Source organism: Mustela putorius, unplaced genomic scaffold (genome assembly GCF_011764305.1).
Source record: "Mustela putorius furo isolate JIRA1106 unplaced genomic scaffold, ASM1176430v1.1 tig00003846_pilon_pilon_pilon, whole genome shotgun sequence".
In the NCBI taxonomy this organism is placed as follows: Eukaryota; Metazoa; Chordata; class Mammalia; order Carnivora; family Mustelidae; genus Mustela; species Mustela putorius.
In genome coordinates this window covers 10,497,036-10,785,393 of record NW_025421999.1, presented here as the reverse complement: position 1 = coordinate 10,785,393, position 288,358 = coordinate 10,497,036, and the positions used below count along the sequence as shown (strand labels likewise).

At 35.0% G+C, this 288,358-nt stretch overlaps 2 pseudogenes; one reads left to right on the top strand and one right to left on the bottom strand.

The window, feature by feature from the left end:
- The first annotated feature begins 25,407 nt into the window (after positions 1 to 25,407).
- On the top strand, positions 25,408 to 25,570 carry LOC123387197 (annotated as a pseudogene).
- Positions 25,571 to 55,088: 29,518 nt separating this feature from the next.
- LOC101692037 lies at positions 55,089 to 251,774 on the bottom strand (annotated as a pseudogene).
- Between the last annotated feature and the right edge of the window lie 36,584 nt (positions 251,775 to 288,358).

Genomic DNA, 288,358 nt, shown 5'->3' with positions numbered 1-288,358 from the left:
CTCAGGTTTATCATATCTAGCTCTATAGCACATAGAGAGTCTCTTCTTTGCTCCTTGCTAAGTATTTTCATCTGGGATTCTTGCCCTATTTATTTGTTGTAAAATCTTAGAAATATTTATCTTATGGAATACCATCATTTTCCCTGATAGCACAGTTCTTATACTTGACAGATAAACTATTGACTTAAGAAACATTTTGTTTTTCCAGAGAATATAAAACTCATAAAACAATCAGAAAATTTCACTTTAAGGAAATTCTACACAAATGTAACGTCTTCCATTCTGTGCAAACACATATGGAGTTTGGTTTCTATAGTTACTTGTTGTTAGTCCTGTGCTCTTTGGTTCTGTGCAGAGCTGAACAAGAGATCAACAAGCCTATAGTTGTCATTATAATGAGGCAGAAACTGAAATAGTTCCTTTCGTTGATGGCCATATAGCAGTTTAGAGGACATACTATTTTAAGGTAATGATTACTAACAATGAAAATACAGAAAGGGAAATTAGAGAATCGATTCCATTTACTATAGCACCAAGAACCATAAGATACCTGGGAATAAACCTAACCAAAGAGGTAAAGGATCTGTACTCGAGGAACTACAGAACACTCATGAAAGAAATTGAAGAAGACACAAATAGATGGAAGACCATTCCATGCTCTTGGATCGGAAGAATAAACGTTAAAATGTCTATACTGCCTAGAGTAATATATACTTTTAATGCCATTCCGATCAAAATTCCACTGGTATTCTTCAAAGAGCTGGAGCAAATAATCCAGAAATCTGTATGGAATCAGAAGAGACCCCGAATCGCTAAGGAAATGTTGAAAACAAAAGTAAAACATTACCTGATTTCAAGCTTTATTACACGTTACCTGATTTCAAGCTTTATTACAAAGCTGTGATCACCAAGACAGCATGATACTGGCATAAAAACAGACACATAGACCCGTGGAGCAGAGTAGAGAGTCCAGATATGGACCCTCAACTCTATGGTCAATTAATCTTTGACAAAACAGGAAAAAATATATAGTGGAAAAAAGACAAGTCTCTTCAATAAATGGTGCTGGGAAAACTGGACAGCTATAAGTAGAAGAATGAAACTCGACCATTCTCTTACACCGTACACAAAGATAAACTCAAAATGGATAAAAGACCTCAACGTGAGACAGGAATCCATCAGAATCCTAGAGGAGAACATAGGCAGTAATCGATATCAGCCACAACAACTTCTTTCAAGATATGTCTCCAAAGGCAAAGGAAACAAAAGCGAAAATGAACTTTTGGGACTTCATCAAGATCAAAAGCTTCTGCACAGCAAAGGAAACAGTCAAGAAAACAAAGAGGCAACCCACGGAATGGGAGAAGATATTTGCAAATGACAGTACAGACAAAAGGTTGATATCCAGGATCTATAATGAACTCCTCAAACTCAACACACATGAAACAGGCAAAAATATCAAAAAATGGGCAGAAGATATGAACAGACACTTCTCCAATCAAGACATACAAATGGCTATCAGACACATGAAAAAATGTTCATCCTCACTAGCCCTCAGGGAGATTCAAATTAAAACCACATTGAGATATCACCTTACACCAGTTAGAATGGCCAAAATTAACAAAACAGGAAACAACATGTGTTGGAGAGGATGTGGAGAAAGGGGTACCCTCTTACACTGTTGGTGGGAATGCAAGTTGGTGCAGCCTCTTTGGAGAACGGTGTGGAGATTCCTCAAGAAATTAAAAATAGAGCTTCCCTATGACCCTGCAATTGCACTCCTGGGTATTTACTCCAAAGATACAGATGGCATGAAAAGAAGGGCCATCTGTACCCCAATGTTTATAGCAGCAATGGCCAAGGTCGCCAAACTATGGAAAGAACCAAGATGCCCTTCAACGGACGAATGGATAAGGAAGATGTGGTCCATATACACTATGGAGTATTATGCCTCCATCAGAAAGGATGAATACCCAACTTTTGTAGCAACATGGACGGGAGTGGAAGAGATTATGCTGAGTGAAATAAGTCAAGCAGAGAGAGTTGATTATCATATGGTTTCACTTATTTGTGGAGCATAACAAATATCATGGAGGACAAGGGGTGTTAGAGAGGAGAAGGGAGTTGGGGTATATTGGAAGGGGAGGTGAATCATGAGAGACTGTGGACTCTGAAAAACAATCTGAGGGGTTTGAAGTGGTGGGGGGGGTGGGAGGTTGGGGTACCAGGTGGTGGGTATTATAGAGGGCACGGATTGCATGGAGCACTGGGTGTGGTGGAAAAATAATGAATACTGTTTTTCTTAAATAAATTGAAAAAATTAAAAAAAAATAAAATATCAGGGGGGCTTTTTCCTGCTTAACACTAACTGCTTATTTGGTAATGTCATAGGAACAAAAATGAAAAGAAAGACTGAAAAACATAACTATATTGATTTTCTGTTTATTCAAGGTGTATAACTAAAAGAATGTATTCATAAAATTGAGGTTTTCAAAAAGCATGGAATACTTTAATTTTAGAGCTTATGTGTGTGCATGCATGTGCGTGTATATTAAAAGATTATTTAGGTTTACAAATATGTATTTTGACCTAAGGTATTTTCAGCAAATAAAAACAAAATTGAACCTCTTTGGAAGAAAAAGCTGTTCTCAGAATTCTATAATTAGGAATAGCTCGATCCATTTTTTTTCCCTCTGATCCATTTTATTTATGGAAATTACTTAATTTTTTGGTGAAACAGTTCTATAATACAGATTTGGAATGGTGTTCCAAAAAATCAAGCTATCCCTTGAAAGTTATGTTTTAGTTGTATGTATGTTTTGTGTATAAAATTAAAATAGTTTGATATATCTTTAGTTTAATTTGACATCTGAATAGTAATCATGATGTGGTTATCACCTTCAAATTACCTATGAAAATGCTGAAGTTATACAGAAAAAGAGCTGAGGGAACTGATGGTGGAAGTCTTTGATAATGAACCATTGATAGGTAACCTATATATGATACACTTCAAGTAATCCAGCAGCAATACTTACCACCCAATGGAGAGTAGAAACATATTGTATTCTTTCATTATTATCTTCTGACTTTAGAGACAGGATCTGTGTCAAGCAAAAACAAACAAACAAACAAACAAAAAAAACCCAAAAAACAAAAAACAAACCAAAAGAAACAAAACCTGAGTACTTTCTCTCTGCTTCAAAAATGTGGCTTTTGGAAAAGGGTGGAGTAGTCTTTTTCCTCTCACATCTTCTAGGCCCACAAATCTCCACAAGTAAGCTATGATGGATAAGGGCAAAACTGGAAACTAGGGCAAAACTGCCCTAGAGCAGGTGCCCTGATGTGGGACCCAAATTCAGGAGATCTAAGAAATTGGATAGGAAAAAGTAAATCTTTATTTTCATTAATCTGTAGTGGAAATTCAGCATTCCTTTTATGTTTGCATGTAGGCAATAAACCACAGTTATATTAGCATGACTTGTGACTTTCTCCCCCATAGAGGTTATTAATATTTTAATATTGTGTTTCAGTGGCTTCAGGTATCTTAAAATATTTTTTATTCTTATTAATACTTTGAATTCATGGTAGTTATAAAACCTAATAGATCTGCTCTTAATGACTAATGAAGCATATATATTGAAGTATAATGTATATTTTATTTTTAAAGTAGATTGCTCTCTGTATTTCAATAGAATTTATTTCCTTGGGATTTTGTTTATTTTTTAAGGGTTTCCTCATGTTTTACTATGCTGCTAAATTTTTACATGGCACAAAAAGTAAAGAAGGTCTGCTCTATGGAGAATATTTGTTGAAAATTGCTGATAGAAGTGAGACTTCTGTATATAAACCTGCTCTTCAACCCTCAGTCCTATTTAGGATTTAGCCAACATGCAAGCCTTAAGCATTGCCAAAGCAAACCAACACTAAATCTCTTGGTAAGCACTAACTCTAGGTAACTCTTATCAAGCTTAATAATGAGAAGAGTAAAAACAATGTAGAACAAAGGAAAGAAAATACCAAAATGAAGATTCAGAAAAAGACAATGTCTTTGATATGGAAAACCATCGGGATTGAATAGGGTCAGATAAAAAGGGAGAAGCTAAAGAAGTAGCCGAAGAAACAAAATATCTAGTATCTGAATTAACTTTCATCCAAAAAATTAAAGAACAGGATTTCCAAAGAATAGATCTATTTAATGATCTAGAAGATAGACTGTAGATACTTTCCTACATAGCAGGGGTGAGGAAAATAAAAAGGAATGACAGAGAATAGAATCACAGCTATTTCAGCAGGAGAAGAAAACAATAATAATTAGACTGTTACTGAAGACATTAAATTATTGTTGGAGAAGTATTTCTTCAGAAAAAAAAATTATACTCAGAATGAAGTAGGCTTCTGGAAAAACTTTATCACCTACTTCAGATAAAACTTAAAAAAACCAAAAGCAAACAAACAAAAAAACAAACCTTGGGCACCTGGGTGGCTCAGTCAGTTAAGTGCTGGTTAAGTGTTTGCCTTTAGCTGAGGTCATGATCTCAGGGTCCTGGAATGCAGCCAGGCATTGGGCTCCATGCGCAATGGGGAACTTCCTCCTCCCTCTCCTTCTGCCTGCTGCTCTCAGTCTCTGTCAAATAAATAAATAAAATCTTAAAAAAGAAAAAAAAAAACTGCTGCAGCTGCTCTATTAAAAAAAAAAAAGTAACCTCTACTTCAGAAAAAAAAAGTCAACTGTACACAAGGGGGAAAAAATCTCAAAGAACACTTATAAAAAGAAGAAAAAAGAAACAGACTGACTATATAGCTGTAGTTTAATCCCCAAACTGTAACACTAAATAATCAGAAGTCAGGGGAGAATGTTTATGGAAACTTGAGATGATTTTTATCCAGATAAATTTCCTTAGAAATAGAATAAGTATTCAAATACACAAGAGATTCATTTACAGGTTACTTTGAAAGGTGTTTAAAAGATTTCAGTATAAATTTCAGTAATATTTCAACAAATTATGAAATAATTCCAATTCAGACTTCCATAATTAGAGAATTCAGGTATAGAGATGTGACAATTATTAGAAATTAAGTTTGTATCATTGTTCAAGAGAATATATGAAGTATAAAACTAATTGCAATGACCTTGATGTAAATTATATTACATTAGAAAATGTTGTAATGTAGGAATGAGCAGGGGAAAATTAGAGTGTTAAATTCCTTAACATATAAAAGTGTTGGCACTTTTATTTTGATTCTGATACTCTTTAGTGTTTTAGATTTTTAATCTCTAGGTTTGTTAATAAAGTTAAATTTATTAGAACTTTCTACAGTAAGGGATAATATCGCAAAGACTTACTATTATTTCAACGTGGAAATCTAAGGTGGGAGATTATTATAGACTTTGAATATAGGATCAAATGACTTAATGCAGAGTTTTCACAGTGGGAATCTGATGGAGATAGGGCTAAATTCATAATATCAGAGTTTAGGAGTGGACACAACAAAGCAGGGGTCTTGAACTGAGTCTTGACAGAGAAGCAAAATGTTTGTCCAGATGACGAGATTATGTCTCTGATAAATTGATCATGGGCATTTCCTAAAGTTATATAGTGGTTTATAGCCTTATCTTTCAAGGACCAACTTTTTTGGGAACAAATGATTAAATCATGTGACATAGTTTGTCTTTAGGCTTATGGTTAAAAAAGTAAGCAGCCATAAAATTAATACCACTGTGATGTGGAATATATAATTAAAATAGAATAATATGTATGTATATCAAAACATATATATGTTAAAGTATTAAAATACACTTAGAAACTTAAATGCTTAAACTGTTTACAAGACTCTCAGCTTTAGTAAAGGTAATAAAATAAAATTCCAGTATATACTGTTTACAGTATACATATACAGTATACAGTATACATTTTTGCTAATAAGCAAAAAAAAAATGGAAATGCAAATAAAAAAATCATTGTTCATTTAAGGCTCAATTTTCATCAAATTTAAAATCCTGGAAGGGAAAAGAAAGAAATTTTAAATAGAAAGTAAACATAGGCCTTAATGATAAGATGACATGCTTTAATAGTAAATAGCAGAGAAAAACAATATATACAGAAATAACTTGTAGGAATCTGAAGAAAAATAATCAAGAAGACAGTTTTAATATTACAAATTTGAGCCTTTATCAGAAAAAGCAGACATAAATTTATAAGTAGGTTTATAGATAATTATGAATTACCTATTAAAAAGTTTATTTAAGGGGCGCCTGGGTGGCTCAGTGGGTTAAGCCACTGCCTTTGGCTCAGGTCATGATCTCAGGGTGCTGGGATCGAGTCCCGCATTGGGCTCTCTGCTCAGCAGGGAGCCTGCTTCCTCCTCTCTCTCTCTCTCTCTGCCTGCCTCTCTGCCTACTTGTGATCTTTCTCTGTCAAATAAAAAATTAAAAAAAAATCTAAAAAAAAAAGTTTATTTAAATCTATTAAAAGTTTAATTATTGTGGAAACAGAGAAAGTTGAGTATCCATTTAATAAGATCTCAAGTAAACCCTATAGATACAAAAAGTCAAATTATACCAGAAATGTTACCTGATTTGTGTGTTGGACGGATAGAAATTATTGTTGGAGATTTAAGCATTATTGATAACAAGGGCAACAAATTACAACAATTCTTAAGTTAAAACCAATACAAAACTCTCCCAAATAATTTTGGAGTGGAAGTAGAAATTAAAACAACTTAAAAACTATTAAATACAATGAGAACACTATGTACCAAAACTTACATGTACGCCAAGGCTATACTTAGAAGAAAGGCAATAACTTTAAAAGCTTTCATTAGAAAGTAAGGAAGAAGGTAAAGTAGCTAAGGAATAGTTCAAGGAGTTAGCCACAAGTGAATAAAAAATAAAACTAGGGAAAGCTAGAGAATGATACAAAAGGAAATTATGAAAATAAAGTAGATGAATGGAAAGATAATTCTTGTAAATTTTTTTCCAGGGGGCATTATATGTTAACTATTTTCCCAAGTACATATCATGGATAATGTAAATTAATCTTCACAACTGTCCTGTGGGGCAGTTATTACAATTTTATAGATTATTATATTATTATTATATCATTTTATAGATGAGAAACCAAAACCTTAAGAGAAATTAAATTTTTTGTGGTGTAATAGTACATAGTTTATAGGTGGTGAAGTTGTAATTTGATCACTTTTATCTCTAATTCCACAAACTTGGCATTATCAACAATACGAATTTATGATCTTATTGTTCAGAAGTTCAGAAATTTAAGCTGGGTCCCATTGGGCTAGCATCAAGATGAGCTGTGTTTCTTCTGGAGGATTTCAGGGACAATTCATTTTCCTGTCTTACCAGCTTCTAGAGGCTGCTCACACCTTGGCACTTGGCCTCCTTCCATCTCCAGAGCCAGCAGTACCTGGCTGAGTCTCAAACAGCGTTACTCTGATAGGGTTCTGCCTCCCTTCCTTATAACGACCCTTCTGATTACATTTAGCCCACCCAAATAATCTAGTATGATATTCCTATTCTGAAGTCAATGAGAAAAAAATAAAGTCAATGAGTTTTATCTGCAACCTTAATTTCCTCTTGGTCATATTACATAATATATTCACAGGTTCTATAGATTAGTGTGTGAACATCTTTGAGAAGTATACCACAATAAGTATACTTAAAATGTTGCTCTTCCAAGTACACTTGACTCTTATACCTAGAGGTTTGGATCATATGGGTCCACTTACATGTCGATTTTTTTTTTTAAAGATTTTAATTATTTGACAGCGAGAGAACACGGCAGGGGGAGCAACAGAGATAGAGGGAGAAGGAGGCTCCCTGATGATTAGGGACATGATGTGGGGCTTGATCCCACTGAAGGTAGTTGCTTAACTGACTGAGCCACTTAGGTGCCCCTACATGTTGATTTTTTTAAAAAATAGTATAACACTATAAATGTATTTTCTCTTTCTTAGGAGTTTTTAAATATTTTTTCTGTATCTTTATTGTGAGAATATAGTATATGATACATACAGCCTACAAAATCTATGTTACTTGCCTATATGCTATTGGTAGGGTTTCTGGTCAACAGTAGGTTATTAGCAGTTAATTATGAGGGAATAAAAAGTTATATGTGGATTTCTAACTACACAGGGAGGTTGGTGCCCTTAACCTTCATGTTTTTCAAGAGCCAACTGTACTGCCTCTTTGAATATCAAATCTACAGTTCTGATGAGAAGAACATAGAAATTAGGAATGACAATATCTTAATATATAAAAATGAGTTTTTGTTATATAAGCAAGTTGCTCAGCAGAAGGCACTCTAACTTGTTTAAGTAAAGAGGCATTTGGTAGGGGATGTATCTTGCTCACAACAATACAACCAAACACTGAATGGGCCCAAAGGAATACTTTATCTCTTTGGTGTAGAAGCTGCCTGATGCCACTGCTGGCTCCAGACCATGCTACTCTGCTTTTTACTCTAGTATATTAGCCTGTTTGGGCTTCTATTACATAATAACACTGACTGGATGGATTAAATAACATAAATTGATTTCTCACATTTCTGGAGGCTGGAGAATGCTAACATGTGTCAGTGTGGTCATGTTCTGGTGTCAGCATGGTTGAGTTTTGGTGAGAATTTCTTCCTTGCTTGCCAAAAGAAACCTCCCTCTTGTGTGTTCAGGGTGTTCAAATGACCAACTTTCCTTTTTGCTGGAGTGTGCATTAGCAAACTTTCTGTTAAAAATTCTTGTAAAAATATGAATCCTGTTAGATTAGGGTTTTAGAATTATGACCTCATTTAACCTTAATTATTTTCCTTAGGGGCCCTGTCTCTAAATACAGCCATACTGGGGGGTTGTGTCATGGCTTCAACATATGAATTTTGGGGGAAGGAGTCAGTCCATAACGTCTAGTAAAATGGGATTTCCATGTCTGACCTGGATTATCATGCAACTAAGTTCTAAACACAAGAATCCTATGGAAGGGCAACTGGGTGGCTCAGTAGGTTAAGCCTCTGCCCTCGGCTCAGGTCATGATCTCAGGGTCCTGGGATCAAGTCCCGCATCGGGCTCTCTGCTTGGCAGGGAGCCTGCTTTCTCCTCTCTCTCTCTCTGCCTGCCTATCTGCCTACTTGTGATCTCTCTCTGTCAAATAAATAAATAAAATCTTTAAAAAAAAAAGAATCCTATGGAAGCTTTCAGTGGCAGAGCTGAAATCTAGTTTAACACCATAGAGACACACATGTGAAGAAATGTAGAGGTTCTGCTTATTTGTTTTTTGGAAGGTGTGATTAATTTGTGGGGAACTATCAACTGTGGGTGGGAAAGATGTTCAAACTATTTTAGACAGTCACAGAAGAGAAAAAGTCTTTAATAGTAAATACAGAAGAACTCTGAAAATAAATGTCTTCTATAAAAATCTTACTAGTTTCAGGGTTTTTTTGTGTGTGAAATAGATGAATCATCAGGAAATTAACAAAGCTAACACTTGATCTTAGCCAAAAGGCCGAGAAGCGATGGGAAATTAACAAAGCTAACAAAGTCAATATGGAAACCCAAGAAAGTTGAAGTAGATGAGAATGTTGCTTTATCACCTGAAAGAGTGATTTGGATTATTTTATGAGTTACTTTTTCCAAATCCTCAAGGAATGGTTAATTTTCAGCTTATTTAAGTGTTTCTGGAACATAGAGAAAGAAGAAAAGCTACCCTGTAATGCTGATAATAGAACCTAACAAAGAGAATATAGAGAAAAAATATCGATCTCAATTATGGATATAGACACAAAAATAGCACGTAAATTATCAGTAAATGACATCCAGCTGTATTTAAACGATCTGACTAGTGGGGTTCATATTATGAATGCAAGAATGAATCAATACTAGGAAATCTATTGATCAGATTCTTCCTATTAACAGATCTAAATGGAAATATATTTAACTATCTCCATGTATAATTTGATTGAATGTAATTACCATTTCTGGCTCAAAGTAAAATACTAGAATTTCTCCTTGACTCAATAAAACTGTATACAATATGTATATATATATATCTTATACTTAAAACCATGCATCATGCTTCATGCGTAATGTTAATCTGTTTAAATGGCTTGTTCATTTATCACAAATTAAAAGTTATGTGTTTTAAAACAAAGCCAGTCTTTTCATTACTTACAGGCTAATTATCTGTGTATCTTTGGGAAACAGAATTTGGAAAACTGAAAGAAGACATGTAGTCTATACAGTGATGAGTATGTCTTTGAGGTCTGATATTCAGCTCAGCTGTTTGCCACCTTGGACAGTTGTTTAACATTGTATAATAGATCAACCTCACTAAATCTTGTTTTGTGTAGGTTAAAATGGACATGGCGTTTGTGCTGATTCTTTGTTTTGAAAGGGTTGAATGAAATTGCACACCTCAAACACTGCACATGAGGTTGGCACAGTGTGAATGTGGTGTTTTTTTATTGCTATTATTGTTGTTGTTTGGATGCATAGAGTAACAAATATAAAGCAGATATTAAAAAATCAGTAGATTTCATGTATGCTGGTAATACCCAGTTTAAACTTTAAAAAAGCAAATTCAACTTCGTTTATGAAAACATAAAAATACATTTATCATATCATCAGAAAAGTAATCCCATAAATTCTGTATTAACAAATGTAGGAAAATAAACTGAAAGAACAGAATAATAACAAAAGATACCTTAATTGACTTGAAAGATTTAATTGACTAAAATGATGACTTATTTTTTTTTACCTATAAGCTTTTAGTTGATGTCCACCAATTTGTGGAGAATTGGGGGGACTAATTGACTTTGGTTGGTTGGTGCTAAGTACATTTGTACTGGCATCACCCCTAACAATTGTTGAAAAATTAAGAAACACAATTCTAGGACCTCCTCATAGTTCATTCCATTGATCCTCTAAGGCTAGGAGAATGTGAATACCTCCTCAAATACAAATCAGTTTCCTGTCGTTCAAATAAATAATAGACAAGTATATCAGAAGGAAGTCCAATACAAATCTCCATACCATTTACTCTGTCATTTTCCTTTAATTTTATATATGTTACTTATTAGATATTTTGTATATTTGAAATTTTGTATATTATAATTGATTCAGTAGTCTGAAGTGAATAAAAATGATGTTTAATCCATTCATCCATTCACTTACACAGTCACATAGCAAATATCTACTGAGTACCTATTCTTTGTCAGGCACTGTACTAGATGATTGGAATGCATTAGTGAAAAAACGGGCTTTCTGTGTTCTATATTCTAGTGGTAATTTCCTTATATTGTAGGTGTATGATTCCTGGGAATTAGGTAGATTAGAAAAATTAATTATAGGGACGCCTGGGTGGCTCAGTGGGTTAAAAGCCTCTGCCTTCAGCTCGGGTCATGATCCCAGGGTCCTGGGATCAAGCCCCGCATCGCATCGGGCTCTTTGCTCAGCAGGGAGCCTGCTTCCTCCTCTCTCTCTGCCTGTCTCTCTGCCTACTTGTGATCTCTCTCTGTTAAATAAATAAAATCTTTAAAAAAAAAAGAAAAATTAATTATAGTGTATCTGGAAATCTCTCATCAGAAGAAATCAATATTACCTTTCCAGTATTATTTGTGTTTGGATATTTTAAATGGCTTCCTCATATGTCTTATCACATAGAGGTATCCCTGTACAACAGAAAATAGTTTAAAAACAGTGCATGACCTGTGTCAAATTTGTCCTAGCAAATTCAACCATAAATCTGTATCTCTAAGACCATTTTTATTATACTAATTATAGGATCTATACATTCTTTTTTATAGTATCCTTTGTTTTTTGACAATCTGTAAATTTTCTCTCTGTATGACAAATTGAATATTCAGTTCAATTTTACAAATATTTTGAATAGGTATGATTGTGTAATAGCTTAAATGACCCCTTTTCTCAGGGACCTTACAGTTGACTGAGTCAGATTGTACAGAAATAATGAAATTTAACATAAATGAGGGAAGAAAACAAAACAAATAAGGGCATCATCATTAAGTTCAGTCTTGAAAAAAATGGGTGAATGTTAATGGGCAGATAGATTGAAGGAAGAAAGGAAAGTCCAGTGTGAAAGAACAGGATAAATTCTTACAGATAAAAAAATAAAAATATATTTGAGCTTTGAAAGTTTTTGAGAGGTTCAAAGTGGCTGGACAATAAGGTATGTGGAAACTGGCAAAAGAGGAGTCTGGAGATGTATAATTGTAAAGACCCTTAAACACTAGGATAAGGAGTTTAAACTTTACCTTATAAATAGTGGAATAAGATAAAAAAAATTTTGAGGCCCAAATTATAACTTGTGCTTTATTTTAATAATGGGGGTTGATATTGTGGAATTAACTTGGAAAAAGTTCTCCTCTTGCTCATGCTTGTGCATGCACCCTCTCTCCTTTCTCCGAAATAAATAAATAAAATCTTTAAAAAAAAAGAAGCTAGTTCAAGAAGGAAAAGATGGGAAAAGATTATTGACATTCAGTACCAAAGAAAATGTTGGATTTCTTTTGCTCCTTTCACTCAAAGACTGAATCAATAGAAAGACATATTGTGAGGGATTACTAAACATGTCACTAAGATCATGTCCAATTATGCTAGTGTACCATGCATAAGTAATCAGTGGTCTGTGTTCTCCAAGGGAAGTACCCAAAGACTTAATTAACCTCTCAAAAAAGCAAATTTTAAATTTATGTGTTTCAAACTTTAATTCATGCAAATCTAATGCACTTTAGTCTTAAAATGTACATTCTGATATAGTAGATATGGAGAGGGACTCAGTGTTCTGTATTTCTAGCAAGTTCCAGGTGATAATGAAGCCATTAGTCTATGAAGCATACTGAGTAAGCAAGGCTCTAGGTTTACAGTGTGAACTTTGGAAGAGAGGAGATGACTTTGGTGATTTAAATTTCCCAGTGAATGTTTTAGAATCCATAGGGAAGAAAGCTTTTGGGGCTTTTTGTATTAAATTACTGGACAGTTTTCATACCTACTTTGATTTGATTCAGATTCTGAACACTGGCCATGTTGCTAGAAATGGCTGATCATGTTGCAGAATATGAAGTCACAGGTCTTTTTCAGTCTCAGTTACCTGAAAATTGAATCTTGAGTTGTGACGAATTCTTAATCTTAGCTCAGCACAGGATGGCCTTAGGTGCCACACATCTCTGGAAGCAGTAAGTACCTCCAGTTCTAATGTTGTGGTGAGATTTTTCAACAGCCCTTTCATTTTTTCTTTTTTGCTTTGAAGTTTCTTTGATCTCTCGGCTACCAGAAGAGAATGGGCAAACTTTCTAGCCTATCAGGAAAATATCTCTCAACCACCTCCACTGCAAATAAAAACAAAAAATAAACTTCAAATACAGAACCTTTTTTTTTCCTTTCTGGTTTTCTTTGCTGAATATTTGATAGTGGGTTCAGTCACAGACTTAGGAAGTAGCTAAAGGTTAACTTCTGTGACATCCCAGTCTTCAAACACCCCTCCTTTATCCATTTCTAGAAATCCATAATTTTAATTTTTTTCCTCTACTTGTTAACAGGCCATTTATTTGATCTTCTGTTCATATGAGGTATACATGATTAGCAGTTGAAGTATTACTTCTCTCTTGAAAAATTTATATAGTGGTTAATATAAACTAAGTTTTAACTGCTAAATTTCAGACATAAAATCAGGAACACTTAATTAATTTAGGGGGTACCTGGTTGGCTCAGTCAGTTAAGTGTCTGCCTTTGGCTCAGGTCATGATCTCAGGGTCCTGGGATGGAGACCTGCATTGGGCTCCCTGCTTAGTGGGGAACCTGCTTCCCCCTCTGCCTCTCCCTGCTGCTTGTGCTTGCTCGTGCTCTCTCTCAAATAAATAAATGAATATCTTTAAAAAAAAAAGAATTAATTTGGTATATACAAGTCCATTTCTGTGGTTCTTAAATCATACATTTCTTTTTGAATAGGTCAGTAAAAGACTGTCAACCAAGACAGTAGCCTGAGAGACTTCTATACACTTGTATGACTTGATGAAGAAAGACATGGTGAGCACCTGACTAATAATCAGAGGGTGGAAGTTGTTTCTGTTAATCCAGGAAAAAGAAATTTGGAGTCCTTAATATGCAGTGTCATTAGGATTATGGGTAACTGTGGAAAATGCAGCAAGAACTAAAAAATTTTAAGGATTTTCAGTATGCATGCAAGTCAGTTTTATATTACCTTCTTTCACTAATTGGTAATATTTCCACTGTTTTTAAATCTCTGAAATTTTATTTAAGCAAAATTAAATCATTTGTACCGTAAGAACTGCCACCTAGCCCACAAATATCCTCAATTGGTAATTACCATTTGCATATCAGTGATATTTCTCTCTTCTGTATCTATCCTGTGCAGAATTCTTTTTTTTTTTTTAAAGATTTTATTTATTTATTTGACAGAGAGAAATCACAAGTAGATGGAGAGGCAGGCAGAGAGAGAGAGAGAGAGAGAGAGAGGGAAGCAGGCTCCCCACTGAGCAGGGAGCCCGATGTGGGACTCGATCTCAGGACTCTGAGATCATGACCTGAGTCGAAGGCAGCGGCTTAACCCACTGAGCCACCCAGGCGCCCCTGTGCAGAATTCTTATGAAGTTATACAATACTGCATTCCCTAACAATATTTTGTTATGATCCCAGATATTATTTTTGTATATATGTTAAGAATCCATTGGCCTTAGATGCCAAATAGGCACTTTCTTCATTGAGTGTTTCTGTTTTGGTTTCTGCCTCTTATCCTGATTTTATTGTTTCTGAATATCAGAATTCTTAAAATTACTGAAAAAATTGGTGCAAGAAAATTCACATATGTAGGAAATTCCATCCATAAATCTTAGGGGAATAGAAAAGATTTCTCCAAAACATATCTTTCTTAGCACAATTTCTTAGCTGTTTAAAAGACAGTATAGTTGTTTAGCATCTAGTAATTTTGAAACACTGGGTATTTTTTCCTTAACATTTATGCATATTAAAACATCTTGACTCATTGAATGTTTTGTGGTTATTCTCTCTCATGTCTCATTGTTCAGCAGCAGCAAATTTTGCTCCCAAAACAGCTTTGAATAACTATCAAGAATTTTCTATCTAGGGGTGCCTGGGTGGCTCAGTGGGTTAAGCCTCTGCCTTCGGCTCAGGTCATGATCTCAGGGTCCTGGGATCGGGCCCCGCATGGGGCTCTCTGCTCAGCGGGGAGCCTGCTTCTCCCTCTCTCTCTGCATGCATCTCTGCCTACTTGTGATCTCTGTCAAATAAATAAATAAAAATCTAAAAAAAAATTTTCTATCTAGAATGTTCATTTATTCAAAAGCAGTGATTGAGTTTTTCCTGTGATGAAGCTCTATACCTTATCTACAGATACAAAGGTGATTTAAAAAAATGCAGACCTTGCACTTGTGGAACTGGTTGATTAATGTGGAAGCCAGTGCTATTGAGCCAGAAGCCAGATGTGGGACTCAGTCCTAGGACCTTGGAATCATGACCTGAGCCCAAGGTAGACGCTTAGCCATTTGAGCCACCCAGGCGCCTTAGGGGAAGCTAATTATCAATCAGTTCACAAAATACAATTTTTTAAAAAAAGATTTTATTTATTTATTTGACACAGAGAGAGATCGAGAGCGAACACAGGCAGAGGGAATGGCGGGCAGAGGGAAAGAGAGAAGCAGGCTCCCCACCGGGCAGAGAACCTTACGTGGGGCTAATCCCAGGACTCTGGGATTATGACCTGAGCCAAAGGTAGATGCTTAACTGACTGAGCCATCCAGGTACCCCTTTTCAAAATAAAATTTTTTAATCATAAATATTGATAGGTAATATGAAGGAAACTCTTATTGTACTATGTGAATATGAAATGGAGAGAGGTATTCATTCATCTTTATAATTAGTGTATAAAAAATTAACATGTATGGTGTTTGAGAATCTAATTTCAATGTTTTTTGAATTAATATAAGCAGTATCACACTAAGAATCAAACTAAATACTGATCCAGATCAGTGAAGTTTGTGATTAAATCTTGTTCTAATATAATTTACTGAAATCTGAATATATGGGTCATAATTTTCCTGGTCTTTAATTCATTTATATTTTCATTTATTCATTTGAATTTTTATGTGAAGTGAAAAATCTTAGCCAATTTAATTAATTCTAAATGATACTTGAAAAATACTATTTTCTAAACTTTACTGGAATCATCTGGTCTATGTAATTGCTACTTTATTTTTGTAGAATTTTATTATTGTAGAAATTATTCCTCTTAGTCTAATGGGGAATTTTAAAAAAACATATAATTTCTCCTAACCTTGAAACAAAATATTTTGTATTATATGCAAGATACTTGGATCCTTGGAAGATGCATGTCTTGGTCTCCTCTTACATTTGGGTTAACAGATCTCCTTTGCTGGCTTCTTTTTCTGGAACTGCTACCTAAATCTGTTGTTTTCCAAGTCTTGACCTCAGCTCCTTCTCATGCAAATGTCTCATTCATTCCTGCTGGGTAATTATCACTAGTAATACAACTCAGTGTCCTTATCTTCTGAACAAGGTGATTTGGTGATTAGACATCTCTAGCTGATTTCCTCCCAGACATATCATGATGAAGAATTTGGTTCTAAAGTTAGATAATCTAGGTTTGAATCCTTTCTTCACAACTTACCAATTGTGCATCATTTGAAGATATTACATAAAATTAACTTGTTTTTTTGTTTCCTTATCTCTAAAATGATACAGTAATGACATAATCATCATTGAGGTTGTTTTGAGGTTTGAATACAATACTATATTAAAATGCCTGAGAAGAAATGAACAGACAGTTCTCCAAAGAAGACATAAAGATGGCCAACAGGGGCGCTTGGGTGGCTCAGTTGGTTAAGCCTCTGCCTTCAGCTCAGGTCATGATCCTGGGGTCCTGGAATCAAGCCCCACATCGGGCTCTCTGCTCAGCAAGGAGCCTGCTTTCCTTCCTCTCTCTCTGCCTGCCTCTCTGCCTACTTGTGATCTCTCTCTGTCAAATAAATAAAAATCTTAAAAAAAAAAAAAGATGGCCAACAGACATGTGAAAAGATGCACAACATCACTCATCATCAGGGAAGTGCAAATCAAAACTACAATGCAATATCATCTCCTCCCTGTCAGAGTAACTAAAATTAAAAAGAAAAGAAACAAGTGTTGGCTAGCATGTGGAGAGAAACGATCCCTCTTGCATTGTTGGTCGGAGTGCAGCCACTGTGGAAAACACTTGGAGGTTCCTCAAAACGTTAAAAATAGAACTACCTTATAATTCAGTAATCCCACTACTAGCTATTCACCCCCAAAATACAAAACCACTATTTCAAAGGGATATATGAATTCTTTATAGTAGCCAAGTTATGGAAGCAAGCCAAGTGTCTATCAATAAATGAACGAATAAAAAGATGTAATATATATGTAGAAGGAAATATTCAGCCATGAAAAGAATGAAATCATGCCATTTACAATGACATTGACAGAGCTAGAGAGTATTATGCTAAGTGATATAAGTTAGAGAAGGACAAATACTGTATGAGTTCACTCATATGTAGCATTTAAGAAACAAAACAAATTGCCAAAGGGGAAAAAAAAAAAGACTGACAAACCAAGAAACAGACTCTAGCTATAGAGAACAAATTGATGGTTACCAAAGGGGAGGTGGGTGGGGGGATGGGTGAAAGAGGTGATGGGAATTAAGGAGTGCACTTGTCATTATTAATACTGGGTGATGTATGGGATTGTTGAATCACTGTATTATATTCCTTAATCTAGTATAATACTAAATATTGATTATACTGGAATTAAAATAAAATGTAAAAAAAATGCACCTTTTCAAAAGAAAAGTGCCAGACACTAATGTAAATGTTCTATATATTATGAAAGGAGTTGGTTTTCCAAACTACAGAGATGATGAATTAATTATTACATAACATTTTTATTTGATTTATTAGATTCCTACATGTTCTTCCTTTCTCTGTATAAATAACTTTATATCTGGTTATGGATGCTATTAATTGTTCCACTGAAGGTCAAGGCAATACTACATTATTTAAAATTTAATGCGCTTCTCAGATGTTTTAAGATAAGATGGTAAATTTAGTACTTAAATTTAAATCTATATGCTAATATTGGATAGCATTAAAAAATACCAAAACAGAGATATATATAGCTAGCCTCAAATATGAGGCAGATCTCCACAGAGCAGAATGTGAATAGTTGTGAGCAGAGCTGATTTTGTGGGCCTGCTGGCCTCTGGGTTAATAAATGAGAGGTGGAAGCCAGAAATTACCTCCAATTAGTAAAAGAGCATTAGAAATTATTTTCAAATGGTGTATTTAATTGTTTGAAAACAGAGATTAAGGTCTGGTATCCTATTCATAAGATATGGCTGAAAAAAAACTCTCTAAGTTCGTCTTGGGTTTTGCTGATCTCCAAGAGCCCAAAGTAACTTACACACAGGAGTAAACCCATATTCTTTTTTTAAATTGAAGTATAATTAACACACAGTATTATATTAGTTGGAAGTGTACAATACATTGATGTAACAATTATTTACTTAGTGCTCACCAGGATAAGTGTAGTCACCATCTGATAGGGTCAGCTACAGGCATCATTAAAGAGCTAGACAAAGGAAGTTCACACACAGAAAGTAAGGAAGAGAGAGGAAAAGCATATGCAATGTTAATAACAACATATGCATATTAATGATGATAAATCTTCCATCTAATATGAGCCTAGAATAAAATTTTAAACCACATTTAATACCTTGGTAAAGAAGACAAAATAATTTATCCTGAATGAAAACAATTTTCTACAATATTCTGATAAACATTTGAAATAAGTGTGTTGTGGATGTTCAACAAGTGAAATTAATACTTCTTTGGAAACGAAATAAGAATTATATTCTTGAAAAGTATATCCTAAGCACCTCCAATAGTATATGCTACATAGAAAGCACTCAGTAAATATTTCATGAGTAAATGAATAAAAATATGGAACGTTGTCAGTTATGAAGACAAGTTTAAAGAGTGGAAAGAAAATATTAGCAAGTAAAACAGCAGTGTTTATAAAGTAGTATAAAGTATTAGCAAACTGAATTTATATATATATATATATATATATATATATATATAATGTTTTAATCAAATATAGTTTATTCTGATAGTTAGGTTGAACACCCCAAAATCTATTATTGCAGTGTATATTTAGTTGACAACATTTTAGTTGACATTGCTCTAATTTTTGTCTCTTAAGAATTGTTGATTCTGGAAATTTCATATAAATGGAATTTTAAAATTCCTGATCTTTTCTGTTTGGGTTTTTTTCACTTATTGTAATGTTTTTGAGGTTCATCAACACTGTAGTGTATGTATATATATCATCACTTCATTCCCTTTTGGTACAAGATAGTATTCCATTCAATGAATATGTTTTAGTTATCCATTTATAAGTTCATAGACATTTCTGTTGTTTTCACTTGTTTTTGTTGCTATTTTGAAGGCTGAATAGAATGTTCATGTACAAGTTTTTGTAGGTTGTGTGTTTTCATTTCTTTTGGTTGTACATTTAGGTCTGGAATCCCTGGGTCATATGTTAACAATTTGTTAAACATTTTGAGCAACTTCCAAACTGTTTTACAAAGCAGCTGTACGTTTATATTCCCATCAGCGACATATCAGAATTCCTGTTTCTTGACATTTTTGTTAATATTTGCCACCTGTCTTTTTATTTATAGGCATTAAGTGACTGTGAAGAAGTATTTCATTTGGGTTAGATTTGCCTTTTCTAAGTGATTAATCATGTTAAACATCTTTTCATGTGGTTAGTGATCACTTGTGTCCCTTCTTTGAAGAAATTGTTTATTCAGATCATCTGTCCCATTTTTAAATTGGATTTTTTTTATTGTTGAGTCATAGGAGTTCTTTATATATTCTGGATACAGGTTCCTTATCATATACATGATTTGTAAATATTTGATCTCATTCTTTTTTTTTCTTTTTATATAAATTTTTAAAAATTTATTTATTTTCAGCATAACAGTATCATTATTTTTTCACCACACCCAGTGTTCCATACAGTCCGTGCCCTCTATAATACCCACCACCCGGTACCCCGACCTCCCACCCCCCGCCACTTCAAACCCCTCAGATTGTTTTTCAGAGTCCACAGTCTCTCATGATTCACCTCCCCTTCCATGCTTTTTGTTATGCTCCACAAATAAGTGAAACCATATGATAATTGACTCTCTCTGCTTGACTTATTTCACTCAGCACAATCTCTTCCAGTCTCGTCCATGTTGCTGCAAAAGTGGGGTATTCATCCTTTCACATATACTCCATAGTGTATATGGACCACATCTTCCTTATCCATTCATCCGTTGAAGGGCATCTTGGTTCTTTCCATAGTTTGGCGACCGTGGCCATTGCTGCTATAAACATTGGAGTACAGATGGCCCTTCTTTTCACGACATCTGTATCTTTGGGGTAAATACCCAGGGGTGCAATGGCAGGGTCATAGGGAAGTTCTATTTTTAATTTCTTGAGGAATCTCCACACTGTTCTCCAAAGAGGCTGCACCAACTTGCATTCCCACCAACAGTGTAAGAGGGTTCCCCTTTCTCCACAACCTCTCCAACACATGTTGTTTCCTGTCTTGCTAATTTTGGCCATTCTAACTGGTGTAAGGTGATATCTCAATGTAGTTTTAATTTGAATCTCCCTGATGGCTAGTGATGATGAACATTTTTTCATGTGTCTGATAGCCATTTGTATGTCTTGATTGGAGAAGTGTCTGTCCATATCTTCTGCCCATTTTTTTATATGATTGTCTGTTTTGTGTGTGTTGAGTTTGAGGAGTTCTTTATAGATCTTGGATATCAGCCCTTTGTCTATACTGTCATTTATGAATATCTTCTCCCATTCCGTGGGCAAGTTGCCTCTTTGTTTTGTTGATGTTTCCTTTGCTGTGCAGAAGCTTTTGATCTTGATGAAGTCCCAAAAGTTCATTTTCACTTTTGTTTCCTTTGCCTTTGGAGACATATCTTGAAAGAAGTTGCTGTGGCTGATATTGAAGTGATTACTGCCTATGTTCTCCTCTAGGATTCTGAATGATTCCTGTCTCACATTGAGGTCTTTTATCCATTTTGAGATTATCTTTGTGTACGGTGTAAGAGAATGGTCGAGTTTCATTCTTCTACATATAGCTGTCCAGTTTTCCCAGCACCATTTATTGAAGAGACTGTCTTTTTTCCACTGTATATTTTTTCCTGTTTTGTCGAAGATTATTTGACCATAGAGTTGAGGGTTCATGTTCTTAGTGTTTTTATTTTTAATTTTTTAAATTTTTTTTATTTTTTTTAAAGATTTTTTCTTTATTTATCTGACAGAGATCACAAGTAGGCAGAAAGGCAGGCAGAGAGAGAGGAGGAAGCAGGCTCCCTGCAGAGCAGAGAGCCCGATGTGGGGCTCGATCCCAGGACCCTGGGATCATGACCTGAGCCGAAGGCAGAGGCTTAACCCACTGAGCCACCCAGGTGCCCCTCTTAGTGTTTTTAAAGCACAAAAGTTTTTATTTTGATGAGGCCTAGTTTATCCTTTTTTTTTTTTTCCCTCTTATAACCTGAGCTTTTAGTGTCAACTGTAAGAATGCTTTACCTAGGGACACCTATGTCAGTTAAGCATCTACCTTTGGCTCAGGTCATGATCCTAGGATCTAGGTTCTTGGGATTGAGTCCCGCATCATGTTGCCTGCTCAGCAGGGAGTCTGCTTCTCCTTCTGCCTGCTGATACTCGTGCTTGTGTTCTCTCTTGCGTTCTTTCTGGCAAATAAAATAAATAAAATCATTTTCTTTTTTTTAAAAAGAATGCTTTGCCTAATCCAAGATCACAAGGATTTAAACCTGCATTTTCTCCTAAGAATATTCTAATTTTGGTTTTTATATTTATGTCTATGATCCATTTTAGACCATATATATATACATATATATATATTTAGACCATATATTTTATTTATTTATATTTTATATTTTATTTATTATTTATATTTATATTTTATTTATTTATATATTTTAGACCATATATATATATGTGTATATATATATATAACTGTATAGATAGAACTGAGGTTTTAAGTGAAAAAATGACTCACAATGAATTGTTTTGGCATCCTTGTTGAAAATCAGCATACAAATTTATTTCTGGGCTCTTATGTCTCTTTCAGTATTCTAAAATGTACAACACTGTCTTGATTACTGGAGCTTTGTAGTAAGCTTTGAAATTGGAGTAATGAGTCCTACATATTATAGTGTATTTCACACTATATAATACATATTCTCATTACCATCATTCATTTTCTTTGTTTGTTTTTTCATTTTAAGGATTCTTTTACTTTCTCCTATATCATCTATTTACAGTTGTTATTGCTGTGATTGTATATAGATGTGTTTTATTTTATTAATCTTTAATCAGTGAAAAAATTCTGTTATTTTTGAATTAAATTAATAGGCTTGAAATATATATATATATATATTTAAAGATATTATTTATTTATTTGACAGAGAGAGATCACAAGTAGGCAGAGAGGCAGGCAGTGAGAGAGAGGAGGAAGCAGGCTCCCCACTAAGCAGAGTCCGATGTGGGGCTCAATCCCAGGACCCTGGGATCATGACCTGAGCTGAAGGCAGAGGCTTAACCTACTCAGCCACCCAGGCGCCCCGCTTGAAATAATATTTTTAAGTCAAGGTGTCATTACCATACAATGTTAAGTTTCAGATGTACAGTACACTGATTGGACAATTATATACATTGCTTGGTACTCTCCACAGTAAGGGTAGTTGCCATCTATCACCATACAATCTTATTACAATCCTATTGACTATATTCTCTATGCTATACTTTTTATCTTTGTGAATTACTTACTTTATAACTGAAAGTTTATACCTTATTCCTTTATTTATTTCAACTATCCCTCCAGCCACCTTTCTTCTGGAAACCACCAGTTTGTTCTGTGTATTTAAGAGTCTCTTTGTTTGTTTGTTCATTTGTTTTGTTTTAGATTCCACATACAAGCCTATGGAATTTGTCTTTCTGTGTCTGACTTATTTCACTTACTATGATACCGTCTATCTAAGTCCATCCATGTTGTTGCAAATAATAAGTTTTCATTCTTTTTTAATGCTTATATCTACCATATATTTTTCACCCATTTATCTATCAGTGGACACTTAGTTTGCTTTCATATCTTGGCTATTGTAAATAAGACTGCGATAAACTTGGGTGCATCTTTTTGAATTGGTGTTTTCATTATCTTTAGGTAAATAACCAGTGGTGGAATTACTTGATCTTGTGGGATTTCTATTTTTAATTGTTTGAGGAACCTCCATATTGTTTTCTGTAGTGACTGCACTGATTCACATTACAATAAGCAGTGCATGAGCATTCCTTTTTCTCCATGTTCTTGCCAATACCCGTTATTTCTTGTCTTTTTGATACTTGCTATTCTGACTGGTGTGAGATGCTGTATCATTTTTTTGATTTGCATTTCCCTAATGAAGAGTGATGCTAAGCATCTTTTTTATGCATCTGTTGGCTGTCTTGATGTCTTTGGAAAAATGTCTGTTCAGGTCCTCTTCCCCTTTTTAAATTGGATAGTTTATTTGGGGTTGAGTTGTATAAGTTCTTTATATTTTAGATATTATGTACTTAATATATACTTAATGAATATATCATTTACGAATGTCATCTCCCATTGATTAGGCTGCCTTTTTGTTTTGTTTTGTTTTGTTTTGTTTTAAGGATTTTGTTTATTTTTTCAACAGAGTTCACAAGTAGGCAGAGAGGCAGGCAGAGAGAGAGGGGAGGAAGCAGGCTCCCCGCCAACGAGAGAGCCCCATGTGGGGCTCGATCCCAGGACCCTGGGATCATGACCTGAGCCGAAGGCAGAGGCTTTAACCCTTGGAGCCACCCGGGGGCCCCTGCCTTTTTGTTTCGTTGATGGTTTTCTTTTCTGTACATATTTAAAACTTAGAAATATTTAAAGTTTGAGTTTTCTAGAACAGTCAAGCAATATAGAGAATATTACAAATACTTATGTTACTACCATTCAGAATAGACATGTTATTATTTTGTTATTTTTAGCCTCAAACTTTTGATAAAAGAAATAAAAATTTGTCTCAAGGTTATAGTCCTCTTTGGATCTTTCCCATAAGAAATAAAGAGGCAAACCATAACCTGTGTATTTGCTTTCTCTTTCTGTCTTACTCTTTCTATCTCCATGTCTTTCCCTCCCTTCTCTCTCTCTCTCCCCCCCATAATTATCTGTCTACCTATGTACTTATCTCTTTGATCTTTCTACAGAACCGCTGTTAATGAATTTGAAGTTTCTTTTTCAAGTACCCATTTAAAAATATTTTAATATTTGTCACCTATTCATTAACTCATTAAATACACATTTACTCATTAAATATATATTGAATACCCAACATACACCAGGCATTATTGTAACTGCCAGGGAAAATAGTAAAAAATATAGGAGAAATTCCTTCTTCCATTGTTAGTAAGAAAGGTGGTAAACATGATTTTAGGAATAACTAATAGTATGTGAAGTAAAGCAATTAAGGGAATAAAAAGTGATGAGATGTGTGTTTGTGAGAGGTATTATTTTGATAAGTTGGTCAAGGAAGGTAGCTATGAGCAGGTCATGTATGAGCAAATATTTGAATAGCATGAGTAATGAGAAAAATCAAGAAAATTTAGAGGAAGAGCATCTTAAGCTGACATTTCTCTTGACTTTATAGGATAGCCACCAGTATTTTGAACTATTGATTTTATGCATATTTCTGCTGAACTGACTTTAGTTAATAGACATGGTGATGGTGGCTTCTCCTCTTTCACTCTTCAAGTTCTTGCCACTACCCTTCGTTGTGGGGAGAGTTACAGAAAATTGAAAAGGACAGCATGTTTGAGTTTTATCACCTTTGCTCCACTTTCTCTGAGGATGAATACCAGGGAATCTTTCCTGATTTTGCCATTGACCTATGACGCTTGCACGTGCTTCAAGAAAGGAGATATTGTTGGAGTTTTTAAGGATTATGTAAATTATTTTTAGGTCATAATGCTTAAGAATAGTGTATCTTGTCTGACATTTTGGCTGGTATATGTAGTAATTGGTATTTTTCTTGATTTGGGCTGTATTCCTTCCATTTGTAGATATTCATGCTGTTTTAATTGCAGATATTAAATTATATAATTAAAGATCAAGTTTTTTAAATTTATTTTTTAATTTTATTGATTTTTTTTGAGGATGCTAAAAAAGAAATGGGTAAATATTTTTAAAAAATTTTTGTTTGACTTCCCTTTATTATAATTTTCCAATATAATCACTTCTTGGCCTTTTGGCTAAGATCAAGTGTAATTTTCCAATATAGTTAACATACAATGTTACATTAGTTTCAGGTATACAGTATCATGATTTGGCACTTCCATACATTATCCAGTGTTTATCACAGCAAGTGCCCTCCTTAATCTTGAGACATCACCTATTTCATCCATCCCCCCCATTCCATTCCCCTCTGGTAACCATCAGTTTGTTCTCTATAGCTAAGTGTCTCTTTCTTGGTTTGTCTCTCTCTTTTTTCTTTCCTTGGGTTTTTTTTTTTTCCCTTAATTTACACATATGAATGAAATCATATGGTATTTGTCTTTTTCTGACTGACTTATTCAATTTAGAATTACATTCTCTAGTTCTATCCATGTCATTGCAGGGTGGAAAAGATTTTGACAGCTTTTATAGAAAGTCAAAATACAGTTTTTAGATTTTCTTACATATAAATTTTACCTCAGCACTAATTTATCTTAGCATGGTCTGTTAAATATAACTGACAATTTCAAATAATTTAAAAAATTAAAGTGGTGGAACTATTTTTACTTTTCATTTTTTAATCCACAGTATTTATCTTACAGATTAAAATGTAGATGGTTTATTTAGATTTACCTATGTAGATTAATATCTTTGATACCTTTCATATAAGGCTATTACCATTTATATATGTATGTATATCATTGTATGTTGAAATTTTACACATAATTAAAATTGCTATTAGTAGCTTTTTTCCTTCGTTTGGGTTTTATTTTTAAACTAAACTTGTTATTCTTTAAAACTAATATAAATATAGAGGTTTTTAAATCACTTGTTCTTTAACTACTAAGATTTTAATAATGTTTGTGGTCATCAGAATTTTAAACTGGCTCCCATGACTTTCACCTTTTGGTGTTACTTTCATGATTATGTTACCATCCTATATGGCAAAAGGGAAATGTACTCTCTAAAAGCTGAGAGCCACTCCTAGTTGACAGCCACCAAGGAAACAGGTACTCCAGTCCTACAACCACGTATAACAGCATTCTGCCGACAACCTGAATGAGCCTGGAAGTGGATTTTTCCCCAGAGTTTCTAGATAAGATCTAGCCAGCTGACACTTTGATTTTGGCCTCTCATACCCTGAGGTCAAAATTCTGACCTTTACAACAGTGAAATAATAAATGGTTTTTAAAGTGCCATGTTTGTTATGTAACAATAGAAAATGAATATATTTAAACATTAATAATTATAAAAATATTGTTTTTTTAACTAATGAAAATGCTCTAAATGATTTAGTATCCTTTTAAATACCTATTTTGGTTTTACATCATAGGGAGTGAAAGTACTTTTTTTTTTTTTTTTTTAAGAGCCTCTGTAAAGGGCCTTGGATATACAAGGAGACATGTGAGGCAGTTTCTGTAAACTTAAGTTCTTAAACCATATTTCTAGGCTTAGGTCCAATACAAATGTATCTGATACTATAGTGAGCCTTGACAAGTAAGTCACTCTCATGTAAGAAATAAATTTTTCCCACTGTGAAAAATTAAATCTTGTAGAGCAACATGAACTGTTTAGTACTATTTCCTCTCCTTTAATACAGTATTAATGTTTTGAAAGACTTTGACTCATTTTACATGTGGGATCAGTTTACCACTGGCTTAATATAAATCAGAGTTGTAAATAACTTGCAGTGTTATACCTAAAGAGTTCTGAAATTCTTTACACTTTTCAACTTTCAACTTTATTTTAAAAAAGTCTGAAAGTACTATGCCAATAAAATTTATTTACTTAGATGATATCAAAGGAGATGTCTTTTCTTCATGTTAAATATGTATGTGCATATATTATATGTGTATATAATCTCTCTATATATCATATATATGTGTATATAATCTATTGTAGATGTCAAAGTACAGTTGATCCTTGAACAACATGGGGGCTAGGGGCACTGATGTCCCCACATAGTCAAAATCTGCATATAACTTTTGACTCTCCCTAAACTTAACTACTAATAGCCTGCTGTTGACTGGAAGCCTTATTGATAACATCAACATGCTATATGTATGCTATATGTATTATATACTGTATTCTTACAATAAAGTGAGCTAGAGAAAATAAAATATTGAGAAAATATAAGGGAAATACATTAATAGTACTGTATTGTAAAAAATCCTCATATAAGTGGACTCACACAGTTCAAACCCATGTTGTTCAAGGGTCAACTGTAATCTTAATTTCATAGACATCTTTGGCTATGGGTAACACTTATGTTAATAAGTTATATTATTCATAACTTTTTTCACTGAATGTCAAGTAAGTGCCACGACCTGTGCTGTGATTTTATGTATATACTGAATAATTATGGTCTATACCTGTCAGGAGTTACTTAGAAACAAATGAAAACCATAAATGTGATAAATTTTATAAAAAATATGGCAGAGTAATAAAGAACTTTGATTTGCTGCATAAGGGAATAAATAGTCATAGAGGGGATACTAAAAGGATTTTATTTTTGCTGTATTTGTTAAATGCTTCAGGCAGTGCTTTTCTGAATTCCATCTTCATTATAAACAGCTATTTAATTTTTAATACTGTCCAGTAAAAACTGAAACAAGTATATTACTCATTTATTTTTCTGTACTTTGTAATTTTTAAAATAGTGAAAATAAAAGCACTTGATTTATAGTATTGTAGAAATATTGGGTGCCTGGGTGGCTCATTCAGTTAAGCATCTGCCTTTGTTTCAGGTCATGTTCCCAGGGTCTTGGGATCCAGTCCCGTGTGAGTCTCCTTGCTCAGTGGGAGTCTGTTTCTCCCTCTACCCTTACCCCCTGCTTGTGCTTTCTCTCTTTCTCACACTCTCAAATAAATAACTAAAATCTTAAAAAATTAAGGAATTAATTTTTCCAATATGTCAATTATACTTTTATTATCATGAGCCAGAAAGTTTCAAAGATTTTTAATACATATAATTTATCTCAGTAGGGGATTTTTAACAACAAAAGGAGAGCTATTCAAGATTTGTTAGTGTGATCTTTTAACCTTTGATATTTGATTACATAGCTTATGCCATAATAAAAAATTTTATAATCACTATAGGTCACATAAGAAGAAAAAATTGTGACATATGATGGAAGTTAAATGTACAGAGAAACTTTGATTTTTTCAGTAAATATGGTTAGTTAGAAAAGTTAGTTTGTCTTAAGATATTACCTGGGAATTAAATAATTGTGGATAAAGAGTGAAGGGTGGGGTTACAGTCAAAAGATCAAAGTGGGGGTTGCCTGGGTGACTCAGTGGGTTAAGCCACTGCCTTCGGCGCAGGTCGCGATCTCAGGGTCCTGGGATCCTCAGGGTCCTGGGATCGAGTTCCACATCGGGCTCTCTGCAGAGCAGAGAGCCTGCTTCCTCCTCTCTCTCTCTCCCTCTGCCTGCCTCTCTGCCTCCTTGTGATCTTTCTTTGTCAGATAAATAAATTCTTAAAAAAAAAAAAAAGATCAAAGTGAATCCTAAGCCAGACATAAACTAACTTTATCTTTTTTTGTTTATTTATATACTTTTACCTTGGATAAGATATTTGAGTTCCCTTGGAACTTTCTTGAACTCTCACTGTTTAAGCAGCAATGAAGATGTTTTTCTGTCATCCTTTTGGGAGATTCAATATGAGTAATACATGTGAGATTTCATTTTATGCTGTAAGGTACACCAGAGTAGCAGATGTAATACTATGGTTATTTGTAATAATGCAATCAAATAAAAATAGGTAATTGTTCTGGGATTGGGAGGGAGACAAACCATAAGTGACTCTTAATCTCACAAAACAAACTGAGGGTTTCTGGGGGGAGGGGGTTTGGGAGAAGGGGGTGGGATTATGGACATTGGGGAGGGTATGTGCTTTGGTGAGTGCTGTGAAGTGTGTAAACCTGGTGATTCACAGACCTGTACCCCTGGGGATAAAAATATATGTTTATAAAAAATAAAAAAAAATAGGTAATTGTCACTGCTTAAGAGCAAAGACTCATGATGTATCTCAACTCTCCAAGGATTATCAATCGTCATTCTTCACACATTTACGTGGAGGCTGAGGATGATGTGAAGTCAGTATTATAAAGGACATATGCATGGCAGAGCTTGCAGGATTGAAGATGCACAGAGCAATAAAGTGTGGGATAAAATAAGTGGAGAACAGTATGGGCAGATGGCACATAATCAAGAGTCTTATTGATGCCGCATCTCTTTCTCCAATAAAAGATTCCGTAGAAAGGATTTTGTTATACTTTTGTGTTAGACATGTTTTAAGCCTTTTTATACAATAATGTAGCAAGAACTTTTTAATATACATTCTTGGTTGAATGATAATACATTCTTAGACAAAGTAATCAGATTACATTGTTAGCAGTTTTCAAGACAGGGAGGCAGGGTTGAATTCGCAAGGGCTAGCTCTGTGTAAATGGTCAATCTGTTTCCATGGTTACCAGGCTGGCTGAGTAAACTGTAAATTTGTAGGTGTTGGTTTGTGCCCTCTTATCTTAAAGAATCTGAAGAAGATTGTTTCTATAAATATGGTTTCCATCTCTGGCTAAATATGGGTCTGAGGATAAAATTAGGAAGGAGACAGCTTTTAAACTGTATAAATAGCAATTCATAAAGATATATTCCTTGCATCTTCTACCATGTTTTTAGTATTAAACATGATGATATTTGTGGTTTCTACTATTCTAATTATAAGGAAATACACTTTATCACACCTTTTCTGAAGGCATCCATTTTTATGATTTTCTTGGCCACAGGTGCTGATGTAGTTCTCAGTAATGCAGAAGGCTGTCTTTTTAAATATAATTTATCACCTTCTTTTCAGGACTATTACAGCAGCCGATTTTAGCAGACACAAAGAAGATTTTAAAATATGATACAGAAGAGATATTTTCAAATTTAAAATAAGGTTTAGGAACTTATAAGAAACATAAATGAACATATTTGGGTCTTATTTAAAAGAATGAAGTGTTTTCATTTCTTACACAAGAAATTGCATCGCTGTTTTTTAAAATTTTAATTTTATTGTATTTACACTTTTTCCTATAAAGTAATATTTGTAATTTTATTTCTTTTAATTAAAATAACAACCTTGTCTTATTTTTTCTTAATTATGAAATCATTGAACTGTGTTTTTTCTTTCCATTTGCTTTGATTCTATTCAGTATTACACTGCAATTTTTCTTTCTTCCCTCCCTCCCCCACTCCCCTGCAGAGTTGAGTTGATTGCAGAGCTCCTGTTGATTTCAAAGGAAATTCCATACCCCCCAAAACCTCTCTGGCTGTATGTATGTGCACATAGTTAAGTGATAAAGTGCCTGAGAATTACTTACAGCATGTGCAAGATGAAGATTAGAATAATAATTTCATCATTATCATGATTATTGCTATTTAATATTTATATAGCACCTTTCTCTGAGAAGCTCAGGAAACTTTATGAATTTTAAATAATCCAATGAGCTCTAATCTTAACTACACCCCTATGTGCTGGGTAAGGCACAAAATTAATAATGGATTTGAGTGACATATATTGCTAGGGAAATCTATTTCTACTGCTCTTTAGGCTTCTTCTGTTATTGGAAAATGGCATTATATATTTGCCTGGAAATTTGGATTGCTATCTCATTATTTTAATGCTGGGGGTCTATTTGCTATTTATTTTGGAATAACTCCAAGTGACAGCTTATTCAAAAGTAAAGAAATACACTGATACGTAAGTTCAAAGACAATTTTAATTTATACTTAGCATTAATCATAAACACAACTTAATCTTTGCTGAAAAAAATAAGATTTACTGCTTTTTATCTTGTACAGATAATGCCAGTTTAACACTCAGTGCCTCAACTTACATATATCTGATAAATTTTCCTGCTCCTTTAAGGTTAATAAAACTGGGTTCAGTATTCTGTCTTTGGGTCAGTTTTACATATGAGAGTGAATTTTAAATAATTACAATGAGTTATTTCACACTATTCTAAAATTATAACAAAATGCAAACATCCTAAATTTCATGAATCTAATGGAGTCATTAAAAAGATTAATTTTATCAGTAATACTTTACCAAAAGCTTTCATTTCTTAGGTTTTTGAAGTATAATTTTAGCTCTCCTGGATTTAGATGCGTATTTTAGATATTTTTTTCTTATATAATATACTACTGATTTTTGCTAAGACTCTTATCTTTGTATACCTCTTTTTCCATTAAGTGGTAATAATATGAGACCTTGAAAAAATTTGTCCAGAATAGGCTAAATTATATCTTGGAATATTGAAGTAATACATATAATTAAATAAATAGTAATAATATAGTTGTAATATGATCAAGAGTACAGTTTTGCAAGTGATTCAGGAATATATGGAGAAACATTACTGGTTACTTAATTTAATAATCATAAAACTCTAAATGTATGCTACTTAACTGTTTCACATATAAGGGAGTTGAAATTGAAGAAAGGTAAGTAATTTGAGCAAGCTCATACAGCTGGTATGTGGTTGAAGAAATCTCTTCTCAAACCCTGTGCCTTAAAGCCCAAGGCCTTCCTTGTCAAGTAGGCCAATAATGAGATAGATTTTGACGCACAGGAACATATCTTGAAGGCTCCTCAGTAACCCCAGCATGTGAACACTAAGACAATGTGTTCATAGGAACTACTATTTTATGGCTTACAGTCATTGCTCTCTTTGGCCTTATTAAATATTTTCCTCCTGTATCCACTCTCACAGTGGGGTTTATTTATAAACCATTTTACATTTTATATAAATAAATTAGGTATGCAGGGATTTCCAATATGAATAAATAAATACAATTCCAGATACTCTGACTACTACTACAGCCTCATCGTGTGGTGGTTTTGGCTTATCTTACTTTCCTATCTGCCATGCATATTTTTTCAAATCATATGCACAGCAAAACTGCAGATAACTGCATGACATAGACATTCAGAACCACTATAAGGTACAAACAGTAAGTCCACTGTTGCTAAGTGGTTCCTGGAGTTATCTGTTTATTATGTTTTTAGGCCTTGCTCTTTGCTTAATTCTTAGAGGAAACACCCTATAGTAAATATGGCTGCCACATTAATTTTGTATCACTGGGGAGCCTAGATAGCCATGGGGGGAAATTCTGGAGAAGTCATTTGGATATTGTACTCTGGTAGTTCTAACATGAATTTTATTTACAGAAGTGAAATACATATATTAAAACATATATTTAATTTAATAATATTTTATTCATAATTGTTGTTTTTACATTCTTTAGTAAAATTGGTTTGTGCTTTCCTTTTCCATATCTTTCTTAACTATGGTAATTTAATACTTAGAGTATAAAGAATAAGGATCAAATTAGAATTGCTAAGGGACTATAGGTCTGTCTGAATACTGTTCTTTACTCATCATCCTTACTGGTCTTTCTCAGAAGCACAGCACTGCCTCAACAAGTTCATGCCATTTCCAGAGAAATCCCAACTGGTTACTAGTGAGTCGGGTAGGTAAATACCTGACCATTTCATCTTGATGCAGACTTGCTCCCAGACTGACTACTCATCAGGTTAAAAATGTGCTAGGCCTGCATCATATTTTGACTTCTCCTCCTGTTTATGCCTGCTTTATCCTCCTCCTTTTCAGATATTGGTCTCTAATAAATGCACTGTAGTTCAAACTCTGTCTCAGCATCTGCCTCAGAAAAACCCCTCCTATGAATGCTATCCTTGCATTACCTATCCTATTTACTTGTTCATGGCTCACAGTGTTAGTGTATTGAGCAATGTGGAGGAGAAAAGAACATATTTAGAAATTTTCTTTTGGTCTTTCTCTCCACTCTGGGCTGCCATTTCCCAGCAAAGGGACATTAAAAAAATTTAATAAATAAAAATTTTTTTAAAAGTTGACTATCAGTTTCTTAGATCCAACAGTTTCCTTGATTCTGTCACTTCACTAGGATTGGGTTTAGGAGAGAGCCAGTGATCGGCATTGCTTCCCATCTTGCAGATGGGAAACTCTCTGCGATATGAAAAAACTGATTAAGTGCTGCATATCTTTCAGCAGTTATTAGATGCCAGTAGGCTTCATATATTTTGCACTTAAATCATAAATATAGTAAGGGCTTTTCAGATCATGCTGTTGAGATAAATTAAAAAAAGACCTTTTTTAGATTGTAAGATTTGAATTGAATGAATTTTCTACAATATTTGTCCCCACCAAAAAAGTAGCCTTAATACTTATTTCTCTAAAGAAGAAGGTTTAGTAGAGAATCTGTTTTGAAGCAGTTAAAATTTAATTGGATAATTTGAACTAAACTCATTTGAGGTTGACATTTTATGTTTCCTTGTCATTCTTATCAGTGCAATTTTACTGTAATAGCTGACTGTGACATCAAATATATAATTATAAGACTGCCAAATAAATACTTCATAATATTGAAGGTACTCTGTTTAAGAATATACTTTTTAGGGGCGCCTGGGTGGCTCAGTGGGTTAAGCCGCTGCCTTCAGCTCAGGTCATGATCTCAGGGTGCTGGGATCGAGTGCCACATCGGGCTCTCTGCTCAGCAGGGTGCCTGCTTCCCTCTGTCTCTCTCTGCCTGCCTCTCCATCTACTTGTGATTTCTCTCTGTCAAATAAATAAATAAATAAAATCTAAAAAAAAAAAAAGAATATACTTTTTAGTAAAACTCTAAGTGTGTCATTAACCTCAGTCTACCACTCTGGATTTTCAGTGTCAAATATGCAATTACTTGATAAAGGTCTATGAGGAAACTAAACTTGGATAAAACTTTGTTAGCAATCCCTAAGGTGTAGCAGTAAGGAAACAATAAAAACTTTGCCCCGTAGACATTTATGTGAGTAAATATTATAGAGCCAGCTCCTGGGAGCAGGGCTGAGTGATAACACCAGGTGTTCCATTTAAATGAGATGGGCATGCCAGTTAACTATTATTAGGAGTCATTCAAATGCACTGAACTAAGTCTCCGTCTTGCTGATTATTCCAATTAAGCAGGCATGCCATTTAGTAGGGTAATGAATAAGTGGAACTCTCTTAATTGGGACACTCAATTTCTTGGTCCATTCCGCTCAGCAAATTGTAGGGTAGGAGTTTATTTTTTTCTTTCCTCACTATACAAGTTTTCCCAGTATGGATTCTTGGACCTTAATAATTAATTGTTTGAAAGTGATTTCTTTATTCTTGTGGTGCCAGTTTCAGCTTGACCACTGAGAATATATATTTGAACAGTTCTAAACAGGGACCCATTCTTAAAGTTCCTCAGTACCGGGTGGTAAGCCAATATCTGAGAACTTATTTCACACATACATTCTTGTATAGAAATTGTTAGTTATGGTTTTGTCTAGGTGATAAGATTATAGATCATTTTTATTTTCCTTTTGTGAATTTTTATATTTAAAACAATGAACATTTACCAATTTCTAATAAGGAAAAAGTAAATGTGATTTTTAAAAAATGGATCTTTTTTATTTGGCACATTTAAGTAACAACACTAACAATGAGTGTTTAAGAATCAAGAACTGATAGTATAATTACTTAAAAGAAACAGCACAGAATCAGAAGCAGAAGAACTAGATTTCCTTCTTCCATATATGTTTAGCTATCATTAGTACGGACTTTTTGTTTTCTTTCACATTTCCTTCAGCAGAAGTGCCTGTTACCCATCTGTTTCTCTTACAATAAACGTAGATAATAGACACAGAATATCTTACAGTTAAAAGCAACCTTAAATTCCAGCAGTCTCACAGCTTTATTTTACAGATGACAGTATTTGAGTTCCAAGAGTTTGTGTTGTAGTGGCAGGGTTATCTCCTGATTTGTAGTCAGGTTCACTTGACTGTAGTCCATTTTATTGCTTAATTTAGGGAATCAGGAACTCTGAACACAGCAGTACTATTTTTGTAATACGACATTACTGCTTTGACAGTGTTAATGTGACCTCTCAATTCATTTCTTGGTTATGAAACCTTAGGTGTGTTATTATCTCCCAGAGGTCACATGCTGACCCAGGTAAAACACTTGAAAATACTTCTTTAACCAAGGCTTAAAATCAGATGACTTTTTTTCTCTCATTCTTACCTATGATAAAGAGTCTGTCCCCTTTATTTTGTCCTCTTTAGTGAAATTATCTTTTTTCCCCCTGGCAGCTCAATAAGAAAAATAATATGACATTGAAGTATGAAATATGAGTCTGAGGATTTAGAAGTAATAGAGGAATGAGTGAGAAGAATTGCTTGTCATTTATCCTGGGTTCTGTGCAGCTGCAAAGACCCAGTCCAACAGATGCAGCTGTTTAGGCCTGCTTTGCTTTGTAATTTTTCCAGCAGCATTTCCTTTAAAAAGTGTCATCGACTATTATGATCATCTATCTTATGTAAAAACAGAGTGCTGTTTAATTTGAACAAAGTTACTCTTCATAACTGTCTTTTCACAATAGTAAAATGAAGTAGAGGGAAGTTTTGTGTTCTTATAACTATAGTCTTGGCCGCAGTTTTACTGGGTGCAGTGTTCTCATTGTAGTTTGGTGGTCCCAGCCATTGTAGACAGATTTTACCAGTCTTCATTTGCATTAATCCATTAGAATTCACCTGGTGTTGAAAGACAGGATAGCTCAATGGATTTTTTTTGTTTTAGCTTGTTTGCTTGCTTGTTTGCCAGAAGTGAAATCTTCCTTTTATCTATTAGGAAGGAGAAAAGGAGCAAGTCACTAACATCTCTAAGCCATTGGTTCCCTCATTTTCTTTTTTCCCAGGCTCACTGGGCTGCGGTGTAGGGTGATGGCCAGGAACTTCTTTAATTCCAAGCCTGTAGAGATTCAAGAGATAGTGGTGCTCAAAAATTGACTTCAAATGTTTGTTTATTATTGGTGAAGTTAGTATGTACTTGAAATGTTTGTTTATTATTGGTGAAGTTAGTATGTACTTGAAATGTTTGTTTATTATTGGTGAAGTTAGTATGTACTTGTCCTTAATATTTTTCTTCTCAACTGAGATCTTGAGCCACTTGAGAAACAATGTGAAAAGTTTAATGCATAGAAGCCAGAAAATTCACCTTTATTTTTATGAAAGTTATGTACTTATGGGCAATTATGAGCCCAAGAAGTAGCAACTTAGCTATATAACAGGGCTGAACCAGAGCAGGCCTCTCTCCAGCCAATCTGGGAGGAGTCTTCTCTAAAATTGGCATGGAGAAGCAGATTGAGATATGTGTTTACTAAAATCCCCTCACCTTGAAGACCAGAAGCAAGCTCTGTTCTAACGTGCGGTTCTCCTTTCAAACTCATAATTAGGTGAAAAATGAGAGAGGGAGTAGAAATAGGCCAGGGTTATTAGAGCTAGTGAAGTTTCTCCCCATGGAGCGAAATATTAAGAATAGGGCATTTCCCGCATCCCAATGCATGTTGAAATGATCTCCGTTAGGATATCCCATCTTAAAAGCAGCACTTCATTATTTTATCTTTATTTATTTTTCAGGGCATTTATATCATGCCCTGTAATAAGCAGATAATACTTATATTCCCTTATTTGTTTTATTTTCTAAAATGAAAGCATAATTGAAGACTTGTGGGGGTGGGGGGAACCTCTTCTTTCCTTTGACTGACTGCCAAGTAGAGCAGTTTGCGCCAGTTGGCAACAGTATCTTATATGCCGTTGTTCCATGCTATAAAGTATGAAGGGACATTCTGATCATGTCCGGAGTTGCAGCAGACATCTGAATCTGATTTATTTATCTTCTTGGGAACTGCAGATGGTCAAGTCTCCCTTTCATTGCCTTTGGGATCAATCCATTTCTTGAGCTGTTGGAACTACTAGCCTGCTCTTCTTGGTACGCCTGTCCCTATTGGCTGAAGAGACTGCTGATTTTCCATCAACATTTGCTTTAAGGTCTTATGGCAGATGTTTGATTGAACTACCTGTCCAAGGTTAAATTCTTGGAGAAAGAAAGACCTGGATAGTAGGTTTGATTATAATGGATGTGCTCATTTATATGACAAGGTAAACTTTTCCTATAGCTTTCCCGTACACTTTTTTCTTATTCTTGAATCATAATAAATAGCCATTTTTTGTAGGTCAAACATAGTCCAGTATTGGCAACTTCATTGTGGTTCAACCTACTATTATCTGAAATCATTCAAACCTCTTAAAATGCTATCACATGCTCTAGAGAACCTTAAGTATTTGTGTGTATATACACAAATATACATGTTCATGTAGTTACATATATATATGTATAACATTTAAGGTATACATTATTACGTGTGTATATGTAACAGTTAAAGTTTTTTAATGTACGTTGGTTCTCGGGATTTTTTTAAAAATTTTTTAATTATTATTATTTTTATTTGACAGACGGAGATCACAAGCAGACAGAGAGGCAGGCAGAGAGAGAGAGGGAAGCAGGCTCCCGGCTGAGCAGAGAGCCCGATGTGGAGCTTGATCCCAGGACCCTGGGATCATGACCTGAGCCGAAGGCACAGGGTTTAACCCACTGAGCCACCCAGGTGCCCTGTAACAGTTAAAGTTTTTAAGAGCAAGTAGATTAGCTTATCCTGAATATATAAAGCAAGTGTGACTTATAAAAAGAAGCTTATAAATTAAATGTTAGTTGTACTGTGGAATCTGAAAGCAAAGCAATGAACTTTCCTACTTTGTCTAGATGTGATGGAATGAGAGTTTAAAAGGCAAAATAATATCTTAATATTGTTATGAAAGTGGACCTGAATATGTAGTCCTCTTGAAAAAATCTGGTGGTTCCTAAATAATCCTTCCACTATACTTTGAGAACCTTGACTTAATAAAATATACTAATAGAGTAGAGCATAATAGGTGTGTGTGTGTGTGTGTGTGTGTGTGTGTGTGTGATGGTATCATATTCTGTATAGATTGGTACTTCTCTGAAGAAGTAAACTTTGAACCAAAAGATAATGGATAAAGAGGAGCCAGCTACGTGGCCACCTTGGCTATCGTTTATAGAACGATACCTTTACCAATTTCAGTCACTTGAAATGACTTCAGTTTTTATTTCATTAAGTGTTTGACAGAACAAGGATTTTATCACATTGCTAGTTTACTATTGTTATTCTGTTCCTGCCTTTGGAGTCTAGGGATGGGAATACTCCCTGCTTCTTTTTCTGCTAACTTTGAGGATTTAAATTGCAAGGTATATTCATAACCATTTTTAACTCAATAAAATGTAATAGTTATTTATATATATGTATAATTAAGCAACTAAAATATTTGCTATCTTTTACTTGTGAATATGGGAAAGGTATAATTTTTTAGAATTAGCTATTTATGTTTATGTCAAATAAGTTGCTGGTACAATCATGGATAGTTATTTCTCTTTAAGAAATTCTCAGGTAGGGGCACCTGGGTGGCTCAGTGGGTTAAAGCCTCTGCCTTTGGCTTGGGTCATGATCCCAGGGTTGTGGGATCGGGCCCCGCATTGGGCTCCCTGCTCAAGCGGGGAGCCTGCTTCCCCCTCTCTCTCTGCTTGCCTCTCTGCCTACTTGTGATCTCTGTCAGATGAATAAAATAAAATCTTAAAAAAAATTCTCAGGTAGAACTTGAATTTATCATTCACATAAGTAGCACACTTTGCAAGTATGTTTTATTCCAGAATATGCCTGAGAAAATATTCCTGGGAACATAATTTTTTTAAATTTTTAATAAAAAAATATTAAAATATTTAAAAATATCAAAACATTAAAATATTAATATAATATTATATAATATACAATATTAATATAAAATTAAAAATATTAATATTAAATACTAATATTAAATATTAATATTAAAATTTAAATATTTAATATTTTTATCCCCAGGGGTACAGGTCTGTGAATCGCCAGGTTTACACACTTCACAACACTCACCATAGAACATACCCTCCCCAATGTCCATAACCCCACCCCCCTTCTTCCAACCCCCCTCCCCTCAGCAACCCTCAGTTTGTTTTGTGAGATTAAGAGTCACTTATGGTTTGTCTCCCTCCCAATCCATCTTGTTTCATTATTCTTCTCCTACCCACTTAAGTCCCCATGTTGCATCACCACTTCCTCATATCAGGGAGATCATATGATAGTTGTCTTTCTCTGATTGACTTATTTCGCTAAGCATGATAACGCTCTAGTTCCATCCACGTTGTAGCAAATGGCAAGATTTCATTTCTTTTGATGGCTGCATAGTATTCCATTGTGTATATATACCACATCGTCTTTATCCATTCATCTGTTGATGGACATTTAGGTTCTTTCCATAGTTTGGCTATTATAGACATTGCTCCTATAAACATTTGGGTGCATGTGCGCCTTCGGATCACTACGTTTGTATCTTTAGGGTAAATACCCAGTAGTGCAATTGGTGGGTCATAGGGTAGTTCTATTTTCAACATTGTGAGGAACCTCCATGCTGTTTTCCAGAGTGGTTGCACCAGCTTGCATTCCCACCAACAGTGTAGGGTTTTCCTTTTCCTGGGAGCATAATTTATCTTAAATTCATGATCTACTTAAATTACTTTTGTTTGGTATCTAGACTCTTTTTATAAGAATTTTTATTGGTGATTTCATTTTTAAAAGTCTATAAAAAACGTATTTAGATGTACTCTTAGTATCAGAATTTGTAAAATTTTAATTCAAAATAACAGAGATATTCCTCAACCTCTCTTTTCCATCTACCTCAATATGTGGCAACCTGTCCTATTAGGGAAGGGTCCTTAGTATTCATATACCTTAATATTGTCATTCATTGAAGCCATCTTATTTAAGTGAGATTTTCTGTCCTCACTAGATATAAAATACAGATAGTCTATACTGCATCTCCCCATGGGGACTTCTCAGGGAATTATTAGATCTCAGGCTGTAAGAATTTGATTAACTGCTTTCCCTGAAAAGTCACCAGAGTTACCTTCTCTGCCAAGCCATCTGTAAAAATTGGGAATGTTGTATGGAAGGACTGGGCAGGATGTGTGAAACCTATAAAAGTGTTAAAATGGTACCTTCTGTGGCCTTTTATTTCTAATATGATCCTTTCTGGTTTTGCTACTTATTTCTTTTTTTATTTTTCTTTTCATCTCTTTTTTTAAAAAAGATTTTATTTATTAGAAAGAGAGAGAGAATGAGCAGGGGGAGGGGCAGAGGGAGAGGAAGAAGCAGACTTCCTGCCGAGCAGGGGGACAGCCACTGTTGCGGCTGGATCCTAGGACTCTGGGATCCTGACCTGAGCCAAAGGCAGACATGCCCAACTTAAGGCCCACTCAGGAGCCCCACTTATGATTCATTTCTTAGTGTTTTCTGAATCATTTCAAAATCTTGGTATATGAGGTGTGACCCAAATACACCTCCTTTAGGAAGGCTTCTTGAATCCTCTTCTTTGCTTCTCTAATACTGCTTTTTAACAACCAGTTAAAGTTCTCCTGAAGATGCATCTTTCAGAGCACTACCTTATTACCTTTTATTTTCATGCCCTGCTCTAACATATCGTGATTGTGTTAGAGTTATTTGTGGTCTCTAAGGTGCTGGGAATAATGGAAAAAGTACATGTCTTGGATTTAGACATTGCTGGATTCAGATCCATTTTGATGTTAGGAATCTTTTGTAATCTCTTTGATCTTTAGTTTCCTTATTTGTAAAATAGAGTAAGTGTATATTTTGTTTGGTACTTACATGAGATTTGTCTATAAAGTATATAAAACATATTGAATGTTCTGTAAATGTTTCATCTGCTTATTTTCCCTCCTTGCCTGGAGGTTGAGATTATTATTCATCATTAATCTCACAGAGTTCCATACCTAATCTATTATTTTGGGTTTCTAGAAAAAAATAATTGAAATTCTGCTGCCTCTTTTTAAGGATTGGAAGCATTATTTCCATTTTTATCAGTGGCTTAATCTAGGAACCATTTGGCTCAAAATATTACAGAATTGAAGAATGAGTGTTATCTAGGGAAAGGAAAGGAGGGGGTGGGTAAAGTCTTGGAGGATAATTCTCCAGTCCTGAAAGAGAAAAAAAATTACACCATGTCTGAGAGAGTTAACCAAGTAGAGTAAGTATAACTTGAGCATAGATGGTCTTCGTAGACATAATAAGGATGTAAGACTTGATCCTCAGAGATATGAGAAGACACTGAAGTATTTTAAATATTGGGTAATATACTCAGATTTATATATTTTAATAATCTGTTAGTTATAGAGTGGAGAAAAGGTGTTTGTAAGAGTGACAATAGAGATGTCAAATGAGGATGCCATGATACTAGTGCAAGAGATATTTTACGTGTGTGTGTGTGTGTATATGCATATATATGTGTGTGTGTATATATATGCATATATATACACACACACATAAATACATATATAGATGTATAAGAATACAACCATAAAGTATCTTAACTTTAATATCAGCTTCTTCTGAGTGGTGTTATGATAAGAGGTTATTTACTTTGACTTAATTTTATATTCTGGTTTTCCTATAATAGTTATTATATGTATAAAAATGAAGTATTATAACTTGATATAACAGATTATACTGGCTTCCATTTATGGAATGAATTTCATGGGGATGAAGGATATGGGCCTAGAGAATATAGTCAATGGTACTGTAATAGTGTGTGGTGACAGATGGTAGCTATACTTGTGGTGAGCATTGTATAATGTACAGAATTGTTGAATGAATGAAAGATTCTTTTGTACAATTTTATTTTATATTTTCATTAATACATACACTAAGGGATGTTGATTTTGATAATTACATAGAATCTTCTTAAGTAGTTGTACAATACTTTAACTATTTCCATGTGCCTTTTTGAGAATTTCTGCCCATTTCAACAATTTCCTGTCTGTTTAGTAGTTTGAGAGTTCTTTATCCCCTCTTGTTTTCCATGTTGTTTCTCAAGTAACATTTATTTTTCCTGGATCAATTTGAATAAAGCTGCATTTGTTTGTATTGTGAACTTTTATTTTGGTTTGATTTGTGTGTGTGTGTGTGTGATGGATTCTGCTTTCTGTCCAATGATACAGTAGTCGAATACTCTTCTCCCATGCACTTTACTACAGTTGAATGTCTGTATACTCTATCCAATTTTAAGGAGTAAATAAAAATCTGGAAGTGCAGCAAACACTACTATAAGTGTTATCTGTTTCACTAAGCACCTGAGTAAGCTTCTTGTTTGGAAAATACACAGACAGTTCCAAACAGGACTAGCCACCTGCACATTGGTTTTACTAATGTATATTCCTAGACCCTACCTAGGTGTTTTTAATTTACTATCTCTGTATAGGACCTAGACATAGGTATTATTCACAGCCTTTGCAGGTGATACCTATATGAACCAGCAGATTTATTTACCACGTATGGGCATTGCCCTAGGCCCTTTAGACACTTTAATTCACTTAATTCTCACAATCCTACAAGTACTGCTATTACCACAGTTACTTCCTACTTTACATGAGGGCAAACTGAGATACTAATTTTCACACAGCCATAAGTGGTGGAGCTTGGCTCTGCACCTAGGCAGGTTGATTCTGGAATGTAGTCTTTTAACCACTGTGATCTCTGCCTCCTAGAATGTGCCTGTCAATATGTATTAGGCCACTGAGAGTTGTATTCTAAGATCTGGAAAGATTTGATGATTTTTGTGGAAAACATTGAAGATGAAAATTATTAGTGAGAGCAGAAGGATAGATTGACTTGGTAGAATAAAGCTCAGAGAAGTAGTATTCTGTCATAACCACAAACAGCTTTTCAGGGATTTAGAAGGTGAGCTTCCCTGTTTTCTTGTATGTACATACATCTGACTTAAGGACTATATGGTGAAGGATGTGGACAGCACCTTCCTATCATTTTTTAAAGCAGTTTCTGTTTCACAGTGTAAAGTCCAGTGCTGTGGACTGAACTGTGTTCCTTCAGAACTTACATGTTGAAGTCCTAAAACCAGTGTGATATGATTGTATATGGAAGTGGGGGGACTTTGGGAAATGATTAGGTTTAAATGAGATCATAGGATTAGTGCTCTTTTTTTTTTTAAGATTTTTATTTATTTATTTGACAGAGATCACAATTAGAGAAGCAGGCAGAGAGAGAGGAGGAAGCAGGCTCCCCAATGAGCAGAGTCTGATGCAGGGCTAGATCCTAGGACCCTGAGTTCATGACCTGAGCCGAAGGCAGAGGCTTTAACCCACTGAGCCACCCAGGCGCCCCAGATTAGTGCTCTTTTAAGAAGACATTCCAGAAAACTTACTCTCTCTGTTTCCACCATGTGGGGAAACAGTGGTCATTGATAGAGGTCATTTATAGTGACCAGGAAGACAGCCCTCATCAGATGCCACACCTTGATCTCAATACTTTCCAGCTTCCAAAACTGAAAATAAAAATTTCTGTTAAGCTACTTAATCCTGCTTAAAACTAACTGCTAATATTACTGCCATTTTCTTGTATCAGTCTTTATGGTTATTTTTCATAATAGATAAATCTGAACCTCCACTAGTATACACTCTTCACATCATATTATTTCTTTTTTGGAAAAAAAAAGAGTACTTTGAAATTACTGTTATTTTCCAAATTTGACTTTTTCATTTTAGGCAGTTTAGGTTATTCATATGATGACAGTCTACTTAACCAAATTGTAGTATGGACTTGAGATCATTTATTTTTGACTCTGGAGAGGAAATGGAAGGAACTGTATGTATCATGTTTGAATTACTTGTGTAATATCCCTAGAAATTAAGGTAATATAATATTTTTAGAAATATTTTTAGAAAAATATATAGGAAAACATTTTCATTGATAAATTCAGATTATTTTGTGGTATTTGCCTGAATACTTAGAATAATTTCAGCATTTATATGCTTCATTTTACTTTTGTAGGTCTAGATTGAAAGATAGGAAAGCTGTTGTTTCTGTTGGGTCTGTTATCAAAGGAACGAGACTGAGACAAAGTGAAAGTTATGCAAAGCCTTATTCTATGCCAAGCATTGGAAGTTAGACTGATCGGCCAGGGGAACGAGGGTAAGACAAAGTGAAAGTTATGTAAAGTTTTATTCTATGCCAAGCATTAGAAGTTAGACTGACCGGCCAGGGCCATCTCCGAAGAGAGTGACCCCCCCTTGGTCTTACAGGTTAGTTTTATAGGGCACAACCGCAGACATCTACATATTTGGCTTTGGCTGATTGGATGTCTCCTACCTGTGTGTTTTAGTAACGGTTATCTGGAACCAATACTAGTAACTGCTGAGGCATTAATTAAACAACAAAATGTCCTTGTTTTAGCAATGGTTACCTGGAACCGGTATCAGTTACTGCTGAGGCATTTATTAACAAAATGTCTACCTAGGCAACATGGAGTCACTATGGCTAAGTAGGCCCAGGCAGGTCCTAGGGGTTTGACAGGTTTTTTTTCTTTTCTTTTCAGCGTAGCAGTATTCATTGTTTTTGCACCACACCCAGTGCTCCATGCAATCTGTGCCCTCTCTAATACCCACCACCTGTTTCCCCCAACCTCCCACCCCCCCTGCCCCTTCAGAACTCTCAGATTGTTTTTCAGAGTCCATAGTCTCTAATGGTTCACCTCCCCTTCCAATTTCCCTCAACTCCCTTCTCTTCTCCATCTCCCTTTGTCCTCCATGCTATTTGTTATGCTCCACAAATAAGTCAAATAATCTTTGACAAAACAGGAAAAAATATACAGTGGAAAAAAGACAGTCTCTTCAATAAATGGTGCTGGGAAAACTGGACAGCTATATGTAGAAGAATGAAACTCGACCATTCTCTTACACCTTACACAAAGATAAACTCAAAATGGATAAAAGACCTCAATGTGAGACAGGAATCCATCAGAATCCTAGAAGAGAACATAGGCAGTAACCTCTTCGATATCAGCCATATCCACTTCTTTCAAGATATGTCTCTAAAGGCAAAGGAAACAAAAGTGAAGATGAACTTTTGGGACTTCATCAAGATCAAAAGCTTCTGTGTAGCAAAGGAAAGAGTCAACAAAACAAAGAGGCAACCCACAGAATGGGAGAAGATATTCGCAAATGACAGTACAGACAAAAGGTTGATATCCGGGATCTATAAAGAACTCCTCAAACTCAACACACACAAAACAGATAATCATATCAAAAAATGGGCAGAAGATATGAACAGACACTTCTCCAATGAAGACATACAAATAGCTATCAGACACATGAAAAAATGTTCATCATCACTAGCTGTCAGGGTTTAACAGGTTTTTAATGTGGAATCGGCCCTAACAGTTTTATCTTGGCTGTCTTCACGAGGTTTTGTGGAATCAGAGCTGTCCTTAATCATATGAAGCCAAAATTTGGAGCCTTGATCTCGTTACTTTCTTGATATACCAGTGTTCTATAGCTTGGAGATTTGCTACTATATTTTAGATTTTTTAAAAAATAAGAGCTTATGACTTCCCTTATTTAATGGAGTAATTGAGAAAAACAGTAAACATATACCTCGCTCGTGGAGAAAAGCAAGATGGCTAGTTAGAAGATAGAATCAGGAGGAGGTGTTCTGAGTACCTGAGAGATTCCATCTATGGTAGGAGAGAAGGCACTTCAGTCTGCAGCAGAGGCTAAGAGCTTATGTCTAATTCTTGTGCTTGAAACATGGGGAGATAGTAGCCTGACCACTGCTGTACCCTAGAGACAAATAATATAAGAATATACCCTCTATTTTTAGAGGGTATATATGCTACTTTATATTTTATTTGAATATTGTATGGGGCATAATGAATAGGTATGTATTTTCAAGAAAATGAGTTAGTATGATTTTATCCCTTTTTTATATATCTCTGTATATTCACACAATTTTTCATTTTCATCTGCTTTTTCTTTCCTTAGAAATCTGGAGAAATACTCCAGAATTTTGCTGACATTGTTGGTTAAATATAATGCAATATCACTTTTTTATTGCTTCTGATGCATGTTAGTGTTTCCAAAATATTACATGGTATGTATTTATTAAAAATTATTTACTGTTTATCAGAAATTCACATATAACTGAGTATCCTGTATTTCGATTTGTTAAATCTGGCAACCCAGAGCAATTAGTTAAATCTTACCAAATATTATAGAATAAAAATGTTTATAATTTTGAGTCAGTATATACATAAGAAAAAATACAGCTGAGAAAATGGAACCGGTAAAAAGGAAAAAAAAATGAGTGATTACATATCATTGTAAGTCCATTTATTTTCGTATCACACTGATCTATTTTAAGATGTAATATGGAGAAAGCTCTATAACTAAGTGGTTGAGTTTAGTCTCTGTGATTGGCACCACTGGTTATATAATTTGCAGGGCCTGCTAAGTGAAAATGCTAGGCTCTTTGTTCAAAAATGGTTAGGATTTTAAAGCCAGAGACAATAGAACTCTCACTCAAGCATTAACCCTTCTGAGTGGGGTCCCCTCTGCACAGGTTTCATGCCTGTGAAGCTGGCTCTGATGGTTAGATCTGGTATATAGGAGATTGATATTACTGCAGATTATACGATTGCCATTTCACATATGAGGTTAAGTAATTAGCCAAACAGAAGTTGACTCAGATTTGAATCTAGGTTATCTGCGACCAGAGTGCTCCTAACAATGAACAGTACTAAATTCTGCAGTTTTGAATCCTGGAAAATACAAAACCAAAGGAGAAAGTGGACCCTAACTTTGGGAGATAAATATTTAGATGGGATTTAAATGCCTGTGAGAATTAAACAGATCAAATAAATGAATAAAACAGATTAGGTATCATTCCAGCAGGATTGGTGGAAATTGTGGCAAACTGGAGCTCATGTACAATGTGCAAATCCATTTAAACCCAAAGTGATAAAGCAAGACCATAGAATGGTCTTGGCCATAGAATGGAGGGAGGCGGTTTGTGATCCTGAGACCTTGGTTAAGATACTGTGAATAATCATATTCATCATCTTTTCTTTATTCTTTCTTTATTCTTTCTTTCTTTCTTTCTTTCTTTCTTTCTTTCTTTCTTTCTTTTAAACTCTACTTTTCCTAAATAACAGTTTTTGAAATGAATGTAGTTGGGCGGGTGGGCGGGGGGGCAGTTAGGGAGCCTTCTGAAGTGTGGCAATAGCAGTTACATTTTGAAAAAAAAAAATGCTTTCCTTCTATTTGAGGAAAAGAAATTTATAGCATCTGCTCCAATGACAGAGTAAAAAGCGTCCTGGTTTGGTGTATTCCAATTGTACAAAGAGCCTTTCTACTTTGATGCTTTTGGCTTTTATCAATTGATTTTCATAAGGGTTAACCAACTAGGTGCTCAAAATTGCCACATACTTTCCTCATACTTCAAACATAAAATCTTTCTGGCACCCAGAGCTAGGATCTGAAAATGCTAAGCATTAAGCAAAATGGATTAGTCTTCAGAAGGGGAGCTTCAGAGTGTTAGTGCCAGAGGGGTTAATGGAAAACAGTGTGTCATATTTGCCATTTCCCCTATATTATCTTGCCGAGAACACCTGCTTAATGAACTAGACATAAATTATCATAGTATAAGCACATTCTTTAATAAAAGACTGGTGGAAGCATTCCTTCTTGTTGAAATAATAAACTCAGAAAAATGATTTTGATGAAGTTTTCTCAAATGCTACATGCAAAAAATGTAAGAAAAAAATTGATTGATGACTCCACTAGATTTTTCTATTTCCTGGGAGTAGTAAAAATCATTTTATAATTTTAAGTGGATTATTTCAACTGGAATTTGAGATTTGGTTTATCAGGGTTGTAGGTGCTTTTGATTTATTAAATTTTTAAGCCTGTAAATGATCCTTTTATGATTTTTCCCCCTCATGTTTTTTTCACTTGTAGTAGTAATTCCTTAGTTTTCCTTTTTCAGTTTTCCCCTTTGAGATACAAATATATATCAAGATAAGGTACATATTGGGTAATTATTACTTTAGTTATTTATATCCAAAGATAAGAATTCTTTAAATATTCAATATATTTAACTTAATGATGCTTGTCATTAAATACAAGTTTTGCTAATTAGGAATATATGGATAAATATTGGTATTAAGTCCACATGTCATGCTGATGCATGATGCTTTTTTATTTTTTTTAAAAAAGATTTTATTTATTTATTAGACACAGAGAGAGAGATCACAAGTAGACAGAGAGGGGGAAGTAGGCCCCATGCTGAGCAGAGAGCCCGACGCGGGACCTGATCCCAGGACCTGATCCCAGGACCTGAGATCATGACCCAAGCCGAAGGCAGAGGTTTAACCCACTGAGCCACCCAGGCACCCCGATGCTTTTTTCTTTTATGTTTTAATATTCTATTAGAATTCTGGAAAATTAGCTAGATGGAATCACTAAACCAAGTGGTATCTCTTTTTAAAAATGTTTTGTATTATGATAATGAAATGAAGTCTGCTCTGAAATAAATATTTCCCTTCTTCAAATCCAAAATATTTCTTCAGAGCATTGTTTATTTTTATTCCATTCATAATTCTGTAGTCCCTCCTAGTTCTTACTGCTTCTTATTCCCCCCTCCATCTTTGGCTAAAAAAATCTTCCATGATGCACACTGGATCATAAGTGGCATTAAAATCATAGGGGAAGACATTCCCAAACACTTTAGCCAAATATTTTCTTTCATTGAGAATTTGCAACTAATAATCTTCACATGAAACATCAAAAATTTATCTAAAATACTTTCTAAAAAACTGCAAAGCGGGGCTCCTAGGTGGCTCAGTCAGTTAAGTGTCAATACTCTTGATTTTGGCTTAGGTCATGATCCCAGGGTCCTGAGATTGAGCCCCATGTCAGGCTGCATTCTCAGCAGGGAGTCTGCCTGAGATTCTCTCTCTTTCTCTCTCTCTCTCTCTCCCTCTGCCCCTCCCCCCACACTCTCTGTATCTCTCTCTCTCAAATAAATAATAAATCTTAAAAAAAGAAACCACAAAGCAATGAAAGGTGATAACAGTTCTTCCCTTTGTTTTGTATTGTGTTGTTTCCAGCAATTTCCCTGTGTTAGAATATTTGATCTTAAGAGCTTTAGTGGCAATGGTACCCTGATTCCAAAGGCTGGCATCAAAATATAGGATACTTCTACATTGACAATTTATCATATAATCACCTAATTTACATTTTTAAATAGCTGGAATTATAATTACAATGAATTAGCAACAATTTTTACTTAGAAAAACTCATTTTTTTGTTGCCCTCTAAAATTGAAGTTTATTGGCAGAAGAGATGTTACTAGGTATTTTTAGATTCAGGATGTAGAGGTTCAAGGGAAACTATATCAGAAAACTGGGTATTATTGTTCTCAGAGGCAAAGGGGTTGAGATTATATTATGTCATCAATGTTATAGAGCCAAACACTTGTGGAGCTACTCTTCAGTGGTTTCAAAATGTCTACAAGAGGTTTAGGGTCCAGATTGGAGCCACTTCTTGGAACGCACTGGGAATAGAAAATATTCTTTGAATTTGATTGAATAACTAATTTTTTTGTGATATAAAGGTGTTTTGTATATAAATTTGTTTATTTTGGTAAATAAATCATAAGCTTACTGTGGATTGTTAAGAAAGTAATAGAGACTTGTTAATAGGTTAAAAATCTTTCCCAATAGCTACCTATTTTGTTACTATTGATAATCATAGAATTGTGTTTCTGAGTCACATCCCTCAAGCCAGGTGATCTCCTTTGTATCAGTGCAAACTATATTTTGTACCCAAATGTTAAAGCAAAATTGTGTCTATACCTTGGTTTTGCTTGCACTTGAAAAAATATTTCATGTAACACATATACAGTCCAATTTTGATAAAATGGATTAGCACATATACAATCCAATTTTAATAAAAGTAGATTCTAGATAACTTAAGATGTCTATAAAGTAACATCTTAAAGCACAGTTTGTTTGTCTTGGGGATATAAGCTAGAAGTTACATAGTTTTATTATCTGTTGGTTTGAAAAGCTATATTCATACAAAGGATATGGATGGGAGGAAGCATATGTCAAGGGAACTCTCAGTTAAACAATTCATTAAATGGGCTTTATATTTAGTACATTGGGTTATGGTGAATGATATTTTGAGAAAATATTTCAAAAAGATATTCTGTGGGGGCTAAAGAAAAAAAATTTAATAAAAAAATTGAAGTATAAATGACTAGTAATTAGTGAATGCTAATATAATCCAATAAGACTTCAGGGGCTGAAAAGTTTTGGCGGTTTAAAAGACAGGCTTCTGGGCGCCTGGGTGGCTCAGTGGGTTAAGCCACTGCCTTCGGCTCAGGTCATGATCTCAAGATCCTGGGATCGAGTCCCACATTGGGCTCTCTGCTCGGCAGGGGGCCTGCTTCCCTTCCTCTCTCTCTGCCTGCCTCTCTGCCTACTTATAATCTCTCTCTGTCAAATAAATAAATAAAATCTTTAAAAATAAATAAATAAATAAAAGACAGGCTTCTGTTTTTTAGTTTGATGGATCTGCTTATCTTTATAAATACCTCCTATTTTTCACGGCTTTTCCATCCTTCTAACCTATGTACAGAGATTTTTGGAGACCTTCCCATTATGGAACATATTGTCATATTTTTAATTAGAAGTTCCAGCTTACAGATTTGAAAAGATTTTACATTTTTTATATTTTTCTTGGGAATTAGTATATGTGTCAAGAAATGCATCCCACAGTGAGAATTACGATTTATTAATTAACACTGGTTATGATACTAGCACTTGCCAAAATATCACAGTAGGAGAGAATATATATGAGAAACATAATTCAAACCCTGTCATTTTATGAATGGAGGGGCTTATATCATGCCATGCATTATAAAATCTAATAAAAATGAAGATTATTATGACCATAATGATTCTTTTTTCTCAATGTATTTTTTTGTTATTTTCAATTACATCTGTTTTAGTTTTTATTTCTTTTTAATTATGTACTAGACACTAAATTTTTAAGTTATAAATTTAATTTTGTTAATTTAAGATTACTAAAATTAATTCTTCAAGGCCCTTTAACTATGCACAAACTTTCTGTGGGAAGTTGAATTTTGATGTTAGAATTTACTCATTAGTAAATTTAAATGTCTTTAAGTAGCTGATGAAATATGATACATAATCCATTTGATTATGTATCATATTCACTATTTGATTTGTTTTACTTAAAAATCCTCCAGAGTTCTTGAAACACTGTATACACTGGAGAGAATGCAAAGGATTCTATTGTCAAGTCAAATATACACACAAAAAAGATCTTATATTCAGGGTATACCTCATTATTAACTATTCATTAGTCAAGGGGAACAGGTGAAGCAAGAAGATGTTAAGCTCCCCCAATATGATTCCTTAGCCCTTTGCTCTCTCACTGGAAGAAATGCTGACTCAGGTTAACAGATGAAGTATATATTGGTATTTCACTTGGGAAGAGCTTTTTAAGTCAGGAAAGATCTTAATTTTATGATCTGTCATAGCCTGAATGCCTTTTCCAAGTTCTTATGTTGAAGCTAGCCCTCAGTATAGCTATATTTGCAGATGGGACCTCATAAGGAAGTAATTAAGTTTGAATGAGGTCAAAATGGTGGGGTCCTAATTCAGTTGGTTTAGTGTCTTTACAAGAAGACACACCAGAGTCTGTTTTCCACTGGATATTTTTTCCTGATTTGTCAAAGTTTATTTGACCATAGAGTTGAGAGTCCATATCTGGACTCTCTACTCTGTTCCATTGGTCTATGTGTCTGTTTTTGTGCCAGTACCATGCTGTCTTGGTGATCACAGCATTGTAGTTAAGTTTGAAATCAGGTAATGTGATGCCCCAGCTTTGTTTTTCTTTTTAACATTTCCTTAGTCATTTGGAGTCTTCTGTTTCCATACAAATATTGATTGTTTGTTCCAGCATTTTGAAAAATGCTGGTGGAATTTTGATCAAGGTGGCATTGAAAGTATAGATTGCTCTGGCATACAGACATTTTAACAATGTTTATTCTTCCAATCCGTGAGCATGGAATGCTTTTCCATCTTTTTGTGTCTTCTTCAGTTTCTTTCATGAGTGTTCTGTAGTTCCTCAAGTACAGATCATTTACCTCTTTGGTTAGGTTTATTCCAAGGTATCTTATGGTATAGAAGAGTGAAACTCAAGCACTCTTACATCATACACAAAGATAAACTCGAAATGGATGAAAGATCTCAATGTGAGGCAGGAATCTTATCAAAATCCTAGAGGAGACCATAGGCAGTAACTTCTTCAACATTGGCCACAGCAACTTCTTTCAAGACGTGTCTCCACAGGCAAAGGAAAAAAAAAAAAAAAAAAGCAAAAATGAACTTGTGGGACTTCATCAAGATAAAAAGTTCTGCACAACAAAGGAAACAGTCAACAAGACAGAGCGGCAACACATGGAATGGGAGAAGATATTCATAAATGACATTACAGAAAAAGGGCTGATATCCAAGATCTATAAAGAACTCCTCAAACTCAACACCCAAAAAGCAGATAGTCATGTCCGAAAATGGGCAGAACGTATGAACAGACACTTCTCCAAAGAAGACTTAGAAATGGCTAACAGACACATGAAAACATATTCATTATCATTAGCCATCAGGGAAATTCATATCCAAATCACATTGAGTTACTGGCTTACACCAATTAGAATGGCAAAGATTAACAAGACAGTTAACAAGTGTTGGAGAGGATGTGGAGAAAGGGGAACCCTCTTACACTGTTGGTGGGAATACAAGCTGGTGCAGCCACTTTGGAAAACAGTGTGGAAATTCCTTAAGAAATTAAAAATAGAGCTACCCTCTGACCCTGCAATTGCACTACTCGGTATTTACCCCAAAGCTACAGATGTAGTGAAATGAAGGGCCATCTGTACCCCAATGTTCATAGAAGCAATATCCACAATTGCAAAACTATGGAAAGAACCAAGATGCCCTTCAACAGACAAATGGATAAAGAAGATGTCATATATACAATGGAATATTATGCAGCCATCAGAAAGGATGAATACCCAACTTTTGTATCTACATGGATGGGACCAGAGGAGATTATGCTGAGTGAAATTGGTTAAACAGAGAAAGTCAATTATATGGTTTCACTTACTTGTGGAGCATAAGAAATAACATGGAGGACATTAAGAGAAGGAAAGAAAAAGTGAATTGGAGTAAATCGGAGGGGGAGATGAAGCATGAGAGACTGTGGACTCTGAGAAACAAGCTAAGGGTTTTGGAGGGAGGGGAGTGGGGGTATGGTTGAGCCTGGTTGTGGGTATTAAGGAGGGTACATATTGCATGGAGCACTGGGTGTGGTGCATAAACAATGAATCTTAGAACACTGAAAAAAAGAAAAGGAAAAAAAAAAGACACCAGAGAACTCTCACTGCATATACACACTGAGGAAAGATATTGTGAGAATCCAGCAAGAAAGAAGCCAACTACACCTTAGGAAGAGACCTCTTAGCAGGGGCTGAATTTGCTGGTACCAATGATCATGGACTTCTGGCCTCCAGATCTGTGAGAAAATAAATTAATATTATTTTAAGCAACTCAGCCTATAGTTTGTTATAGCAGTCCTAGAAGGCTAACACATGCTCATATAGTTATACTGCTTTTGGGACACTTCCTAGGAAGTCATGGCTAATAAATTTATGGATTGCAGTTTTTACCATACCTGTCTTTGAAAACCAGGTATATTCTGATAAAAGGAAGGAAAGGAGTCTGCTGCCAGCAAAAATACTTTGAGTATATTTACAGGGAGATTGTGAGAAGGAACACATGCTTGCTTTCTTTTCTAGGAGTGTCCCCCACTAAAATCTCTTCCCAGATACAGGATAGAATGGATTGAAAATCTTTTGCTTATAATTCTTATTTCACTGTTTACACATTTCTTTTATTCTGTTTAAGATATGTTTGTTATGTGTTTGTTATCAGAACCTATAAAATAATACTTTTTAAAATAGTTGTATAGTTGGCTTATTATATGAAAACATTTAATTTTATAGAATTTTTAACATTGATAGACATCTCAAGTATTTGTTAACAAACTGCAACATGTTTTATATTTAACTATATTTGACAGTTAATTGTTTAAACATATTTCTCTCATCTTCATGGCCCTCTTTGATTTTGGGTTCAGCCATATGACTTGCTTTAGTCAATAGAATGGTCAGAAGTAGCTGTTTGCCAATTCCCAGCCCAGGCCCTGGGAAATCCTGCATGTTTTTGCTTGCTTTCTGGAGCTTCTGTTATCAGCCTGGAAGGAATATGGCCAGACTAACACTCTGGATTCAGGGAAAGAGGATGAGATAATGTGAAGCAAAGCCAGAGTTCTGTTGCTGGATCTAGGCTACATCAGACAAAGACCCTCAGATGTATGAGTAAGCCTCGTCTTAATCAGTAGAGCTGCTCAGGTGAATTCAGTCTAGGCCAGTTAACAAATGGATGAGAGTAAATTATTCTTGTTTCATTAGAAATTTCTTTATTCTTACTTATTTTTATTAAGCACCAGCTTAATAATACATAAAATTCAAATCATCCTTCAATAACCCATTCTTCTCTCCCCCATACAAATTCTTAATAAAGAGCTCTTCAAGTGAAGACATGCTCTCTTCTCTCTTCTGTATAAAACTTTATCAAATAAGGGCAAAGAACTGTGTATATCTTGCTGTAAAATGCTGCCCACACCTGTGGAAAGTATCTGCCCAGGCTCTTTTCACTGTCCAGGTCCTGAAAGTCTCTTTTTCATGAGCTGTCTCTTTATAAAATAAGTCCACCACTTGCTATGTTTATCATTCTGAGGGTCAAAAATGTTGTCACAAATCTCTGTCCAGTTTCTTGTCTCAACTGCTGTAAGTAGACCCTTATCACCTTACCTTCCTGTTTGTTTGCTGGGGTGGGATAGATTGCATGAAGTTTAAAACCAGGCTCTCCAGGAATGGGAAAATTACTGATTCCTAGTGCATACATTTCTTTTTCACCTTGGTTTTTGGAATTGCACTTTTGGAGATTCTTTAGACACTAGAGAATTATATATATCAAGGTTCCATTAGCTTCATTCTTAATCTTATAGTTTTTTAATAAGACATTGGCCTTGAAGTAATAAGATGGCTTCATCCACAATGCCTATATCTTTTGTCTCTCTAGGGATGGGTCCTTTGAACTGACTTCTGATAGGCAACAGTGCCATGTTTCTAATGATTTTGGTGTCAAGGTCCATGAGAGAAGAGTGGTAAGCTGGGATCTTGGTGGTGCCCGGGTTTCAAGCAAGACAAGGAAATTAGGGTTCGAGCCTGGCGCTTCCAGTCTGGTGGCTGGGGCTAAATTTTTCATGTTTTAAGTGACTGAATTTTAGAATAGTTTGTTATAGAGTATTTTGTGGTAGTGGCTACAAAATGTATGCCTAGATGAGGGATATATTTTTAGAACTAAAAATGTTGGGACAATGAATATTTCCTTCATTCAGTACATTATAGATTTCATTCTTTATTGATATTCTTAATATATGTTTCATGATAAAACTAAGTCAGTATGTGTCTCCATTTATAGTTCCCACATTTGGAAATTTATCCAAACATGATACAATCCTGAAAACATTAATCTTACTAGTCTTTTCTTATTTTATTTGTTAATTGCATCTTTCTATATATATTATAGACATGGATATCTTATTTTTACAGAAGCATGGAAGTTCAAGATTATATAGTCTACTGAAGTCAAATATATGAGCTCTGTCTCTACTGAACACTCTTCTTTATAGAAAAGTTCTAGGTGTGTATACCTTCCTGAAAAGAATTTGGTACGTCCTGTGTGCCCCCTTATTGCTATATGGAGCTTTAGGATTCTCTACAGTAGAACACAAAACTTAAATTCTACAAATAGTTAAATTATTAATGATGGTTTTTGGTCAGTGTTAAGTACTCCAGAAGTGAACTACATTTGCTAAACTTCTTACTTTACCCAAGAAAATATCTGTCTTCTCAGATTATTGATGCACATGGCAGTGTACATAATCAGAAATATAGTTGTGTTTTTGATACTTGCCAGAGAGTAAACTGTGGACCTGAGAGCTGCTCAATAGCTATAACCACATTGAAAAGAACTTTATTTGCTTAAGCATAGCTGATCCACCTATATCTCTAGACATTGTAAATACCTGTCAAGAGTTTCAGAGAATTGTGTTTATGTGGATCACACTGGTTTCCTACCTAGTTCCTTGTTACTGAATTGTTTGGTGAGTTGTCATCATCCTATTCTAAGAGATATTAGAAGAAACTTCTCTGTGAAGGTCACCGTACTTATTTTGAGTTGTTGATATTGTTTAGTATATAATAGGGCCCTCTCTTTGAAATCTCATAGTAAATATTTTTTTTCATTCCTACTTGTGCAACCATATTTTTCTGTCTCAAATTTTCACATTTTAAATTCTTTGGGATTGTATGCTAACTGTATTTTTGAAAGCTACTCTGAGACTTATAATTACATAGCAAAGTATAAAATGTGGATGTAAGTAAAAACCTAGTTGAAGTGTGATTAAAGTGAGACAAACATCAGGATGCCCTTTCTATGTGACATTAAATTATGAGACAGAGATGGATTCTTCCACACACTTCATTCCTCTGCATAGCTATTAATTTAACTGCCTATTCTTTTTTGCACTAGGTTAATAAAAACAAATGTGTAGAACTGCTACCTGATTCTCTTTTCCTCTTTGGAATATAAAGGAGAAACTATGGTCCAGAGAACAGTTGTAGTAAATCTAAGTGAACTTAAATCTTTTAAAAGCAAATAATATTGTTTTGTGAGGTTTAAAGGCACAAGATAGAATTAAAGCAAAAAACAATAATGTATAAATGAGGAAGAATAGTAATTGGTGTTCTCATAGGATCAAAGAAGAGAATAAATATACTGGTTAATTTTCAACGTTGATCCGTTATATATGTGTGTTGTAATTTCTAGACTAATCTTAAGAGAATAGAATACGGAGCATACAGTCCAATGTAGTAAAGGGAAAAAAAAATAGATTTTGAGAAAAAATACCTACTCAACCAATGACCAAAAGGCAATAATGGAGAGAAGAAAAAGCAAAGAAGAAATATAATTGAAGTGAGAAATTAGATGGCAGATATAGACCCAAATATATCTGTAATTAAATTAAATGTGAATGGAATAAATGTTCCATGTGAAAGCTTAAAAAAATCTGGCTTCATAAAATATGAATTTTAATTAAATGCTATTTAAAAGATCATATCTAAAGTATCAGAAATGAGAAAATTGAAAGTAAAAAGGTGAAAAATAGGGGCATCTGGGTGGCTCAGTTGGATAAGCATCTGCCTTTGGCTCAGGTCATGATCCGGGGGTCCTGGGATTGAGCCCCACATGGGGTTCCTGCTCAGCAGGGATTCTACTCCCAACCCTTCTGTCCCCTCCCCCATGCTTGCGCGCGCGCTCTCTCTCTCTCTCTCTCTCAAGAAAATAAATAAAATCTTAAAGAAAAAAGGTGAAAATAATACAGTGCTATTTGGTGTGATTATATTAATATGACCCAAAATAAATTTAAAGTAAAAATCATTACTAGACATAAAGAAGGTCATGTTATAAGGAGAAAAAAATAATCAAGAATGTATAAAAAATTTTGACTTATGGATCTTACAACAGCCTCAACAATTTTGATTGACAGAACCAACAATACCTTGTAAAATGTTTTGGAGTCATGGCATCTAAATGAAAATCCATTTTTTATTTATAATATTACATATTGAAACTTCCAGATATTTTCAGAAGTTTATGATAAACATCATTTATCTTATAGTTAGAAAATATGTTGAAAATGGCTATTTAATTTTCAAATGTCTATTATTTATAGATGTCAACCACAAAATTATCTGATAAAGTTTGATTAAAATTATAACCATATTTGTCACAGAGATTTAGTTTGTAGTTTTTCTTTGCTATTGCTGAAATGATTGATCATGTCTTGCTCTGGTGCTCTTAGTCTGAACTAATTCTTTTTATACTGTATTCCTTTTCAGTTTGGTATAAATATTTGTTTTTTCTTATTGTGTTGCATAGAGAAGCATTTGTTTAATAATTAGAGTCTGTGGATTAAGTATTGTGATAATAGATTGAAATTTAGATTTGGCTTTTTATTTTTAAAGCACTTTAGTTTTGGCAGTCTTTGTGATTTGAGGTGAGACCTTCCAGGACTTTGGCAACTGGATTTAGAAAAGGAAGGGACTAGAAGAAAAGATTGGGGGGCGCCTGGGTGGCTCAGTGGTTTGGGCTGCTGCCTTCGGCTCGGGTCATGATCTCAGGGTCCTGGGATCGAGCCCCGCATCGGGCTCCCTGCTCCGCAGGAAGCCTGCTTCCCTCTCTCTCTCTCTCTCTCTCTCTCTCTGCCTACTTGTGATCTCTGTCTGTCAAATAAATAAATAAAATCTTAAAAAAAAAAAAAGAAAAGATTGGTTAAGTCCTTGTTAAGTAACAATAGTAATAATAATGTTAATGCTAACAATAATCATTATAACTTCTGCTACTCTAACTTCTATGGCTCCTCTTAATGCTACTGTATATTGTATTCATTCATGTTTTAAAGATTATTGGTGGGGCACCTGGGTGGCTCAGTGGGTTAAATAAAGCCTCTGCCTTCAGCTCAGGTCATGATCTCAGGGTCCTGAGATTGAGCCCCACATCAGGCTCTCTGCTAAGCAGGGAGCCTGCTTCCTCCTCTCTCACTGCCTGCCTCTCTGCATACTTGTGATCTCTGCCTGTCAAATAAATAAATAAAATATTTAAAAAAAAGTTAAGATTATTGGTTTGCAAACATTTTGAGCATATTCTAGATACTGTGTCCTTACTAGTTATATACATTGAAAATACAAAATTCCTTTGGGTAGACTGTCTCTTGTGGGGCAATTTGTTAAAGGAAACATTGATTTTAATATAATGTTTTGTTATTATTTTCTTTTAATTATTTAAAAAAGATTTATTTATTTATTTGTTAGAGGGAGTGTGTATATGAGAGTGGAGAGGGGTAAGGGAAAAAATATTCAAGCACTCTCCACACTGAGCATGAAGCCTGAAGAAGATGGAGCTCAGTCTCAGGACCCATGAGATCATGACCTAAGCTGAAACCAAGAGTAGGCCACTTAACCAACTGAGCCACCAAGGTCACCTATTTTGTTTTAGAATTTGTGTTTTTGTGCCTTCTTAAAAGAAACTATGTGAGATTTCTTTCTATTTACTTAATACTTATTTTATAAAATTTCTATTTAGTATTTATGTTCTTTAATATAGTCTTGCACTTTTCTATGGGATGTAAATATATAGTCCAGAGTTCTTGTAATTTAAGCTTCTTAGTTTATAAATCTTTTAAATTATGTATTCTTTCCTTCCCCCCCCTAATTTATTGGAACTCCCATTGTTTTAAAATATTGATCCTTGTTATCTGGCAGTCTTGTTGAAGTCTTATATTAATTCTAATTCTTGTCTGTATATTATCTTGTGTTTATTATATAGATGATATCATCTATACATAATAGCACTCTTTACAATTTTTTTCAACTTTACATCTCTTATTGCTTTTTAAATTTTCTTTTTTTTTTAATTTGGATAAGACCTCATTATATAATGTGTTAAAACAATGGCCCTAAGTAATATCTTTGTCTTTTTTAATGGAAATGTTTCTAATAAATCACTGTGAAGGATGAGGTTTTCTGAGGGTTTTGTAAGTCCTAAAACCTTTCTGTTATACCATACTGCCTTAAAATATTGTATCTTTACATTTTTGAGAGAAAATAGACTTAATCATTTATGGTAGGAAAGTCAGTGATGCTCTTTGGAAATATGAGAAAATGTATGAATTCTCTCTACAGGAATAAAATGGACTTTTGACATCAACAGAAGTACTTTGTGTACAATTTTAGGGGCTCATGGGTCTGTTAAATATCCTTTAATGACTCAAAGTTAAGATTCTTTGGAATAAAATAAATTTATTCATTTAAATAATTAAGAAATTGTATGGACTACCCTTTATATGGCGATGACTAAAATGCCTTGGGTGTGTAGAAAAGAGAACACTGAAACCCATGAGCTCTAGATACTCATGATATAAAACATAAATTAATGTAGATGTTAAAATACGGTAAATGAGACTTTTGAGGAGAATATATGAATTCTTAGCTCAGTGACTTCTTTCTTTGAGTGTTTTAGTGAAAGTGCACAATCGAATTTCAGATACTATTTTGTTACAGTTTATAAGTTCCTGATATGAATAAATATTAGGCTGGGCAAATGAGAATGAGTTCATGTAATAATAAATGATTATATTCTATTCAGCCTCTCTACTCCCATTACTTTTTTCTTTTCTAAATTGCGCTATATATCATCATATTACACTGGTACATACTTAAGAGGCTTTATTTTGGTTCAGCCAACATATTGGCACTCAGTTTTTTATTAGCAGTTTTGCAAAAATGTCTGTAGGTCATTTTTCTCAAAAGGAATAAAGAATCCCTTTGGCTTTTTTGGAAGAAGCTTTGCCTTCTAAAACGTTGTTGACAAGTTGAAAATAAATAAATGCATAAAATGCTTTGGTTGAACTGATTGTAGTGATGGACAAGGCACCTTCTCGAGGGAAGTATGGCCGCAGGCTTGCTGCACTGAGGATGGATTTAAAGTCTGGAACTTTATCTTACCTGCAGTGCTTGTTGCCTCTTGGCATGAAGAGCAGATGATTATTTTCACTGGACCTCTCAGCTGCTTCTCAGGCCTCCTGCACATTTTACCAGTTTATATAAACTCAGAGGAGGCCTTCTGCCTGTGGCTGGATTAACCTCAGTTTTTCCTGGATCTTTAAAAGGAAGAAGTCAAATTGGTCCAAGCCTTCTTGGGTGTATTTCTATTCTATTGGTCTTTTAAAATGAAATTGCTTACACCTGTTTCTAGAGAGGTTTCAGGAGGGAATTTTCATGATTAATACATGCAGTGGCTTCCTCACTAACAGCTAATGCTAAAAAATAATACATAGAAATATTCTTTTTTTTTTAAAGATTTTATTTATTTATTTGACAGAGAGAGAGCACAAGTAGGCAAAGAGGCAGGCAGAGAGAGAGAGAGAGGAGGAAGCAGGCTCCCTGCTAAGCAGAGAGCCCAATGCGGGACTCGATCCCAGGACCCTGAGATCATGACCTGAGCCGAAGGCAGCGGCTGAACCCACTGAGCCACCCAGGCACCCAGAAATATTCTTCTAAACTAAGTTTACAATATGTTTTGGGGCAAAACATAAGTAAATTTGCATATGGATTGTGACTATCAGCTCATACTTAAATTTTTATTTGTGTAAGAAGCTAAAAGGTTTGGGGAAAGAACAACTATTATACAATATAATAAAAACACTCAGTACATCTATTACTACAGAAACTTAGGATAGCTCATCAACCGACTAACCATCGTATATGATCTTGGATATAGCTATGTTATATGCCAATCAGTTTCTTACCTAGGATTTGTAAAATTAACTAGCTAAAAGATTTGGGGAAAGAACAACTATCATACAGTATAATAAAAACACTCAGTATATCTATTACTACAGAAACTTAGGACAACTCATCAACTGACTAATCCTCAGTATATGTATGATCTTGGATATAGCTATGTTATATGTCAATCAGTTTCTTACCTAGGATTTGTAAAATTAACCATTAGTTAATTAAATTAAAATGAAATCCATTCCATAGTTTAGTTATGAGTTATTCCTTTAATGTTTAATGTTTACATAAACTGTTGGATCATTAGTTCATGCCCAGTCTTGAACTGATCTAAGACTTGAAGCCTTGATTTTTTGTTTCATCAATATTTAATTGACTGAACTCTTTTCCTCTTACAGTGTGAGTGAGTGTAACATATTCTTTATTGCTAAAGTTATCCGTTGTGCTTGGCGTTTTAATTTACTTTCTTAAACTTTTTAACCAAGGACTATTTCAATTCAATTGAGCATACTTTATCACACTTTTTCAGATGATAACATTTTCTCTTTGAAGTATTTTTTTAAATTTTTATGAAACTTGAGAATATTTTCCATCTAGTTTTAGCTTACTAAACATGACATTGAGGTCATACAAGAATCATTCTCGGTATGAATGATTTCTGTATAAATGTATCATGCTTCTAGATGTCAAAGTAGAAATGATCCAATATGAGTCATCTTCATTTATCTAATTGATCATTGGTATATGTGACTTATTTAGAATTAAGCATATTAATATAAATTATTATATCTTAGAGAATATTTATTACAAATTACCTGTCATAACCACCCTTCCCTCCATCCTCCAAATGTTGTTACTCTTCATTAAGTGGTGGGATGGAGTAAGAAGCATCATGTTGAGCCTGCTGTTTATATAGGAGGGTAGGAAGAGATGAATTTTTGTCATATACTTCTGCATATGCTATTTTTACTATATGTAAATTGACCTGATTTACAATGAATAGTACTGAAGTTATTGATTTCAAATTAACCATTATTCCTAATACAATTTAATTATGATGCTGTGACTTGTAAAAATGTCTTATGACTTCTCAAGTATTTTCTTTTTCTTATTTTATTCTCATCAAGTAGATGATGAGTAAATGATGTTCATATGTATTTATTAAGTAATATGGTGAAGATGAAAAAATAGTTTTTCTGAAACCCATCTAGCCATCTTTCAGTTACATTGTTGTTAAATATATTTTAGAGTTTCACTGAAATTAAGTGAAATCATTACCTGTATTTGGAGCTTAATTTGTTTAAATCAGACATTTCTATACCATCTTTATGTTTTTTAATTTGATTTTATTTTTTCAGTGTCTGTACCATCTTTAACATAGACTTTAGCTGATTAGTACAGAGGATCCATAATTCTTTTTTTTTTTTTAAAGATTTTATTTATTTATTTGACAGAGAGAAATCACAAGTAGAAGGAGAGGCAGGCAGAGAGAGAGAGAGGGAAGCAGTCTCCCTGCCGAACAGATAGCCCGACACGGGACTCGATCCCAGGACCCTGAGACCATGACCCGAGCCGAAGGCAGCGGCCCAACCCACTGAGCCACCCAGGCACCCCAGGATCCATAATTCTTGACAGCAGTGCGGCTCTAACCAAGAGATGTCTTTTGTTTGTCTCATGTACCGTTTTATATTTAAAAATGGGAAATTTATATACAAATCTGGATTCCCAGCTTCTCTTGAAAAGTGAGAATATTGGGTAACAAAGATTTTATGTCTCTTTGTGGAAATCATCAAATAGTGCTAAAGAGTTGCTGTCTCCTTGATAGAAGATACTGTTTTCAGTAATTCAGTCCTTTGTGTCTTCCTGACATTGATGCAGTGTCAGCTGTAGAACTAAGAACAAAATATGATTACACTGTATTACCAGAATTCGTACATGAGACTCACTTTCCTCCTTTGCGTTATAAGCCTGACTACCATAGGCAGTTGATTTGTGACACCTGCTTACATCACTTACTCCTACTTTTGGTTTGTTTATATTGAGTTCTTATTTAAACTTCTGAACATTTGCACATCTCTTCAATAATAGTGTTCCTAGGGGCATCTGGGTGGCTCATTGTGTTAAAGCCTCTGCCTTTGGCTCAGGTCATGATCCCAGGGTCCTGGGATCAAGGCCCACATCGGGCTCTCTGCTAAGCGGGGAGCCTGTTTCCTCCTCTCTCTCTGCCTGCCTCTCTGCCTGATTGTGATCTCTGTCTGTCAAATACATAAATCTTACAAAAAAATCTTAAAAATCTTTAAAAAAACAATAGTGTTCCTTTCTGGAGAATCAGATAGGTCATCTTCATCCTGCAAAATATTTCTTGGGGACTTTTAATCTCAGCTTCACAGTGAAAAGTCTTACATTTATATACCTAGATTTCTTTCTCTTTTTTGGTGTTTAGGCTTCTGTATCTCACTTTCTGTTGCACATCTCCATTTGGGTATAGTGTAGATAGCTCTTATTAAACTGATTTTTTTTCATACAGTTTTCCAGATATGATTTTCCTTCTATATTTCTGAATGCAGAGTATGGTAACATCATACGGTAGCCACTAAAAAATAGAAACACTGAAGTTTTCTGTCTCTCATTCTTTTTCTCAGTTTCTAAGAGCTAAAAAATATGCAGTATTATTTGACCTCTCGAATTGACCATTGACTTAAAAGATACTTATCATCTATGTATGTACTAGAAATGTACAATGAATACAATTAAAATGAGAAAATTATCCTGCTTTCCATATGTTCCTAATTAGACCTATGAATAGGAAAGTACAACTTCATGTGATATGAAAAATGTTAGACTTATGCAGAGGATGTTACAGGACTCAGAAGAGTGCCTTGTAGGGCATACTGAGGGAGACTGGTATGGGAAATAGTGATGTTGCTTTAAATCAATGATGTTTCAGTAGAATTAGTCAATGATGACCTTGGGCAGGGGGAATTCCATGTAAAGAGCATAACCTGATGAAATAGAAGGGATGGTAGATGTAGGAAAATTTATAAGCAGCATGGTTTACTTGAGGATACAAAGATGTGTAGTAGATAAACTGGAGAAACAGGTAGAGATTACATTATGAAAGGCCTTGCATAGGGGCACCGGGTGGCTGAGTTGTTAAGTGTCTGCTTTCAGCCCAGGTCATGATCCCAGGGACTTGGGAGCGAGCCCCACATTGGGCTCCCTCCTCTGATGGAACCCTGTTTCTCCCTCACCCACTTCCCCTGCATGTGTTCCCTCTCTTGCTGTGTAATAAAATAAAATAAAAAAATAAAAATAAAATAAAATAAAAAAGTAATAAAATCTTAAAAAAAGGCATTGAATAAAAATAAAATAATAAATAAATAAATTAATAAATCAAATAAAATTTAAAAAGTAATAAAATCTTAAAAAATAAAGGCCTTGAATAACATAGGAAGAACGTAGTTGATATTCTCAGAAGATCTGAAAAAAACATTTGGGCAAAGGTATAGAGTCAGAGATGCAGTTTAGTAAGAATATGGTTGAGTGTTTTTATTTGGTACAAAGCTTGAATGCACAAGTCCAATTAGGGAGATAAAGCATTAGTTATGAAATCAAAGTGATGTGTAACAAAATGGTTATAATAAAGAAATAGAAGATTTGATCTGATAAATATTTAGAAGGTAAAATATATATTATATAAACATACATTCAAGATATTTTTGGGAAGTTATGACTATGATTTTTTTAATCTCTTGACATGCAAAAATAATTCTCAGTGTATTTTTCCTCTTCATATATCCACTGTTTTATTAATAAAGAAAATACATGTATATATGCATGCATATATAAGAGTGAAAGGAAGTCAGGCATTTCACCAAGAAGCAGAATCCTGCATTTTACATTTAAGAAACATGTTTTCTTTTAGACTGTCATAGGGAAGAATCATTTTACTGTCTCAGTTTACAAATAGCACTTACTTGTGAGAGAGTGGTTCATAAGTCAGAAATGTTCCTAGCAATGACTGTTGCAATTCTTCAGCAATCAACTAACAAGCATATAGATTTGTCAAATGGAATGCTAAAGCACAATTTTAAATTGTGAGGTAGTATTCTTATAAAGCCAGTATGATAAATGGCTTTTACTCATTAGTTTTAGGAAGTTTTATTTTTGTTTTAAAGATTTTATTTATTTGAGAGAGAGAGAAAGCAGAGAGAGAGGGAGAGAACAAGAGCACAAGCTCATGGGAGACTGGGTTGGGGTGCTCTCTGCAGCTGAGCAGAGAGCCCGATGTGGGGCTTGATCCCAGGACCTTGGGATTATGACCTGAAGGTAGATGAGCTGAAGGTAGATGCTTAACTGACTGAGCCACCAAGGAACCCCTAGTTTTGAAGTTTTAGACCTTTAATTAGTTTAATTCTCCCTCTCTAACATATGGGAGGAAGCTCTCTGGATTTACTTTTATAACTTATATTTTACATGTTATACAATAAATCCACATTTACTGCAGAACACTTTTGAAAATATGCATAAGATAATGAGGCAAAAGTAAAGTCTTTTATACTCCCATTACCCAAAACAAATCCTCTTACAATTAGGAATATACAGTTCCATTGTTCATAGATACCCACATATACAAATACACACACACACACACACATATGTATGTATATATGTATAGAAGGAGAGAGACAGAGAGAAAAAGGAAAGAACGACACATTTGTTATCTATAATTTTCTTATTTATAACCACACTACTTGAATATTTTATAGTTTATAAAATCCTGCATTTTTTGTTGAATAGCTGTTTTTAATATTTTACTATTGTCAATAGTATACCAATATATATTCCTGTAGCTAACATTTTTGCTATATTTGTCATTATTTCCCTGGGATTAATTTCTAGTGTAAAGTATAATCATTAAGCAAAACATCTTTTAACCTTTAAAATATATTTTGATACATATTGCCAAATACATCAATTGGTTTATATTTCCAAGTTGCTCTCTTGGAAAATTGCATTGTCACCAACAGTGAGGGAGACTGTTGTTTTCCACAGACACTTCAGATTTTGATACTAGCATAGGAATATTTTCAAAAACATTTAAATTACATTGATTTAAGTAACCTAAGAAGTTAAACACTTATGTTTATTCAGTGTTTAAAATTTCTCTAGTAATAACCTTTATACATTTTTAAAATCAGGGTTTTTGTCTGTTCCTTACAGATTTATATAAAGCCTTAAATTAAAAAGATACCATTACATTTTGTTCAGTTTTCGCTAATCAGTTATTGTCTTTTTTTTTTTTTAAGATTTTATTTTTTTGTCAGAGAGAGGGAGTACAAGTAGGGAGTGTCAGGCAGAGGGAGAAGCAGGCTCCCTTTCCCTCCCCCCACCATGTGCGTGCTTACTTTCTCTCTCTCTCTCAAATAAATAAATAAATAAAATCTTTAAAAAAAAACACTTAAATACTGTTAGGAAAGATCTCAGAAAGATTATATACATTCCCATGTTTATTTTAGCATTTATTCAGGAGAGCCAAAATTTAGACATGCCATTAATGTTCATCTATGGACATTAGTGGATAAAGAAAATGTGGTTTGTACATACAATGGAATGTTATTCAGCCTTAAAAAAAAAAAAAAAGGAATTCTGCCATTTGCAGCAACGTGGGTAAACCTAGAGGATAGTCTACTAAGTGAAATAAGCCATTTCAGAAGGATAGAGAGTGCATGATACCATTTATATGAGGCATCTAAAATAGTTGAACTCAGAGCCAGAGACTAGGATGGTGGTTGCTAGGAGATGGGGGACGAGGATACAGGAAGTTAAAAATCAAAAAGCACCAATTTTCAATTATATAAGATATGACCTAGACATCTAATTTACAAGATTATATTTATAATTAATAATACTATATTGTATGCTTAAAAATTTGCCAAGGGGATAGATATTATATTGTGTTCTTATCACAAAAAATAAAATGGAGGGCAGCAGGAAGCTTTTGAAGGTGATGGATATGTTTATGGCATAGATTGTGGTGATGGTTTTATGGGTATATGCTTATAACTGATCAAGTCATATACATTAAATATGTACAGCTTTTTGTACATCAGTCATACTTCAGCAATATGATTGTAAAAAAGTCTTTCAACCTTATTACTAGATAAGGGCACAGCTGTGTCAATAAGTGACCAAAGACAATGAAATATTCAATAACCAAGATTAACAGACAATAAGCTGGAAAAGTTAGACTTATTGGCCCTGTGTTTCCCTGTTGCAGACTGATTATTTATTTTCAAAAAAAAATTCAAATCAATACTGTGATTTTCTCCACTTTTTGTGTCACTCTGCCTCTCTTTCTTTTATTGCTCTCGAAAGATTTTCTCATTTGAGGGCCCCAAAGATCAGCTCTGATAAGCTATATTGCCTTGGTGTCTTTTCTTGTCACTTTTGACACTGATTGACCCTATCTAGCTCAGGGAAGTGGTAATACACTACTTTAGTCTTACTCTTATCCTTGCTTCTTTTGTGACAAAAGAAAAGATTATGACCCTCTTGATAAAAGTTGAACAAGTGTCTGTGGGCAAAATATGAAAACTAGCAGAAAATGTCTCTCTTCACACATTTTCAAGTTCTTCCTCAAGAGTCATGTGATTAAATGCATGAATTTTATTCTCCAGCACATAGAAACTTCATGGTTGTTAGTCCTCATTGTGTCCTCAGAGATATTTATATATGAATTTCCAGGAAATTTAATCTGGTTCATATGACTAAAGGAATCTGATAAAAATGGACTGTTGCTTCATAATACTAATAACATTAGAATATCAGAGGAATTTAAGAATATATAGAGAATAATTTTTATAGGACACTTAATTGGCCTAGTGTATTTTTTAATAAACTATGTTGTTTGGCAAGTTTTTGAATCACATTACTTTAGAATTCTTTTTATTGATCAGTTGCCAAAATTGAGAGAGCTTATCAAAGTAACGTAGATTTAGGGAGTCCAAGTTGGTCAAGGGGAGAGGCACAATAGACAACCATTATCATGGTAGTTTTAGTACTTTTTGGTCTGCCTTCCTGTCTTTTCCAGTCCTTCCTTTTCTCCATCTTTACTCCATTAGGTCTTTGCCTTTGAGTGACTCAACTGCCCTCCAAGACTCTGGGTCATTGGTGACTGACTGTTTCTGAAATTCAGTTATTAAACGGTTTCATGATTCCTGAGTGACCTGCTTATGGTAACAACAAAGTCATGGTTTCTTGTTGGGAATTCTTTCCTTCATTGACTGAGTTACTTCACTTTCACTGTAAAATATGTTCCAAAAATCTCCGGTTTTTCTCTTCCAAGCATGTGCACACATACATGCACACACACATGCAATGACTTCTATTTAACTTAGCCTCTTATTCTGTGCTTTCCCTTCGGTGATATCTATGAATTTATATTTCTTTTTTGTTTTAAAAGAATAAAGCAGAACTCTCCTTTTCAGAATTATTCACAGTATGTAATTTGAATTCTTTTGATATTTTAAAATTAAATTGGTTTGAAAAGTATAAGAAATGGAAGAAATTTTAACTAGCTCCATCTGTGCATAAAGATGAATGAATATATTAAATTTCAGGAAAAAAATTATCACCATACCTAAGACCTTGAAATAATAATCAAAAAGAGAACTATCTTCAGTTCATTTGAAAAAAAAAAAAAAAGAGAAAGAATTCGCACCAACCCTAAGTTATTTCTGTCATTTAAAGATTGATAAGTTTTAAAACCTGAAAATGTTAATACCATTCAGTTCTTATCAAAGTAAGAATATAGAACAGTTCTTAATTTGATATTGTACTTCTAGAAGTTGGTTGTTCAGTGATTTAGGACTCTGCCATTTGCATATGGATTTCATTTGTTTCTAAGATATCTTTGTTTTGTCAAATGAGTATAAAATTAATTATATTGATTTAATATCATGTCTTATTAGTTACATAATTTGATTTTTCTCTTTTAAATACCATTTCATCTTGACTAAATATTTCTTCTGTTTTGGCATGTATAATGTGAAGCCTTTTTACCAATAAATAATTAATATTATGGAGCTTTAGCTTATAATGTAATAATTTTCTTCATCTAAAATGTGATGAACTGCTCTGCATTCTTCAGCTGTACACATGAGGACAAGGATATGTCAGTTGTTGACCCATTGCCAAAAATGTCCTTGATATGGATGGATCAACCTCTTTCTCTTTCTCTCAAAATCCCTCTCTCTCCCTCTCTCAAGATATCTTATCTTGATTTACTTTGTTGTTGTTTTACATGGTACTTAAAACCTTCTAACATTGTATGTTCTTTACTTATTCATATTTATTTTTATTTACTGCTTTTCCTGGTTTAATTTTTTGGGAGGCAAGGTACAATTATGGAAATTGTTTAAACCTTGCAACTCAATTTATATTAATTTTGTCATCATTAAAATGATATAAATAGCAACAATTTGAGTTGGTTAAACTACTGCCTTCGGCTCAGGTCATGATCCCAGGGTTCTGGGATCGAGTCCCACATTGGTCTCTCTGCTCAGCGGGGAGTCTTTTCTCTCTGCCTCTGTCTGCTACTGTGCTTGCTTGTGCTCTCTCTCTCTGACAAATAAAAAAAATTATTAAAAAAGAAATAGCAAAAGTTTTATGACATCAGAACAACTAAGAATGAAAGCGCAGATGGGAGAGAAAACCTTGTGTAAATTGATACAAAAATCTACTTAAAATCAGCAAAACAAATTAGAATATGGAAATTACTTAGATGAATCAAGCTAGAAAAAAATGAATGGGAGGCAGAGGAACAGAAATTAGCTTGTCTTATAAAATATGTATTTAAGAAAAAAAGATTATGTTGAGCATAATGTATTAGGTATATTCATCATGACTGCCCACAATATTCATAAATGTACTATATCCCAAATTTCTATAAACTATAATGGAGTTATATTTCTATATATTATTATTATTCCTATAAATAATGTTATTATTAAGTTTTTATTATTTATGTTTTTATTATTTATATTTTTATTATTAAGTTTTATTATTAATAAGTTATTATTCCTATAAATAATGGAGCTCAAAGAAGTTTCTTTTTCAAAAACGTACTCTATATAGCCTCTAACTCTAGAAGGAGTGATTTGAAGAGAGAAATATTAAACTATTTTACTGGTATGGACTGTGTTTGATATGTCCAAGAATAACTTCACTAGACAAGTAAAATAGACAGAAAAGACTTTATTCATGAGTTTTGCAATAGAGGATAGAAATTGAACCGAATTGTTCTGTAAGAAAAAATTAGTTTTTAAGCATGCTTGGGTCCAGTAGAAAAGTACTATAGGGGGTACCTGGTTGGTTCAATCATTTGAGCGCCTGCCTTTGGCTCAGCTTGTGATGCCAGGGTTCTGGGATCGAGTCCCAAATCAGGCTCCCTGGTCAGTGGGAAGCCTGTTTCTCCCACTCCCCCTGCTTGTGTTCCCACTCTCGCTGTGTCTCTCTCTGTCAAATAAATAAATAAAATCTTAAAAAAAAAGTACTATAGGGCTTTAGGGAGAAGGCTGGCAGTGTGATTACATGGAGTCTGCTCCTTGTTGGAAGTTAGGCTCCTATCCTCCCAGAGACTGGTTGATAGGGGCTCCATCTTTCTTGAGCTTTACATTTTTAAGGATTGGCTCCCAGGGCCTTGAGAAAGATATTCCGGGTTGTAAAACTGACAAGAGTCTAAGAAGATTTATATCTCAAAGGAGCTGAGAAATAATTTACAGTTTTAAGTTTTCTAAAATAAATATTCTAAGGAAAGAGAGGTCAGGGGCCTATCTTCAGAAGGAAACTTGTTGTTAATCCAGCTCAGAGGAATCAGGCCATCTCAGATAAAAGAAACTGCTCAGATCTTTACAATAATCTATCCTTTTTTTTTTTTTTCTTGTAGTGACAATTGTTTGCAACCCAGAGGAAACCGTTCTTTTGCTCTGGCTCATTATAGAGATGTACAGGTAAGCCTGATTCCAGTGTAAGAATTATATTCAAGGGAATTTTACTTTTTCCTGATATTCAGAGTCATAGCAAATGAGCATGCCTGGTCTGAGTGCTCAAAACATTAAAAATCTTGATATAATTCTGTAACACAAAATACTAACAATGAAGAAAACTATTTATGGTAGAATTTTATGATAGAATCTTACAGTAGAAGAAATACTTATATGAATATTATTTGTTAGATATCAACATTATGTTTGTTATATCTAAATAACGGGGAATTATTAAAAATAGTCAACATAAAAAAAAATACCCGAGGATCTTGTTTACCTTGTGTTCATAGCTGGATATTAGGAATAACTCTGGATACTTCTTCTTCAAGTGAATAAAAACAAACCAATACAGAAATCTGTAATCTAGTATATCCTCAAGTAGGTAAATTTTTCTGTTTATATATGTTAGATCTACCTATTTATACAAGTAGACATTGCCTATATAAAGAAGAGTACCCATATAGTACTGTATATGATATTTTCTGTTACATTATTTAAGAAGGAAGGATCTATTTGAATTCTTTTTTCTCCAAATAAGTTGGACATACATTAATATATAATTTAAAAATCAATATGGATATCTTCTATTAAAATGTTGGGATTGTGGTTACTATATTTAAATTACTATTAAAATTGTGATTTTAATTAAAGCTATCTAATTGTAGTAGAAACACATAGAAACATATATTTCATAGTTTTGCTTGTTGCTGGGAAGTTTGGATTTAGACTTAATGTTTAATCATTAGTCTTAGGGATTGATCTATTGCTTATTTTGTGCCATTGGTTCTAGATAGCCAACGAAAGACAAGCCTCCCCTGGGAAGGTGTTTTAGAATCTCTGTGTTCATGAAATTTTTCATCATATTATTGCATGAGTTTATAAAAATGTTGAGAAAACCGTGTGTTTTATTTATTTAAAAATTTTTTGTGTGTATTTTATTATCTGAAAGTTTAATAACCTTGTTATGTGCATGGCTTTTATTGATTTATCTCAAATTCTTTTAGAAGAACAATTTATATTACATATTCTTTATTCCAATAAGTGTACATTTTCTCCTTGAAAAGTACTATGTAATTAAAAAATAATATAATTTTAGAAATAGGACATGATTATATTCAACAAACATCTATTGAGCACTGTAACATGAAGTATGCTAGAGACAGAAATATGAATGACCAGATTATTTTTCCTCTGGTCAAACTTGGTTGGAGATGAATATTTGAGGGGATCATTTCAGTAGAGTGTTGTACATGAGAAATAGTATTTGCAGAGATGTTAAACCTAATGGACTCTGGAGCCAGACTAATTGAATTTGGATTCTCAGCTTTGTAAGTGACTAGCTGTGTGGTCTTTGGCAAGTTAATTAACCTTTCTGGGTTTCTATTTCATTACACATAAAGGAATGATATTAACTACTTTATATGGTGGTTGTCTGGATTACATAATTAATATAAATTACATGTTTTGCCTAGAGTTTGAGTTATATTGTTAATCAAATATAATTTATCATTCTGATTAGTGGTGCCAGGATTGGTGAGAAAAGTTAGGGATGACTTTCTGGAAAGGTCTCTCGCAGAGATGATTCTGGTTCTTGAAGACTAAAAACTTCTCTAAGTGAGGAAGGGGATTGTAGAGAGAAACCCAGGAATGGAGAGGAATGAGAAGTTGACAAGGATGTGATGTTACAATCTTGAAGTGTTATCAGTTTTATATGATAGAATTTTAAGGTATAATGTGGGGAATGGAATAGGGAACATTAAAGAAATAAGCAGGAAGTTGATCATGAAGGATTTGTATGTTCGTCTAGGGAGATTAAACTTTAACTTGTAAGTGATGGATAAATTAAACGTGCTTTTTTAAAAAAGGGAGTGAGGGACACCTGACTGGCTCAGTGGGAAGGGCACATAACTATTTATTTCAGGGTCCTGAGGTTGAGTCCCATGTTGGGTGTAGAGATTACTTAAAAAAAAAAAAAAGATAAACTTTAAAAAATACAATTAGAGGGGCACCTTGGTGGCTCAGTTGGCTAAGCAGTCAAATATTGATTTTAGCTCAAGTCATGATCTCAGGGTCATGATAATGAGCCTTGTGGCAGGCTCTGTGTTGGGCACGGAGCCTTCTTAAGATTTTGTCTCTCCCTCTGTTCCACCCCCCGACCATGCATGCACTCTCTTTTTCTCTCTCAAAACAATGAAAAAAAAATTTAGAAATAAAAGGGAGTGAATTGCTAGATTGGATTTTGTGTAAGTCTCTCTGGGTACAATAAGTTGAGAGAAATAAGATGGAAGGCAGAAAGCAGGCGATTAAAAATGAGGCTATTAAAAATATCACTCAATAATATAGATTAAGTTACTTGATTGTCATAAAGATTAATTTACAGGTCTTTTACTTTTGAAATAATATTACTTATTTGATCTTTTAAAATTTAAATGAAAGGAAGGTGAACAAACTCTCATAGGAATAGCATAAATGGGAGAAGAAAGTTGACATTCTTACTGCTAATATTTCCCAGAAAAAAAAGTTGACTGTTTATTATATAATCATTACAAATATTTCTATGTGTTTTTGTAAGAAGTTTGTAAACATCCTATGTTATAATTAGACAGATAGATGCAAAATTAATAACATCATTTCTTCCCTTTTCTACCTTGTAATATCAGTAGTCGTAACAGTGGTGGCAGCAGTAGTGTTCTTATAACTTATTTGGTTAGGGGAATTGGATTATATTTGAATTAAATAATAAAGTTAAAAAGCATTTAGTTTCATATGTATTCATTTGAGTAAGCTCTTGCATCAAGCTTTGTTTTTCATTTTACTGTTTACATTTTTCTTTGTGTATTGAATAATATAATATTAGTATAACTGATATAATGTTACCATAATGTAATAATTGTTTGAATTTTAAAATATAAATGTAAATGCCATTCTATAGGAAATATTGATGTTCTTTCTCTTATGTGTAATCTGTGGTACTTAATAAAACCACTATGCATATGTGCATTAGGGATCTAGAATGAGGTATTTAAGAAGTCCATATACTTCTGTAGAGTTAAGTTCTCAATGCTATGTGTATGATTCACACACCACCCTGCTGGGATTGAAAGAGCAGTGTTCTCCTTTTTTACACTTGAAGAAACTGACTCCAGCAGGTTAGATAACTTGCCCAAAGAGCAGCCCTGAAATTTATACCCAGGCTTTTAAATTTCACATCCAATGTTTATGTTCTGTTGTAGCATTGCTCTATCTCATGAGAATAGTGGAAAAAGCACAATTTGAACTGCTTCCCAGTTCCATAGATACCTGAATTTTGAACCAATTACTGAGAATGATAAAATGGTGTTTTGGGTATTTGAGAATTTACTTGGAGCCAAAGGAATCGGTGAACATGTTTCCTGCATCAGAGTTAAGCATACAGAAATGGCTGTAAAAAAAGTAAAACCTAGGCATGACATATGCCTAATTTATTAAGTACATCATTTAATCTCTCCAGGTCTTCCTTCAAACAATTTATCTAGTGAGTTTTAACAATTACCTCACAAAGAAGTCAATATAATTAAATAATAATTATGTACAAAAGGACAGGAATAGTTTTCAGTACATATTAGGCATTTTTTCTTTATTAGTCAACTTTGTAGATCTTTGATGGAGTTCTTGAAAGAATAGTTCCTTGAGAAATTCTTGGCTTTTGACAAGACTGTTTTTCTATGTAAAGTGTGACATAGGGCCAGTAGGGGGCAGCAGAACACCAGTCCCAAATCCAAAATTCTGGTAGCCTCTTGGTTTCACAGTGCAGGTGAGACAAAACCCTGGACTTTCCCAGAGATCCATACTAGTTGGGAAAGGATAGAAGTGCTACATCTGTACTAAATATACTTACACAGCTTACAGGCTTACGTTTGCCAAAGCAGACATCCAAACCAAATATTGGAAAGCCAACTCAAAAAGCAGTGTCAGCTAAGCTACATCCAGTCGCACAGTAAGGTCATAAAAACAGTTAATAAGAGGCAGGAATGAAATTGAAGTTGATGTGATCATATTCTCAGTTCTTGGGAAAAAGATACTTATGGTATTGGAAGAGCTTGTACTTGTTTCTAAATAGGACTCCACTTTGCTTTTTTGAGGACATGGCTATTGCATTGTTCAATATGTCAGAGTTCCACAAACCAGCCTACCTTATACAGGGGCTTTAGGTTTGGAGTGGTCATTGCACTTACTAAAGCATTATCAGTAAAATTAGGTGAGAAGCTGGGAAACTCTGAGGGGAAGCATAGACTCCCAGGTCATTTTATTTTAGATTTTAAAAGGACCAGATTTAATACAGACTAGAGGGTTAACATATACACTTAGTTGTTCAGAAGTTCTTTAGAAATTCTTCAAATTTTGATACAACCTATATAAACATAGCCATTTTAGTTACTGAAAAACTATTTAAGAAAACCTAATAAAATGAGTTCTGTGAAAGTTGTTACACCTAGAAACCAGCAAATTTAAGATTGCTTTGGGTAGTATGCACATCTTAATAATATTAATTCTTTCAGGCCATGAGTAATTGAACTCTTACCACTCCATTAGACCCTAGAGATTTTACTGCTGGTCAGGAGAGTCCAATGTTGTAACAATTTTAATTTACTCTGCTTCTTTTGTGAGTTTCCTAGGATGAATGCTTCTTTATTGACATAATGGAGGCCTTTGCGTTTTTTAAAGATTATTTACTTATTTGAGAGAGAGAGGAAGAAGGAACACGAGCAGGGGGAGGGGCAAAAGAGAGAAGCAGACTTTCTGCAGAGTAGGGAGCTAAACTTGAAGCTCCATCCCAGGCCTCTGGAGTCAAGACTTAAGCTGAAGGCAGATGCTTAACTGACTGAGCTTCCCACGTGTCCCAATGGAGGACTTGAGAGTAATATATGCAATAGGTCTGAATAGAGCAAGGCTAAGGTTGTCAATTTAAACTATGGCAAATATGTAAAAAACATACTTGAGGGATAATGGGTAGAACAGGGAGCTCTAGTATTTAGGTTTAGGGTTGAATCAGATGCTCTAACTCTATTGAATCAAAGTGTATTATATCTTTCAGTTCTCTGGATTTAACAGGACAAAATAGATAATAGAATAAAAATAAGGTAAGAATATAATGGCAGAAATCATGGTATTTGCACTTTAAATACACTTCTTCTTCTGGAAATCTGAGGGTCTTAGTTTAATTTCTGTTATTTGATAATCTGCTTTATTAGATCAAGTGGTAGTTAATTATAGTTCTTTTTCTTAGTGTGACCACATTTATCCACTTCCAGTACTACACAAGCGAAAAGGTTAGACAGATCTTTTTCTAGGGGTCATCAGCTGTCAGACAGGGCTGAGAATTGGAGGCATAAGGTTATCCTCAGAAAAATTTTCTCTCTCCTTAAACTTTCTATACTATGAAAACATTTTCTTCACTTAGGGAAAATTTTTTGAATTATAGCTTTCATAAATATCCCCTCATGTGGGAGTCAGTGACTTGTTAGTGACTAGCATCTCAAGCACCTTGGCATTAGATCTTTCAGCACTAGGAAGGATGTTTAAATTTCAAGTTTTAAGCCATTACACTCCCAGAGTAATGATGACTTGTCCCTTGTTCCCTCCCCTTCAGTCTCAAGTAGCTCTGAGGTCCTTCTGCTGTTAGATTTGAATTTTGTGCCCTCAAAGTTCACATGTTGAAGTCATAACTCCCAGTACCTCAGAATGTGACCTTATTTGGGATAAGGTCTATATAATTAATGAAGATGAGGTCTTTAGGATGGGCCCCAGTCCAGTATGAATAGTTTTCTTATGAAAGTGGAGAATTTGGACACAGGCAGAGAAGCACACAAGGAAACTTCTGTTGGTGTTATGCTGCCACAGCTAAGGAACTACCACAAGCTAGGAGAGACACCTAGAATATTCTTCCCTAGTGTTTTCAGAGGGATGATAACCCTGCTGACACCTTGATCTCAGACTTCTGAGATCTTCATTTGATGACTTCTGGTCTTCAGAACTATGAGAAGACTTCTGTTCTTTAAGTCATTAGTTTGTGGTACTCAGCCCTAACAAACTAATATGAAACAAAAGTACATAGCTTTGCTGAGTACTCTGTTGGTAAAGTGTCTTATTTCTCAGGGTAACATTCTCACCAGGATGATCTCTTTTAAGAAATTGTTCCTTGTCGCTGAAATAGCACCAGAAATAAAACCTTTCAATAATGTATAATTCAATTTCCAATTTTTTCTTCTGACCACTGAGACAGTATTCAACTTTTCAAGATTCCATTTAAGGTTAAATTCAGAAGCTTAATAAATACCTTTGTTTGTGATAATTATAAAAATGTAGTTGAGGAAATATATTCTAACCAGTCAAAAAGAATTACGTGGAGAATGTATCATCACTCTGACAAGTCTAATTGTGGCAAATTGTTTTATAAGCATCCTTACAAACTCTGCTCAATCATTCCAGAAAGTGAGGCCCAATGATAGTAGTAAATCTACCAAAAATCCTGCCATTGTATATTGTTTTCTGCACTTCTGTATTGACTGTTTTATAAACCTCTCTTCTGCATTTCATTTGATGACATCAGAGTTTCATGTCACCAAAGTTATGAAACAGATGGAAAATACAGTTGAATACCATTAACATAATCTTTATTTATAAATATGAAAAATGAAAATAAATGAGAAATTAAAGTCATAAATTCAGTAGAGATAGTTATTTGTAATATTTAGCAGTACATATATGTTTATAAAATACAATATTGAATTATAAAATTTTAACTCATAAAAGGTAACATCCTATCTGAAAAGCATGGACTTTGAGTCCTTACTTAACAAAGTGAATATGAAAAATGGCTTAGTTTATCTCTCAGTGTATCCTTCAGTGTACATAAATATATATATACCTCCTCTCTCCCAATATCCTACCACTTCAATGGCTGATAAGTAACCCAGCTTACTGAGATGGCAACCAACCCATCTGAGATTATAAAAATGCTTCCTAATTGGGTATATTTTCAGTATGGAAAGGTTAGAATTGAAAGTAGAAATGACAAAATAAATTAAACCTAAGGTATTCACACTTTGGTGTTAGGTTTAAGAGTAAGATCTATAATTGGCATTTTAAAGTTTGTAACATTTAAGAGAATTTAACATATTAGAATATCTGAGATTTTATTAGATTAAAATTTACTATTTAAAATGCACAATTGGTTTTAGATTTGTGATATCAGTATAAAAATGTAAAGGAGTTTGGCCAGCATCCTAAACTGTATTGAGGTAATCAAAATAATTTGAATAAAAAGTTATTTTTAAGCACTTGGAAAAGTTTTGCTCATTAAGTCATGTATTTGAAGAATATAAAAATAAAGTAGAACTACTAAATTTTAAGTACGCTGAAATGTGAATTATAATTGGGCTGTAAATAAAACTCTGAGGAGGGTTTAGTTTTAGTTAATCAAAGGAAAAGTGAAGATTATTATCTTTTTTAATAGATTAATAAATGGACTAACACTATTTGTACATTGAAATTATGAGCAAAGTAATTTAACATCTTGAATATTAATTTTAAACCTAAGAAACTGTAAATAGTACTAAGAATAAAACACTCATAAACATCATGACATTCATTTTGACACTATGCTATGGCATGAAATTTTATTATGAAAAGACTGTATGAAACCTGGGTACTCGAGGCTGAGTTCATACCTTTCTGGTGATACCAAATAGTCAATAATTCTGAGAGATGTTATTGTCAGACTCTTGTCATTTTTCTCCTGTGAAAAAGTTTTGAATATCAAAGCACACCCAGTTCCAGCACCTCATTTTTAGCAGCTTTACAGATCTTGTTTTTTTCTTTTTTTGTTTTTTTTACTCTAAATTCTGGGAACACCTGCTGTTTGAAAAGTTATACTTTAAGGCCTTATTGCCCTGTGGCAAGATCTGTATTCTTTAGGCTCCCTAAAGTGTAGTTTTGAAGGAATATACAGTTTTTTTTGAAGTGACATTGTCAAATTCACAAGATTATCTTTTTTTGTGAGACAAGAAAAATTATTTTACTTTTTCATATATTGTCTATGAATAGACATTTGACATTTCTACTAAGGGAACAACAGGAAGTCTATGGTATCAACATAAATTAGAATTTACAAAGCAGTAAGTTCAGACACATTTCTGTTACTTGTGATTCATAAGCTGCCAAAGATGCCACTTAAAGAGTTTAGAAAATAACCTGCACTGAAATTCTGTTATATTTGTGCTTCTTGAATTAACTAATTCTGTGACTAATGTTAAGTTACTTTATCTGCAGTTTTTGCTATAGCTGTAAAATGCATTATTTAGACCAAAAGTCAGCATGGTGTCTTTCTGTATAATCCTTTGTAATCGTTGAAACTTAGGTTTATAAAACTATTTTAACTTGCTATAGATGGTTTCAAAATTTAGCAAGACATGCATCATTTATGTAATGATAGCTTTTTTGTTCCCTGTTTTGTTTTTTGTTTTCCTTCTCCTGCTAACTAAATGTGGGATCTTCTTTGGCCCATCTTTCTGGTGAAGAGGAAAGTTAAGGGAAGAGCTTTGGTTTGGGTCATGGAATAGAAAATACTCTGGCCAAGGATTGGACATTTGACTCTGGTCATGAGACATGTTTTTCATCAAATTAATTAGTTAGCTAGGATTCATTTGGAAAGAAAATGAAAGTTATAATAATCACAATATATTTATAAAGGTTGCTGATGGAAAGTTCTTTATACTTTGTGTTTGCCCAAATGCTACATAGTCATAGATTAAAGAATTACAACAATGGAACTTCTGCAGTCAGAGTCATTATAGCATAGTATGCCAAGAAAAGCATTTTTTATTTTTATTTTTACTTTGTATGTGTGTGTGAGAATTGCACATTTCTTTGTTTTTGTACCCAATATTCTAGTTCAGTGCCTGGTATGAGAGAGTCTTTAAACACTAGGTGAACCAATGAATGAATGAATGAACCACCATTTTCTATTTGTTAACTATTGTTACAGAACAGGTTGCTCCAAAATTTATTGGCTTAAGCCAACCATAGATATTTATTATCTTGGACAGTTTCTGTGGGTCATGAATTTGGAATTGATTTAGTTGGGTGAATTCTAGCTCAGTCTCTTACAAGGTTACAGTTAAGATTTTTGGATCTCTTCTTAGGAGTACTTATGTGTCCTCATGTCATAGAAGCTGTCTTCCTATAGAGCAGATGATCTCAAAGAGTACAAGGCATATGCTATAATATATAGCACTGCCACTCATTTAACTTTGGAAGTCACACACCATCATTTCCATAATATCTGGTAGGTTAAAAAAGCCAGTCCTGGGGCTCCTGGGTGGCTCAGTGGGTTAAAGCCTCTGCCTTTGGCTCAGGTCATGGTCCCTGAGTTCTGGGATCGAGCCCCGCATCGGGCTCTTTGCTCAGCATCCCCCTCTCTGTCTGTTTGTGATCTCTCTCTCTGTCAAAAAAAAAAAAAAAAAAAAAAAGGCAGTCCTACTTTTTATGGGAGAGCATAACACAAGGACATGAATACCAGGAGAAAGGGATTATGGGGGCCATCTTGGTGGCTGTTTAATACATATTAAAGACATTTTATATTAGATGAAAGTTTTCACATTAAGTCATTTAATCAGTTTAGATCTTTCATTTTAGATTGAGGGAACAATGGCACAAAGAAAATTAATTAGCCTATTCATTATGGTTCATAGAGATCAAGAAGTATTTTCTCAATGAACTCTGGAAATATGCAGCAAGCTGAAGAATAATATTAACAAATGTGTATTTATTTACATTTTCCTGACTGTTTTCGAGAATTCTTGCTGTAGAGTCCTATGTATATCCCGATGTAGTATAAAATGTGAAGCTTTCTTTATCAGTCTGAGATTTGCCTAGTTAAAGCCTGAGCTTTCATGGGAAGGAAACAACCTCAGTTGACATCAGTAAATCCCTTTAGTTTTAAGTGCAAGAAGTCAATCACAGAAAAATCACAAAGCATAAAGTAACACATAAAATAACACTGCCACTCTGATCTCTTAGGAAAAATAAGCAGTGAAAGGGAAAGATACTTTCTGAAAACATGCACAACCTTTCCTTGCAAAACAAAAGCCAAAAACAAATTACAGTGGATGTTTACGCTAGAATGGCTGTTACCTTAAGAAAATTCAAAGCAATTTTCCATAAAAATAAGATTGTCACATCTGAAAGTAAGAACAGTCACTAAATTGAGGTCAAAAATGCAGTGGTGTTGGGTGTGGGGAAGACCAAACTCTGAAATTTAAGAAACCACACCATTAAAAATTACATTTCCTGGACTTTGGCTTTTGTTTCTCTTAAAATTTTTTTCCTCTGGATTTTCCTTTTTGACTTTTTTGGGATTTTTAATGAGAATATATATATCCCTTTCTCTTCTGAAACATTTAGCTAGGTGGTACCAGTGATGTATTCTCAATAATTTATAGTAGTAAATTATTCAAAATGACGAAAGCTGCCAAAGATGCCACTTAAAGAGTTTGGAAAATAATCTGCTGTGATATTCTGTGTTATATTTGTGCTTCTTGAATTAACTAATTCTGTGACTAATAGTAAGTTACTTTATCTGCAGTTTTTGCTATAGCTGCAATTGTTTAGCAGTTCTGAGTTTTGTTTGAAGAAATCTTCCATCACAGATGCGAAGGGAGAAAAGAGCTCCTGGCTTTTTTTTTTTTTTTTCCTTTTATGTGCCAGGCACTGTGTGAAATAGTCTACTTTATTGCTCCATTTAATCTCCATAGCAAATTGATGAAGGATAATCTGAGATGCAAAGGGGTTGTATTAGAGGTAGTATTGCTTGTAGGTAGTATTGCTTGTAGGTAAAGCCAGAATTTTGTCTGACTGTGAAATTATTTCTACTACTTTGTACTTCTCTCCCAGGGGAAATACAAGGTTCAAGAAATCTTCCTTTCTAACATCAACTAAAGACAGAAGTAAGGCTGTCAGGTTGTTTTACCAGAAAATGTAGAACTTAACAGAGTTAGAGAACTAGAAGATGGTGACCAAATAACAATACCATATTACTTTAAAAATGAATAAAAATATCAGTTTCTGAATAATTATCTGCTTCAAAAAATAATAAAGATTTTTTTGTAAATAAGTATAATTATATTTTCAATGACATACATGTATGGCAGATCCTAAGTTAATTGCTTTGCTATTCACTTTCTTTTTCCTAATGCTACACAATTTAGTTTGGCATAATTGCATTAACACTATTTGACCAGATTTACCTTCTGGTATTGGACTAGATTTGTGTTTAATTCTGTACCAGTTTCTGTTGACCAGATGACCAGGCATGACTCCTGTCTCTCATCAACCGTCCCCTTAAATGTAGCTTGAACAGTTTCTTGAGCCTTGTAGGAAATTAAGTAACACCCATCATACTACTATGTATCAAGCATTGAAATGACAGTTGCATTAATTTCTTGTGGTAACATGCATAAGGGGAAAAGGTGTTTAAAAAACATTGTTAAAAAATTCTCTATAATTCTCCTTGTCCAATACCCTACTTTGATGAAATAATTGTACATAAACACAAATACCCATTACATCCAGGCCATGCCATGGGATTTGACAACCTGCTTTCAGTTTCTTGCTCCAATGTTTGATAGTCCTGTCATGAAGTTCTTTATTTAGTAGCTTTAAGTTTCAAGGTACTCAAGTCCTCCTAAGCTCTTTTCTATCCTTTGTTTGCTTTCTAGTGATCAATTCACATGTATTTTATCCTTCAGTCTAAGTGATTCATTGTTCAATTAACATTTCTTGCCTTCTATAAATTATTTCTCAATTAGTTTAGTGTAGGGTAATTGGTTTAACCTGTGGCAGCTTCCTCCCATCTGCATTACTGCAGAGACTCACTGTCCGAGAAACTGCTGTACTTGACACCAAATGCATTTCACATGTGCTGCACTTTCTCTTCCAATGACATGCTATTGATGCCAGAGGAAAAGTTATACACTCATTTAAGGGCAGTATGGGGCTATTAGCACAGCATTTTAAGTTCTTCTCAAATTCATTACTATGTAAAACTTCATGAATTTCTATGACTCTGTCATACAGAATTCAGACATCTTTATTACCACCACTACCACGACCATCATCATCATTATAGATCATTGTTGTGTCTGTTGATGATTCTTCTTGTATTTGATAACTTCAGAATATCATCATGGTCTTTTCATGAAATGGTCAATCTAAAAGTGAAAGAAGGAAGCAAAACTTGGCAGAAGTCTTTGATGTCTCTTCAGAATATGCATATATGTATGTACAGCCATAATCTAGATGAAGGAATATGGAAATTAAAAAAAAAAAAAAACCTTAGTATCCCTGTTGTTATGGTTAGAAGTTCATCCTCTTGTTAGAGGGTATGATGTAATGAGATGGAAGAATCAGTCTAAGAGTCAGGAAACCTGATTTTTAGGTCAAATTTGTTACTGCTTACTACAGTGCTTCTCAGTTTTTAAGTGCATTATAAATTATGTGGGAGTCTTGTTAAATTACATTCTCTTTCAGTAATTCTGGGGTAGGGACCAAGATTCTGAATTTCCTACACTAAATTCTTAGGTGATATTGATACTGGTCTACATTTTGTGTAATAAGAACTTGCTTAACTAACTTTGAAGAAGTCTGTCATTTTTTCTGATTTTTTTTTCCATTCATGAAATAAAATAGTTGGACTGACAGGTATGCAAGGGACCTTGTAAATCTTACAGTATTTTGAATTGCATAAGCTTTCTATACCTCTATTATGAAATATTAAACTTTATCCTTTGGTGATTTTGTCATAAATTTACTTAAGAGAATTTGTTCCTTTACTTCTTTCCATGTCCCAGATGAAGTTTAAATCACAGTTAATGAAAGATTTGAAATTAATGAAAGCTTTTCTTTTTTTTTTTTAAACATTTTATTTATTTATTTGACAGAGATCACAAGTAGGCAGAGAGGCAAGCAGAGAGAGAGAGGGAAGCAGGCTCCCTGCCAAGCAGAGAGCCCAATGTGGGGCTTGAACTCAGGACACTGAGGTCATGACCTGAGCCAAAGGCAGAGGCTTTAAGCCACTGAGCCACCCAGGGATCCCAGATTTTCTTCTTATAATTAAACTATAAAGCATAACTACTTCTAACAGAGACATACTAAGAAAATAATTGCATATCTATACAACACATGCTTTATTTGTACATATCATCTTTATTTCTAAGAATGTGGTATATATCTGTGAATACGTATATATACACTTACTGAAAACTGTAAGGATATATATACCCATGCACATAAAAGAGGAAATAAATGAGGGTGGGTAGCAAAGTAGCATAAGAAATCCTGAATTCACTTCTCTCCATGGATATACCAAATCTGCAGCTACATATGTATCATTTCCCTCTGAAAAAGATCTTTATTCGTTGTGTAAATGAAGTCCTCTCCACAACAAAGAAAGATAAAAAGACAAAAGAAGGAAAACTAACTAAATTAACTAAAACTATGATAATTAGTTTGAGATATATAGGATAAAAAGATATAAAAGTGATACCAAAAACATAAAACATGAAGACGGAGTAGATACATAGAGCTTTGGAATGTGTTCATCTTTTAAGTTGCTATCAATTATTAGACTATCATATACATATAGTGTGATATATGTGAACCTCATGGTAACCATGAAGCAAAACCTTAACAAGAAAAGAATTTAAACATAACACTGAAGAAAGTTATGAAACTATCAGAAAGAGAGAAAGGAAAGAAAGAGAGAAACAAAAATAGCCAGAAAATAGTTTACAAAATGATAGTTAAGTATGTACCTATAAATAATTACTTTAAATGTAAATGTTATATATGTACAACATAGGACCACCAATATATATAAAGCAAATATTAATAGACCTCAAAGGAGAAATTAACAGAAATACAATAATAGCAGGAGATTTTAACATCCCATTTTTATCAATGAATAGATCATTCAGACAGAAAATCAGTATAAAGAACATTGGCCTTAAATGACACATTAGATCAGATGGGCTTAATAGGTACATATAGAACATTACATCAAAAATAATCAGAACATATATTCTTCCCGAGTAACTGTGGAATATTCTCTAGAATAGATCATATGTTAGAACACAGAATAAAATCTCAGTAAATTCAAGGAGACTGAAATCATATCATGCATCTTTTCCAGCCACAATGGTATGAAATCAATTTTAAGAAAAAAGTAGAAAAACTACAAATACATGAGCATTAAACAACATGTTACTGAACAACTACTGGTCATAGAAGAAATCAGAAGTGAAATAAAATTCCTAAGGAAAAATGAAAACATAAATATGACAAATCAAAATCTATGAGATTTTAGCAAAAGTGGTTCTAGGAGAGAAATTATAGCAGTGCAGCCTATCTCAAGAAGCATGAGAAATCTCAATTTAACTTTACCTCTAAAGGAACTAGAAAAAGAACAAGCAAAGCCCAAAGTTAATAGAAGGAAGGATGTAATAAAGATCAGAGTGGAATTAAATGAAATAGAGACTAAAAAGACAGTAGAATAGATCAATGAAACTGAGATCTGGTTCTTTGAAAAGATAAACAAAATTGACAAGCCTTTACCTGTAAAAAAGAGGATGGACTCAAATAAAATCAGAAATGAAAAAGGAGACGTTCCAATTGATATCAAGAAAATATAAAGGGTTATAAGAGACTACTATGAACTGTTATATGCCAACAAATTGGACAACCTGGAAGAAATGGGTGGATTTCTAGAAATGTACAATCTTCCAAGAGTGGATTATGAAATAGAAAATCTGAATAGTCTTATTATGAGCAAGGAGATTGAATCAATAATCAGAAACCTCCCAACAAACAAAAGTCTGGGACCAGATGGCTTCATTGGTGGATCTACCAAATTTTCAAAGATTGAATACTATTCTCAAACTCTTCCAAAGAATTGAAGAAGAGGGAAAGATTACAAATTCATATTTTTTTTTAAAAAAGATTGTTATTTATTAGAGAGAGAGAGAACAAGTTGGTGGGAGGGGCAGAAGGAGAAGCTCACTCTCCTCTGAGCAGGGAGCCTGCTGTGGGACTTGATCCCATGATCCTGAGGTCATGACCTGAACTGAAGGCAGATGCTTAGCTAATTGAGCCACCTGGGTGCTCCAATTCTAAACTCATTTTATGGGGCTAGCATTACCCTGGTACCAAAACCAGACAAGGAGACTACAAGAAAATAAAATTATAGGCAATATTCCTGAAATACAGACAAAAAATCTTCAACAAAATACGAGCAAACCACGTCCAACAACATATTGAAAGGATCTTTCACCACGATCCAATGGGATTCATTCCAGGGATACAAGGATGGTTCAACATCAGCAACCTTCAGTGTGATATACCACATTAACAAATGAAAGACAAAAATCATATGATCTTTTCAATAGGTGAAAAAAAGCATTTGACAGAATTCAATGTCCATTTATGATAAAAACTCTAAAGTGGGTAGAGAGGGAACATACCTCTTCATAATCAAGGTCATACATGACAAACCTACAGCTAATATACTCACTGCTGAAAAGCTAAACTCTTTTCCTCTAAGATCAGGAACAAAAGAAGGATGCCCACTCTCCCTGCTTTTATTCAACATAGTATTTGAAGTCCCAGCCATAGCATTTAGACAAGAAAACAAATAAAAGACATAAAAATTGTAAGGGATGTAAAAGTTTTACTGTTTGCAGATGACATGATTCTATGTATAGAAAACTCTAAAGACTCCATCCAAAAACTGTTAGGACTGCTAAATGAACTCAGTGTAGTTGCAGGATATAAAATTAATATACAAAAATCAGTGGTTTCTATACACTAATAGCGAACTGTCAGAAAGACGAATCAAGGAAACCTACTTATAATCACATCAAAAGAATAAAACACTTAAGAATAAATTTAATCAAGAATATCCTTTAGGGGCGCCTGGGTGGCTCAGTGGGTTGAAGCCTCTGCTTTCGGCTCAGGTCATGATCCCAGGGTCTTGGGATGGAGCCCCACATCAGGCTCCTGCACGACGGGGAGCCTGCTTCCTCCTCTCTCTCTGCCTGCCTCTCTGCTTACTTGTGATCTCTGTCTGTCAAATAAATAAACAAAATCTTTTAAAAAAAAGAATATCCTTTAATAAAGGATAAGTAAATTTTATCAAGATCTCTACACTGAGAACTGTAAGAGATTGTTAAAGAAAATTGAAGACACAAATAAGTGGAAAAATATTCTGTGCTCATGGAGTGAGAGAAATTAATATTATTAAAATTCCATATTATCTAAAGCAATCTACAGATTCAGTGCAATCCCTATCAAAATCCCAATGACATTTTTCACAGAACTAGAACAAGTGTTTCTAAAATTTGTATGGAACCACAAAAGACCCTACATAACCAAGAGAGTCTTGAGAAAGAAGACAAAGCTGAAGTTATCATGCTCCCTTATTTCAAACTATACTGCAAAGCTATAGTAATCAAAACAGTATGGTTTTGACATAAAAACAGATGCATAGGTCAATGGAACAGAATAGAAAGCTCTGAAAAAACCCATGCATATATTGTTAATTATGACAAAGGAGGCAAGAATATACAATGGGTAAAGGATAGTCTCTTCAACAGATGATGCTGAGAAAACTGGAAAACCACAGGCAAAAGAATGAATCTGGACTATTATGTTATAGTTTACACAAAGTGAGTTAAAGACTTGAATAAGACCTTAAATATAAGACCTGAAACTATAAAACTCCTAGAAGAAAACATAAGCAGTAAGCTGGTCTTAGTGATTTTTTTTTTTCTCCCCTGTCAAGGGAAGCAAAAGCCAAAACAAGCAAATGGGACTGCATCAAACTAAAAAGCTGTGGCACAGTGAGGGAAACCCATCAACAAAAGGAAAAGGCAGGGGCACCTGGGTGGCTCAGTGGGTTAAAGTCTCTACCTTCCGCTCAGGTCATGATGTCAGGGTTCTGGGATCGAGCCCTGCATCGGGTTCTCTGCTCAGCAGGGAGCCTGCTTCCCTTCCTCTCTCTCTCTGCCTGCCTCTCTGCCTACTTGTGATCTCTGTCAAATAAATAAAATCTTAAAAAAAAAAAAAAGAAGGCGGCAATCTACTGAGTTGAAGATATTTATAAATCATGTATCTGATAAGGGGTTAATATCCAAAATACATAAAGTACTCATACAACTCAGTAACAGCAAAAACAACAACAACAAAAATTTCAATACTTACAAAAGTATTTTTGTCAGTTGCTTCCATGGGATTGAAAAATGGGCAGGCAGTCTCAATAGACATTTTTTCATAAAAAAGACAGACAGAAAAAAATAAAAGACATGCAGATGGCTAACAGACACATGAAAAGATGCTCAACATCACTAAGTATCAGGGAAGTACAAGTCAAACCATAATGAGATATCAAAACTTATACCTGTCAGAATGTTTATTATAAAAAAGAAATAAAGGTGTTGCAAAGGTTGTGGAGAAAAATCCTGTGCACTGTTGGTGGGAATGTAATATGGTGCAACCCTTATGGGAAACAATATGGAAATTTCTGAAAAAATGAAAAATAGAACCTCTTTATGATCCAGTAATTCCACTATTTTGTATCTATCCAAAGAAGACAAAAACACTAATTTGAAAGCATGTATGCCACCCTTATGTTCATTGCAACATTATTTATGATACAGGATATAGAAAGTAAGTGTACACTGGTGGATGAATGGATAAAGAAGATGGGTTATATATATTCAATGGAATACTATTCAGCCATAAAAAGAATGACATCTTGCCATTTGTGACAATGTGGATGGACTTTGAGGGTATTATATGCAGTGAGATAAGATAGAGAAGGACAAATTATGGCATAATTTAACTTACATGTAGAATCTAAAAAACAAAACAAAATCAGACCAGTAGATACAGAGACAGATTGGTGATTTCCAGAGGAGAGGTTATTGGTGGGGGGATGAGGATCAATATGTACAAACTTCCAGTTATAAATAAGTCTTGGGAATGCACTACACAGCATGGGGAATTATAGTTGGGAACATTATGTCAACTATATAAGATAACAGTATCTAGACTTACTGTGGTGACCATTTCACAATGTACACAAATGTCAAATCTTTATGTTGTACACCTGAAATTAATATAATGTTGTATGCCAATTCTAGCCTGACAAAGTTTTAAAAGAATATAAGTAAATATAAATGCATATGAACTTTTGATTTTTATTATTTTTGACATATTTTTATGGAAAGCTTTATAAGTGTAAAAATGCAAATAAACATACATACCAATCACCAAACTTTAAAAATATTAATATTTTTACCAGTTTTTAAAATCTGTACTGTACCCTGCTGCCAACTCATTTTTAAGAGGGTTCGATTATTTTAAAGTAAATGTCAAATATAATTAGTGAGTTTTTCTAAATATAACATTAATACAACCTTTATTACAACATTAGAAATCAAAAAGATTGTTGCTCTTTCAAGACTGCACTTTGTGTGTGTAATTTCTGTAAACAAAATTGCACAAATCCAGTGGTGTGCTGGTAGATGTTTGCCAACTGGCTGTCTGAAAACAACAAAGCAAAAGATAGCACAAATCACTGGCTTGCTGCATTTACAATTTCTCTGGTGTAAATACTTGCACCATGACTAGTTTGAAGTCAGCAATCTGACAGTAAGAATATGGATTTGAAAAGAGGTGTTTCTAACAGTTTTCTTAAGCTAGAATAAGCTGACTCTGGCACACTGTATAAATCTACTTATTTAATTACATGGTTTAGGCACATAAACATATATTTCCCTCTGTAACTCAAATTAATATTTGAGTCCTGGGTCATTTTAAATGTGGAATGGGTAACGTATTTCTGTAAATATTTAATTTATGCAAGCAAGTCATCAAAGTGTTTCTGTCAATTGCCTACATTGGAAGGTATGGAATATGCTAGGAGTGATGATTTCTTAATTTGATTAAACAACAGCATACATCCCTGTCATGGCACCTTGTACCAATGGACACTCAAAAATTTGTTCAATGAGCAAATGAAATGTTGCATTATGTAAATGAAGTTATAAATACATAAAAATATATATCCTCTTTTACATATCATCGAGGCTAGAGAATTTTTTTAAAAAAATAATATTCTTAAACTATATAGGTGATTTAAATTCAAAATTTAAAATGCCTGGGGCCAGTCTGTTCTTAGGCATGAGTCATCTAAAATCAAGAGATGGAAATGCAGGGGGTGCAATGTTAAATAATGCGTGAGTGATGTAATTTTATTGTGGATCTCATTAGTACAATGCTGAGGAGATGGTAATGTTAAAAAAATAAAACTTTCTTTTTTTAGACACCATTTTTCAGCGTCATCACGTTTAAAGAGTCAATTTTCGGACAACCTGATAGGAAATCATATGAAGTTATAATGCAGTACAGACAGTTGCTATTCTTTGGATCAAAAGGAAAATCATGAATCTCATTTTTAATTCAAGCTTTAGTCTCTTTATTTCCCCTCTTTTTAATCTTCTGCCACAAACAATTTCAAATCTCTTCCACCTAATAAAATGTAAATTATCTCTTGGGTTCACAGTTATTAGAGCAGTTTTATTAGCTCTTGCACTGTGTAGCATTCTGGTACGGAACTAGGTTATATAAATAATCATCTTTTTCCTTATCTCCTGGCTTCCATCTATAATTGATGGTTTACATCACCTTATCTTGCAGACAACCATTTCTTCATAAACAAATATGTGAGCTTGTGCAGATGTGCCTGAGTGTCCTAAAAAGCCAATATATCAATTTTGCTGCATTTTAAAGCCTACAATTTCATACCTAACACTTGGCATTGTAACCATGGTATCTGTAGTTAGATGTTAGATCCAGAAACATCAAATAGAAGGATTATTTCTTGAGGCTGTTATATACAGTCAGAACAGTAAAGGGGACAAATTGTGAGAACATGTAAGAAGACTGTGTGTAATATTTTTTCATATTTTAAAAAATATTTACCTTAGGGAATTTGTTATTTGAAATTCTTACCAGAAAATAGTTAGAATCAAGTTAGTGTGTTCTATATATGATCCTTAGTTTTTATAGTTTCTCTTCAAGTAAAAATATATTAACTAGGGGGCACCTGGGTAGCTCAGTCAGCCTTCATCTCAGGTCATGATCCCAGGGTCCTGGAATCGAGTCCCATGTGGGAGTCTCTCTGCTCAGTGGGGAGCCTGCCTCTCTCTCTCCCTCTGCTTCTTTCTCACTCTCTTGCTTGCTCTCTCTTTCAAATAAATAAATAAAATCTTTATATATATATATATATATATATATATATATATATATATATATATAAAAGCTGGATTTTTCTATGTGATGAATAATTGAGCTGTATCTTTCTAGTTTGTAAATTTTGAAACATGTAAGCATAAATATAAAATTTTTGAAATAACTTTTTCTAGATGCTAAAGCATTTTTAAAAATCTTAGTAATTTGATTAGATTCTGTGGTAGACATCTTTTTTTTTTTTTTTTTTTTTTACATTTTTCATGCTCAGATCTATCTGCTTTTTCTTGTAACTCTCCATTCTACCTTTAGGAGTGTTTTCCACTCATTGTGTACAGTTTTGGTGGAAAATTAATCAAGGTGCTGTGCCCACAATCACCAGAAGCCAGAAGAGTTCTTGCAAACTCCTTCAACCAAATATTTCATATTAACTGCTCTACCCTCCTTCCCCACAATTAAACTTGTAAGGTAGACAGTACTATATTCTAATCTTGAGGAATAAGATTTTCTCTCTCAGGAATTATGAATATTACTTTATATAACAGTTTGAAAAAGACACTGACTTGTTGCTGTTCACTCACTTGTTTACTGTCTTTTCCTAGTTGAGGCTTGAATTTTAATTTTTTAGAATAACTGAAAGATCTGTTAATGGATTTGACTAAAATAGATGGCGTTCACTCAAGAGGAGATTTAACTACTTTTTTAGGGAACAGAAAAGAGCTGCCTTGTGATTTAAAATAATTGCTACAACTTCTTTTTCTCTCTTCATTTTTTTAAATGGATGGATATTATAATAGAAAAGATGGTGTTTTTGCATCCTGGATCACAGGTGTCTTATACTGCCGTCTGGGGACAGTATGTGTCTAGAGACCATTATGAAGTAAGGTATCTTGGAGCAATTCCAGGATGCTGTGGAAGTGTGTAGGGTCAGAAGCTAGGACTGCAAGAACTGTATTGAACCAGACTTACTGTCATTAGGTGGTTAACTGAGATCTCATGGGCTCTGTTCTCTGAAACCCTATATGAACTATATGGTTCTGGGAAAAAAGAACACATATTCCTTAAGAGTGATCATATTATTCATTGGAGAGAAAAACATTTTGCTTTTCCTGGTTTGGCTTTGTGAAAAATGCTAAAAGTTCTGCATTCTAAACCTTTCTTCATTCAGACCAAGGACAAGGAATATTCTTGTTTCACCTTGGATAAGTCACTTAACCAGGACCTTAATTTCTTTATGTATAATAAAATCCAGGCTCATTACCCATATAACAATGTGGTTAGTTACCCCATGAGTTAAAGCACTCTGCATTTTCTAGTTAAAATGAAATATGTGATATAATTAAACAATAATACAATGATGATTAATCATTTTTCACAATTTAATTATGCAATGTGTATGATTAATCATTGTAATTTAAAAGGTATAATAAGCAAGCAGAATAATTATGTATAATGGAACATGAGGTGTAGGTTAAAAGGTATATATTAAAATTATTCATAAGTATCCTGGAAAAAATTATTAAATGATATCATTGAATATGCCTTTAATGAAATTAGTCTCAAGGCTTTATATGTAAAAGACAGGCATTTCTTTCCCTTTTGCACCAGGGAAGGGAACTTTCCCTTGTTTTCTGTATCTTCTTTTTCCAGCTGAATGTATATTTTTAAGTGCTCTGCATTTTTTATTCATGTCTGCTAAAAAGGGAACAGAAAGAGATCTGAGATTTTTGGAGGGACAGACAGGGTCAGCTCTCCTGGTAGAATCTTTAATGCTAGTTTTCATTTGAACTAACTATTTAAATACATACAGCTTCCATCATACCAACACCTCATCTTTAATTGCCTGAAGTTTGGGTGAGTTCACCTATGCAATGTCAAGGAAAGGTTACTTTTTTTGGTTTTTTTTTGGTGAATTTATTTCAGCAAAAGGAAGATATTCAATAAGAGGAGGTAAGCCAAAATTCCCTGTGGATCTTGCTGCTTGATACCAAAAGAGGCAATTATTAACTTTTTCCTCTGTAGTGGTAATATAGGAGAAAATATATCTGCTTATTCATTAATGTATTTATTCATTCAGAAAATATATGGGTTGTGACCATGCTTCATATAAACATCTGGTAGACATCAATATCCTGCCTTCCCTAATAGGAGGAGAAGTTCCCAGTGTCCCAAAGTGAAATTTGTACCAAAAATGATGGCCACATTTTCAATTGAGTTTACTGGAAACAAAACAAAACAAAATATTGATAATATGCTGAGCCTAGTTCAGTGAATTAAGTCTATCTTGAGATTTTTAGCCTAGTTCAGGAAATTAACACTTTTAATAAAATCTTTCAATGGGAAAAGGCATTCCAAGTTCTAGACAAATGACTGAATTTAATTTTGGAATACAACTTAGTTGTAAATTAGAGCCTATTTTAAGAGATAGACCACCAGGATCATTATGTTATGGAAGGGATAATAAAAGATGCAAATGATGTTTTTCTGCTTTAATATCCTAGAATCCATGTTAAGTAAATTGAGAGCAGTGTTTGAGTAAATCACTAAAAGAACATACAAAAAACATTTTGAAAAACAAGTGTCATTTGTTATGCCTTTAGGGAATGATTCCTCAATCCCACACTTATAAATAACTCTCAGCAACATCAGCAGGATAAGCATGTCTCTGGAGAAGCACATAAGCAATCTGAGGTGACAGGACCCTAGCTGGGTCTTGCTGTTAGGAGTCATGCCAAAGTGAAGTGTCAGGCAGTGCAGCAGAGGTAAGAATGCTGGGTAAGAACTGCACACACTGTGTCCGCTGAGAGCTGTTAGTATGGTTTCTTGGAGAAGCGGTCATAGGAGTGAGAAAGGAGGAAAGGATAAAGGAACCGAAAAAGTTAAAAGTAGAGCAGAGGTGGTCAAAACAGGTTCCACTGTACACGAAGAGGCACTTGCATTTGGCTGCAGAGAATTTCTTGATCTCTCCATTTATTTCTGCTCACTTTGCCATTGGGATAGTCTTTTAATAAAAACAGAGGACCTTGTGAAGCCATTCTCTTTGTTTGGTGAGGACCCTTGGTGGTCCTAATCATTTTTGACCTATTATGTATCTAGGGAAAGATGGGCCCATCTTTCCCTAGATACATACAAGACATAGATGGGAATTGCTAATTTATTACCATAAACCTTACCTGCTGTGGAAGTCTGGAGCAAATTGCCACCTAAGCAAGCTTCACTCTGCAAGTGAACTTAGCTCAATTTTGAAGGAAGTCTTTTATTTAGACTACAGGGTAAGAGAGTGTATCATGGAGATTAATACTGAGTAACAGTCTCAAGGCATAATATGTAGGCCAATTCTACATGAGCTAGTCATTTTGGTATAGCAAATGAATTCTTCTGGACAAGAAAATGGTATTTCTTGTGTTGGAGTAGAGTTGGCTACTTTTAGCTTCTCCAAATTCCGTTGTCCTCCTAGTCTTAGTGGCTTACCCTCTGCAATTATAAAAGTAGGTTAGCAAGTGAATGGATTTTCATTCATTTATTTATTAATTCATTTAGTTTGGACTATGGTGGTCTGTTTTATGTGTATCATTTTGACTAAGCTAATCCCCATTTATTTGAGCAAACACTAATCTTGGTGTTGCTCTGAAGGCATTTGTAAATGGATTTAAGTTTATAATGAGTTAACAGTAACTAAGACCATCCTAGATAATTTGGTCAGGCCTAATTCAATTAGCTGAAAAGGCGTAAGAGCAGAACTATGGCTTCCCAGAGGATGAAGAAATTCTGCCTCCAGATAGCAGCTTATGCCTGTGCCTGAGAATTCCAGCCTACCCTTCATAATGACCAATTTCAGAATTCCAACTTACCCAGCCAGCTCTACTATCATGTAAGACAATTCCTTGCAATAAATCTTTAATATATATCTCATACTGGTTCTATTCTGTTTTTTTTTGGGGGGGGCACCCTGACTGACATAAGATGCCATAACAAGTAGATTTGAGGGGGAAGGTGTAATGAGAATGTTTTAGTAGGAAATGTTTTAGTTAGGAAGATGTTATATAGACAGGGGGTTAATAGACAATGACTAAATCTAGTGATAGTGCATAGGTGGAGCGTGTATTAGAGATAACCTGACTGAAATGTTGAACTAATTCAGTGAGAAGTTGGAGACTCAGTTTTATAGGACTGGACATAGAGTATGGATTCATGCTGAAATAAGAGACCTGAGGAATCAGAGTAACAATTGAAGGTAAAGTCTATTGAAAAAAATCTGCTGATTGAGAATTTAACATGGAGATGCCAAATTCAAATGCACCCAGGGTAGGGCTCCTGGTAGCAGTTGTTTTGAAGCCAGGTGGAAATGTGATCAAGGCTAGAGCAAATGAGAGGTAGAAAGAGCTACTGAGGATGGATGTTGTTCCAGAAAAGTTCAGATTGGCTTAAAAGAGCCCAGGGCTGGATGAGATTCGAAGTACTAAGACAGCTTAGGATGCCACAGCAATATGTCATAATCGAAATAACATATGGCTCAATTAAGGCAGTGTTGAGAATGAAGAAGAATGGGATAGAGGGAAATGACATTAAAAAAATAAAAAAATCATTTGCAGGAGAATTACAAGAATAGAAGGCAAAGGAAGCAATGTGCTCCCCAAATTATGAAGTGCTTAACATGTGAGACCAAATATGCACAGATACACACCTCTATATGACTCTTAACAGAGCAGTGATCTTCAGTGACTCAAATATTCTAATATCATTTCCCTGCAACAAAACTGAAAACATATTAAGCTTTTGAGCAATGAATTTGGACTGATTTATTTCCTTTTTCATTTTCTTTTTTCTACCTTTTCTCTCTTTTAATTGAGTTTTTAAATTTAATTCCTACATTTTTTTCCTTTATCAGTGATCTGTTTCCAGTTCTACACTGAGCAGTAAGTACTTTAGTATATGACTGTAGTTCAAGATATCATAGTCTGCTTTTATTGTAAATAAAAGTAGATCTTCCAAACATTGAGTGCCAAGCTTTCTTTTTCTCTCAGCTTTTGACAGTCTGAAGTTTAATTTCCTGTATGTGGCCACAGGGTTTTGCCCCTGAAACTATAATGAATTTAATGAGAAAATGAGAATATAGTCATGTTATCACTGGAAAATACATGTAGTTCTCATTTTAAATCAGTTCTTCCAGCTTTTCAAAGAGATATGTTGGAAGTAGACAAATGATGTTCAGTATGGCACAGGTATATGAGTGAGTGCTGCCTCATAAATCAAGAATTCTTACAAAATTACCTTTAACCCCAGTGGTCCTAGGAAGCTACCTCCCTGAATGGATTATTGCACAGTACTTAATTGATCTATGATTTCCAGAAGCCCTCAAGCTTAGCTTAATGGTAAAAGTTTCAGGCCAGCCCAAGTGAGTTAAGCGTTACATTTTAGACCATTGGTAACCTCAGGCATCTTCAGTTGCTCAGAAGTAGCTGCATCTAAATGAATTCACTTGTTAGGGTCTTGGAACAGCTGTCACAGAGGCCAAGAATTGAAATGAACAAACTTGGTAGATTTAAAATAAGAATATGATTTACCAGCAAGGACTGCATAAAAACTGTACCCAGAAAAGAAGAAGAAAACATTTCTTGTGGCCTCCATATTAGTTGCAGTGCTTATTAAAATTAAAGATTAATATAAACCAAACAGAGAAAACATCAGTGATACTCATAAAGATGAAACAGCGCATCTAAAATCCTTTCTCAGAAAATCTCCTTGTTTTAATTTGATGAGCAGAAAATATAATCTTATTTGTTATCAGCATAAACAGTATTTAAATTTGCAGTATGCCAAACTGTATAATTATGTTGACTTATAATCATTAACAGAAAAACATATCATAAAGAATTACTGATGAATAATATATGGGAATAATGAGGAAATTGATCTATTTCTTCATTTTGGAACATAATTAAAATTTATAACTAAAAGTATTATGCTTTGTACTAAGTATTTGGTATATATGAGATTTGACATTTTAAATTAATGGAAGCATGGTTATTTAATAGATAGTATTGGAAAGCTAATTTTCTCAAAAGTAAAATTAATAATTTCCTCATGATATATCAAAAAAATCCCAGATAAATGATAGTTTATTTTAATGGTGCTATAGTATATGTGCTGCCGAAGCGAGGACTTAATGGCATTATAAAATAGGAAGAAATAATGTTCATTTGATCTTGGTTGTGGGAAATCCTTTCAAAATGGCCATGATAATGTTTTAGGATATAATCCTTTTTTTTTTCCTTTCCTGCATTTCATCCTTCTCTTTTTTCGTTTTATGTCTAACTTTGTAAAGGGTCGTTTAGTATTAAATGTTAATGTAAACCATTCTATTTTTCATTTCCTTTGTGTGTTTTTTTAAAATTAATGATATGTCTTTTCCATTTTCATTTAGAATTAAGTTGAAAAGTTCTATGTATTTTATTCTATTTCTTTGGTGTTTTCTATTTTTATTACAACCCTAATCAGTCTGAGATGTATGTTGCCATGATAAAGTACAAAATAATTTTCTTCATTCATTTATTACCTAGAGATTTAAGCCGATAGCTCTTGTTGGCTAGTCATGTGCTATGTCTTGGGGATAAAGTGAAGTATATAAGACACAATTCATGCCTTCAAACATTTTATTCCTTTAAGCATGTCACCTAGTAGCAAAGAAGAAATCTGCAGAAAGTACGTGAGAGAGCATTGGCCATTAGGAGGTGGAAAAAGGTCAGCGGGGCGTGTGAAAAGAATATGAAGAAAATCACAGTATAGGAGTAAAAAAGTACCCAAAAGCCAGATCACACACAGAGCTTCATGAGAGACACTGAGAGACTGGATTCAATTTAACTAAGTGAAAAAAGTTACTGAAGGATGCTGTAGCAGGGATGGAGCATCCTACAATTTTGCATCATCCCAAGTCTCTGAGTAAGTTTGTAACTAAAATATCACATCCCAGCTGCAATCAGGAACGCCTATATTGGATTGCTCTGTGTTGGGAAATAATACTTATTCTGTTAAACCACTGAAGCTAGGGTTGGTTATTAACAGCAGCTAGCAGTTTCCTGTTCATAAATAATGAAGATAGAAGATTTCCATTGTTGAAGTACTTGTCATTTATTCAGCATTCAAAATATAATTGGTGACTTTTTTTTTTTTTAAGATTGTCATTTGAGAGAGAAAACACAAGCAGGGGGAGGGTAGAGGGAGAGGGACAAGCAGACTTCCCACTAAGCAGGGAACTCAGCACCATCTCCATCCACCCCAGGACCCTGAGATCATGATTTGAGAGCCAAAGGTAGATGTTTAACCAACTGAACCACCTAGGCACCTCAAAATATAACAGGTGATTTCAAAATAAAAATTCATATGTTAAACCCTATGGTGATTATAATAAGATATTATCTGCATTTAAAATATATGAAGAGATTCACAGAGACAGATGGGGGAAATATTAAAAAGAGAAAGGAGGGGCGCCTGGGTGGCTCAGTGGGTTAGGCCGCTGCCTTCGGCTCAGGTCATGATCTCAGGGTCCTGGGATCAAGTCCCATATCGGGCTCTCTGCTCAGCAGGGAGCCTGCTTCCTCCTCTCTCTCTCTGCATGCCTCTCTGCCTGCTTGTGATCTCTCTCTGTCAAATAAATAAATAAAATCTTAAAAAAAAAAGAGAAAGGAGGTTGAACTGCAATATACCTTAATAAAAAAATTACTAGTTAGGACACCAGATTGTGAGTTTTCTCTCCTGTTGAGTATTCTTCTCTGTTGTTCAGTATCCAGTTTCAGTCATGAATAGGATAACTTTAAAAGATTAAATGATGAAATGGGGGAAATCAGCTTTAGAAGTTAAGTATATATATGTATGGCACGCATGTGCACACACACACACAGTGAATGTTCAGTCTTACTGATTGTACCACCTAATATATATATAACTACAAAAATGTTTAAGTGCTACAAGACTAAACTCTTATCTGTTATCACAGTGAGTTTAAACACATGAAATGATAATGTTTTTCTCTCCATAGATTGCTTTATTTTGGGAAGGTGCTTGTACTGTAGATTGAAGTGTTGGTTGAATACAGAGTTTCTCTTTTTAGTATCTAATAATAAGTACTGTAAACAGAGAAGTCAATTGAGGTTGGCAGGTTGGGAGAGTAGGGTTGGAGTTTAGGCTATTATCCGCAGAAGCAAATTGTACAGGCAAAAGCAATCAGCATAGATCAATTTAGCCTGTGGAGTTAGGTTTCTGGTAAAATACTGCTCTACATCCCACCTGCATTTACACTTGCCCCACAGGTTATTATTTATTATTGAACATTATTACAAATTCTTAAGAGAAAGTAATGTAATTCATTTGAAGTGATGCTACATTATTGTGCATGCAGTATTCTCAAATTCTTGCAATTATTATTCTGACTTATAGGGTAATGAGCTGTTATTCAAGTTACTTCTTCTGGTTACAACTTTAACAGATTTGTTTCTATTTATTAAGGTATTATGCTTATTTATATTCATTAGGAAAATAGTTTTTTTTTAGTTAGGTGAGCTCTGAATCATTATCTCTGAATACTTTGTATGTCCTTTGTCAAATGAATTAAGCATCGTGGTTAGCTTGATAAAATATGTAAAATTCTATGAACTATTTTGGGCTATTGAGGAAATTTTGTTGACTTTTTTCCAGAATTTCATTTCAGTAGTTAGAACACACTGGGAATCAACATTACATAATTATTTCTAGGTTATCTAGTTATTACGAGAGTGATACCATGATACCCACTTTGTATTGCAAGATGAACTGTGTACATACATAATACATTATTATTGTCAGCAACACCTGATATGTTGTTTAAATTTTGTTCAAAAATTAAAGAAATTGAGGAATAAATAATAACTAGAAATTTATTGAATACTTTATCTGTGGTGTACCTTACATTAAATTAAGGGCAATGTGGTATACTTGTTAGATGCAGTATATAGTTGTCTTCCTAATCTTACAGTTGAGAAGACAAAAGTAATGCATGAAAAGTAACTAGAGAAAGAAGACAACACAGTTAATAAATCACATGGTAATTGAATACCGAAGTTCAGAAGAAGGTGAAGTGAGTCGAGGCTTTAGTATGCAGAAAATTTTATTCAACGGTTTGAATGAGGTGACTGAGTAAAAGTTTAGATAATTAAAATGCTCAATCTGGATTTGGAGAATATCAAGAACACATACATATAAGTTGGATGTAGTTTTGTGTGTTAAGGGTAACAAAGAGTGGAGGAAACATTGGTTCTCAGTGAGAAAACAATTCAGCTAAGGAGAGTGGATAAGAATAGAGAAGGCTTTGAAAACTATGGAACAAATATATAGGGGCATCTGGGTGGCTCAGTCATTAGGCGTCTGCCTTCAGCTCAGGTCATGATCCCAGGGTCCTGGGATTGAGCCCCACATCAGGCTCCTCACTCTGCAAGGAACCTGCTTCTCCCTCTTCCACTCCCCCTGCTTGTGTTCTCTCTCTCACTCTCTGTCAAATAAATAAATAGAATCTTAAAAAAACCCAAATATATACAAATCTTCATCATCTCCCTTTGCATCTTGTATCTATCACCTATTGATCTGTCCCAGTTCAGAAGCTCATAAATCTCTAGATCAGTAATGAAAATTCTTTTGCCAACTGAGAGTATTTTGGGTAACATCAGCAACCAATGATGCTTAAGTTTTGATTTTGGTATATTTTCCCTCTAAGAACACAGCCTCTCTACCCAAAACCTGGTGTTCTTAACCTTTTAAATAATTTCTACAAGAGGGGTGCCTGGGTGGCGCAGTCAGTTAAGCTCTTGATTCCTGGTTTCCATTCAGGTAATGGGTAATCTCATGGTCATGGGATCAAGCCCTACCTCATGCTCTGCGATCAGCATGGAATCTGCTTGAGATTCTCTCTCCCTCTCCCTCTGTCCCTTCTGCTCGTGCTCTAGCTCTTCCTCTTTAAGATAAATAATTTTTTATATAGAAGAATCGATGATTTTTCTTTGGGCATAAATTAACTGGTTAACTTATATATGGAAAATAGGCTATCATTAATTAACTATTATGTTTTAGACATGGGGCTGGGCACATCATGTGCTTTGTTGTATAATTTTTCACAGCAGTGCCTGTAGTTAGATGTTTTTATCATTCAACATTAGTGATCAGGGACATTAGAAATACGTTATTAAGCATTTCCAGACCTATGTAATTCCAAAGGCTATGCTTTCTTTTATAATCAAGCTGCCACATCAGATTGCCCTTGGTTAGATATATTAGATATGCTCCACTTTGTTTCACCTCTTTCTAAAATAATATGCACCCTCCACTCTCCTTTTTCTCAAAGCTGAGATAGGCATGTTGATACCAGGTGCCACTGTAACTTAGCTGACAGTTGATGGAACCAAAGGCAAGCACCTGATCTAGGTTGAGTCAGTTTCTCTTACTATAGACATTTGAACTAAGGTACACAGTGATAAATTGAGCAGATGTTGGTAATTGGATCTATAAATGGTGAGGTTAAAGCCAGAATCACTGCTATGAAGAATCATGGTATGAATCCTAGTTCATTTTTATCTCTTTTTAAGCAGTTTAGTTTTTCTTAGTGGAAACTTACAAGTTTTGTTGTCATTTTTATTTATTGTTGTTGACAGCAAATATCTCAATGTGCCACTTGATTTAGGTATGCAAAAATGATACATTATTCAATTTTATTTATTAAAACTCTAATAATTTTCAATTTGAATAGAATTATAAGGAACTTATCCATAAGTAAAAGAAATTGACCCAATCTGTCATAAATGAATGGATCCTTTCTTCTTCATGAAGAGCACTAATAGTAAAATAATTTAAACCAAAGTTTTTGCTTTCCTTATGTCACTAGAAAAGTGATTATTCCCAAGATTCTTATAGACAACTATCATATGGGAATATTGTATAAGATTCATCACATTTATAAACAGTGAATTTAATGCATTTGAGTAATAATTTAACAATAATGGTATGAAACCATTACTAGTTTGGGTGCTTTGCATGTAATAAATTATTTCTCTAGTATTAATATGAAATTTGACAGCAATTACTGAGAATGTTTCTATGCAATAAAAGTCTTATTACAAATAACAGCATATCTAGAAGGGGTCAATGGATTTTTCATTCCATGTGGCAATATCTTAAGGCTAGAAATTTTTAGAAAATTGACACAATTTGTTTTTCCAGTACTTTATTTATATATTTCCTTTCAAAAATATTTCATGTAAAGGTAGACTAGGTGTAGAAAAAAATTAATGCTTGGATGATATAAGTATTATCCTATAGATGTTTGTGGATAACTACTGGTTCTATTTGGCCATACAGAAATGCGCACTTTTCTGTCCCCCTTTAAGCAGAGTTAGACCGTATTTAAAGTGACAAGAAAATGACAGCTGATAAGAGGAGGGGTTGTAAAGAATAACTGCCACAGTTCTTTGATTCTAGTGAACTAAATTCTTTAAACCACTATTTGTTCATTTAACAAATATTTATTTCGTATTCCTTTAGTGTCCCAGGTATTTTTCTAGGTGTTCAGAACACATCAGTGAAATAGACAAATATCCCTGCTCTTGCTGAGCTTAGGCTTTTTCATATGTCCATTTTTCTACACCTAATTAAAATGTATCACAAATGCTTGGCAGCTTTCACCAGTACTGTGCAAAATTTGATGTGTATTTATGCCTCTTCTTTGTATCTACTTACTCATTCAATTTGCTTGTTCTCTCAAACGTTCAGAGCAGAGTGCTTGTAAATCCTTACATTTTTCAGTGCAAGATCACTTACAGACCCATGGCAGTGCCACTCAGAGAACATATGTAACTGTCATAAAAGTGCTGACCCCTCTAGGGTACCATTTTTTTGCAAGATAAGCTAGTTGTAAAGTGGGGCAATTCATAGACATTAGTTTACTTATCTGTTTGGGGAACTGTGAGAAAATCATGGATGAAATTCAGAATTTCATTTGTACGTGGTACTTCATCAGGAAGATGAGAAATAGAGAGTTCAGGGATAGATAAATGGGGGGTTATTGCCAAATCCACATAAAATCTCAATTTAGAGATCTCCACAAGATTGTTGACTCTATAAAGAAAGACTTGGGAAGACACACACTTAGAGGGATAGGAAATTATACCATGAACTAAAATAATGTCATTGAGCCAGTGTTTAAATTTAAAGAAGTCAAAAGAAACTGAGAAAGTAAATAAGAATATATAGCTTCATATCATTATGCAGAAGGTTTTCTGGGTACGCTCTTAGAAGATTTAAAAGAAATGCATAGCACAGGAACAGTTGTCCAGAGATGATGCAGTTAGTGGTGGCACTGGGAAGTCAAACAAAGGGAATCAGGTATTGCTTCACCTGGCTAGAGACACCATAGGGAAACAAATCTCTCAACTTTCTGTTGCTGTAATAAACTACAGAGAGTTCCTGAAAGCCATTTTTAGTTCCAAGAGAAGAGCTTCTAGGTTTGCCACCAGACAACTACATAGCCATTGCCATCAATCAGCTACAAGAATCCATAGCCATCAAGATGCATTGTTATTAAGGAAAATTTTATGGAAGTTGTAATTAACATCCAAAAAGCACTTGCAGTATAATATCAAGTGAAAATGAAGGATGCAAATCCTTCTATATAATACAATATCAAGAAATATATATTTTATATATGTCCATACATAGAACATAAAAGGAATACATATTTTCTTCAACGAACATAATTTAAATCTATAATCATGAAAAAGTGTTTTCTGCAATTCAGTCCGATTACTATTAACTTTTATATAGTACACACTCTGTTTTTGATTTAAGTCTATCTCTATGTCCATCTGAAAGAATTTTACAGTTTGGAGACTTTGCACTTTGCACCAAAGTGGATTTACTAAAATATTAACATAGGAGTGAGTGAAGAGTGAATGATAATTTCAGAGTCCTGTATTCTTTACTTTTGTACCCATCAAAGGGTATAATGGGGGAAAGGAAGCATAAGTACTTCAAAGGTATTTTAAGAGTAGCTTAAAATACTCATTATAGCAATAAGAGTTACTGTGATTTGGGTCCCATTCTCATGAGAGCCAAAAAGAATTTATGGAGTTCATCACCATGTGCCTCCTTTTGGTGGAGGCTGGTTACAGAGACCTCCACTGGAGCCGCTTAGGATTGTGTGAAATGAGAGAATACTGTGAGGGCAATTAGTGATTGTGCATACGGGGTGTCAGATTGACTTTCCTTCTAAGAAGCTTTCCTTCAGAAAGAAGAAGTAAGGGAAGACTCTGTAGGATCAAAATCAAGTGATAAATAGGTAGAATGAGAGTTGCTAGAAACCTTTTCTTAAGGATTATGAGTTTGATTTTTTTTTTAGATTACTGACTCTTCTGTCCTTTAGAATAAGTGTTACCAGCCAAAATGGACAAGGCACTGCATTTTTTTTTTCTGTACAGAACTCACATTCAGTTTCTTATTAATACTGATAGATAATGTTTGCTCTTTTAATAAAGAGTTCACCCCTCACAGTTTATATCCTCAAATGAAGTTGATGTGTGTATGCTGACCGACAAAAAGCTTAGTCACAAATTGTGAGAGAAGGAAGGGTGAGGTCTAGACAATGTCAGTGATGGTAGCCAGGTGAGAGGGAAGTTGACTGTAATCTATCCTTTTAGAAAGCTAAGGAGCACTAACTGTCCAGAAGTGTCAGGTTAACTCTCCACAGGTATGAAACGGGATGTCTTTTCATAGTTTATTAGGACAGATTTGAGTGCCCACACAAAATCTACATTAGGCAATATGATCTGTCAACTGGTCAGTTTTAATCTGATAGTCACCATAAAGAAATACTGAAGAAAATGAGAATGAGGAAAGTCAGCCATCAATACTAGCTTCCACATTTATTAAAACTGTAGTTCTTAGATTGAAATAGTTAACTAACAGCCCATAAGTCATGGAATAAATTGAAATATTATGTGACAGATTGTTAATGCAAATCATCTAAGATAATATGTTTGCTCAAATTAACATGGCAATCAATAAGATAACAGATACTGCAATCCAGTAAATACTGTATACACTCAGTAATTTATACATTTAAAAACATTTATTGAACTCCTACATCTTAACTTCTTTTTTTTTTTTTTTTTTTTTTTTTTTTTTTTTTTAAATTTTTTATTTTTTATAAACATATATTTTTATCCCCAGGGGTACAGGTCTGTGAATCACCAGGTTTACACACTTCACAGCACTCACCAAATCACATACCCTCCCCAATGTCCATAATCCCACCCCCTTCTCCCAAACCCCCTCCCCCCAGCAACCCTCAGTTTGTTGTGAGATTAAGAGTCACTTATGGTTTGTCTCCCTCCCAATCCCATCTTGTTTCATTTATTCTTCTACCCACTTAAGCCTCCATGTTGCATCACCACTTCCTCATATCAGGGAGATCATATGATAGTTGTCTTTCTCTGCTTGACTTATTTCGCTAAGCATGATACGCTCTAGTTCCATCCATGTTGTTGCAAATGGCAAGATTTCATTTCTTTTGATGGCTGCATAGTATTCCATTGTGTATATATACCACATCTTCTTGATCCATTCATCTGTTGATGGACATCTAGGTTCTTTCCATAGTTTGGCTATTGTGGACATTGCTGCTATAAACATTCGGGTGCAAGTGTCCCTTTGGATCACTACATTTGTATCTTTAGGGTAAATACCCAATAGTGCAATTGCTGGGTCATAGGGCAGTTCTATTTTCAACATTTTGAGGAACCTCCATGCTGTTTTCCAGAGTGGCTGCACCAGCTTGCATTCCCACCAACAGTGTAGGATGGTTCCCCTTTCTCCGCATCCTCGCCAGCATCTGTCATTTCCTGACTTGTTGATTTTAGCCATTCTGACTGGTGTGAGGTGATATCTCATTGTGGTTTTGATTTGTATTTCCCTGATGCCGAGTGATATGGAGCACTTTTTCATGTGTCTGTTGGCCATCTGGATGTCTTCTTTGCAGAAATGTCTGTTCATGTCTTCTGCCCATTTCTTGATTGGATTATTTGTTCTTTGGGTGTTGAGTTTGCTAAGTTCTTTATAGATTCTGGACACTAGTCCTTTATCTGATATGTCGTTTGCAAATATCTTCTCCCATTCTGTCAGTTGTCTTTTGATTTTGTTAACTGTTTCCTTTGCTGTGCAAAAGCTTTTGATCTTGATGAAATCCCAATAGTTCATTTTTGCCCTTGCTTCCCTTGCCTTTTGCGTTGTTCCTAGGAAGATGTTGCTGCGGCAGAGGTCGAAGAGGTTGCTGCCCGTGTTCTCCTCAAGGATTTTGATGGATTCCTTTCGTACATTGAGGTCCTTCATCCATTTTGAGTCTATTTTTGTGTGTGGTGTAAGGAAATGGTCCAATTTCATTTTTCTGCATGTGGCTGTCCAATTTTCCCAGCACCATTTATTGAAAAGGCTGTCTTTTTTCCATTGGACATTCTTTCCTGCTTTGTCGAAGATTAGTTGACCATAGATTTGAGGGTCTATTTCTGGGCTCTCTATTCTGTTCCATTGATCTATGTGTCTGTTTTTGTGCCAGTACCATGCTGTCTTGATGATGACAGCTTTGTAATAGAGCCTGAAGTCCGGAATTGTGATGCCACCAACGTTGGCTTTCTTTTTCAATATCCCTTTGGCTATTCGAGGTCTTTTCTGGTTCCATATAAATTTTAGAATTATTTGTTCCATTTCTTTGAAAAAGATGGACGGTACTTTGATAGGAATTGCATTAAATGTGTAGATTGCTTTAGGTAGCATAGACATTTTCACAATATTTATTCTTCCAATCCAGGAGCATGGAACATTTTTCCATTTCTTTGTGTCTTCCTCAATTTCTTTCATGAGTACTTTATAGTTTTCTGAGTATAGATTCTGTGTCTCTTTGGTTAGGTTTATTCCTAGGTATCTTATGGTTTTGGATGCAATTGTAAATGGGATTGACTCCTTAATATCTCTTTCTTCTGTCTTGCTGTTGGTGTAGAGAAATGCAACTGATTTCTGTGCATTGATTTTATATCCTGACACTTTACTGAATTCCTGTATAAGTTCTAGCAGTTTTGGAGTGCAGTCTTTTGGGTTTTCCACATATAGTATCATATCATCTGCGAAGAGTGATAATTTGACTTCTTCTTTGCCGATTTGGATGCCTTTAATTTCCTTTTGTTGTCTGATTGCTGAGGCTAGGACCTCTAGTACGATGTTGAATAGCAGTGGTGATAATGGACATCCCTGCCGTGTTCCTGACCTTAGCGGAAAAGCTTTCAGTTTTTCTCCATTGAGAATGATATTTGCGGTGGGTTTTTCATAGATGGCTTTGATGATATTGAGGTATGTGCCCTCTATCCCTACACTTTGAAGAGTTTTTGATCAGGAAGGGATGTTGTACTTTGTCAAATGCTTTTTCAGCATCTATTGAGAGTATCATATGGTTCTTGTTCTTACTTTTATTGATGTGTTGTATCACATTGACTGATTTGCGGATGTTGAACCAACCTTGCAGCCCTGGAATAAATCCCACTTGGTCGTGGTGAATAATCTTTTTAATGTACTGTTGAATCCTATTGGCTAGTATTTTGTTGAGTATTTTCGCATCTGTGTTCATCAAGGATATCGGTCTATAGCTCTCTTTTTTGGTGGGATCCTTGTCTGGTTTTGGGATCAAGGTGATGCTGGCCTCATAAAATGAGTTTGGAAGTTTTCCTTCCATTTCTATTTTTTGGAACAGTTTCAGGAGAATAGGAATTAGTTCTTCTTTAAATGTTTGGTAGAATTCCCCCGGGAAGCCGTCTGGCCCTGGGCTTTTGTTTGTTTGGAGATTTTTTAATGACTGTTTCAATCTCCTTACTGGTTATGGGTCTGTTCAGGCTTTCTATTTCTTCCTGGTTCAGTTGTGGTAGTTTATATGTTTCTAGGAATGCATCCATTTCTTCCAGATTGTCAAATTTATTGCCGTAGAGTTGCTCATAGTATGTTCTTATAATAGTTTGTATTTCTTTGGTGTTAGTTGTGATCTCTCCTCTTTCATTCATGATTTTATTTATTTGGGTCCTTTCTCTTTTCTTTTTGATAAGTCGGGCCAGGGGTTTATCAATTTTATTAATTCTTTCAAAGAACCAGCTCCTAGTTTCGTTGATTTGTTCTATTGTTTTTTTGGTTTCTATTTCATTGATTTCTGCTCTGATCTTTATGATTTCTCTTCTCCTGCTGGGCTTAGGGGTTTCTTTCTTGTTCTTTCTCCAGCTCCTTTAGGTGTAGGGTTAGGTTGTGTACCTGAGACCTTTCTTGTTTCTTGAGAAAGGCTTGTACCGCTATATATTTTCCTCTCAGGACTGCCTTTGTTGTGTCCCACAGATTTTGAACCGTTGTGTTTTCATTATCATTTGTTTCCATGATTTTTTTCAATTCTTCTTTAATTTCCCGGTTGACCCATTCATTCTTTAGAAGGATACTGTTTAGTCTCCATGTATTTGGGTTCTTTCCAAACTTCCTTTTGTGGTTGAGTTCTAGCTTTAGAGCATTGTGGTCTGAAAATATGCAGGGAATGATCCCAATCTTTTGATACCGGTTGAGTCCTGATTTAGGACCGAGGATGTGATCTATTCTGGAGAATGTTCCATGTGCACTAGAGAAGAATGTGTATTCTGTTGCTTTGGGATGAAATATTCTGAATATATCTGTGATGTCCATCTGGTCCAGTGTGTCATTTAAGGCCTTTATATCCTTGCTGATCTTTTGCTTGGATGACCTGTCCATTTCAGTGAGGGGAGTGTTAAAGTCCCCTACTATCATTGTATTATTGTTGATGTGTTTCTTTGATTTTGTTATTAATTGGTTTATATAGTTGGCTGCTCCCACATTGGGGGCATAGATATTTAAAATTGTTAAATCTTCTTGTTGGACAGACCCTTTGAGTATGATATAGTGTCCTTCCTCATCTCTTATTATAGTCTTTGGCTTAAAATCTAATTGATCTGATATAAGGATTGCCACTCCTGCTTTCTTCTGATGTCCATTAGCATGGTGAATTCTTTTCCACCCCCTCACTTTAAATCTGGAGGTGTCTTCGGGCTTAAAATGTGTTTCTTGGAGGCAACATATAGATGGGTTTTGTTTTTTTATCCATTCTGATACCCTGTGTCTTTTGACAGGGGCATTTAGCCCATTCACATTCAGGGTAACTATTGAGAGATATGAATTTAGTGCCATTGTATTGCCTGTAAGGTGACTGTTACTGTATATGGTCTCTGTTCCTTTCTGATCTACCACTTGTAGGCTCTCTCTTTGCTTAGAGGACCCCTTTCAAGATTCCCTGTAGAGCTGGTTTGGTATTTGCAAATTCTTTCAGTTGTTGTTTGTCCTGGAAGCTTTTAATCTCTCCTTCTATTTTCAATGATAGCCTAGCTGGATATAGTATTCTTGGCTGCATGTTTTTCTCGTTTAGTGCTCTGAAAATATCATGCCAGCTCTTTCTGGCCTGCCAGGTCTCTGTGGATAAGTCAGCTGCCAATCTAATATTTTTACCATTGTATGTTACAGACTTCTTTTCCCGGGCTGCTTTCAGGATTTTCTCTTTGTCATTGAGACTTGTAAATTTTATTATTAGGTGACGGGGTGTGGGCCTATTCTTATTGATTTTGAGGGGCATTCTCTGAACCTCCTGAATTTTGATGCTCGTTCCCTTTGCCATATTGGGGAAATTCTCCCCAATAATTCTCTCCAGTATACCTTCTGCTCCCCTCTCACTTTCTTCTTCTTCTGGAATCCCAATTATTCTAATGTTGTTTTCGTCTTATGGTGTCACTTATCTCTCGAATTCTCCCCTCGTGGTCCAGTAGCTGTTTGTCCCCTCTTTTGCTCAGCTTCTTTATTCTCTGTCATTTGGTCTTCTATATCACTAATTCTTTCTTCTGCCTCATTTATCCTAGCAGTGAGAGCCTCCATTTTTGATTGCACCTCATTAATAGCTTTTTTTGATTTCAACTTGGTTAGATTTTAGTTCTTTTATTTCTCCAGAAAGGGCTTTTATATCTCTCGAGAGGGTTTCTCTAATATCTTCCATGCCTTTTTCGAGCCCGGCTAGAACCTTGAGAATTGTCATTCTGAACTCTAGATCTGACATATTACCGATGTCTGTATTGATTAGGTCCCTAGCCTTCGGTACTGCCTCTTGTTCTTTTTTTTGTGTTGAATTTTTACGTCTTGTCATTTTGTCCAGATAAGAGTAAATGAAGGGGCAAGTAAAATACTAAAAGGGTGGCAACAACCCCAGGAAAATATGCTTTAAAAACCAAATTAGAAGAGATCCAAAATCGTGAGTGGGGAGAAAGGGGATAAAAAGAGGTTCAAAAAGGAAGAGAGAAAAAAAAAAAAAAAAAAAAAAAAAAAAAAAAAAAAAGAAAAGAAAAGAATTTTAAAAAAAAGAAAACACCTAAGAAAAATGTAAAAAAAAAAAATATATATATATTTATATTAGATAAACTAGTAAAAAATCGTTAAAAAAAAGAAAAGGTAACAGTTAAAAAAAAAAAAATTTTACCCGAAGGCGAGAAAAAAAAAAAAAAAGAAAAAAAAAAAAAAAAGAAAAAGAAAAAATTAAATTAACTGCAAGACTAAAAAAAATCACAGGAAAAAAGCCATGAGTTCCGTGCTTGGCTTTCTCCTCCTCTGGAATTCTGCTGCTCTCCTTGGTATTAAAACCGCACTCCTTGGTAGGTGAACTTGGTCTCGGCTGGATTTCTTGTTGATCTTCTGGGGGAGGGGCCTGTTGTAGTGATTCTCAAGTGTCTTTGCCCCAGGCGGAATTACACCGCCCTTACCCGGGGCCGGGGTGAGTAATCCGCTCGGGTTTGCTTTCAGGAGCTTTTGTTCCCTGAGCGCTTTCCGTAGAGTTCCAGAGGACGGGAATACAAATGGCGGCCTCCTGGTCTCCGGCCCGGAGGAGCCGAGAGCCCAGGGCCCCACTCCTCAGTGCGCCCTCAGAGAACAGCGCCCAGTTACTCCCGTCTGCCTGACCTCCGGCCGCGCTCCGAGCTCACCGAGCCTGCGACCGGTTCAAGGTCACCCCGAGCTGCGAGCTCACTGTCGGCTCTGTCCCTGTAGCCGGCTTTCCCGTTCCAATACCCGCAAGCTCTGCGACACTCAGACACCCCCGATCCTTCTGTGACCCTGCGGGACCTGAGGCCACGCTGACCCCGCGTGGGCTTCGCCCCGGTTTAGCCTCTGGAGCGATGTCCCTCAGCGGAACAGACTTTTAAAAGTCCCGATTTTGTGCGCGGTTGCTCCGCCGCTTGCCGGGAGCCGGCCCCTCCCCCCGGGGTCTATCTTCCCGTCGCTTTGGATTCACTTCTCCGCCGGTCCTACCTTTCAGAAAGTGGTTGATTTTCTGTTTCCAGAATTGCTGTTCTTCTTCTCTTCGATCTGCCGATGGATTTTCAGGTGTTTGCAATCTTTAGATAAGCTATCTAGCTGATCTCCGGCTAGCTGAAGCAGTCTCAGCTTGCTACTTCTCCGCCATCTTGACTCCTTTAACTTCTATGTAACCAGTTTGCCTTTCATCTTGACCATAGGCTTTTTGCTGAAGCATTTGGCATATAATCAAGAATCCTTATTGGCTTAAGTACTCATTAGCAAGACTGAGGCATTTCCTTAATTTAAAAAAAAAAGGAAGTTCATTCTATGAATCTACATGTGAAAAGTCTGCCCATCATATTTGTGTCTATTATATATGAACACAAAAATCTGAGTGCTTTCATCAACAAACTGACAAATGCTAGAGAAATGAAAATAGCAACTTTGACAGTAACAGGGAGACTGCGTTTTCATTATTCAAAGAGTATGCTAGTGTCATGATTTGAGAATTAAGAGGGAGGCACAATCACAATAAAAAACATTTAGCTGCTTTCTCATGCTTTGTCTAAGGGAATTGAGATGAATTTGTTTTGAATTTGCTTTGAATTGATTTCCCTCTAATTCAAGATAGAAACATCATTTGTCATCCTGTTAGAATTACTTACTACTAATTTTAATTTTAAGTTGCTGACTAGCTGATTTTAACTCTCTATTCTGAGATAAGCCCTCTAAATTCTATATTTAAATATCATTTCTATCATAAACTGTCATGGAGCATTGAAAGCTTGATCCAGCTCTCTAATCCTATCCAGCTCTGTTCTTATGTTAAAGAGCATTTAAATTCTTTGCATTCATGCCTTGTTTTTGACATTTATATCAGGTACAATAGATGAGCTTAAAATAAAACAAGTGATACTTACATGTGGGGTACACAACCTCTTTCTGGCGAGGTTCTTATCTTTTCCAAAACCACAAAATTTATTGCCTATATTTTTTCTTTAAGAGAAAACTTGACCTTGTTTCATGCCACATATTCTTGACACTTCAGCTTTAATACATGGGATTCTTTTCTTCCTAATAACTGCTTTCTTTTAAAGAAATTAGGAGAAGAAACTTTCTCTATGGCCATCTAATTTTTATCATTTTCTGTTATTTTTTGTTATTGTCAGAAAATATGTTCTCCAGGCCATTTCAAAAATTATATTTCTGTAGGAGTTTTACTTCATATAGCCATGCTATAATTGTGTGTGTTCTTTGTAAAGTTGAAAGGAGAAACAAAATTATAGACTAACAAGACTAAAAATAAAATCAAGCTTTATTCAAGAGTAAAACAGTTGACACATTGAAATTTTACTTTAAATAGGTCATTACTTAAATTCATACAACATGAAACGGAAGCTCATAGAAACTAAGTGACTGCACCAGGTCATCCAGGAATTAGGTGATGGAGTTAGGAGTTGAACATATGTGTACTTACAGACCTTGATATCATATCACTATACTATATTATTTTCAAGTGTTGCTTTAAATACTGACATTCCTGTCAATATGAAGCACAAGTGCTAGATAAATAGAAATGTTTTAAAAACAAAAGATAGCATTCACATGAATTCAGAAGTTGTTTAATAGCAAGTAAATAACCTTATACCATTCTGCTCTACTCAACTATTTTATCAAAGTTCTGAAAAAAGTTTGTGTTATTATGTGTTGATTTTTTTAAAGTAAATATATGGTTGATGACTTTGTAGTTTTTCTGTGGGGGATGTGTGTAAAGAGTAAGTTTCCTGGTTATATAAAAAGATTTTAGTTTGTAAATATTTCTAAAATTCCCTGAGATAGTAAGCCATTTATTTTTCATGATTGATGTTATTTACATTTTGAATATTAAACATTTCCTGGTGTTTGAGAACACATGCCTAATACTGAGGTATATTGAGGGGGGGGAACCAGTTACAAAACATAAAATATAAGAATTCATTACATAATATTCTAAATCTGATATAAAAAAAGGTATTCTGTATACTAAAGTAATAGGGCATCAGTAGAACTATATAAATTCTATTTACTGTTTTGTCATGTTTTTAAGCCAGAATAAGAGTAATGTGGACATAACCAACAATTTTCTTAAAAAAATACCAGCTTTCCAGTTAAGATCTCAAAGCTGTTTATTATGGATTGGATTGTGTCCCCCCAGAATTTATATGTTGAAGGTCCTAATTCTCAATACCTCAGAATGTAGTCTTCTTTGGAAATAGGGTCTTTCTAGAGGTATTCAGGTTAGAATTAAATCCTTAGGGTGGGTCTTGTTCTGATATGACTAGAGTCTTTATAGAAAGGGGAAATTTGAAGAAAGACACACAAACACAGGACATAGTGTGTGATCATGAAAATGTCCATCTACAAGCCTATGAGAATGGCCTGGAACAGATCCTTCCCTTGTGGCTCTCAGAAGGGCCAACTCTGTCAAAACTTGTTTCAAACTTTTAACCTCCAGAACTGTAAGATATTAGATTTCTATTGTTTAAGCCACCTAATTTGTGGTATTTTCTTATGTCAGCCCAAATAATTTAAAACACCCATATTATTTATTGGGTGTCATTATTTATGTTACAAGATAGTTACTATTTCTCTAAAGTATTTTGTGAGATGACATTGTGGTTCCTATTGTAAAATGGAAAAAAGACAAAAGAGTATCTAAATCAGTGAACACTGTAGAGTTCTTACATTCATTTTTATTCACATTCCTCACTTCTTGTATTACAGAATAGTAGTTGATATGTTTTTGTCACAGATTATGGCTAGTTTAAAAGGAAATAATGTGTGGCATCTGGGTGGCTCAGTTGGTTAAGTTTCTGACTTTGGCTCAGGTTATGGTCTCAGGTTCATGGAATGAGCCCCACTCTGGCTCCCTGCCCAGCAGGGCGTCTGTTTGTCCCTTTTCCTTTCCCTCTCTCCCCATGCTCTCTTTCTCTCTCTCTCAAATAAATAATTTTTTTAAAAAAGAAAATAATTTGTTTGTATATGCATAAATTTGCACAATTTCTTCTTCTTTGTTTTTATGTGTTAAGATTAATTCTAATAATTACTTTGTTCATAATACTACTTAACTGTAAAACATTAAATGGTTTTTCTTTTAGCCAATAATAATACTAAAGTCAATATAATCTTGATCATTTGAATGTTCTCTGAAATGAGTTGTTTTCATTTTCTATTTTAATTCAGTTAAAATAACAAAAGTGGGATTAAGAGGATACCGATTTTATTTTAATTGTTTGCTTTTTCCCTCTGTCACTTATAATTTAAATATATTAAAATTAGAGGAACAATAGGAACAGAATAACTCATCAGGGGAATGAATTTAAAAACTGTTTTTACTATCACTTATAGTTCTGAATATATATATTATTAAGGGGAATTACACTTTACTGCACTTTCAAACTGAAAACTAATTTAACCACAGAGACTTTTGTGGTTATTTAGAAATAGTCTTTTAAATTGTACTTCCGTGAATATTATAAATAGTAACTTGAAGACTTTCTCATTGAAAGGCCTAGAGAAAGAAGTTGTTAGATATGCATTAAAATTTCATTATTATCAAATGCTTCAGAATATATACATACACTATTAAATGATACAAAAATATTCAGAAAATATGAACTTGAACATATAAATGCACTTGAACTATCATCTATTTCCATCCTGACAAAAGGTACTCAGCAAATGGCAAAAAGGCATTCAGTTTTTATTGGGTAAAACTTGCTCTGCAGCATTATCTTCTGAATTTAATATCTTTTTCTGAGTGATAGCTTTCCTTTGTCATCCAAGTACAAAAAGCCTGTGGTAGTTGTCATGGTGTCTGATTTACTGTCCCTAGTATCTTCATGTATAGTTTTAATTAAACCTGGAAAGGTTCACTTCTACAGCTGCCAGTGGCTCAGCATTTTCTGGCTGCAATCTTGGTTTCCAGCCTATAATAGTGTCTCTTGCTGTGTTAAACAGCTATTCAGTATGTATAGTTGTTGGGCCTGACCTTTTCATCTTCTAGTGTTCAGATTAACAGAATATAGAGTGGCTGAGAGGTCTCACTGATGAAATCTTTGTGCTTAATTCTTAATTCAGAATATAGTGGTAATAATAGTTCTTAGCTTAAGCATAATCTATTTTAAAAGTCCTGTAATTGCTAAATTATAATAATCATAATCATGTGAGATGACTAGTAGGAAAGAGATCTGGAAATATACTTTTCTGTTTTAAAAGGATTTTTATTTCATTCATTTCAGAGTATGCCTGCTGCTTGAAGCAATATACAGCTAGTATTTCAATTACACAATTTTTAGATGCTATCACTGCAATCACTTACTTGGAAATAATTAAGAACGTCCCATTCCATCACATTCTTCAGTATAATAGTGTATATACCAATCTTTTAGATCTACTGGCAATCAGTAGCAGGATAGGAGGAAATTATTTGAAATTGGTTAATTGGCTTAACAAAATAGACGGAAAGGAGATATATTTATTTCTATTCATGAAACATATATATGAATTATTATGTGCATTTAGTATACTTTATGCTTGGTTTGGGTATCATCTCCCCTTCTACAAAAATGGCACTTTCATGACTTCATCACATTAAATAATCTTGTTTGTGGTCTAACTTCCTAAGTGTGGCTTTTAGCCCTGGAACACTTGACCCTTTGTTTCCTTCAGCTGCCCCTAGGAAGAACCAGAGTCTGAATGTTTCATCATTTTAACCCTTTGTATCACTCTGGAGAATGTTCTCAAAAGTTTGAAATCATATGTTTATGTTAAAAGTTTTGAAAGGATTTTGAAGGTTAGTCTTTAAAATTAAGTCTCCAAGAAATTCCTAAGTATAATTTCATATAATTTCATCCTAAGTATGATTTCATAGAGCAGCAAATTTTGAGAAGATTGGAGTCCGAATACCATAATAATGTAGTTTGAGGAAGAGTGATGTCAGATATGTGTTAGTGAGTTTCCCTTAATATTATGAGCTGATTAAATTAGTATATGTAATTAAGTATTGATAAGCAATGAGTATAATTAAAAAATATAAAGCAATAAGTAAACTTCACATTTTACAGTGATACTTGCAACAGGTGCTCCTGAAAAATCATAGATTTTTGAAACTGAAATAGACTTCAGAGATTATTTTAATCCCTGCATTTTCTAGACGATTAAACTGAAGCTGAGTTGTTAGGAGAATTGCCAGTGATCACAAAGATAGATAGTAACAGAACCAAGAATGTCACTCATTGTTTTGTTTCTCAGGTTTTTTTTCTACTCAGAAAGATCTAGTTTAAAATATCATGTCTACCATACAGCGTTTCAGAGACCTTGCCTAAACCATAGAGAACAGAAGTTTCCTCATCTGTAAGGGATGGAAAAGTGTGAGAAGGGTTGATAACTATTTTTAAGTGCATGGTCACATGGTATATATACTGAAGACTGGTAGCTATTATTATTATTGAAGATTATATAGCTTTGGCAAATTTTCTTATCTGTATGTAATTAAAGAAAAAAGAATGAACTAAGGACTTCTTGGGCTTTCTCTGGATGAAGAGAGTACATTTTTATATGGGGTCACTTCTGACTGTAGAGTCTAGGGCTTTCAGGGGCCCTGACTAAGTATTTGATTATTTAAGGAAAAATTTTAATTCAGCTTTCCTGCAGTCTTTGGTATTAGCTTGTTGTAGAAAACCTGCAAAAATATTTCTTTTCTTTATTAGAGGAGCTTTAATGAGTAGGGGAAGTAAAGATTTGAGACTAGAATTTAACTTCTGGTAAAAAGGCAAAGAGGTAAATAGCTCTCTTAGCAAGGGATGACAGGATTTGGAGGCACAAGACACTGTCTCAAGTGAAGGAGAACGATTCAAGGAGAAGAAATACAACCATCAAGAAAATTCTGATTGGGTAATGGCTCAATAATGATAAGAACACATCTACCTAATATTAGATTTATCCTACTGAGGGATATCCAATACTGCCCTAGAAAGTAGAATTTGATGTTGCTTTGATCTTTTCTTTAACCAAAAATTATTATCAAAACTTTAGCTGCCCGGGAGTACCTGGATGGCTCTGTTAGTTGGTTGTCTGTCTTCAGCTACAGGTCATGATCCTGGAGTCCAGGATCAAGGCCCAATATGGCCTATATAGGGGGAGAGGGAAAAAAAAATCCCTGGTCAATGGGGAGTCTGCTTCTCTCTCTTCCTCTGACCCTCCGCCTTGTGCCTGCTATCTCTCTCACTTGCGCACGCTCTCTCAAATAAGTGAATAAAATCTTAAAAAAGAAATTTCAGGTGCACAGAGTTATCAAAAATAAAAATGACCCTGCCAGTGATATTTTAATGTACTTTGAACATTCTGGGCAAACTGAAAGAATGATCCTGGGAGTAGTCATTCCAATGATTGCAGTCTCTCTCTCCTTGGATTTTCTAAAACATAATCTGGAAAAAGACAGTAATAGCCAACCAGGTAATTGGCAAGGGACTGGCATAAGGACTAGAGAATGCTCTTCACTGAATGTCATTCTTGCTATAGTTGAATAGCTTAACTGAGAAAGATGTCGCCCAGAACACTGTATCCCATGTAGGATGGTCCTGCTCTATTCTGTAAAAACCTGTCCAGTGCAGAGCTTGTCTAAGTCTATGTATGGAATAGTTCTGTACTTAAAAAGAAGATCATGTGCCTGTTCCCCCTCTCTCTAAATAAATAAAATCTTAAAAAAAAAAAAAAAGATCACAAGCTTAGGGAATCTGACAAAAAAGAATGAGACATTTACAAAGAGTAACAGGCTCTATTGATGTTGTTTTTGTTCTAGTACATTTTGTTCCATGACATTTGAAAGTGAGTGTGTCTATGCATATATAATATATATGTATAGATTGTACATATGTATATATATACACGTTCTTTTTCTATATATTTATATATACAAATATGAATATAAATGACCCTTAAATCTACAATCCAGGCTTGAAGCACAACTCACTAGTTGAATCTTCAAAGTTTCCCTAACATTTCACTGGCCATGGTAGGCCACATGGCTAAACCTCACATTAATGGAGCAGAATCGTATAATTATCTTTCAGTCAAGTCACAGTAAGTAAATTCAAAAAATAACACAGCCTATCTCAAATATTAATTAAATGTATATAATTTAGCAACAGGTATATAGTGTTAGGTTAAAAAATATTGAATCAAGCATTCTATATCCAGATATCCTCAGTGCATACATTTATAAATGTGATTAAATGTGGTTGAAAAACAGAACTAAAGGTATTTTTCAAAGGAAGATATATTTAATTTAAACAAATAGAAGTTATTATACTAGTTGTAAAATCCCAAATTATACTACCAAATTCTGGGAATTGTAGGAAGTTTGGACTGCTCTCAGTTTCTCACTAATTGATGAGCTTCCAAACTCCACACACTATTAAATGAAGCATTATATTAATATCAAGTATAATAAATTAGAACTGTGACATTTATTTTCATCCAGCTAAGTTCAACTAAGGTAAAAAATAACTGTCATACAGTTAGCTTTACCGTATAAGGTAGTGATTACTTGAAAATGGCAGGAAATGCTTCTGTCCCATCCCTTTTATCTCTCCATAATGAGAGGCTCACTCCCTATTCGGGTTAATGTAGAGCATGAACTCAGCCATAATACCTGGCTTGCTAGAATGTAACGTAGAGGCCACTGGCGGGGAGGGAAGGTTTCAAAGAGGGCTCGGGTCTTTGGAATGCTGAGGCCTGCATGACCACTCTGCCCTTGGAATGCCACAGGAGTTACCTTCCCTAAGCTTTCTTAGCCCTAACAGCTGCCCTGTGATCTAAGAGATGTATGCATTGTCCCTTAGGCTATATTTAGCAGATGGCGTAGAACACACAGATTAGCATATGGTATCTTTCCACTAAACAGATCTTCCCAGTTTCAGTAAGACCCATTGTCACACATGAGGTACTTGAGAAACAGTGATAAGGATTTGTGATTATCCTGAAGGACCAATAAAAGTGGGAGCAAAGAAGAAAAAGGGTCTTCTTCTCTGAGCTTTGACCCCTTTACCTTTTCCTCTCTTTCACAGCAAAGTCTGGAGTAACTTTTCATCCTTCCATACAGGGATTGCTGGCCATTCCCAGCAACTCCTTGTGTCAATTAAATGAGAGCTTTGGACAAGTGAACTCTCTGAGAAGTGTCAGTAAGCAGTTTCCTCTGTCCTCAAACTTCATCCCTCCTTCACATCCATTTTTTATCAGTTTAGGAATTTTATATCCCTGAGTATAAATGGTTTGGAAGAAGGGAGGGAGAGGATTCTGAAAAGGATCACTTACTCTGAGAAGTGTGTATTCCCCAATAAAGCAATATATATGCCAATGGCATGGAAGAAACTCCAGTCAGTCAGTTGTTCAGCATCTTCAGATGTAAAACACTATTAAGACTTCAGGATAGAGTGGGAGGAAGAGCATATATAGTTTCTGCATTCTTAGATACATAGAGAATAAAAGCATGTCCTTAATATTTAAGAATAAGTGAATGTTTATAATTGGACTAGAGGAAGCTCTGGCATGATGACACTTTTTAAGCAAAGACATGAAGGCTGAGTGAAGGTTACCTAAATGGCATGAAGTGGGAAGAGTTGTTACAGGAAAGGACCAAAATCAGGTGGCAGCATGAACTACAAAATAAAATGGGGGAAGTCCAGCATGGTAGGTGGAGTGAGCTGGAGGTTAAATCCAGGTGAGAAAGCGGAATTAAAATAATTCAATATATGGTGGCTTTTATGAGTGGAGAACAGTGGTAGAAAGCCACAAGGTAAGGTAATTTTATCCCTGTCCTATGACTCAGGGAATGCCTCCCTGGAAAAGTGACACAGTGAGAAGTCATTGAGGAAAATAAAGTAAAATATGATGTTCTCAATAGGGTTGACATCATATGTCACAGGTTTCATACCTGAGAAATGGATTCTGCTTGTAGTAGGTTATTAGGAAGTGCTCTTGGCATTAATACCTGTGGAAAGGGAAGAGACAAAAACTGGAATGAGCATAAGGAGAGAAGTCAAGCTATGATGCAGTCTCAACAAAGCCTTGTTCAATCCTACTGGGGGCTCTGAAGTATAAAGATTCTTCAGAGTTGTCTGAGTTGTGCCTGAAAAAGAAAATCCTGTACCTCCTTGTAAATGAGTAATTGGATATAGGCTTCTCTCCCCATCCTGCCTCAAAAGGAGGAGGCTTCGAGTGAGGCAGTTCTTTTCATTTGATGCAGTCCCTAAAGAGGACTGGTAGTTGAGATGCATCTGCTGGTGACCATTCCAGAAGCTGAACTAATAAAACCTTTATTTCTGGAATGGGATCTGAGCAATAACTCGTAGCATCTACCACACGATGTTTGAAAGATTGGGAGTTAGTTTGATAAACTGAAAGAAATCTAAGATGACTGGCAGAGAACCCAAAGAATGGTGGCAAAGCATAAGACTGGACATAATACCATAAGCTGGATGTGGACGACTTTATAAATTGTTCTGGGATTTTGGACTTTAATTTAGACAGAGAGAAGCCACAGATTTTTAAGAACAGGAAAGACATGGGCAGATTTGGATTGAAGTGGCCCTTTAGAGGCTTTGTGGAAAATACATTATAGAGGAAGCCAGTAGCAATTCAGAGTAATCAATATAACAAAAAATCTAGGTGAAAGACAATGGTAGCCTGGAGGTAACATGTTAGTAGGCAAATAGTACAGTTCCGTGTATTAGTTTAGAATTTTTGAGTACTTTTATGTGGACTGACTTCTTGTTAAGTCTAGGATATGAATGAGATCATAGTGGGAGTGAGTGGATGATTAACAATGTAGAGGTCCTAGGAAAGAAACCTTGAGGTATTTCAACATTTATTGGTCAACAAGAGAAAGGAGGACTGGTAAATTAGAATTTCAAGGTGTTAGAGGGAGGAGAACTAAAATGGAGTTTCACTGAAAGCCAGAGCTGGGAGTCTTTTTCAAGATATAAAAAAGACAGGGGTGCCTGGGTAGCTCAATGGGTTAAGCCTCTGCCTTCGGCTCAGGTCATGATCTCAGGGTCCTTGGATTGAGTCCAGCATTGGGCTCTCTGCTCAGCAGGGAGCCTGCTTTCTCCTCTCTCTCTCTGTCTTCCTGCCTCTCTGCCTGCTTGTGATCTCTGTCAAATAAATAAATAAAATCTTAAAAAGAAAAAGAAATAAAAAAAAGATGGATCTTTTGTCAACTGCTACTTAAAAGTGAAATAAAATTAGGACTAAAGAGTACTACGTTGGCAACAGCATAGGGGTAATTATTAGGAGGTGTAGCTAAGAAAGGTAACTGTAACTGTTTAGTTTTGAGGTGTTGGTATCTTTTCCCTGCGGTTTTCTGTGTGAAAGTAAAGTTCTCTCTAGTTATAGTTCTGATTCTGCTTTTTGTTTGTTTATTCATTTTTTTTAGATTCTATTTGTGAGTGGAATCTTAGGGTATTTGTCTTTCTCAGTCTGACAATTCACTTAATATAATACCTTCTAGGTCCATCCATGTTGTCTTAAGTGGCACAATCTCATCTTTTTTTTTTTTTTTTAATAGTTGTACCACATTTTCCTTATTCATTCTTCTACTTTGGACACTTGAGGTTCTTCTGTGTCTTGGCTACTGTAAATGATGCTGCAGTAAACATAGTTTTGTTTTGTTTTTTGAAGTAGACTCCATGCCCAGTGTGGAGCCCACTTTGGGGCTTGAATGCATGACTCTGAGGTCAAGATCTGAGCTGAAATCAAGGGTCAGATGCTTAACCAACTGAACCAACCAGGCACCCCAGGTGTGCGTATATCTTTTTAAGTTAGTGCTTTCCTTGGCTAAATTACAATAGTGGAATTATTGAATTATATGATATTTCTATTTTTAACTTTTTGAGAAACCTCTGTACTGTTTCCCACTGTGGTTATTATTAGTTTACATTCCTACCAAGAGTACACTAGGGTTCCTTTTCCTCCACATCCTTGCCAACAACTTGTTGTTTCTTGTCTGCTTGATCTTAGCTATTCTAACAAGTGTGAGGTGATATTGTGCTTTGTGCTGTTGGTTTGCATTTCCCTGATGGTTAGTGATGTTGAGCTTCTTTTCATGTGTGTGTTGCCCATCTGTATGTCTTCATTTGAAAAATGTCTATTCAGGTTTTTTGTCCATTGTTCATATTGGATTGTTCTTTTTTTTTTTTTTGTATGCAGTTGCATACATTATATATTCTGGATATTAATCCCTTAAACCTCCTTTGCAAATGTCTTCTCCCATTCAGTAGGTTGTACTTTTTGTTGTTGCTCTTGTGGAAAGATTTTTATTTTTATATAGTCTCAAAAGTTTATTTTTGCTTTTGTTTGCCTTGTCTTAGGAGATATATCTAGAAAAATGTTATTGTGGCCACTGTCCAAGGAATTATTGCCTGTGCTTTCCTCCAGGACTTTTATGATTTCAGGTCTCACATTTAGGTCTTTAATCAATTATAAGTCTATCTTCATGCATGGTATTAGAAAGTAGTCTAGTTTTATTCTTTTACATGCAGCTGTCCAATTTCCTCAGCATCATTTATTGAAAAGATCATCTTTCTCCATTTTATATTCTTGCATCCTTTGTCATAGAGTAACTGACCATATAGTTGTTGGTTTATTTCTCGACGCTCTGTGATGTTCTATTGATCTATATGTGCATTTTTGTGCCAGTACCATACTGTTTTGATTACTACAGCTTTGTAGTATTTTTTTTTTAAAGTAGACTTCATGCCTAGTGCAGAACCCAAAGCTGGGGTTGAACTCATGACCCTGAGATCAAGACCTGAGCTGAGGGGCGCCTGGGTGGCTCAGTGGGTTTGGGCCTCTGCCTTTGGCTCGGGTTGTGGTCCCGGGGTCCTGCTATAGAGCCCCCCACATCAAGTCCCACATCGGGCTCTCTGCTCAGTGGGGAGCCTGCTTCCTCCTCTCTCTCTCTCTCTGCCTACCTGTGATCTCTACCTGTCAAACAAATAAATAAAAAAATCTTTAAAAAAAAAAAAAAGACCTGAGCTGATATCAAGAGTCAGATGCTTAACTGAATGAGCCAACCAGACGTCCCCAGCTTTGTAGTATATTTTGAAGTCTGGGATTGTGATACCTAGAGCTTTGTTCTTTCTCAGGATTGCTTTGGCTACTTGGGGTATTTTCTGGTTCCATATAAATTTTAGTATTATTTGTTCTAGGTCTGTGACAAATGCTGTTGGTATTTTGATAGGGATTTCATTGATTCTGTAGATTGCTTTAGGTAATGACATTTTGACAATAATAATTCTTCCAATCCCTGGGCATGGAATATCTTTCCATTTGTTTGTGTCAACTTCAATTTCATTCACCATTGTTTTATAGTTTTCATAGTACAGGTTTTTCACCTCTTCAATTAAATTTATTCTTATGTATTCTTTTTGGTACAATTATAAATGAAAATTTTTTTCAATTTCTCTATCTGTGACTTCCTCTACAGAAATGCTACCAGTTTCTGAGTATTAATTTCATATCCTGTCACTTTACTGAATTTATTACTTCTGGTAGTTTTTTTGTGGAGTCTTGAGGATTTTCTATGTATAGTAACATGTGATCTACAAATCATAACAGTTTAGTTTCTTCTTTACCAATATGGATGCCTCTTATTTATTTATCTTGTCCCACTGCTGTGGGTAGCACTTTTGAATAAAAATGGCAAAAGAGTGGACATCTTTGTCTCATTCATGACTTAGAGAGAAAGGTCTCAGTTTTTTTTACCATTGAGGATGATGTTACCTGTAGGGTTTTATATTTAGCCTTTATTATGTTGAGGTATGTACCCTCTAACCCAATTTTATTGAGAGTTTTTATAATGAATGGGTGCTGTATTTTGTCAAATGCCTTTTATGCATCTATTGAGATGGCTATATGATTTTTATCCTTTTTTTGTTGATGTGGTATATGACATTGATTTGTGAATATTGATCCATCCTTGCACCCTGGCAGTGAATGCAGTCTGATGGTGATGAATGATCTTTTTAATGCATTGTTGTATGTAGTTTGGTAATATTTTGTTGAGGATTTTTGCCTCTTTGTTCATCAGGGATATTGTCCTGCAGTTTACTTTTTTTGTGGTGTCTTTGTCTGGTTTCATTATCTGGGTAATGCTGGCCTCATAGAATATATTTAGAACCTTTCCTTCCTCTTCTGTTTTTTTGTAATAGTTTGAGAATAGGTATTAGCTCTTTAAATGTCTGGTAAAATTCATTTGTTATTATATTGTACTTTATGCTTCCCTTTTTATATTTGAATTTCATCTTTGTACTTGTATGTTATGACATAAGATGGGGATTCTTATAATACTAAATAAGGAGGAATTATGTACTATATTACTTGTATTACATCTTGTAATGCATCTTGTATTACTCTTCTAAGTTTGGAATTGTTAGAGAGAGGGAGAGAAGGAAAGAAGGAGAGGGTGGATAGAGAAGGAGAAGACTTAAATGTCTTCTTTGCTTTACTGCTAATAAAAACTGAAAAATAGGAGACCAAAGCTAATTAACTCAGAACAGACTGAACAGAACAACGACAGACCTTCCCTGAAGAGACAGAGACTGTTTATATAAGCAAACCACTTGGGAAGAGAGAACCAACCAAGATGTACCTTCTCTGAAAGGAAAAGGGAGAAGGAAAGATAGAAAGAGGAAAATGCTGGGGTAGGCATACGCAACTTACTCTCCCAGGAATATGATCAGCTAAGTTATAGAGTGTTGAGGAAAGAAGAATGTTTGTCTTTTATTTTTCACACCTAAGAAGTCAAATGAAAATTCTTATTCTTCTATGGACCATATGAGGAATGGGGATATGTACCTCCAAGCAATTATAAAGTTAAAGGTTAGTGATGTTTAGAAACCACGACTATGCAGATATTGTTTGATGCAGAGTCAAGCAATATGCTATGTAAATGCTCTTTTCTTTATGCCTTTTAGAATTTGTGTTTGTTTTTCTTTTTTAATTTAACTTATTTTCTTTTCAGTTAGTTTAATTAAGTTAAATTAAAATTAAATTAAATTAAATTTAATTTCTTTTCATTGTTCCAGAATTCATTGTTTATGCACCACACCCATAGAAAGTGCTCCATGCATACGTGCCCTGCTTAATACCCACCACCAGGATCACCCAACCCCCCAACTCTGCTTCCCTCCAAAACCATATTTGTTTCCTAGAGTCCAAAGTCTCTCATGGTTTTTCTCCCACTCTGATTTCCCCCAACTCACTTCTCTTTATCTCTCAATGTCCTCCGTGTTATTCCTTATACTCCACAAGTAAGTGAAATCATATCATAATACACTCTCTCTGCTTGACTTATTGCACTCAGCATAATCTCTTCTAGTCCTGTCCATGTTGATACAAAAGTTGGGTATTTATCCTTTCTGATGGAGGCATAATACTCCATTGTGTATATGGACCGTATCTTTTTTATCCATTCATCTGTTGAAGGGCATCTTGGTTGTTTCCACAGTTTGGTGACTGTGGCCATTCCTGCTCTAAACATTGGAGTGCAGATGGCCCTTCTTTTCACTACATCTTTATTTCTGGGGTAAATACGCAGTAGTGCTATTGCAGGTCATAGGGAAGCTCTATTTTTAATTTCTTAAGGAATCTCCATACTGTTTTCCAATGTGGCTGCACCAACTTGCATTCCCACCAACAGTGTAAGAGGATTCCCCTTTTGCCACATCCTCTCCAACATATGTTATTTACTGACTTGTTAATTTTGGCCATTCTAACTGGTGTAAGGTGGTATCTCAGTGTGGATTTGATTTGAATCTCCCTGATGGCTAATGATGATGAACATTTTTTCATGTGTCTGTTAGCCATTTGTTTGTCTTCTTTGGAGAAGTGTCTGTTCATCTCTTCTGCCCATTTTTTGACATGTTTTTATTTCTTCTTTTGAATTTTCCTTTGACTCTCCTGACGTCAGACTGCCTGATTTGAAACCAAAGCTTCATCACATCCTGTATGAATTTACTTTTGTGATCTGTAAACAGTGATGTTAACAGTGTATCCTTTATAGAATTATTGAGATGATATATGGGTTAACATACATAAAATGCCTACAACAATGTCTGATATATAGTAAACACTCTAAAAGTATTTGCTTTGGTTTTGCGTTTATTATGGTATATTATGTTCATTCAGTTTCTCAAGTCATATAATATTAATCTAAGTCATATAGATGTAGATAAAACTTTTCCCTAAAGATTTCTTCCGAAGTCTTCTGTTATCTTACCCAGCACTGAAAAAAATTGTGATATATGCCTACAGACAAATGGCCATCTGAAATTTTCCTTTTGAGTTTTATACGTCAGATCTTCAGTGGTCCTTTTTTTTTTTTTAATTGTCCTTCATTTTACTGAAGTACATCTTTAATAATAAAGTGTGTGTGTGCGGTAAATTCTTAGGGTCTTTGCAGTTTGAAAAGTCTTTATTCTTTTCTCACTTTTAATTGCTACTCTGGTCGCTAAAGGTTTTCTGTTATTTTCTCTCTGATTTTTTAGGGCATTTTTTTTTTTTCTTCTTCTAACAGCTACCTTTGGTGATGAGAGGTCTGTTTGCAGTCTTAGAAAGGTTAATTTGTGAGCAATTTGTTTTTCTTTTCCTCTTTAGAATCTTTTAGGAGTCTTCTTTTATCATTGGTTATATGGAATTGCAGAGTGTGGATCACTTATTTGTATTCACCCTGCTTAATAATTTATGGAATATTTTGATGATGAATGCCTCCCTTCAGCTTTGGTAAATTATCCTCTATTATTCTCTCACTCTCATTTTTTTCTTGAATTCCTATTAGACAGATGATACTTCTCAAAAGCATTTCCTTTGATATATATGTCTTATACACATACAATATAACATGTGATATATAAATTATATATATATATAATGTGATAAGTGACAAGATAAAAGATAAGTATGTTTATATTAAGGAGATTTCTTAAGCTTTACTTTCTAACACTTATGCAGTTAGTTTCTTTTTATTCAGGTAATTGGTTTTTTATTTCTCAAGAAATTTTTCTTGTTTCTAAATGTACTTCTTACAGCACTGAGCTTACTAATTAATTTTCCTCAAATTTTTCTTTATTTGTTGAAATATGTGGTCCTCCTACAGTCAGTGTTTTGGATTTTTTTTTTTTTTTTGCTTGTTTTAATCATTTTCTCCCAAGAAGCAGCCTTTCCTTAAATATCCAGTAATTCCTGCTCATCCATTCATATTTAATGTGAGGTGGTATGAAGGATAATTATAGTTCATGTATTTGTGGATAGAATTTTCAACAGACTGTCTCACTCTGCAATAAACAGGCTATTTTAGTAAGACCATTAAATGCAAGAATTCAGAATACTCTGCAGCACTAAAATTGCCTTAATGCTTTCCTTACAGTTTACAACAGTTTTTTGTTGTTGTTTTGTTTTGGTTTTGGTTTTGGTTTGTTGTTGTTGTTGTTGTTTTAGATAACCATCAATTTTTTTAGCAGGATTTAGTTGACTTTGCCTTTCATTTTTCTCCAGGGCCTGAGAGATTAGTGGGATCACTGAATTTTTTTCTGTTTAAGCCTTCAAATAATACCTTTTTTAATTTCCATTCCTTACACTTAATTTCTGCTAGTCTTTCAGTCTTCGAATTTGTAGGTTTCTTGGGCATCTGTTAGGTGGGCTGCCTACCTAGTAGCCAGAATTCTAGGTGAGGTCTATTTAACTCTGCTTCAGTAGAATTAGTTGAAATCTCTCTTTTATTGGTGACTTTAATTCTGTTTTTATTTTCTTTGTTGTAGGATTATCTTGTTCTTTGCACATTTACTTATAATAATTTTAGTGTCTCAGGATAGTTATATTGTATGTATACATGCTTAGTCTGCCTTCTTGACCTGAACCCAAGTTTAATTTTAAATCTATATGGGATATGGGCTAAAGGAAGAATGGGTAAAGTAAGAATAGAGTGTGAGGACTAATTAGAAGCTTAGTCTAGATGAGATGAGTATGTTCAATTAGACTGACTTCCGTGGAGATGAAGAAATATGTGTGGATTCAGCAAGTGTTTTGGAAGTAAAATAAACATCAAATTATTTAGTAATTTTGGTAAATAAAGTCACTTTTATGCAGTTCAGGTTTTTCTTCACAGTGTGAGTTTTTTGGTAGCTTTTGTTTTATAGAATGAAAAGATGATTCTAATCTTTTAAATTTTACTTCATAAAGCAGTAGCAATATTTCTTCTATTATTTAGATAATACATTTATTATTCTTTTCAAACTCTGTTTTATTTCTTAAGGAATGGGAATCATAAATGCACACAGTATTCCAGATGTTGACAGACATTATTTGAAAGTTATGAGATTTGTTGCCCATCTATTGCCCATGATACTGTATAACAGGAGGCAGTTTCTGAAACTTATTCAAACTTAGACACCTATGGTTCACATTCTCTAAATCCTGACCTGTTAACTACCATGGTTACAAATATTTCTTGAGAAAGATAAATGCTTATAAGAAAGACCAAAAGAAGATTATATAACTAGCTTGGATTTTGCTTTAGAATCTTCCTGGGGGCCATATTAATTCTGGTGATCTGCATTGTACCATATCTGAGTATACCACATCAAGTATTAATTGTATGTATGAGGCCTATGCTAAATCAGTCCTGAAAGTCTTCTCAAGTAAAGGGCTCTCTTCCTGAGTAAGAGGCTTCCACAGACTGTATTGTTACATGAGATTTATAATAATAGGGAATCAATCCAAAAAAGGATAAATTTTGAAAGGTTAGACAAAAAAATAGGCCTGATTATTATTATCATATATGCATGTGTTTATTTCTGGAGTATCTATTTTGTTTCTTTGATCTGTGTATCTGCTTTTTTGTCAATACCATGTACTGTTTTGATTACTATAGCTTTATAATATAGTGTGAAATCAGGAAGTATGGTGCTAGATCCTTTTTCTTAAGATTTGGCTATTTAGGGTCTCTTGTGGTTCCATACAAATTTTAGGACTGTTTGTTCTAATTTTGTGAAAAATGCCATTGGGATTTTGATGAGGATTACACTGAATCTGTAGACTGTTTTGGGTCATATGGATATTTTAATAAGTCGGTAGCAAAAACCTAACCCAATTAAAAAATGGGCAGAGGACCTGTGTAGACATTTTTCTAAAGAAGACATGCAAAAGGCCAAAAGTTACATGGAAAGGTGATCAGTTTTACCTAGTCTACAGGGAAATGCAAACCAAAGCAACAATGAAATATCACCTTATACTTGTTAGAATAGCTGTCATCGAAGAGATAAAACACAAGTGTTGGAGAGGATATGAAGAAAAAAGAAAACTCTTGCAGTCTCGTGGGGAATAAAAATTGATTCAGCTGAGGAGGAGTCAAGATGGCAGAGAAGTAGCATGCTGAGGCTACATCAGGTAGCAGGAGATCAGCTAGATAGCTTATCTAAACATTGCAAACACCTACAAATCCAACGGGAGATCGAAGAGAAGAAGAACAGCAATTCTAGAACAGAAAATCAACCACTTTCTGAAAGGTAGGACTGGCGGAGAAGTAAATCCAAAGCGATAGGAAGATAGACCGTGGCGGAAGGGGCCAGCTCCCCTCAAGCGGCAGAGCAACGGAGCACAAAATCGGGACTTTTAAAAGTCTGTTCCGCTGAGGGACATTGCTCCAGAGGCTAAACTGGGGTGAAACCCACACGGGGTCAGCATGGCCCCAGGTCCCTCAGGGTCACAGAAGGATCAGGGGTGTCTGAGTGTCACAGAGCTCGCAGTATTAGACCGGTGAAGTATTAGACCTGAAGACAGAGCCCAGGAGTGAGCTCTCAGCTCGAAGTTACCTTGAACCGGTCGCAGGATGTGTGATCTCGGAGCGTGGCCAGAGGCCTGGAGATGGGAGTAATTGGGCACTGTTCTCTGAGGGCATACTGAGGAGTGGGGCCTCAGGCTCTCGGCTCCTCCGGGCCGGAGACCAGGAGGCTGCCATTTTCATTCCCGTCCTCTGGAACTCTACAGAAAGCACTCAGGGAACAAAAGCTCCCGAAAGCAAACCTGAGCGGATTACTCAGCCCAGCACCTCGTAAGGGCGGTGCAATTCCGCCTGGGGCAAAGACACTTGCGAATCACTATAACAGGCCCCATCCCCCAGTAGATCAACAAGAAATCCAGCCAGGACCAAGTTCACCTACCAAGGAGTGCAGGTTCAATACCAAGGAGAGCAACGGAATTCCAGAGGAGGAGAAAGCAAAGCATGGAACTCATGGCTTTTTCCCCATGATTCTTTAGTCTTGCAGTTAATTTTTTTTTCATTTTTTTTCTTCTTCTGCTAAATTTTTTTAACTTTTATGCTTTTCTTTTTTAATGTTTTTAACTAGTTTATCTAATATATATATATATACTTTTTTATATTTTTTCTTTATTTGTTTTCTTTTTTTAATTGTTTCTTTTTTTTTTCTGAACCTCATTTTATCCCCTTTCTTCCCCCCCACGATTTGGGGCCTCTTCTGATTTGGTTAAAGCGTATTTTCCTTTAGTATTTTACTTGTTCCTTCATATACTCTTATCTGGACAAAATGACAAGGCAGAAAAATTCACCACAAAAAAAAGAACAAGAGGCAGTACCGAAGGCTAGGGACCTAATCAATACAGACATTGGTAATATGTCAGATCTAGAGTTCAGAATGACAATTCTCAAGGTCCTAGCCGGGCTCAAGAAAAGCATGGAAGATACTAGAGAAATCCTCTCGGGAGATGTAAAAGCCCTTTCTGGAGAAATAGAAGAACTAAAATCTAACCAAGTTGAAATAAAAAAAGCTATTGATGAGGTGCAATAAAAAAATGGAGGATCTCACTGCTAGGATAAATGAGGCAGAAGAAAGAATTAGTGATATAGAGGACCAAATGACAGAGAATAAAGAAGCTGAGCAAAAGAGGGACAAACAGCTACTGGACCATGAGGGCAAAATTCAAAAGATAAGTGACACCATAATGAAACAACATTAGAATAATTGGGACTCCAGAGGAAGAAGAAAGAAAGAGAGGGGAGCAGAAGGTATATGGGAGAGAATTATTGGAGATAATTTCCCTATTATGGCAAAGGGAACAAGCATCAAAATCCAGGAGGTGCAGACAACCTTCCTCAAAATCAGCAAGAATAGGTCCACACCCCATCATCTAATAGTAAACTTTACAAGTCTTAGCGACAAAGTGAAAATCCTGAAAGCAGCCTGGGAAGAGATGTCTGTAACATACAATGGTAAAAATATTAGATTGGCGGCAGACTTATCCACAGAGACCTGGCAGGCCAGAAAGAGCTGGCATGATATATTCAGAGCACTGAATGAGAAAAACGTGCAGCCAAGATTACTATATCCAGCTAGGCTATCATTGAAAATAGGAGGAGAGATAAAAGCTTCCAGGACAAACAAAAACTGAAAGAATTTGCAAACACCAAACCAGCTCTACAGGAAATATTGAAAAGGGTCTTCTAAGCAAAGAGAGAGCCTAAAAGTAGTAGATCAGAAAGGAACAGAGACCATATACAGTAACAGTCACCTTACAGGCAATACAATGGCACTAAATTCATATCTCTCAAAAGTTACCCTGAATGTGAATGGGCTAAATGCCCCAATCAAAAGACACAGGGTATCAAAATGGATAAAAAAACAAAACCCATCTATATGTTGCCTCCAAGAAACTAATTTTAAGCCCGAAGACACCTCCAGATTTAAAGTGAGGGGGTGCAAAAGAACTTGCCATGCTAATGGACATCAGAAGAAAGCAGGGGTGGCAATCCTTATATCAGATCAATTAGATTTTAAGCCAAAGACCATAATAAAAGATGAGGAAGGACACTATATCATATTCAAAGTGTATGTCCAACAAGAAGACCTAACAATTTTAAATATCTATGCCACTAATGTGTGAGCAGCCAACTATATAAACCAATTAATAACAAAATCAAAGAAACACATCAACAATCATACAATAATAGTAGGGGACTTTAACACTCCCCCTCACTGAAGTGGACAGATCATCCAAGTAAAAGATCAACAAGGAAATAAAGGCCTTAAATGACACACTGGACCAGATGGACATCACAGATATATTCAGAACATTTCATTCCAAAGCAACAGAATACACCTTCTTCTCTAGTGCACATGGAACATTCTCCAGAATAGATCACATTCTCAGTCCTAAATCAGGTCTCAACTGGTATCAAAAGATTGGGATCATTCCCTGCATATTTTCAGACCACAATGTTCTGAAGCTAGAACTCAATCACAAGAAGAAATTTGGAAAGAACCCAAATACATGGAGACTAAACAGCATCCTTCTAAAGAATGAATGGGTCAACCAGGATATTAAAGAAGAATTGAAAAAATTCATGGAAACAAATGATAATGAAAACACAATGGTTCAAAATCTGTGGCACCCAGCAAAGCCAGTCCTGAGAGGAAAATATATAGCGATACCAGCCTTTCTCAAGAAACAAGAAAGGTCTCAAATACACAACCTAACCCTACACCTAAAGGAGCTGGAGAAAGAACAACAAAGGAACCTAAACCCAGCAGAAGAAGAGAAATCATAAAGATCAGAGCAGAAATTAATGAAATAGAAACCAAAAAAAAAAAAAGAAAAATAGAACAAATCAATGAAACTAGGCATTGGTTCTTTGAAAGAATTAATAAGATTGAAAAACCCTGGCCGGGGACTTATCCAAGGGTTATGGCCAAGGGTTAAACCCCCTTTTATCAAAAGAGAAAAGATAAAGGACCCAAATAAATAAAATTATGAATGAAAGAGGAGAGATCACAACTAACACCAAAGAAATACAGACAATAATAAGAACATACTATAAACCACTCTATGCCAACAAATTTGACAATATGGAAGAAATGGATGCATTCCTAGAGACATATAAACTACCACAACTGAACCAGGAAGAAATAGAAAACCTGAACAGACCCATAACCAGTAAGGAGATTGAAACAGTCATCAAATATCTCGAAACAAACAAAAGCCCAGGCCAGATGGCTTCCTGGGAAATTCTACCAAACATTTAAAGAAGAACTAATTCCTATTCTCCTGAAGCTGTTCCAAAAAATAGAAATGGAAGGAAAACTTCCAAACTCGTTTTATGAGGCCAGCATCACCTTGATCCTAAAACCAAACAAGGATCCCATAAAAAAAGAGAGCTATAGACCAATATCCTTGATGAACACAGATGGGAAAGTTCTCACCAAAATACTAGCCAAAAGGATTAAACTGTACATTAAAAATCCCACAACCAAGTGGGATTTATTCCAGGGCAGCAATGTTGGTTCAACATCTGCAAATCAATCAATGTGATACAACACATCAGTAAAAGAAATAACAGGAACCATATGATAATCTCAATAGATGCTGAAAAAGCATTTGACAAAGTACAGCATCCCTTCCTGTTCAAAACTCTTCGAAGTGTAGGGATAGAAGGCACATACCTCAATATTATCAAAGCCATCTATGAAAAACCCACTGCAAATATCATTCTCAATGGAGAAAAACAAAGCTTTTCCACTAAGTTCAGGAACATGGCAGGGATGTCCAATATCACCACTGCTATTCAACATCGTACTAGAGGTCCTAGCCTCAGCAATCAGACAACAAAAGGAAATTAAAGGCATCCAAATCGGCAAAGAAGGAGTCAAACTATCACTCTTCGCAGATGATATGATACTATATGTGGAAAACCCAAAAGACTCCACTCCAAAACTGCTAGAACTTATACAGGACTTCAGTAAAGTGTCAGGATATAAAATCAATGCACAGAAATCAGTTGCATTTCTCTACACCAACAACAAGACAGAAGAAAGATAAATTAAGGGGTCAATCCCATTTATAATTACACCCAAAACTGTAAGATACTTAGGAATAAACCTAACTAAAGAGGCACAGAATCTATACTCAGAAAACTATAAAGTACTCATGAAAGAAATTGAGGAAGACACAAAAAAATGGAAAAATGTTCCATGCTCCTGTATTGGAAGAATAAATATTGTGAAAATGTCTATGCTACCTAAAGCAATCTACACATTTAATGCAATTTCTATCAAAATACCATCCATTTTATTTCAAAGAAATGGAACAAATAATCCTAAAATTTATATTTTAATTTAAATTTATAAGACCTCGAATAGCCAAAGGAATATTGAAAAAGTTAGCCAAAGTTGGTGGCATCACAAATCTGGACTTCAAGCTCTATTACAAAGCTGTCATCTTCAAGATAGCATGGTACTGGCACAAAAACAGACACATAGATCAATGGAACAGAATAGAGAGCCCAGAAATAGAACCTCAACTCTTTGGTCAACTAATCTTTGACAAAGCAGGAAAGAATGTCCCATGGAAAAAAGACAGCCTCTTTAATAAATGGTGTTGGGAAAATTGGACAGCCACATGCAGAAAAATGAAATTGGACCATTTCCTTACACCACACACGAAAATAGACCCAAAATGTATGAAGGACCTCAATGTGAGAAAGGAATCCATCAAAATCCTTGGGGAGAACACAGGCAGCAACCTTTTCGACTTCAGCCACAGCAACGTCTTCCTAGGAACATCGCCAAAGGCAAAGGAAGCAAGGGCAAAAATGAACTATTGGGATTTTATCAAGATCAAAAGCTTTTGCACAGCAAAGGAAACAGTTAACAAAACCAAAAGACAACTGACAGAATGGGAGAAGATTTTGCAAACGACATATCAGATAAAGGGCTAGTGTCCAAAATCTATAAAGAACTTAGCAAACTCAACACCCAAAGAACAAAGAATCCAATCAAGAAATGGGCAGAAGATATGAACAGACATTTCTGCGAAGAAGACATCCAGATGGCCAATAGACACATGAAAAAGTGCTCCAGATCATTCAGCATCAGGGAAATACAAATCAAAACCACAATGATATATCACCTCACACCAGTCAGAATGGCTAAAATTAACAAGTTAGGAAATGACAGATGCTGGCTAGGATGCGGAGAAAGGGGAACCCTCCTACACTGTTGGTGGGAATACAAGCTGGTGCAGCCACTCTGGAAAACAGCATGGAGGTTCCTCAAAATGTTGAAAATAGAACTACCCTATGACCCAGCAATTGCATTACTGGGTATTTACCCTAAAGACACAAACATTGTGATCCGAAGAGGCACGTGCACCCGAATGTTTATAGCAGCAATGTCCACAATAGCTAAACTATGGAAAGAACCTAAATGTCCATCAACAGATGAATGGATAAAGAAGATGTGGTATATATATACACAACGAATACTATGCAGCCATCAAAAGAAATGAAATCTTGCCATTTACAATGACATGGATGGAACTAGAGGGTATCATGCTTAGCGAAATAAGTCAATGGGAGAAAGACAACTATTGTATGGTATCCCTGATATGAGGAAGTGGAGATGCAACTTGGAGGGTTAAGGTGGTAGGAGAAGAATAAATGAAACAAGATTGGATTGGGAGGGAGACAAACCATAAGTGACTCTTAATTTCACAAAACAAACTCAGGGTTGCTGGGGGGACGGGGTTAGGAGAAGGGGTGGGATTATGGACATTGTGGAGGGTATGTGCTATGGTGAGTGTTAAGTGTGTAAACCTGGCGATTCACCAACCTGTACCCCTGGGAATAAAAATACATTATATGTTTATAAAAAATTAAAAAAAATTGATTGAGCCACTATGGAAAACAGTATGGTGGTTCGTTAAAAAAAATAAATAAAAATAAAATTACCATACAATTCAGCAACACCACTTCTGGGTATTTAAAAAGAAAATGAAAACAGAATCTCAAAGAGGTATCTGCACCCTATTGTCATTATAGCTTTATACACCATAGCCAAGATACAGACACTACCAAGTATCCATCTATGGGTGAGTGAATGAAGGAGATGTGACATCTGTATATTGAATATTATTCAATCATAAAAGAGAAGGACATCCTGCCATTTGTGACAATGTAGAAGACTTTGAGGTCATTATGCTAAGTCAAGTAACTAAGATGAGGAAGACAAATACTATACGATCTCCTTTTTTGTGGAATCTAAAAGAAAAAAAAAAAAAGAAACTCCTTGAAACAATGACAAGACTGGTGGTTATGAGTGGTTGGGAGAATTAGGGAGGACAGTTGTTAGTCAAAGAGTAAAAATTTCCAGTTATAAGGTAAATAATTTCTTGGGACTTAACATATAGCATAGTGATAATAGTTAATTATACTACATTATATACCTGAAAGTTGCTAAAAGAGTAGATCTTAAATGTTTTCACCACAGAGAGATATGGAAATTATATGACATGATAGAGATATTAGCTCATAATATGGTGGTAATCATTTTGCAATATATGTTTATTAATTCCACACACTGTGCACCTTAAACTTACATATTATTGTATGTCAGTTAGAGTTGACCTTCAATCAACATGGGTTTGAACTGCACAGAGTGACCTATACACAGATTGTTTTCAAGAAATATAGTATAGTACTGTAAGTGTATTTTCTTTCCTTATGATTTTATTAACATTTTCTTTTCTCTAGTTTACTTTATAGTAAGAATACAGTATGTATAATAATATACAAAATATGAGTTAACTGTTTATTCTTCTGGTCAATAATGTAAGTTATGAGTAAAGTTTTTGGGGAGTCAGATTTATATGTGGGTTTTTGACTATACAGAGTTAGGGGCTGGGTCCCCCGACCTCTATGTTATTCAAGGGTCATCTGTATATCTCCACAAAGCTGCAGAAAAGAAAATATGGAGCAAGCTTAACATAGAGTTGACATCTCTATTTTAGAGATTTAGTTGAAATCTCTAGATTTGGAAGCTCCATTTTTAGATTACATAGCTTAATTACGAAATGCAATAGAGGATAAGAATAAACAAGAGGAAAACCAGGAAAGATATTTATTAAAAAACCAAGAGAGTAGTACTTACCCCAAGTAATTCTGTGAAAAGGCCAAGAAAGAGATATTGAGGAAAAATCATTAACAATAATTTATTTAGAAATTATTTGTGAGGAAAAAATCACTTATCACTTAAGGACTTTTTAGAGCAATTTTTTTTTTGTACTCTGTGTGGCTTTAATAAAACATAATTGTAACCATATTCAACATATAATTTCAGTATTGTAATTGAAACATTAGAACAATACACTTAGTATGCATGGTATGCATTTTATGTAAATAAACATTAGGTAAATATATATATTGTTATAATATTGCATTGAATGGATAAATCATATTTAAGTTTCCCTGAAAATAGACAATTAATTTGCTTCTAATTTTGGCTATAATTAATATTTCAAATATTGTTTGGTATATGCTGATTTTCCTTAGTTTTTCAGGACTTATTTCAGGATTATTAAGCCCATATTTAAATTTATTATGATAAAAATTTAACTATTTTAGAGGGACATGATTTACATCACTAAATTGCTTTATATCTATAATGCCTTGAGCAGTGTACATTGGGGGATCTTTAGCAATACTTTCACAACTTTGAGATATCTTCAGTGTTTTTAAATCTTTGCTGTTTAATGAGTATTGGGTCAGAGCAGTTATGCTGCCACCCTCCCCAGAGAGGTGAGAGGCTGCTGCAGAACGTTAAGGACTTTTATAGATGTTAGACTCCAGATAAAATGTGGAATGTAAAGACTCCATTTTAATATCTCATAAAATATGTCCCTATTTTTCTCTGTTCTGTTTCTGTTGTATATTTAGATCTATATTTTAGTTTATGCAGTAAGTAATTGCTGTAGAATTTTCATATCTTGGGAAATTTAGTGGATAACAAACTCTGGCAAGTTACAATGTTCTAGGAGATCGAAGTAAGAATCCTTTCTTTTTTTTTTTTTTAAAGATTTATTTATTTATTTAACGGGGAGAGAGAGAGATCACAAGTAGGCAGAGAGGCAGGCAGAGAGGGAGAGAGGCAAGCAATCTCCCTACCGAGCAGAGAGCCCAATGCGGGACTCCATCTCAGGACCCTAAGATTATGACCTGAGCTGAAGTTAGAGAGGTTTTACCCACTGAGCCACCCAGGCTCCCCTGGAGGTGAGAATCTTAAAGTTAATAAAGTTGCTTAGGTTACCAACAGATTGAAATATTAACACATAGGGAAAGATTTGTAAATTACTATACAATATGCTTACAGAAAAATGAGTTGGAATATATATGTTAGCCGCTAGCATGCAAACAAGAAACAGTAGAACTTACACACAGATAGAAATAAAGAAAAAAGGAGATGGCGAGGGAGGGAAATTGATTTTTAAAGTGATAGGTATTAACAACCCATATAAACTCCTCAGTGCTAATCTGAAATGTATATACTTGTTTCTGAGCCAGACACAAAATAACAGATTAAACTTGTTATTGATGCTTTGCTATTAGAACAGACTTTTGAAAGGAGATTGCTATTTTGGGAGCAAAACAGGTCTAACAATCATCTGAAAACAATTCTGACAGTGATAAAATATTGTCCAGCTCTGATTTTTTTCAGTTAGGTAATGATTTTCCCTCATTCAATTTCCTAAAAATATGTGGAGGACTGAGCAAAGCAAGTGTATTTATGAATCATTTGTCCCAAACACCTGTGGAAACTGTTGACAAGAAAAAGAGCCCAACAAAAAGAAAAAGAGGAAGAAAAAGATTGAGGGAGCTTTCTCAAGAAAAGGAAATCCTAGAAGATTAATGAACTGTTGAATCCAGAGGTTTAACTGAGGAATCTTTCAGTTTAGACTTTCTTTAAGCTACTGTCAAACAAAAATGAATATAGGCAGCAAATTGCTTTGACATCAGATTGGCATAAATTATCTTTCGTGTGGTGCTTATGTTATCAGTTTTTATTAATCCTCATGTCATATCTGCATTGTTTTCTTAGAGTAAAATATCTTCAAAATTCCCCTGTTGAATTTTATTTTTATTTTGAATTTATTTTTCTGTATTCTTTCTTAATATCATGAAGATGATTTGTTCTTTTGTGTTTTGGTGTGTGTGTGTGTGTGTGTATAGGATTTTTTTGTAAAATTAAATTATCTTCAACAACATGGATGGAACTAGAGCGTATCATGCTTAGCGAAATAAGTCAAGCAGAGAAAGACAACTATCATATGATCTCCCTGATATGAGGAAGTGGTGATGCAACATGGAGGCTTAAGTGGGTAGAAGAAGAATAAATGAAACAAGATGGGATTGGGAGGGAGACAAACCATAAGTGACTCTTAATCTCACAAAACAAACTGAGGGTTGCCGGGGGGAGGGGGTTTGGGAGAAGGGGGTGGGATTATGGACATTGGGGAGGGTATGTGATTTGGTGAGTGCTGTGAAGTGTGTAAACCTGGTGATTCACAGACCTGTACCCCTGGGGATAAAAATATATGTTTATAAAAAATAAAAAATTAAAAAAAAAATTATCTTACCAGCACATTATGATGACTGAAAAATGAAAAGTAAAACACAAATCTTTGCTTATGAGGTATTTCCTATACAGATAATTGACATTTATAAACCATGAATTCTTCATCCTCAAATAAAGTTATTGTGAAGAACACTTACTAGGGTGGAATTGCTACATATATCCCACACTATTTTAAGTTATTATCCATTCTTTTATCCATTTATTTATTACACAGACATATACCGAGAATGTACTATGTGTGCTAGGAAATCAGAGTTAAATAAAACATAGTTTCTGTTCTCAAAAAATTTAAGGACTGTGTTTTTGTCAACATAGTCAAGTTGTGCAAGACCAGTCTGGAGGCATCTGAGAATCCCTGTAAGGCTGGAGCAGTCAAATTGTAATGTAGACACGTACTGATCAGAATGTCTATTATATTACGTTTATTGGCCCCTTCTTTTCCCCGTGGCACTTCTTATATAAATATCCAGGGTACCATTCTCACTACATTGTACCATGAAAGACCTGGTGTTTCAGAAGGACTAGATGCCATTCATAAATTACTTAGAATGACTGGTACCAACATATTCCTTTTTTCTAAGATGACTGCTTTTCAAGCCAGATCTCAAATTACAGAAATCTAATCATTAATCACCATTGAAGAAATGTTGATTATCCCAATTAAGTAGGAGAGCTTTAGAGCAGGCTAACATTTCACTAACTGTAACCTTTGTAAAAGGAGCTGGCATGTCACTTATTCCCTGCCTTTTACCTATTTCTTAAAATATTTTCTGTTTTGAGTTCTTCCTTACCCCTACTTTTCCAACTAGTTTCAAATCTAGTAGAAGTTGAAATACACACACACACACACACACACACACACACACACTTGTTTTTATAAATTGAAGAAATGAGACCAATGCCCATGACCTCCATACTTCAATAATTTCAATTAAGTTTTTAAAAATTATAACAGCTAGAGTGCCTGGGTGGTGCAGTCTATTAAGTATCCAGCTCTTGGTTTTGGCTCAGGTCATGATCTCAGAGTTGTGAGATTGAGCCCCTTGTTGACTCTGCACAGAGTCTGTTGGGATTCTTCCTCCCCCTCTCCTTCTCTCTCAAACAAATAAATATTTTTAAAAATTATAATGGCTGTCTGAATTATATCCCATCATGGCTTTCTGAAATTTGAACATATAGAGGTAATCTAAGATGAATTCTGTTTGTATGAAATCATCAGACTTTTTATTTCATCCTCTTGCTGATGAGGTTGATTGACTGCATAGTAAATTCAAATGAGGAAAATGCTACTAATTATCAAAATGATCAAAAGACCTAGTTCAAATGAAAGGCCTCCAATGGCCAAAGAAAAAGGAAGGATTATTTTGTTAGTTTTCTATTGCTGTCATTAAGAGATTACCACAAACCTAGTGACAGCACAAATTTATTATCTTTAAATACTGTAGGTCAAAAGTATGGCACAGGCCTGTGCAGGTTACATCAGTGTCCACCTCACTTCATGACTTTCTGATGGCTCTACAGAAGAATCCATTGCTTTACTCTTTGGTGTTGTTAGCAGATTTCAATTCCTTGTAATTATAGGGCTGAGGTACCCATTTTCCTGATAGTGGTTAGAGGCTGATCTCAGCTTAGAGAGACCACTTCATTCCCTGGGTTTTGGCTTCCTTCTTCATCTTCATCTTCAGAACCGTATCTCATGTCACATCCCTCTGACCCATTCTTCTTCCTTTGTTTTCTACTTTTAAGGACTCCTGTGATTAGATTGTATCCATTGGATAATTGAGGAAAACCTCCCCATCTCAGGGTCTGCCCTTACCTAAATTATATCCACAAAGTATCTTTTTTTAAATGTAAGGGAACATATTCCTAAATTCCAGAGATTCTTTGGGGGATGATAATTTTTTTTCTACATCACAATATGATTGGAAAAAAGCATTATCCATGAGTTCATACTGATACACACAAGTGGTTTTTTTTTAATTTTTTAAGATTTTATTTATTTATTTGACAGACAGAGATCACAAGTAGGCAGAGAGGTAGGCAGAGAGAGAGGGGGAAGCAGGTTCCCTGCTGAGCAGGGACTGATGTGGGGCTCGATCCCCGGATCCTAGGATCATGACCTGAGCCAAAGCAGAGGCTTTAACCCACTGAGCCACCCAGGTGCCCCATACAAAAGTAATTTAATAGATACCTCAGTGGGGCAAAGTGTTGTCTCTTCATTAAAGGAGAATTCTCATTGATAAATATAGAAGTAATGGGGGAAACAGAAACACCATAGTAATAATCATTTCAAGTAAGATCCATTATGGATGCTAAAATTAGTGAACCAGATTTTGAGAGAAAGATAATGTTTGCATAGTCTCAAAATAATCTTCAACATATGTTTTATGGGAAAATAGTAACTTTACTATGTAGAAACCTAGCAGACACTACCTTAACCAGTGAATCAAGATTAACTTCCCATTAATAAGTTATATAATGTCATATATACTAAGAAGTGGTGCAAGAGAAGGGCCCAATAATTCTCTTATGTTCCTGCAAAAAATTCATTACCTCATCCTAATCATGAGAAAATATCAGGCACACCGAAGCTCAGGCACTTGACCAGTACTCTCAAAGAGTCTAGTTCATGAAGGACAAGGAAAGACTGAGGAACTGTCAAAGACAGGCAAGAGTTAGGGAGATGTGAAAAGAATGCAATGTGAGGTTCATGATCAGAATCTGGAACAAAAAGAAATCATTAGTAGAAAAATCAGTGAAATAAAATGTGCAGTTTAGTTAGAAATATTGGGCCAGCATTCATTTTCTGGTTTTCGTAATTATACTGTGATTATATAAGATGTTAACATTAGAGGAAAATAGGTGAGGTTATATGGGAGCTTGTCCATACTATTTTTGCTACTTATTTTAAAGTCTAATTTTTTTTAAGTTAATGACAAAAACAACAACAAGCACTGGTATAGAATTATGGATATTATAAATTTCCATCTTTTTGTTTGTCTGAAAATTTTTTGGTCATGATTATTTATGTATTTTTTTAATTTAAATAAAAAGTTTGGAATAATTTAAACAAAAATCCTGGCTCAATCATAGATGCACAATATTCCTGCCACAAGGATGTAAGTAGAAAAGAACCCTAAAAAGTTAAACCGTTAGCAAACGATTCCTACAATGTGTAGAGCCTCAGAAAAGACATTTCTGTCTTTCAGTTTATAGAAGAATATTTATCCATTAAGATGGATATTCAAGGGCATCCTTCAAAGCAGTTTCATGTATTATGAATAACATGGGTTTGGAATCTGAAAACCAGTGTTATCCACTACTTGTCCCATCAGTTGAATCTCATTCACTGTTGACTTATCAATTACAATAAAACTAACCTTCTTTGGTAGTGTTTTTTGTAAGGATTAAATGACACAAATGTAGTAACGTGGCTGATAACTGTGAAATGCTCTTCACTTATCCATTACTATTATTGTTTAGTATCTCCCACTGATGAGTGAGCCACTGGCAACACAGCTGAGAAAGTTGACTGAACTCAATGCACAATCCCATTTTACCCTCACTTAACTGAAGTGTGGCTTCAGGGAAGGCTTTGGTGAAGAGGAAGATGAGTGAGCACTTTTCTCTTTTGAGCCTACACTTCAGAGGATATATGTATGGAAATTAAGTCATTTTCACTTCATCTTGATTTTTGTTGCTCTCCTCATACCTTTCTGACCTTCTTTTGCCCCTGAGCCTTTTCAGTGCTGAGTGATGATCACGTAGGTAGAAATCATATGGAAAGCATATCATGTGTGCAGTATGCACAGGGATGCAAGAATTTAATTTTCTTTCAGTGCAAAGCAGTCCTGCCTGTTTAAAACTGATTTCCCTTTACAGCAAAATCTACAAAAGTGCATTGGGAGAAAAAGTTTTCCACTTTAAATAAATTCTGCTGCTTGTGCTTTACGTGAGGAGATTTATGAAGTTCATTTAAAAAATTGGCTAAGTAAAGGGAGTTTTCAATCTGAAATGAAGACAAACTAAGGGGAAAAAGCATAAAAATATATGGAGATCTGACTCATCCTAGCCCATTAGCTCAGCACTGGTGCACGCATACATAATGTTAATGCAGGAGTACAGTTTTAAAACCTGATTAGAGTGTAGACTGGGAGTTTAAAAAATAATCAAAGGAATCAGCTTTAGAGTACACATCAAAGAATACTCTTTGTGCAGATGGGAATGAAGAGAAACAGAGAAGAATATCTTGTATTTAATCCTTGATTCTCAGGGCAAGTGTTTTAAGAAAACAGATAAAAGATTAAAGCTCAGCTCACATACAAAATAAGAGAATTAAATAAATTTATGGCTTGAAAAAAACCTAAGCTCTTCATTCCTAATTATATCTAGCAATAATCTTCTAACAGCCTAGTAAAAGCATTAACAATAGAAAGTTAATATACACAGCAAATCTTCTTATTTATATTCTTTTCATTTGGTTTTGAATTTGTAGTTAGAGAGCTCACACCCAGCCTTCTTCCAGCAAAGTAAAGATAGAATGTTTTTATTAAAAAATTCTTCTTCATTTCTTTCTCTTAGTTGCACAGTAGCAATAAGAAGGCAGATTCCTAATATAGAGAAAAGGAATGGTGTGCTACGAATGGATGCATCAGCCTAATATGATTAGCATATCTTTGCAGGTAAATTTTTTTCCTCATGAAGGAAAAACATTCTGTACTGTTGTCGCATTCCTCAATTTATATAGAAGAAAGTGACTCATTAGGACCGGGTTATTGTCTGTGGATGAGACAGTCCACTCATCTTGTAGTTGTATACATTTTCCATTTTAGATTCTACACATTGTTCTAAGTTACTATGCATTGCCTGAGAAATTAAATGTCTTTCTTTGTATTTAGAAACAAATGCAGAACAACTCATTTTCTTTTGCTGAGAGGCAGAGCTAGAGCATAGGTGTGAAAATAATTATTCTAATATAGATGAAAAATGTTTCCCCAAAAGTATTGAAAATTCTATTTTAGTCTAAGCATAGTGCTTCTTAAAGAGAATCTTGCACAATCATTAACACCAATTTATGTGGGAGGTAATTTGAAAAGACTTTTAGAAAGCCTGGGAAACCAGACTATAACACATCTGTTCATTAGCTCTCAGTCTAACTACCATGCAGTCATTCACACTCACCTTCTTGAATCAGTGTTCCTATTAAATGGAGGATGTCCTTCTTGGGCTCTAAGGAACAAAGCCTTGCCAAGACTTAGATCATATGTAAGGATCCCTCTCTTGAGGTCATCTATCTGATTCATCACCCAGGAGAACTGTAAATGTAATCAGTATTAATGACTATAAAGACCGAATCAAATAATTAAAATTTTGAGTAGGATTTGAAGTTGTAAATGTCATTAAAAACAAGAAAATAATTAATCCAGTTGTGGTATATCGTATGACACTAATTTGCAAAGTCATCGATAAAACATCAGTGTTTATGTAACTTCTCTTTGGAGACTTAAGAATAACTGAATATACTAGCTTCTACTTTGCTATAGCAAACTAGCAATCTGCAAGCCTTGTTATCTGTTAAAAGAAAAAAAAAAAGACAAGAGTGTATGCAAGTGTTGTGTGCTCAGTAAAGCTCAGGGTTGTTAAACTGTTAAATCCTAGGCTTAATTCATATTATGCCTGAATTCAGGTTCTAAAATACTTGGCAGATAATATTAACTGCTATTGTGTGTGTTGGAGGGACAGGAATGGATGGATATCACACCTATGCAAGAATGCTTTGGAATTTATTAACTTGAAAGTAAAATTATTAAAATTGATTTTAAATTGACAAAGCATAAGAATGAAGTCAATTAAGATAAAGGTAAAGCAAAATTTAAAAACTACCTAGGCTTATCTCCATTTACCTTCAGAACAATCCTATGTAAGTTCCCAATTTCAGAAGCTGTTTTCCCCAAATCATACAGCAAGTGAGTGATAGAATTAAACTGATGATTATTATACTCTATATTTTTGAAAGTCACAAGGAATTTTAGTGTGAATATATGTAGGTCCACAGATTGCTGTGGACTTCACAGGTACAGCCTGAATAAAACCAAAACCTGGTGATTCACAGACCTGTACCCCTGGGGATAAAAATATATGTTTATAAAAAATAAAAAATTAAAAAAAAAAAAAAAAAAGAAAATAAAGATGTGAAAATATGTTTTAACAGAGAAAAAAAAAAAAAAAAAAAAAAAAAAAAAAACCAAAGATGTCATTGCAGTTCTGGAATCCTGTTTTCCCCTTATGGTTTGCAAAATAAATGTCAATAGATGTTCTTCATATACAAACCGGAACTCAGTAGTTCTATCTTCAGTTATTCTGAATGTATGTAAGAGAGGAAATTAAACAAAGAAATTAAAGCAATTTAGACCTTCAGAGTCAGTTTAGTGAAGTTTTGTGGGAGAATAATTGTTTTTGTGTGTTTTTATTCAAATAGATTGAATCCATTGTTTATTAGTTGAGATGGAGAAAAAGAAAACCACCCATCTCTCGATTGTGTTCATTTATCTATCAAAAAGAAAATTGTAATTTGTGGCAAGACAGATTGCCAACAGACAAATATGGAGGATTATCAGATCTCCAAATATACTTGCCACTCTTCTTACAAAGACATTTGGTGAAATGAATAGATGAGATCCATGTCAGGTGTAAAAAATGTAAAATCCCCTCACCTGCCATGAGATATCCTGGGTTACTTAGGAAAATTCTGTTGACTAAACTAGATGCTGCAAGAAGACAACCAACATGAGGCCTCTTATACCAGACCTGGTTTATTAATATTTATTGTAATGAATTGGCATATGTAATTGTGGGAGTTAACTAGGCAACTCTGAAATTTGCCGGTAGATTGTAGTCCACAGGTACAAACCTCAGTTCTGTTCTTAAAGCCTTTCGATGGATTGGATCAGACCCACCCTAATTATCCAGGCTAATCTCCTTTTACTTAAAGTCAACTGATTATAGATACTAATCACATCTACAAAATAACTTCTACAGCAACATCAACATTAGTGTTTGATTGATTAGCCTAACCAGGTTGACACATAGAACAGACCGTCACATCATATTAATTGAATAGAGGATGAGAGTTGCATGATTTCTTCAGGAGATGCATACATATACAGAGATACACCCATTCAGTAAACTTGGACTAGATGTCCTGTTCTGGTAAAGTATATCTACAAAAACAAAAACAGAACCTAGAGATAATGGTGAAAGACTAAAAGCTTTCCCAGTAGGGTCAGGAGTAAGAAAAAGGATGTCCATTCTCACCACTTTTTTTCAATACTGTAAGGAGGTCCTACAGTAATTGTCCACAGATTTCTAGGACTCAGGGTAGAGTGTGGAGAGGAATGAGGTATGACTTCTACTGGGTAAGGTTTTCTTTTGGGCTTATAAAAATGTACTGAAGTTAGATTATGGTATTGGTTGCACAACTCTTTAAATATAGAATAAAGCACTGAATTGTAGACTTACACTTCAGTTCTTATTCTTAGTTGGTTGAGCAGACAACAAGTTGTTCAAAATAATAACAATAATTTATCCAATTATGTACCTATGTTTATGTATGCTTGTATGTGAATGAAATGAATGAGACCAATGATGAATATGAGGTGTGATTTAGTTTTTTTTTATTTTTAAGACTTTATTTATTTATTGGACAGAGGGAGAGACAGCAAGAGGGGAACCACAAAGAGGAGGGGTGGGAGAGGAAGTATCAGGCTTCCTGCTGAGCAGGAAGCCCAATGCAGGGCTCCATCCCAGGGTCCTGGGACCATGACCTGAGCCTAAGGCAGCTGCTTAATGCCTGAACCCACCCAGGTGTCCCTAGGGTTATTTTTTTGCTATAAAGAATTGTGTGTGAAGAAGATTGGATAGTTCTAATTTTAATTTTTTGAGGAGCATCTATACTGTTGATCCAGCAATCCCACTTCTGGGTGTAGGTCCAGAGGAAATGAAAACAGAATATTAAAGAAATATCTGCACTCTAGTATTTATTTCAGTATTATTAAAAATAGACAGGATATAGAAATAAGCGAAGTGTCTGTCAACAGTTGAATGGATAAACAAGAGGTGGTGCATATATACAATGTAATATTATTTGGCCATGAAAAAGAAGAAAAACCCTGCTGCTTGCAACTACAGGGATGAACCTTGAGGAGATTATGCTAAGTGAAATAAGTCAGAGAAATACTGTATGATCTTATTTATATGTGGAATCTAAAGAAAACTCCAACCTTGTAAATACAGGGAGTTAGAAAGGTGGTTACCAGTGGCTGAAGGTGGGGAAATGTGGAGATTTTGGTCAAAGTGTATAAACTTCCAATTAGAAGATAAATTCTGGGGATATAATGTAGAGCAATGTGATTATAGTTAACATTAAAGTACTATATATTTGAAAGCTATTAAGAGAATAAATCTTAAATGTTCTCACCACAAAAAAGCAATGGTAATTATATGACATGAGGAAGGTATTAGCTAATCCTACAGAGCATGGAATTGAGTCTCTATTCTGCTTTGTTTATGATAATGATACTTTTATTGATAAAATTTTTTGTATGTGGTAATATATCAATTCTATAGCCAAAGTATGGAAACTTTTACTATTTTAATCTAAAATGTCCATACCACTATTAAATCAGTCAGTCATAATGCTCCAAAATAAAGATCACATTATAACTAATGCTAGGTTACATTCTTAATTTTTTCCAAAAAGATTTCCATTTCACAATGACCAATATAAACTGTTACCTTAAATATAAATAAGTCAATAAACAAAGTGATAGTATGTATATTTCATTTGTCATTTTTATGTTATTAAAGGAGAGTTATTTTTGTCTTGAAGCATTATACATCTTTATTCTCTAGTCCCTTTTTAGAGCTCAGTATTTGAAATATATTTGTTAGCAGCAGAGAAAGATGTCAACTTTCTCTAAATCACAGAATACTACTTTTTTAAAGATTTTTTTTTTTTTTTTTGAGGAGGGTTACGTGGGGGGAGAGAGAGAGAAAGAGAAAGAGAATCTCAGGCCGACTCTGAGTGCAGAGCCCACTGTGGAGGTCATTCTCATGACCCTGAGATCATGACCTGAGCCATGACTCAGGATTCCAGGGAACCATGACTGGGTGGCTCAACTGGTTAAGCAGCTAACTCTTGATTTCCACTTGGTCATGTTCTCAGGTTCCTGGGATTGAGTCTCATGTAGGGCTCTGTGCTCAGTGAGGAGTTGACTTATGTGTTTCTTTCCCTCTCCTTCTGCCCTTACTTGTGCATGTACTCTCTCTCTGAAATAAATAAATCTTTAAAAAATAGTTCATATGTGGGGCTCCTGGGTGGCTCAGTGGGTTAAGGCCTCTGCCTTCGGCTCAGGTCGTGATCCCAGGGTCCTGGGATCGAGCCCCATGTCAGGCTCTCTGCTCCGCAGGGAGCTTGCTTCCTCCTCTCTCTCTGCCTGCCTCTCTGCCTACTTGTGATTTCTCTCTCTTTGTCAAATAAATAAAAATCTTAAAAAAAATAGTTCATATGTAAGATTATTGTAAATGATATTTGTAATACAGTATATTGAGAAACATGGCTGGATGACGATTCAATCAGAGTGAAAGATAAGCCTTTTAAGAACAGTATTTATTTTGGTGCCACTGAGAGAAAGTCTAAACTTTGGTGAAGATAAATTCCCGTAAGCTTTGGCGTAGTGAAGGAAGTGCAATAATGTTTAGACTTGGAGGAATCAACCAAGAAGGAGCTGTCTGCTGTGTCCAGCAAGTGAAGATGGTGGAGCTCAGCCCAGGGAGGACAATCCCTGCATCATCTGGACTCCATGCAAATAGAAGTTGAGATGGAGGAACACAGACTGGCAGGTGGGAGGCTTGAATAAAGGGAGGGAAAAGTACTGCTTTAGGACTCAGGCTTCTGGGGAACATACCAACAGGGTTTGGCTCTTAGTCTCCAAGCAGGTTAGAAGAAGCTCCTTGTGGTGTGGTGAATCTTATAATCTGCTCTGGAACATTTTTAGCATCTCCACCATTTGCTCTTCTTGTTTTCACTGTTTGGATCTCTCTTCCTTCAGTTCTTGAACCAGAAGATTTAGTGCCTACATCAGTGTCATGTTGGCCTTCTTCACCTTTCTGGAAGAGTCTGTAAGGCTGGGTATATTAAATGACTCTTTCTCTTGTCTGGCATTCTCTAAAAAATGATTCATTTCCTGTATACTCCTCTTTAGCCTCACAAAGCTTGCCAGTGATTTGACATTTTCCTCAATCCCCGCAGCCAGTGTTTCTGCCAACTGCTTTTCATGTTGTACGTAAAGGCAACTTCTAACTGATGGAAAAAGTCTGAATATAAATAATAGGCCCACTGATAAGCTTATGACAGGAAGACACACAACAGCCTCCCACTGGAGGCTATAGATTTGAGTCACTGGGAAGCAGCTCTACTACCACCTCACCCAGCTTCCCAAAAATCAGCCCAAAGCCAAACTCTAGAAAGAATGGCAGCACCTCCAAGGCACTGCTCTATACCACAGGACTCTGTCTGGTCTACTTTGGTTCATAGCTGTGCCAGACTCCAGAGAACTCAACTAGCTACTGGCAGTCTGGAATGGTAGGTAAATGATAGGTTTTTTGGGAGGGAACGGGGAAGTTTATATAAAAAAAAAATGTACTTGTATTTATTGCTGTCTAATTTTCCTTATTTCTCTCTTTCTTATTTTCTTATCAATGTAAAATTAAAACATAGTGAAATATGCCAAAATTGAGTTTATGTCTTGACAAAATGTTAAAACTTTATAACCAGCTGAAATATCTAAAAACTTTATAAATACACAGATCAGATTTGCTAATAGAGAACTCTCTTGTGTAACATTTCAGTTAATACACACTTACCCTCAATGCATGCAGTTCTGAGTTCTGGTGCAACTGCTGTTGTGGGTTAAACCTACATTAGTCTCAGTGTGGTGTGACCCTCCTCGAAGACCAGTTCAGGTCCCTGCCACAATAGGTCCCTATAGTTTGGAGTTTTAAAATTCAGCCAGCTGGTTGAAATAGAGCCCAAAGTGCCCTGGGCTTCTCCAGGTAGATAAGCAACCGGGACACAGACAGTGTGTAAGCAGTGATCTTAAAAATACCTAGGATACATGAATTTATTTGCTCTTCTTGGAGTCCTTTCCTGACAGCAGAGAACATGAACTCCCCTCTACAGGGATAAAGGAGCTGACTACAGCACTAACACTAGTTGCCTACGTTGCTTACACCAAGTATTACCAGCAGAACACTCTTGGGAAAGTGTGCCCGAGAATCAATGCAGTGGGCTGCTCCTCAAGAAAACCAGCAAAAAGCCCCACATGCACCACATCTACTGGCCATAAAGTTCTGCAAAGCTTTAGCTCTAGTGGAAATAGCATCAGGTCTATTTTAAGAAACAGAGCAGAGCACATCATGTTAAAATTCACTGGCCAAGGTCCAAACATTCCTCATGGCAGGCAAGAAGTAACTCTGAAGAGGACTGATCTGAGGGGTTGAGTAGCCATATCACAGCAGCAAAGTGCACACAGCATACACTAGAGACAATTCTTGAAGCACCAGGCCCTGGACATTATATGATTTCTTCATAAAGCCATTACTTTCAGAAGCAAGAAACATAACAGGCTTTCCTAACATACAAGAAGACAGAGACTTAGACAAAATGGCAAGATGGAGTAATTGGCCCCAAAAGAAAGAACAAGAAAAGGTCACTGCCAGGAATTTAATTGAAACAGATATACATAATATTCCTGATCCAGAATTTAAAGCAACAATCATAAAAATACAAGTTGGGCTTGAGAAAAGCATAGAATACACCAGGGAGTCCCTTACCACAGAAACAAAGGACATAGAAACTAGTTAGACCTTAATGAAAAATGGAATAACCAAGATTTGAATGTGACTGGATTTAATGACCACAGAATGGAAGAAGCAGAGGAATGAATAAGTGATACAGAAGATAGAATTATAAAAAATAAGGAAGCTAATCAAAAGAGGGAAAGAAAAGTTTTGAATGATGAAGGTAGACTAAGGGCACTCAGTGACTCCATCAAATGTATTAAACTCCATATCATAGGAATCCCAAAAGAAGAAGAGAAAGAAAAGGGGGCAGAAGGTTTATCTGAGCAAATTATAGCTGAAAACTTCCCAAATGTGGGGAAGGAAACAGACTTCCAAATCCACAGAGTACACCTATCAAAATCAACAAAAGCAGGCCAACACCAGCACATATTGTAGTTTAATTTGCAAAATACAAAGATTAAAAAATCCTAAAAGCAGCAAGACAAAAGAAGTCCTAATTTACTAGGGAAGATAGAAAAGGTTGGCAGATCTCTCTATAGAAACTTGGCAGGCCAGAAGAAAGGGGTATATATAATATAGTCATCATGCCAAATGGGAAAAATCTGCAGTCAGGAATACTCTATCCAGCAAGGCTATTGTTCAGAATAGAAGGAGAAATAAAATTTCCAAGATAAACAAAAACTAAAGGAGTTTATGACTACTAAACCAAAACTGCAGGAAATATTAAAGGAGACTCTCTGAGTGGGAAAGAAAGACCAAAAGTGACAAAGTCTAGAAAGGAACAGAAAAGATCTTAAGAAACAACAACAGGACATGTAACAAAATGGTAGTAAATTCACGTGTATCAGTAATTACTCTGAATGTAAGTGGACTAAATGCTTCAATCAGAAGACATAGGATGTCAGAATGGATAAAAAAAAAAAAAAAAAACAAAAACAAAAAAAACAAGACCCATCTATATACTACCTACAAGAAACTTAGTATAGATCTAAAGACACCTGCAGAGTGGTAGAGAGTGGATACAGAAACATTTATCATGCAGATGGATGTCACTGGAAAGTCAGAGTAATAATACTTATATCAGACAAACTAGATTTAAACACAAGACTGTAACAGAGATGAAGAAGGGCACTATATCACAAGAAAGGAGACTATCCAACAAGAAGATCTAACAATTGTATATTTATGACCCACCTTGGAAGCACCCAAGTATATAAAATAATTAAATACAAACATAAAGGAACTCATTGGAAATAATACAATAATAGGAGGGGACTTTAATGATCCACTTACATCAGTGGAGAGATTATTATCTAAGCAGAAAATCTTAACAAGGAAACAATGGCTTTGAATGACACACTGGACCAGATGGACTTAATATATTCAGAACATTTCATCCAAAAGCAGAAGAATACACATCCTTTTCAGGTGCACATGGGGCATTCTCAGGAATAGATAACATACTACATCACAAGTCAGGCTTCAACAAGTACAAAAAGATTGAGAGCATACTGTGCATATTTTCCAACCACACGATGAAACTTGAAGATAACCACAAGAAAGGAACTTGGAAAGACCACAAATAAATGGAGGTTGTTAAAGAAAATCCTACTAAAGAATGAATGGGCCAACCAGGATATCAAAGAAAAAAAATAAAAAATACATGGAAACAAATGAAAACGGAAACAAAATTACCTAAAACCTCTGGGATGCAACAAAAGCAGTCATAAGAGGGAAGTATATACCAATAGAGGCCTGCCTCATGAAGCAAAACAAATCTCATATATACAGCCTAACCTTAGGTTAAAGGAACTAGAAAAAGAACAAGTGAAGCCAAAAGTCAGCAGAAGAAGGGAATTAATTAAGATTAGAGCAGAAATAAATGATATAGAAACAAACAAAAATACCCAGTGAAAGTGATCAATGAAACCAGGAGCTGGTTCCTTGGAAAAATTTATAAAATTGATAACCCCCTATCCAGACTTATCAAAAAGAAAGGAGAAAGGACCCAAATAAAGTCACAAATGAGAGAGGAGACATCACAACAAATACCACAGAAATACAACCAATTATAAGAGCATATTATGAAAAACTCTATTCCAACAAATTGGACAATCTGGAAGAAATGGTTAAATTACTCAAAACATTAACTATCAAAACTGAAAAAGTAAAAATAGAAAACTTGAAGAGACCAATAACCAGCAAGGAAATTGAATAGGTAATTAAAAATCTTCCAACAAACAGAAGTCCAGGTCTGGATGGCTTCCCAGGTGAATTCTACCAAATATTTGAGGAAGATTTAATATCTATTCTTTTCAAACTGTTTTAAAAAAAATAGAAATGGAAGGAAAACTTTCAACATCATTTTATGAAGCCAGCATTACCAATATTGCAAAATTGGACAAAGACTTCACTAGAAATAAGAACTACAGGCCAATATCCCTGATGAACATGAATGCAGAAATTCTCAACAAAATACTAGCAAATTGAATCCAACAGCACATTAAAAGGATCATCCACCACAATCAAGTGGGATTATTTTTTATTTGCACCAATAAGTGTGATTTTCACCAGTAAGTGTAGTTCAATATTTGCAAATCAATCAATGTGATATAGTACATTAATAAAAGAAAGGATATGACCCCCTATGATCCTCTCAATAGATGCAGAAAAGAGATTGATAAAGTACACCATGCATTCTTGGTAAAAACCCTAAATGAAGTAGAGATAGAGGGAAGATACCTCAGCACCATAAAAGCCATATACAAAAGACCCACAGCTAATATCCTCAATAGGGAAAAACTGAGAAATTTTCCTCTATGATCAAGAACAAGGAAAGGATGTACACTCTTACCGCTATTAGTTAACACAGTACTGGAAGTACTAACCTCAGCAGTCAGACAACAAAAAAATGTAAAAGGCACCTAAATCAACAAGGAAGAAGTCAAACTTTCACTATTTGTAGGTACCATGATATTGTATACAGAAAACCCAAAAGACTCCATCAAAATCTGCTGGAACTGATAAATGAATTCAGTAAAGTCATAGAATACAAAATCAACATATAGATTACATTTCTACACACCAATAATGAAACATTAGAAAGAGAAATTAAGGAATCAATCCCACTTAACATTGCATGAAAACCATCAGATATCTTGGAATACATCTAACCAAAGAGGTGAAAGACTTGAGCTCTGAAAAGTATAAAACACTGGTGAAAGAAATTAAAGATGACACAAAGAAATGGAGAGATATTCCATGCTCATGGATTAGAAGAAAGAATACTGTTAAAATGTCTCTACTGCCCAAAGCAATGTACACATTTAAAGTAATCCGTCTCACAATACCATCAGCATTTTCCCCAGAACTAGAACAAACAATCCTTGAAGAGCTGGAGACATCACACTGTGGACTTCCAGCTTATATGACAAAGCTGTATTGATCAAAACAGTATGGTACTGGCACAAAACCAGGCACCCACATTAATGGTACAGAAAAGAAAACTCAGAAATGAACCCACAACTATATGCAAGTAATCTTCAACAAAGCAGGAAAGAATATCCAATGGGGAAAAGATAGTCTCTTCAACAAGTGGTTTAGGGAAAACTGGACAGCAACATGCAAAAGAATGAAACTGGACCACATTCTTATACCATACACAAAAATAAATTCAAAATGGATGAAACACCTAAATATAAGACAACATAAGACAGGAAATCATCGAAATCTCAGAGGATAGCACTAGCTGTAATCTCTTTGGTATCAACCATAGCAGCTTCTTACTAGAGAGATCTGAGGCAAGGAAAACAAAAGCAAAAATAAACTGTTGGGACTTCATCAAGATAAAAAGCTTCTGGATATCAGAGGAAGCAATGAACAAAATTAAAAGGCAATCTTCAGAATGGGACAGAATATTTGTAAATGAAGTATCTGTTAAAGGACTAGTATCCAAAATTTATGAAAAACTTATCAGACTCAACACCCAAAAAACAAATAATCCAGTTATGAAATGGACAGAAGACATGAGCAGACATTTTTCCAAAGAAGACAAACAGTTGGCTAATAAACATATGAAGAAATGTTCAACATTATCCATCATCAGGGAAATAAAAATCAAAACTGCAATGAGGTATCACCTCATACCTGTCAGAATGACTAAAATGAACAACACAGGAAACACCAGATGTTGTTGAGGATGAAAGAAAGGGAACACTCTTTGACTGTTGGTTGGAATTTGATCTGGTTCAGCCACTCTAGAAAACAGTATGGGGGTTCTTTAAAAAGTTAATAACAGAACTACCCTATTATCCAGAAATTGCACTATAAGGTATTTACCCAAAGGATACCAAAATACTGATTCAAAATGATATATGCATCCCGATGTTTATAGCAGCATTTTCAGCAATTACCAAATTATGGAAGGAGGCCAGATGTGAAAGCACTGATGGATGGAAAGAAGAGGTGGTGTATATATACAATGAAATATACTCAGCCATAAAAAAGATTATCTTTCCATTTGCAATCATGTGGATGGAGCTAGAGAGTATTAAGTGTAATAAGTCAGCTGGAGAAAGACAGGTACCATAAGATTTCACTCATATGTGGAATTTAAGAAATGTAACAGATGAACATAGGGAGAAAATAAGAGTAAGGCACACCTTAAAAGAGACTTTTAACTATAGAGAACAAACAGGTTGCTGGAGAGGAGGCCTATGGAAGGATGGATTATATGGGTAATGGATTCTTAAGGAGGGCACTTTTGATGAACACTAGGTCTTTTATGTAAGCAGTGAATGATAATTCAAACTATGCTTGAAACTAACACTACACTGTATATTAACTAGCAGGAATTTACATAAAAATTTGGAAGACAAAAAAGATCTGCAGGATTTAGGGGTGCCTGGCTGAGTCAGTGGTGTTTGTGACTCTTGGTCTTGGGGTAGTGAATTGGAGCCCCACATTGGGTGTAGAGATTACTTAAAAATAAAATCTTAAAAAATATTGAAAAAGAGAATCTCAAGGATTAAAGGGTCTTTAAACCATCCATTCCAATTCTTCATACTTGAATATAAACTATAATGCGTAATACAAAGAGTCAATTCAGATTTGTTTAAACTCTTCTAGTGATGGTGATGTAGTACTTCCTGAGGTTGTCCACTCTTTCTGGTTTGCTCTGACCAAATACAGGTCCCTCCCTTTGAGTTCATTTCAGTGTCCCCTGGAAAGACATACTTCTGAAGCTGTATTACATCAAAGTCAACCAGAAAAAAATCAATTAACAAGTATTTTTTAATAATGTTTATGTTATTCCAAGGCTAACCAGAAGTGCAAAATAACCTAGACAAGTGAGATAACATGAAAAATAAGTAAGTTAATTCTGCAGACTGTATAAATTATCATAACTTTAGTAAATATTAGGATTAGAAGATAACATTTATAAGATTGGTAGAAAGGGAAAGCAGAGGTATCCAGAGTGAGATCGTACAGTATGTGTTTTACTCTGTCTTATTTCACCTAGAGTAAAGTCGTCAGGGTCCATCTATGTTGTAGAAGATATTGGGATTTCTTTCTTTCTCATAAGGAATAATATTCCATTATATATATGTATTCCAATATGTATGTGTATACATACATATAATGTATTCTCACCAATGTATACATACACATACATATGATGCACTTTATCTTTTTTATCCATTTAATCATAGACAAGTTTGTTGCCAAATCTTCGCTATTGTAAATAATGCTACAGTGAATATGGTTGTACAGATATCTTTCTAGGAACCTGACTTTGTTTCTTTAGATATATATCTGGAAGTAGGTTTGTTGCATTATATAGTGGTTTTATTATTTATTTTTTTAAGGTACCTCCATACTATTTTCCTCAGTGGTTGCACCAATTTATATTTCCACCAGTGGTGCACAAGTTTCCCTTTTTTCCACGTCCTCATGGACATCTCATTTCTTTCTCTCTCTCTCTTTTCTTTCTTTAAGTAATAGCCATCCTAATAGATGTGAGGTGATATACCATATGGCTTTGATTTGCATTTCCCTGAAGATTAGTGATACTGAGCATCTTTTCATATGTCTATCAGCCATTTGTATGTTTTTGGAAAAATGTTTATTCAGGTCCCCTGCCTATATATAAATCAGGTTGTTTGTTACTGAGTTTTGTAATCTCCTTATACATTAATCCCTTTGCTCTCATATCTAAAAAATCAACTTATATCTATAAAGTCTACTTTAAGTTGGTAACAACTGGTTTGATCTCATTCTAAAACTCTATTTTTAGCTCCCACCATGTTTTGCTTTCAGCATCACATTTTATATTTATCTTGTGTAACCTTAACTAATTATTGTAGTTACAGTTATTTTTACTACTTTTGTCTTTTTTTTATATTTAATTTTAATTTTTTTTTATAGACATGTAATTTTATCCCAGGGGTACAGGTCTGTGAATCGCCAGGTTTACACACTTCACAGCACTCACCAAAGCACATACCCTCCCCAATGTCCATAATCCCACCCCCCCTTCTCCCAACCCCCCTCCCTCCAGCAACCCTCAGTTTGTTTTGTAAGATTAAGAGTCACTTATGGTTTGTCTCCCTCCCAATCCCATCTTGTTTCATTTATTCTTCTTCTAACCACTTAAGCCCCCATGTTGCATCACCACTTCCTCATATCAGGGAGATCATATGATAGTTGTCTTTCTCTGCTTGACTTATTTCGCTAAGCATGATACCCTCTAGTTCCATCCATGTTGTCGCAAATGGCAAGCTTTCATTTCTTTTGATGGCTGCATAGTATTCCATTGTGTATATATACCACATCTTCTTGATCCATTCATCTGTTGATGGACATGTAGGTTCTTTCCATAGTTTGGCTATTGTGGACATTGCTGCTATAAACATTCGGGTGCACGTGCCCCTTTGCACCACTACATTTGTATCTTTAGGGTAAATACCCAGTAGTGCAATTGCTGGGTCATAGGGCAGTTCTATTTTCAACATTTTGAGGAACCTCCATGCTGTATTCCAGAGTGGCTGTACCAGCTTGCATTCCCACCAACAGTGTAGGAGGGTTCCCCTTTCTCCACATCCTCGCCAGCATCTGTCATTTCCTGACTTGTTGATTTTAGCCATTCTGACTGGTGTGAGGTGATACCTCATTGTGGTTTTGATTTGTATTTCCCTGATGCCGAGTGATATGGAGCACTTTTTCATGTGTCTGTTGGCCATCTGGATGTCTTCTTTGCAGAAATGTCTGTTCATGTCCTCTGCCCATTTCTCGATTGGATTATTTGTTCTTTGGGTGTTGAGTTTGCTAAATTCTTTATAGATTTTGGACTTTAGTCCTGTATCTGATATGTCGTTTGCAAATATCTTCTCCCATTCTGTCAGTTGTCTTTTGATTTTGTTAACTGTTTCCTTTGCTGTGCAAAAGCTTTTGATCTTGATGAAATCCCAATAGTTCATTTTTGCCCTTGCTTCCCTTGCCTTTGGCGATGTTCCTAGGAAGATGTTGCTGCGGCTGAGGTCGAAGAGGTTGCTGCCTTTGTTCTCCTCAAGGATTTTGATGGATTCCTTTCGCACATTGAGGTCCTTCATCCATTTTGAGTCTATTTTTATGTGTGGTGTAAGGAAATGGTCCAATTTCATTTTTCTGCATGTGGCTGTCCAATTTTCCTAACACCATTTATTGAAGAGGCTGTCTTTTTTCCATGGGACATTCTTTCCTGCTTTGTCGAAGATTAGTTGACCATAGAGTTGAGGGTCTATTTCTGGGCTCTCTATTCTGTTCCATTGATCTATGTGTCTGTTTTTGTGCCAGTACCACACTGTCTTGATGATGACACCTTTGTAATAGAGCTTGAAGTCCGGAATTGTGATGCCACCAAGTTGGCTTTTTTTTTCAATATCCTTTGGCTATTCGAGGTCTTTTCTGGTTCCATATAAATTTTAGAATTATTTGTTCCATTTCTTTGAAAAAGATGGATGGTACTTTGATAGGAATTGCATTAAATGTGTAGATTGCTTTAGGTAGCATAGACATTTTCACAATATTTATTCTTCCAATCCAGGAGCATGGAACATTTTTCCATTTCTTTGTGTCTTCCTCAATTTCTTTCATGAGTACTTTATAGTTTTCTGAGTATAGATTCTGTGTCTCTTTGGTTAGGTTTATTCATAGGTATCTTATGGTTTTGGGTGCATTGTAAATGGGATTGACTCCTTAATTTCTCTTTCTTCTGTCTTGCTGTTGGTGTAGAGAAATGCAACTGATTTCTGTGCATTGATTTTATATCCTGACACTTTACTGAATTCCTGTATAAGTTCTAGCAGTTTTGGAGTCTTTTGGGTTTTCCACATATAGTATCATATCATCTGCGAAGAGTGATAGTTTGACTTCTTTGCCGATTTGGATGACTTTAATTTCTTTTTGTTGTCTGATTGCTGAGGCTAGGACTTCTAGTACTATGTTGAATAGCAGTGGTGATAATGGACATACCTACCATGTTCCAGACCTTAGCGGATAAGCTTTCAGTTTTTCTCCATTGAGAATGATATTTGTAGTGGGTTTTTCATAGATGGCTTTGATGATATTGAGGTATGTGCCCTCTATCCCTACACTTTGAAGAGCTTTGATCAGGAAGGGATGCTTTTACTTTGTCAAATGCTTTTTCAGCATCTATTGAGAGTATCATATGGTTCTTGTTCTTTCTTTTATTGATGTGTTGTATCACATTGACTGATTTGCAGATGTTGAACCAACCTTGCAGCCCTGGAATAAATCCCACTTGGTCGTGGTGAATAATCCTTTTAATGTACTGTTGAATGCTATTGGCTAGTATTTTGGTGAGAATTTTCGCATCTGTGTTTATCAAGGATATTGGTCAATAGCTCTCTTTTTTGATGGGATCCTTGTCTGGTTTTGGGATCAAGGTGATGCTGGCCTCATAAAATGAGTTTGGAAGTTTTCCTTCCATTTCTCTTTTTTGGAACAGTTTCAGGAGAATAGGAATTAGTTCTTCTTAAAATGTTTGGTAGAATTCCCCCGGGAAGCCGTCTGGCCCTGGGCTTTTGTTTGTTTGGAGATTTTTAATGACTGTTTCAATCTCCTTACTGGTTATGGGTCTGTTCAGGCTTTCTATTTCTTCCTGGTTCAGTTGTGGTAGTTTATATGTTTCTAGGAATGCATCCATTTCTTCCAGATTGTCAAATTTGTTGGCGTAGATTTGCTCATAGTATGTTCTTATAATAGTTTGTATTTCTTTGGTGTTAGTTGTGATCTCTCCTCTTTCATTTATGATTTTATTTATTTGGGTCCTTTCTCTTTTCTTTTTGATAAGTCTGGCCAGGGGTTTATCAATTTTATTAATTCTTTCAAGGAACCAGCTCCTAGTTTCGTTGATTCGTTCTATTGTTTTTTTTGGTTTCTATTTCATTGATTTCTGCTCTGATCTTTATGATTTCTCTTCTCCTGCTGGGTTTAGGGTTTCTTTCTTGTTCTTTCTCCAGTTCCTTTAGGTGGAGGGTTAGGTTGTGTACCTGAGACCTTTCTTGTTTCTTGAGGAAGGCTTGCACTACTATATATTTTCCTCTCAGGACTGCCTTTGTTATGTCCCACAGATTTTGAACTGTTGTATTTTTATTATCATTTGTTTCCACGATTTTTTTCAATTCCTCTTTAATTTCCCGGTTGACCCATTCATTCTTTTTTTTTTTTTTTAAAGACTTTATTTATTTGACATAGAGAGACCACAAGTAGGCAGAGAGGCAGGCAGAGAGAGAGAGGAGGAAGCACGCTCCCTGCTGAGCAGAAACCCCGATGTGGGACTCGATCCCAGGAACCTGAGATCATGACCTGAGCCGAAGGCAGCGGCATAACCCACTGAGCCACCCAGGTGCCCCGACCCATTCATCTTTAGAAGGATGCTGTTTAGTCTCTATATATTTGGGTTCTTTCCAAACTTCCTCTTGTGGTTGAGTTCTAGCTTCAGAGCATTGTGGTCTGAAAATATGCAGGGAATGATCCCAATCTTTTGATACCGGTTGAGTCCTGATTTAGGACCGAGGATGTGATCTATTCTGGAGAATGTTCCATGTGCACTAGGGTTCCATGTGATCCATGTGTATCTGTTGCTTTGGGATGAAATGTGCTGAATATATCTGTGATGTCCATCTGGTCCAGTGTGTCGTTTAAGGCCTGTATTTCCTTGCTGATCTTTTGCTTGGATAATCTGTCCATTTCAGTGAGGGGAGTGTTAAAGTCCCCTACTATTATTTATTATTGTTGATGTGTTTCTTTGATTTTGTTATTAATTGGTTTATATAGTTGGCTGCTCCCACATTGGGGGCATAGATATTTAAAATTGTTACATCTTCTTGTTGGAACGACCCTTTGAGTATGATATAGTGTCCTTCCTCATCTCTTATTATGGTCTTTGGCTTAAATTCTAATTGATCTGATATAAGGATTGCCACTCCTGCTTTCTTCTGATGTCAATTAGCATGGTAAATTCTTTTCCACCCCCTCACTTTAAATCTGGAGGTGTCTTCGGGCTTAAAACGAGTTTCTTGGAGGCAACATATAGATGGGTTTTGTTTTTTTATCCATTCTGATACCCTGTGTCTTTTGATTGGGGCATTTAGCCCATTAACATTCAGGGTAACTATTGAGAGATATGAATTTAGTGCCATTGTATTGCCTGTAAGGTGACTGTTACTGTATATTGTCTCTGTTCCTTACTGATCTACCACTTGTAGGCTCTCTCTTTGCTTAGAGGACCCCTTTCAATATTTCTTGTAGAGCTGGTTTGGTGTTTGCAAATTCTTTCAGTTTTTGTTTGTCCTGGAAGCTTTTAATCTCTCCTTCTATTTTCAATGATAGCCTAGCTGGATATAGTATTCTTGGCTGCATGTTTTTCTCGTTTAGTGCTCTGAAAATATCATGCCAGCTCTTTCTGGCCTGCCAGGTCTCTTTGGATAAGTCAGCTGCCAATCTAATATTTTTACCATTGTATGTTACAGACCTCTTTTCCCGGGTGCTTTCAGGATTTTCTCTTTGTCACTAAGACTTGTAAATTTTACTATAAGGTGACGGGATGTGGGCCTATTCTTATTGATTTTGAGGGGCGTTCTCTGAACCTCCTGAATTTTGATGCTTGTTCCCTTTGCCATATTGGGGAAATTCTCCCCAATAATTCTCTCCAGTATACCTTCTGCTCCCCTCTCTCTTTCTTCTTCTTCTGGAATCCCAATTATTCTAATGTTGTTTTGTCTTATGGTGTCACTTATCTTTTGAATTTTGCCCTCATGGTCCAGTAGCTGTTTGTCCCTCTTTTGCTCAGCTTCTTTATTCTCTGTCATTTAGTCTTCTATATCACTAATTCTTTCTTCTGCCTCATTTATCCTAGCAGTGAGAGCCTCCATTTTTGATTGCACCTCATTAATAGCTTTTTTGATTTCAACTTGGTTAGATTTTAGTTCTTTTATTTCTCCAGAAAGGGCTTTTATATCTCTCGAGAGGGTTTCTCTAATATCTTCTATGCCTTTTTCGAGCCCGGCTAGAACCTTGAGAATTGTCATTCTGAACTCTAGATCTGACATATTACCAATGTCTGTATTGATTAGGTCCCTAGCCTTCGGTACTGCCTCTTGTTCTTTTTTTTGTGGTGAATTTTTCCACCTTGTCATTTTGTCCAGATAAGAGTATATGAAAGAGCAAGTAAAATAGTAAAAGTGTGGTAACAACCCCAGGAAAATATGGTTTAACTAATTCAGAAGAGATCCCACATCTTGAGGGGGGAGAAAGGGGTAAAAAGAGTTTCAAAATGAAAGAAAGAAACAAAAAAGAAAAAAAGAAAAAAAAAGAAAAGAATTTAAAAAAGGAAAACGAATAAAGAAACATATAAAAAGGAAAAAATATGTATTAGATAAACTAGTTAAAAAACGTTAAAAAAGAAAAGGGTAAAAGTTTAAAAAAATATTAGCAGAAGAAGAGAAAAAAAATGAGAAAGAAAAAAATTAAATTAACTGCAAGACAAAAAAAAAATCACAGGGGAAAAAAAAGAATAGAAAAGAAAAAAAAATCACAGGGAGAAATCCATGAGTTCTGTGCTTTGCTTTTTCCTCCTCTGGAATTCTGCTGCCCTCCTTCGTATTGAAACCGCACTCCTTGGTAGGTGAAGTTGGTCTTAGCTGGATTTCTTGTTGATCTTCTGGGGGAGGGGCCTGGTGTAGTGATTCTCAAGTGTCTTTGCCCCAGGTAGAATTGTACCGCCCTTACCAGGGGCTGGGCTGAGTAATCTGCTCTGCTTTGCTTTCAGGAGCTTTTGTTCCCTGAGCACTTTCCGTAGAGTTACGGAGGACGGGAATACAAATAGCGGCCTCCTGGTCTCCAGCCCGGAGGAGCCGAGAGCCCGGGGGCCCCACTCCTCAGTACACCCTCAGAGAACAGCACCCAGTTACTCCCGTCTGCCTGACCTCCGGCCGTGCTCCAATTCACTGCGCCTGCGACAGGTTCAAGGTAACCCTGAGCTGCGAGCTTACTGCGGCTCTGTCTCTGCAGCTGGCTTTCCCGTTCCAATATGCGCAAGCTCTGCGACACTCAGATACCCCTGATCCTTCTGTGACCCTGCGGGACCTGAGGCCACGCTCACCCCGTGTGGGCTTCACCCCGGTTTAGCCTCTGGAGCGATGTCCCTCAGCGGAACAGACTTTTAAAAGTCCTGATTTTGTGCGCCGGCCGTTGCTCTGCCGCTTGCTGGGAGCCGGCCCCTCCCCCTGGGTTTTATCTTCCCATCGCTTTGGATTCACTTCTCCGCCGGTCCTACCTTTCAGAAAGTGGTTGTTTTTCTGTTTCCAGAATTGTTGTTCTTCTTCTCTTCAATCTGCTGATGGATTTGCAGGTGTTTGCAATCTTTAGATAAGCTATCTAGCTGATCTCCGGCTAGCTGAAGTAGTCTCAGCCTGCTACTTCTCTGCCATCTTGACTCCTCCCCCCACTACTTTTGTCTTTTAATGTTCATACTAGTTTATGTGATTAATCCACTATCTTCAACAAATATTTATCTTTACAGTGAGATTTATTCTTTATATATTTTCTTGCTACTAATTAGTGTTCTTTCTCTTTAGCATAAAGAAGTCCTCTTAACATTCCTTGTAGGGCAAGTTTAATGATTATCAATTCCGTTAGCCCTTGCTCTGTCTGAAAAACTCTCTTATCTCTCCTTCATTTCTGAATGATAACTTTGCCAGATAGAATATTCTTGTTAGAAGGGTTTTTTTTTTCTTTCAGCACTTTGAATATATTGTGCCACCTTTTTCTGACCTGCAAAGTTTCTGTTGAAAAATTTGCTGATAATCCTACAGGGGTTCCCTTGTATATAACAAGTTGTTTTGTCCTTGTTACTTTTAGGGTTCTCTACTTGACTTTAATTTTGGACATTGTAATTATAATACATCTTGATGTGAGGTCTCTCTGAGTTTATCTTGTTTGGAACTCTCTGGAATTCCTGGAACTGAGTATATGTTTCCTTCCCCAGGTTAGGGAAGTTTTCTGCCATTATTTCTTCAAATAATCTTTCTGCTCCTTTTTGTCTCTTTTCTATTTTGGGGACCCTTACAATGCTAATTTTAGTCTCCTGATGTCATCCTATTAGTCCTTAGGCTATCTTCACTTTTTTCCATCCTTTTTTCATTTTGCTATTTGAGTAGATGAGTTCCACAGCCTTGTCTTTGAATTCACTGATATTTTCTTCTGCTTCATCTAGTCTTTGTTGAATCCTTTCATGTATTTTTCAGTTCAATTATTGCAGTTATTGTATTCTTCAGCTCTATGGCTTCTTTTTGGTACATCCTTATATTTTCTACCTTTTGTTGAAATTCTTGCTGTGTTCCTCTGTTTTCCCAAATTTGATGATTTCCTTTATGACCATTATTTTGGACTCTTTATCACATAAATTATTTATCTCTGTTTCATTAAGGTTTTTTTTTTTTTTTTTTTTTTTTTTTTTTTTTTTTTTTTTTTTTTTTTGGAAGTTATATCTTGTTCTTTTGTTTGGAACACATTCTGTTTCTTCATTTTCTCTGTATTGGTTTCTTGAAGGGGTGGCCTTGTGTAGGAGAGGAACCTTGTTGTTCAACATTTCCCTACCTCTTGGTTGTCTTTGAAACCTAGTGTTTATCCAAGAGGCCTATTACTGCTTTTTAACCTCTCCCTGTATTTGAAGATGTACTAAGACCTGTGTTTGTTTCAAAAGGATGGATCTCAGTGAGCTTCTAAATTCAGGTTGATTGGAAGCCAGGCCCTCAGGCATTAGTTTCTATATAATACAAATATATACAGTCCCATGGGACTACAAACACAGGCTCCACTAACCACCAACCCAGGTGATCTAGAGGTGTCCCCTTTGTTGCAGTTATAGAAATCAGGGCTCCAGGTGAGTGTATAAGCTGTTTCCTATTAGATACTGGTGAGCTACAGTGAAGCAGAGGGAAGTAGGATGGCATCTATCAGCCTCTGTTTCCTGATAGCTATTCCTTAGGCCCCTAAACATGCACCAAACCTGAAGTCTGTCCCTCAGACTGAAGCTCCAGGACAGAAAATAGGCCTCTTTCATAAATAGAATGGGATGGTGTTTCACTGCTCTCTGTGTAGTGCCCTGGGACTAGTAGCCTATCAAGAACTATCTCTATAAGTGTTATAGTTTCATGGGACCCAAGAACACAAGCCTCTGGCCACGAGAGCCAGGTGATTAACGTATGTTCTCTGGGTGGCAGGCACAAAATCTGGGGCACCAGATGCATGTAAGAGCTCTAGTTCAGGAAACAGTGACACTCTAGAGTGCAGCAGAAGGGGAGCATAAGGATAGTTTCCACCCTCTGAAGTCTCTAAAAAGTATTACTCTTTGATGTGTATTTACTTAGAATTCTGCCCTTAGGGCTGCAGTTGTGATTAGTTAATAGGTCTTTTTTATGAAAAGACTAAGTTCTTGGCTCTGTTGCCTCTTGATATGCCCTGGAGGTGGTAGCTGTTTAAAAGCTCTTTCTTTGTTGATTCAGTCCTATGGGACCCTTGAGTGTAAGCCCCTCTGGCAGCCAGAACCAGGCCATGTAAAGCTGTTCTCTGGTGGTGGTGATAAAAATCAGGTTGCCAGGTGAGGATATTATATAAGCTAATTCCCAGAATATACTGGTGCGCTATATTGAGGCAGAGAGAGAGAACATAAAGATGGTGTCTGCCAACCTATGTTCCCTGACAGCGTGTAAATAGACCACAAAATACACATCAAATCAGAAGACTGGCCCTCAGGCCAAAGATCCTGGACAAACAAATAGGCCTCTTTCATAGGAAGATAGGTGGTATGTTTTAGTTTGCTGTCTGTGCAGTGCCCTGGGGTGATAGCCTGCCAAGAACTGTCTCTCAGATTGTTACAGTCCTGTGGGACCCAGGAACAAAAACTACCCTAGTCTTTAGAGCCAGGTGGTCAAGGGGTGTCCTCTGGGTAGCAACCACAAAAATCAGGGCATTAGATATGTGTAAAAGTTCCCTTTCAGGAAGTGCTGGTGCTTTCAAGCATGGCAGAGGGAAAGCATGTAGATGGCTTGTACTGGTTATAGCAAGACATGGGGAGGCAGTTTATAATGATGGTGCTCTCTGGAAAAAGAAAAAACAAAAAGAGAAAATAAGAAAAAGAAATTTTAAAAAGAATGATGCCCACTGACTATAGCAAGGCAGAACGAGAGTGTGAAAATGGTGCCTGCTAGTCTCCATCATGGAATATTCTAGCAGATGTATATGTATATTTACACATATATATACATATACATATATGTGTGTGTGTGTGTGTGTGTGTGTTAAATTAGATGCCTGTTCCTTAGTCTTGCACTTTAATTTAAGCAAATGAGCCTCTTTCACTTACAGTCTGGGTGCTGTCAGCTGCACTAGAGCTGGGCAGGTGAGTATAAGCTTCTGAACACTTTAAGAGCTATTTCTCAACTTACTAATCTTGTGGGTTTGGTGGATGTTTTGGGGGTTCTTCTCTCAGGTATAGGTCTTAAAAGTTGGAGTGCTTGAGGTGTGCGGTTCAAGGCCTTCATTCCTCAGACAGATGCTCCAGGTTTTGAGTTTTCTCCTGTTTGGTGGCATGTTATGTCAAGGATGGGGTTTATGGTGAAATTGTGTCCCGGTCTCCCCTAACTGCTGCAGTGTGGTTTACTCTCATTTTTTCCAGTGTGTAGTTGTTGCTTGGCCACGCTTGGTCTTTTTAGAGGAGTGTTCCATATGTAGCTGTAGACTCAGTGTGTCAATGACAGGAGGTGAGTTCAGGATATTCTTTTTTTTTTTTTTTAAAGATTTTATTTATTTATTTGACAGAGAGAAATCACAAGTAGATGGAGAGGCAGGCAGAGAGAGAGAGAGGGAAGCAGGTTCCCTGACGAGCAGAGAGCCTGATGCGAGACTCGATCCCAGGACCCTGAGATCATGACCTGAGCCGAAGGCAGCGGCTTAACCCACTGAGCCACCCAGGCGCCCAGTTAAGGATATTCTTAAATAAGATCTAAGTAAAGGATGTCTTGTTGATGTCACTGTCAGAACTCTTAAACTCTATGTATAGCTTAAGTAAAGGAAATTAATTTATATTATTTAGAGATTAATTTCAAATATATTAAATTTTTATAGAAAGAAATTTGTCTACAATATTATTTTCCATAAATTAATAAGTTCCAAAGAACAATGATATTTTATACCAACATTTTTATGCAATAATAATATAGAAAAAATCACCATTTTAATACCACTTGTAGCATATAAATTAGTACCAAAACATAGATAATGATTTGTATTCAGAACATAAATAATTTTGAGTTCCCCATTGCATAGTAAATAGGAATTTTCAAAGAAATATGAAAAACTATTACTGGATCAAGTGTTCCTTAGAAAAAGTAGTACTCAGACATGCAAAGTGATTCAAACTGTATTTCTTATAATTGACAGAGTTTCCTCATAACTATGCATCTCAAAGACCACCAGCGAGAACAAACTTACTGTTTGTTATTTAAAATTTTTCTTTTTAAGATGATTTCTTTTCCTTTTATAGTTTTCCAGTCTTTTTTATCACTCTTTCCATTAATTTCTCCATCTTGAGTAGCTATGGGTTCTTGCAGCACAGTAAGAGGGGTCTCAGATCTGATTGGGTGTCATTGAGAATCTTTCTGGGTCTTCTGTTTGTGGCCTCTGAGGTACCAGTATTACTTGTCAAGCTGGCCTCATCCCCCCTTGCTGAAGTCTATGAACTGTCTCCTTCTTTATTCTTTCTCACTCCACAATTAGGACCTAATAGTTCCCTCCACTGATTCAGTCCCACCACTCTTTCCCTGGTGCTGCATATTTTAACACAGCCTGGCTCTCATTGATTCTTTTTTTCCTCTCATTAATTTTTAGTAGTCTACTTTCAGCTTCTGTTCATACATGTTTGTCTCTCTGGTATGGCAGCATTGGACAGCTCATTTGCCAAAATATAATTACCCCCTTCAGATTCTTGAGAAATGGACCCTTTGCAAAACAGTCTCTTCTCTGGGTGTCAAATGGGAAATGTAGCAAAACTTCTTCTGCTTTTATTTCTTTAAGCTATCCAACAAATCTCTTCCCATGGGAATCTCTATTGGGTCAAGGAGGTCAAGACATACTTCTTCCTTCACTTTCTACTCACTATCCGTTTATCAAGGCCAGGTTTTCCACATATCCTCCCATCTGGTTTTCCACTTCTCTTTCCTGAGGTGGCATTTTACATGTCATCTTCTTAAGATATACATGGAACAGAGAGAGAAAAATTGATTGAGACTTAAGAAACAAAGTGTTACAAAGCATGTTATGCCTTTTTTTAAATCGACCTGCTATAATATGAGTTGATAAAATAAGACATGAAATAAGCCTTGCCAAACTCCCAAACATTTTGTGAATGTATCACAATTTCAAAATGTTCATCTTTTTAATGTTCTATAACAGCTTTTAGCTATATAAATGGATTACAAGTTTGGAGTCTTCATTACAAATCCTTGAGTTTATCTTATTTGTTTATACCTTCTCACTTTCTGCCTCTGGATTTAAAACACATATCCTCAAGAACAGAGATTTACAATAAATCTAAGACCCTCAGCTCCTGAAATAGTGTTCAGGGACTATAGACACTTATTTATGGAGTAAATGAATAAGCTAAGAATATTGTGGTAACTCTCCAACACATTAACAACTACTTTCACACCAAGATTTCTACAGTAAGAAAGAAAAAGAAAATGAAATAGAACTTTTGTTCTCTTTCAAAATATTCTGAATTAATCTGTCTTAAAGAACTGAAAGCATCCCATTATCATCTAGAAACAGCTTCTTTAAAGTATTCATAACCTGAGTAAATTCAATGTAGTAATTCTAGAATTTACATTTACATTTACATCAAGCCTGCTTACTTTCAAGGTAGCTATTGCTCTGAGTCCCTTTCTTCATTTGCAAAATTTAGTTATTTATTCAGGTATTGGTCCTCTGTAAAGTATTTTAATATTATAGGGAAAGTCCTGTATTGCTTAACATGTAAATAAAGGTCAAAAGAAAATTAGCCTTTATTATTAAATAGAATTTATCTAAGTGTTTATTTATATTCTTATCCTAACATGATATCACATTGTGGTCCTTAGTAACTATAGAATATGTATTTTAGAGTTTACATAGCATTTTTACACATTGTTTCACTTGCTACTCTGTATAGCTCGCATATTATTCACAATTCTTGATAGTAAAACAAATAAATGGTAACTTTGCTACCACAGAATTACTCTGGTTAATTACAAAACATAGCACAGACATTTTAACGTAAGAAAAATTGAAATGGAGAAAGGAGGAGAGAATGGCCAGACATGTGGAAGGAGAGCTGTGCAGGTAGAAAATGAAGATTGTTAAAGAAAAAAAAAAAAGTTTTTGTCTTCTCATTCACGCAAAAATGCAACAGTTTAGGAAACATTGATTCTTAACTTTGTACGTAACAAATATATATAAGGTCCAAGCTAAAAAGTTAGAGTGCTCAGCAAATATCAATTATGAAATGATGATAAGTAAATACCAAGTATAAAATGAAACCCTAACCAAACTCTGACTAGAGTGTTGGTAAAGGCTGATGATTGGCTGTTCATAATTGTTGAACCCATACACTTACCCCTGACTAATAAGTGCCATTAGCAGTTTAATATCAACTAAGAAGGCAAGGTACATTCATTTGCAGACACTGTTTCAGAAATTGCAAGCATTGTAAAATGACTTTTTGGGAAATGCATTAAAAAACAATCATTACTTTCTGTTTGGACACACAATGTATAAAGATATAATTTTGTGACATTAACAACCAAAAGGTGTTGGGGACAATTTTAAATGATCAGAGTTATGTGTGTTATGGAAGTGAAGCTGACAAAATTGGATTTTTTTTTAAGATTTTATTTATTTATTTGACACAGAGAGAGAGATCACAAGTAGGCAGAGAGTCAGGCAGAAAGAGAGAGAAGCAGGCTCTCTGCTCAGCAGGGATGCTGAGGCAGATGCAGGGCTCGATCCCAGGACCCTGAGATCATGACCTGAGCCAAAGGCAGTGGCTTAATACACTGAGCCACCCAGGCGCCCCAAAATTAGGGTTTTGTAACGTTATAATATTAATGTAATCCCCATGGTAACCACAAAGAGAATAGTTATAGAACATATACAATATGAAATGCAAAAAGAATTAAAATGTTTTACTATAAAAAAAATCAGCTGCACAAAGAGGCAATAATGCGGGAAAGTGAGGTACAACAAGTTATAAGACATATAGAAAACAAATAAAACAGATAAAACATATAGAAAACAAATGACAGAAGCAAATCACTCCATATCAGTAATTACTTTAAATGTAAACAAATTGAATTACCTAATCAAAAGACAGGTATTGGTAAGTATAAAAAAGATGACAGATATATATGGTATCTGCAAAGACTCACTAAGGTGCAAAGAGAAAATTGGCTGAAAGTAAAAGGATGGGAAAAAATACTCCTTGCAAATTGTAACCAAAAGGGAGCAGGGGTAGTTATCTCAAATTAGACAAAATATACTGTATTAAGAAAAGTTCAAAGAAGTATATTATATATTAATAAAAAGATTCAGTACAGTAAGAAGGTTAAATTATAAACATTTATACACCTAATAGCAGACCAATAAAATATATAAAGCAAAAATTGAAGGATTGATGGGAGAGATAGATATTTCTATAATGATAATGATTGCAGTATCCCACTTACAATAATGGATAGAATGACCAGACATATAAATAAGGAAATAGTGGACTTGAACAGCACAATAAACCAAGTAGATCTGACCAATATATATAGACAACTGAACCCAACAACAGTAGTACATGCATTCTTAGGTGCACAGGGGACATTCTCCAGGATAGACTATATGTCATGTCACAAATTAGGTCTCAGTATATATAATAGGACAGATATCATACAGAATTATCTTCTTTGACCACAGAAAGGTAAAGTTAGAAATCATTAACAGAAGGGAAATTTTAAAATTAGCACATTTGTGGAAATTAAAGAATAGATTCTTAATCAGCGAATTGAAGAAGGGATAATAAGAGAAATTAGAAAATACTTAGAGATGAATGGAAATGAAAGCTTAACATACCAAAATGTATGTGATGCAAAGAGGGTAGTGCTAAAATGGAAATTTATAACTATAAATGCTTACATTAAAAAGATAAAATATCTTAAAGCAATGAAATATCTTAAAGAACTGGAAAAAGAATGAAATAAACCCTCAAAGCCAGCAGAAGGAAGGAAATAATAAAGATTAAAGTAAATTGGAAGGGGAGATGAATCATGAGAGACTATGGACTCTGAAAAACAATCTGAGGGATTTGAAGTGGCTGGGGGGGTGGAAGGTCGGGGTACCAGGTGGTGGGTATTACAGAGGGCACGGATTGCATGGAGCACTGGGTGTGGTGAAAAAATAATGATACTGTTATGCTGAAAATAAATAAATGAAAGAAAAAAAAAGATTAAAGTAGAAAGAAATGATACAAAGAATGGAAAAACAATCGAGAAAGTCAACAAAACCAAAGTTGTTCTTTGAAAACATCAACAAACGTGAGAAACCTTCAGCAAAATTATCTAAGAAAATAGAAAAGAGAATTATAAGAGAGTATTATGAATAGTTGTATCATAACCTAACAAGCTAACTTATATAAAAGACTCAAATTTCCTAGAAGCACAAATGACCATTCCTCATATTCCTAAGAAAGGATAGCATATGTCTAACTTAAGGTGGGAATGTAAATTGGTATGTGCATTATGAGAAACAGTATGGTAGTTCCTTAAAAAATTAAAATTAAATTAAAAATATAACTGCTACATGATCAAGCATTTCCACTTCTGGGTATTTATTATTGAGACTCATTTATTTGGGTTGTCTTCCCTGTATGTTAAATGAATCTTCAGAGTTGCCATATTCTATGTATGGTACATGAACTTTCCATCCTGGTTTTCATTATTTTGATGAAAATATAGCCTTTGCTCCAATTAACATCCATTCTTTGTGAGGAAGTGCTCCCTCCCCTCAAATATGTGCTCTGGGAAACTAGGGATTGGTAAGAATGGTGTGGAAAGATAAAGGTGTGGAAGTGTTTTTCAGTTCTAGCATGAAATCATTGAGTAGCCCTGGGCTTCTCTCGTAGATTGTAACATGCTCTGTCAGCTAAAGACTGATTTGTTGTTAAGTCAGAAATGCATGAATGAATAAGATGTAACATAAAGATAGAACATTTTGTTATGCAAGTATAAGTGGAAACCTCTGACTGCCAGTGTCGCATTATTCTCTGAGGCCTAATAAATATAGAGAAGTGGAAAAAGGGAAAAGGACCAGAGGGAATGATTTATGATAAAATATTAGTTAAATTATATATTGATGCCTTGGCCAAACTCGAAGTAGTGTGGGAAGTGAGTAGAAATGGATCATATATTTTATTCCACTCAGTGCCAACTCAAATGTTCACACTGAAATTGCTTGGGGAAATGAAAAATTATGTGCTCCAATGCTACAATAAGGATGGTCACAGTCCTGCCATATTTGAAAATGTGGTGAAAGTGACATTCTATCACTGATTTTACATGTGCGTTGTCTCCTTGGCTAGGTTGTAAACTGTGAAACAAGTATGTGTTTTCTCTAACACAAGGTTTAAAACTTCCTTTGATGTGATATCTTCTTTCCCTTTGTCAATCAACCTTATTCATCACTGAATTTTTTTGTACATTTCACAAATTCTCAAATTCTCTTTCACTTTCAGCTGTTATTCTCACCTTACAGAAATTATCATTGAAAGTTCTTTTTCTAATTATCTGATCTTGATTAGGGTTAAAGCTTAAAAAAAGTGCCAATTTGTATATTGAGAATTTTCTTCTAAAGGATAATTATTTTGTGACCCCATTTTTAATAATGGGAACACAGTCTACATGAATTTTTTGTAGTAGGAAATACTTCGTTTAGTCAAAGTGTTCTTTAGATCAGGTATATTTTAATTTGGCATGCATACTTTGGCCAGACAAAAGGTTTGGCACAGTTTTGCATGTAAGAGATAAAACTGTAAGATCAGAGTATATGGGTTTCATATCACAGCCACACCATTTCCTACCTCTGTGATTTGAGGTAAGTTAATTAACTTCTAAGAGCCTCCATTTACTCATCTGTAATATAGAGATAATTCTACCTATGTAGTTATGTAATACAAGAATATCTGGCATATGGAAAAGTTTAGCTATTATTAAATGGATTCCTGAAAATCAAATAAAGAAGTGAAAATAATGGTGGTAGCCCTCAGTTATTTTAATTTATCTTAAGAAGAAATAAGTCAATGAGAAATCACCCAGTTCTAAATAGAGACTAAGGTGGGAGATGGGATTAACTAAAGAAGATTTCTCATCCAAGGCTTGGGGCTGCCATACTGTTTATTGGGTTTATCCAAATGGTAATCTGATTCTAAACTTGACACTTGTAACTTTCCTTTGTTAATATCATCTCTTCTACCAGTTACATTCGTATAGAGGAAGACAATCTACAGGTTGAAATAAATCTCCAGGGGCAGAGGTCTAGGGACCGATGTGGTTGGCACCATCACTCTGTTTTATCTTATTTATATTATTTTTAGTATTATTACTGGTTACACAAAAAATATGCTACTTTTTTTCACTTTTTGTTGCTTTTAATTGAGCATCATGTATGCTGTTGTTTTTATGCATGAACGCAATAGGTGGGATTGAAATAAGCCGCCTAAAAATTCCCCAGAACAGTCCATAAACCATTTTTAAGCATGCTTCATGCCTGGTTTATTACAACATCATCATAATTGATATCCTGCATTTTTCTCAGTTCTCCCACATGACTCTGGCTTGATCCTGACCCATCCATTAATCTCAAGGCCAGACATTACAACTGGGCTATCATCCTATCATCTTCAGCTTTGCTTTGATAAATGTTCCTATATTCTCATAATACTTTGTCATCTCTTCTTCATCCTCACTGTTGCAACAGACAACTAATGGTTTTCCTGTTGGGGATTTTGTACTCTTTCATTCTGTTCACTGAACTTTTGTCGTAGTGGTTTTGCAAATGCCTTCTTGATCAAGTTACTGTCCTGTAAATATTTTTAAAATATTTAATAAAGTAAAAACTCCTTAATGTATCAAAATAAATGATTATTGATTTGTTTCCATTTATCAGCCTTATTCTTAGATGTGCTCTTCTTTGGGTGTTACATTTAGTTTCCCAAATAGGTGTATGTGTTTTAATGACTCTGATGAGATTTGGGTCATTTCTCTCTCTGTGCTTGGAATGCTAACAGGGATGAGCCTGATTGGGGTGTCTGCCTTGAGGTTAATGAGTGAGTGCATGATGGAGGAGTATTGTAGAGGGATATTATAGTGCTAATGTAGTGAACTAGGTTTGAAGTATTTTCCAGACTGGCTTACAAGCTAATTTGAGGAAGGAATAATTAACTTTTAAGACTTCACTTAAACCTCTAATATTTAGTATTCCCCCCCCCCAACATTCTGTACCCATCCATAGGCATGGTCACTACTACCTCTGAGCCTCAGTTATATTTTATACAAAATGTCTCTCAAAGCAGTTTTTTATGCTTTAGTTTTTCTCTTTTGATTCCTGTTGTTAATCTGATGTGTTGAATAAAATACAGTAAGATATTTGGTCAAACATTATTGTAGTAATGGTGTGAAAGCATTGTTAGATAAGATTAATATTTAAATCAGGTTTTGAGTAAAGCAGATTTTTCTACATAATGTGGATGGGGTGGGCCTCATTCAATTAGTTGAAGGCCTTAGTAGGAAAAGACTCATCTCTCTGGAAGAAGGAGCACCTTTTCTAGCCAATAACCTTTGACTCAAACAGAAACTCTTCCATGGGTCTCCATCCTGCTGGCCTATGCTACAGGTTTTGTATTTGTCAAACATGCGCAGTCATGAGCCAATTTTAAAAATCCTGTCTCCCTGTTTGCCTTTCTCTATGTATCTATCTCCATCATCTTTCTATCTTATTTGCTCTCTTTCTCTGTAAACCTAATACATTCCCTAAAGGCAGCTTGAGGACAGGGCTATGACCTTTCATATCATCTAGCATTTTGCCTGGTATTCAAACTGATAAATAATGAAGCTATTCAGTTAATAAAATATCATTCACATTAACATTTTTAAACTGCCTCTTTCATCAGTTATCTTTAGTGTTTAATTATCTGCTCAAATAACTGCTAACATATCTCACTGGTGTCCTATTTCCACAACATTAGATGATGAGTCCTCTCTCTTCTATTTTATGCTTTTAAACTAACACCAGAAACTTCAATACATTAGTCACCCATTAGCCAGAGGGATATGTTCCAAGACCCTTTGTGAATTCCTGTAAATACGAATAGTACCCAACCCCAGATATACTGTGTTTTTTCCTGTACATATATACCTATGATAAAGTTTAATTTATAAGTCAGGCACAGTAAGAGAGAGATTAATAACAATAACTAAAAATAGAATAATTATAACAATATACTGTAATAAACATTATGTGAATGTGGTTTTTCTTTCTCCTCAAAATGTCTTATACTGTACTCACTCTTTTTCTTCTTGTGATGATGTGAAATGATAAAATACCTCTGTGATGAGACAAAGTGAGGGGAATGTAGGCATCGTGAAAGTAACATTAAGCTATTATTGACTTTTTTTTTTGTTAGTGTTCCAGGATCTTTTCTTAAAAATTTAATTTAATTTATTTTTTTTTAATGTTCCAAAATTCATTGTTTATGCACCGCACCCAGTGCTCCATGCAATATGTGCCCCCCTTAATTCCCACCACCAGGATCACCCAACCACACACCCCTCTCTGCCCCAAACCCCTCAGTTTGTTTCTCAGAGTCCACAGTCTCTTATGGTTCATCTCCCTCTCCAATTTCCCCCAACTCACTTCTCTTCTCCATCTCCCAAAGTCCTTTGTGTTATTCCTTATGTTCCAATAAGTAAGTGAAACCATATGATAATTGACTCTTTCTGCTTGACTTATTTCACTCATCATAATCTCTTCTAGTCCTGCCCATGTCAGAAGGAGAGTCTTCTGCTTCCAGACCTCAGTTGACCATGGGTAACTAAAATCCATGAAACCATGGATTACATAAACACTGTACTCTGAGCACCTACTTTGTTCATTGTACCTTAACATACTTTGTACGTTCTTCTCTGCCTTTGCTCAGGCTCTCTTCCTTGCAGGGATATCTTTCACAACATCCATCTAGAGAATTTTGCCTCCACTTAATCCCATTTCTCTGAGATATCTCTTTCAATTCAGTTTTAAAGATCTATCTTCTTGCTTTAAAAGACTATTTCCAAAGCCATAAATTTCACCTATCATGCAGTGTCTTAGATTGCTGGTTATTCTCTGTGTTATTATATTAGTGCTAATATTTAAGGGCAAGTATTAGAAGTTAAAAATGTGTGAGTCTAAAACAAGATGAACTTTCCAGAGAATCTGGAGAAATTGAAATAGAGTATCATGGCAGCTTGTATTCTGATTTTACTATCAATATCATCTTAAAAGATGTTTTTGATAGATGCTTACAATAGGATTGAATTATTATAATTTATTTTTCAATCTTCACTAGAGTATTACTGGAGTTTTCTTTGCTCATGAAGTTTCTACCTGATCATAATCTCTGGTTCAAGGAGCTAAATTACTTTGTCTTTTAAAATAATACCCTTACTTTAAGGGAAAAAATGACAAGCTGGGAAGAAAGGGGGGAAAATCCATTTTATCTATCTATGTTTGTTGAGACTAAGGAATTGAATTTGTTTCTTTGAGGGTGTATGTATGTGCTTATGGCCTAAGAATTGTTTTTTGCTCAAGATATTCCAAATTTAAACCTTGGAAATATATAAAGGTAAAAATCAAAGGTAGGGTAACAAAGGAAACATTTAAATATATCCACAAAATACTATTGTAATTGGGATATTTAAGAAAGAAGAATAAAAGAAAAAGAGGCACTGATTTTGTGTGAAATTATTTTTTTGATAAGAATAATATTTAAATCAGTAGATTTTTAGTTCATAGCAAAATTGAGAAGAAAATTCAAAATTTCCCATATAGCCCTTGCTTCCACATATGTATAGCCTTTTTTATTATCAGTGTCCCCTACCAGAGTGGTATTTGTTACAACAATGAACACTACATTGACATATCATAATTACCCAAAGTCTGTAGTTTATATTTCATTCTTGGTGTTAATAAGTTCTGTGAGTTTGAACAAACCTAGAATGATATGTATCCATCATTATAGTATCATACAAAGTATTTTTACTTACCTAAGAATCCTTTGTGTTCCTTCTATTCTTGTCTGCTCCAACACACAACATCCTGACAATCACTAATATTTTTACTGCCTCTATAGTTTTGCCTTTTCTAGAAGTCAAACAGGTTTGTATAGTATGTAGCTTTTTCAGATTGGTTTCTTTTACTAAGAAATATCCATTTAAGTTTCTTCCATGTCTTTTCATGGCTAGATAGCTCTTTACATTTTAGCACTGAATAATATTCCATTGTCTGTATGTATCATAGTTTATTCATTCATTCCCCTACAAAGGACATCTCAGTTGCTTCCAAGCTTTGGAAGTTATTTAAAAAGCTGCTTATGAACATCTGTGTGAAGATTTATGTGTGGACATAAGTTTTTATCTCCTTTTGGTAGATACCAAGAAGCATTATTACTGGATTGCATAGTAAGATTATGTTTATTTTTGTAAGGAGTCACCTTATTGTCTTCCAAAGTGGCTGTGACATTTTGCATTCTTATCAGCAATGAATGAGAGCTCCTGTTGCTCCACATCTTTGTCCACATTTGGTATTGTCAGTATTTTGGATTTTAGCCATTCTAATAAATGTATATTTATTAGATATAATGTGTAATGTGTGTACATGTGTAATAATATCTCATTTTTATTTTAATTTGCATTTCCCTGATGATAAATGATATAGAGCATCTTTTCATATGCTTGTTAGCCAGTGATACATCTTTATGGTAAGGTTTTTCTTAAGTTCTTTGACCCTTCTTTGACCAGGTTGCTTATTTTCTTATTGTTGCATTTTAAGATTTCTGTGTATATCTTGGGTAACAGTTTTGGTTTGTCTTTAATCATATGTGTCTTTTTGCAGATATTTTCCCCTGTGGCTTGTCTTCTCATTCTTTTGACATTGTGTTGCATAGAGCAAAAGTTTATAGCTTTAATGAAGTCCATCTCATCATTTACTTCTTTTGTGGTTTATGGTGGTGTATGTGAAAATTCATTGTCATACTCAACGTTATCTAGGCTGGTCAGTTGTAACAGCAACACTTGTTTAAAAGACTGTCTTTGTTCTATTGTATTGCTTTTCCTCCTCTTAGATTGATTGACTGTATATTTTGGGGACTTTTTCTGGGGCTATCTGTTCTCTTTGATCTTCTTGATCTTTTTATCTATTCTCTCATCAGCAACACACAATATTGGTTACTGTAGCTTTATAGTGAGTATTGAAGTAGGATAGTGTCAGTCTTCAAACTTGGTTCTTATCCTTCAAGATTGTATTAGATATTTTGGATTTTTTGCCTCTCCATATAAAGTTTAGAATCAATTTGTCAATATCCACAAAATAACTTGCTGAGATTTTTTTTAAAGAAGATTTTATTTATTTATTTGACAGAAAGAGAGAGAGCAAGCCTGAGCAGGGGAGAGGGGCAGAGGGAGAGGAAAAGCAGACTTCCCACTGAGCAGGGAACCTGATGTGGGGCTCAGTTCCAGAAGGCTGATGTCATAACCTGAGCCAAAGGCAGACACTTAACTCACTGAGCCACCTCACCCCACTTGTTGAGATTTTTATTGGGATTCTGTTGAAACTACTAATAAAGTTGAGAAGAATCGACATGTTGACAATATTGAGACTTCCATCTATGGAAATTTATTTAGTTCTACATTTATTTAGTTCTTTTATTTTGCTCCTCAGTTTTATAATTTTCCACATATAGATCTTGTATGTATTTTGTTAGATTTATACCTCACTACTTCATATTTTGGAAGTGGTAATGCAAATGGTTGTGTGTTTTTAATTTTCAATTCCATTCGTTTGTTGCCAGTATATAGGAAAGTGATTTTGTGTATTAAGTTTATATCCTGCCACTTTACTATAGTCACTTATTAATTCTAAGAGGGTTTTTTTGTTGATTTATTGGGGTTTTTACATAGATAATCATATCATCTACAAACAAAGATGGTTTATTTGCCAATCTGTAGGCTTTTTACTTTTTGTCATATTGCATTAGCTGAGACTTCTAGTATGGTAAGGAAATACATGGTGGGAGGGACATCTTTGCCTACTTTCTGATCTGGAAAAACTTCAATTTTTTTACCCCTAAATAAAATGTTACCTGTAGTTTTTTTTTTCTAGATATTCTTGATCAAATTGAGGAAATTCCCTTCCATTCCTAGTTTTTATCATGAATAATTATTTGATTTTTGTAGCATGCTTTTTCTGCTTCTATTGATATGATTGTGTGATTTTTCTTCTTCAATCTATTGATTTGATAAGTTATATTAAATGATTTTTGAATGTTGAACTAGCTTTGCATACCTATGTTAAGTTATACTTAGTTGTGGCATACAATTCTTCTTATAGATTTTTGGTCTCATACCTTTTTCTTTTAAAGACTTACTGGTTTATTTTAGAGAGAGAAAGAGAACATGGTTGAAAGAGGCAAATGGAGAAGGAGAGAGAGTCCTAGGCAGACACTGCCTAACACAGACCTGAAACTAAGAGTAAGTATGCTTACCCATCTACACAACCCAGGTGCCCCATGGACTCAGTCTTACTTTTAAATAAAGTAAAATCTCAATAGTATAGAGCAAAGTGTTTAGATTTACAGCTTTGAAATCTGAATCTGAGAGACTTCTCCCATCATGTCAATCTAATAGTCCAAACCATATGGTATGAACAACATTCAGTATTTAATAAATGAATGATTGCATAAATTAAGGTTTGGGTAGAGTAATACACTTTATATTCAGTGTGAGTGAATTGGAATAAACTTTTTTTTTTCTCCTTAAATTTAGGATATTAGAAAGAAAACTCAGGGGAGAATAAAAAAAGATGGAATAATAAGTCTCAATCCTGGTTGCCCACCAGAATTACCTAGAGATTTATACAGAGTAGTGCTTGGGATTTACCCATGAGGAAGCATGATCTCTGGACCCAAGTGTGATGTTTTAAAACTCTGGGTGATTTTAATATGCTGACATTGTTAAGAACTCCTGTTTCAGAAATTCAAAGTGTACAAGTATGATAATAATTTAAATATTTGGGTAAAAATTACTCAGCAATAATTGTTTCTTTAAAGAATATTTTTTTTCAATAAAGATAGATGTCTTAAAAGAAGCACTGTCTCATAGTTATGGATGCTATCATTGCTCTCACACAGCAGTAGCTGAGGAGATGGAAATTTCACTTTCTTGTCATGACTCATATATAAAAAAAGTGGGGTTAGACAATTATATGTTCCAAAAGACAATGTGCTAATATCTCAAGTCATTGTAAAAACATTCCCCTTTATGGTTCTTGACTGCAGTCATTCTTTTCTTTGTCCCACATTAATTCACCTTTCTAATAGATTTCAAAAGTTTTCTAAACATTTTTTTTCACCTGACATATATTGTAAATCCATTTTCTCTCCATTTCAGTTAGGAAATTTATAATCGGACTCTAAATTACTAGGCAATGTAATTTCTGGGAACCACGCCACAGAAAATAGCACAGTATAATTTAGCCTATGTATTTGACTAAAAGCTGTGTCTTTTTTTTTTTTTTAAAGCTTTTATCTATTTATTTGACAGAGAAATAGAGAGAGAGCACAAGTAGGCAGAGCAGCAAGCAGAGGGAGAAGGAGAAACAAGACTCTCTGCTGAGCAGGGAGTGCGACGCGGGGCTCGATCCCAGGAATCTGGGATCATGGCATGAGCAGAAGGCAGATGCTAAACTGACTGAGACACCCAGACACCCCTAAAAACTGTATCTTTAAATTTATCTTCTTAAAAATAATGTAGTACAACAAGATTTTGAGAGATAGCAATTGAGGAAACTTTTTGTTTGTGCTTCTTTTTTATTTTGGTAATTTAGGGAAGGAAACACAGAAAACACAGTTTGGTATTTTAAATCCTCAGCTACTGTTGAATCGTTTCTGAGTTAATTAACATTGTCAGAATAATATTATTTCACCTTCTTAGTTGTATAATACAGTATTAGAGGAGTTTCTGCTTTAATTTTAATATTTTCAGGAAGTTACCATTCGTGGAAGTCTGGCAAGGTGATTCTAGGTTATGTAGATAACTACATTTCAGTTTTTTAAGATAAAGAAATTAGACTTTTTAAGATCCTAGGAAGACTTTGGGGTGCCTAGGTGGCACAATTGGTTAAGGGTCCACCTCTTGGATGCAGCTCAGGTCATGATTTCAGGGTCATGAAATTAAGCCCCCTGTCCAAATCCCTGTGGAGCCCCATGTAGAGTCCTTTGTGGAACCTGGCAAGAGGCACTGCTCTCAGCCCAGAGTCTGCTTCAGATTCTCACCCTCCTCTTTACTCCTCTCCATTGTGCTTGCTTTCTCTCAAATAAATAAATAAATCTAAAATAAAATAAAATAAAATAAAGTAAAAAAGAGATGCTTGGTTACCCTGAATGTTAATGGGCTAAATGCCCCAATCAAAAGACACAGGGTATCAGAATGGATAAAAAACAAAACCCATCTATATGTTGCTTACAAGAAACTCATTTTAAGCCTGAAGACACCTCCAGATTTGAAGTGAGGGCATGGAAAAGAATTTGCCATGCTAATGGACATCAGAAGAAAGCAGGGGTGGCAATCCTTATATCAGATCAATTAGAATTTAAGCCAAAGACTATAATAAGAGATGAGGAAGGACACTATATCATACTCAAAGGGTCTTTCCAACAAGAAGATGTAACAATTTTAAATATCTATGCCCCCAACGTGGGAGCAGCCAACTATATAAACCAATTAATAACAAAATCAAAGAAACACATCAACAATCATACAATAATAGTAGGGGACTTTAACACTCCCCTCACTGAAATGGACAGATCATCCAAGTAAAAGATCAACAAGGAAATAAAGGCCTTAAATGACACACTGGACCAGATGGACATCACAGATATATTCAGAACATTTGATCCCAAAGCAACAGAATACACATTCTTCTCCAGGGCACATTGAAGATTCTCCAGAATAGAACACATCCTAGGCCATAAATCAGGTCTCAATCAGTATCAAAAGATTGGGATCATTCCCTGCATATTTTCAGACCACAATGCTCTGAAGCTAGAATTCAATCACAAGAGGAAATTTGGAAAGAACCCAAATACATGGAGACTAAACAGCATCCTTCTAAAGAATGAATGGGTCAACCAGGAAATTAAAGAAGAATTGAGAAAATTCATGGAAGCAAATGATAATGAAAAAACAATGGTTCAAAATCTGTGGGACACAACAAAGGCAGTCCTGAGAGGAAAATATATAGCGGGACAAGCCTTTCTCAAGAAACAAGAAAGGTCTCAGGTACACAACCTAACCCTCCACCTAAAGGAACTGGAGAAAGAACAAGAAAGAAACCCTAAACCCAGCAGGAGAAGAGAAATCATAAAGATCAGAGCAGAAATCAATGAAATAGAAACCAAAAAAACAATAGAACAAATCAACGAAACTAGGAGCTGGTTCTTTGAAAGAATTAATAAAATTGATAAACCCTGGCCAGACTTATCAAAAAGAAAAGAGAAAGGAGCCAAAGAAATAAAATCATGAATGAAAGAGGAGAGATCACAACTAACACCAAAGAAATACAAACTATTATAAGAAGATACTATGAGCCACTCTACGCCAACAAATTTGACAATATGGAAGAAATGGATGGATGCATTCCTAGAGTCATAAACTACCACAACTGAACCAGGAAGAAATAGAAAGCCTGAACAGACCCATAACCAGTAAGGAGATTGAAACAGTCATCAAAAATCTCCAAACAAACAGAAGCCCAGGGCTGGACAGCTTCCCGGGGGAATTCTACCAAACATTTAAAGAAGAACTAATTCCTATTCTCTTGAAACTATTCCAAAATATAGAAATGGAAGGAAAACTTCCAAACTCATTTTATGAGGCCAGCATCACCTTGATCCCAAAAACCAGACAAGGATCCCATCAAAAAAGAGAGCTATAGACCAATATCCTTGATGAACACAGATGTGAATATTCTCACCAAAATACTAGCCAATAGGATTCAACAGTACATTAAAAGGATTATTCACCACGACCAAGTGGGATTTATTCCAGGGCTGCAAGGTTAGTTCAACATCCGCAAATCAATCAATGTGATACAACACATCAATAAAAGAAAGAGCAACAACCATATGATACTCTCAATAGATGCTGAAAAAGCATTTGACAAAGTACAGCATCTGTTCCTGATCAAAACTCTTCAAAGTGTAGAGACAGAAGGCACATACTTCAATATTATCAAAGCCATCTATGAAAAACCCACCGCAAATATCATTCTCAATGGAGAAAACCTGAAAGCTTTTCCGCTAAGGTCAGAAACACGGCAGGGATGTCCATTATCACCACTGCTATTCAACATAGTACTAGAAGTTCTAGCCTCAGCAATCAGACAACAAAAGGAAATTAAAGGCATCCAAATTGGCAAAGAAAAGGTCAAACTATCACTCATCGCAGATGAGTGATACTATATGTGGAAAACCCAAAAGACTCCACTCCAAAACTGCTAAAACTTGTACAGGAATTCAGTAGTGTCAGGATGCATTTCTCTACACCAACAGCAAGACAGAAGAAAGAGAAATTGAGGGGTCAATCCCATTTACAATTGCACCCAAAACCATAAGATACGTAGGAATAAACCTAACCAAAGAGACAAAGAATCTATACTCAGAAAACTATAAAGTACTCATGAAAGAAATTGAGGAAGACACAAAGAAATGGAAAAATGTTCCATGCTCCTGGATTGGAAGAATAAATATTGTGAAAAGGTCTATGCTACCTAAAGCAATCTATACATTTAATGAAATTCCTATCAAAGTACCATCCATCTTTTTCAAAGAAATGGAACAAATATTCCTAAAATTTATCTGGAACCAGAAAAGACCTCGAATAGCCAAAGGGATATTGAAAAAGAAAGCCAACGTTGGTGGCATCACAATTCCGGACTTCAAGCTCTATTACAAAGGTGTCATCATCAAGACAGCATGGTACTGGCATAAAAACAGACACATAGATCAATGGAACAGAATAGAGAGCCCAGAAATAGACCCTCAACTCTACAGTCAACTAATCTTCGACAAAGCAGGAAAGAATGTCCCATGGAAAAAAGACAGCCTCTTCAATAAATGGTGTTGGGAAAATTGGAGAGCCATATGCAGAAAAATGAAATTGAACCATTTCCTTACACCACAGACGAAGATAGACTCAAAATGGATGAAGGACCTCAATGTGAGAAAGGAATCCATCAAAATCCTTGGGGAGAACACAGGCAGCAACCTCTTCGACCTCAGCCGCAGCAACATCTTCCTAGGAACATCGCCAAAGGCAAGGGAAGCAAGAGCAAAAATGAACTATTAGGATTTTATCAAGATCAAAAGCTTTTGCACATCAAAGGAAACAGTTAACAAAAGCAAAAGACAACTGAGAGAATGGAGAAGATATTTGCAAACGACATATCAGATAAAGGGCTAGTGTCCAAAATCTATAAAGAACTTAGTAAACTCAACCAAAAGAACAAATAATCCAATCAAGAAATGGGCAGAGGACATGAACAGACATTTCTGCAAAGAAGACATCCAGGTGGCTAACAGACACATGAAAAAGTGCTCCATATCACTCGGCATCAGGGAAATACAAATCAAAACCACAATGAGATATCACCTCACACCAGTCAGAATGGCTAAAATCAACAAGTCAGGAAATGACAGATGCTGGCGAGGATGTGGAGAAAGGGGAACCCTCCCACACTGTTGGTGGGAATGCAAGCTGGTGCAGCCACTCTGGAATACAGCATGGAGGTTCCTCAAAATGTTGAAAATAGAACTGCCCTATGACCCAGCAATTGCACTACTGGGTATTTACCCTAAAGATACAAATGTAGTGATCCAAAGGGGCACGTGCACCCGAATGTTTATAGCAGCAATGTCCACAATAGCCAAACTATGGAAAGAACCTAGATGTCCATCAACAGATGAATGGATCAAGAAGATGTGGTATATATACACAATGGAATACTATGCAGCCATCAAAAGAAATGAAAGCTTGCCATTTGCGACAACATGGATGGAACTAGAGGGTATCATGCTTAGCGAAATAAGTCAAGCAGAGAAAGACAACTATCATATGATCTCCCTGATATGAGGAAGTGGTGATGCAACATGGGGGCTTAAGTGGTTAGAAGAAGAATCAATGAAGCAAGATGGTATTGGGAGGGAGACAAACCATAAGTGACTCTTAATCTTACAAAACAAACTGAGGGTTGCTGGCGGGAGGGGTTTGGGAGAAGGGGGTGGGATTATGGACATTGGGGAGGTTATGTGCTTTGGTGAGTGCTGTGAAGTGTGTAAACCTGGTGATTCACAGACCTGTACCCCTGGGAATAAAAATATATGTTTATAAAAAATAAAAAATTAAAAAAAAAGGTATACTAACGTCTTCCTTTAAGATTACAGATTTTTGGATTTCTTTTTGAATTTGCTAATTTTTTTCTTGATATGTTTTGCTATTAGGTATGTAAAAATACCTTTCCCTGTGAAATATACTTTTAATGATTATGTATTGACCTTTATCTTTAAAAATATTTTTTACATCTTCCCCTTGCTGTTACTGTATTACATTTTTTCTTGGCTTATTGACACTGTTTAAAATTCTGGTTTTTTAATGTTCTTGTGCTGGATTAGAAATTTTTTTGTTCTTTCTCTCTTTAATGGTTAATCTTTAAGTGTGGTATATACTTTCTATATTCCTCTTACTCCAAAGCACCTCAACATGTATTAACCATGTCTATATCTGTATCTGCTTTCGTCAGGGCAATACCTGATTCTCACAGCCCCTTAACTTTGTTAATTCTCTGCTGTCTTCAAGGTGTTTGAATACGGTATTTTAAAAATACCTGTGTTTTATTTCTCTAAATTAACCCCCTATTTTTATTTTCTACAAAAGTGTTACTACAGATTTATGCACCAGTTTATAATTTTTTAACACTATACCTCTGTTAGCTCAGACTTTATTTTTGGATTATTTCCTTTTTCTTAAAGCACCTGCCTTAGAAGTTCCTTCTTGAGGATTATTAGAGCTAAATTCCTATCTGGAAATGTTTCTTTTTATGATGTTTGTTTCTTTGTATGATCACTTAGCTATTTTTTTAAAAATATTCTTTGTTGTTTAGAATTGCTACCTCTTATGTGTCAATGCTCTATCTGTAGAAATCATGTGCGTTTGTGTTAGGAGAGCATTCTTTTTTAGGGTCTTTGCTTTTTCTTCTTCAGCATGTTCCCTAGCACCAACCACCTAAGATCCCTCTTAAAACTCAATATTCTTATTGTTGGTTTTTGATATTATACAGTTACAATTTAATACAAATTGAATACCCTTGGGAAATATTTTTTTCTTTGTATGATGGAAAGGAAATTCACTGAATCTGTAGACCCTTAAGGACATCAAATTCATAGGCAGGTCTCTGTGGAAACACCTAACTATCCAGACCTGCTACCCAGTGCCTCAACCACAACTCTACTTTCTCCTTTTCTTTACTACTCTGAATTTTGACCCTTAGGGGTTTCCTTTACTTTTTGGAAACCCTTAGGGGTTTCCTTTACTTTTTATAGTCTCAGCTCTATATTTATGTTCTATATTTTGTTGAATTTTACATTTTATTTATTTGTTTGTTTATTTATGAGAGATAGAGATTGAGACTGAGCAAGCAGGGGGAACAGCGGGCAGAGGGAGAAGCAGGCTCCCGACTGAACAGGAACATCTGATGTGTACTTAATCCCAGATCCCTGGGATCAGAACCTAAGCTGAAGGCAGACACTTAACTGACTGAGCCACCCAGGTGTCCCTTACATGGTTGTTGTTGTTGCTGTTGTTGTTGGTGCTGGGTATTATATCTGTTTTGCCATTTTGATTGGAATGTGACAACAAATTTATTTATTCTTTTAGCAAGAATCTGACAATATGGTAGATTTGCTTATAATTATACTATTAACAGAGAACAGGACCCACATCTCCAGAGGTTTAATATTAAGCATATCATGATCACATACCTTACATTTTAGAAATCTTCCTAATTTATAATATTTTATTTTGTATTCATTTTATATGCCCATATTCATATTTGCTTCAGGAAGTATGGTGACTTCATATCATACTAAACATTTAGAAGAAGATAGTCAAACAAGATATGTCTGATTGCTTTGCTCCTTCGTGTTTCTCACTGTTTTTTCAGGAGTCAAATAGTATCACTTCTTGATTCAACAAAAATTTGTTGAAAACTTATTTTAGCACCAATACTAAGGTCTACACATGTAAAGATGCTTTTATTCAAAGTAAATTAATATATAGAGCAGTAAATAGGGAGTAAGACCAAAGTGTTTATAAAGTGCTGTGAGAATACAAAGGAGGAAGTCTTTAGCTGCAATTGCAAAGGCAATAATAATAATAATAATAATAATAATAAAAGATCCCACAGAGGTGTCTTAGCTGAATTTTAATAGTCAACATGAACCCTTCATGAGATCATAAGGAGTGGGGAGAGCTGTTAGAAGATAAAAGGGTATGTTAGATAAGGGTGAAATCTCAGAGATTATATGCAGCTCTAAAGACACTGAGCTGTACCTTGCAGGCAATTAGGAACAATTATTTGGACTCAAGCAGAGACATGCATAGCCATATTTGCATTTCAAAAAGCATATGAAAGATGGATTGAACAATGATGAGATTGGTGTCAGATGGGATTTGTAGTAGCCTTTGTGATATAAAGAAGGTGAGAAATTCTCAGAATTTTGAAAATACTTTGTGACGTTCTAGAACGTAGAACAAGAGACAGATGGGGATATTATAACATAAATTTTGGGTCTTTTAATCATTATCATTATCACTAGTATTCTTTTTTTTTTTAATTTTTAATTTCTTTTCAGTGTAACAGTATTCATTGTTTTTGCACCACACCCAGTGCTCCATGCAATCTGTGCCTTCTCTAATACCTACCACCTGGTATTCCAACCTCCCCCCCCCCACCCCTTCAAAACCATCAGATTGTTTTTCAGAGTCCATAGTCTCTCATGGACTCTCCCCTTCCAATTTCCCTCAACTCCCTTCTCCTCTCCATCTCCCCTTGTCCTCCAGGCTATTTGTTATGCTCCACAAGTAAGTGAAACCATATGATAATTGACTCTCTCTACTTCACTTATTTCACTCAGCATAATCTCTTCCAGTCCCGTCCATGTTGCTACAAAAGTTGGGTATTCATCCTTTCTGATGGAGGCATAATACTCCATAGTGTATATGGACCACATCTTCCTTATCCATTCGTCCATTGAAGGGCATCTTGGTTCTTTCCACAGTTTGGCGACTGTGGCCATTGCTGCTATAAACAGATGGCCCTGCTTTTCACTACATCTGTATCTTTGGGGTAAATACCCAGTAGTGTAATTGCAGGATCATAGGGAAGCTCTATTTTTAATTTCTTGAGGAATCTCCACACTGTTCTCCAAAGAGGCTGCATCAACTTGCATTCCCACCAACAGTGTAAGAGGGTTCCCCTTTCTCCACATCCTCTACAACACATGTTGTTTCCTGACTTGCTAATTTTGGCTATTCTAACTGGTGTATGGTGGTATCTCAATGTGGTTTTAATTTGAATCTCCCTGATGGCCAGTGATGATGAACATTTTTTCATGTGTCTGATAGCCATTTGTATGTCTTTATTGGATATCACTAGTATTCTTAAGAATATTAAATATAACCAATCTGTGTTAGTGCCCTTGTCCCATGGAAGGAAGCCTCCATATTCTAAGGAAAGTATATCTCAATATTAAATAGGTTTAAATTTATCTATATCTGTACTTAAGTCTATCTGAATCTAGAAGTGTATGGGAACTTTATTTCTTGATCTGACATTCTACCATGGACCCTCAAAATAGAGATTCTTTCATTTGAGTCAAGATATTATGTCTCTGAGAGTCCTTGTATCATTAATTTGTAGACCTTCCTTGAAAAACTGTCTTTAAACATGCTTGTCCTCCTGAGAAGTGCCCCTTAGGCCCAGCATGCATAGCCGGTTCTTTGTGGAAGGGTATGAACAGAGCTTGGAAGCATACAGGAACCTTTGCACACATGCCCACAGAATCCTTCATGGGATGGAACGGACCTATGGTGAAAAGAGGATGGAGATAGTGCCTCTAACATTAGGCATGGAATTTGAACCTTGAAGTCAATTTGAAGTTATTTTAATGATGTGGTGAACAATTTGATAGTTTGATTTATAACTTAAGTATTTAAATATATAGTGCATGGGCTATTTTTAATCTTTTACTCTGCATTCCAGAATGTTAGGTTAATAAATTAGGACAAACTTCTGGAATCAGAAAACTGGCTTTAGAGGATGCTTTAGGTTCTTTGTTCTTAATTTTAAACTTGAGGTAACGGAGTTTTGATCCAGATTATCAAAAAGTAGTGGCAAAGCCAAAATAAAAGCCTAGGTACATAGAATTATCTTTGCTTTTATCTTTTATTAATTAATGTACTAATTTTATATTTCTCTTAGCAGACTTCTTAGGTCAAATAACTTCTTTTTAGGTCATACCAAAAGTTCAAAAAATCAAAATCATGTCTGTGCATGTTGTAAAGTCAAGACTCAATGACTTCTATTGAAGTTGCAGTTTGATTTTGTAAACAGTGTTATTTCTACTGAATCTGTGACTGAGGTTTTTAAGGACTTTAAATGGTATTAGCCAGATGTTCCATTAATATTTATAGAAAGCATCCCATAAAATTGAAATTATGATTTTTTCATTCGAGTGTTTACATAAATATTGGAAATGCCAAGAGAACATGAAATGTAAAAAACTAAAACTTTATATTTGATTTGGTTAATAATACACATTTTACAAACATTGGAAACTAATACAAATCAACAAAAAATTATTAATTCAATTAAATCTGTGCTAGCGTATTATACTGGTTTTAAAATGGATTGAATAGTGATGTTACTCCAAAATGAATAATCTTATTCAGGAGACCTATCTTACAATTCTGATATTCAGATGAAATTATTACTGTGAGTGTCTTGACATTATGTAATTCTACTTTGGATATCATATCAAATATATTTGAAATTAAGGACTAAAAATGATTGCCCATAAACTTATAGCTTATTTTCCATGCAAGTATCATCCAACTCTTTAGCCATATCTGATTGCCCCATCCAATTAATTTAAACTTAATGTCCACTCATCCTCATCATTTATCAGACACTCATTTGAATTGCAATGAGTAGGGAACATTGGTATTCATTCTGGAAAATATATCTGCTCAATGAAGGGCAAGAGATCATGGCTATAGAAAGGGTGCTTAAAAATCATCATAAAAATGAAGAAGAAAAAAGAAATGAAGAAGAAAGTATTTTCAGAAATTGTTACTCACATTAGAGTATTAGACTATAATATAAAGCTTTACTATCTGGATGACACCACCCATTTTCTTTCAGTACACGTTATCCAAATGTTACAAAGGTGATCAACCTATAACCTTGGTATCTTTTTATATGTGATCTCCTTTAATTCTTTGAAGAAGACAAGTAGGCAAGAAAAAAATAAAAGAAGAAATGGTAAAGCCAGTATTCTCAGATTCAAATTAAATATGCTATTAACAGGGGCACCTGTGTGGCTCAGTGGTTTAAGCCTCTGCCTTCGGCTCAGGTCATGATCTCAGGGTCCTGGGGTCAGCCCTGCATCGGGCTCTCTGCTTTTTGGGGTGGGGGGAGAGCCTGCTTCCTCTTCTCTCTCTGCCTGCTTCTCTGCCTACTTGTGATCTCTCTGTCTGTCAAACAAATAAATAAAATCTTTGGAAAAAATGCTATTAACAGAATTATTTCTATTTATATCTATTTATTCTTCTGTTGAGTTCATTTATTCTCTATTAATTGCCACAGATCATCAACATAACAAAAAACTGTTATGTTTATTTTAGTTAAAAAAAGCTAAGATTTTTCCCAGTAATATTGGTATGTTCTTTTATTAAATAGTGTGTATTTGGTTTTTTTTTCCTTGCTTAGCACTTTATTTTTTGTCTTTTTTATAATTACTCCAAATTTTCATTATGAAAAATTTCAAACTATCAACAGATTGAAATAGTACGATGAACACCTATTTACATCCTTTTTGAAAACAAGTAAGGCAAAAACGTTATCAAGTCTGTACTTGTTTTTATCAGAGGCTAGAAGCAGCAGTTGGAGAAAAAACTTCGAAAATTTGGGCAAAATTTTTGAAAAGATTTTTGCTATCTTACATTGGATAGATGACTCATGGTCATGTAAATATAGGTAGAAAAGATAAAAGCCAGTCAATCACTACTAACTCCAACTGGTAGTAACTATACTAGCTTGATAAAGGCCTACAGATCAAATCAGTCTTTAAGCTTGGTTTAAAGACTGGGTGGCTCAGATGGATAAGTGTCTGCCTTTGGCTCAGATCATGATCCCAGGGTCCTGGGTTAGAGCCCCACATTGAGCCCCACATCTGGTTCCCTGCTCTCTGCTCAGTGAGGATCCTGCCTCTTCCTTTCCTTCTATTGCTCCCCCTACTTGTGCTCTCTCGCTTTCTCTGTCAAATAAATAAATAAAAGCTTAGAAAATTTTTTTTAAAAAATGAACTATTGGTTTGTGAGCTAAATAGGTGAATACAAAGATTCAAGTAACAGGTAGAGTGACTTTGGGACCCAGATTTATCTGATGATGGGAAGAGCCTGACTGATTCCATTGATTAGGCAGTAGAGATTGTGATTCTCTTTCCTGCTGTGCTTAAAGGCAGGAGGGCAAAGACAGAGGGTCACCCTGCCACTGAACACATCAATAATGGCTCTCAGAAATTATGAAGCAGAGACATGGTTCATTGAATTTGCTTTTAGGCAAAGAATTTTCTAGCGGTTAAGATAAAACTTTATCATGTTATCTGCTCCTTGAATGTGACCCCACAGCCATTGAATCTATCTAGGAACCACTTTTGTGACTCAGATATGCTTAGATTCACAACCCAAAAGAAATAGCAACTTGGAGGAATTGTCACTCTACAGTGTAAAATGTGCAGAGGTCATCAGAATATTAAAGATAACCACAAGCTGTTTGGCATTTCTCCTGTCTAGAGGCATATTCTTTTTTTTTTTCCTCCTTGAATGTGGGCTTCCATATGATTGCATTGAGCAATGCGGTATAGTGGAAGTATAGTTATGACAGGACCAGACCTTGCTTTTAAAAGACTGGAGACTTCGTTGGCCTTTTGGAGTCCTGGGCTATCTTGTAAGAAGTTAGGATTTCCTCTGGAGAAAACAAATGGGAGAAATCCCAAGACTTGATGAGAAGAGGGCTCCAGCCAAGCCCAGGCTTCTAGCTATCCATGCCTATACACCAGGGATATAAATGAAGCTATGTTGGGCAATCAAGACACGTGGAGCTTCCTGCTGAATATCACAGGGTGACCAGAGTCAATAATACAGAGAATAGAGGAATCACCCATAGGTCTCTCTTGCTTAAGTCTTGGCCCCCTGAATTGTGAGAAATTAAAATTGTTGTTTCTCATCACTAAAATTTGGAGCAGTTTGTTACACAGCAGTAGATAACCAGAAGAACAGCTTGTTTTGAATTTGATTTTTTTTTAATTTAATGAATTATATTTATTGGAAAGAATATATGTACAAATTCTAAGACTAAAGACTAAGATGTGTGTGTGTGTGTATCTATATCTATATATTTTTTTAAATTTTCGAACAGATAAGAATGACCCAGGCAGACTAAGGGGAGGAGCCAAAAGCACAAACATTTAATGTGAAATTAGGAAAAGACCTCAGTATTAACAATAACAACAATAACAGCAATCTTATTGCTAGATTATGTGAATTATATTGATTGCAACTGACTAGTTAAAGAACACTGTCTCTATGATGTAATAATCTTTTGTTTCTTCCAAATGATAAGTTACCTTTAATTATATGATAATTGGAACTCATAATGTCATTTGTTTCATCCATCTACTTGCTTTTAAGTACAAAGCATATAAGACTTCCTAAAGTTCTGTCTCAGTTTGAACACTTTAAGGAAATAAAGCGTAACACGTAAAGAGCTGATGTTATATTTTACCCTAATCTAATACTAATTAATGAAATTAATGATTCATCCTTAGGTATCCATGATAGAAGTTACCAAAATTTCCCCAACGGGAGAAAATGGTCAAAATAGTTTTCATTTTCCACCAAAAACACCAACCTACTGTCAAGAAAGCGCTTACAGCTAAATGTAGCATGTAATTTTTTAAAGTTTAAAAATTTTAAAAGTTCAGATAGCTTCCTCAGAAAATAGGAAGATACTAAAACTTCATTCAGAAATTGATAAAGACCAAAATACTGAATAGGCAGTGAAAGTTTTTATGTACCATTGAAGATTTTAAGTGACTCAGTCTTCATGTAAGATATTCATTAGGGGGGCACCTGGGTGGCTCAGTGGGTTAAAGCCTCTGCCTTCAGCTCAGGTCATGATCCCAGGGTCCTGGGATCAAGCCCCACATCGGGCTCTCTGCTCAGCAGGGAGCCTGCTTCCTCCTCTCTCTCTGACTGCCTCTCTGCCTACTTGCGCCATCTGTCAAATAGATAAATAAATAAAAATTTTAAAAAAGATATTCATTAGGTGACTGTTTTTTATTACTTCAAGTGAACATAGTTACAATTAAAGTGAAATAACCTTTCCATTTCGGGATGGCTTATTCAGACTATTAACGTTTATGACTGAAAGTGTCACCTTTATTCATGCACTAAATGAAAGATGCTCATATATTGTCCCTAACACTGTTTCATGGTTTTACTTTGGAAATTAATCTGATCAGACTGACCCCTAAAGACACACACCAATAGCAGAAGGAAAGTTTAATATCTCATGATACTGGTATAGTTAGGAGAAAACACAGACGTAAATTGTACTTGAAGAATTCCGGTAAATTCATTTAGAATCTTTATTCATCAGAATTCAAGAGTTTTGGTCACAGGATGTGCTGATAACAGGGATGGAAATACGCTCCAGAAGGTGCAAGAGGACCTGGTGCTGTGATAGTATTGGCCATGTGCTTATGGTGATCAACCTGGGCAGCCACCACAGTCACACAAACTGTGCTCTGCACACAGCTGGTCTGGAAGTTAAGGTAAGGGTTAAAACCTGTCTGCTCTGCCTCTCAGTCATCACTCACAGCAGGCCTCATCAGAACAGAAAAAGAAATGCCTTTTTCTTTATAGGAGTTTCTCACAGTGGTTGTCTTTTTCTAACTCTTACAAAGATGACATTTTAATGGCAGGGGCCCTGGGTATATCTTTTGCAGTTATTGTGTCCAAACAGACATCTGCATTTTTTAGTTTGGTCTAGGCTGAAGCACAGATGAGAAGTTTGTAAGCCAGAGACATTTGAAGTCAGGTGATTTAGAATTGGTTCCTTGAAGCTTTGTGTAGTAGGAAGAAAGTTATTTCAGTCAGCGGCTGGGTATTCCTGGAGAGAGAAAAGATCAAGCTGTTAGTAGAAAGTGATAAGCAAGAGCTACTTTGAGGTTTGGCAATCAAAATTGGTAAGAGGGTTAGGGCAAGATAGGGCACCATTCCCAGCAGAAATGATGGCAGAAGCATAGTCTGAGGCTAACTAACATATCGTGGTTTTGTTCTTAGTTACTCAGAGACTGGGTGAGACTTGAATGGGTAAGTTGCTCATCTTAAATACGATGTTAAAAAGTGAATAAATATTAAATCTATAACAAGAGGGATGCCTGAGTGGCTCAGTTGGTTAAGCATCTGCTTTCAATTCAGGTTATGATCCCAGGGTCCTGGGATTAAGTACCACATTGGGTTCCTGCTCAGTGGGAAGCCTGCTTCTCCCTTTGCCTGCTTCTCCCCTGGTTGTGCTCTTTCTCTCTCTCTCTCTGAAAAATAAATGAATAAAATCTTTAAAAAAAAGAAAAAAAAGCTTGAACAAGAATTTCTTTCTTTCTTTCTTTCTTTTTTTTTTTTTTTAAGTTTTTTTGTAGACAGAGAGGCAGGCAGAGAGAGAGGGGGAAGCAGGCTCCCCACTGAGCAGAGAGCCTGATGCGGGATCGATCTCAGGACCCTAAGATAATGACCTGAACTAAAGGCAGATGTTAACCCACTGAGCCAACCAGGGGCCCTTGAACAAAAATTTTTGTACCATGTTTCTTTAATTTGTGCTCTGACACACCTTAAGGGTATGAATTTACTCTCCTCAAATATTAACACTAGTCATAATTGATTATTAAAATATCAAAATATTAGCCAACATTGACTTCTAATACTTTCATTTCCCAAGTACTGAGTTGAGTGTATTGTATTTTTAATCTCATTTAATCCTTATAATATCTCTGTAGGTGAATGACATTTTCTTATTTAGTAATTTAGGAATCTGACTGAGTTTTAGAGAGGCTAAGTCATTGCAGACATACACAGAAGTGGTAAAGGTAAGATGAACCCAAGACATAGTTTTTTAAAAATTATGTCATCACCCTAAGATACCTTTTCTCTATGATTAGAAATGTTTTGGTGAAAACAGCAAATACACCAAGCTTGAGAAAGTTTTCTCAATGATTCTACACTACAAATATTAGATAATGTTAATGTCTTAATTTTGGTTGTCTTGGAGAGAGTCAAGGATTCAAGTTCATGGCCTGTGTATGTGGTGATCCCAGGAAATAACTTTGAGAAAGTTTTGATGTCTGAAGGTAAAGAAACTAGTAAAAAAGTATGTTATCAAGCAGATTACAGTTGTGAATTTTTGCAACTCAATCCCACTGGAGAGCTCTGGAAACTAGTGTAGGAAATATTATGTTATATGGGAGGGGTAAAATGTGCATTAGTTATCTGTCAGTTCTCACTAGATGTTGGTTCAGGTTATATTCCAGGGGTCATTATCTTTCTAGCAGTTCTAGCCTATTGGGTATGGGCAGAGCAGGGCTGGGTAGCCAGAGGAAGCCCTCAGTTCTGCTGTCTGATATTTGGGCTACTTACACTGAAATTGTATTGGCTTAGATGACAATATGGGATAACAGTTGCTACTACAATTAATAGTCATGTCTATTTCTTAATTCATACCTGAGGATTTTCTTGATCAACTTCTGGCAAATTAAAATCTCCTCTAAAGGTCTGTAGCATTCTATTTTTACCATTCTCATCAAAGTTACTAATTACTTACTATCATGATTTCTGTACAAGTTTTCACTCTTTAAAAAAAAAATGAAAGAAGGTAGGTACCATATTATAGACCATGTGTATATCACAGACTAGGCATTGTGGCTTCTTTTTTGGCCCCACTTTATCTGCATTTAATCCTGATTTTCACTAATTTATTTGGAACTGTAAACCAAGATTTTGTTTTTGAGACCCTTCATTTATTATGCTGCCTTCTCATAAATCCTTACTTAAATGGCCATTAAATTGTTTTCCCACTCTGACTTCAATTTTGAGAATGAGACTTGCATGTAGTTCAACATCATTAAACTCCATTCACCACTTTTCTCTACCCTTCTCTGTGCCTCAGGAGGCTGGTAGGATATGTTCTACATCAAGGGCCCACTTACTCTCCCACATCTGAGTTGAGTTCTGCCTTTCGGAAACAGGGATCACATGAGAGAGAAGAGAGAAGTCAGGATATTCCTTCTGGGTCCTTCATTCTGGGTCACCATTGGCCAGCTGAGTCCTGCTCCCCTTCAGAGGCCCAGTTCATCTGGCTCTTTCAGTTCCGAAAAGTGCTTTCTCCTGTCTTCATTTTAGGCTTTAGCCTGAGCAGAGGCCCATTGTTTCTATCCCAGGTATATTAAATTCTGACTAGAGTTTTACTTGCTCCTTGGCCACATTTTTATAAGTGGCAGATAATCTCAATTAAATTCTCCTCAAATTACCAAATTTGAGCATACCATTTCTTTCCCAAAGAATGTCCCAGACGGATAAGCAGACTAATGAATACTTTTTTCTTTTCTTAATTATGTTACCATCTTGCCAGTCCTGAAAAAGAAACAACCATCTTGAATATCTTTCTTTCTCTGTTTACTTTGGATCACCAGTCACCAAATCACACTTATTCTGAACAGAACTAACTGCCTTATCTTGTTTCTCACCCTACTACTTTGTAATATTTAAATTAACAAAGTAAGTTCTATACTGTGTCTGCAAATTCCAGTTTCTGATCTTGGCAGTATCTTACCTATGCTTCTGTATTATAAAGTTGATCATATTTTCTTTAGTGTTTTTTAGTGACTTTTTAAAAATGGTTTTATTTATTTATTTGATAGCAATCACAAATAGGCAGAGAGGCAGGCAAAGAGAGAGAGTGGGAAGCAGGCTCCCCGCTGAGCAGAGAGTTAGGTTCGGGGATTGATCCCAGGACCCTGAGATCATGACCTGAGCCTAAGGCAAAGGCTTAACCCACTGAACCATCCAGGAGCCCCTTTAGTGACTTTTTTAATTATAAAAAATAAAACTTATTTCTAAAATAAAATGCTCCCTTTATATATATATATATAAAATTCTGTACTAAAATTACTTGTACAAAACTCAGTGCTGAAAAATACTGAAATTCAGTATATATCTGTTTGTTTTATTTTATTTTTATTTTCCTACTCCTCTCTTTTGACTTATGACTCCTATGAATAGGCCATTTTTCTCTTTGTTCTTTGATGCTGAATGAGATTTTAAATAAAATTTTTACATTTGGGTGCCTGGGTGGCTCATTTGGTTAAGTGTCTGCCTTCAGCTCAGGTCATAATCCCAGAGTCCTGGGATCAAGTTCCACATAGAAGCAAGAAGTCTGCTTTTCCCTCTGCCCCTCGCCCTGCTTGTGATTTCTCTCTCTTTCTCTCTCTCTCTCAAGATCTCTCCCTCTCTCTCAAATAAAATCTTAAGACAAATTTTTATGTTGGATCAAAATAATTGAAGAGATATTTTTACTTAATTCTTAAAACTTCATATATTTACTCATGTCTAATCAGTGTCCTAGAGCAATAATTCTTTCCTTGAATTGGACATCATGATCAAAATAGAGAATTTTGTTGTTGTTTTTGTTGGTTTAGAATTTCTATTTTTAAGTCTTTTTTATATTTTATTTTCAAGTTCATTAATTATGGGGGAAAATACTACAAAATTATAGGAAAAATGATATCCCAATACATAGCAATCAATTTACCTAGATATATCTAGCAATATAGTTTGGAAATGTATAAAATAAAAAATTGTATAGTTACAAACTTTCAGAAAAGGACAAATCTGCAAGCATGTATGAAGCAAGGGCTTAAAAAATTACAAGAAAAAATTTATACACATCTATCGGAAATAGATGAATCAAGTGTATTGATCTGTTTTTTTAAATTTTATTTTAAAAAGTTCTTTTACTTGATATGGTTGATATACAACGTTACGTTAGTTTCCTATTTATCTGGTTTTAATTGTGATTCCATTGCCAGAGATTTGGTTGAAATAGATCTAAGGTAGCACTTAATATCTGTAATTTCCAAAAATTCCTTTGGTATACTTGTGTATCCTGGTTTGGGAATCACCGATCTGTTAAAACCCTACATGCTTAAATCTGTTTATGATCTGACCCGGGAATCTAGAAATCTCAGTTATCTAATCACTGAAAATAACGTTGAGATATTGAAAAGGTGTGTAGAGTTCCATTTATGGCCTTAAGTTTAAGACGTAGACATGTAAATAGAAAATGAGAAACTTTGACTTGTTAGGCACTCCCAAAGATTGCTTGCAAATTTATTATACCAGTTCAAGAGTTGAGTGTTTTGTTGTTATTGATCATTAAATGCTGATTGTATTGAGAAACAAAGAGGAAGTAAAACAAATGTACAAGATGACAACCTCCAGTTCTTACATTGCCTGGAATCAACACACCAGAGCCCACTGCCCGGCGTCACACTTCCCACTAATTTTTAAAAACTTCCCATTTGTAAAAGTGGAAATTAATGTTACCTATTTGCAGGATTTGGGGGTGAACGTGTGCAAATCACTGGCTCAGAGTAGGCAATAAAAATGTTATATCTCCTGCAGAAATATATAATCTAATTAGGGAGTCAAAGCAGAGACACACAAAATAATTAATTATAATGCAATGTGGTCAGGGTCGGTGAAGGACTTCTCAGTGTGGGTTCAGCCAGCTTTTCCCTCCTACACCTCAGGTCTTCTCATCTACCTAGGGGAGATAATCAAAAGAGGTTGAGTTCAACAATAGGCTTTTCTGCTGTTCCTATGGCAACGAACTGAAAATAATCACAACATTTCACTTCAATCCTTAATGCAATTTAGTCAGAAACACTTGCTGAGCACCCACTGTGTGCAGAGAAATGTACTGGAAGATTATGGCAACAAGAAATTTTATTGTCCATAAGTGGAAACTGCTAGGAAAAAATAACTTTCTCTACAAATACATCCTCTGAAAAAAAATGTTTATAAAGATCTGCCACATTATTTGCACATTAGGGTTTTAGATTTACCTTGTGCTGTCAGTATTTCTTTGCAAACTTCTGTACCAATAGTTACCAAAGTAAGAGTGGGATTTGGCTCTACACTGAAAATGATTTGAGTTAGTTGAGATAATAGTTGAACACTGTTATCAATACTAGTGGATTTCTCTCTAGAATTTTCACTTGGGAATATAGATACACCTAAATACAAATGTAAATACACCTAAATACAAATACAAATACAGATACACCTAAATACAAATCTGGAAAATGTTGTTTCCAGAAGTTTTGCCTTTTTTTGGAAGATCCCGGGACAATGAGGTTAAACGGGAAGAATGTCATTAAATAACAGTGAGTAATAAAATAGTTATGATGACCTTTCTCATAACAGCCAGCTCTGTGATGACTAGTTACAGACTGTTAGATAAAGAACCTAAAAATCTTTCTTCCATCTTCTCACAGCTGTGTGTGGCCAGTCCACAGTAGGCCAGAACAAGATATCAGGTGTCTCCCACTGACCTTCTTATCTATTCAAAATTCTTAGTAATGTGTTGCCTTGACACCAATCTTTAATTCACCATTTTCCTGAGCAGTTTTCCACTGAGATTTATTTCACTCAGATTGATTTAGTATATATACTATTATATATGATATTTTATCCATTTGCATATTGCCCCAACTAACCTCATCCAGGAGAAGAATTAGTGAAATATGATGACATGGCATACTGATGCATGTGTTTTGTTATAGCAACCTGAGCATACTATACATATATTAGTAAATGTGTTTCTATAATAACATTTTAATCATGACATGGAATCTTTGTATGTCATATTTTTACTTTCCTATTATTAGCTATTTCAATTACCTAAATATATTTTAATCTTAACATTTATTTATTTTCATGGGAAAAATTTCCAGAAATATTTGAGTATAAAGTAATGCACATTTCTAAATATTTTTTTTGATTCATATTAGTAACTGTTAGTCCATTCTAGACTTCTGTGAGTTGTGTGAGAGTAGGACCTTTTCAGTTATAAAGGAATTATCAGTTTTCAAAAATCTCTGTAAATCCTGGTAGCCAAGAGTTACAGGTTTTAATTTTTTTACTCAATTTGAATTTTTAAATGTAATTTGTAGTGAATTGATTATATTTGTAATTATATTTGTAGTGATTTGATAGCTAATTTTTACTAGATTTTCTGTATCTCAGCTTGTCTTTGTGACTTGCCTATGCATAGCCTTGTAGGTATTTATTTTTTTAATTACATGAAAGATATGCTTTGTATCTTGTAATACAAAAAAAATCTATTTTTGTATTACAAGAAAATTATGTGCAGAGCCAAGAGGTTGTTGTAAATGACATTCATTTCAGTGACGTGAGAAACACATTTATCTGTGATGAGTTGGTTTTTGAGTGGGAATTGAACATAGAGAGCATGGGAAATATTTTACTTCCGCATCACCATTTTCTTAGTTTTTGATTCTAGCTGTTGCTTCTCATAAAGTTTTTATGTCTTCTGTTAATACTTTATGTGATATTTTACAAGGCATTTTACACAGTCTAGTTAGTCAATATCCTGTATCCTTTTGCTGATTAATATTTTAAATCTATAACTTTTGTTTCATCTGAACCCAACCTGACTCTAATGAGTTCTTTCAAAGAATGACCTCACCTTCCACTGAGATTCTTCTGTCAATAACATGGATGCCATCTTTGACTCATTTATCTTCAGTTTACAACATCTAATGAGCCAGTACTTTGATTACTTCAACAAACATTTTTTGATATGCTGCACTATATCAGATAATGTTCTAAACTCTTGGGGTACAGCAGAAAACAAAACAAATTTAGTCATTGTTTTTGCAGAGCTTATGTAAACAGGTGTATGTATTAGGATCCAGTCAGAACACAAATGACATAGAACATTTAACTATAAGAATTATTAAGTAATTACAGGCAACTACTTTTAAGGGATAAAGAGTACCCTATAGACGTGAGAATAATAGACAGAGAGACCAGCTACTACTTCTAGGGCTGAAAGCTTAATTGAAGGAAGAAACAAAGTTTGAAAAGATTTCCCACCTCAAAGACTTGAGATTCAGACCTTTCTGAAAAATATCTGGATGTAGTCCCATTGGATGGTAGGAAATTTGGGTGAGGAGTCACTGGCAAGGGGTGGCAAATAGGAAACTGCCTGATGGGGAATGATGTGCTTAGAAGCCACCCATTGGGGCACCACCAAGACATCCTGAGATGCTTCCCACTGGCATGCCACCAAGACTTACTGAGAAGCTGAGTGTCTGGTAAATCTTGTTGGCAAGTCTGCTGGGGGCAATTGAAAAAACCTGGGAGTCCCCCCACCTTGCCTATATTATCTATGAAACTCACTGGAAAGTGAATGCCACTGATGTCCTGCATACCAGTGGCGGCTATGCAGTGTGGATCAGGAGCTAAAGCATACCAGGGCTAGAACCATCCCTCTTGCAGTGTTGTTGTTGTTCTCCTCCTCTTTTTTTTTTTTTTTTGTTTTTGTTTTTGTTTTTTTTGTTTGAGCCAGAAAGAGAAGGAGGGGCCAAAGGAGAGGGAGAGAAAGAATCTTAAGCTCCACTCAATATGGAGCTCCATCTCAAGAACCTGAGATTATAACTGAGCCAAAATTAAGAGTCTGATGCTTAACCCACTGGCCATGCAGGTGCCCCTCTTCTCTTTACTTAAGTTTAACATTGTGCCAGCTGAGAAAATAGAAATTTTTGCAAGATTCATATTCAAGATCACAGAAAAAGCAAAGAATTGTAACCAAGAGGCAAGTAGGTGTTAAGTGTTAAATAGTTGTTAAGTTGTTAAGTCCACTCCTTTGGTTATAACAACAAAATAGCTCTATGTTTCCATTTAACCAGATAGGGCTACAGTTAGTTTAAGCAAAGTTGTCAACTATTCCTTGAATTGTAAAGAAACTGATTTCATTTTATCCATTGCTAGCTCTACTAAATTACTCTTCAAATTCTGTCACAGTCCCATTAAATATTTTATTACCTAAAAACTAAATTGTAGAGTTAACCTGTGACAATTTGTATATTAATAACAAGTACAAGGATATAGAAGAAGAGAATAACTGGAATATATAAACACATGCATAGACAAGCAAAGAGAAAATAAAGATACTATATATCTTGATTCCAGAACTGGCCATATCTTGATTCCATAACTGGCCACAAATTGTAATTGGCCTATGACTACCTTTTTCTACTACCATTTTTTATTACCTTGCTCTCAACAGGAATCTCAGTTGGTTGGGGTTTTACCTGTTGAAGTCACTCAAATAGTCTTTTCCATTCCCAAAGAATGTGATTGTTCAACAGCTCCTTTTTGACTTGCTTTTAGTTTGTTGTTATTGTTGTTATTTTTTTTCCCTATTAAGTATTATAAGTCATTTGAGAGAATTTCTTGGATGCTAGACATAGTGATGTTTTTCCTCAGTTTTATAACATTTACCCAGTTTCTCCTTGGTAATTGGGATCAACACTCCAGCCAGTAAGTTGACTCCTTTTTTCTGCCTGCTGATTCAGTGGCATTAAGAGCCTCAGATGGTCAAGTGACAGGCCCGCCTTAAAGTTTAATGGAACCATTGTTGTGTTTCATGGTGAAAGTCTCCCTTGGGGAATGAAACTTCCAAACCAACAGAGTTCAGAGTTTTCAGGAGAGATAGTAGGAGTTATGGGAGTGCCTTATTAAGTTGAAGAGGAAAAGGAGCCAGTGCAGTGATTACTCTTTGATTCTAGGACCCAAATATTCTGGATCCAGGGTAGATAGCACCATGCTATGAACTCTAGTTCAAAGGATAGTCACCATACTCTAAGACAAGATGCTCCCCAACTGGCACCAATTCTGGGTTTTTAGTAAGACATTACACCTTCTAAGTAGACCACCTGCTTCTGGGTGATGGAGTATATAGTAAGATCAATTATTTCCACAGCCTTGAGACTTTGCAGCATGACATTTGCTATGAAATGAGTTCCTTTATCAGAAATAAATACTGTGCAGAATGCCATGGTGATGGATAAGGAATTCATCTTTGAGTTTGTGGATATGTGTGCTGGAAGATGAATTATTGGCATGGGAAGCAATTCCATATACAGAGTATGTGCCTATTCCAAGTGCAGTGGGCTTTTGACCCTTTTTTTATGAATTAGATTCAGTGTAATCAATCTGTCACCAGGTGGATGACAGGTACCCTGGGAATTGGTGCCATATCAGGAGTTTAGTGTTCTTCTCTGCTTTTTGCAGATTAGGCACTCAGTAGGAGCAGTTGCCAAGTTAGAGTTGCTAAGGGCACATATGTCCAGGATATTGGGCCCTTCTGCAGTTCCATTTATGCCTCCATAGCCACTTCACTCTAGGGCTCATTCAGAAAGTACTGGGGTTTCTGGGAAAGGAAGTTGACCAACATTCACAGAGCCCATCATATTGTCTACCTGATTATCATGAGCCCCCTCAATACTGGCTGCACTTTGGGAGGCTGCTTGTTTATTTTGTTTTGATCTCTGGTATATCACTGCTGCCCCTAATGAATGATGCTCTCATCTTGTCTTTGATGGTTAATTGTTGCCATTTGGCCTTCTCAGTGATGGTATTGCAATAGCCATATAAAGTTTATAAAAGAGATTATGAAAAATAAAATTGCTCAGTTCACTTATGTATTTCTCAATGCCTTAGTGAAAGGAATATCTCCTGCGCTTCTTTGGAGGAGGTATCTGGGATGAGTTTGCAAGTCACATGTGATAAATCCATGCCAACATTCTTATGGGCATAAAACTTTAAATGTTATAAAATTAAATTCCTATATCCTTAAGCCTTTTTAATTCTCTCACCATATCATGCTTCAGGGTTCAGGAATATGAACCTCATCTATGGTAGGCCTCAAATGAATTCAAGTTTCAGTTAGTCAACTGAGTAGTGCCACCTCCATTTCCATGAAGGAATACCTTTAATCTGGAATCTCTAATAAGTGCACCAATATCAATGAGATATTAATATGATATCTGAGAAACCAATGAGATACCAGTGTGATGTTGGAGAATGAGTAAATAGAAAAACCCAGCTCTCCAGTTTTCAGACCATAATTTTAGCTGAGAACTAGAGATGTGAGTTTGGCATTTTCTTTCAGGAAATGCTTCAGTGAAGATACTACATAGTATCTTCAGTCACTACCAGTGCCATAACAATCAAGTTCAGCAGCCACGTGAGTCCTAAGACCCTTGTTTCTGTTGGCACATTATCACAGTCAGTGATGGGGGCAGTTTCTTAATTTTGATTCCACTGCATGCCGTGGATTACACAAATCCTATTTACTCTTGGAAAGGATCTGGGACTTGATCTCAAAACCAAGACCACAACCAAACCAATACTGAAATTCCATCTTTGAGGATCTATCTCCTAGAAATACTCCCAGAACCAGTTCTGTCCAGTTAAGAGAAAGAAATTGCACTATTAGTATAAAGGATATGAAGAATTCAACTTAACCCAAAGACTTAGTAACTCCAAAAGGGGAATTAAAATTAGGCAACAAATTGTATTGAATTTTCTGTTATTGCTATAACAAATTACCACAAACTTAGTGGTGTAGAAAAATTTAGGATGTTATGGTTCTGTTTGTTTGAAATTTGGCCTATATTTTACTGATCTGAAATTAAGATGTCAGGAGGGCTGTGTTCCCTAGTGGAGAATCCATTTCCTTGCCTTCTCCAGATTCTAAAGGCCACTTATACTCAACTCATAACCCCTTCCTTCATCTTCAAAGCCAGCCATGATTTAATCCTTCTATGGTGCATTTTTTTGGTCCTTCCTCCATCATTGTATCTCTCTTTGATTACAGCTGGAAAAGTTTCTCCATTTTTAAGGACTCATGTAATTAGAAGGGACAGACCCAGATAATACAGGATAACTTCCCTATCTAAAAATAGATAGCCTTAATCTCAACTGTAAGTATCCTTGTTCCATGTAAAGTAGCATATCTCTGGTTTTAGGGATTAGGAGTAGACATCTATGAGGGGATATTTTTCAGGCTGCCATAAGATCTCTAGAGAATCCAAGAATAACATATTGAAAGAGCATCTGCTACCTCTGTGGCTAAGGCAGAGTACTAAAGGAAGAAACAAATTTGGAAAAGAGCATCCTCCGTGGTTGGGATTTATGCTTCATTAGCAAAAGTAAACTGTGTGGATAGGAATGGGGAGAAACAGTTCCAAACTTTGATGTTTTCTCTGGCTTGTGGGCAAGATGAAAAATGAACACATAAATGAATGTTACTTTAAATAGTATTATATGTGCTGAAGAAAGTATAAAAGTATGATGTGATAAAATGTTATTGAGAGAAGTGACTAATTTAGAGTTGTTGGTCAAAAAGAAATCTTGTTTTTTAAAGTCACATTAGCAGATGCTTCATTGGTGTTAAGAAGTTAGCCTTGCAAAGATCTATAGAAAGAAATGCAAAGCTCCCCTCTCCCCTGAGTAGAAACAAATATAGGGACTTTGTGGAGTACTAAGAAGGGCTGTATGTCTGGATCTTGGTAGAGAGGGGAAGAGTGAAGGATATTATATGAAGAGGTAAGAAGTCAAGAGTTAAGCACTCTGTAAGCCAGGAGACGATGATTAAAGTTTCAAGTTTTCATGAGAATAGGATGAAAAGCAATTAACAGGTTTTAATAATGTAACAAGACTATATTTATATATATTTATTTTTTAAAGATTATTCTTGTTACTGTATGGACAGTAGATTGTGTTTTACTCATTTCTTGCTCTTTGAAATGTGAGTTATTTGTGGTCAGAAACTGTGTCATTATTGCCGTCATCTTTAGAATCTGGCACATCACTTGAAACTGGATGGATGATCTGTACAGTCTTTTGAACAGATGAATTAATGATTGATTGAATAAATTAAATAAATGATATGAAACTGCATCTCAACAGGGAGTGGTCAAGAGTAAGAAAGGAGTGCCAAGTGACAGCAAAAATGTACAGAGCATTCTGAACAAGACCAGTTTTCTATGGTGATGATAGGGACAGGGAGATTAATTCAGTTAGCATGTTGCCTTTACTCCAGATGCGTGCTTGGAGTACTAAGGGAGTGAGCACCTATTTGACTTTTTCCAATTTTGAGTTTCCTCCTGGGCGTTAATGCTGCTTTTTCCTATTTTGAGTTTCCTCCAGGGCGTTAATGCTGCTGAAGACAAGTTAACTAAGTAAATAAAATGGTTATATCACTCCATAATGAATACTTTAATAACAGTGGCTCTAAGTAAAGATAATCTAGATAGCAACATCCAGATATTCTTTCTAGAGAACAGGTTGAAGTTAGCTCATTTATATATAAATCATATTCTTAATACTCATGAGTCTCATTTATTTTCTGCAGCATAAATTCTTCCCAAACTGCTTCTCAAACTTTCTTCCCAGGCTATTTAAAGCCAGTACAGTTCTGTACCGACTAAGCCACCTGGGTGCCTCAATAAATAAAATCTTTTAAAAAAATAAAAAAAAAATTATAGAAAAGTAAGTGGTCTTACATACTAAATATATGTTGCTAAAATGCCAGATGAATATCCAGAGTGGTTAGAAGAATCGTGAGTAGCGCAAGCAGAGAAATGGATGTATAAATAAGAAAGAATGTTGACTGTGAAGGTAGATTTTTCAGAATGCTGAGTTGAAAGAGGGGAGGCAAAAGAAAAATCATAGAGGAGAATATTGAATTTTAGTCTTGGTATGGAAATTTAGAATGACAAAGACATCAAAAGTGTAATTATACTATTTAGTAAATGGTGCATCGTAGAAATGAAGACGTGGAACAGTGTTGTGTAGGTAATTAGGGATGTGTGAGATCAGGTATTATAGAAAATTTAAAACATAGTCTGTAAGCACTCAGAAATTACATTTCTGGTATGCCTGAGTGGCTCAGTCGGTTGACCATCCAATTCATGGTTTTGGCTCAGGGCATGATCTCCTGGTTCATGGGATCAATCCCTCACCCCCACCCCCTATGGGGCTTTGTGTTCAGCAGGGACTCTGCTTGAGATTTTCTCGCTCTGTCCCACCCCCCTCAAATAAATAAATCTTTAAACTACAAAAAAAAAATATATATATGTATTTTTTCCCCTCCCTCTCCTTGCTTTCCTTTATTTTAACCATAAAGTGAAAATTTTATCTACCAATATTTCAGGTAATAGCATTCCATTCCAAATCGTGAAATATCTGTCAGTTTTGTTCATAATCTTTTTTATGTTTTTTTAAAGTTAAAAAAGTTTATCCGTGGAGGACTTGTGTATTCTTGGTTAAACTAATTCCTGGGTCTTTAAATAAATTTTGTGACTATTACAATCTCATCTCCTTGTTACTTTAACATTATTTATTATATTTTTATATTGTTTAGTGCTTATGTAAATAAATCTTACTGTTTTATGAAGGTTCATTTTCACATATTTCTTCAGTCTATGCTGTAGGGAGTAATGCTTAGGGAGAAAGACATCAGGTTTAATCATGTTGCTTAATATGTCTGTATCTCAGTTTCTGCAACTGTAAAGCAGGAGTATTAATAGAACCTACTTCACAGGGTAATACGGATGTATTATTTCAAATGCCAACCTAATCCAGAAACTTGATTTCCAATTCTACATTCATTTTTGTTATCATTCTGAGTTGTGGAGGTCAAGCAAGTTAAAATTCTTTTCATCAGAAAGAAATGGTTAAAACGGATTGAGTTCTTCCCATTATTGGTAAAATCAATGGCTTATAAACTAGACACATTTACTTTGTTTTGCAAAGGTTCACCATAAACTTAACTGTTACTCCCTCCATTCTAACACTCTGCAAACCTAATGTTTCATTACTTTACTTATTTTGAAGTCATGTTAATGATTTTTAAGTAAAATTAAGCCAATATATACTACTTATTTTTTATAATAAAAAATTTTTCCTTCTTTAAAATCAAAAATCCTTTTATAATAGCTTCCATTCTTAGGCATTAACTCTACAATCTCGAATAAACTATCATATTATAAAATGCCTATTGAAAAACATATTCAACTGTGAAGCTTTCTAAAAACAGCTTCACCTAAATTTTTTTTTTTTCTTAATTTCTTGTCAGTGACCAACAATCAAAACCAAGTAAATTAGGTAAGGTACAAAGAGTGTGAAACATTTGACAGCTAAAGATTACTTACATTGAAAGAAACTGCCTTAGATTTTAAGAATGTGAGAATGAACAAAATCAGAGGATTCTGGTAATATTTTTGAACCTGAAATGTAGTGTAGAATCTCTATTAAAGACTAGTAATAGAACATACTTTAACACCAGCATGATCATGATCATTATGTACTCTTCAGAGCCTCTGTAATCCTTAAGAGCTGTTTAGAAGTGCTGAGAATTAAAGCTGAAAAGGTGGACAGAAGTGTAGGCAGTATTAATAATAAGAGCTTTTGTGTACTCACATTCACAGTATACAATCATCCATCTTCAAACTCTTGGCACTCAAATATTTGACATGATAGTTAAAATTATTCAAATAAATCCATTATGAAAAATTGTAATGAATATGAAGGAATCATACTTATCAAGGACATACTCTAAACTAGGGAAATGATGAGTTTCTAATCAATTTAATAATAGACTATGACCCATGTGTTAAGTTAAACACTGTTGGGGTAGTGTGGTTAAGAAATATCAACAATAAAATGTTTGTAGAGTTTATATGCATGAAGACTGATTATGGCATGAATACTTTCTATTCCAGTATTAAAATTTAGAACAAGTACCCTATATACTCTGATATTGTTTTCCTTTTAGCTAAGTATATGCCTGATCTTTGTCATAATCTTTATCCAAAACTTAATATTTTTTAAAAGCTCAAGTATACAACCCATTATAGAATCATATATCAAACAGAACCTAAACACATACTCCTTAATTTGAGTTGATTTGCATTTAATAAGTACACTTGCAAGAATGTGTTTTTCCTATGATGATAGTAATAAGAAAAGGAAAATACAAGTGCATAAGTATGCTAAAGTAATCTACCCTCAAATTCAAATAGCTGTGTGTTTGTTACTTGAAAATACAGCCAACCATATATTTTCTAAGAAACTACAGGTTCTCCCAACAAGGCTATTTTTTGTTTTTTTGTTCTTTACTAAAATAGTTATTAATGGAATACAATAGTTGCTAATGGGCTATTGAACAACAGGATAGAAAGAAAGCTAGACTGGGGTGATATATGCCAATTAGCAAGTTCTTAAGGTAGCCACAGGCTGAAGCACTGGTTATTTCAGACATCAGTTTGAGCAGCAGTAAAAGAGGATTCAACTCTTAAATAGAGCCAGTTGGAGATTTCATGTTGCTTGATCAATTTATAATTAGTATGATATATGACTGGAAACTTTTCCACTTAAAAACATTAAAAAAATTCTGAACAGAATCTGACTAGAATGACTAAACGTATTTCCCAAGTAAAGAATTAAACATGACTCTTCGGAAGGGTAAAAGGAGTTTCAGAGCATCTCAAACTCTAGATTTTATAAAGTAAGAAAACATTTTCAGAGAAGAGCCAGCTAACTTCATATTTGCATATGAACTATGACCAGTGATTCACTCTAAAAACAATGTAAGGGCAAATTTACAATTTAACTCAGAGTCTGCATCGTGTGGTGTAAATGAATCAAGCAATATACAATAAATTTCATGGACAGTTAAATTTTAGTTCTGGTGGTGTAAATCACAGGTGGGCTCCCATTACAAATAGATATATTGTTGGGATGATAAAAACAGTGAAGTAAAAAAAGTCTTATCCTGCTTTAAGTATCTGAGCTTCAGAAGAAAGAGAAACTCAGTGGGGGAGATAATGAGTGGTGATAGGAACAGAAAAGAACTAATCCCAGTGTCAGAAATAAAAGGAAGAATCAAAGCCTAGCCACCTGTGTGACCTATCTGAACAATCCTAGGGTGAAATGAATCAATCCAACTTCCAATTTGTGGTGAGCTGTAGAAATGGACCTAGAGAAATCAAAGAAGATTGGTTGGAGGAGGGAGGAGGAGAGCCTGCTAGGGAGTTGTTTGATCAAGCTCAGCTTTGCTCCATCAGTTGAGAAAAATCAAACACTTTTACTGCATGTTGGTGGAACATTTATGGATTTTAATTCTACTGGAATGTACATGTTCATTTTGGCTAGGAATGGAGTCAGACAGCCTATGTCACCTAACACATTTAATCTGTATTTATCAAACATTCAACTCCATTCCTTTCATTGATGTGAAGAGCTAGAAATTAAGAATTCATAAATAAAGTTTAGCAAGAAAAATCAAATACTCGGAATCACAGATGTACGTGGTATGTTTGAAGATTTGGATGCCTTTTCAAAGCCCACATAAGCCTTCATTAAACCATTTAGAGCAAAAATAGAACAAAAGTCTATTAATATTAAGTTTTATTATAATTTATAATCTTTTTGTTCTCCATGTCAGGGAACAATAATATTTCAGTACAAAATTTGTATCTCTATAAATCTTCTGAACTAGTAAAAAATTACCTTTTAGTAAATCTGCAAGTAAAAATTATAAAACACATATCCAAAGCTGGTAAGAGGTAAGTAGGTCAAGAGATTTCATGTATCAGTCTCTATGTTATTAAAATTTTATTTTCATTATTTCAGTAAGGTTTTTATCCAAAAATGCACAGTCATGAAGAAAAGAAACTCTTCCAGATTTTCCTCAAGACCTAGGGTGTGCTAAATGTGTAGAGAGCATCTAAATTGGTTGGCCAAAATAATTTTTTATATTGGATTTATGGTCAAAGTAGAAATGTAAAAGAGAAAAAAGGAGAATAGAAGTTATTTGGAACAAAGGTATTCATCCTGATTTTGTGTCCATAGGAGAGACTGAGATTTCAGACTGTACAGAACAATGACTGAATTTTTTTTTTTAAGATTTTATTTATTTACTTGACAGAGAGAAAGAGCACAAGTAGCAGAGAGGCAGGCGGAGAGGAAGGAAGCAGGCTCCCTGCTGAGCAGAAAGCCTGATGTGGGGCTCAATGCCAGGACCCTAGGATCATGACTGGAGCCCAAGGCAGATGCTTAACTGACTGAGCCACCCAGGTGCCCCACAATGACTGAATTTTATCAGGAAGTCTTTTCATGCACCCTTAATGTGGAAATAGTTTATATTTCTTCAGTTACATTTAACCATTCAAGAGGTTATTATTGATCAGGAAAAGTATTAAGACAATTAAAAAGTTGCACATATGTGCATTATAATAGTTACATTTTATTGTCTAGTTAATTTGGTGGGAAAAATAATGCTGATAGTGGTGGTATTGCTGCTAGATCATGTCTGTGAATGAATACAAAGAATGAATGCACTGCAATCAGATTCCAGCTCTGCCACTGTCTGGTTGCATAAGCTTGATAGTTACTATATTAGGTGAGCTTCAGTTGATTCATCTACAAAATGAAGATGTAAAATTTAAATGTAACACAAAACACAATGCCTTAGGCATCCGAAGCCCACATTAATACTTAATTCTTGTTAGCATTATTTTTATGCAATCATAATAACTAATAGCAGTATATATATATATGTATATACACATATTAATTGAAGTGTAATATGTGTTTTAGATATTATAGAGCAGGCCCACATTTTATCAACTAGTCTTGAATTAATGATAATACTGGACAGACAACAAAGTTTCATTTACTTGGGCTTGAATTACCCAAATTTGTGGCTAGGTAAGGCATTCAGAGTTCATGTCAATCTGTGGAAAGTGGTGGAGCTTTACTTAATTGATGAATGCCTTGCTAACGTGTTTCATTAGAAGAATTATGATTAAATTGTTTGCAAGAACAGCAGGATTTCTCATGCATACACTTAATGAACTAACCAATAAATAAATTGGTAAGATTATTAATGAGATGCTTATTCAGGAATTCTTTAGTAGCTGTCTACAGGATCTTTACAAGACTTCAGTGAGTTTTCTCAAATTCTTGTTTGTCTTTACTTGCCAAAAGTGGCACATGGAGGATGTAAAGAAAATTTGATTAACATGGGTAATTTTTATATTAGTCCACATTAAAACTAAAATATTCGAAAAGCATGATAGAAACCAGTAGAGTTAGGAAGGCTATTTCTGTACTCACACTAGAATTATGTCAACCATGTTTAACTTGGCTTAACTAATGTGTTGTTTTTTTTTTTTTTGAATTATCAGCATATAGTCTCAAAAACACTTAGAATGTGGTAAAGAATTTTCTTAAGCAAATGTGACATATTAAAATTTTATTCAAGAATGTATATTAAACCTGGACCTTGCCCAACCATTGCAACACAACAATGAATAAGACACATTCTCTTCCTGTCAAGTAGAGCAGACAGGCAATCAGAAATTATAATACAGGCCCTTCTAACATCCTGGAAGACAGTGTGTGTATTGTCTAACAATTTGCCCATCAAAAGTAATCTTCCTGTAAAGAATTAAAAAAAAAAAAAAGAGCTAGTTAAATCCTGACCTTTGTTTCCCTCAAGCATGATTTTTCTCAAATCTCCTTTGTGCCTGCAAACACTCAGTAATCTGGTTACTCGACTTTAAGTCTACATTTAGTCCTTATAATATTTGTGACCATAGCAGTGAAGATGTCATAACTAATTCATTGGAATTTACATGGCACATGAAATGGTTTTGTTTTTTGGGACTGAGTTTCCATTAATAGGATAAACTCTGATGGTGCAGTTCATCTGTGTTTAACTTTTAAAAAAATAAAAATTTGAAATATACTTACAGAAGAGTGTATGGATCATAACTATACTAGTATATAGATTGACATTTAATACCATCTATTTTCTCTGCTTTGTTACATTAATTACACGCACACAGTTAAATATTACTCAGCCTTAAAAAAGTGGGAAATTCTGCCATTTGTGGCAACATGGATGAATCTATGGATCATTATGCAATGGGAAATAATCCAGATAGAAAAAAACATACTACATGATATTGCTTATTTGTGGAACTAAAAAAAGAATTTGACCTGATAGTTTGGTGGTTTATAGGACCGAGGAATGGGAGAAATAGGGATAGGTTGGTGAAAGGATACAAACTTTTAGTTATAAGGTGAATAGGATTTGAGTTGTTGATGTATAAATGTGGTGACTATGGTTGATAATACTGTTTTCTGTAACTGAAATTTGTTATTAGAATAGGACTTAAATGTTCTCATGGAAAAAAGGAAAAGAGGTAAATATATGAAGTGATGAATGTTTTCATTAACTCAGTGGTGGGAATCCTTTCACAATGTATACATATATTATTAAATCATCATGTAGTATACATTAAATATATTGTGTTTTATGTGTCAGTTATACTTCAGCAAAACTAAAGAAAATAAAATTAATAGAGAAAAAAGTTAAATAATGAAAAAAAGAAATAATTTATCAAACATAAAAATCATGACCTTGCTTTCATATGTGCATATAAAATATATATCATACACACACACACATATATATATATATATATTTATGTATGTGTATTTATGTATGATAACACAATATAGACTGAGCTTGTAGATAGCATCTGTGGTATTCTAGGCACTATTTAATTCCATTACACTTATGTAATCCACTTAACAAACTAGGCTTCTTATTAAACTCCATTTATGCATAAGGAAACTGAGCGATAGAGAATTTAAGTAACCTGCTAAACATCAGATAACTTGAAAGTGGTGGAGCCATGCTCTAAACCCACACAGTCTAATTCCAGTCTTTTTAGGTATTATTCTAAGTTGACTTGGCATGTAGCACAAATCCTATATAAAAAATAAGTAAATGGAATAATAATAGAGGAAATTTAGTAGGGTATTTTGGAAAAAAAAATTTCTGAAATCAATAGCTCAAACAGGCCACAGAATATTAAAGAATATTAAAAACAAAATTTAGGAACAACACACGTAATAAGACTGTGCTAATAGAATTATGAACAAACCTGAATGCAATCAAGTAAAGAGTCATAATTTTAAAGCATTTTTAGAATATTGCAAAAATTCATTATTCCATAGAAACAGTATCATGCAGACCCCATTTTCTGAATATGATAGAAAAAATAAAAATAAAAGAATAAATGTAGCCAAAAGTTTGGAAATTCATTTAAACCAGCATTTGATACAGAAAACCCAGACCAGAAAACACACAAATGGTAAAGATCGTGTATTAAAAATACCTATGGGAATACCAATAAATAGACAACTTTTAGTCTTAGTGGACAAGATGAAAAATTAGGAGTGTAAATAAAAGTATTAAAATATTTTTAGAGATTTATCTGTAGATGAAGAGGGAGTTTAAATATCATAATAATGTTTAGAATAATTGATGATAATACATTTAAAAACTTTAAAGAACTAGTAATATTCTACATAATTATTATTTAAAATTATTTAAACATGACTAGAACTCAGAGCATATCAATAGTCACTAAAATTACTGATAAAAATATGAATAAATTAAATAATTTAAAAAGAGAAGAATGTCTACTTTCTAAAACTATTCCTCAAAATGGAAAAAAGAAAGGCATATGATCATTTTAAAAACATTGTACAGCATAAGCATGCAAATGAGTTGAAAGTACAGGGAAAGCTACATGCTAGTCTTACCTGTAAATCTAGATGCAAGACTTCTAAATAAATTATCATGAAATCAAATCCATTTGTACATTAAAAACCCAGTCTTGACAAAGTTGTCTTACTCAGTAATTACAAGGATACTTCAACATTTGAAAATCTAATAGTGGAAAAGTCAGCAAATGGAAATTCTGTGACTTAAGTCTGGTTGTTGGCTTCTTCCCCCAAATCATTTCTGAAAAAATTAGAGAAATGTCAAGTATGGATCTTAGAACTGTCATAAATAGTATTGGAAACCTTTAGAGGAACTAAGGCTCTTTGATCTGATGTTGGGTGCATGTTGATAGAGTCTTATCAGGAAGATAGTTTGGGGAAAAAATTTTAGTTTTGTTCTTGACACTTTTATTTCATTTTTTTGTGTTGAGCATGCTCATTCTCCCAATTACCTAGTTATAGTAGCACAGTCAGGTATAATTGATTGAGATGTATTTAATTTCAAATGTTGGAAATTAAAATTATACTTTTTCAAGTATCTACAGAGATATTTATTAAAATTATTCTGTATTATATTCTAAGAAGCCTTATATATTTCTCACAGAAATAATAAATATCTTGAACTGCTGGATGCAAATACAGTGAAATAATAAATAAATAATAAGTATAGAAAACAACACTTCAATGAAAACAACAATTCAATGAATAGCTTACAGTCTTAGATAAAAAATATAAACACATACTTTCAGAATATTTAAAGCATAATAAAAATTCAAAAGTAAATAGACATATGGATTAGGTGTGTTTAAAGTCATACTCAGATAATATGATAGCTTTAATCAGCTTTAATTAAAAACTAGCAAAAAGTAAAAATAACTTATGCTTTCTTCTCCGTAAATGTCATTAAATGTATGCTAAGTTTAAAATTTAAAGTTTTCTACACATATTCAGACATATACAAATATATATGTGTGCATATACACATAATACACACAGGATATATAATTATTAGAAGTAAAAATGTTGTACGTGAATGATAATCAAAGAACTTTAGGGATTATCTCTAAAGAGATAGAAAAGGGGGATACACTAGGTGGTAGCCATAACATATCTTTGACTCTATTAATAATGTTTTATATTTTAAGCTAAATGATAATTTTTAAAAGTTATTCTTTATATGTTTTTAATATCCTAAATATTTGCTGGTAATTTAAGGTTATTAGAATAAATGTGTCATAAGAGTACATTAAGTTTTGAATTAATATGGTTCATTTTCTAGAGTCAGATTTTATGTTCTGAGATTCAAAACACATCTGGTCAATCAATCTTTTCAGTAGCTAAGCTGATTTTATTATGACCCAAAAGTGGGAGAGAGAGAGAAGGAACCTATCTGACGAATTTGGGGCCACTTATACTATCTATTTGATTTAATTTGTATGGTGCATCATTCATTATCATATAAGTAAACTACCTACTGACAATTTTGAGCATTTCAGTTCAAGACAGATGGCTTTAGGTTCAGTAAATTTAACAGAAGTGAACTATGTAACACTTCTGCTAAGCAGTTCCTAATGTGCTCTCATATACTCTGTAGAACAGTAGATGAGAGTCTCAGGCCTTCCTTATATGGATGAAGGATAATATGTGCACCCAAGAATATAAGTTTATATTTCATTGAATGGTTGTTTCTAAACATGAATGTTCCTATCAAATTGAATTTCAAATTTCAGATTTTAATATGGAAGAAAATAAGAAAATAAATCTTATTCAATAAGAATGTATATTTTATTTTACTATTATAAATATCTGTATTTTCATAGCATAAGTGCTTTTTCATCAGAATAAGTGCCTTTTATGGGTTATCCTAGTTAATCTTTTCAGCAGTACCATGAAATAGATGTTCTTATTTACTTTTTAAAAATGAGGAAACTGATTTTCAACCAACACTTTAATAAATTGCTCAAGTTCTCATTGATAGTAAATGCACAGGTATTAACAGATCTGTTTACTTTCTGATTTGTTCAAGAACAACATACAGAGTAGAATGGAAATCCAGAAACTACAAATGTGGATTTCAGTAAATTTTCACAAATTTAACTCAGTCTTTACAACTGCCATCCATATCCAGTAGATTTAAATTTAAAAAAAGGAAAAGATAGACTTGTATAAGTCTAAATGTATAAATGTATAAATTCCCTTTATTATCCGAGTTATCACTGCTTCCACTGCTAAAGGCCCACTCTTGTGATTTCTATTATTAGGGATTAATTTTTGTCTATCATATAAATATATAAATATAAATATTTCAATACATAAGTATTTTTTGATTTATCATTTAATCCACATTACTTTGCATCAGTTCTTTCATTCAAAAAAAGTCTGTGAGATTAATTCATGTTGTGTGCATCAGTAGCCTAATTGGTATTGCTATATTTTATTTTATGCATAAGATAAGATACATCAATTTTTGGCTGATGGACATTTTTATTATGTACATTTTAGATTTTTATTAGTAATATAATATTGTTGTGAACATTTTGTATATGCCTAATTCATACATAAGTATGAATTTCATGTGGATATATATGTGGATATATTTTCCAAAATGACTGTTCCTATTTATTATCCCACCAACCATTATAAACATTGCTCCACATTTTTGACTAAACGTAGTGTTGACTAATTTTTTTTGTTTGTTTTTCTTTAGTGTTTCTGGTGGTATTTGTGCTTTTAATTTTTATTGCATTTTATTGATAAATAAATAGATTAAAATACCATCTCCCAGGCAAATACCTTCCCCCAGGCTGTGGCTTGCTTTTTCGCTACCTTAATGGTGTTCTGGGATGAATAAAAATTTTTAATTCTAATAATGTCCAATTTACCAGTTACTTCTTTTATTAGTAGTATAAATTATAATCTGCTCAAGAATTCTTTGCTTTCATAATTTCATGAAAATGTTTTTCTGAATTTTTTAAAACTTGAGTGTTTCCTTTCTGTACATTGTGTGTTGTTCATTTAATGTTTGCCAGAGTATTAAATTTAGGGCTGGATTGCTAGGGTACTCTTTGCCAAGACAGCTTGGCTTGGCTAAGGAGAGTCCCTTCCTTTAGGAATGGAGTCTAGCTCCTTCCAGCAGTTGCTTGAGTATATACTCAAACAAGTGTAGAGAACCAAGGGAAAACATTTGGGAAACACTACACAATTAGAAAGAATGTGGGGAGATAACTTGCAGATACTTGCAACAGGGACCATTAATACATTCAGTGTACCATATTCAGTGCTTTGACCCTAAAGCATTTTTCTCCCAAATGCAATATGACAGAAATTTAAAATTTTACTGTCTTTTAAGGTACTCAGATGAATCATCCAATCATAATATCAGGCTTAAAGACTTGACTAGCATATCAGGTACAAGTGGGTTTTCCTTTGGAAGTTACCCTGCTGATCTGGAGGAGACCTGTAAAATTAAAAGATAAGTTCTCAGCTTTCCAAAGAACTAATGGACAGTGGTTTTTTGATTTATCTCTTGTAGATACTGTCATCCACAAAGGGAAAATAACTGAAAGTATATAGCACTAGTCTGTAGTAATTATAAAATCCAATTGCATTAAGGATGCCAGGTTCTACTGCTGTGGTGTTGGGGAATGTTTCTTTCTTTTTTTTTTTTTTAAAGATTTTATTTATTTATTTGACAGAGAGAACTCACAAGTACACTGAGAGGCAGGCAGAGAGAGAGAGAGAGAAAAGGAAGCAGGCTCCCTGCTGAGCAGAGAGCCCGATGTGGGACTCGATCCCAGGACCCTGAGATCATGACCTGAGCCGAAGGCAGCGGCTCAACCCACTGAGCCACCCAGGCGCCCCAGGGAATGTTTCTTGATCCAAGCTTTAGCTCTTCTCCTAGGAGAGACTCTGTAGTCCATTGTTCTCCATGGTTCTTGGGTCAGCCCCCTGAGAGTCATTCCTGTTCTGTCACAATGAGATAATTATTCCAAGGCTATATCCATATGTCAAAGCTTATCAAATTGTATACCTCAAATATGTCCAGTGTATTGTATGTCTATTGTATATCCAACCGAAAGTATTAAGTATAGGTGAAAAAAATAAGTGAACTACCACAATATACAGTAACATATATAGAGTAAAACATAATAAAGATATAAGTCCCCAAACACCCCATACTATATGCATAATTATTATAAAGTTGAAAAACAAGCAAAGCTAAGAAGTATATTGTTTTTGATAATTTTTTCATTATCTTAAAAACTTTTTTGGTGTTTATTTAAATGAATATATGAACCTCAATATGTGAACCTCATAATACAATTATGTCTTAACAATACCATTATAAAAAGACTTATAAAAAGGATTATCATCTAATCCTTTTTTCTTTCTTTTTTTTTTTTTTAAAGATTTTATTCATTTATCTGACAGACAGAGATCACAAGTAGGCAGAGAGGCAGGCAGAAAGAGATGAGGGGGAAAGCAGGCTCCCCACTGAGCAGAGAGCCCGATGTGGGGCTCGATCCCAGGACTCCAGGATCATGACCCGAGCCAAAGGCAGAGGCTTTAACCCACTGAGCCACCCAGGCACCCCCTAATCCTTTTTTCTAATCCTTTTTCACTTGTTTAGTGCTTTATACTTCTGAAGGACACAGAGCATCACTTCCATTTTTTAAAAGATTTTAATTATTTGTTAGAGAGAGCACAAGCAGAGGGAGTGGTAAGCAGAGGGAGAAGCAGCCTCCTGCTGAGCAAGGAGCCTGGTAAGGGAGTTGATCCCAGGACCCCAGGATCATGACCTGAGCCAAAGGCAGACACTTTAACTGACTGAGCCACTCAGGCATTCCCTCATTTCCATTTCTTATTTGCGTTTCTCTTTGTTTATTTTTTAATTTTGGTTCTACATTTTATTATTTATTTTTTAATTTTAATTTCTAAATTCAAATTCAATTAATTAATTATTAGTTTCAGAGGTAGAGTTCAGTGATTCATCAGTCTTCTTTTAAATTTATTTTTATTTTATTATGTTCAATTAGCCAACATTAGTACATCATTACCCAGTGCTCATTATATCACAAGCCCTCCTTAATGTCCATCACCTAGTTACCCCATCTCTCTAACCCCCTTCCCTCTAGCAAACCTCAGTTTGTTTCCTATGATTAAGAATCTCTTATGGCTTGTCTTTGATTTAAGTGATGTATTCACAAATGTTCATTTTTTTTTACTTTAACAATTACTAATATGTTGCATATATATATGATTTTATTTAGTTATTTGACAGATAGAGATCACAAGTAGGCAGAGAGGCAGGCAGAGAAAGAGGGAGAGGGAAGAAGGCTCCCTGCTGAGCAGAGAGCCCAATGCGGGGCTCAACCCCAGGACCCTGGGATCATGACCTGAGCCGAAGGCGGAGGCTTTAACCCACTGAGCCACCCAGGCGCCCCTGATGCATATATTTTTGCATGTGTCAAATATTATTCATAGGATAATAAGAGAATAGAATATGTAAAAAAAATCAGTAGTATAGAGCAGATTGTCATAATTACTGTTTAGCAATGAGTTGCTCATGGACTTCAGGAAAGTAAGAGATGTGCCTCAAATCATTACGGATGACTTTAGCAGTTATATATCATTATACATTCCTAGGAGGTGGTATATCATTTGAAAATCATATTTGAATATATCATACTGAAGCCATCTAATTGGTTTGTCTGTGTTAGTATACACAGATATTAAATATATGGCATTGTAAACTCACAACGTTCTTTTTGATTTGAAGTCATTGAATTTACTTTCAGGCAAATCTGTAATCTACATAGTTTTATTCTCAGTGCTCTTCATGTTATCTCATTGAAACACCTTAAATAAAAGATACATTGAAGACCTAATAAAAATAGATCACTAAGAATTAACTGTTAATAGTCTTTTCAAAACTTAATGGTGTAGAACAGTGAATTAATCTATTCATATTAATTCAGAAATGCTACTGTTATGGTAGGAATTTTTAAATTTTTGATATAAAGATAGAATCACCCTGTTAAATTCTTTAAGTTTAACTCCATTTAAGGTATTTTAATAAAGAACATTATTTGTATGGTGTACAACAGGATAGAAACATCTGGTGTTTATCCATTTTTTTCTAAATCACAGATGACTAATTATTTTCCGTGTGTCAGGAAAAAAAATTTGATTAATCACCCATCCTTGTTAGTCTAATGTTCTGCAGCTAAGATCTGTTCTTTTAAGTCTTCAACCTCCTTCATTCATTTTGTGGCCTTCTTAACTGTGGAGGTATTTATTTCCATTTTCTCAAAAATTTCTTTGAATAGATTTGCTTCTAAATACTTCTAGAATTTTTGTTTCAAGATGAATTTTTAAAAATGTCAATGGATAGGCCTATAGAAATTATGTTATGATTTTGATTGTTTAAACATGGTTTAACTTGGAAAAATTTGGTATCTCCATTGTTCCATTGCTGTTTCTGCATGCTAAATTATCTGCCAACTTATTTATGGCTTTGTATGAGTTTCAGTTAGGTTTTATAGTTTTCATTGTGTAATTTCTTTTTAAGATTCTATTTATCTGTTTGTTTGCTTATTTATTTATTTATTTATTTACTTGAGAGAGAAGGGAGTGAGAGCAAGAGCAGGGGCAGTGGGGAGGACAGAGGCAGAGAACCTCAAGCAGATGCCGCACTGAGCCCTGAGAGATATGGAGCTGATTCTAGGATCCTAAGATTGCAATCCTAGCTGAAACCTGGAGTTGGGCGCTTAACCACCTGAGCCACCGAGGCACCCATTCATTGTGTAGTTTTTGTACATCTTTGTTATTTGTGTTGGATCTCTATGTAATTTTTTTCTAAATTGTTTTTTTCTAACATATAGAGAAATTATTCATTTTATAACCTAAATGGTGTTGATAATGCCTGATTTGGGGCAAGAGAAAGCTTAAAATTGAAATATAGAAACAAATTTGGGATAATTTCTCTGAAAGGAACTAACTTTTAAAGCTGTTTGTTTTTACTCCGACTCTGTTTTATAGTGCTTTCAAAAGAATTCAGAGGATCCAGTGTTTCCCTAAATGACCTTTTCCCCTTTTCTCATTCAGAATAATTTATAATGCATTCCACATTTCAGTGATACTTTTATTATGGGGATTTGTTTTCTAATCTCTTTTATAAAATTAAAGTTCAGAGAACAAAAGCAAATGGTTTGGAAAACAATTGGCAAAGACATCCCTTACAAAGAGCAGAACAAGATTATGGAAGATGCGTTCACTAAGGAACTTTCTCCACTGTCAGTGGCAGTTTTCACAATAATTGACCAGCAAGATTTTATACCTGTTTGCACCTATTGGTTGTATGTGTTATCCATTCTGTATAAATAATCATTGGAAATAATTATTGTAGTTATCTTTTTTTGTTTGTTTTCAGGTAATCAGACCACAAGAAACTACATCCAGACAAGACAGAAGGCCCAGAAATCCTGGACTCTGACACAGTTATTTGGTAGGACGTGGGATGGACTCCCCTGGGAAAGTATATGTACACGTAAGGGGTGGTTGGTGGAGACTATGGTAGAGGTATTTAGTTTCTTTGCAATAATTTTACTTTCCTTCACTATTAAAAAGATTTATACATTTCAGCTGGGCATCTTCCCTCAGCTAAAGATTAAATTTTCTTTTTGTTGTTGTATATATTTAAGGTTTATAGATTGATGATTTGATATCCATATACATTCTGAAATAATCAGCACAATCAAGCTGGTTAGTACATATACCACTTCACATAGTTACTGTATGTGTGTGTGTGTGTGTGTGTGTGTGTGTGTGTGTGGTGAGAATACATAAAATATACTCTTAGCAAACTTCAAGTACAGGGTACAGTATTGTTACCTGTAGTCACTATGCTATGTGCATTAGATCTCCAGAACTTCTTCATTCTATGTAACTGAAATGTCTATCCCTTTACCAACATCTCTCCATTTCTCTCATTCCCCATACCCTGCTAACTACCATTCTATTCTCTGCTTCTATGACCATACATGTTTTAGATTTCAAATATATATATGAGATCATACAGTTGTCTTTTTATGACTGAGTTATTTCAGGCAGAATCATCCATAAGTCACAAATGGCAGGATTTCCTTAATAAAGTAATATTCTATTTTATGTGAATATATACTGCATATTTCTTATCTGTTTATCTGTTAATTTACATATAGGTTGTTTCCATGTCTTGCCTGTTATGAATAAGGTTATAATGAACATAGGGGGACAAGTGTCTCTTTGAGTTTCTGATTTTAATTCCTTTGATTAAATATCCAGCAGTGGGATTGCTGGATTATATGGTAGTTCTACTTTTAATATTTTGAAAAATCTCCCTATTTTTTCCCATAAGGGTTGTGCCAATTTACATTCCCCTAATGTGCATATTCCCACTAATGTGTAGGGTTGGTTCTTTTTCTCCACATTCTTACCAATGCTTAGTATCTTTCATTTTCTTAATGATAGTTATCTTAACAGTATGATGTGATACCTCATTGTAGTTTTGGTTTGAATTTCCCTGAGCACCTTTGACTATATTTCTTGGCTATTTGTATGTTTTTTTTTTTTCCAGGAAAATGTTTCAGATCTTTTGTGCATTTTTTGGATTACTTTTTTCATTATTGAGTTGTATGACTTTTTTATACATTTTGGATATTAACCCTTTATCAGTTGTATGATGTGCAAATATTTTCTTTCCTTCTGTTGTTTTTCATTTTGTTATTTTCTTTGTTATGTAGAAACTTTTCCTTTTTAATTTTAATTAAATATTTTATTGAGTATACATGTTATATTAGTTTCAGATGTATAGTGTGATTCAGCTTTTCTATATAAATGCTATTCTCAATATAAGTGTGGATACCATCTATCAACATACAATGCTATTACAGTATCATTGATTTTATTCCTTATACTGTGCCTTTATTCCTGTGACTTATTCATTCCATAACAGGAAGTTTGTATTTCCTACTCCCCCTTCACCAATTTTGGCTGCCCCCTTCAGCACACATCCACTGTACTCTGTATTTATGAGACTGGTTTTGTTTTTTGTTTATTTACTCATTTTATCTTTTACATTCCACATATGAGTGAAATCACAAGGTATTTATTTTTCTTGGTCTGATTTATTTTACTTAGCGTAATACCCTTTAGGTCCATTCATGTTATCACAAATAGCAAGATCTCATCCTTTTTTATAGCTGTCTCATATTCTCATCTCCCTGTGTGTGGGTGTGTGTACCACATCTTTCTTATCCATTTGTCTATCAATGTTTAGCCTGCTTCTGTATCTTGGCTTCTGTAAATAATGCTGCAATAAATATAGAGGTTCATATATCTTTTCAAATTAGTGTTTTTGCTTTCTTTGGATGAAGACCCAGTATTATAATTATTGGATTATATGGTATTTCCATTTTAATTTTTTGAGGAATCTCCATATCATTTTCCACAGTGGCTGAAGCAGATTACATTTCCATCAGTAGTTGTGTAGAAGCTTTTTAACACGATGTAGCCTTACTTGTTTACTTTGCTTTTGTTGCATCTACTTACAGTGTCATACCCAAAAATTGTACCAAGACAAATTGGCACATCAAAGAGCTTTTTCTGTATGTTTTCTTCTGGGAATTTTATAGCTTCCCATGTTACATTTAAATCTCATCCATTTTGAGTTGATTTTTGTATGTGGTATAAGATATTGGTCCTATTTCTTTCCCCCTGCTTCCTTCCTCCCTCCCCCTTCCCTCTTCCCTCCCTTTCTTTCTTCCTTCCTCATGTGGAGATAGCAAGGTTTTTTTTTTAAACCACTTATTGAAGAGGATATCCTTTCTTCATTGTGTATTCTTGATGCCTTTCAAAGATTAGTTGCCAGTATAGGCATTGGAAGACTGCATTTTCAAATCTCTCTTGCAGCTAGGCAAAGCATTATGACCAAGTGTTGGTTATGGGATATGGGAGAAAGGTATGTATGTGACTTCTGGTTCATGCTAATGAGAAGAATTGTGTTAATACTTTCCTTCTTAATTTCCTTGCCATTAACTGAATGTGCAAATGATATTGTAAGCTATAACATCCATATTAGGACATGATGTATTGAAACCAAGCCTTGAGGATGGCTTGGTCAAAAGGACAGAAAGAGCTTGGATTCTCAATACCACATAGTATTTATGTATAATTTTATACTTTTCACTGAAAGTAATAGTATATATTATATACCTATAAACAAATTGTAGATGTATTTAAAAAATAACTTATTGGTTGGGGCATTTTTTAGCCCATGACAAGACTTAGGTACTAACACTTCTATAGGGAACATAATACCAAGGAAGTGGGAGAGAATATAACTTTAGAGTGAAGCAGGGAAGAAGAAGAACAGATATTTAAAGGAGTCTATTATGGAGCTGGTCACAACTTCCAAACAGGTTAGCTGGTGGTTTATCTGACAAGAAGTCTTCACAGTGGCAAAGGAAACTACTGCATCTGTAGAAATAGACAACAGAGAGAAAAGGAGATAATTTTTTAAAAGATTTTATTTATTTATTTATTTGACAGAGAGAGAGAGAGATTACAAGTAGGCAGAGAGGCAGAGAGAGAGAGAGAGAGAGGGAAGCAGGCCCCCTGATGAGCCGAGAGCCCAGTGTAGGACTTGATCCCAGTACCCCGAGAGAGAGAGAGAGAGAGAGAGAGAGAGGGAAGCAGGCCCCCTGCTGAGCAGAGAGCCCAGTGTAGGACTCGATCCCAGTACCCCGGGATCATGACCTGAGCCGAAGGCAGAGGCTTAACCCACTGAACCATCCAGGAGCCCTAAGGAGATCATGTTTATGTCAATCTCATTCTTCTTTTAAAAGGTTATTCTATGAGGCATCAATCAGGTGTGCTCCTCTTCCAGATGCTACTGCTTTACTCCTTCAAAGGAGGCTTGTTCCTAGAGCAAGGCATAACACATGGGGAGAAGGAAGGAGATTGTTGTCTGTGATGGGTATATTCTTGAGCCACCCCTGCTGAAGGTTGCAACAATAGAGAAGCCATGTGCCAGAGTGAGAGGAGTTGAAATGGAGGAGGTGACATGCTGTCTCTTAGTGTCTGTGAATAACTTGATAACTCAATAATTTGAGGGACTTGTTAACCAGATGAAGTGTCCAAATGATTTACTCTCTATTATGAAGCTGCCAACAAAGCTCTTTGGAGTATTTCTTCAAAGATCCTTGTGGTGTGTAAGAAAGCATTTAGTGCTCAGCGTTGTAGCTGGAGTGTCCACAGTAATATTAAGCAGAGCATAGTGGAAGTACAGGATTCAAAAATTGGCTGGAGACCTGTTCAGGAGATACGGACATTAGAAAGAGGGAAGGCTTTAATGAAAGACTAATACTGCTAGCTTCTCTTTTAAATGCTCTAGATTTTTTGTAAGTAGTCATTGAAGAGCTTTAAGGTTAAGGGCATTTATTAGCTGAAATATTGGAAAAGGCTCTGCTTCCACTAGAGAAGCCTTTGGAATCTTAATGAGTGAAAGAGGCCAAGAAGCCCTGAGTGTCCAGGGAAGTCCTACTCTGGCTTGGGAGAGTGAGAGGCCCTGGTGATGCTTATGAAGGAAACCTGCACTTAAAAGACTCATTTAGATATATAGCAAACTTAAGTAGAAAACATCTCAAAGTGTTGAATATCTTAGTTTATCTGTGCTGTACTCCATTATGGGCTCGAAATACCTCTAAACCCCTATTTGGCCCATAACAAGGAGCAATCTTCCTACATCTTAGTGAATTTACATGCATTTACTTCTTTCTCCCACAAAATGGATAAATAATAGATGAATGATTTAATAGACTGTGATTTTGGATGAATTATAGGGCTATTTGTCTAGTTCAACTAAAGCTACCCATCATTTTAGGAAAAATAACTCATGCAGATCAATGATTCAACTAAATTAAATTCACAACTTTCAGACACTGGAGAGAATTAAGTCTGAAGAATTAAGTCTAAAACTTTTGGTATTCAAGCAAGTTTCAGGCTATTTTAATTGTTTGGTTATTTTAAGTATAATACTTTAAAAAATTCAAGATGCCTTCAAAACAACTATTTGATAATATCCCAAAGGAATTAATGTAAATGATATGTATTAGCAGTGAAGAAAAAAATCCAGTATCTACTTTGTGCATCTGCACTTTTATAGAATACAGTGCAGTAATTAAACAATATTACATGATCTGGTAATTTTCATCCATGTTTATAAGAAAGCTTATGGCACTATAAATTAGCCGTGTGTCTATTTTAGATACATGAGAATAAAGCATTATCTCACTAGTTCTTCATAGATATTATATAATATAGCTGTGTATCTGTTGAATCACTCTGTGAACACAGAGTAATGGTCTTTGGTGTTTAATACTTTTGGTTAAAATCCCATTTTTATAGTTCAAGAAATGTGTTTTGACCCACGCACTCTATGTACTGATTTATCTACTTCGCATCTAGTGAACCTAAAATAGTTTTAAAGGAGTTCTGTAGATGCCAGTGAACAGTGAAAGTATTTTATGATACCTATATTAAAAAAAAAAATTCCCATCACAGAGGAGTTTAAATTGCCCGAACCATAAAAGGATTATTTTTCTAACAAGTGAAGTAGTGTTTTGTTCCTTGTGTCCTTCCTGTATTCTGTAGACTCTTTGGAGTAATCCAGGATCAATTCTGCCCGTGCCCAGGCAATTAACTCTTTGGCTGCAGTTCACCTACTAGCTTGATATCCCATCCTCTTACACTGGCACTTGAATTCCATCCAGCCTTGATGGGTCTTTGAACTCAGTAAGGTATTGTCATATGAACTAGATTTTTATCTTATTTAAAACTGCTAGCTGACACACACAAATGTAGAAAGGCAAGAGGTTCTTCAGCAGGAAGTCCAGTGTTCACCATAGAAGTAAATGATCACTTTTTGAAGCCATTCTTTGTTTTCCACAAAAATAATTTATATTATATAGTCAAAGATGTTTTTCCTCCAAAACATTCCATGTTTCTTACTAAAATATTGCTGTTGACTGAATGCTTGTGTTCCCTCAAAATAACTTTGTCAAATCATAACTCCCAATGTGATGGTATTGAACCTTTGGGAGGTGACTAGTTTCTGAGGATGGAGCCTTCATGAATGAGGTTAGTGCCCTTAAAAAAGAGATTTCAGAGAGCTCCCTTGCCTTTTGTGCTATGTGAAGACACAAAGAGAAGATAGCTGCCTGTCAACCAGGAAGTGGGCTCTTACTAGCCACTGAATATACTGCTGCCTTGATCTTGGACTTTCCAGCCTCCAGAACTGTGAGAAATTAACTTATGTTATTTATAAAGCCACCCAGTCTATGATATTTTTGTTATAGTGCCCCAAGGAGACTAAGAAAAATATATTATTAGCAGGCTTAAAAATTTAAAGACTATTTTTCTTCAAGAACATTGAGGAAGTAAAAAAAAAGAATATTGAGGAAATAATTTTATAGATTTTTCACAATATTCTGAGATTTCTCGTTTTCTGATATGATGCAAACATATACAAAGAGGGTAAGAACAGTGTTTATTATCTGTTTCATCAACCATAGAATATTCTTGGTAAACTACAAATAAAAACTGACCCTTGACCAACCCCCCAAAATCATTCTGTTGTTATTTTACTCAGGATGGTAAGTCTCCCTCAGACGGAGAAAACCTAACCTCTGGTGGTAAGGACAATTAAACTCTAATGATATTAGACTATAAATTCTGAAGTACAGTCATTGTTCCTGTCTATCCCAGAAGGCAAACACTAAGAGAAGAATATGTAGTAGGTAATATATAGAATATTAGTAATAATTGTCTCTTCTTTTAATTTGGGATATTACTGAGTGGTTATTGAAAGTAATGTATGTTTGTGTTTGAAATGGTGATGTATAAAGAAAAATAGATTTTAAATATATATAGGTTTTTAAAAAAATTGATTTTTAAAATTCATGGTGAAAACAGTCTTTGTGAAGAATATTCAAAACAGGTTTTTCAGTGTTTTTAGTATGCCTAAGTTCTCTATGCACTGACCTTAATATGAGGAATCCTTATTGGAAGTACTTCTAGATTATCTGTTAAAAACGAATTACATAAAACAAGTTACATTAAGCAAGTTAAAACAATTCATTTTAAATTCTGATATATATACCCAACATTTAAATACACATACAGCTTTAAGCAATTTAATCAGACTCCTGTGTTTGTATTTTTTTAAACAGGATTTTAACTTTAGCAACAGGTCAATATTATCATGTTGTATATGCTAAATATACAAATATATAGTTCATAAAATTACCTAAAGGTAATTTTATAGGTAAAAAAAGGTAATTTTATAGGTAAAAAAACCTATAAAATACTACCTCAAAATGGATATATTTGAATTAAAATATTATGAATTGATTGCATTCATTAAAATGTATTACCTTATATATATGTTGCTTATCAAGCAAATGTTTTACAAATATTCAATCCTATTCTAATTTTGGACTCCTTAATTTAAGTAAGGGAACCTCATTTCAGCAAATCAAATACTGTACTTTATCTACATTTTGTGAATTATATACCGGTTGAGGAGGGATTACCATCTGTCATTTTATTTTAAACCCACTATTCTCTCTCATGTACCAGTAGGTCAGTTCTATTTCTGGCAAGTGAGAGAGAATGTTAAACGAATGGGGAAATATTCCAAAAATCATAGATTTGTTACCTTTATTTTATGACGATTTTTAGTCTTTCAGAAATATGATGTTTCAATTTAACAATTTCTTGAGTGCTTTCTCTGTACAAAGCGTGTGTTCAGTGCTGGGCCAAGCAAAGATAATTGAATTGGGTGCTTCCCATAAGGAACCTTCCAACTTAGAAGGGAGTTACACATGCTTCTAAATAGCTGTAATTACAGGTCTACCATAGACGCTGCCAAAATGGAAGCATGGATCCATTGTGAAGGATGCTAGAGAAAAATAATTAATGATAACTCAGCATATGAAATAAAACTTTAATATCTTGGTACCTTTCAACAAATACCTATTTTTGTCAGTAAAATTTAAGCATAGTTACCCATCCAGAAAACTACAAATCTGTGATATAAAATATAAGAAACACACCAGAAAATTTAGAATGATCAGTTTTCTGAACTTCACTGACATGTATTTTTGTCAAATTTTATAGTAGCTAATTCTTCTACATGATTGAGAGTCTTAGTAGTTATCATTAAACTTACAGTTTATTTTCATACTGTTTAAGCCCGCATTACGTTATTTTTTATTCCCTCCCTCTCTTTTTTTTTTTTTTAAATTTTATTTATTTATTTGTCAGAGAGAGAGCGAGCGAGAGCGAGCACAGGCAGACAGAGTGGAAGGCAGAGTCAGAGGGAGAAGCAGGCTCCCTGCAGAGCAAGGATCCCGATGTGGGACTCGATCCCAGGATGCTGGGATCATGACCTGAGCCGAAGGCAGCTGCTTAACCAACTGAGCCACCTAGGCGTCCCCCCTCCCTCTCTTTGTTACTTGTGTTTGTCCTTAGAACCAGTCACCCTATACTTAGTTATTTTATTTATTATTTTAAGGATTTATTTATTTATTTTAGAGAGAGAGAACACACATGTGTGAGTAGGAAGAAGGGCAGAAGGAGAGAGAGAGAAAAAGAGAGGGAGGGACAGAGAATATCTCTAACAGACTTTGGCTGAGCCAGGAAATGGACATGGGGTTTGATCTCATGAACATGAGATCATGACCTTAATCAAAATAAAGAGTGGGATGTTCAGGGTGCCTGGGTGGCTCAGATGGTTAATAAGTGTCTGACTTCAGCACAGGTCATGATCCCAGGGTCCTGGGATTGAGTCCCACATCAGGCTCCCTGCTCAGTAAGGAGTCTGCTTTTCACTCCCCCTCTATTCCCCCTGCTTGTGCTCTCTCACTCTTTCTGTCAAATAAATAAATAAAACTAAAATCTTTAAAAAAAAAAAAAGTGGGATGTTCAACTGAGTGAGCCATCCAGGCACCCCATCCTTAGTTATTTTAAATAAAATAGCATTACTTATACAACTGTCAATTACTTAATCTTGTATCTTATTTTACACACTTTAAGATGATTATCTCAAGATATTTCTCAAATATTCATTTTAGCGTTTCTCCACATATGATTTTAAACCTGTCAAATATACCCTGGAATTGGATCTCAAATTCTAATTACACTGAGATAAACTTATGTGAAAGTTTAGTGTAGGATGAAATTATGTTTCTTTCTTTTTATTTTAATTGAGAAACAATATTCCACATGCCTGAATCTATTTGTTTAATAGATTTTTATTATTGCTCAAAGTATAATATCACAGAAAGTACATTCTACAGGTATTTCTAATATTATTTAACTAGGAAACTAATTATTTTATTAATATGATATTTTTAATATGCTAGCAAAGTGTATCATATCTTGTTAAATCAGCAAACACAGTTATGGATACTATAATTACAGTGTAGCTATAAATATAAATGTTTAATTAGATACATTTGCATTTAGGGAGATATAGGATGTAAAGTCATGATGAGGTTTAGAATGTGTTTTATCATTTTGTTACTAAACAACTTTATAAGTTTCCCCTAAAAGGAAGGATGGGTATTTATCTTTTTGATGTTTTTATTCCTGGAGCTATCTTTATGGATAATTAAAATATTAAGTTTCAAAGACTTGTACTCAGTTTGCTTATCAGTTATAGTCTCAGCTAGAAACAGACAGCAAGTTAAAATTAGGGTAGTTGAAGGAGAGTTTGATAAAGGGACTAAATATAAAGTAGGCAGGATATGAGAAAACTACATGAGAAGGCCAGGGCCCCCAGGCTAATACGAGTGGTTGTTACCCACCCTTGCCCTTTTTGATGAGCTTGGGGAGAGAGCATTTCTGAAACTTCAAAAGGCAGTAGAGAGGGCTAACTTGGAAAGCAAAGTTTCATTTGGTTAAGGGACATTGCCAAACTTAAATAGGGGAGCAGGGGAATAATTTTTCTAGTATCTGCTCCCACAGGTCTTTAGAAGGATTTCCCTATTGACTAAATCTAACCAGGAGCCTGGGAACATAGGTATTCTTTGATGTAATTTATACAAGTTAATTGTTGAAGACCCAAATGCAGGGTGAATCTGAGAGGGAAACAGAATATATCAGTCAAATTATTTGGTTAAATAATTCATAGAATAGTGTTTAGCCCATCAACATAATCAAAATAAAGTTTGTATCACTAGGACATAATTTACACCAGGCTTAATTTACTCAGAGTAATGGACAAACAGAACACAGAAATAATATTAATTTATTCTCCCCTAAAATCCATTATGTTGTTTTAAAGTACACTATGCCCATAATTTGGTCTTAACACATTTGAGCACGTCAGGTGTGCTAATTGTCACTGTGCCTTCTGACTAGGGCTGCCCCCTGATAGTACAGTCTCCCATGTTCTTTTCCTGCTCAGCTTTTCTTCTTGAAGTATAATGGTGGAGTAGGCAGCTTTAAACTCTCATCACCTTCACAGAAACATTGGAAGGTAAGGAAAAATGGTTCAGGCCGCCTTTGTCAGAACTCTGGGAAACAGTCAAAAGTGTGGACCAACCAGGTGAATGATGAATTAAGAAAAAAAGCAACTTCAGAATAGTAGGAAATCTTTGTGGTGTTTTTACTTGGCTTTGCCCCACTCCCTCCAGTCTTCAAGAGAGAAGTCTGCTTTCTCAGTGTGGGACCTTCTTCCCTGGTTCCAGAAGAAGCAGAGCACATGCTTTCCACAACTTATTATAGGTGTTTGTCCTAACCTATCAAAAGGACTAACACAAGGCACTTGTCTCTGCTTCCTCCAACTCAGAGCTCAGGCCAGAAAAGTGTTGAGAATCACTTGGCTACCTTGCAATTGGAGTGACAATTCACAGATGCCTGGGACAAAAGATTGTAGTATGTTTTGATTGTCTGAGGCCCAGGAGCAAAAAGCTGGGAAGAATTTCTTTGGGGAATTAGGACATTGAAAGCATTGCTGTATATGGTAGAATTTGGAAGTTCATGCATCTGCTCAGTGCAAGAGGCATTCTCAAAAAAGTACTTGAGAAGATTAAATATTTCATCTCGATCCAATTCCTAAGCTTAGTATAAGCCTGACTACGTGTTGAAGGAGTACCTGGGTACTCAACCAGTCTGCAAAAGCTGGATGAACTGTTATATGTTTATTTGTTTGTTTTGTTATTTTTAGTTACTGTTGTTCAAGGAAATTTCTGGCAAAACACTAGCTGAACAAAAGTTAAGAAATAGGGACTTCAGTGTCCATACATAGTAAAATATAGTCTTTACAAAAAATAATGTTGAGAGTCCTGAAATAAATGGACTACTACAGCCTTCAATCATGAAAGCAAGAGAGAAGTGACTCATCATGTATTAAGGGAATGTCAAAAAGATTAACAGCTGATTTCTCATCAGACTATGGAAACCAGAAGACAGTGTGTGACATACTGAAAGTGCTGAAAGAAAACAGCAAAAACCTATTAACCCAGGATCCTCTAACTTATAAAGCTGTCCTTCAAATATGAGGAAGAGATTAAGACTTTTTGAGATAATAAAAGCTGAAAGAGTTAATTGTCACTAGATCTGCTCTAAGTGAAATGCTAAACAGAATCCTTTTGGTTGAAATGGTAAGACACTAGACACATGTTAGTAACTATAGGAACTCTGGTAAAGGTAAATACATGGGAAAATACAAATACCAGTATTATTATCTTTTTGGTTTATAACTCCACTTTTAATTACTTCTCAGATTGAAACGACAAAGGAATAAAAATAATTATAAATATGTACTCTTGGCCACAAAATTGTATTCAGATATGTTTGTACAATAAAAGCGTAAAGTGAGGTATGGTGGAACCATATGGAAGCCGCATTTTTGTATGCTATTAAAGTTAAAATGGTATCAAATTGAACTAGATTGTTATGAATTTAGGTTGTTAAATACAATAAAAACCAAAAAGTAATAGATCTATATTTATATAATGAGAAGTGGATTAAGATTTACTACTAAAAAAAAAAAAGGCTAATAGCTTGAAAATGAAAGGAAGAAAAAGATATTCCTTGCAAATAGTAACAAAAGGAGAGTTCAGGTGGCCATACTGTTATAAGAGATTTTAAAAAGTTATATATTGATAAAAGGGTCAATATATTCTAATAATTAAAAACATATATGCATGAACAACAGAATCCCAAAGTATATGAAGTAAACATTGACAGAATTTAAAAGGAGAAATAGTTCCACAATAAGAATTGAGACTTTAATATACCAATTTCAGTAATGGATAGAATGTCTAGACAGAGCATCAGTTGAAAATAGAGGATTTTATCAACACCATAAAGCAACTACACCTAACGGACTTATATACAACCCTCTACCTAATGACAGCTGAATACACATTTTTCTCAAGTGCACGAGACATTCTCCAGAATAGATTATATGTTACACAGAACTAGTCTCAATAGATTTTAAAAAGATAAACATAATTCAAAATATCTTCTCCAGCTACAACAGGATGATGTTAGAAATGAAAACAGAAAGAAAACTGGAAAATTTTCAAATATGTGGAAAATGTACAGTACATTCTTAAATGCTAAGTGGTGCGTCAATGAGATCACAAGTGAAAATGGAAAATACTTAGAAATGAATGCAAATGAACACATAACTTACCAACACTTATAGCATGGAGCAAAGGTGTGTTCAAAGAAATTTATAGCCATCTATGTCTATGTTTTAAAAATGTCTAATCAATAATCTATCTCAAGGAAATACAAAAAGAAAATCAAACTAAACCCAAAGCTAGAAAATAAATATGAAGATTAGACAATAATAGAGTATAAATAACACCAAGTGAGGTACAGAATAGAGTAGCTAAAAAGAAAACCAATGAAACCAAAAATTGGTGCTATAAAACTCTTTAATATTTTCTGACTCAACATTTTAATTAAATTTTGCTTATTAGTGTAGTATGTACTTCTCTTTTTAAAAGGGTAAGTAACAATGGGAGTGCTAAAGCTCACATAATAGTAAAATTCCTAATAAGTTGACACCATATTAATCTTTCAGATAATCACAATTAAATTATATCGATAAATATATCAGTTTATCTGCAATAGGATATTTTACATACTCAGTGCTGAATTCCAAACTGCAGACAAGACTGCTGCTCAAATATTCTCTACCATAATAAGAAGAAACACATTCTTACTAAATTTTGTGTCTGATGTAAAATACCATCTATTAACAAAATGAAGACTGAGCCGTTAATAGTATAGCATAAATCAAACTTTGGAATTCATCCGTAACTTTTGTTTTAGACTCTATCAAAAATTACATAGAGAGTATGCCGGTTTGATAGGTGAAAATATATCATTCCTGCATGTGTACTTGTTTGGACAGAATCCTATTTTCTGTCCTAGAATTGAATGCCTACTCTGCATCGTTCATTATTTATTCAAGTGCCAACTAAAAATGTGGAGCTAAAAGACAGTTCCTTGGCTCCAGTAGGTAAAGAACTAGATCTAATTACAATTTTAAAAATCTTTATGAAGAAAACTAACAGAAAACCAAGAAAGAAAGTTATTGGGGTTGGGGGCAGAGATAGGTTATCCTCCATACTTACACCTTATTTGCTTTGTATTAAACTAATATTAATTAGATATTATTATTATTCCCAGTAGGATGAAAACATCAGGTATCTTTTTTTCTGTCAGGTATCCTAGAATTCTAGAACAGTTTTTCACAGCTTAGAACTACTCAGATACTTACAAACGAGGGAAAGAATAAATAAAAAATAAAAGAGGAAATGGAAGGAAATAAGCAAATTTTTATGTAAGATGAGGTAACTGCAAGTGAGGTCAGAGAGATGGATTGATTTGTCTGAGGTAATCATGAGTGTATTCAATTTATGTCCTAATCTAAGAAAATACTTTTTGAAAAATATATTTGAAATTAATTATGATAATAAGGCCAAGATTTCTTTGTGAAGAATTAAAATAACCTAAAATTGTATTGTGATCTAACATTTTTTCCCTTTACTATGGTCAATAATCTTAAATTTAATGAAAAAGGTAATGAAATTCAGTCATTTCAAGGGCAGAGCCCCCTTTTAAACTATACCCTGGAAATCTAGTAGCATTTAGTACCATCACTATCTCCCAGTGATCCTTCAATATAATGATGTTGATGATGAATAGCATAATTTTCTGAACAAGGCAAATTTCAAAGAACTTGCAGGTCTTTGTTAACTAGCAGAATAATGAGCTTCATCTAAATTTAAGTATGCATCAGAGTTTGTTTGAATCATGCCACTGTTGACAGAATGTTCAATAAACATAAGAAACTTTTAATAAGCTTATTTCAAATCATATGCAAACATTGCATGATGTTCAGTTCAATGTTCATGTTGCTTTTAGTATTTTCCACTTAACTGAAGGTATTTGAATCTAGTGTTAACATATGACTTAACATAATTGCAACTGGGAGAAGGGGGTGGGATTATGGACATTGGGGAGGGTATGTGCTTTGGTGAGTGCTGTGAAGTGTGTAAACCTGGTGATTCACAGACCTGTACCCCTGGGGATAAAAATATATGTTTATAAAAAATTAAAAATAAAAAAAAAACACATAATTGCAACTTAAGAATAGACAAATGCTTTTTTTCATGAATATAAAGGTTGCTAAATCAGATGTGTACATTTCTTCTTTTATTAAATCAAGTGAATTTTTTAAATATCTGGATACATTTTTTTTAACCTGTGTATGCATATTAATCCTTGGTTAGTGGACATTTAAAATGTAAGGACGTTTTATTGACAAAAATATTCAGTATACAATAATTATAGCAAATAATTGTCACAAATAAATCTTCCTGATATTACTACTTTTGGATTTACGTTAGAGGGATTCAGATTAGATAAAATAGTATTACTTTAATAAATAGTCATGGATACTCCGTTTATTTTGCATATGCCTTAAGTGACTAGCCAAATTCACCAAAGCTAACAATGCACCTAATAATTTTAGGTGTTAGTCCTGGTTTAAGCATTTTCCTTGTTGTTTCATTTAATCTTAAAAACAATCCTATGATGTAGGGATAGTTATTACCCCCAGTTTACAGTTAAGAGAGCATTAATTTCACCGATTTGCAAATGTGGTAAATAACAGATATAGGACTCAAATCCATGTAGTCTGACTGACTCTAGAGCCCATACTCTATAGCAAAACCTATAGATTGTTTTATTTTATACTGTTGTGTCTTAAATTAGATAACTTGGTCACTGAGCTCTTACTCTACTATGGGATATGATAATAGGTGATTTAGGGCATATTATATGGCTTAAATATTTACTTTATGAAATTGTTTGATATAGGTGAATGTTGCCACTTGTTAACAGATCTTGAAACTAGTTTCACTTGTATTTTCTAATATCTTAGTAATCTTTTAATCTTTATTTTCAACATAGAGGAAAAATCATTGTGCTTTTAGGTGAGATAGGTTTTGAAGTTACAATATTCTCTGTTCCAGCTGAATCTCCATGTAATAAATACAACCTTAGGAAAGTCAGTCAGTCTGACTTTGAATTTCCATATCTGTAAACATGGAGATAATACCTACTATATATTTTTGCCGGAAAAAAAAAAGAAACACAGAATTTAGTGTATCTATCAAAAAGTTGGGACAGAGAAGATATTTGTAAAGGAAAGATAACCTTATTGATAAGGTATCTGTTATTCATGTTAGATTATATTACCAATGACTATCAAAGCCTAAATACCAGAAAATCAGCTTATTATATTAAATAGATTCTGAATATAGATGGTGAAACCTAGCCGTTCCTGATTCATTTTCTACATTTTCCCTTTGAAATACTCATGACAATATTTCAAGTAAAGTAAATGTAGTATAATACAAGAAAGAGGTGCTATTGACGAACAGCTTGCCAGAAATCACAAAGAATAAAAATAAAAGGATCTCCATCATCAAAGCACAGAGAGAGAATGTCAGCCCACCTAGTGTGAAAAAGTTAATTCTACCCATCTCCCTGATTCAGGAGTTGCAGTTGAAGGAATCTAGTCCCATTTCAGTCCTGCCCACCTTTCTCCCATCCCCACACATTATCCTTCAGTTTTTTTAGTATCCCTAAAATTTATTTCCTGGAGCACTTCTTGAAATTCTAAGATGAATGGTTGGGGGGAAAATGATTTAGTGTGAAGGTTATACAATTCTATGTACAGATCCAAAATACCTTAACTAAAACTTTCAGGGGAGAGATGAGTTAGTTAAAATTAAGATATATTTTCTTTGAATTTTGAAAGGGAATACAGTTCTTATACTATATGAGACAGTTCCCTTTACCTGTTTATGGGTATCCACACTAAATGTTAGACAAATAAAGTCTGCGGATCACCTCACTCTAGTTAAGGCCAGATCTTGCTACCAAGTCAGTTACGGTAAAGCAGTTTTGATTTCATTTTTGGCTTTTGGAATTGCAGTCAAAGAAATATAGGATTATACTATAACCCTTCCCTTTGAAAGCCAAAATGCAAGTTTGAGTATTTTCAACAGTCCTGCAATAGAGAAAACTCCTTAATCTGATTTGGCCTTCTGTTGCATAACATTGAATATCCCTTTATTTATTCCATTAAATAGTGACCATATACTAAACTTCATGCTAGAAAAAGAGGTTCATAAATGCACAAGACAGATGATGTTCCTGACTTCATACTTCTGGTCTAAAATAAACAAAAATCACTATAAGATATTGGATGGGTAATTAAACAATTTCAGTTGGGATGAGAGACAGTCTTTAATGGGGAGAGTGTTCTGAGAGAGTTTTGTGAAGTACTTTTTCAACTTTGAGAGGGACTGTAAGTCTTCTTTGAGAAAGTGGTATTTATGTTGGGAGCTTAAGTAGGAGAGTTAGGAGAAAAGAGATGCTGAAGGGAGAAGCAGGTGGTGAACCAGAGAGTAAAGAAAAGACTTCCGTGAGAAGCTGGAGCATTATCCGGGGACCAGATTGAGTCAGAATTTGTGAACAATTGTGATTTGGGCTTTTATCATAATAATAATGAAAAGCTATTGAGGGATTTTAAAATGGATCATCATGCTCAAACTTGCATTAAAAATATTACTATGTTTACAGCAAGGGAAAGGAGTTAATGGGCTATTTTGAGAAATGCTGCTTTACCAGCAACTCTTTTGGGAAGCTGTTTCTGGGACTATAATTCACAGCAAGGCAGCACGATTAGTGGTCTCTAACACTGGGCATTAACATTGGAAATGGATGAATTTTTTGTCTGGCAGAAGTTTTATACACATAGGCCAGTTAGAGTTGACAATGGAAAAAATCATAAGGCAAGAGGCAAAGGACTGATAATTATAATATATGAGGAAACTTATATGTTCCTGAGAAAAATCCCTAACCGATTAAATAAATGGGCAGTATAGATGGTGCTTAAATTCAGTAGTAGTTGAGAAAATGCAAATTCCTGAAACTCAACTAGGTTGCTAGAATGTTATATTTTTTTTTGTTTGTTTGTTTTTAAAGATTTTATTTATTATTTATTTGACAGACAGAGAGATCACAAGTAGGCAGAAAGGCAGGCAGAGGGGGAGGGGGAGGTGGGCTTCCTGCTGAGCAGAGAGCCCGATGTGGGGCTCAATCTCAGGACCCTGAGATCATGACCTGAGCTGAAGGCAGAGGCTTTATTTATTTATTTTTTTTTTTTTAAAGATTTTATTTATTTATTTGACAGATAGAGATCACAAAGAGGCAGAGAGGCAGGCAGAGAGAAAGAGGGGGAAGCAGGCTCCTGCCGAGCAGAGAGCCCGATGTGGGGCTCAATCCCAGGACCCTGGAATCATGACCCGAGCCGAAGGCAGAGGCTTTAACCCACTGAGCCACCCAGGCGCCCCAAGGCAGAGGCTTTAACCCACTGAGCCACCCAGGCGCCCCAAACGTTATGTTTTTATATACATATTTATATATATGCATATATGTATATATATTATATATATATTTAAATAAGATCATAATGTTCAACTTTTATTTTCCAATGGAAATTAAATTAGTGAGAACATATATATATAATCCTGATATCTTAGTTTTAATTTACTAAAATACTATAGACAAGTTTAAGAAACAAGGTTAGAATTCATTGACCCTATTCTCTGGGACAAGTCTGATAGACAAATAGTAATGGTGAATTTGCAAAAAAAGAAAAACGCTTTTTAAAAAAGCATTGCAGAAAAGTTCTGAATATCTAATATTAGAAATCTACTAGCAAACATATATTCTCGCTAGATGTTAAACTATTAGGTGTAATTTTGATTATCAAACCAATCATTCAGGGACTTGCTAATGGCATTTGATAAATTAACATTGTAACCTATGTCATTGAGTACCTGGGTAGTCCCCCATTTTAGTGAAACCACAGTGCAGAGAGGCAGGACCACATTAGTAAATGCAGTATAACAGAATTTAAATGGTTTGAGATCACATAAAAAATTCAGGATTAATATCAATATTTTTGATGAATTATTTAAAAAGTAAAGGTAAAAGGATTTTGTGTGATTTTTTTGTTTGTTTTGTATTTTAAAAGCAGCACAAAGTTTGCTTTTATTCTTTAGTTCAGAAAAATCAATATAAACAGCACATTAATCTGAACCTTCAGAAGCCAGATCAAGAAATATGTATAAAATCTGATGAATTTTGTTTACCTGTCATATAGGTATATCTGTGCAAGTTCCTTGATAGTATTTCATGTCAAGGACTTTATAGTATCGTGCAGCCTTGGACTGATAAATGACTCAAAAGTGTACTTACACTACACTTGTCATTATTTCAATCTAAAAAATTGTGGGATTGAATGCTCTGTAAGTACCCAATACCTTTAGAAAATAGTAGTATTATTTGTACCTTTGTTTAAACTTTTAAAAAAGTAAACCTTTTAACGTATCAAATATCGTATAAATAAGTGTCTCAAGAAAACCTGAAACCAAAGCTATTGTTAACTGATTCCTTCTTCATTTCATGTAATAGACAAATTAAAAATTCTCTCCTTATTCATAGCTACTGAATGAACTAAACAATAGTTCCCATGACCAGTGCTATAGGTATCAATTAGTACTTCACTATGATATTAGAATGGTAACTTTGATGTATTTTCTTGGAAAAAAAAATTAAACTACAATCAAAGTTTTGTTATGTATATAATCCATCCCTTAAATCTGTATTCACAAAAATGAAAATTTTATCAATAATGTATCAAAATAAAGATTTTTTAAAATTTAGTTTTGTTTTATTTTTTCCTGATCATTTGGAGAGATAAAAAACTGCTTAAAAATAATTATACCAGAAAATTATGGATCAATAATCAAAATTACAAGGTGTCAAATGTTAAATGGACTGAAACAAAACAAAAGAAACTGGAAGTCAATGAGGTTTATCTTAATTCTAACCCTAATTTGTAGTCTGAGAAGAACACATTATTTAGAACTCCTATAACTGGATTTTTTTTTTTACCTTAAAAGAAATGTCATCATAATACCCATCATCTTCCACACAAGGATAATATAATAATTAATGAGAGTACTTGTAAAGTATCTTGAGTGCTTAAAGGAAAGATATTTTATTAATCTGAGAACTTTTTCTTAAATCTTGAACATGCAAGTCATAATGTGAAAAGGATCAGTTTTGTTTTCAGATTTATTACATCTGTTTTAAAGTGCTATATTCTTAAAACACAAGAACAGAAAAGTGGTTTCTTATAAAAAGCATAATTATCAACACTTCTTATAATATCAGGTTAGAAATTCTTTTAGATATTAATTTATGATCAATAATAACACTTAGCATTTCCAAAGTAATCCAAGGAAACAAGATTATAATACATGCTAGTATTTAATGAAGTAAATTATTTGTTAACAGCATAATTAATACTATACATCAATGGCTTTAATTTCACCTAGTTCACGGAATGTAACATTTCTTTTAGATTTGAAGATCCATGGTAAGGTGCTGATTGGTGAGTGATAACCTGTAACAGCTGTCTCAGAAATGAAGATAAAAGAATAACAACATGTACAGAATTATTTTTTTATTTTTCATTTTTCCAACTAATTCATATAAAACTTCAAGAAAATTTAGACCTATGAGGTTTACCTTCTATACGTGATATTGTTGCTAATAACCCATATATTTTCTTTTATTTATGAAAGGAAAATTAATACTGTTCCTATATGTAAAGGTATATGGACTCTTTTTAAGGTCAATAAGGAAATTTACTTAAAAAGGGAATAATTAACCTATTTGATATAAAAGTCAAGGTTTTAGATTATTTTAATATTTGTCAAGACCTCGAGGTATGACTTGTTTTCTGACATACCTCAGTAAGAGAATGTTTTCTTACATGTGTTGAATTATTATTATTATTTTAAATTTCTTTTCTGCATAACAGTATTCATTGTTTTTTGCACCACACCCAGTGCTCCATGCAACACGTGCCCTCCCCAATACCCACCACTTGGTTCCCCCAACCTCCCACCCACCACCCCTTCAAAACCCTCAGGTTGTTTTTTGGTGTCTCTCATGGTTCACCTCCCCTTCCAATTTCCCTCAACTCCCTTCTCCTCTCTAACTCCCCTTGTCCTCCATGCTATTTGTTATGCTCCACAAATAAGTGAAACCATATGATAATTGACTCTCCCTGCTTGACTTATTTCACTCAGCATAATCTCTTCCATGTTGCCACAAAAGTTGGGTATTCATCCTTTCTTCTTTTTTTTTTTTAAGATTTTATTTATTTATTTGACAGATAGAGATCACAAGTAGGCAGAGAGAGAGGAGGAAGCAGGCTCCTCGCAGAGCAGAGAGCCTGATGCGGGCCTCAATCCCAGGACCCTGAGATCATGACCTGAACCGAAGGCAGAGGCTATAACCCACTGAGCCACCCAGGCGCCCCAGGTATTCATCCTTTCTGATGAAGGCATAATACTCCATTGTGTATATGGACCTCATCTTCCTTATCCATTTGTCCGTTGAAGGGCCTCTTGGTTCTTTCCATAGTTTGGCGACCGTGGCCATTGCCGCTATAAACATTGGGGTACAGATGGCCCTTCTTTTCACTACATCTGTATCTTTGGGGTAAATACCCAGTAGTGCAATTGTAGGATTATAGGGAAGCTCTACTTTTAATTTCTTGAGGAATCTCCACACTGTTCTCCAAAGTGGCTGCACCAACTTGCATTCCCACCAACAGTGTAAGAGGGTTCCCCTTTCTCCATATCCTCTCCAGTTGTTTCCTCTCTTGCTAATTTGGCCATTCTAACTGGTGTAAGGTGATATCTCAATATTGTTTTAATTTGAATCTCTCTAATGGCTAGTGATGATGAACATTTTTTCATGTGTCTGATAGTCATTTGTATGTCTTCATTGGAGAAGTGTCTGTTCATATCTTCTGCCCATTTTTTGATATGATTATTTGTTTTGTGTGTGTTGAGTTTGAGGAGTTCTTTATAGATCCTGGATATCAACCTTTTGCCTGTACTGTCATTTACAAATATCTTCTCCCATTCCGTGGGTTGCCTCTCTGTTTTGTTGACTGTTTCCTTTGCTAAGCAGAAGCTTTTGATCTTGATGAAGTCCCAAAAGTTCATTTTCGCTTTTGTTTCCTTTGCCTTTGGAGACATATCTTGAAAGAAGTTGCTGTGGCTGATATCGAAGAGGTTACTGGCTATGTTCTCCTCTAGGATTGTGGTGGATTTCTGTCTTACATTGAGGTCTTTTATCTGTTTTGAGTTTATTTTTGTGTACCGTGTAAGAGAATGATCGAGTTTCATTCTTCTACATATAGCTGTCCAATTTTCCCAGCACCATTTATTGAAGAGACTGTCTTTTTTCCACTGTGTATTTTTTCCTGCTTTGTCGAAAATTATTTGACCATAGAGTTAAGGGTCCATATCTGGACTCTCTAATCTGTTCTACTGGTCTGTGTGTCTGTTTTTATGCCAGTACCATGTTGTCTTGGTGATCACAGCTTTGTAGTAAAGCTTGAAATCAGGTAACGAGATGCTGCCATCTCGTTTTGAAAATTTCTTTTTCAAAATTTCCTTAGTGATTTGGGGTCTCTTCTGCTTCCATACAAATTTTTGGATTATTTGCTTCAGCTTTTTGAAAAATACCGGTGGAATTTTGATTGGAATGGCATTAAAAGTATAGATTGCTCTAAGCAGTATAGACATTTTAACAATGTTTACTCTTCTGATCCAAGAACATGGAATGGTTTTCCATCTTTTTGTGTCTTCTTCAATTTCTTTCATGAGTGTTCTGTAGTTCATCGAGTACAGATCCTTTACCTCTTTGGTTAGGTTTATTCCCAGGTATCTTATGATTCTTGGTGCAATAGTAAATGGAATCGATTCTCTAATTTCCCTTTCTGTATTTTCATTGTTAGTGTATAAGAAAGCCACTGATTTCTGTACATTGACTTTGTATCCTGCCATGTTACTGAATTGCTGTATGAGCTCTAGTAGTTTGGGGGTGGATTCTTTTGGGTTTTCCATATAAAGAATCATGTCATCTGCGAAGAGAGAGAGTTTGACTTCTTCATTGACAATTTGGATACCTTTTATTTCTCTTTGTTGTCTGATTGCTGTTGCTAGGACTTCTAATACTATGTTGAACAAGAGTGGTAGCTTTTATCTTTACTCACCTAAGGCTAAATTTATTTGTTCCTTAGATCTTTTACATAAATATTCTCCTTGAATACTTGAAAATAGCACTTTAACACTCTTCTGAGCCACTCATACTCAGTTTTTTAAGATCTCTAATTTTCTACATAAACATCTAAAGTTTTATGCTTTATCTGCTTTAATTTTATTTTATTCATGCCAAAACTCATGTGGTAAGAGAAGATGCCTTCATCACAGAGCAATATTGAGTGGCAAAAACTGGGGGAAAACATCTACCACACAGTTTTTCATTTTATATGATTCAGGACTATTTTTTGAAGAAATTTAATTTTTTTATATATTTTATATACACTTAACAAATTACTACCCCAAAGTCTTTTTCTTTTCACATTGTGGATATCTTGAATCAATTTAATTACCATTCAGATTTTAAAAATCTTGAACATGGACATTCTCCAGAACAGATCATATACTAGATCAGGCCTCAGAAGTACAAAAAGATTGAGATCATATCATGCATCTTTTCTGATCATAAAGCTATGAAATCAGAAGTCAACCATAGGAAGAAATTTGGCAAGACCACAAATTCATGGAGGTTAAACAACATGTTACTAAACAATAAAAGGGTCAACCAGGATATCAAAGAGGAAAATAATAAGTACCTGGAAATGAATGAAAATGGATGATGGTCCAAGACCTTTGGGATGCAGCAAATGCAGTCATAAGAGAGATGTATATAGCAATACAGGCCTACCTCGAAAAGTAAGAAAAATCTCAAACAACCTAAACTTACACCTAAAGGAGCTAGACAAAGAGTAAGAAATGAAGCCAAAAGCCAGCAGAGGGAGGTAAATAAGAAATATCAGAGCAGAAATAAATGGTATACAAACAAATTAAAAATCCTAGTAGAATAGATTGGTAAAACCAGGAGCTGACTCTTTGAAGGAATTAATAAAACTGATAAACCCCTAGCCAGACTTATCAAAAGGAAAAGAAAAGAGACAGGACCCAAATAAAGAAAATCATATTTGTAGGAGAAATAATAAATAAATTATGAAAAATCTTAGATGGTGAAATAGACTTAGGGAACTCAGTCACTCCATCAAGTATAATAACTTTCATATCATAGGAATCCCAGAAAAAGAGAAAAGAGGGCAGTAGATTTATTTGAGAAAATTATAGCAGAAAACTTCCATAATCTGGGGAAGGAAACAGACATCCAGAGCCAAAAGGCACAGAATTCCCATCAAAATCAATACTAGCAAGCCAACACCAAACATTTGCAAAAAACAGCAATAGAGGAAAAAAAAATCTTAAAAGTAAAAATACAAAAGAAGTCCTTAAAAACCTACATGGGGGAAACTCATAAGGTTAGAGATTTCTCAATAGAAACTTGGCAGGCCAGAAGGGAGTGGCATGATCTATTCAATGTGCTGAATGGGAAAGGTCTGCAGCCAAGACTACTCTATTCAGCAATGCTATCATTCAGAATAAGAGGAGAAATAGTTTCCCAGACAAACACAATTAAAGTAATTGTGACCACCAAGTAATTGTAGGGCCACCAGTCCTATAAGAAGTATTAAAGGGAATATTTGAGTGGGAAAGAAAGACCAAACCAACAAAGCAAAGACTAGGAAGGAACAGAGAAAATCTCCAAAAACAATGACAAAACAAGTGGCAATAAATACTCCGTGTCAATAATTACTCTGAATGTAACAAGTCCACCAAGAGACTACTCAGAACAATCCTCCTTGTAATTAGTGTAAATATATGGAATCTGACAAAATAAAAAAACACTGTATTAAAATATTAATGACAGCCACCACATAAGAGATATTGACAATCATCTCATTATTAATCGGTTATTCCACTATCAGGTTTGAATTCCTTTGATGACCAAAAAATAAAATAAAACTTATCCAGGTTATTTAGCCAAAAGTTTTCAACAAATGAATTGTTAAATTTACTTATACATCCTTTAATATGCCAGTTTTTTTTTAATTTTTTTTTTATAGATTTTATTTATTTATTTGACAGAGAGAAATCACAAGTAGATGGAGAGGCAGGCAGAGAGAGAGAGGGAAGCAGGCTCTCCGCTGAGCAGAGAGCCCAATGCGGGACTCGATCCCAGGACTCGGAGATCATGACCTGAGCCGAAGGCAGCGGCTTAACCCACTGAGCCACCCAGGCGCCCAATATGCCAGTTTTTAAAGTCACTATTCAGACTCAGTCTATTTTTATTTGATCTATGTACTTTCTTTTTATTTGATAAAATGACCACAAATCAACATCTTAAAGAGTTTAATAAATTCAACCTCTAACAACTCTTCTCTTCAGAACTGAATGAAGTTAATGATGTTTAAAGTCACATGACAGCTTGGATGTAAGATTTTAAGTCTTGCAACATATCATGGTCTCCTTTATATACAATTCCTGCAACTCATGGTTTATTTTCTTTACTAAGCTTAAGTCTTTGGGCCTAGGGTCATGCCTAACTCATTTTCATTTAACCCACACTGCCTTCTGTGGAGTTTAGCACATTACAGTCACGTTGAATTCACTAATTGATTTTTGTGTTTGTGCCCCACTGAGCTTAAAATTGTAAACTTGTTACCAAATTTAACCTAGGAAAGGAGTAATTTTTAAATTACAGTTTTAGATAAGCATTTTTGTAGTGATATCAGGGGAGTTAAAAAAAAAATCCTTAACTGCTATTAAGAACAGTTCAGCTCTGGTAATTCACATTCCAACTTTCCAAAAGCATCCAAATTATTGGCAGTATGGCATTTGATTCCCAAGCTTAATTTCAAGGCTAAGCCATTGTTGCCTTGACTGGCAATAAATTAGGAGAAAACAAAACCTTATTCCTTTCAGTCAGCAGACTTTACCATTCATGGCTCACTGTGAAGTCAGTGTCCTTCCCCTTATCCTTTATGGATGAGTTTGCAGTGACTTCCAGATATCAGGGAGTTATTAATATATATTAAAGCAATTTTTTCATAAACGTTGTACCAGTCAGATTTCAGAGATTCTAACGTATCCTTCTGTAGTTTTAGTAGTTGCTATTCACACACGCACACACATAAGAGAAAGGGGCTTATTGATAAAAAGAACATAAGTTGACACTGAAAAAGATGGGATATACATAAATTCAGTCTATAAAAAAATCTTTCTCTAGAACTCAGAAAGAAGCTGATGATCTTTAATGGCATATGACACTGCGATATAAGAGTCTAATAGTGTGTGGCATATCACCATTTATTTTATATTATAGTTGTTGAAACCCAATGCCTTATTTCCTCTATTAGGCTAAATTTATTAAGCCTAGTGCTGTATCTTTTAAGAGTCCAAATCTTTTGTTTTGTTTATTGGTTCAACCTAACTAAGTTAAACTATCCTCCAATTCTTCCTGTATGGTTCCAGATTGGGTGAGAGTTGGAAGGTAGGGGCAAGACAGCACTACTTGCTCTGAAGGTCCAGGCTACTGAAATTCATTCTTTTGACCTTGATCTGCCTTCTCACCTTGGGGCACCGGGAAGCAGTGAGGTAGAATTCTTCCGGATTCCACTGGATTTCCTCCTTCCACAATGTCGTGGGGCAAGTTGGCACACAGCATTGAGGCAAAAGTTGCCTGCTCCTGCATGCACACTCATCATTGAGGTTGCAGGCGATGAGTTGTGAAAATGTGTTCAGGAAACCTAATTCAAAATTGGGATTGGGGAGCCATGAGAGAAGGACTCTCACATGTGTCTCACACCTGGAGGCTTGCATAGTCCAGCAGGAAGAAGGAAGAGTCCTCTCTTCTGGCCAAAGCAAGTTGTCCTTACCTGCAGCCCATGAGAAGCTGCCACTACTTCGAACCCTCATTTTCTTACAATGAAGTTTTGTTCAAAATAACTACTGCCAACTTCTTCCCTTCTTTTATAAAAAGATGCTCTTCATCTTTGTTCTCTGGGCCTGTCTATGGTTCGGTCATCCCAAATTGCAATTCCTCTGCTATTCCAGAATAAACTTGATTTTGTTGGCTGACTGTTTCCATTTTTCTTTTAAAAGGTTGACAGAGTAAAAGACATGGCATCTATTTTATCTTCACTGATCCCATTTTATCCTCACTGTTCTCTACTTTACTGGGGCTTTTCCTCTTGATGTCCAGCCTGCTGTTCAATATCAACTTCAGGCCCACCACCTGATACAAGAGCAGAAGTTTCCGTAGTGTTTTATAATTGATTTTAAAATTCTGCACTCTAACTCCATATTCCATATCATTCATAGTGGTTCTAGTTCTCTAATTAAATTCAGATGTTGCAAGAACAAATTTGAATACCCAAGTAAATTTTTCTGATGCTAGAATGCTCTAGTCCTGTGCTGATACAATCACACATTTGAAAAATTCCCAATAGTTCACTTAAAAGAAATCTATGAAAAAATACTTTTTCCAAAATGTATTTTTGGAATACTTTTTTTTACTTTTTTGGGTTTCCAAAAACCCACCACTAATAATTAACACACAAGGTCATACAGTGAAGGGAATTTCAGATGACATGAAAGTTTTAGTTAAGAAATTGATGTCTGTGTTATTCTTTATTTTCAAGTTTATTTTGCTTAGGTATATCCTTAAGCTGTGTTTTCATAAATATTCTAGGGAAACAAAGTTTCTGATGCTTGACTTGCCTTATAGTATCTTTGATTTCATGACTACTAATTTGAGTGGGGATAGAGTTCTTTGTTTAAAATCATTTTAACTTCTGAATGTTAAAGAGCTTATGTAATTACTTTCTAATAAACAATGTGAATCTTTTTGTCATTGTAGTTTCCCTATATGTTACCCTGAAGTCACTTAGAATTATTTCTCCCTTCTTGGCATCCTAAATTCTTACACTGATTTGTCAGGTATGGATCTCTATTCACTCATCTTCCTTGCCATTTGATGGGCTCCTGCAATTAAAAGGACCTATCTTTAGCATGTTTCTTTTCTTTTACTAATTTATTTAATCATTACTTTCCTTATTTTACTCTACTTCTTCTTTTTGGAATTTTTTTTAAAAGAATTTATTTGCTTATTTGACAGAGACATACAGCAAGAGAAGGAACACAAGCAAAGGGAGTGGGAGAGAGAAAAGCAGGCCTCCCACTGAGCAGAGAGCCTGATGTGATACTTGATCCCAGGACCCTGGGATCATGACCTGAGCCAAAGGCAGATGCCTAAATGACTGAGATGCCCCTCTTTTTGGAATTTTTACTATTTAGATGTTTGATGCCTCAATTTATTTATTTATTTATTTATTTATTTATTTATTTTTTAAAGATTTTAGTTACTTATTTGACACAGAGAGAGAGATCCCAAGTAGGCAGAGAGGCAGGCAGAGAGAAAGGGGGAAGCAGGCTCCCCGCTGAGCGGAGAGCCTGATGCGGGGCTCAATCCCAGGACCCTGAGATCATGACCTGAGCTGAAGGCAGAGGCTTTAACCCAGTGAGCCACCCAGGTGCCCCTGATGCCTCAATTTAAACTTTCAGGTATTTTATCTTTCCTCCCAAACTTTCTGTGACTGTTGGTTCTTATTCTGGAAGATTTCCTCAACACTTCTTTTTTTAGCTTCTAAAGAGCTTATTAAAATTTTCTGCCTGCCCAGCCTACTAAAAAGGAGAAGATAGTTGCAAATGATATATCTGTTAAGAGGTTAGTATTCAAAACCTATAAAGAACTTATCAGTTTCAAGACCCAAAAACCAAATAATCCAATTAAAAATGGCAGAGAAACTGACCGGACATTTTTCCAAAGAAGCCATACTGATGGCCACTAGATACATTCTGAGAAATGCAAATCAAAACCACAATGAGATAGAAGCTCACACAACTCAGGATGGCTAGTATCAAAGACAAAAAATAATAAGTGTTGCTGAGACTGTAGAGAAAAGAGAATTGATATACACTGTTGGTGGGAATTTAAATTGGTGCAACATGGAAAATAGTACAGAGATTCCTCAAAAAAATTAAAAATAGAAATATTATATGATCCAGTAATTCCACTACTGGGTGTTTGCCCAGAGAAAAATAAAATACTAATTCCAAAAAGATATATGTATCCCTATGTTTATTTCAGGATTGTCTATAATAGCCAAGATATGGAGGTAACCCAAGTGACCATCCATAGCTGAATAGATAAAGAAGATGTGGTATATACATATACAATTGAATATTACTCAGCCATTAAAAAAAGAATTAGATCTTGCCAGTTGTGAAAGCATGGATGAACTTAGAGACTATTGTGCTAACTGAAATAGGTCAGACAGAGAAAGACAAATGCCATATGATTTTGCTTATATATAGGATTAAAAAAATAAATGAACAAGCAGACTCCTAAATGCAGAAAATAAATTGGTGGTTGCCAGAAGAATGGTGGGTGGGGGGATGGACAAAACAGGTAAAAGAGATTAAGATGTTAAGACTTCCCAGTTACAAAGTAAGTCATGAGATGAAATGTACAGCATAAGAAATATACTCAATAATATTGTAACACTGAATAGTAATAATGATGACTACACCTTTTATGATGAGCACTGAGCAATGTATGGCATTGTTGAGTCACTGTGTTGTACACCTGAAACTAACAGAACATTTGTTGTCAACTATACTTCAATAAATAAGATTCTGCCTGTTATTTTTTATGACATTTCTTTAAGGTAATCAGGATCCTTTTCTAATGTCACTCAGGATATTAATCAGCTTTTTAGGCTTATACTTTGCTCCATTCCCTAGACTTGTTTCCTTCAGAATTAGGTGTTCTCTTTTGTTTTATTTGCTTTTATTCCCATGTGTTCAGTTTTCCTTTGAATTTTGTAGTTTTCAGTTTCTATGTGCAATGGACTGAATATTTGTGTCTCATCCCTCCAAATTCATATATTGAAATCGTGACCCCCAAAATGATGGTATTAGAAAGTGGGGTCTTTGGAAGATAAATAGGCCCACATGAATGGGATTAGTGCCTTTATTGGAAGAGCTAGTAAAGCCACGTTTCTCTTTCTGCTCCCTGCTGTAGGAGGATACAACAAGAAGACAAAGATTTGAAAACCCAGAAGTGTATTCTCATAGACAGTGGCATCTTCATCTTGGACTTCTCAACCTCCAGAACTGTGAGATATAAATATTTATTTTTTCATCCACCCAGTCTATGGCATTCTGTTATAGCATCCCAAATTGACTAATTGACCACTTACATTTGACAGTGAAAGAAAAAAAAGTCTACCTAGGTGCTATATATAAGTAAAATTCAGTGAGCAGAAATCAATACAAGATCTGTAAAATGTTACAAAACAAAAGAAAAGGAAAGTAAAAGAAAAATGGATAGCAGATGAAAAATATCAAAAAGAAGGAGAAGATAAAAATGGTGTCCAATTGTTTTGTTTTTGTTTTTTAATCAATTAATCAAAGTATATTTGACATACAATGTTCCCTTAGTTTCAGGTGTACAATGTGGTGATTTGGCTACTCTACATTATGTTGAGCTCACCACAAGTATTGCTGTCACCTGTCATCATACAATGCTAATACAATACCATTGACTGTACTCCCTAACTCACTATGTTGTATCTTTCATCTCTGTGATTTATTCATTCTGTAACTGGAAGGCTGTACCTCTCACTCCTATTCACCTATTTTGCCAACCTCCCTCATCCTTCCCATCTGGAATTGTTTTAGAAAATTGTTTAACACATTTAATGAAGCTTTTAAAGCAAGGTGCAAAGCAGAATTATAAAAACTCAGGAGAGAGAGGAAAAGGTATGAGAAAGAGATAAAGGGTTAGCTGGAAAAACTTAGACTATGAGTAAAAGGCAGTACCTCATTAGTCCCATTTGTCCTGAGATGGGGCTGTCCTCTAAATGATTTGTATTGATGATAATTGGGGGATGGTATATGTAGAGAAAAGGATGATTATAAACCTGGTCTTTTCACTGCTTTCTTGGGGTGTTTCATGAAGGGATGGAGCATTGTCAGGTTTAGAAATTACTTAAGACATTTATATTTTGGCCTTATTTAAACTCTCTTAGTGACCTCATCTTTATTTTAGGCATGATGAGGACTTTAATCTCTTTGACAAGTTATCACACAGAGAGGTATATAAATATATCACTGAAATTCACACAATTACAAAGGCATTATGGAGGGAAAGGGATAATTTGTTGCCTGGCTTTTTGAAAAGGTTTAACTAAATTGTTTGTCTTTTAGAAGAAACCATGTGGGCATAGGGCATTCAGAATGAGATTTTGAGAGCATTTTCAACCTGTCTATAAGGTACATAATTGAAGGACACAGGATACTTTCTTTGCTGGGTTTTGAAATATGGATGCTTATTGTGTTTTTTATATTTATCCAAATCTATGCAGCAAAGAAATGTTCCCAAGATTTTATGAACACAGCAGCATTTCTGTAAGCATTCTAGATACATGAAAAGCATTATTGAGAAACAAGACCACTTTCATAAATTGGTTTTATAACAGTGACTGTATGCAAGGATAAGACATTCCAACAAAGGCTAATGTTTCTCTGTCTCTATGTATTTTTAATATTTACTGAATAATAAGAGAAAATATCTTTAGTGCTTATTCCCTTAATATAAGAGAAAGAAAAAATCTTATCAAGCAGAAATGATTTGAGAAAGAATCTAAGAATATAATAGCATTAATCAACAGAGATAAAGCTTCAGAAATATACTATTGTTCTCCTTTATTTTAGAAAAATAAAATAATTAAAAAGGCATGTAGGCTATTAAAGTCTAATCTCTCTTTTTCTCTCACACACACTTGCTGTGTTTTTCCCTGTGGAAAGGCTGAAAAAGAATGCAAAAGAGCAGTTTGCTACATTGAAAGAATTAAATTGATAGGTCCTCAGAACTTAAGAAACAAATCAATGCAGTGCATCATTTCAAATCCATTGACTAATTTGTTTTGAACTCAACTCTTCTTTGTTCCTCGCCACAGTTTCTCAGCATTTTCCACTGGGAGAATGCTGTTATATTAATAAAATTTAACTTGCATATAAACACAGAGAATGAACATAAATTCAATAATACTCATCTACAAAGCAGTAGTTGAAGACTCTTCTGGGATCGCAGCATCCTAATCAGATAGCACAACCGTACTTTCTAGCTCTAGAGTCAGCCATTGACATGTGTTAACTATTCATACCATTATGAGTATATTTTTTCTCAATGGGTTTGTTCATTTATTCATCTTCATTGATAGCAAAAAAGAAATTCAGATGAAGAGCACAATTCCTGAGATAGTGGGAAGATGGTAAATTATAGCACAGTGAGGAAAAGGTAAATTAATTCAGATCAGAGTGTGATATAAGTTTGACCAGAACAAGGGTCAGCAGTCTATGGGCTATGAACCAAACCCATCCCACTCCCTGGTTTGGTACAACCCAAAAGATTAAAATAACTTTTACATTTTTAAGTATTTGAAAATGTTGAAAAAGAAAAGTATAATACATGACAGATAAAAAAGTATACGAAATTCCAGTTTCATTTTTAATTAATACATTTTTATTCATTAAACATACCAACACTTATTTCTTACTGTATTGTTTATGACTGTTTTTTGTGCTTTGAGAGGTTGAGTTGAGGGGTTGCAACAGAGATCATACGACCACCAAAGACTAAAATATTTACTTTGTGGCCCTTTACAGAAAAACGTTTGCTGAGCCCTGAACTAGAAGAACATAAAAGAGCATGGAATTAATTTAGAGCAACCCTGCTAGAGTATCAAACAATTGGAATGCACAAAGAACTCTCTAACAAAATAATCATTCACATGTTTTATCAAGGGAAACCAGAAACATTGCTGTAGGCACTCTATATTCTGAACATACCCCATAAGAATTTCAGATGGTTCTGCATTGATAATGATAGCTTGCAATTTTATTACAATACATCTAGACCCAAACACCTTAGAAGCTGGTGTTTCTGCCGCAACCCAGAAATAAAAGTATAAACCATCAATGGAGATTGTAAAGTGGAAAATTTCTACTTTTCCAACAAATGACATATAATTTTGGTAGAACAAAGTGTCCTTGCAAAGTCAGTACTTGCAATCCAATGCCAGGATTCTTTTCTATCATATTTGCTAAAAAAAACTTTCTGTGCATCAGGGTTAAGCAATTAAACAGTAATGTGATAAACAGACCTTCATTAATGGTTCCTTTATGGAAAGCTAAAATTAAAACACAAACAAATAACCCCCAGATTATTGCCTTGATCATCTTTTCCCTTTCTCCATCTCCTACTGTTTCATTACAGAATCATCTCATAAAATAAAGTAATAATATAAAAAATATTGCAGTCACAAGTATTAATTAACTAAAAATACCTCTATATGAACACAACACTAAATTTGTTATTTTATAGATTATATAGGGCATGTTCTTTTTATAAAAAAAGGTTATCTTTGATTCAGTTACTATGTCTGTAAACTGTTCTTTTTCTTTTCATTTTTGAGTTCTTTTTTTTTTTTTTAAAGATTTTATTTATTTATTTGAGAGAGAGAGACAGTGAGAGAGAGCATGAGCGAGGAGAAGGTCAGAGGGAGAAGCAGACTCCCCATGGAGCTGGGAGCCTGATGTGGGATTTGATCCTGCGATTCCGGGATCATGACCTGAGCAGAAGGCAGTCGTCCAACCAACTGAGCCACCCAGGCATCCCTCATTTTTGAGTTCTAATTATCATTCCGTACATAGAGATTTTATATTATATGTATATGAATGAATATATTCTCCTGGAATGTAAGATTCTAAATAATTATTTTACAAGTTTTAGAAAAACTCTTTCACTTTTTTTACATTCCTATGATATATGTAAACATGGAAGCATCAATTCATGAAAAAGTTCTCCAAAACTGGAAGAGAAAACGTTGACACCATGTGTCTAAAATATTAACTGAATTCAGTTACTTTGATCATTTCAGCAAACAAAAGAACACATACACTGCAATGTAGAGAATAAAGACTGCATAATCTAGTGGGAAGAGAGAGAAACAAAAACAAATACAAAAGGTTTCTGGGAAACAAGTTTTTCCCACCTCTCTTGGGTTAATTTTCTATTTGATAAAATAAAAACACAACTGAAGATTACATAAATAGTTTAATATTGTCTGACTAATGGTCATTATTAGAGTATTACTTGATGCTAACAGTCAGAAATTATAAAACATAAAAAATGTAAAGGGAAAGAAAAAATCAAAATCTATGACTATGAGAAAAAATTAAGTATTGTGGCTATGTATGTCATCTTGACAATTAATACAGGTTGCCTCTGAGTAATTGCGGAGATATCAGAGGTGGCATCTATTTCAGTTTTAAAAGTATCTCTTAATTTATATATCTTTGATACTAATCCTTTTTAAAGTTTTTATTTAAATTTCAGTTCATTAACATATGGCATAATATGTTAATGAACTGAAATTTAAATAGTTTCAGCTGTAGGATTAGTGATTCAATTAACCCTTTATCGGATACATCATTTGCAAATGTCGTCTCCCATTCTCTAGGTGGACTTTTTGTTCAGTCTCTTATTCTTTACTGTGCAGAAAAAGCTTTTGATTTTGATGTTGTCCCAGTAGTTTGTTTTTGCTTTTGTTTCCGTTGCCTCAGGAGACATGTCTAGAAAGTTGTTGCTACAGCTGGTGTCAAAGAGGTTACTGCCTGTGTTCTCCTCTAGGATTTTGGTGCTTTCCTGTCTCACATTTAGTCTTTCAACCATTTTGAATTTATTTTTGCATATGGTGTAAGATAGTGGTCCAGTTTCATTCTTTTGCATGTTGCTGTCCAATTTTCCCAGAACCATTTGTTGAAGAGATTGTCTTTTTCCCCTTGAATATTCTCTCCTGCTTTCTTGATTAATTGACAATATAGCTGGGGTTTCATTTCTGGGTCTTCTATTCTGTTCCATTGATCTACATGTCTGTCTTTGTGCCAGGACCATACTGTTTTGATCTCTATAGCTTTGTAATATAAATTGAAGTCTGAAATTGTAAAACTCAATACCCCAAAAATGAATAATATAATCAAAAGGGGTAGAAGGCATGACTTGACATTTTTCCAAAGAAGACATACATATGGCCAATAGACAAATGAAAAGATGCTCAACATCACTCATCATCAGGGAAATACAAATCAAAACTACAAGAGATATCACCTCACACTGGTCAGAATGGCAAATCAACAACACAAGAAGCAACAGGAATTGGCAAGGATGTGGAGGAAGGGGAAACATCTTGTACTGTTGGTTACATGCAAACTCAAAAATTGTATGAAATTTCCTCAAAAAGTTGAAAATAGAACTGCCTTACAATCCAGCAACTGCAGTTCTAGGTATTTACCCCAAAAATACGAAATTAAAGGGGTACATGCACTCTGATGTTTATAGCAGCATTATCTATAATAGCCAAATTATGGAAATAGCCCAACTGTCCATTAACTGATAAATGTATAAGAGAGAGGTAGTGTGTGTGTGTGTGTGTGTGTACTGGAATGTTACTCAAGTATAAAAAAAGAATGCTTGGCATTTGCAGTGATATGGATGGAGCTAGATGCAAGGTGAAATAAACCAGTCAGAGAAAAACAAATACCATAGAATTTCACACATATGTGGAATTTAAGAAACAAAACAAGGGGGGAAGAAAAGCAAAGAAGGATGCAAACATTTAATGAAACATTTAAAATATTTAACATATTTATTTATTCAATAATCTCTACATCCAACATTGGGCTTGACCTCATGACCCCAAGATGAAGAGTCGTGTGCTCTTTGGACTGAGACAGCCAGATATCCCTGATATGTGAGACAGATTCTTGAAGAGTTCTTCTGGAGCTGTGTTTCTTCTCATTACCTGGCATAGTGTCTGACATGTACTAGAAATTCTAAAATTTGAACACTAGACAAATGAAAATAAACTAAATACCACAAGAATATGCATATATTACAGCTACCCCACAAGTAATGAAGGCACACAGGTACAAGTGACTATATGATAATTTAGGAAGATTCTGACTAAAAAGGTAACTCTAAAATTTTATAAAAGTAACCCCTTAGTTCATTAAAGCTATTTGATTGCTTTCTGATTTTGCTTTTTGCTAATTGCTTTTGCTTCCTTTTTGATTCCTATGGGATGCTACAAGGAAAAAAAGCATCTTGTGGGGGATGTCATGCATTTGCACAGCCCCAGTGAATCCTTTACGATCATTACTGTAGTATATGCCAACAAGTGATCATTAAAAGTTCAGTTTTAACACCACATAAATTCTAACTAGCAAATGAAATGAACAAAGAATAGGAAAAATGAATATGCCAGTGAATTAGTTTTAAACTAATCTTTAAAGAAAAACTCTAAAGGTACAAAAATATGATTTCTAAAGGAAAACTATATTTTTATTCTTAAAATCATATAAAAAGTTTCATCAGCTGTAACAAATGCACCACCTGGGCGCAAGATGTTTATGGGGGGAGACTGTGTAGAACCAGGGGTGATATGAAACTCTTATACTTCCTGCTCAATTTTGCTTTGAACTTAAAACTGCTTTAAAAAATAAAGTATATTTAAAAACAAAAACAAACCCACATATACAAAGAGCAGTGGTTCTTCACTTTTATTATGCATCAGTATCCTCAGGGCTTGTTAAAACAGACTGTTGAGCTCACGCCTATGTTGTCCATTTAGAAGGTTTGGATAAGGCATGATAATTTGCATTTCTTTTTTGTTTTTTTTTTTTTAGGATTTTATTTATTTATTTGACAGAGAGAGACACAGTGAGAGAGGGAACACATGCAGGGGTAGTGAGAGAGGGAGAAAGCCGGCTTCTCGCTAAGCAGGGAGACTGATGAGGGGCTCGATCCCTGGACCCTGGGATCATGACCTGAGCAGAAGGCAGACACTTAATGACTGAGCCACCCAAGTGCCTCAGTTTGCATTTCTAATAAGTTCACAGGTGATGCTAATGCTTCTGGTCTTTGGACCACACTCTGAAGACCAGTGACAAAAAGGAACCTAGAGTGGTGTCTTACTCGTCCCTACTTCTTAGAAGTGTTTCTTCTTTGTTACAGATTTTTTTTTAACTTTATTTTATTTTTCTAGTGTGCCAAGATTCATTGTTTATACATCAGACCCAGTGCTCCAAGCAATATGTGCCTTCCTTAATACCCACCACCAAGTTCACCTAACCCTCCAGCCCGCTTCCTTCCAAAATCCTCAGTTTGTTTCTCAGAGCCTATGGTCTCTCATGGTTCGTCTTCCCCTCTGATTTCCCTCAATACCCTTCTCTCCTTCTCCCAGTATCCTCTGTGTTATTCCTTATGCTCCACAAGTAAATGAAACCACATAATAATTGACTCTCTCTGCTTGGCTTATTTCACTCAGCATAATCTCCTCCAGTCCCATCCATGTTGATATAAAAATGGGGTATTCATCCTTTCTGATGGAGGCATAATACTCCATTGTATATGTGGACCATATCTACTTTATCCATTCATCTGTTGAAGGGCATCTTGGTTCTTTCCACAGTTTGCTGAATGTGGCCATTGTTGCTATGAAGATTGGGGTACAGATGACTCTTCTTTTCACAATATCTGTAGTGAAAAGTGACTGCACCAACTTGCAGCCGCCAACAGTGTAAGAAGGTTCCCCTTTCTTCACATACTCTCCAACACTTGTTGTTTACTGTCTTGTTAATTTTGGCCATTCTAACTAGTGTAAGATAGTATCTCAATGTGGTGTTGACTTGAATTTCCCTGATGGCCCTAGTGGTGAACAGAAACATTTCTTCTTTGACAGAAAAAATGAATTCAAAAGGCGTTCCTGGGTTCCTACCTGGTTAGCTACACTTTTTTTTTTTAAGTCAGTTCACAGTTTGATAAAAATTACTATGTGAGCCAGCTCAAGCTTCTGAAAATCAGTGTGCTATCCATACCCCCACATGTACAATTCAGATCCCTGACTCAGATACCTGAAAATACCATTTGAGTTACAGTGTCGGTTATGAGATCCCTCTCTTTACCTTTCTCTGGGCTCCAAGGACACAACCCAAGTCCCATGTCCTCTGTAAAATTCCTTTCACCTCACTCTCACCAGCCCACAGAATTGCTTTCTTCCTTGGCTCTTCCCTCTTTTATAGTACTTAGTATCCCAGTCACTGATCAGGCCTTGGGTAGAGATGGATACTAGTCTTCATTCCATAGGGTAAATTTGCAGGTATGTTGTTAAACTTTGAATGCAAGGTGTCCCTTTTTATTTTTCCTGTGCTTCTGTCTTGGACCCTCATACTGCACTTGTTCTGTGGATCTTCTGTTGACCCATAGATCCAATGCCAGTGGCTTTTTCTTTCGGTTTTGTTATTTTGTTTTAATTGAAGTATAGTTGATACACAATGTTACATCAGTTTCAGGTGTACAACATAATGATTCCACAACTCTATGTCATGCCATGCTGGTTAGCTTACTCCTGAAAGAGATTATAAGGATATCAATGAGATAAGAATCTTTCCAGATTTTCTAAATGATGATTGGCCTTATTATTTTTATTGAAATTACTGGCTCTTTCCAAAATGATAACTATGAATATTTCCAGAAACCTAAAACAGTTTTTAGAAAAATATTAAGGTTGTTTTTACATGAAATATGTAACAAGAAAGAGTCAGTAAATACATAACATAATAAATGATTTGGTAGTTTTTCTCAATAGTGCTATGCCATCCTGCTTAAATATTACAGTAATTGTAATTTTAGTATAACGGTATGGAATTCACAGCTTTTATCTCTGATAAATTATGGCTGAGGAAATATATGTTGCAGAGTAGTAGAATATGATTAAGTATTCTATCAACATCATTGAATTAAAAGGAAAGATAATTCCTTTTACTGACATTTGAAAAGGCTAAAAGTGGCAATTATACAGACATATTGTGTTACAACAGTTATAGGATTATTAAGCCATTTTATCATGTTAATGCCACTTGGACTTGTCTTGAAACTCCTGAAAATATAATGAAAATTTAGCCTGACAGAATTATTCATTATTAGCATTATTATTATTGTTAACTTCATTTTCCTGCATGCATTAATCATTCGTTCTAGATAAAGCTTGAACACAGGATATTCTACAACTTACTATGAAGACCACTTTGCAATATTTTAGGTTTTCTGTCTTACACATTGATTCAAATTCATGTAAATATTTGAATACTCACTGTATTTGATTACAGTTTTCTAAGCGTCAGAGACATCTCAGAGTAGCTGTTATAACTGTGTGGGCTTTCCATGCTGTGCCCAGAGATAATTTAGAAATGCAGAGCAGGCATTGAAATCCAGGTCCGTGGTTTCACTTTTCAAAGTTAGGCTATACTTAAGATGTAGACTTTTAGAAGGATTGGGAACAATCTAAGAATTTAGAGGCCCAGAGAGGTTCTGTGGCTTTTCTAGCACTACGTAGTCAGTGGACCTGACCTGAGTACTCTGCTCAGTGCTGTTGCCTCAGTATCTCTCTGCCTCTCAGTTTAGCAACTTGAGGAAGAAAATGGAAAGAATAGCTACCTTCTCTTCATTATAAGGTGCAAAAATATACATGCAACATAGCAGACACTGGAAAGCAAACTAATGAGAACTGGCTTGTGAATGCTTCTCTACCTCAAATTCCCCTCAGGCAGCTGGGCTTAACAAAGTAGTTTCTACTGAGAGTAAGAGGGTGAAGAATTGGTCTGTAAGCCCAGGGCAAGGTGATTCAAGGGAAGGTCATCATCAATCTGGAATTAACTACTCATTCATGAACTGATGGAGCATGATGCTGTCAAAGGCATTTAACTGACTTTTGTATAAGTTTACACTTGCTACTTATTCACAGTGTTTCAGAATAATATTTCCATTCTCAGTTTGTGGTATATCTGCTATATTTAATGATGCTTTGGATTTGATAAGATGAAAAGCCTAGTAGAAAAGGAAAATTTAAAAGCATAGTTGGTAAAAGTTTAACTAATTAAACATTTGGGAAACCATATTTTAAAGTATGATTATTTTATATGCTAGAAGAGATACCGTTGTCCTGTTTGTGGAATTTAGACCCTTGTGGTTATGATGAAGTCCCAGAACCTAAGTCAGGTTCGGTGGGGTGAGGAGGTTCGGAGCCGACGACTAAAGAAAGAATTCTTAAGACGTCATTGGTGCAAAATGATGGTTTATTAAAGCACGGGGACAGGACCTGTGGGCAGGAAGAGCTGCTGCCCCGGGTTGTGAGGGTGGGCATGTTATATACCCCACGGTTAGGGGAGGTGGCAAAGGGATGGGAGGTTTCGACAGAGTTCTCACATGTTAGGGAGGGCCTACAAGGTGCCGGGGGGGGGGTCTTTGCTCTTATGGCCTGATTAATGTCGTCTTTAGGTCAGGCATTAACATCAAGATAATTGGGAGATTCTTGGTGCGGCATTATGATCAGGCTATCATTTACATTCCCTTCTACCCCAGTCTCCTCCAATTTATGGTGGGAGGGGGACATTAGGGCTTCAGGAACCAAGAGTTATTTGCCTCTGGAAATTTGTGCTATTGATAAGGTAACCTCCCTGTTTAGGTCTCTAGGACATCTTGTAGGACAAGGGAGATTCCTGTTCTGCAGGATTGCGATCCCTGCAAGTTAACCATTTATCGTTTTATGGCAGTCAGGGGTGCCTGAGGAATGCCACACATATGGAGGGGAGCGGGAGAAGAGGGGGTGCAAGGCGCCAGCTTTTGCTGTGTCCTCAGCCAGCCTCCTGCTCCCTCATCATTCCCCCCTGAACAATTTTGACCCTTAAATCTTTAAGGTGGTTGAAGGTGGAAGGTCTCATCTTCTGTAACTTCTTCGTGCTGAATAGGGGCGTAGAGCTGTCCCTACCTGCTCGGGTCAATATTGATCAGGGTAGGAACGTATAAGGGAGTTACGAAAGGTGGAGGCAGCTGAATCCAGCGCTGACAGTGAAGAGGCGTCCTCGCGCGCGACAAGGATCGTCTGTCGTGGTGTAGTCATTGCAGCAATGGAGTCTCGGCACCAAGTAGAGAAACATGGAACAAAGCAACATATTAAGATTAATAAGGCGATAAGAATAAGAAGCCCGAAAAGGAGATTCGGCCATAGTCCTCCTTCAAATTAGGAACTTAACCATTTACTGAGAGAGAGAGAGAGATCTTGTAGGGCCTTAATCTGGGTGTTCATATCCTTTATTATTCCTGTGACATTTTTGCGATAGTCTGGGATGTACACGCAACATTCTGTTTTGATGATTGCACATGTACCACCCTGGGCTGCTGTCAGGACATCTAAGGCCATCCTATTTTGTAGGACTGCCTTGCATATCTGTGAGACTTCGGTATTAAGTAGGGAGATGCCATTTAGTGGATCATTGAGTGCCTTTGTAGTATATTTATTAAGGGCTTCTACATGACACATGACATCCTCTAGTCCCGCAGATGGAACAAAAATGGATGCTAAGTGATCATACCATTTAAAAATAGATCGTGTACATCTTTGTTTCAAGTTGGGGGATTAGCTGGAGTGGTGATAAGTTTTAGTAATGTGCCCATGAATCCAGGCAAATCCTAAAGTACAGCGTCCTATCCACCCTGGAGGAAGCCAGGGCCACAGGTTGGTTCCACATATCCAGTGGGTTCCGTTTGGAGCTGGCCATCTAATGCCAGGTCACCTTACCCAATCAGTAGCAAAACATTCAGTAGCCTGGAGTACTATTATTTGGGAACACATTTCTTATGATAGCCATCCTCGATACTGTGTGTTATTTGTCCAAGTATCCTACATATGATTCTTTTTGTTCCCAGCATAAAACTGCCTTTTAACTGAGCTGTCCAATCGTGGGTGTGAACCACAAATATGTATCCCGGATCTGATATATGCCATCTTCAGTATAGCGATAAGGAGGGTTTTGTAACTTAGGCCCATATTTGATTGGGGAGTTATGGCTTGATAGCAATCCCCTTTCCTTCCAAATAGCTCCATGGGCATGTATACCAGGAAAGCATATTTGGAGTCAGTATAAATGTTAATTCTTAGACTTTGGCAATTGCAAAGTGCTAGTGAGCACTATGGCAAACCTAGCTTTTCTTATTTTTTTCTATGAAAACTACTGTCATCAGAAAACCAACTGTCATTCATATTTTTAACAGGGGCATCTTAAATCTGGCCAGATAGAGTAAGCAAGACCAATAACCTTTTTTGCTCTATAGAGAAAGAAGTGCAGTGATCAGGTTCAGGCATACAGGTAACTAGGTTTAAAGTTTGACAAATTTTAAGTATTATTTCTGGCATATCTGTAAGTATGGCCCAATATTTAATTAGTTGGCCTCCATTATCCATTGGTGGCCTTTGGCTTCTAAGACAAATATGGACCTGATGTGAAGTTATTACAGTCAGGGACTGTTCCATAGTGAGCTTTGAGGCTCCTTTTATGAGGGCTGTTCTATGCTTAGCTAAAGCATCTGTTTGCAATTGCACCTCAACAGGTGGCCTCTAGGATAAATATGACTAAGGGATGAAACCAATAAGACGACCTTTGAGTGGTCCAGCCTTAACAATATCCTGATTACAGAGGATCATTGTCAAGTGGGAGAAAACTTGTCAAGAGATAAGGGGAGCCCCCCATAAATCATCCAATCCACTCATAAAGAAAGTGGGGTCATCCATTATCTCCACAAGTCCATAGTTAATCCTATGGAGTCGATAGGTTGGCTTTTAGGCAATTTCATTATTCCAGTTGTTTAATCATGTGCTGTGGGGTCTGCTAATATCCCCACAAAATAAAAAAGCAAGAAGATCATCTAAATGAGCTATTGTGTAACTTCTCTGAAGTTCACCTCAAATTGTTTACCTTAGGTAAACAAACATTTAAAGACAATCAAATCTAGAATTTAATATCCATAAAGGTGTGTTACCGAAACATAATTTTTCTCTCTAAAGTAACCCTCATTTCCAGTGATAGCCAAATCAGGACTAATTCACTTGTGACACAGGTCCAGTTTTAACAAACTTGGCCCATTATTTACATAAGCTCAGCAAGAACAGTGAGTGTGATCAATAGATCTTTTAGAATCTGCTTTGCTGGAACTTTGTATAAGGAATCTCTAGGTTGAACTTTTAGTAGCCTCTCCGGGCCAGAAGCCAAGCCCTGTACTTGCCAGGAGGCATGCCTGCAATACCTTTGGGCGAATTCCTCTTCTGAGACTGCACCTACCAAGGAGTGACATTCTTTACTCACCTGGTGAGGCTGCTGGGAACTCTGTAAGCAAGGTATCAGGCCAACAGTCCCAACGGGCTTTATGGCTCCAGGTTCCATAAAGTCAACCTTAGTTCCTTTAAACTGTCTGGTCTTATCTGACTCTTTTCAAATATGACATCCCAGTCAAAGCCTTGGTAAAATAACCCTTGTTTCCAATTCTTTCCTGTTACAAGGAGAACAGATTCTTATTGAACTTATGCAAATGACTGATTGCCATGGAAGAAAGAATACTTACTAAGACTTTTTGGTTTCAGAGGGTTCAGATAGAGAGAAAAGGTGAATGCTTTGAGCACTTTTACAAATGAGCACTTTTACATCTCTATAAGTTATAGATGACTAGGAGGGAGTATCCCTAGTCTGTAAGAGCAAACAGTAGAGAGAACCAGCAATGTTTAAAGTAAGACAAAACATTAAGAGACACAACACTATAATCTTTTAGTTCATTTAGTCCCATGTTACTAATTCTGGTGAATGCAGCTTTAGTCAGTTTTGGAAATTCTTACCCATTTCAGTTTTAGGATTTTCAAGCATATCAAATATCTGTATTTGTCCTGAAAGTCCTTTATAGGAATCTCCTTGAAGATAAAGCTCATTTTACCAGAGAATTAAAACAATTATAAATGACAAAAACTCAGAATGGATATGGTTAGAGCTAAAGAGACACGGGAGTTTACAATTTAGCTGCAAGGAAATCAGGTTATTTCTGTGATACATAACATTTCCATAATTACAGTATCAAGCGGTGATCTCTCAAAACGTTAAAACTTTAGGAAGTGCGCAGAATCTCTAGAATAGTTATAGCATTTTCCCAAATGTAACCCAAGGTTTATCATTGGTTCAGTAGTACTTCATGAGCAACTTCACATACCAAGGAAAAGCCTGAGTTAAAGAGATTTACGATTTAAATCTTGTCAACATTTGCTAAAATCTTATGAAGTTTTAAAGCACATGCCTAAATACAATTAGGGATGTTAAACACCTGATAAAACTGAACATAGAAACTCGTTTTTCTGGGCAGGCAAAGAGAAAACCATTTACATTTTCTTAACAGCAGATCAATTGATCTAAGAAAACATTGTCCTTTTGAACAGAGAATTTCAGTCTTGTACCAATGTACCTTTAAAACCCATTCATTTCAATCTTAATCCAATCTTGACCATAGCTAAAATTCCTTTTCTGAAGATTTCCCTTCACAAACCTTCTACAACTTTCCTTTGCATTCAGGTTTTGTCCCAAGCCACTTCCTTCCAAACAACCATCTCATTTAGGACAAAATTACCTTCCTTTACCTTCAACAAAATGTATTCCCATTCCTTAAATCTTTCTTACATATCTCCTACTTTCCCACATACAGAGTTTCCCTTTATTTCCATCAGTCTTAGTTACACTAAGCAGAACTTTGTATTCTTAGAAACACCTTTAATTATTAACCAATTGTGAACTGTTACAACAGAATTCTTCAGGTGGCAATTTATGTATCAGTTAAGTGGCAAACAAGTTTACCAACAGATTTAAATACTCTTAGTTTCTTTGCAGTTAGAAGTCAAAAGCACAAACCTACATCCAGTTATTAACGACTTAGCATTTTATCCTGTTTGGTTAAGACCTAGATGTCCACAATTTAATTCCATTTGTCATCCAAGCAAAACTTTAAAACTTTCAGGTTACCAAAGACTTTGAAAGTTACTTCAGCAATTACCCATTAGAACTTTGAGACAGACAATTAACCATCAGTTTAGTTATTCCTTTGCTAACAAATTTTAACAAGTAACACAAGCTTATTTGACCTTTAGTAAACTTCGATAGAATAAAGCTTCACATTTACTGCTGTTAACTTAAAAGACAGGTCTTAATTAAACCAACAAACTTAACTTAGTTCCAATAGTGATTTATGTTCCACCTGGGCCCACTCCACTTTGAATGTTTACCTGAGACATGCGTGGGAAGATCTGGAGTGGGGGTGTTAGGTCCGGGGGGGGAGAGAGAAGGAGAGAGAGAGAGAAGGAGCCGTGGTGCATGATCTAGAAGCTAGTCATGCAGGTTGCACGCGCGTTGGTACAGAAACACAATAAGGGGGAAACAGAAGAAACAAAGTGCTGCCAGGAGGCAGAGAAAAGATTCCCGGTTTTAGAGCTCATAAGCCCCAACAGAGGAGCAGACACCATGCTTTCCCACCAGCAAGGGGGAAGGGGCTAGGCAGTCCAAGTCAGGCCAGAGAACACAGGGAAACGTCCCCAAAACAAAGAGAGTTTCGGCAGCTGCTTGGGAATATTCCTTATAGTCTCTGTCTCGAGTTAGACCAACCCCAGTTGGCTCAAGTTATAGCCATTAACACGGGAAGTGAGTGAGGGAGAAGCCTCCACATATATTAGGAGTAACGGAGAGAAATAAAGCCAGAATCCCCTTTGGTAGGGATGGCCCAGCAACCTGGGTTTACTAGAAGAAGGCTTACTTACGTAATTACCATCCAATATGTCAGGAGAAAGTTTACTAGCTGACTCATTTGGGCAAACACATTCCGCAAAAGCCCCTTAGTCTGGGGTCCTGGTGTAGAGCAATGAAAGCCTAGGTACGAGCGGTGAAGGTATCCTAGGTCCATTTGCCATTTGCCAAGTTAACCATTTATCATTTTATGGCAGTCAGGGGTGCCTGAGGAATGCCACACATATGGAGGGGAGCCCTGTTTCCTGCAGAGATCTAACTGATAGATCCCACTGAGGCCATGCAGTGTTACAGGAGCTCAGTCCTTTCCTAAGTTTTGCAATCCAAATTATTTCCAGTGGGTTAAAAGGCATCCCAAGGTAGAGTCCTTGGGAACTGAAGAAGTCTACTGAGGCCATGCTTCCAGAAAAGTAATGAAGGTCCATTACCAAATCCCCTGACTCCTGTGTGGCGTCCCGCACAGGGTATGTCAGAGGTTTCAGGTGTCAAAAGCGACCGGAGGCGTCCCTCAACAAAAATCGCTATTGATCACCGTTTTGCCTTCCCCGAGAAGGCATTGGCCCTGGAGGGGTGCCGGCGTCCCTCCACTTCCCCATCGCATCTTAGGCTGCCAATGGGTGCCTGGTGAATGGACTAGGAAATTGTGCCATGCCAAGCCATTGTCTATCCTGAAGACTGCATACTGTTTTGCCATATTAACCCACAAAAACGCTAGAGAAGTTTGGCAAGGGGAAATTACCTAATTTCATAGCTTTAGGCGGTTTGCAGAAGACACTGACGAGAAACAGTAAAGATTGAAATCCATGATGGTCTATGCGACATTCCAACACATGTGGTCCTTACAGCCAACTTCCCTAGGAAACGGTCCCCGGTTGCGTTTTAATTCAATCGGGTACTGGTTTCGGCCGGCTCCCAGTGGAGGTCTCGCGGCCAGAAGTGGCTAGACCGGGCATGTGGAGGGGATCACATTAGATCAACCAGGAGGAAACCTCACACGGGAGTCTTAAGATTGGCAGCCGTCCTGGTGACTTAGTTGGCTGTCCCGTGCCCAAGAGAGACAACTTTCTATAAGACCAGGAATAAAGAGAGGCCATCAAGTTTCTGGGTCTTATTGCCATTCCGGCCAGGGTACTAACTTACAGCCAAAAGGCAGACGTTCTCCTCCCCATAGAGTAGCCATGGGCTAGAGGATTACAGCCTGAGCAATTGACATGCAAGTGTTCCAATAAGACCATACTCCTTGAAAAAGCCCTGGAATGAGAGTACAGGAAAAGGAGAGAAGGTACTCACCAATTTTGCACCGAAGCTCAGAGTCCAAATGTAAAGACTCACAAATCTCCTGCCTGGCTCGCCAAAAATGATGAAGTCCCAGAACCTAAGTCAGGTTCGGTGGGGTGAGGAGGTTCGGAGCCGACGACTAAAGAAAGAATTCTTAAGACGTCATTGGTGCAAAATGATGGTTTACTAAAGCACGGGGACAGGACCTGTGGGCAGGAAGAGCTGCTGCCCCGGGTTGTGAGGGTGGGCATGTTATATACCCCACGGTTGGGGGAGGTGGCAAAGGGATGGGAGGTTTCGACAGAGTTCTCACATGTTAGGGAGGGCCTACAAGGTGCCGGGGGGGGGGGGTCTTTGCTCTTATGGCCTGATTAATGTCGTCTTTAGGTCAGGCATTAACATCAAGATAATTGGGAGATTCTTGGTGGGGCATTATGATCAGGCTATCATTTACATTCCCTTCTACCCCAGTCTCCTCCAATTTATGGTGGGAGGGGGACATTAGGGCTTCAGGAACCAAGAGTTATTTGCCTCTGGAAATTTGTGCTATTGATAAGGTAACCTCCCTGTTTAGGTCTCTAGGACATCTTGTAGGACAAGGGAGATTCCTGCAAGTTAACCATTTATCATTTTATGGCAGTCAGGGGTGCCTGAGGAATGCCACACATATGGAGGGGAGCGGGAGAAGAGGGGGTGCAAGGCGCCAGCTTTTGCTGTGTCCTCAGCCAGCCTCCTGCTCCCTCATCAGTTAGGTGAGCAATACTTGTTAAGTGAGAAATTCCATTTTTGTGACCGGAAGAATAATCCACTCAACTCCATGGGTACCATGGAGAACCAAACACTGGGAAATAGAGCACAAAATCAGAAAGAACATGATTCAAATTCGAGACTTTACAGTTAATGAAACTGGGCAGCAGCATAAAGCAAGGATAGGGCCCCCCCCAACAAACAAGGTGTGTGTTATTTTGAATATCATGATGTTTTACCTTTCTGAGCCTCAAGTCCCTCTTCTGTGAATCATTAATAAGAATACATGGCCTAAAAATAATACATACAATATTTCAACCCCTTTTATACTTGTAATTGCTTCATGGATAAAAGGGTCAGACCAGAGAATATTAAATAACAATTATTTTTGCAAACAAGTGGCAAAACATTACCTCACTAATAAAAACATGAATGAATGATATTGCAAATCTCCAGTCTATAAAACTCATATGTGGATCATTCTTTTTCTCTGAACTTACTCCAGTAATATTAATGAAGACAATAAGCAAACAAACATACAGGAGAGAGGCTACTCCTCTGTTTTCTAATCTAGATGAAATTTAGTGGAATGTTGATCTAACCAAGGAAACAAAACTAAGCTGAACACTCAAACTCTTAAGTCTAAATATTTGAATTTTAGTCCTCATTTGTCACCCTTTAACTCTGTGACCCTGAAAAAGTAACACATCCCTTTGGTACCCAGTTTCACCATGTGTTAAGAAGATTCAATAAAATAATGTCCCTAGAGTTTATCAGTTTTATAGAGATATCAGTTTTCCATCAGAAATCTACTTGGCTAATATTCTTTAATAAACTCCCAATATTTGGGAGGCTAATCATCAAGGAGATGTCTGATCATGTGTTACTGATTTATGTATCTTCTAGCTCTAAAACTGTGAAAACATGGAGCAAAACAGAATTACAGAATTATAAAATCATGGGTTTGGAGGAGCCCTTGTTTAGGTAATATAGAATACAGAGGTAAAAAGCAAAGCATATTGCATATAGCTCAATTCAATGTCAGTTCCTTTGAAAATGAGTATCCACTTTCCCAGACAATATAAGTCAGCCCTCCCTCTGGGATTTCCCACTTAGTATATACATATATTTTAATTTATTTTTATTTTCAGCATATCAGTATTCATTATTTTTGCACCACACCCAGTGCTCCATGCAATCCGTGCCCTCTATAATACCCACCACCTGGTACCCCGACCTCCCACCCCCTGCCCCTTCAAAACCCTCAGATTGTTTTTCAGAGTCCATAGTCTCTCATGGTTCACCTCCCCTTCCAATTTCTCCCAACTCCCTTCTCCTCTCTATCTCCCCATGTCCTCCATGCTATTTGTTATGCTCCACAAATAAGTGAAACCATATGATAATTGCACCTTACTCAGTCCCATATGTGAAAGTATCCTCCATCAGACTGTGTTCCCCTATAAATAACCATTACATTAGCCTATTTTGTCAACGTCTAGAAAAATGACTGACATCTTGTAAGCTGGCTGTAATGTTTTTTAACCCTATTATAAGCTTAAATTTAAATGAACCTAATGCACAATGGCAAATTTTTTTAAAGCAAAATCCCTGACACACACGTGTGCACGCGGACACACACACATACACTCTCACAAAGGTACACAGGAAAACCTAGTGAAAGTATAACACTCAAAAAATGTATATTTAAGAACCACTTGTTGAAATTTAGTGAAGTGAATATTTTATACAATTATTGTCACTATGGATATAAATGCAAACACATTTATTCACACACACACACATATAAAGCTTTTTTTAGTTTCATGTGTTTAAAATTTTCTAGGACCTATATAAATCTAGAAAAAAATTAGTCTTTTAAAATACCAGGCTAATTATGTTTTATACTGTAATGCTCTAGTTTGCTAAAATTACAACCCTGTAATTTCTCTAATAACCATCACATTTCATTTATTTTAGAATTTTTTTAGTTCATAATGTACTTAATATAACAGAAAAATGGCTTATTTCTTGAGAATATGATATTATAGAATTTCTATTTCCTTTAAAGGTCGTACTGATACAATGTAAAATAGATAATTTAGCTACTTTTTAAGATAACACTGTAAACCTTGAAAAACATCTTCACAAATTTAGATTTACATGCCTAATAACATTATATAAAAATATTTATTTGTGTTAAATATAAAATAAAAGGAATTTTACTGGTAAAGTAATATATTTCCTTTTATATCAATTTTTCCTTTTATGCCAGTATTTCCTACTGCATAGTTATATACATTTTATGTCAATATTTCCTACTGTAATTATATGTATATTTGTATACTTTCTTATATATCTTTTTATGTATATACATTTACTATATTTTTATGTCTGTATTTCCTACTCTATAATTATAAAAATAATAGTAATTTATTTATTTGTAATTTTATTGGAATAGCAACAATCCAATATTGCCTTTGTTTATACAGAATGATTTATATATATATATATATAAACATATAAAGTATATGCATTTATGCATATAAATATACACATGTATAATGTGAGCTTTAAAAAAAAAAGCATTACTTGGGGCACCTGGGTGACTCAGTTGGTTAAGTGTCTGACTCCTAGTTTTGGCTCATGTCATGATCTCATGGTTATGAGATCAAGCCCTGGGTTGAGCTCCATGCTCAGCACAGAGTCTGCTTAAAGTTCTCTCTCTCACTCCCTCTGTTCCTACCTCCACTAAAACAAAGTAAATAAATCTTTAAAAAAAAGAGAGAAAGATTTACAAAGGCAGCAAAGATTTTTGTTGGTTGATTTTCTTTGTTTTTATTCTTCTAGATCGATAGCTTTCTCACTCTGATGGTCTAAGTATGAAATTCCAGATAGTAAATTGACTCTAAAAATTCTGTTCTACATTTCATGGTTTATGTTTCACATTTGGTAATTTTCTTAATTTATAATACATATGTGAAAGACATATAACTATTATGTTTTGTAATCTTTCTCTAATTACTGCTTTGCTTTATTAAGTTTAGGTAGAAGTTGGAATTTTGAAATCTTTATTAAAAAATATATTACTCTTTGAAAAAGCATTAAAATATCAAATAATACCTATACAGGTCATTACCTGAGAAATAGGAAAGTCTACATTTGTAAGGATTTTTAAAAGTAATTGTACAACTGATGTCTTACTTCTAATTTTCTGTGGAAGCAAGCTCTGAAAGCCTTGATCCAAATCAGACAAGGCCTTAATACCTACACATCTCTCTTTTAAGAGGGTCACCCTGAGGCCCTGACTCAGTGATCTCAGAAGATAAGAGAGAATGACAAAATCAAGAAGTAAGATAGGTAAGTGAGGCAAGACCAAAAAGTCATTTAAAGGTCAAAAGAAGATGATGAATTCAGTTACATTATCCTTTGAAAAGTGGCCTCTGCTCATGCATAAATGCCAACATTTGAAAATCATTATCAGGAACATTGAAGGAGAAAAGGCTCTTCTTTGGTCCTTTCCAAGTACTGAAGAAGAAGTTTCTTTGGTATAGAACAAATTCAGATGTTAAAACTGGAGAGCAGGCAAACTGGGAATTTTTATGTTCCAATGTTGTTCCTAGGTAACCCTTGGTAAGTTACCACATTTGTAACACATTTATTCATTCATTATTGGTAGCCATAGGCATATTCCCTTTGTCTTTGGTTGGGAAATAATAACATAAAAACCCCTTGGCTTCCATGAGCCATTTAGTGAGATATGGCAGAATCAGTGTCTCTTAGGTACTGTCTCCTGACTTGTGTGCCCTGCCTGTTAAGGGTCTTTTAGACCAGAGGTGGGACTCTGGTCGGAACAGGAAGCTAAAAGAGCCTTTTTCATGGTCTCACAGATAGCTTTAGCTCAAGACTAGCCAGTGGTTAGCCCAGAGTCCTTAAGCCCGCATATGTCCAACAATGAATGAGAATAATCCCAGATCACTGTGTCAATAATCAGTATGGTATTCTTGCAATCTGGGTAAATTCAAGAAATAGTGCCAGCCTTTGGTGATGTTGGTAGTACTAGTGGGAGGACAGTGGAAGTTTGGAGGGTGTGTTGAAGAAGAGAAATAGGGACCAGCTCCATGCAGGCTCCTATCCAGATTTGGGGTGCCCTGCTTAGATGTCACTGCTGGCCCTGACTTTTGAAAGATTAATAAAGATGGATTTAACTGTAGTTAATTTAAGTAGGATATTGGATTTTGTTCCTAATCTCAAATTTAGCAGACTTGCAAAGTAGTATTTACTTGATGGCTAATTATCAAAGTGTCTTTTTAACTCTTCAGTTAAATTTAAGAATGGAATTTATTTATTGAATTTTCTTCTTTCTTATAGAAATACCTTGCTTAGATAACTTATTTTCTCTTCAGTCTTAAAGAGCTTTTCACCAAACTTGTGTTAATTTTTCCATGAATTTTGTAATAATTTTAGACTTACAAAAATTATTGTTTTAATATGGTATCAGAATTAGGAAATTAACATTAGTGTAATGTTGTTAACTAAACTACAGATTTACCCACACTTCACCCGTTTTCCACTATTGTCATTTTTCTCTTGTAGGATCCTATTAGTCATCACATGTTGCATTGTCTTTAAGTTCTCCTTGGTCTCCTTGTACTTGTAGTAGTAGTTCACTCTGGCCCTTTTAACACACTTGGGTTGAAGTATATTGTTCAATTACATTGTAATGCCCCTCAGGTTGCGATTATATGATGTTCTCTCACAACTGGAATAAAATTACACATTAAGTTGTAAAAATAGCACAGAATTGATGTTACAGCTTCACTGAATTATATCAAGGAGTTATATATGTCTTATAACTAGGGGTGGTTACTTTGATCTGTTAATTAATGTGATGTCTGCTGGGATTCCCCAGTGTAAAATTACTCTCTCTCCCTTTGTAATCAATAGCTATACATTAAGAGAGAAAGTTTGAAGAAATGCAAATCCTGATTCTCCTCAAACTTTCACCATTATTTTTAGAATATATTTTTTGAAACTAGGTTGATATTCTTTGCTCTCTCTCTCTCTTTCTGAACTCTGTAAGTATTTACGAAGGTGTATGTTTTTGTTGGAATGATACCTTTAGATCTTTATCTTCATTGATGCCTTTGGTGCTATTTTCTTATTTTACCCTTTAATATCTTTTAAATTATTCATTTTCTTTTACAGTGAACTTTTCTCTGTTTTCTTCTTTCTTTTCATCCATTAGTTTAGCTGCATTATTTCTCCTTAGATAATAGAACATAAATTGCCCGCCTTCATCCTTTATCACTTTTAAATTGTATGATATACATTTATACGTAATGAAATGCTCACCATTCTTTTGGCAAAACTTTTCTCAATTTTTTTTGGGTAACATCATCCTCCAGTAGATTCTGTGAGAAAGACTATAATAGAGGGGCACTTGGGTGGTTCAAAGGTTAAATGTCTACCTTCAGCTCAGGTCATGATCCCAGAGTCCTGGGATTGAGCCCAGCATTCGGCTCCCAATTCAGTGGGGAGCCTGCTTCTCCCTCTTCTTTTCGCTTTTTCTCTGCCCCTACTCCTGTGCCCTCTATTGCTCACTCTGTCTCTCAAATGAATATATAAAAATTTTAGAAAGAAAGAAAGACTAATAGGGGCATAATTCTCTAAGCTCTTGTTTTAAGAACCCTTTCTAACATGCTGGATTTTGAAGAACATCTTGTGTAGATATAAACTCCTGGGTTCAAACTTTCTTTTACTGAGTTTTAGTAAAAAAAAAATACTCCACCATTGGTATCTTAATTTGAATATTGATTTTGCAAGGTTGATGCTTGTATAATTTTTCTGCTCTTTGTGAAATATTTGATCTTTCTGTCTGGGAACCTTAAGGATTTTAACTTTATCTTTGAAATATAATAGTTCTACTGGAAAATCTTTAGATATTGATTGCTTTGGATTAATTTTTTCAAGTGTTTGGTAAGCCTTTTCAATGTGTAGATTCATATTTTTTCTATCTTTGAAAAGTTTTCTTGTTTTATAGTTTTAAATGTATTTTTTTTTGTTTTTCAGGAACTCCAATTATTTGAATATTGTTATTTTTTCTTTGTCTTCCAGTTCTACTACTTTCTAATACTTTTTGCTTCATTATGCCATTTTCATTATGTTGTTCTATATTTATTTATTGAATTTTTTTTGAATTTAATTTGAATCTGTTTTCTCTTGGGCATCTTTTTTTAAATTTTTTTTTTTAAAGATTTCATTTATTTGACAGAGAGAGAGAAATCACAAGTAGGCAGAGAGGCAGGCAGAGAGAGACAGGGGAGGAAGCAGGCTCCCTGCGGAGCAGAGAGCCCCATGGGGGCTCAATCCCAGGAGCCTGAGATCATGACCTGAGCCTAAGGCAGAGGCTTTAACCCACTGAGCCACCCAGGCGCCCCTCTCTTGAGCATCTTAACGTTAATTTTTTTGTTTTGAGATAACTTAGGCATGTTTTGCACATTTTCTTCTGACTTAAATCTATTTTTTCAAATTTCTGTGCTTAATTTTTAAATTTCTTATTTAATATGTTTTTTTCATATCTTCAAATGCTCACTTGAATATGTTTAATGCTCTGTAAAGTGTAGATTCATTTTTTTAATGTTTCTGTTATTTTCAAAATAGGTTTAATCAGTTGATTTGTATGAAAAATCTTTCCTAATTTTTAAAAATATTTTTCTCTTCACACTGCTTTTTCCTGATTTTTAAAAATATTTTCCTCTTCACACTCCCAAATTAAGATGTTGAGCAGTTTTACTAGGTCTTCATTTTAATGGGGTCATTTTCTCCAAGACTTGGAAAAATTAGAGTACATTAACAGAGTTAATTGTCTGTTTTCTTGTAGTTTGCTTTGGTGAGACTGGGTGGGTTGTGGATCTTTCAGTTTTGAGTGTGAGTGTGCATGTGGGGTTCTTTTGTTTCTTTGTTTTTTATTTTGTTTTGCCTTTTGCCTTGCAAGATTTAAAATTTCTCCTTTTTACTTCTTTTTCCCTCCACCACCTACATCAATGCTAAAAGATACTTTTTCTTCATATATGCCTTTTTAATTTCATAGAAGTTATTTATTTAGAGTCCTGTCTTTTACCTCATTGAACCCTTTAAGCTAAACCTGTCCCTTTAAATTTTATGCCTGGTCCTTGTGATGGCATCTGATATCTTTAAGTAGCAACTACTTTGAAATCCCTTCTAAGTAGTCTGTGCTATGAGTTTTCTGGTTACTATTTTAGTGTTTTAAACTTTAGAAAATTTTGAATGTTTCTGGTGGTTTTTCAGCTCTTTCACAGGACTCTTTAGTATTGTCCCTTTGTCTTCCTTGCATTTTTTTGTTGCTCAGCCTTCATATTCCTCAAAGCCTACAGAGAGTAGAGAGGGAGCTGGTACTTGTTGAACCAAAATCCTGGAATTTGGGTTTTTTTTTTCTTTTTACTAATGCAGTTTTGGCATTCATTGTTCTCAAATAATGATGAGGGTGTAATTTTGCATAGAGTTTTCATGGTTTGTGATTATTTCATATCATTTGGGAAGGACTTTTGGGGAGGTGGATGATTACTGCACATCTACCATTGTCTAGCAGTTCTTAAATTTTCCTTCATTAAGGGTTTAATACACCTTTTATACTGATCCTTACATGCTAAGCTCAGACTTTGTTGCTAAGAAGGACCTAAGATTTCATCTGGCGCCAGTAATATACCTTATATATAAGACACCTAAAGCTATACTGCTGGAAGTGTTAACTCAGATCATATTAAGTTTTATTCTCCATAGAAAACACTCTTCCCATTTTATCATATTATCTCTTTAAACTTGTACTAAGTTCTAAGGTAATATGAGCAGCACTATGTTATATATTGAAGTTTTATTTCCTTATATGGTATAGTACAATGCTGTCAGTAAAGAGGATAGAAATTAGGAAATTACTTACCTGGACAAGGAGGCAGAAAGAGTGCTTCTCCTTTCATCACAGTAGATTAAGATAGTTGGGATATGAGTATAAGATAAATGGAATATGAATTCATGACAAACACATTTTGTGTGGATACTTAAGATTAAGATTTTACAAATAACTGACCCTACATATAAGGCAGATCATTTAAGTATCTATTGTATTGTTTAATTATATTTTACACACACACACACACACACACAAACAGTTGTAAACATAAACACATATATCTATGTCTACAAGTTTTGCTTATCTATATATCTATATACAAACACATGTACACACATAATACATACATGTTTAATTCTATTTTATAAATGTTAATTTGGTTTTATATTTATGGCAGTTGGTCTTATCATTTTCCAGTAGGGATGAGTTTTCCAAATATAAAACTTTGTAGAACTGTGGAAATAGGTTTTTTTAACAATAATTATATAAACTAGAGATGACAGGACATTTTTATGAATTAATATAGATATAACCAAAATTGGTTTGCTATAAAATTACAAAATTGTTTGTAACATTGTAAAATTATAAAATTGTTTGTTACAAAAGTAAAATGGTTGTCCTAGTTAATCATAAGATCATAGTCTTTTGAAAAAATAATTCATTAGGGGCACCTAAGCGGATCAGTCAGTTGAGCATTTGCCTTTGGCTCAGGTCATGATCCCAGTGTCCTGGGATTGAGCCCCACTTTTGGCTCCTTGCTCCACAGGTAGCCTGCTTCTCCCTTTCCCTCTGCCTGCAGCTCTGCTAACTTGTGCTTTTTCTCTCTTTGTCAAATAAGTAAATAAAATCTTTTAAAAAAATAATTCATAAGACAATAATTTGTGAGATTAATTCTATGGAAAGAAATTTTTTCTTAGTTTTTTTCATTTGTACTTTTAAATTACATCACTGTAACTGTATATGTTTTCTCCTTTTTTTTTAAACCTTTTTTTTTAAGATTTTATTTATTTATTTGACAGAGAGAGCCTGATGCGGGGCTCAGTCTCAGGATCCTCAGACCATGACCTTAGCCGAAGGCAGAGTCTTAACCCACTGAGTCACCCAGGTGCCCATGTATGTTTTCTTAAAGTAGAAAAAAAATAATGGCAAATTCATATATAAATTCATGTCTCTCTGCTTTGGAACAGTATTTGTCACCTTGGATAAGTATATCCCATCTCATGTTTTACTAAATGATCCCTGGATATTAAGGTCAGTGTTTTCATAGGTTAAAGTTTTTTGGAGTGATACATTACTCAGTAGTGTATATTTGATTTCTATGAGATATCATAATCTTTAAAAGAATATACCTATATTTCAACATACAAATTGTGAGTAGCATGTCAACACATTTAAAAATTATTTACCAAAATTATTCACAATATATCACAGAAAGAATTGGTGGGAAAATTTTAAAATTCAAATTCTCTTGAATTCAACAAACATAAAAGACTTAAATTGTCTGAGAGTAAGAAAATGAATTTTTGTCTTTATCTGACATAAAAAACGGATACATTCTATATATCACAGGTACTAAAACTGAGTATGTAAATTTTTATTCCATGGCTACTTTTTGTGAAAAATAGTCATTTGTTTAATAAAAGCTTTCGAGAAGAGGAAGATGACACAAATGTATATCTAGTGGAAAGTGCCCTTTTATGGGCACTTTTAATGATATATTTTGCTTACACAGGATATATAAAATTAAAACAATACTATCATGGAACAGTCAGGACAGTGGTTAGTAAACTTGCAATAACCTTCCCATGAGACCAGGGCCATGATTATGATCTATACCTATTTTTGGATTCATTACCACAGGCAGTGATTACTTGCATTGTTGGTTTTCTTGGACAAATCTTCCACTGATTACAAGCAAACCTAAAAAAAAAAAAAAACCAAATAACTAATTATCATAGGAAGGAAAAGTTTCTGAAATTTGCATAGAGGTTTTTAGCATAAATGAACCATCAGTTTGAGAACAATATATTGGAGAAAAAAGATATACAGAGAATAGGATAACAAATTTATTTTAATAATTCTAAGTTAAATGATCACTATTTCCATGAGAAAGTGTCAGTAAGCATTTGGAAATATCAAGACTGCCCATGTGGACAAAAAGCACTTACATTTATGTGGTAGAAGAAATTCTATGAATAGGAAATGCCCCCAAACAAACTGATTAGTAAAAGGAAGAAATTAACTAGACAACTGAAAATATTTAATGGAGGGGATCAACAGAGTGAAATTGATAAATATCAGTCAGACAGGTTGGGAGCATGGTAGGTAAATATGAACAATAGTGAATTCAAGAGCAGAGAGATTCAACAAGGAGAAGCGCAATGACGTCAAATGCTTGGAAGTAAAATATGTGATAAAATAAATATATGGTATATATGATAAATAAATATATGATAAAATACACAATGTGGTGTATTTAAATTAATGTAACTAAAATAAATTGATGAGAAAGCAAAGATCTTTAGCAGCAGTATATGGGAAGATTGAATCGAGAAAGCAAATATTTAAGAACATAAAGTTTCTTTGAAGATGACAACTAGAAAGAGTGTCAGAGCAGATTTGGGAGGAAATATGAAGATCAATTCAGTCTGGCTTTGGCCCAAAGGAAACTTTTCTAATATATGTTAAAGTAATCCTAAGCAAGAAATCTAATTTTTCAGAGTTGGCTGGGAACATCAAGAATACAGTAATATGATAAGCAAATTATCCATTAGTAATTTAATGAAACAACATCAGGGAATTGGCTGAATATTTTTACTTTGCTTATCTCAGTAGTAAGTAGACATAGAATCTGTCTTCCAAGCAATGTGAATACACTGGGCTCTAACACCAGATTACATTATAACTTATTATGCAAGAATTGAACAGAGATTGCCAGATCTTTTTCTTTTCCCTTGATGTAGTATTAAAACATATTTCTATGCTTAAGCAGGGACTTTGCATGTGCTCCAGGAACTGTCTCTGTATATACTTCATTGGAAAGCTTCACCAAAATAAAAATATACAATGGATTTGTATTAATATTTCTATGTGGGTGGTTTTCTGCAAAGTAGTTGAATATACTTCTGTGTGAGGGTGTATTTAAATCCTGTTAAATTCTTCTACAGTTTCCAGTAACTATAATAAGGTAACAAGTCAAATTTGTTTTTCAATTATTATAAAATTGCATAAATAATGATGCCATCTAGTAGTTTGATGCTATTTTGGATGGCTGTATGCTTTTTAAATAATAAGATAGAATGAGGTTTATATTATATAAGAAAATAGACGTCTTTACATCAAATAAAGATAAATGGAAACTAATAAAATGGTTATCATAACATAGCAGGAGTCAACAAATTGCACAGTAGTTTGCCTAATACTTAGAGTATTTGAGGATATTATTCTGGAAAATGCCTAAGCCCAGCTACGCAAATTGTTCTGTTTCTCACTAGACACATGTCTGGATGAACACCTTAAATGTTTCTGGTTGTTTCCTTTTTCTTTTATACTCACATGTTGAATAAAAGATTGAAAGCTAATTGAAAACCAAATCCCGATGTCCCGAACTTAATGTCTCACTTGTACCCCTAAGTTAAGTTATTAGAAATAGTAGCACCTGAACCCTAGAGACTCTTCTAATACACAAATTTTCATTCCTTCCAACATCAGAAATAATACTAATACTGAGAGGTTATTAATGTTTTCCATGGAGCCTTTATACAACACATATACAGAGTCCTATAGTGTAAAAAGGAAAACCAAAGAAAGTTTATTATTTTAAGATGGAATGCTTTAATGAATAGATGTGAAAAATTAAAACCACAGAATGTATCTATATTCTCTTTGCACAATGTACATAGAGATATATTTTTTATGTTTCAACAGAGGAAAATTTAAATATTAAGATAGTCATTTATATCACACAAGGGTGCAACTACATATGCTTTAAATTTTAAGCTTCCCACAGGGCCCTGATAGAAATCCACAGCTGCTGAGGCAATAATCTATAACAATTGGCTGACCAACTGATCTTATAATGGTAAGCTATCAGAATTCAATTTGGCCATTGTGAAGCCCATAATTTAAACAGAACACTGCTGGGATTTTCATAAATTGAAGTTACAAAGTAAGTGACAGAAAAATCTTACTTTTATCATTTACACATCTAGTTTTTGTTTATTCTACCACCCTACAGTCAGAAATCAATTTCTAATGGAACTTGATAAAGATCTTTGTATAATGAAAAAGCCGCATATAATTAAAATTTTCTGAGATCAGAATGGATTGTTAAAGGAATTTTTATAATTCTCTTGGTGGTGGTATTTAGACATCTTGATTTTTATTATCTGGAAAGATGTGTCAAATGGTTCTTGAAATTAAAGGTTTGCAAAGGCTTTTACATGCCTTTTACATTTATATTTATTCTCCCTAATTAGAAGTATATTTTATAAAAACCTAAAACTTTATAGAAAAATTATAAAGATACAACCAGATAATGATTGGGGGAAGAAATACAGATGTCCAATAAACATAGGAAAACAGTTTATATCACCTAGTAACATAAATAAAAACAAATTATAATGTATTATTATTTGTAAACTTACCAAATACTTTAAAAGCATATTATTCAGTGCTAATAAAGTTCATTCATATCTAGAAACCAGTCTCTTATAAGCACCATGAGTTTAAATTCATTATAATTGCGTTGGTTTAACCCACTACCTCCACTTCTAATCCTAATGAAAAAATCAGAAATGTACACACTAATATTTGTCCAAAATGTAATCATGATTATAACAATAATGACATGTAACATTTAACAAATAATTGTGTATCAAGTCCTTTTCTTAAAAGTTTTCATTAAATCAACTGATTAGCACAGCAATTCTAAGAAATTTGTGCTATTATTATCCCTATTTATAAGAAAACTGAAGACCAGAGGCTTTAAATAACTTTTCCACACTCTTACAGTTATTCAGAAGTGTATTCGGATTACATACTACCCAGCCAATTCTTATTCTAGAGTATGTGATATTACATCTACATTATTTTTAAGAGTAATAATAATAATAATAGTTGAAATGGCCAGAATACTTTATAATATTGAAATTATTTGTATAAACTAGGATATAAAACATATGATTAAATAATGTGAAATAATTAAAGCTTATTTTTGAAATTCAGATGATATGTCAAATAGCTGATATTTCATGAAATAAATGAGACTACAAAGCACCTAAATATGTTTCTAATTATTTATAAACCTATTCATATATAGTGTAGCAAGAACAGTATTTATATTTAGAAATTACAATTTGTATTCAAGATGGAATAGTCTTTTTTTTTAGGGAAGTACCTCAATAATTTATCTAAATATAGATTATGAGACATTATCATTAGATAGTAAGAAATAAAAAAATAGATAGCTTTACAAGATATGTTATATCTTCCCCATTAAAAATTAATTTGTATATCCATATGTTCATTCATGAACAGGATTTTAGGGTGAGGGAAGAGTGACATCAAGGCAAGGGAATAGAGGGAAAAAAGAAGTGGGATCCTGAAACGAGAATGACAGACAGGGAAATCAAAAGGAATTAAAGGCAAGGGAGAGAGGACTCAACACTGTAAGAGATTACACCCTTCTGTTAATAAGAGTTTTTAAGAAAAAATAATCTATTATTTAATTTTTTGTTTTGTGGTTGCTATAGTAAATCTCTTCTATTTCTTCTGAAACTCCAGTCAAAGCCTAAACAATTTACTTCTTAGTTTTTTGCTTTTGTTTTTTTCATTTAAAAAAAAAAATTGGTAGGATGAAGTAGCAAAAGTATTCTTCAGACTTGAAAGACCCCGTTCAAGTCTTTGATCAAATGTCACTTTACCATAAGATCTTCCCAGACCAATCTTTAGAAATTGCAGCCTCAACCTTTGCAACCCTCAATCATACTCCCCTGCTTTATTTTTCTCATAACACTCAATGCCATCTGACATATGAGCTGTTATACTACTTATTTGCCTGTGTGTCTGCCTCTCAACTCTGCACCTCCCTTAAAGTGTAACTTATCAACAATAGGATTCTTTCTTTTTCACCTTTGTTTCTCTAGTCTCTTAAGTAGTGTCCCGCACAAAGTTGGCATTTGCTGAATATTTTTGAGTAAATAAATGTATCCATGTCACTGGGGTGCCTGAGTGGCTAAGTTGGTTAAGCGACTGCTCAGGTCATGAGCCTGGAGTTCTGGGATCAAGTCCTGCATCGGGCTCCCTGCTCGGCAGGGAGTCTGTTTCTCCCTCTGACCCTCCCCCTTCTCATGTTCTCTCTCTCTCATTCTCTCTCTCTCTCTCAAATAAGGAAATAAAATATTTTTTTAAAAAGTATGCATCTCAGGGCGCCTGGGTGGCTCAGTGGGTTAAGCCTCTGCCTTCGGCTCAGGTCATGATCTCAGGGTCCTGGGATCGAGTCCCGCATCGGGCTCTCTGCTCAGCAGGGAGCCTGCTTCCTCCTCTCTCTCTCTGCCTGCCTCTCTGCCTACTTGTGATCTCTCTCTGTCAAATAAATAAATAAAATCTTTAAAAAAAAAAAAAGTATGCATCTCAGTAGTGGTGAACATAGATAAAGTGCTAACCACAAAATGCAAAATAGAGAAAAAGAATACAGCAGAAAGCAGAAACCAAAGCCAGAAATGACTATCCACCCTGAATATATATAGCCAAAAATATGTATGTAAATATAAATGTATTATTTAATATATAAATATAATATAAAATAATATATTTGTGTGCATCTTGTATGCCCCCAGTGAATTCCCTAAGCTCTTGGAGAAGATACTGGATTTTTCACAGAATAGGTGAACAATATTTGACTTAGTCTTATCTAAGTCTCACATAGGAAATGGAGATATGATTGGAAAATATATATCAAAATGTTACAAATTATTATTTCTCTGTTATGGAATTATAAGGATTGTTTTATTCTTTATACATTTATATATATAACTTAACCATTTAAAAATATGTAATTAGAAAAATATTTAGTAAGGGGGAAAATCTACAACCATCTACAAAGATGAGATAAAGAAAGCCTTTCTCTCCACCTTCTTCATCTTAATGCATTTGAAAATTGAACTTGTTAAAAGAAGAATAGTGATGCTACCTTCAATAGTGAAGGATTCGAACACACAGTTATTAAGCAGCATATTCCATTGTAGCTTGGTGAGTGAGATTTTTTTTTCAAATCTGTGTAAACCCATAAGACAAAGGATTGGTCTGGTAAAAGAATTCTGGGGGACCTGGGCCACTTAATCACAGAAAGTCTTTCCCTCATAAATAAAGAATATCATAAATCATTAGAGTTGTAAATCCATTTTCATTTGCTTTTTTTTTTTTTTACTTTTTTTCATATTGATTATTTTTCTTGAAATATGATCAGTTTTTCCGGAAGATTATCATAAAATGTACAAAAACAGGCAACCTTGATTTAATTAAGTCTAGGCTATTTTAACTTTTGGAATCAACTGATTTTAAATACTGCACAAAGAAAAGCACTTAAAAGTGTATAATAATTGGTTTTATTATAATATCTGTGGAAATTTGTCTTTTTATTTTTTTATCAAAATATAATTAACATAGAGTTACATTAGTTTTGGGTGTGTGATACAGTGATTCAACAATTGTATACATTTCTCAGTGCTCATCAAGATAAGTGGGCTTGTAATCCCCTTTA